At 40.8% G+C, this 288,358-nt stretch overlaps 1 protein-coding gene across 2 annotated transcripts; it reads right to left on the bottom strand.

The window, feature by feature from the left end:
* Positions 1-63,149: 63,149 nt before the first annotated feature.
* Positions 63,150-287,333, bottom strand: SRBD1 (S1 RNA binding domain 1). 2 transcript variants are annotated; one of them, XM_054023628.1, is made up of 23 exons: positions 287,210-287,333; positions 284,994-285,154; positions 264,309-264,455; positions 261,207-261,289; positions 259,334-259,499; positions 257,440-257,802; positions 255,031-255,197; positions 253,241-253,358; positions 252,670-252,808; positions 244,174-244,270; positions 240,577-240,712; positions 232,240-232,343; positions 224,850-224,957; positions 217,623-217,780; positions 215,203-215,293; positions 213,974-214,081; positions 170,979-171,070; positions 150,167-150,249; positions 99,868-99,974; positions 97,507-97,683; positions 92,515-92,691; positions 75,565-75,749; positions 63,150-64,168 (listed from the first exon to the last, which is right to left on the bottom strand). In XM_054023628.1, exons 4-23 carry the CDS (start codon positions 261,287-261,289, stop codon positions 63,879-63,881), a joined length of 2,949 nt encoding a protein of 982 aa, XP_053879603.1. In that variant the 5' UTR covers positions 264,309-264,455; positions 284,994-285,154; positions 287,210-287,333; the 3' UTR covers positions 63,150-63,878. The 2 variants fall into 2 exon arrangements, with proteins under 2 accessions (XP_053879603.1, XP_053879604.1); XM_054023629.1 differs by lacking the exons at positions 284,994-285,154; positions 287,210-287,333 and adding an exon at positions 264,636-264,677.
* Positions 287,334-288,358: the final 1,025 nt, after the last annotated feature.

The raw sequence follows: 288,358 nt of genomic DNA, 5'->3' as shown, positions 1-288,358 counted from the left end.
GTATGAAGTCAGTGGGGTTATTTTTAAGACAACATTTTAGTTTAAAAAGTTATCCTCCAAGGGTGGTAAGAATCTGAATCAGATGCTGAGCAGTAAAACAAACCTGTTTAGCCTGTGTTCTTCCAATGAAGAAAAAAATTAAGGTTTTATTATAGTTTTCTGTACATACTTTCTCATTTAATCTTTCTGGTTAGAAAATACATGTGCCATGTAGCTTAAAAATATACCATCAATAAATGGGAATAGACATTAATCTTCAAGACTAGCAAAGATTCTGCTGTAAGCATTAGGTGCTCTAGTTTCTACTTTACACTAAAATAACAAAGATATGTGCTTGGTAGGTCTGAATCGAGAAGTATAAGCAAAGCTGTGTGAAGAAGATTGCATAGAACATGCTTTTAGTAGCTAAGAGAGGTGAAAACATTATCTACTTTCTGGCTCTAGCCAGTGATATATAACCATTACTTTCACATCAATATATGTGGAACAATTGGCTAAGGGTTGTGGGAGACCATTTTAAAATAAAGATTAGATGATTTTCTGAAATATATGCTCTCATTTAAACAGGAATTATTTGGGGGAAGTTCTATGGCCTATGTTTATGCAGGAGCTCAGACTAGATTATCCCACTTCAGAATGGTCCATTCTGGCCTTAGAATCTGTGAATAACACTCAATAAGAGAATAAATAAGATGATTATAAAGAAAGACAACCAACTCGCACAACGAGCCATAAGCTTAGACAACAGCTAAGAACAGTGAATGATGAGAGGAACAGTATTCTGTAAACAGAAGCACAGTAAACAAATTAAATATAGAGATCCAAATACAGTGTGAAGATACAGAGACTCACTTGAGGCCCTCCAAAGACCACTGGAGTCAATGGATAGACTCTCTTGACTCCAATGTTCTTTGAACTAGGCTCTTGTTTCATACAAGTGGACCAAATAGTCCAATGCACGGTTGAGGGACTGAGTTTGTCTTCCAGATGCAATGCAGCATGCAGTGTTGAATCGTTCAAAAAGAGGGGCCTGATCCTGTGCACATTGAAGTCAATAACAGCGCTCCCATCAATTTTAATGGTGCACGTTCAGGACCAGGATCTTAAAATCTTCATTTCTCCCCTGGAAGCCAGTGGAGATCACTAAGTATAGGAGTAACATAATCAGCAAGTCAGGGTTGTCATACGCCATCAAGACAGCTTAATTCTGTTGAAGCTCAGAGAAGTGGCATGAGATCTTAATCTCTGTCTATAGCATCAAATAATGCTGAGAGAACTAAAAGGAGAAGCAAAGAGGCAAAATTCTGACCCATATTCACACCAAACCCAGAATGAGGGTGCACCAAAGCTGTGAGTAGGATCTAAGGGCAAACTGAAAAAATGTGTCATACTAATCAATCATTACCCAGGAGGTGGCTCTGAAGCTGGATAACCATCAGCTCTCTGAAACACAAATGGGATGCTAGGAATTCAGCAGAAGTAGATGAGATTGTCCTATAAAAAACAAGATTCTTAGGGACAAGAGAAAACAAGTTTAAAGAGTTGGGGGCAGCCCAGGCAAGTAATTTCAGTAAATTGCTTTGTGAAACTTGAATCATAGCCAAAAAACCTGCAGTGTAAGTAAATCACCATGGCATCTCTCACACCAGGGTATCAGTTGCCGTGGGATCTATCAGACAAAGGACTGTAGTTTCTAGGCAACATTAGTGATCTTCCTCTTACTCCCATAGTGCAAGAGAGAATCTCAAACAAATGGTGGGTCAGAGTGGCGAATCTTGCCTCTGCTGTTCAGGCTGTACCTGTACTATAGATGGAGGGCTTCCTCTCGAGCGTCATGAAGCTGGCCCCTCTCATCATCTTTATATTCACTGAAGAAACAAAAGATTTGATTTAAAAAAAATCAGCTGACACCCAAAGAAACAACAACTTTCCAGAATAAAACCATTTCTACCAAAATAATGCCCTCCCCACAGTGCTAAATTTACCCTTTCTATACACTGGTTTCCTTCTAAGGCTACACACAGAGAGCAGTTTGCAGTATGTAGGAGCCATCTGTCACAATCAGTTTCTTAAATTTAAAAACATTACTAACCCTGCTCAGAGACAGGAAGGAGCCTGAGGTGGAGGGAAAAATTGCTAAGATAATGACTTTACTCTAAATAACCTGACAATCTCTCCTTCTTTGGTATTTTTTAATCATTTAAAAAGAAAGAACATGACTAGGCAACTTGCATGACCAGCGTCGGTGGTTTAGAGTTTCCTCAAGCAGCTGAAGTTGCACTGCTGTAGGGTTGAATAACTTTGCTTTCTATGCTTAGTTTATAACTATGGAAAATCCTTTATATGCGTACTTCCTCCTAACATACAGTATCTATCCAATCTGTCCTGAAGCATGAACACTGACCCATATTCTTCCCTTTAAAAATGGCAACAAGCCACCAACTGTTTTCCAGTCCCAAGGTTTTCTTTTGTTTTAAAAATATGGCTAGTTTCTTCCACTTTACTGTCTCTGTACTTACTCTGATTTAAATTCCTTAATAGATGATGTCAATGAATTAGAAAATTACCTTGGAATAATAGGCTGTCTGCTGGTTTTCTTGGGGACCAGGGTGGAAAATGTAAAGGAAATATGTTTATTTTAAAAGGACATTTGTCATATGGCAGCTTTATAATCCAATAACAAGCTGTACTGCGGTATGTACAGTTCCACTATAGAGTTCTAATAAAGTTAGAGGTTCCATTCAAAGATGAGGGGGAAATGAGAACAGGGAAAGAGAACGAGAAAAAGAAAGTTTGTTTATGCAGCATCTGACCAAGCCACAGCAGGACTACACAAACACACCAGATGACATGGTCAGCAGAGAAGGAAATACTCAACATATAGTCTCGGGTGAGCCAGGATCACCAATTAATCTAGCTGGGACTGAGGGCTGCAGAAAAGGTAAAATATGGTCAGAGCACCTGGCTTTTCAAAAAGAAAAAGGGATCTGGAAGGAGGCCTGGGGTCAGATTATTAGTCTCTATTTAATGGAACCTTGCTTTTTCACTTGCATCACTGAAATAATGATGGGGGGGGAGAGTTGTTTTTTGTCAAAGAATTGCATTGGTTTTTTTAATGTATTTACAATAAAAGGTGCAACAAAAACCTCAGATCAACTAGATACTGAGCATTCAGCATTCTGCTTGGCAGATATTGATTTTGCATGCTAGACAAATATTTTTATTTTCACTTCATTAAAAACATCCCACCCCTGGAATTTTATTAATTGCTTGTGTTGAAATCCATATGTATATATTAATTAATAAAATTAATGGTGATCTTTCCATCCATGATCTATCTGTGATAGGGATCAATCTATCCATGATGGGGGCTCCTAGGTGCTACGATAATACAAATAATAAATCATTATCATTTTAAGTTTTGTAAGCTTAGTGTTCGTGTGGCGAAGTGATAAAAAGATTATAGAGGAATATTATGGATAAGAAAAATCTGAGTGCATTTTTTAAAATGGATGAATAGCCTCTGTGCAAATAATCAAGAACATTTGATTCTTAAGATCTAGATGTTCTTTTCATTCTTCTTTTAAAATATGATTTCAGCTTTTGTTGGCTGTTATGGACCTGATCCTGCCAGGTACTCAGAACCCTCCACTCCAAGCTCAGAGGGAGTTGATGGTGCGGCTATAGGTACTTGGCACCTCTCAAGATTGGATCGTTGGTAGTTTTAATGATTTGGAGCAATTACAAATAGAAACATTCATTGCTTGGTCTGAGCTGTGACATGTGCCAAGTATTTCATTACTAGGATCATGCTAGCTGTCTTCACAAATTTAAGAAGTTTTCATTTTAGTAATAGTCCCATTTGACAGGAAAGTGACCGTACTGATAGCTGTATTGTAATCCTAAACAGACATTATATTGTCCAACAGCATTAAAAATGCAAATAATTGTAATGATGTATTTCAGAATTTATTTTATTTAATTATATTAAAGATCAAGCTGAATTAATCTAAATATTTGTATATCTGCTGTATATATATATATATTTGTGTGTATATATATATATATATATATATATATATATATATATATATATATTGTATATATGTTTGGCTTCATATAGCAAAGTGGTAGACAATTAAAATTAAAACAATTTTAGAGAGAACTTTTAAAGCTTTGCAAATGGATTATACCTTGAATGGTTAGCTTTTAATTTTTTGCACTTAATTTTTCATACTTAAAGAATGCAGTTGCTGATGCAGTGAAGTGTTGTGAACGTTTATGTTTGTCAAACATTTTGAGATCCTCATATAGGCTCTGATTCACCACAGCAGTTTGGTATCTGCTTAAATTTTCATTCTGACTTAAGTCCTCATTTTGCTGAATTGGAGCTGTAAAAGGTGCTGTATAACTATGACAGAAATTTTAATCTAAATGGACCTATCTTTCTAGGAATAAAATTGAAAATACAGGAGAAAAAGTTAAACCTTCACATTGATAAGTGTGTTGCAAAGATTTTAAAGAACTGGGAATGTTTAGAATAATTAGGAAGCATCTGGCTATTGATATGAAATACCATTTTTTCTCTGATTCTATAGACCTCTTTAGAATTTATGGTGTAATATTTCAAAAAGTAATCTGCTGGAATTAGAAAAAGTTCAAGATAGACTCTTCGTTGTTGATAGCAGGGCCAGTTCCACCCTCCATTACACCAGTGCAATCCCCATGTAAGTCAATGGGAGTTGTACTAGTGTAACTGAGAGCGCAATTTGGCACGGTGTGTTTTAGTTTGTTTCAATCTGCAGCCTGCAAGGTCACACAGACCACTCACTAGACAGGGGCAAACGTTTTAGGATGAAACTTCTTTTTTCAGCAAAAAAATTAACAAATTTTTGTCAATTTTGTCCAGTTGTTGGGGGGAAGGAGAGGGAACAACCCAGAAAGTCAAAATGAAATGGTTTGATTTTTTTATTTGAAATGGCTTTTATTTTTGAATTTAACTTCAATTTTTTTAAAAAAAGGTAAAAAAAACTAAAACAAAATGAAATGTTTATTTTCAGGTCCAATGTGATATTTCATTCAACTCAAAACAAAAAAAATCAACTTTTTTGGTTTGGCAAACAAAGTCAAAAATTGTTTTTGTTTTCGGTCAACCTAAAATAATTTTTTTCCCCAATTTTTTCGATTCAGCCAACAAACCAAAAATTGGTTATTCACACTGCTCTACTCTTCATTGCTTTTTAATACCTCAAACACACACTTCCATCAAGACAATCACACCCTATCCTGGCAGATTCTGACTTAGCCCCCATGTAATTTTGCCCCTGAAGTTGGTGGGGACAAATGACGCTACAGATACCCCTATCCTTGCTATCCTTATGAGGGACCCAACAACACTGCATATCCCTCATCCTTCCCCATCAATTCCACCCCTCTGAACTCAGCCACCTCCTCTCAAAATCCATCAATTCCCTCTGCTCCCACCATTGGCTCCCACCCAGTTTCCCGCTGCCTCATGTTTTGCCTTTCAGCTACCTTCATTCCTCTAGTTCCCCTTATTCCCATCTTTGGGTTTCTCTCCCTGCCTCTGTTGACTTCCATTTTCTTCCATAGAGCTCACCCTATCCTTCTCCCTCTCCTGGCTTCAACCATTCCCCCTCAAATTCCACACATCCCTTTACTTTCTCTAGTTCCCCCCTTAATTCCACCATGCCCTCTCTCCCCCACCTCCGTCTTTGACTCCTATCTTGTACCTGCCAACATCCTCAGGCAAAAATCCAGCAGTAAATTTATAATATGCAGACATTTGCATAAATTTAATTAGGCTTTGCCTAGACTGGGGATTTTTTCCCCCAATTACAACTATCAGTGTAGCTGTATGAGCATAACTACTAGTGTGGACAGGCAAACCTGCCACTTGCACCGGTGGAGCTTTTCCTGTAGTTTCAAGAAGGGATGAACTCCAGTGATGCAAGTAGTGTCTTTATTTCGTTCAACAATCTTTCATTCATTTCATTTGACAGTATTTCATTCAGCTGATCATCAGTTTCAGAGATGTCCTGTGTTAAAGTGTCCTGCTAAATTCTGGAAGTCAAATTTAGGGTCATTGCTTTCAAATAATAAAAGTGCTATCCAGGAATAAAGGTCTAAAGCCATTTTAATTTAAAAGAAACAACGGAACACAGAAAGCTTTGTGCGCACATGGAGGCAGAAGGCAGAGGATAATTTGTTTAAAACGTGATAGTTTTGAATGAGAAAAAGTTTGCAGGCAACCAAAAAAGTAATAACTTAATGAAAGAGTAAGAATCATTATTCACTGTAGTTTTTCAAGTGTCTCCAGGGGAAATCCATTACAAATACATTTGTATTTATTTGAAAAGTGAGGGTGCAATTGGTCAAGCATCAAGTTTCTACTGTAAATATGGTAATTAAGGCAGTCAAGTTACCTGAAGGTGCCTGAAAGCAAGATGAGCAGTTAAAAATATATATATATAAATATATGGAGATGTACCTATCTCATAGAACTGGAAGGGGCCTTGAAAGATCATTGTCTCCAGTCCGCTGCCTTCACTAGCAGGACCAAGTACTGTCCCTAACAGATTTTTGCCCCAGATCCCTAAATGGGCCCCTCAAGGATTGAACTCACAACCCTGGGTTTAGCAGGCCAATGCTCAAACCACTGAGCTTTCCTTCCCCAATGATGCAAAAAAAGCTGAAAAAGATTATGTATGCACTGCATGTTTTTGATCCCTAATAAACACATCAAATATATTTTTTTCAATTGTATTAACTGAGGCGGATTTCCCATTAGAGAACTACTGAAATAATGAACCACCATTGTTTATTGAATCTGTTGTATTGCTATGCTTAGGGCCCAATCCTATGCTGGGGCAAAAGTTGCTTTGAATACTTGGGTGAGTTTGAATCACACATAAATGTTGTAACTGTGAAAATATGTAGCCTGAAATGATGAAGTGTCCTGCTGTGATGTAAATAGAGTAGAAAGGCAGTTAGTCCAGAGAGGGCTGTAAATGGGGAGCATAAAGCCAAAATAGGAATATGGGAAAAAGCAGATTGTGTATATAGATGCAAGAGTAATTAAGCAAGTAATGCAAGTGAAGGTAGATATCCTCCCTCACCCTTCCTCTAAGCTTCAATCCGCCAGCCACAATGTGGCCTTGAAACGCACACAAATCCAGCTCTCCTCAGTACAATCAGTGTATCTGCAAGTGCTGACAAACAAAACACATTGCCATAGGAGTTGTTGCCTTCACTGAGGACAGCCAACACCATGATATGGGAGGTGTCCCTAAGATGTAGCCTCAGCAGTGGCAAGCAGACCCAGGAAACTGGCAACGGCAGTGTGCACAATTGCCTGAACAAATATGTTCCCCCACATGAGCAAATGAGGTCAGGGACCTAGGAGAAAACACAATACTGGTGGCATGAAAGAAAACAAAGCAAATTGTGTTCCAGTGTCTGCCTAAAGCAGATGTCACCAGAAATATGGCAAAGCAGATGTGGACAAGAAAAGCAAAATTGCATGGAAGGAACAAAACTCTTATACACCCCATACACATAGCACAAGAAACAACCTGGGCACAGCACAACAGTAAGACACACATTAGAACCAGCCTGTGCCATGAGCTATCAGAGACCAGGCAACAGCAATGGCAGCAAACAAAGGGCCACCCAGGGAATGTCTTCTGAGGACAAAGTGATCTAGTGACTGAATGAAGAAAAGCCTGACATTTCTTCCTGGGGAAATCCTCTCAACAGTGAAATCCTGTGAGGCAATTAAAATGTTGTCCAATGTGAAGAGGTCACTTTTATACATTGACAATTGTCAGTAAGCCAGAACATGAGCACAGACACCATGGTTCTCCATCTACCTTATGTATTTATATGGCCCCCCACATCACCATAGTATCTGCATACCTCACAATCTTCAATGTATTTATTCTCTCAACATGCCTATGAGGTAGGAAAGTGCTATTATCCTCATTTACAGATGGAAAATGTAGGCACAGGGAGACTAAGTGACTTGCCCAAGGTCAAACAGCAAGTCTGCGGTAAAGTGGGGTCTCCAATGTCCTAGGCTGGTGCTCTAATATATCCCTCCTACAAATATCCCATAAGTATTGTCCAATGTGTTTCTAGAAAGGCTCTAGAGGGATCAGTCTAGGTCCAACCCAACATTTTCATCAATAATCTGGAAGTAAATATAAAATCAGTGATAAAATTGTAGATGACAAAGATTAGGAAAAGCAATCTGACCACTTCAGTCTGGGACCATTCAAACCAAATGTGTTTTAATACAGCCAGATGCAAAGTTATACATCTAGTAGCAAGGAATGAAGCCCATACGTATAGACTGAAGAAATGCAATGACTCTGAAAAGTATTTAGAGCTCATAGTGGACAATACAATACTGTGGCAAAAAGGGCTAATGCAATCCTTGGATGTATAAACAGAGAAGTAATGAGTAGGAGCAAGAAGGTGATTTTACCCTTGTATATGGCATTGATGAGACCAGCACTACAGTTCTGATGTCCATATTTTTTTTTTAATTCAAAAATTGGAGATGATGCAAAAGAGAGCCACACAAATGATTTGAGGGCTGGAGAAAATGCCTTAAGGTGAGATACTTAAAGAGCTCAGTGTGTTTATTTTATCAAAATGAAGATCGAGCGGTGACTTGATTACTGTGTCTAAGTACCCGCATGGGTAGAAAATACTGGAAACTAGAAGGGTCTTTAATGTAGCAGAGAAAAGCATAACAAGAATGACTGGAAAGTGAAACCAGAGAAATGAGGCACAAATTTGTAACACTGAGATTGATTACCCACTGGAACAAACTACCCAGGGAAGCAATGGATATTTCATTGCTTGATATCTTCATTACAATACTGGATGTCTTTTTGAATGATAGGCTTGAGTCAAACATACAAGTTAATGAGCTCAATAAAGGAGTACCTGCGTGAAATGTAATGGTCTGAGCTTTATAGTAGGTCAGACTAATGTTCCCAAGTGGCCTTATATTCTATGAAACTGTATTTACATGTTCCTTTGACTTCCAGGGAAGGGGGGCAGGATTAGGCCATACTTTGGTTGTTGTGGATCCAAACTAGTAACAGTGGGAAAGACACATTGTATCCTGCACAGGGCACTATAGAACAACTCAAAAGTGGAAAGATTTAAAGAAGGAACCTCAAGGTGTGGAGGTTTTGTTTGGCTTTTTAAAAACATCATATTCAATTGTAGCTGCAGATGAAAAATAGCTTGGCAATTAACTAACGAACACAAGTTTGGGAGAGATAAACACTGCACACCAGCAATATAAAGCATAGATGATGAAATCCTGACCATAGTTTTAATCAATGGGAGTTATGCCATTGACTTCAATGGAGCCAGGATTGCACCCAGAAACTTTAATACTAGGGGTAGGCAACCTATGGTATGTGTGCCAAAGGCGGCACACGAGCTGATTTTCAGTGGCACTCACACTGCTCAGGTCCTGGCCACCAGTCCCGGGGGGGGGGGGCACTCTGCATTTTATTTTAATTTTAAATGACTCTTATTAAACATTTTTAAAACCTTATTTACTTTACATACAACAATAGTTTAGTTATATCTTATAGACTCATAGAAAGAGATCTTCTAAAAACGTTAAAATGTATTACTGGCACGCGAAACCTTAAATTATAGTGAATAAATGAAGACTCGGCACACCACTTCTGAAAGGTTGCCGACCCCTGTACAGACCTTTAATAATACCAGACCTCTTTGGCTTCCCAAATTCCTAAATAGTGCCAGTGGCCAATTGTACAAGTAAGATCTTTCCCAGTGCATACTGATCAATATATTATTACAGCTGGTTGACAAATAGAAATGAAATAAAATGAACAGAAGATCTTAGAGTCACTTTCATTCCTCAGGTTTGGGAAAGAAATGGGTTTTTTATGTTATTTGAAAATTCAAGAAAATATCAGACATGTTCATTTTTGAATATTTTCCTTTTTTCCCTTCCCTTTTTCTCAATTTTTAAAAAATATTTCCCCTTTTTTTGCCTTTTCCCCACTTTCTTGTCATTATTTTTTCATTTTGCCAGTGGGGGAAAAAAGAGGGAGAGATACACTAAAAATCTAAAAATAAAAAAATGACTAAACTGTTTTTATTTCTAGTCTTGTTGGGGAAAAAAAGGAGAAACATTTTAGAGAAGATTTCCAATTTTGGGTAAATACATTTTCATTCAAAAATGTCAACCAGTTCAATATATTATATAACTGTTCTTGTCAGCCCCGCACTTCTGTTTTAACTTGGTTATGGTATAGTAATTGTCTGTGCTTTTTGTTTTTTTCAAATATTAAAGCTTCAGGGAGTGCCTTTCCACTTTCTTTTTCCTTATTTGGTTTGATCTGTACTATTCAGGTGCTCTACTGTTTATCCCCTCCCACTCTGTGAATCTACCCATTTGGTCTTGTGAGTCTATGAAATGTCATGGCAGATTCTACACAGTCCTATGGATAGTTCACTTCAGAGTGTCAAAGTTCTTATTCATGCCCCTGTCTTCTCACATAATCCATCTCTGACTTGCAAAAATATCACACACAGTTACAGAAAAACATGAAAATCTGGAACGACAAAAAGTTCATCATCATTAAGACTTCTGATTCTGGCAGTGTTTTAATTTCACTGGAAGGCAGAATTTTGAAGACAATCACGGCTATATTAACTCTCCATAGATATGTGTTAATGCTGCTGATAGACAGCTAGTTTGTTATTCCCAGCTCTGAACAATGCCATTATTAATCATAATTGATGAATTTATCAGCCTCTTGACTTTCCATATTCATACCCACCTGTTTGGAAGTTGAGATTCCCACTCAGATTTGTTAGACCCTTTCCATAAAAGATACAAGGCCATGATGGATGAGTTTAGCATCTTAATTAGGCTGCCAAAGACACCTTTTCTGCATGAAAACCTGTCATTGAACGAGAAATTTGCCACATGGTTCTTTACATTGATTTGCACCTGCTGTCACTTTTGTGCCAACAAAATACCTGAACAGAGTATGAAGGGAAAACATGGGATTCGTGGAATTGCCAGATCCTAGATAGTATTTCATATACACCCTCAGCTGCCAAGAAACCCAGATTATATTGCAGTAGGCACCTCAGAAGCCTAAGGCAGTCCCTGGTGATATCAAAGGATGCAACACAAATGTGCTGACTGCCTGCAGGCAAGTTCTCTGTGCAGAAAACGTTGGGCTGATTAGACAAACTAAGCCATAAAGAACAAACCCAGCTGAACAAAACGTAAACCTCATTCCCATTAACTAGTGACTATTGTGGCTAAACAGCAAATCTGCTTGAAAAATACAACAGCCAATTGTGTGGAGCACAGCAAAATAGCAATCAATAATAATCTGCCTTCAGTGTTATGTTTTTTTCCAGACACAAAAACATAACACAATTAGCTGGCAGGGTAGCAGCCATCAAGCAGCAAGCTATTAGGACCAGACATTAGCAATTTTGTAGGTTTCCCTCTGATCTGCTGCAGTGGTGGTGTCAGTCAGATCTCTGGATGTGAACATCCATGACAGAGCTCTCCTGCATCAGTAATATAAGCTACCTTCCAAATAGCAGGTTAGGTCTTAGATTCATCTCTCATTTTTTCCCACTAACTTAAATGGAGTTTGACTGGGCCCATAGTAAGCATTAGGGAAGCACAAATTTAGCGTCATGGTAATCGGAGAATAGGTTGTGTGAAATGTCAAGTATAAGGAGGTTTTGGAGCAATCTTAAGTAATTTTGGGCTCCTGACTCAAGATCAGTCCTCAAAGGAACAAAGATGGGAATCCCAGCACAGACTCCATTCTCTAGCCTGTAAAAACAAAATGCTGGTAAAACTGTCTGTATAGGATGATACTTTCCAGAGTGCTCAGCACTTGACTAACTTTGCTCCCATGAAGTAGTTATGCCAACATTGAGCTCTTCTGAAAATCCCACCTGAGGCAATAAATGGTGGATATATTCTCTCCTTGTCCATTATATTGACAGAACTACTCCATCTAGGTCAGATTTCTTATATTTAATATTTGTGATCTGAGAGCCCCTCTAGTTAGTGTGTTTCATTCAGAAGTTGATTTATTTTTAAAGATTTATTTCACATGCCTTAAATCCACCTTTTCAATGAATTCTAATTTGAACTAATGATTGTTGTTAAACCTTACATGAATTAGAGGTAGCACGGTTCATAAATTTAAGACCAATCTTTTTTAAATTCTTTGCTCATGGAAACACATATTTCACTACGCGCCACTAACAAACTTCACTCCTACAGCTCTGAAATCAAAACGATCTCCTTATTTGTGTGCCTGCCTGCTTTTTCAGAATCCATTCAAACTTTAACCAATAAGCATCAGTAAGTCAGACTGAATAAATACAGAATTAATAAACCTTCTAATTCCAAAGTGTTTAGCTTTGGAGCACAAGAAGTTAAACACTTTCTTGCAACACATTGTAAACATGTCAATGTGTTTAACATTTTAAATGTGTTCTGTTCCCCGGCCCATATGTTTAGAAAAGAAACAGGTTACGATATTTAACTAGTGAATGGATGTGTGCGCTCATTCCTAGTAACACTTCTTAAACACTTGTGGATGCTTAAAATTATGATGTGTTTAAGATTTGAACACGTTTGCTTTTCTACACTCCTAATCCAATGAATGCTTGATGCATTTATGCTGAACAGCAAGGTTTTGTCAGCACAGGAAAGCATTTATTTTGTAAATAGCAGTGCTTGCTTTTTTTAAATTGTTTTTCAGCCCTACTCAAAATTACATACATAACCAGGTGGGATTTAAGCCCCATAGCAGGTAAAATATGGCCACCAAAAATAAATGTAGGAATGTTTATCTGGAATTGACTACATTAGGGCCTGATTCTGAGAGGTGGTGAGTACATGCAACTCCCAATACACTTTCTGTCTCTCTCGGAGAAGGAGAGCTAGTTGGAAAATTTCAAGAAGTTCAAAATGTTGATGAAAAAACAGGAAAAAATAGTACACATTTTCATTGATTTTTTTAAAACATGTTTTGACCAGCTCTATAATTGGGTGGGAAAATTCAAAAAGTCTGAAATTTGAATGAAAGAGATGGGGGGGAAATTGGTAACATTTTTCACAGACAGTGTTGGTAGTATTTTAACATCTACAATACTTGCATGCACATGCATACACAGGGGTACCCATATGAAAATTCTGCAAAGCCTCATGTACTTTTGACCACCACCTCACCTGCACTCTGCTCATTATTCCATCTCCACCCAGGCTACTTCGAACATTCAAAACCTCTGAGCAATTACTAAGAGTTGCCATTATTTTTTTAAACCACCAGCCATAAAACATTTTACTTTATTTCCCCAAAAGCCTAGCATAGGCAATATTCAGCACCTTGACCGAAGATATATTAGGGCTGGTAGATTTAGGGAGATTTTGGTGCTCTCTCAACACATGAGATTTCTCAAAATGAGGGAAGTCTCTCATACAGGTTTCACTGTACAGATTTTCTGTCAAAAATATGGCACATGAAAAGCACATGATGGTGTCCTGTTGCATAAAGATTTTATTGGTTCTTGTGCTTCCCCATTCATGAATAATTCAGCCATTACTATTATTTGTATTACACTAGTGTCTAACCAAGAGCAGAGCTTCATTGTACTAGGTGCCCTACAAACTCATGGTAAGAGAGAGTTCTCTGCCCCAAAGAGCTTGCAATCTAAATATACAAGAAAGACCAAGAGGTGAAGTGGCTTCTCTAAGGAAATACAGCAGGCCAGAGCTGGGAATAGAACCCATCTCCTTCCTGATGCCCAGCCCTCTGCCATATCCTCTGGACCAGTGGTTCTCAACCTAGGGTCTGGGGCCCCATGGTGGACCACAAGCAGGTTTCAGGGGAGCTGCCAAGCAGGGCCAGCATTAGACTCGCTGGAGCCCAGGTCAGAAAGCTCAAGCCCCACCGCATGGCACTGAAACCCCCAGGGCTGCATGCAAAGCCTGAGCAATGTAGCTGTGGCATGGGGCCGCAGGCAATTGCCCAGCTTGCTACCCCTAATGCTGGCCCTAGCTTTTATATGGAGAAAACCAGTTCTTGTGGCACAGGTGGGCCGTGGAGTTTTTAGAGCAAGTTGGGGGTGGGCTTGGAAAGAAAAAGATTGAGAACCCCAGCTCAGCGTTGCTGAGGAAATAAAACAGTCTGGTAGCAGCCAGGGCGGGGAAAGGACTTTATATAACCAATATGTTTATTTTCCAAAAACATTTTTCAAGTGGTCGCCACTTCTGAGATGTCAGCATGTGCTCCATGTCATCCCTGATGAGCTAATCCTCCAGCTTGAGGATAGACAGAGCTTCTGGAGTTCTTCAGCTGATTGTGGTATCTGGCAGACGGGAATCATGAACTGCTGGAGTATCTTGTCATCATTGCCACTGCACAAGGCTCTCACATTTGTCAGGAGCCCTGAATTATCTGAGTGCCCTCACAATGAGTTTTTAGTCACAGTGAAAGGAAGATGATGGGAGTCAATCATACAGGCAGTGCAAGTTTACTGTGGAAGGGGAACAGTATGCAAGAGAACATTTGAAGATTTGTCAGCTTTGGCTTAAGCATTAGCAGTGTAAAAACTAAACACTGGAGCCATTTAAACTTTGAATGCCAGCTGCATTTTTATTGGCAGTCTGTGAACTTCAAAGACTTTCCTGCTCTAATGCCGAGACAGGTAGACTGCCCTGAAATCTCTCTGCCATGCTGACTTACTGATTTTATCTGAAGGCTTGTCAATTTCCTTATATGGCTTAAAATGAGTGTTAAAAATCGTTTGGGGTTGAAAGGATGTTCAGCCTCTTACAATCCAGCTATAACGCTGAAACATAATTATGATGAGAAAGATTTACCTATGTGAACAGTGGAGATGTTCTCTGTATTCATATAAACTTTGACTACACATATTTTAATTCCAAAATCTTAAAAGTAGGTACTTAAGAATAGCAAATATTCTGATAAGCAGGTAAGTCGTCTGTACTTCTGCAATCAAACTGTTGGATTAGCTAAAAGTTAACTCTCTGTAAGGGCACGTCTTCACTACCCGCCGAATTGGCGGGTAGCAATCGATCTATTGGGGATCGACTTATCGCGTCCAGTGAAGACACGATAAAATCGATCCCCGATGGTTCTTCCGTCGACTCTGGAAATCCACCGCGGCAAGAGACGGAAGCGGAGTCGACGGCGGCACAGCAGCGATCGACTCGCCGCCGTCCTCACAGCCAGGTAAGTCGACCTAAAATACGCCACTTCAGCTACACTATTCACGTAGCTGAAGTTGCATATCTTAGGTCGATCCCCCCACCCCGCCCGTAGTGTAGACCTAGCCTTAGTTTGTCAAGGGCTATGTTCATTTCTAACTGAATGGTCTGGAGCCGGTATCTTTATTAGTGCTCATACTCTGAATTGGAGACAGACTGTCATGCTGTTTAAACAAAAAATGTGCTTTTTAAAAATACACAATATTTAACAAATAGAAATGTTTTCATAAAATGGGCCCTGATTCTGGAAACACTTATGCACATGTGTTATTTTATTCATAAGTATTCCCATTGAAACATAACACTGCTCTACAGCCAAAATGCTTCTGAAATAAATGTAGTCAAACTTTACTAATTCTGGGTCACTGAGAACAAAAATGATGCTTAAAATTGTTGATTGGCTCTGGTTTCCAACATATGCTATGGGGTCAGTATATATGACCCTTGACTTGGGAATGGTGGAGGATAAGTGAGTTATAAAGGGAAGGGATCTCAATTTAAACCAGAAATGACTAAAATACATCTTTGACTGGATCTATGAATAAATCTATGACTGGGTTTGGACAGTACTTGCTTTTTAGGCAAAACAATGAATGATGCAATCTGAAGCTGGTATTGCATCATACATGATATGAATTGCATCATGTTATTCCTAGAAGTCATGGATGATGCAATCATAACGAAGCTTACATCACTCTGCTGAACAAATTGCCCTATATCAGCTCTAGAAATCATACAGTGTCGTGCTCTCTTATTTGTCAGTATTTGATTTTGCAAAGGGACACATTTCTGTTTAGCCAAAATGAGATGCCTCGTACTTGTGTGAACAGTGCAGATAACTTCTGCTATGTTTGTGGTGAAGTGACTTTTGCATCACAAAAGCGCAGTATAACCACTATGGTTAAGAAAGCCTATCACCTTTATTTTGGCTGCAAAATTGGAGATCAGGACAAGAGGTGGGCCCCACACATATGCTGCAACACTTGTGCAACAAATCTTCGCCAGTGGTTGAACAGGAAAAGGAAATCTATGCCTTTTGCAGTGCCAATGGTTTGGAGAGAGCCAACAGATCATAGCAGCAATTGTTACTTCTGCATGGTGCCTCCAGTTGGGAAAGGTGTGTCAAAGAAGAAAAAGTGGACTGTGCATTATCCAAACATTCCATCAGCTATACACCCAGTACCCCACGGAGAAGGACTGCCGGTTCCTGATGCACCAGAATCATTCTCCCTTGAGTCAGACGAGGAAGAGGAAGAGAATGAAACTTCTGGTCCTGAACCATCAATGTCACAGGACCCACATTTTCTCCCATCCTCCTCCTCTGAACCACACCTCATAACACAAGGTGAACTGAATGACCTTGTCAGGGATTTGGAACTACCCAAGAGAAAGGCAGAGCTGTTGGGCTCCAGACTCCTGGCAGGTGAGGTTAGGGTTTCCATGTTCCGTGACCATCAAAAGGATCTTGTCCCATTCTTCTTCATGGAAGGTGATCTGGTAGCCTGCAACAACATCGATGGTGTGATGGCAGCCCTCAACATCGTTCACGATCCAGATGAGTGGAGACTGTTCATTGATTCATCGAAGACGAGTCTTAAAGCTGTTTTACCACATAATGGCAATGTTTTGCCATCAATTCCAGTTGGTCAAGCAGTCCATATGAAGGAAACCTATGACAACATGAAACAACTTTTGAGGTGCATAAACTATGACCAACATCAGTAGCAGCTCTGTGGCGATTTAAAGGTTGTTGCTCTCTTGCTTGGTCTGCAGACTGGATACACAAAGTACTGCTGTTTTCTCTGCGAATGGGATAGTCGTGCAAGAGATTCCCAGTACATCAAGAAAGATTGGCCACTCCAACAGTCATTGGAGCCTGGGAGGAAAAGTGTTCAGCATCCATCACTTGTTGAATCAAGGAAGATTTTGTTACCACCCTTACACATCAAGCTGGGTCTGATGAAGAACTTTGTCAAGGCCATTGACAAAACACAAGCAGCTTTCAAGTACCTCCGTGGAAAATTTCCAAGGTTAAGTGAAGCTAAGATAAAGGAAGGTGTCTTTGTTGGTCCTCAGATTCATGAACTTCTTCGAGATGATGCATTTGACCATGCACTGCGTGGCAAGGAAAAGACGGCATGGAAAGCCTTCCAGTTAGTGGCAATAAATTTTCTCAGAAACAACAAGGCAGACAACTACAGGTTGTTGGTGGAAAACCTCCTCAAGGCATACAAAAGCCTTGGTTGCAACATGTCACTGAAGATACATTTTTTGCACTCTCATCTAGATTTTTTTTCCACCGAACTGCAAAGCAGTGAGCGACGAGCACGGCGAGCGATTTCACCAGGACATTGTAACAATGGAGAAACGCTATCAGGGCAAATGGAGCCCATCAATGCTTGCAGACTATTGCTGGACAGATCAGGGGCCCCATTGATGTTAGAAGCTGAACCAAAACAAACACAGAGGAAGAGCCAGTGTCTGTCACAAAGAGCTTACATGCTGAGGCCCCAGTGCCGCAAGCAGTTATGCACCATTGGGACCATAAGCTCCGATCCTGTATTGTTCTCTGCCCATTCTGAGCCCCACTGAAGTCAATTTAACAATCAAATGTTGGCAACAAATGTCCTTCTGAAGGACATTTTATAAGTATAGATGATTTTTATCGTGACAGTCATCATCATGGCAAATCCCAAAAGGATGTGGCCATCTTGAAGATCAAGTGCCACTCGGATTGATCTGTCCTCAGTGTGATCTGGCTGTATATTCCTTTGATGTCCATCACTGGCAGTCTTACCACTCCACCAAAGCTTTTGGTGACCATGTGATCGCTGGCTGTGTGCTTGATACACGTTTCTGAATTTGCTGTCATCCCTTCTAATATGTCCATACCAAGAAAGCTGATGAAACTGAGCCAGTGCTGATGGAAGCGATTGCTGGGTTTGGCTTTGAACGGTCTCATTTCTGAACTTGTCCTGCCATGTGACATGAATCAGCTGACGAAGATGATGAGAATCAAAAATGTCAATCCAGTGTTCTTCAGCATTCCTCAGCCCCTGTTTCACTCCCCTATAACACAGTTGGTATAATTGTGGTTCTGTAGATTCACAGCTTCAGGGCAAGCTTGATGTCACAATGTCCCTACAGAGACCATTGAAGGGCCTGAAACACAGCAGCAGCAGCTGCTATATGAGTGTCCACATCTTTCAAATATCTTCCAGTATTGTTTCTGACTCCTCATGTATTTGACAGTTGCCACCTGCTCAGTGTCCCATCCAGTAAGGTTAATACCCAGGTTGTCGTAATCGGGAGCTGGAGGCTACTTGATGGTAATGGCCAGGGACTTAGTTTTGTCTGGATCACTGCATGCTGTTTCTTGATAGTGGCCATTTAAAAATGAAGTGGGTTCACTCTATTTAGTGATCAACTGATTTTTCTCCCCTCCGCCCACCCAAGTCTACCGTCAGCAGAATTTAGGAGCCAGATTCTGATTTCAGTTACAAGAGCACTTACCCAGAGTGCAGTGGAGTTATTCTGGATTTATCCTGATGTAACTGAGATCAGAATTTAGCCAGAATAAGTTGAAATGTTGCTATGTTTCATTATTTTACAGCTTTCTGGCCAATCACTATGCATGACATTTCATAAATGCAGCAGATAATTTCAGAGTTTATTCTACAACTGTTGGGAATAAAGTGTCAAAGAAGGATATCAGATCTCCTGATTGGCAGGGACTGAGGTGAATGTTGCACCTACACCCCACTACTGCTATTTAAAAATGCAGATTGTTTTTATGGAATGTCCACTCAAATGCATGCAAGGCCAGGACACATCAGGCCTTATCATGAGGAGAGTTGTCCTCTCCACTATGATCCCATAGTAACAAAATGGTTAAAATTGTAGTGGCATCGGTCTAATGCTTCATACCGGTGTGTTACTTGGCACGAAGAACCATAAACATCCTATGGCAGAAAGCAGTGGTACTAAAGATAAAGCCCATCAGGCTTTCTTTCATCTCTAATTTCAGAATTTGATGGAGATTTGTAAACCATGGAACCAATCTACAAATGCTTCAGCATATGTATAACTTCATTCATATGAGTAGTCCCATTGCTGTCAGTAGGACTATTCACACGTGCAAAACGATGTACATACTTCAGTGTTTGCGAAGTCTGGGCTCAAACGCTTGAAACCTCAGAATAATGTTCAAATATTGGGAGAGGGGAATGCTTCTGTGATTCATTTTAGGCAAAGCTTTTCATGCAGTCTGCTTGTAACCAGATCAGGTTTATATTGGAAACTAAACTAAACTAAAACAAAACAAAACAAAATGTCAAGAGTCCATTATTTAAACAGATGGATCTCACTTATAGCTAAAACAATGAATATAGACAAAGAGAGCAAAAACTCATATACACATTTATTACCAATATTCATTAAAAGTCATAAACATTCAATTGAAGTGAAGAAAATACATGGCAATTTCACACCGAAAACAAATCCACAGGCTTATAAGTAAAAGCCACGTTAAGAATCAATAAGTCGGCAAAAGCAGATTCCAGGGCAGCCTATGGTACCTGTCTAGCTTTAGAGCAGGAAAGCCTTTGAAGTTGCAGACGGCCAATAAAAATGCAGCTGGCATTCAAAGCTTAAACATCTCCAGTGTAGCTTTTATATTACTAATATTGACGCCAAAGCTGCCTAACCTTGGAATATTTTGTTAGCCTTACTCCACACACAATTAGTAATATGGCTTGAGGCCCATTAAATAGATGCAATCTAGACATAATGTTTATTGTGAAATAAAGTGCAATTGACCATTCTAAATAGGTCTCTGCTTAAGACTTTTCTTAAACTTTTGGATTGGTTTTTGCCCATCTATCCATTTACAATTCACATATGATTTGTATACACGTTTTAAAAAATGTATCATTGTATAATGGCCTGATTAAAATAGTATGGAAGCTCTTTTCTCCCTTTAAAGATGTTTTTATCAGGAAAAAATATTTTGAAACTATGTAAAATTTGAAAACTATATGTTGGATCTACTTTTATAACCTAATGTATCAGATCTAAGGTACTTTGAAACACTAAGGTCCCTCACTCCATTTTAATATATTTCTCATCCATACAACCCATTCAAAAATAGTTTGAAAGGCAAGAAAGAGATCTGCTTCAACATCCCATTGGTAGAGTGGCCTGCCCTATGAAAATGGAACTGGTCCAGTAAAACAGCAATGTGTGTTCTTTCTACTTTCATCTTAACATGTACAAATTTCAGGGCTTCCAACTGATCTGACAGAACACTTCCTGTTCAGGAAATAAATGTGTCAAATGATTTCTTGATTTAAAGTGATGGATAACAGTAGCTCTCTGTACAGCAGGGGTGCTATTCTCATAAAACATATGCAACCTTTATTACTCAAATGAAGGGGAATTTCTCCAATATCACTTAGAGCAATTTCCTCAGCAGTCACTACACATCTCTGATATTACAAATCCCAACAGGCTGAGGAGAAGCTGAGAGTGGCAGCCTGAGTCCTGTGCTTATTTTATCAAAAAAATTGTTGGGTCCTGGGATTCGGATAGTTTGCTTTTACAAAAATGGAAACACTTTTTTAAAAATTAAAAAGCAGATGCACAAATATTGAAATTTTATTAATTCCATAATTTATGTCTCCTTCTGTTGGTGACTTCTGAACCCATGATGATCCAGAGGAAACTATAAAATCCTTGCTTATAGGTTTGACACAATGAGGAGTGGAGTGGTAAATAATGGTGAGGACAGGTCACCTATGCAGAAAGATCTACCCCACTTACTAAGATCAGAGTAATAAGTTATAATACAACCAAATGAAAGGTCATTCTTCTAGGAATAAAGAATGTAAATTAGATTTACAGATTAGTGGACTGTATCTTGGAAGGCATTGATAGGACTTATAGATTAGGATGGACAAACAACTAAACATGAACTCCCATGTGATGACATACCTAAGAGGTCTTATGGAGTTGGGGGTGCAATCCGGACCAGACCAGACCGTAAAGGGTTGTGATACCACTTGCCTTAAATTACTGGGTGCTTCACAATGCTTTGCTACTGTAACTCCCAGCCTGGGATGCTCCTAGCCAGTTTACAAGCATGCAGGTCACATCCTGAATGTCTGTGTGTATGCAGCCAGCACTGGTTCAGCAACTTTCACCCCAGTAGCCTGTCTGCAGCCCCACTATGGCTTCCACCAGCCTTGGTTGCAATCAGAAAGGTGACCCCACCATACTCCCAGTCCCAAATTTTCCCCAAACTGTGTACTTTGCAATGTCCGGCCCTTCCCCAGACAGTTCAGAGAAATAATAAGTTTTGTTTGTTCCTCTAAAGACACAAAAGCACATCACATCTTATTAACTTAACTGGGGTAAGTACACCCTTCCATTTAAACACAACTCTCAGTTGGTTGATGATAAAAAATAAAACAAATGTATTACCAACAGGACATAGGTTAAGTGATGCCAAGTAAAAGGAGTAAAGTTAGAAAGGGTGACAAGCAAATAAAAGTGAAAACACGTTTCTAAAGTCTAAAACTTAATTCAGGATTTGTTCAAGATGGTTTCCCTGACCAGTCTTCCTTTTTTTCCTGCCATGGCTGATGTTCTCTCAGGACTTTCCACAGAAGCACAAGGGCTAGCTTCCCTTCCCTTCCTGGGTGAAAGATCTCCATCTAATCAGATGTCTCACCTTTATTTAGGTCCCAGAGACTGTTGTCCCCCCCCCCGACCCCCACACCCCACAATTGGTTGAAGGACCCATCTTTCTCAGCTTTCCCTTGTGTCTGTCTAGCAATGGATGACAAAGATCACTTCTGTCTTTGCTTAGATCTTCCAGAGGTAGGATGATCTCATGTTGTTTCCCATTCCTGTGGGCTTCCCATCCCCTTTATATAAATGGTGCTTCCATTGTTTTGAATCTTCCACAATTAATTAACATAGGAGACAAGTAAATAGCTGCCTTCTCTCTTGTTTGGGAGGGAAACTGTTTCTCTCTGTTTGACCATAGACTTTAAAGCATAAAATCATTAAGTACCCATATTTCCTCATATAGTTTAATACATACATTTCACAATGATATTGACCACCAGTGTGTCATTAGCTTCCAGAAAAGTTCTTACTCTATACTCTTTTATAATACAGTAATATTGTATACAAGCAGTTGATTTGATTGCTTATCACTTGAGGGTCAGCCTCCTTGTCTTTATAGAATAGTGAACATTTGCAATGGATTCTTCTTGGTGTCACCCATCAAAGTCAAGTTCATTCAAGTTGTGAGGAAGGTGATATGGAGTTTGGTGATGAAAGAAGCTCCATGCTCTTTTTTCTTCCCCTACTTGTTAGCATAATAGCTTTGTTTATCTAACACAGGGATCGGCAACCTTTGGCACGCGGCCCACCAAGGTAAGCTCCCTGGCAGGACGGGCTGGTTTGTTTACCTGCCGCATCCACAGGCACAGGATCGCGGCTCCCACTGGCCACGGTTTGCCATCCCAGGCCAATGGGGGCAGCACATCCCTCAGCCTGCGCTGCTTCCCGCAGACCCCGTTGGCCTGGGACAGCCAGTGGGAGCCATGATCAGCCAAACCTGCGGATGCGGCAGGTAAACAAACTTGCCCAGCCCGCCAGGGTGCTGACCCTGATGGGCTATGGGCCAATGGTAGCCAATCCCTGACCTAACATGTAAAAATGGACTGTCATTGTCTGCCTGAAGACAAGGCTGGCCAGAGAATCAAATACACGTTCCTTTGCCTAAGGCAGACCTGTTCACCAACTCCCCCTGACATGTCTGGCTTATACATTTTAGTGATAATTCCAGCATATATCCATAACTCTTAACACACACCATGCACACATATCACACAAGAATATTAATGATCAGTGAGTTATCAGTTTTCAAATAATACCTCATAGAACATGTTTTGTACAAAGATTATTACAATAGTGTTTAGGGTGTGACTACAGAGTCCTTAGAGTCATAAAGGGCTAACATCATCCTTGGATGTATAAGCATGGAAATACTGAGTAGGAGTGGGGATGTAATATTACATCCATATATGACATTACTGGATATCGTGTTCCATTCTGGCATCCACACTTCAAAAAGAATGTTGAAAAATTGGAAAGTGTTCAGAAAAGAGCTACAGGAATAAGTCAAGGATTGGAAATCCTGCCTCACAGCCAGATATTTATGGAGCTCAATCTATTTAGCTTATTGAACAGAAGATTAAGAGCTGACTTGATCATGGTCTTTGAATATATACATAGACAAAAGATAGTAAAGGGTTCTTTAATCTACCGGGTAGAGGTATAACAAGATCTACCAGCTGTAAACTAGACAAATTCAAACTAGAAATAAGGTGCACAATTTTAACAGTGAGAGTAATTAACTATTGGAACAACTTAAATTATAAATTATAAATTAATGGAGATATCCCATCTCCTAGAACTGGAAGGGACCTTGAAAGGTCATCGAGTCCAGCCCCCTGCCTTCACTAGCAGGACCAAGTACTGATTTTGCCCCCAATCCCTAAATGGCCCCCTCAAGGATTGAACTCACAACCCTGGGTTTAGCAGGCCAATGCTCAAACCACTGAGCTATCCCTCCCCCCCACAACTTATCAAGGTCTATGGTAGATTCTTGACTTGAAGTCTTTAAATCAAGAATGGATGTCTTTCTAAATGGTATGCTCTAGTTTAGCTACAAGTCACTGGGCTTCATGCAGGAATTACAGAGTGGAATTATATGGCCTGTACTGTATGTAGTCAAGTATGGGAGGTAGCTGTGATAGTCTGTATCCACAAAAACAACAAGGAGTCCTGTGGCCTGAAAAAGTGTTTTTTTTACCACGAAAGCTTATGCCCAAATAAATCAGATGGTCTTTAAGGTGCCACCGGACTCCTTGTTGTTTTTGTACTGTATGTAGGCACGCAGTCTAGATAAATATAATGATCCCTTCTGACTTTAAAATCTATTAATCACAAAAACATCCACTTATAATTACCCGCAATGAACAACAATACTAACCTTCCCACCTGGAAGAAAATAAATAAATACAACTAAGGGTCAACGATAGCCCTCATTCAAGGCTAGTCCCCATTAACATCAACAGGAGCTTTATCTAAGAACTGACTGAGTGAAACTAAGGACCTTAGGAAAGTTAACTCCATTTCCTGCAAAATCTGCTTTGATGTGGTTAAGCTAATCAGCTACTCCACAAGTAATTTGGGTTAGAATTAATCCAGTTACTAACTGTTCATATCCACATGGCTAAGGATATTACACAGGTCAGTACCATAATGGCCAATGGTCTCCACTGCTAGCTAGACTCTTCTAAAGAGTAAGAGAATCTCTTTCCCGAGGAGCTTACAGTCTAAATAGACAAGACTGACAAAGGGTGGAAGGAGATACACAAGAGAGGTGAAGTGACTTACCCAGCATCACTCAGCAGATCAGAGGCAAAGTAAGGAATAGAACCGAGGTTCCTGATCCCCAGTCAAATATCCTGTTCACCAGACCAAACTGTCTTTCAGTTATTGTCTATGAGCCTTAATGTTGGTGTCTCTCTACTAGTTTTATATATATCAAGTGTTGACTGATTTTGGAAAAAACAGCCTGCCAACACTTTCATGTAGTCTAGCAAGTGGACATATTACCTTGCCGTGAATAGGAAGCTAATATACAATTTGCAGAAACACCTACTAGCTACAGCTCTTTAGACAAAACATGAATTTAAGTTTAATTTCACCTGTCATAAGAAAAGCATTAAAAAGCCATAAACTTTTGTGTCCTAAGCAGAGTAGCACTTTTAATTTTAGTGAAACCAAATGATTCCGTCTCACTGAGATCCTCAGTGCCATAGAAGTATGAATTATTGATATTGCTTGACTTTAATATTTGATGTTACTTTGGAAAGAGATAGCATATCCAAATCACAACCTGACCTGTGACTAGATTATGAAGGTCATCCGAAAGAACTGCCAGGCAATCAAACACAATTTCCCCAAATCAAAAGCAGGCCTGCAAATTTTCTGTCGAGTTACACTTTTATCTATTATTTATTAGTCAGACAAGTGTGGGCAAGGCTTAAAATAAAGGGCTAGAATACGAGAACCATTCTGAGAAGGAGGTGTGGTCTCCTCACTGGTGTCATCTGTCTGTATGCAACATTTTGTGAAGAGTTAATTTGCAGTCTGTGACATAAGTTAAGTAAACACTAGATAACATGATCTCAAAGTGGAAGCTGCTAATGGCAAGTTTATTAGTTAACAGTGTGAAGCAAACCTGGAGATGGTAACCAAATAGTCATTAAGTGCTGAAACAACTGATTTTGCAGAGATCATTACAAGTAAGGATCACATTCAATGGCTTACAACACCAGCTATAATATTTGAGAAAAATAGCATCTGTAGCACAGCTGGAGCAGCTGTGTTGGAGAATCAATCATTGCCTGGCAACTGAACAACTGATTTTCCATCAATCAGTACACAAGGCATTCTGTTAGGTTTATAAAACACATAAATTTGCTCAAATATCTGCAAATGCAATAAGTGGGTTAGAACAGTAACAGCAATAGATAAAAGGCAGTTTTAAAGCAGTTATTGGGCTTAATCTGAAAGGAACTGTATTTATATGCACCCTAAATATAATGTTACAATAATAAACAGATGAACGGCTCAGTGTAATTAGCTCTGACCATAGGCAGAGCCAAGAGAAATCCAGAAACAAAGACTTTTTTCCCCCTCGCAAACATCTTGTGCTACATGACTCTGTAATTTTTCTTTTTGATAAAATGGCCATTCACAGAAACAGTTACGCCTCAACATGCCAAGAACTCATAAATCCCTGTAAATTCCTGCAGCCTAGGCTGTTTTCTAGATTTTTATTGGCCTAGCTCAGCCCATCAGCAATACTGCAAATCTTATCATTCTGTGGCAATGACACCGGTTTCAGTAATAATTTCTCTGAGCCCATTTTTAAAGGGCAATAAAGGGAGAAACTGTGTTTCTGACCCAAAAATTAAAGAAGAAATGAGAGGTTGTTTTATACCAGAAGTACGTACAACTCGGTACCACAGCTATGATATTTTAATACTCATACAACATAAGCCTTTTGCTGAGTGCTAACCCTCAGAAAGGGACAGGAATGCATTTATGTGCAAAGTAATTGCAGTAACTATTCCTTTACAAAACAGAACTGAGATAACCAACATGCTAACCCAGCAAATCTTGCCAGTTAGATATCAATACCTCATTGCAGACATTACTGTCCCCTGCATAGGCTCCTACTATGCACCTAGAAAACAACATCCTCCCTATACAACGCTCTGAAGCCAGGAGGCCCCACATCTACAGTCTCCATACTATCAAACACACTCTTCTAGAATCTGGTTATCTGTTCAGGATTTCACAACCCTTCCTCTCAATGATTAGTCAGCCATCTCCCAACTGCTCAGGGTTCCCTTTGCTGAAAGTGGTGAGGGCTTATGCAGATACTATTGACTTTAAGATCCAACTTCCACATTACCAGCTAGACTCACCATTGCATTCCCTGCTTAATCGACAAGAGTTACCTGCCAGCACTGGCTGAAGAGGCAAAATACATTAAGTGACAATAAAGACAAATAAATGCAGTAACAACAACAGACACCTGGAATCACACAAAAACAAGACAGAAAAATGTATATAACCAATCACAGCCAACAGGTCAAGATAGATACAGGGAGATACAGCAACACAAAGGAAAGTTAACAGACAGCTGACGGCAGTCTAACAAAATCGTCATGCAGACAATTGCCATTTAATGTAAGGCTCTATGAGCACTTCCTTAAAATGACTTTTCCTGCATGCCCATGGGAGGTAAGCACAGAAAAGGAGCCTATGAGCCTCTTTTCTAGCTTGGCCACCATTTGCTCAGTCCAATAAACTTTCACAACCTTAGCCCGGCCAACTAGCCAGCACCAAAGGGTATCTACACTGCAATTAAAAGCCTGCAGCTGCCCCATGCCAGCCGACTCGGGCTGCAGAGCTGTTTAATTGCAGCATAGACTTCTGGACTCAAGCTGCAGTCCGAGCTCTGGGATGCTCCCACCTCGCAGGGTTCTAGACCACAGTTTCCAGCCCATGCCAAGAAGTCCACACTGCAATTATACAGCCCTGTCGCCTGAGCCCTGTGAGCCCAACTCAGCTGGCACAGGCCAGCTGCTGGTGTCTAATTGCAGTGCATTGCAGACAGCTGATTGTTGGCCCAGACAGTCCCAAACCTGATGGATTTCTCCCTAGCACCACTGCCATTGGCCAGTCACTACACCCAACATGTGGCAGCCAATACATTTCATCCCAGTGCAGGAAGCTGGTGAACTTATGGCTACAGATGCAGGTAGCAGGTGAGCAATAAAGCTAGATGTCACTAACATTTAGTTAATGTTCAGATTCACCGTTCCCATTTTCTAAGAGTACTAGATTTCATATTAGTGAGACTATAGCATTCAAGCAGTTATGAAACTGTATAAATATAGAAATCTAATTACAAAAACAAAACAAAAATGCTAGAAAATATGGAAAATCTCTGTCTTTCTCTATCTCCTCTTTAAATGAATGAAAAAAATCAAGAACATTTTTTTTTTATGGAAAGATTTTTAAGTTTTCAGAGAAAGCTGATGTAGCAGGCTTTTCTTTTTTTTTAAACTAGCCGTTGCCAGTTGCTGTTTTTCTTTCTCTTTGGCTTTCCCCCACAGTACATTACTCTGAAAAATGTGTAAATGGGACTCGATGTCTTTGAAGCTCAGAGCAAACTGTTGTAGGAAAAAAGAAATTTCAGGCCTAGAATGCCAAATGTGATTCAAACTTTCCACAAAATAAAGACTTCAGTTAGCAATTCTGTTGCAGCCTAGAAGATGAAATTAAGCAGTGATATATTAGTGAATGGCTTCTGCCATTAGAAAACATTGATACTACTTCCCACCATAGATGACAAGCAAATGCATAGGCACAGTTTAATTACCTGTCAGGAACTAAATAAAAGATTTGTTTTACTGAATACTCCCTATGTGTACTATAACTATGGAAACAAGTCTGAAATCCAATTGACTTTATATTTACAGGCTCCTAAAGAGCTATTAAAACATAAAAGTGAACTACTTAAATCCTGTTTGAAGTTTTATTTTTCTTTAATGTGTTTTTCACCTGTGTGATGATTGTTCATACTTTGCAGCATGATGAACTGTGACTTTTTTGCAATTTCATCCAGCTGAAGATTTTGCTATATTTAAATTGAAAAATAACAAGGTTTGCCACAGAAGTGCTGTTGTAAGAAACCTGGCCATGTCCAAGATGCATTTTAAAGGTACAATAATAAAACATTTCACATTCATGTATTATTATTTAAAAGCACATTACAACCCACATTGGGACCGCTATTGCAGTCTCTGCCTTGAAAAGTTTATAATCTAAATAGACAAGACATCCAAAAGGGGAATTAGAAAAGAAGTAATATTATCCTCATTTTATACATGGGAAACTAAGGGATAGAAAGATTAAGTGACTTGCTGAAAGTCACTCAGGAAGTCTGAGGCAGAGCCAAAGACTGAACCCAGATCTCCTGAGTGCCTGTCCAGATCCATAATCACAAGGCAATCCTTCCTCAAAGTTAACTCATCAACCCCTGACATTATTAGCAGGGTGTGTGTCTGCATGTGTATTAAATGAACATAATCTCCTATAGAGATTTATTCTCTTCGAATAACCTTCTTAAATCCCTTTCCCTCACATCCAGGCACCTTTTAATCAGGCCTTTAATGCCCTGCACATATTGGTAGATGCTAGAAATGACTTGAATTGTTCCCTTTGAAGAAAACCAAGGACTTGATTTTGGTTTCTCTTACAGCAGAGGCAGCATGATGCAGTAGATGGGTCCTGGAGCTTGGTTATATGTTAGGGTCTGTCTGTTAGAGAGACAGTATCTTTTACTGGACCAACTTCGTTGATGAGAGAAACAAACTTTCAAGCTTGCACTGAACTCTTCCTTAGGTCTGTGTAAGCTTCTCTCTCACCAACAGAAGTTGGTCCAATAAAAGATACTACCTCACCCACCTTGTCTCTCTAATACCCTGGGACTAGCATGGCTACAACAACACTGCATGCAGAATAGAATAGTTATTTTCTATTCTAAACACTACCATTGACTCATTGTATGAAGTCAGGCAAGAGGGTATGTCTACACTGCAAATAAAAACCTGTGGCTGGCTCATGTCTGTGGACTCGGGCTTGTGAGGTTTCGCCTACAGAGCTGTTTAATTGCAGTGTAGTGGTTTGGGTGTTCATGCTTCTGTTTCCCTATCTATGAATGGGGATTAATGATATTTACCCTTCTTTGTAAAATACTTTAAGATGTATTGATTACAAGTTCTCTAACACTCCTCAGTATTAAATATTAAATCCAGAGTAACTCCATTGACTTTCCTAGACAATCCTTTGGCTTCACGCTGTTGTAACTGATATCAGTCTGGTCCCAATCACTTTCCCGTGCAACAATTACCACCTATTGTTATTTGCCTTCCCAGAACTCTGTCTACTTGCCTGTCCTTGGATTTTGAGCTCTTTAGAGCAGGGGCCATCCTCCTTCAGTGTTTGGCTCCTCACTAGAGCCCCCACTTTTGGAGTCCCACAAGGATCAGTTCTCTCGCCAGTCCTATTCAACATCCTCAGGCAGCCACTAGAGCAGTGGTCTCCAACCTTTTTACGCCCAAGATCACTTTTTGAATTTAAGGGCAACCCTGGATCTACCCTTCCCTGAGGCTCCACCCCTTCCCCAAAGCCCCACCCTGCTCACTCCACCCCCGTGTCACTCACTCTCCCCCACCTTCACTCACTTTTGCCAGGCTGGGGTAGGGGGTTGGGGTTCGGAAGGGGATGCAGGCTCTGGGCTGGGGCTGAGGGGTTCGCAGTGTGGGAGGGGGCTCTGGACTGAGCCTGGGGCAGGAGGTGGGGTACAGGAGTGGGTGTGGGGTGTAGGCTCTGGGAGGGAGTTTGGGTGCAGAAGGGGGCTCTGGGCTGGGGCAGACTGTTGAGGTACAGGAGGGGGTACGGAGTGCTGCCTCTGGGAGGGGGGTCAGGGCTGGGGCTTGGGGTGCAGGAGGGGGTTCGGGGTGCAGGAGTGGGTATGGGGTGCTGGCTCTGGGAAGTGGCTCAGGGATGCGGCTTGGGGTGCAGAAGGGGTTTTGGGGTGCTGGCTCTGGGAGGGGGTGCAGGGCTGGAGGTTGGGGTGCAGCCTCCCACTGGGCAGCACTTACCTTCGGTGGCTCCTGGTCAGCGGTGCAGTGTGGCTGCTGCTAAGGCAGGCTCCCTGCCTGTCCCGGCCCCACACTGCTCCCGGAAGGAGCCAACGCACCCCTCAGGCCCTTGGGGGGGAGCAGAGGTTACGTGGCTCCACGCACTGCCTCTCTCTGCAAGCACTGCCCCTGCAGCTCCCATTGGCCACAGCTCCCCATTCCCGGCCAATGGGAGCTGTGGGAACGGTGCTTGCAGGCAGGAGCAGCATGCAGAGGGAGACCCTTGTCCCCCCACCCCCAGGACCACACTGGCTGCTTCTGGGAGTAGTGTGGGGCTGGGGCAGGCAGAGAGCCTGCCTTAGCAGCAGCCCTGCTGCGCTGCCAGAGATCGCAATTGACTGGGAGATCCTCTAGGATCGACCGGTTTGTGACCACTGCACTAGATGAACTGGTCAGGGGTATGGACCCAAAGGCCAGCAACATACAGACGACACACATCTCTATCTATCCTTCACGACACAGAACCATACCACTACAACCAATATGGCTCACTGTTTGGATGGGATCAGCTCATGAATGAAGAATGAGCCCAAGTAAGAAAGAGGTGATGTGCATGGGTAGAGGAAAGTATATTGAAGAGTCTTTGCTTGAAGTCACACCCACAAATGGGCAATGCAGTCTAGGAATCCAGTCTAGGACTACTCTTGGATTCCTTGCTGATGCTGAGCTCTCACTTAGCAGCATCCATGAGTAATACATTCTATCATCTCCAGTTGGCTAGGACACGTCATCCCATCCTGGTGGATGTGATCTGGCCTCGCTTATTCATATCTTTGACTCCTCTTGACTGGGCTTGTCTACATTTACCGGGGGATCGACGCACAGCGATCGCTGCATCAGCGGTCGATTTAGCAGGTCAACTCCTGTACTCCACCAGATTGAGAAGAGTAAGGGGAGTCGACGGGAGAGCGTCTCCCATCGACATCGCGTAGTGTGGACCCAGCAGAAAGTAGATCTAAGCTACATTGACTTGAGTTACGCTATTCACATAACTCAAATTGCGTAGCTTAGATCGAATTTTCCCTTTAGTGTAGTCAAGGCCTGGATTACAGCAATGTGATATACTTGGGCATGAAACTTCAGTCCTTAGGAAACTCATACTAGTACAGAACCCTGTACTAGTCTTGTCTTCAGCAACACAGGCTACCATAAGAACATCCGACCTGTCCTCAGCTCTCTACTCTGGCTTCCCATAATATCAAATCAAGTTCAAGGCCTTCAGTTTTCAAGGTGCTCCAGGGCCTAGACCTGGGATAGACCCCCTAGAGCTCTGGGATAAAGACTGTGGTTAACAACTATGCTCCTCTGGCACAATGAATCCCTCTACCATAAATCTTATAGATTACCTTAGATCTTATCTGTCTGAGGAGCAAAGCTTTCTCAGGGGCTGGTCTGAAACTGTGGAATGACCAATACAAACATCACCACCTTCTGCTCCATGCGTAAGGCACATTTTTTGATCTTACCTTCTCTAATAAACATGACAACATGTGTGTATAAAAAAGCCCTACCAAAACAAAACACTCCACAGCACACATTTCTCCTCTGGGGGAGGAGGGGTGGATAACAGAACAAACAACATGTGATAGGATGTGTAGTCAGTCACATTACTTAATGTAGTAATAGAAGGCATTCTGCTACAACGGTGATGAGCATAGTATAAGAATCTATATAGCACAGAATAGAATTTAGAAAGTTCCCAACACATAGTGGGGGCTACCATTAATAAATAATAATAATAATAATTGTCTGAACCATGCACCATGCCTTATCTCAGCTATCCTCAGGGGCAGGGATTGATGAGGTTGCACCCACATCAGGGTGGCTATGGGAAATTCTTTTAAAATTAAAATATTTCCAAAGTAGAGCTGAATAAAAAAAGTTTGCATGGAAGTGCAGACTAGCCAATCATTTTCTATATTCTTAGTTATTGATGCAGTTTCACTCCAATGTTGCCATTTAATTAGCAGAGAAAGGAACAGGTGGCCAAAGGCCCATCATGCACAACAGCCAGTGATATCCAAACCTCGTGACCATCAGCCCTATAACTTGGAGGCAGAGGTTGGAGGGAGACACTCACAAGGACACATTTCTGTCAGGTATCCTTTATTTCAAGATGCCCCTGTCATTTTAGTCCCAAAGTTCCCTACAACTCACACATTTGGGGTTCCCTCTCTTTTATTGTTGGAAATTATTGGCATCTGAAAGAAATAAAAATCAAATTGTGGCTATAAAGACTTATAGCCTTCATGGTTTGTACTCAGTTTACCTCAGAGACTGCCTCCCCTTGTGCTGTGCCCCAAATATTGAGATAATCTAGAGAATATTACTTGTGGTATGCTAGCTTTAGATGGGCAGAGTGTTCTCAATGGCCTATAATCCTGTAATTCACTTCCCCCCTTTAGTATGATGTGGCAAATGTGATGACATTCTCAGCACACAGTAAGACCTGTCCAGTCGCATTCAGGCTTTTTCTGAGGGTGTGGAATGAACATAGTCGTAATGAGTAAAGAAGATTTGAAATGTTTCACTGGATTTGATGTAAATTTAGAGGAGTGGTATAGTTTTGTTTGTAAACTTTGCATATACACGTAGAGAGATTGATTGGTGTATTGTATAAACTAGTCAAATAAATAAGTGGTCAGTGGAAAACTCCCCACCAGATATTTGGAACCCATGTCATTTTGTACCAGGTTTTTAATATTTATATATATATATATATATATTTATAATGACTATCACTCGTATTAGAGTATGACTGCGACTGGAAATCAGTTCCCACAAGTAGGGTTCAGGAGACATGCCACAGCAAGTTGGTATCTATGTTCCCTCCTACTGTTGGCCAAAGTGACATGACGATATTCTGTTGCTCATTCTGCTTCCTTTGTAGTGGAGTGCTAAGCTCACATGTCATGGGCCGTTATCCTCCCAGAACATTAAGTCCAGCCTGGTAGATGGTATGTGCCACTTGATGCAACCCTGGTAGCAGAGTTTGGGATGGCCTTCCTATGGCCTTTTTCAAATTCACTGTATGAAACTCTGTTAGACAGTTGATTGTTATCCATCCCACGTCATTTGCCTCCGCACTAGCCAGGGGCAGCAGGTTTGTATAATTTTTGGGGGTGCCCAGAATGGGTCCAAATCCCGCCCCCCCCACCTGCCTAAGGCTCTGGGAGGAAGTTTGGGTGTGGGAGGGGTGCAGGCTCTGGGAGGGAGTTTGGGTGCTGGGTGCATGCTCTGGGCTGGGGTAGGGGATTGGGGTGCAGGAGTGGGTGAGGGATGTGGCGCTTACCTCGGGTGGCTCCCGAAAGGGACCTGCACAGCCCTCTGGCAGCAGCTCCTAGGCAGGGATCTGGGGAGGTCTCCGTGCACCGTTGCCCACAGGCACTGCCTCCGCAGCTCCCATTGGCCACAGTTCCTGGTCAATGGGAGCTGCGGAGTTGGCACTCGGGGCAGGGGCAGCATGCAGAGACACGCACACACACCCCGGGGACCATAGGGCCAGTTCCGGCCACTTCCAGGAGTGGCACAGAGCGAGGCCAGGCAAGAAGCCACCTTAGCCCTGCTGCACTGCTGGCAGTGGCGGCAGTGGCTGGGGGCCCCTGGGCCCTTTTAAATTGCCTGGGGGCGGCAGGCGGGGTTGGGAGATGCTCCAGGGGAGGCTTTCGCATGCGGCAGGCAGGGCCGGGAGATGCTCTGGGGGAGGCTGGCAGGGCCGGGGGAGAGACCCAGCCCCAAACATTGGTAGAGCTGGGCCCCCAGGCCCTGAATATTCCTGGAGCATGGGCACCATGGGCCCATATAACTCGCCACCCCTGGCACTAGCATTGCTTCCATGCTTAGCATGGCTGCCAGCCGAAGTACTTCCTTGTTGATGATTTTGTCAGACCATTTGATTCCCATTATGCTGCGCAGGTGGTAGTGTTGCAGAGAGTTAAGTTTTTGGATGTGGTGATGATAAAGGGGGCAGGTCTCTAACGAGTACAGAGGACAAGGCAGCACAACAGCTCTGTAAACTTGGCATTTTATGGACACTTTGACTCCCCCATCTTGTCAATAGTCTTTTTTCTGTAGATGTTCGAAAGCTCAGGCAGCTGACTTTAAGCGTGCTGAAGGTTCTTTGGCAATGCTGGTGTCGTCAGTAACCATGCTACCTAGGTAGCAGAAGGACTTGAAGTTGTTTAATTGGCAGCAGTTCAATTTTATTTCTGGTGGTAATGGAAGTGATGGGTTTCTGCCAGGAGATGGTTGGTACAGGATTTCTGTTTTCCTTACATTAATATAGAGGCCAGAAAGGGATACGGCAGGGGCAGAGGAATTCAGTAAACGTTGCAGGTCATTCTGGGAAAGGATGACGAATGCTGAGTCGTTGGTATACAAAGGTCCTTTACTTCACTTTGCTGGGATTTGCTTTGGGCCTTGAATCAGTGGAGGTTTAGAAGTCTGCCATCAAATCGTGTTGTTAGAGCGACAGCTGTGGTGGTAGTACGTGCGGCGATTTCTAGCACTCCAGCCGAAAACGAAGTAAACAATGTGGGGCAAGCACACAGCCCTGTTTAACCCCATGAGCTACAGGAAAGGGATCAGATGAGTCAGCACCCATTGATACAGGAGCCTGCATGTTGTCATGGAAGCAGCGTATAGGGTTGCTTATTTTGTCTAGGCTGCCAAACTTTGCAAGAAGGCACCAGAGAGCAGAGCGTCTGACAGAGTCAACAAAGGCAATGTACAGGGGCATTTGTTGTTCAACAGCTTTCTCCCGTCACTGGTGTAAGGTAAATATGCCGGCAGTGCTGTGTGATGAACGAAAACCACACTGGGATTCAGGGAGTACATCATCTGTGATAACCTGAAGCCTTTTCAGCAACAGCTTACCAAGGGTTCTCCCAGCAATGGGAGGAGCAAAATGCCATGATAATTGCTGCAGTCGTGTCTGTCCCCTTTGCACTTATAGATAGTCACGATTTTGGCATCTTTCAAATCCTGGGGTAAAATCTTGTTTTCCGAGCAGAAAGTAAATAGGTCTGGCAAAGCTTTGTGAAGTGTAGGACCATTGTGTTTCAGCACTTCAGCTGGGATTTCACTGGCTCCAGCTGCCTTCCCATAAGTGCATTCATAGCCTCCTCCAAAGTTGGTGGATCTTCAAGTTCAAATCAAACTGGACTTGGCTTGACTGAGTCTCCTATTTGATCATTTGCGCTCAACTCACAATTGAGGAGCGTGGCAAAATGTTCTTCCCATCTTTTTAGTATCATACTGTGCTCAGTGAGGAGTGTGGTGCTGTCAGTGGACAGGTTTGGACAATTATTGGCTCTTCCTGGTCCGTAAATGGACTTTAACTCCTGAAAAAACAACCTCGGGTGTTATTAGTATCAGCAAGAGCTTGTAGTTCTATTGCTTTATTTCTCCACCAAGAGTACCAGGTTAACTCAAGTAAATTCTCCATTATCTTCATATATTACCTCAGCATTTATCTATTTAGACAAAGATGCATTTTTTCTTTTCTATCTTGCTTTTGTACTATACCCATCACCATTCTGTCACCTTAAGAAAGGCAGACAATCAGATAAAAGGCATACATTAGGAGAAAAATGCTGGCTAAGTAACCCTCTGTCTATGCTCAAATGACAGATTTGAAACAAGTTAAAAAAACTTGAATTCTTAAAACACCCAAATCCCCAATTAGCATGTGAAATTCTCTTTCTCTGTCTGCTAGAAAGGTGAGCAAGCCATAAAGCTGGCTATGGTAATTGAACAAAATATGTTAATACACTCGTTCCTCTTACAGTGCTTAGGGAGATATACTCCCTGTAGAATCTCTGATTATCAGATTATCTAGAAGACGCCACATTTTTAATTTATCTCATTTTTTTATAAGCTGTGCTAATAAAATCTGCACCCCATGGAAACCCCCTGCTCATTAGCTATTACCCAGCCTCAGGCGGCACAAGTCTGTTTACATTACAAATAAAAGATAAAATATGCTCATTGCCAGCTTTCCCACTCCCAAGGGACAAATGTCATGAATCCATCCTGCAAAACTATCTCTTCACTGCTCTCACCTGACTTCCCATTGCCCCCGGATACTCTGCCTTCATTTATCTCTTTTGGACTTAACAAACCACTACAACTACCTTAGATCAATTTCTTAAATCACAGTTTAATTATTTAGAGAGGAAGTGAGCTTTTGCTCTCCATTAAAACAACAATCCTTACCCCCAAGGAACAACATTAAATCATTGTTTAATCCTTATTACTGCCTTAGGCCTCCCTTGGTACTGTGGTGCTGCTGAAACTTCATTTCAATATTTACCACTTAGATCACTTAAGGGCTGTCAGCTTTAATAAAATTTTATCAATTGGATACTTATATTATTCATAGTTTCATAAAAATAGGAAGGTCTGCCTAGGTATTTCCTATCATATATGAGTTAATTCCTTTGACTGCTAAGGGATTTCATTTTATTAACATTTGTAGGTAATGTGAGTGATTTTTTAACTGGTACATTTTGCATGAATTTACTGAACAATGTCACACCAAGTTAAATGAATTTTGCTGTATGCATCACTAAGTTTACAACTGCAAACACATGAATCAAAAAACAACCAGGTTGAATTTATTGTTCTGCATCCAAGAGACAAAGACTTAAAAAGATATTTCCGTGTTGATAATTATACATAGTGTATAGTATAGCAATGTGCGGTTAGTTGTGTAGTGGGAATAGCACAAGCTCTTGGTTTGCAGGTGGTTCTGGTGTCAGGGAACCTGTTAGAAGACTTCCCATGTTTGATGAAATGTGGCTCACCAATGTGATTTGGCAAGGATGGCCTCTAATAAATCAATTAGCTAATAAGTTAATGGTAGTAGGATATGATTTTATATGCAACTCAGTTCAATGCCAATCAGCGAATAGCTGCTAAAATAATGAAGCGATTTCCAGTGGTTTGATATTTAACTTATTTTGTATTAGTAGAAATGGTCAAATCCTTCTGCTTCTATACTCAAGCCACTTTGAAGCAAGGGGTTCTACAGAGAAGTGTCACAGAACCCAGCAGCTGGTATTGCAGCTTCAGAGCTGCAATAGCTCCTTCAGTACTTACATTCCATTATGCAATCTAGATCCTTGAATCATCTTAGACCCAGTGTCCCACCTCTATACGGGCAGACCCTATAGATTCTGCTTTGAGCACTCAGGGTGTCACTTTACAGAGACTCCTCAAATCCATCTCTCATTCTCCATGAAATGAAACCATATTGGTCCCATTGAAGCCAGGGTCTTCCCTGAACATAGAGGAGAGGACAAAGTTTACCTCCAAGTTTGTATGAGTCTATACTTTAGGGAAAAGGGTATTTGAGTTTACTTCAAGAATAATTAATCTATGGGAAAATATTGACTCCAAAAATTTTGCAGAATAAGAGTAATGAAAATATCCACAGTCACATCGGGCAGGCTAAAACACATGTGCTGTAAAAACCATGACTCCCTCTTTAAATAGAAAGAGGATAACAGAGGATAATTAAGGCTCAAAGAAGTCCTCAATTCTCTTCCACCCCTTTGTGCCCCCCACACAAAGTTCTTGATCATCTTTGTAAGTCCAAGGATACCCAGTGCACCACAACATTCAGTTGTGCATTTTCCACTTCCTGCAGATTTGTCCCTACATCAATGCTTCCAGCTGATCTGTCCCTAAGGTACTGCAGCAACCAAGGCACCTCTGGCTGAAGAACCTGGATATTAAAGAGCCTGGGTAATATTTTCAAAAGCACCTACCTGACTTAGAAGCCTAAGTCCCATTTTCAAAAGTGACAGGTACATAGAAGCATCACCCTCACTGAAAGTCTCACCGAAAATAGGATTCTGGCTCCTAAATCACTAAGATGCTTTTTAAACTTTTATCCCCATTTAAGTCCACCTGAGTGAGGCTGGAATTCTCACAGGTGGTGTGTACAATTGATAAAGAAAATAGTAAAAAAAAAAAAAAAAAATTAAAATATCATATAAAGCTTTTTTTCATCAGCTTTATAACTGATCAAACCTTCCTTCCCGCAGATTGTGAAGACTTGCTTAGTGTTTTTGTCAAAAGTTGAGATTTCAATTAAAATTTTTGTTGAAAATTGAAATTTGAAAAATTTCAACCAGCTCTAGTGGCGTGAATCTCATAGAAGCTATGAATTGTGTCTTGTGTTATGAAATATTTACATATGTACTAATTATTAATTTACATTCTATAAGGGCCCCAATGTGCTAGGTGGTGTATGCACATACATGGAAATCTCAGGGCTCATCTCTACTTACCATGGATCGACACTCTGGCGATCGATCCATCAGGGGGGGTCTATTTAGTGGGTCTAGTGAAGACCTCCTAAATCGACTGCCGATCACTCTCCCGTTGACTCCATTGACTCCACCAGAACGAGAAGCATAAGAGAAGTTGACAGGAGAGTTTCTCCCATCGACCCAGCGCAATGAAGACACCGCAATAAGTTGACCTAAGATACGTAACGTAGCTGGAGTTGCGTAACTTAGGTCGACTTAGCCCAGTAGTGTAGATCTGCCCTAAGTCTCACATACAACAAAAAGATGATCCCTGCTCCAATGGGTTTACAATCAGAGTAATATGAGAGACAACAGAAGGATACAACAGAGAAATAACAATGAGACAATTAGAGTAAAAGTCAGGATCACAGCACACCTTCTGCCTAGAGCTTTTCATATTATTAAAAGACAAAAAAGTCTCTATCTTTAAGTGGAAAGCTGATAGTTAACATTAAAAGCTGAAAGAGATATGGATCAAGGAACACCACAATTAAAAATGTCTAAGAATTTAAACATTCGGAAATAAGCTAAGAGTAAATCTTGCCATTTTCGGGACAGTCTTCTTAGTGGAAGCTACAGTGGAGCAGACTAAAAGCAGCACATATAAAATTACCTGGTTGCAACCTCAGCAATGGAGTCTCGAGCACAGCTCCGTAATAAAATTGCTACTATATTAAGCATTTGAATGCTGGGTGATACAGAGGAGAGATTGGGGCCTCATATGCTGTCTGGTAAACCAACTGTGATTTTAACTAAAAGCAGATGCTTGGAGAGAGAATAGGTGCAACTTGCTCTTTCATGCAAGTCACGCTCAATTCACAACCATTTTCTTAGATGTACACCTTCAGCACAGGAGTTCATATGGCCTAAATTGAATGTAATAATCCAGACGGGAGTACATTGATTCTGCATCCTTTCAACTAAAGAGTCATATTATGCAGCTCTTTCATTTCAAAGCAAATAAAAATGTGAGCTATTCACTGCAACTGAGAGCGCAGGGACTTTAATCTTTACATTATCCCTATGAAGATGCTTTCTATTTCTGTTTATTGTGCCTTGCTAAGCTTATTGCTGGTGCTTAAGAAATAACGAGTAAAAGACAAATGATTCAGGGGATTGGTAACACTAACTTTCACTTCTTGATGACTGGTTCTAATTCAGCTCAGGTCAATTGTAACTGAAGGTTACCAGCTGGTGGCAGTTCAGTGGCCTATGTAAAATGAGTTCATCATCTGAATACATTTCCTGGTGGACAGTTGCCCACCTAAAAACAAACAAAGACCTGGTGCTATTAATGGTAGATAGTCACAATTTTGGCATCTTTCAAATCCTGGGGTAAAATCAGGAGTTAATGGTGCCCTATGTCAACAGCTATGAGGAGGTGAATGGGGATAGAAACTGAACTGTGCACCTAATGAGAGACAAACCTGTTAGGCTGATGCAGATTGGAGAGGAAACTTGCTCAAGGTGTACCAAACCATTCTCTTCTTATGTAGGACTTTTGCCTTAAAAGCTGTCAATCCAGTACCTTTCATGAACAGTAAATTCACTTAAAAAGAAAGCAGGTTATCTAGACCAGAACTGTACTCAGCTTTGATCTTATTTTCTCAATACATTTCTTTGTTTCATGTAAAACCTATTTTACTTCTTGATGCACTTTTAAAGGTGTCTTCGGGGCAGTTTGGTATAGATCAGGGGTCTGAAACATGTGGCCCGCCAAGCTCCCCATGGCCCCCCGCCCCTCCTCCAAGTTATTTCCTGCGACCGCCAAGCTCACCTACACTTGCTGCCCCCCCCCAGTGTGCTGTGTCCCCGCTCTTCTGCCTACCTCCAGGTGCTTAGCACTTTCCAAGAGGGAGGGGGAGGAGTGGGGAGCTGTGTGCTCAGGAGAGGAAGCAGAGAAGAGGCAGGGCAGGGGCCGGGATTTGGGGAAGTTGTTGGAATGGGGCAGGGAGGGGGCGGAGTTGGGGTGGGGACTTTGGGGAAGGGGTTGGAATGGGGGCGGGGAAGGGGTTGGAGGGGGCGGGGCCTCATGGAAGGGGTGGAGTGGGGGGTGAGGCTGGGGGTGTGTCAGTGATGCGGGCCTCAGGCCAATGTACTAGTCCTCATGTTGCCCTTGTGGTCATTAGAGTTTGAGATCTCTGGTGTAGATGTATTTCTTCCAAACTGCATCCTTCAGTGTGGGAGGGATTTTTGCAGGACATTTCTCTTTGCCATCCTCCCACTGTCCATGTGCTAGAGTCAGATATTTCCAAATTGCATGAGGTTGCCACCTTATGGAGCTTCCTACTGACAGAATATATTTTTTGTTACATGTGGAGGTGTTAATCCTCTGGTAATCAACCCTTTATTTAGTTCAGTTAAAATGAGAGTCACATTATTTTGCACTTTTGTTGCTGATATTTATAGGTTTTGTTTTGTTTAAAGAGCTAGTTGGTGTTAACAACTCTAGTAATATATCAAATAAAAATTATATAGCACCAATTCAGCTAGTGATCCAATCCTGGGCCTTGTCCACACCAGAAAAAGCTATAAGAGTTTTTCTGCATAAGTACAGCTCCACTGCTGGAAGCTGTCGTACAGACAGCCCTTAGCCCGTCTATGCTACAGCTTCCAATGTTGGTAACACCAGTGCAGAAAAATGTGTACAAGTCTTCCCTTTATATGCACCCCTAACAAGTCTGTTACAACAGTTTCCTTCTATAAGTGACTGTAGCCTTATAAGGAGAATCTTGGGCAAATTTTAAAGTAATTTATTATCAGGGAATAATGGCTCCATGTCTAGTTGGCAGCCGGTTTCAAGCGGAGTGCCCCAAGGGTCGGTCCTGGGACCGGTTTTGTTCAATATCTTCATTAATGATCTGGAGGATGGTGTGGACTGCACCCTCAGCAAGTTTGCAGATGACACTAAACTGGGAGGAGTGGTAGATACGCTGGGTACAGAGAAGGGCCACTAGGATGATCAGAGGAATGGAAAACCTGTCGTATGAAAGGAGACTCGAGGAGCTCGGGTTGTTTAGCCTAACCAAAAGAAGGCTGAGGGGGGATATGATTGCTCTCTTTAAATATATCAGAGGGAGGGAGAGGAATTATTTCAGCTCAGTACTAATGTGGACACGAGAACGAATGGATATAAACTGGCCATGGGGAAGTTTAGGCTTGAAATTAGATGAAGGTTTCTGACCGTCAGAGGGGTGAAATATTGGAACAGCCTTCCGAGGAAAACGGTGGAGGCGAAGGACCTGTCTGGCTTCAAGATTAAGCTAGATAAGTTTATGGAGGGAATGGTTTAATGGGATAACGTGATTTTAGTCAAATGAACAGCGTGCCATCGCTGTAAATAGTATCAATGGCTGATGAGGGTCTGGCTGGAGAATCTTGCCTACATGCTCGGGGTTCTACTGATCGCCATATTTGGGGTTGGGAAGGAATTTTCCTCCAGGGTAGATTGGCAGAGGCCCTGGAGGTTTTTTGCCTTCCTCCGCAGCATGGGGCAGGGGTCACTAGCTGGAGGATTCTCTGCTACTTGAAGCCTCTAAACCACAGGATTTGGGGACTTCAACAGCAGAGTCAAGGGAAAGGGGTTGGGATGGCTTTGTGGCCTGCATCATGTGGGAGGTCAGACTAGATGATCATAATGGTCCCTTCTGACCTTAAAGTCTATGAGTCTAGAGTCTATGGAGGGTAGGGATAGGATACAGAGGGACCTAGACAAATTAGAGGATTGGGCCAAAAGAAACCCGATGAGGTTCAACAAGGACAATTACAGAGTCCTGCACTTAGGATGGAAGAATCCCATTCACTGTTACAGACTAAGGACCGAAAGGCTAGGAAGCAGTTCTGCAGAAAAGGACTTAGGGGTTACAGTGGACGAGAAGCTGGATATGAGTCAACAGTGTGCCCTTGTTGCCAAGAAGGCTAACGGCATTTTGGGCTGTATAAGTACGGGCATTGCCAGCAGATCGAGGGACGTGATCATTCCCCTCTATTCAACATTGGGGAGGCCTCATCTGGAGTACTGTGTCCAGTTTTGGGCCCCACACTACAAGAAGGATGTGGAAAAATTGGAATGAGTCCAGTGGAGGGCAACAAAAATGATTAGGGGACTGGAACACATGACTTATGAGGAGAGGCTGAGGGAACTGGGATTGTTTAGTCTGCAGAAGAGAAGAATGAGGGGGGATTTGATAGCTGCTTTCAACTACCCGAAAGGGGGTTCCAAAGAGTATGGATCTAGACTGTTCTCAGTGGTACCTGATGACAGAACAAGGAGTAATGGTCTCAAATTGCAGTTGGGGAGGTTTAGGTTGGATATTAGGAAAAACTTTTTCACTAGGGAGGTGGTGGAATCTCCTTCCTTAGAGGTTTTTAAGGTCAGGCTTGACAAAGCCCTGGCTGGGATGATTTAGTTGGGAATTGGTCCTGCTTTGAGCAGGGGGTTGGACTAGATGACCTCCTAAAGTCCCTTCCAACACTGATATTCTATGATTCTATGAAACAGATTATTTACTTTGGATTTTGTTACTTCCCACTTTAGTTCTCTATGTGGACCAAGTCCACAATCTATTAATTATTCAATACTGATTTACAAGAGTCTGAAATGTATATTGTTCATGCAGATTCTGTTTTGTTCAAAATAAAAAAGTAACATATTACATATACATATGCATATACACATAATTAAAATGCTAGCCATGGGCTTTTCTTTGATGTTTAGACATTACCCACGGTCTCTAATTTATTCTTATAATAATAATATAATAATAAATGGAGATATCCCATCTCCTAGAACTGGAAGGGACCTTGAAAGGGCATTGAATCCAGCCCCATGCCTTCACTAGCAGGACCAAGTACTGATTTTGCCCCAGATCCCCAAGTGGCCCCCTTATAACACCCCATGAGATTTTTACATTTTACAGATGGGGATGATACCACCTCACAAGAGGTGGTAAAAGCCAGATTTTTGTAAGTATGTAGGCACCTAAAGATGCAGATAGGCACCTAGTGGGATCTTCCAAAGGGCCAAGGTGCCAAACTATGGGAGTTAGGCACCTACATGCTTTTGAAAATCCCATGAGGCACCTATCTACACCTTTAGATGCCTAATTCCTTTAAAAATCTGGCCCTAAGTGACTTGACCGAGGTCACACTGGATGTCTTTGGCAGAGAAGGGCCTTGACCCTGGGTCTCCCAAGTCCTAGGCTAGTGCTTAAACCAGAACTTGAAAATGCTTCCCCTAAACCTCTTACAATTTTTGGTATTTTGGCCTCTGCTCTCCAATCCATGTGTAAATTGAATTTACAGATTCACCTCTGATTAGATATGCTCTGGTCTTTTGAATCTAACCCAAAACATGATAACAACATTCACTATATATACTACACTACTATATGAAAAAAGTGTATAGTATGACCATGCAAGGGTTTTATTTTTGTTCCTACCCTGTGCCAGTCTTCAATACAGTACCAAAGACTGTGAACAGTGTCATTTTGCTAACATTGTATCTACATTTGGTTTTTCTCAAATTCGGTAATGAAAGAAAGTCTGCAATCAGAGAGAGATCTGCAGAAGCAATTTTGCAGAAAAAAAGAAAACAGAATCCCATGTTTTGGGAATATGAAATTAACTGTAAAAAAAGTGTGAATAAAACTGTCACATCACAAAGTTTACTCTACATTGCATTTTATGTGGAAAATTTATCTTTTCAGATCAGTCCTTTTCTAAGAGTCGGTTTATTATCAAACTGAATGCGATTCTATTTTTATAAAGTGATCACAATAAACAGTGGAAAGAAAAGACAGATTGAAATGCAGTAAAAATTATGTATGTTATTTTGAGACACTGTGGGCTTGTCAGATACTTGAGAAGAATTTTATGAAAATGTAATTAAACTCCAAAATCAAATCACTTTTTCCTTCCCATTATAAATGGACCATTTTATAACAAGGCATATTAAGAATACTTGTCCTCCTAAGATTATGAAAAAATGTTGTTTACTTTTATTATCATGCATTATATTATGAATCACAGCCTGCAAGTGCCTACACCCCTTTAAAGAAACTAATTGCAAGCCACTTTCAATATTTCTTCTTTTTTAATTTAATACCCTCAGAGAGACATAATTGGGCTGGAGGGGAGAGTATTCACTGAAGTCATGAATTTGCTGTATAAATACAAACAAGTAAGAGAGCTAATACAGTAAGGGAATATGGGATTAATTTTGAAATTGTCTGATTAGTGGATTGTTGCCCATCAATAATTGCCTTATATTTTCCCAAGGCCTGTCTTTATTGGAGTCTGGCAAGCGCATCTGCCTACAGAGTCCGTCAATCAGTTCTTGCAGCTGGGAGGGTCTTTAGAGAGACCACAATTGAAAGCCTGTTGGGGCAAGTTGTTGGACAAAGCAATATATACTTGCCATGAGAATCAGAGCAATCTGTTCCACTGATAACATTTTACTTACTAAAATTTTCCTATTCTATTTGACAACAGCTATTTGAATATTTATTTTTGCAAAGTGCTGCTACCTAACCTGTGCCTTAAAAAATAAAGTTTCTATAGGATACAGAAAAAGCACTGCATAAATTTAAACATCATTATGCATTTGTGTGTCATGGGACTGTTTTGTTTTGTTTTGTTTTTCCTGGGAAGATGAATTTTTCTCCCTTAGGGTGCTGTTATGAGTTGCATGCAACAGCTGGAATTTTACAAGCAACACAAACTACTGGGAATATTAAAAAAAAGTTTCAGAAAAGTCACCCTGAGAGTTAGGAATGGATGATGCTAAGGTGCAATTTCATTTAATTAATTGTCTAAATAAGTAACTCATTCAGGGAGAGAGAGAGAGAGTTAACCCTTTTTTGTATTCTGCATTAATACAAATCAATAAACCTGTACCCTCAATAGAATGGAACCTGAACATAACAAAGATCACATCGTTTGATCATAGGACAAGGATCTGTTGACTGAACTCACCACAAACATCCTACTTTTAAAACCACCCCCAAAAAAGTTTCAGAACTCCTGATGGTCTGTTTGCTGCATGTCCATTTCTAGAAATATTTATGTCTCTCTACCTTGCCAGCAATCAGCCAAAAATATACAAAAATGGATTGGCATGTGAAGACACTTTGTTTATGAACAGAAATAAAATGATAATAGAACAAAGATGGCAAGATATTTATATTTTTAGTTTTGTTCTATGATTGGTATAATGAATATTGTTTTCAGCTGCGATTACAATTTACATTATTGTCAGATAAGAAGCTGAATTATCTGCCCCTATATCTGAAGCACTGTGAAATGCTGAAATTATTTATTACCAATGCAAAGCTAGCTTGCTAACTTTAAGGACATTTTGTCCCACATTGTTATGAATGGCAAAGCTTTGATCTCCTTTACTTTCTGAGGAACAACCCTGAATGGCTAATTATTCTATACTCTGCACCACTGGTATATACCTATCTGCCAAGTGACTCGACATCATGAAAATATTGAAATTCATCTTAGCCTGAAATGACACACAACAATGTCTCAGTCTGGTTCTCTTTAATGAGGACTCAATGCATTACAATATTGTTTACCATGCAGATAAGATTCTCAAACTGAAGAACAAGGTTTTCCAAAAGACCCCTCAGCCCCCCACTCCCTTTTCATAAAGAGACAAGATTCTTCAAACAAGACACCTCTCAAGCTGGGTTGAGGAAAGAATGGGGCGGATCTGGGGGGGTTAACTGGGGCGTCGCTCTCAAGGGCATCCCCCAAAACGAGTGCTTCTGGCCCCCGTGATGTTTTGCCGGACTGGGTAGGTGAGCAGGAGGAGGAAGGGCAGCAATGACTAAACTCATGTCCCGATCCCTTCTCCTTGCAGACCCCTGTCAAGGTTGCCAAGGCCTTGGCGATGGGGGTGGCTGGAACTACTTCTTCGCCAACTGAGGTATATGCAGACCCAGAAAGAGGAGGGTGGACTGAGTGTCCTTCTGCCCATGCAGCCTCACAACTGTCCGCTCTGCAAAAAGTCCAACCCCATCAAATGGGAGGTCCTGGATTGAGGACTGCATCTCCTGTGATAGGCCCGCAGTCTGAAGCCAGTAACTGCACCTCATGACCACCACCGAAGGAACCACCCTGGCCTACGAATCAGCTGCGTCCCACGCCATTTGGAGGGAGCACCTTGCCGTTATGGTACCTTCCTCAAGAAGAGCCCCGAATTCTTGGGCCAAGTCCTGGGACAGGGAGTTCTTGAATTTTCTGAAGGAGTCCCATAAGTTAAAGTTATATCTCCCCAAAAGAGCCTGGTGGTTTGCGACCCTGAACCGAAGGCCGGCTGTGGAATACATTTTCCTTTCAAAAAGATCCAGCCTCGTGGCTTCTTTATTTTTGGAGGTAGAACTGGATTGTCTCTGTCTGTATTCCTCGTTGGCCACTGAAACAACCAACGACCCCAAGGGAAGGTGGGTGTATAAGTATTCGAACCCCTTGGCTGGGAAGAAATACTTGTTTTCAGCTCTCTTGCAGGTGGGTGGGATTGAGGACGGAGTTTGCCAGAGGGCTTTAGCAATCTTTAGGACCCCATCGTGCACCGGGAGCATGACATATGTGGGGGCTGATGTGGAGAGCACATTAAACAAGGTGCCCGATTGCTCCGCCGTCACCACCACCTCTAGGGCTAAGTTTGTGGCCACCCTTCAGAGCAGGGCTTTGTGCTCCTTAAAATCATCCGGTGGACTAGCATGGGAGGACACCACAACAACCTCATCTGGAGAAGATGAGGATGTCTGGAGCACCGGGGAAGGGCCAGGGCTTCATCCCCATGAGGGAAGGAGGTTTTGGGATGGGCACACAACCCTGGCATCCGACTGCACTTTGCGCACCGATCCCAGTGCCATCTATTGCTTTTCTGAAGCAGCAACCAACAATGGGTGTGAAGGAGACACTGGCATACCTCAGGCACTCCAGTAGAGACATTGCACCAGCCACCTGCCCTGCTGCAGGATGGCATCGTGGAGGTGGACTCCATTTCAGGAGCCCCGTGGGTGCTGCCCTGGTGAAGGGCTGAACTTGCTTCCCATGCCAGAGAAATCCCCTTACGGTGACCACGGTGGGGCTGTCGACGCCTGAGTCTGGCGGCTAACTGTCACAGTAGGTGAACGATGCCTTGAATACGCATATTGGTACCGGGAGCATGGAGATCGGTACCATGTTGGGGAATGTTCCCACGGTCTAGGTGTCGGCAGCTTACATCAAGGAGATGGTTGCTGGGAGGATGACCGGTGCTGGCTATATAGTGACCAGCGTCTACCTCTGGGTCAACCTCGTCAAGAGGGTGGAGACCGGGAGTGTCGTGCAGGCAATCTGAAGTGACGAACTGATGATCTGGGTTGATGTGGGGCGCGACAACAGAGTGCTGCCTTGGCTCCAGGGACCAGCGCCGTTCGCTTGCCCTCTGGGAGGTTGCTATGGCTGGCTTGCCCTCATAGGGAGCCTTTGCTCAGGTCATCGCAACATGCGGTGCCGGCTGCGCTAGGAGAGTCCTTTGCTCTCTGGGTGCCTGGAGGGCCTGGGAAGGTGGCAGCTCTGCCAAGAGTCTGGGACCCCTACTACTCCCTGGAGTCAGTGCCGGATCCCTCGGAGGGCTAGAAGGCCCCACAGAGGGGGCCCCCCATGTTGTTCCATGGCAGATGGGCGGCCCGATCAGGGTCCTTTACCTGTTGCCCCTTGGGTCTTTCATGCTCGGTGCTGGGTCACGCTGTGACGTTGCACTTTATATGATTTTATGAAAATATGCTAATGAGTGTAACTATAATGTAACTGGAATATGCTTCATGCAAAAGGTCTCTTGTAAGGTATTATTACAAAGCTTATAATCTACTGAGTGTGGTCATCCTATTTGTATGAATGTATCATTCTTGTATCTGAACCTAGAAATATGAACTATAACTCTGAGGGCCTATTGTAATTATGCAAAGTGTGGGCCATTAATGGTGGTTTGGAATCTTGATGGCTCCCATTAACCAGGACAATTGTCTGCAGATGGCTCTGTTTACTTGTAAGTCTTCCTGTATACATGTGTGCGGGTAAGTGAGTAATGAAGTCTTACAGTGACATGTGATCATGTCACCTGAACTGAAATCCATCTTTAACCTGGTGCTTTTCCATTGGGGGGAGGGGGGGAGGTGGATCCAGAGAGACAAAAGATTCCTGCCCTGTGCCAAAGCTATATAAAGGGGTGGAACAGAACAAAGGGGGCAGCAATCATGAAAAATCCCCTAGCTACCACCTGAGCTGGGACAAGGGCTGGACCAGGGGAAAGGATTGTGCCCAGACTAAGAAGGCATCCAGTCTGTGATAGAAGCTTATTGAAACATCTGAGGGTGAGGTTTTAAATATCTGTATTTAGTTTTCTTACTGTATTAGGCGTAGACTTACATGTTTTATTTTATTTTGCTTGGTAATTCACTTTGTTCTGTCTGTTACTACTTGGAGCCACTTAAATCCTACTTTCTGTATTTAATAAAACCACTTTTTACTTATTAATTAACCCAGAGTATGTATGAATATGAGTTTACCCTGTATAAGCTTTATACAGGGTAAAACGGATTTATTTGGGGTTTGGACCCCATTGGGAGTTGGGCATCTGAGTGTTAAAGACAGGAACACTTCTTAAGCTGCTTTCAATTAAGCCTACAACTGTTAGGAAACGTGGTTCAGACCTGGGTCTGGGTTTGCAGCAAGCTAGTGGGTCTGGCTCAAACCAGGCAGGGCACTGAAGTCCCAAGCTGCCAGGGAGGGCAGGAAAGCAGGGGCAGAAGTAGTCTTGGCACATCAGTTGGCAGTTCCCAAGGGGGTTTCTGTGAGCCAACCCATCACACGCGCTTTTTTGATTTCTTCTTAGGCACTGGCCAAGGGGAGCAGTGCCGGGTAGAACCTGGTGCTGGAGATGCACTGTGCATTGAGGCTGAAGTACTGGGAGTCAAGTCCGGCCAGGATGGCTCTGAGGCTGGGTGGAGAGCAGCCTCCATGAGGAGGGCCCTCAAATGGATGTCGCGCTCCTTCTATGTTCTTGGATGAAAGTTCTTACAGATGCAACACTTCTCTTTTACATGCGATTCTCCCAAGCACTTCAGGCAGCTGCTATGGGGGTCACTAACAGGCACAGGCCTGTTACAGTCAACAGAAACCCGGAGACTGGGGCATGCCCTGCCTGTTGGAAAGTCCCCACTGGGACCTTAACTTACTAACTACAGTGCTTAACAACTACTTCACTAACAAACTACTGTCAACAAAACTATTTACAAAACACTACTGCACGAATCAAAGGTGAAACTGCTAATCACTTGCTAGGCAAGAGAAAGAGGCGCTCTGACCAACCGGAGGAGGGTATGGTACTTTTGTTCTGGCCTGCAGGAAGGGCTAGATTGTGGATGGCCCTGCACAGGTCTACAAGCAGGGAGAGCTCAGGCTCCCCTGAACAGCATCCAACTACAATGGCTAAAGAGAGGAGCAGCTGTTCTGTGCTAGCATTTCATCAGTCATCGAAAAGAGGAAGGAATAGGGAGGAACACAATGGCTCCAGCAACCCCTTCCACTTCTGATAACTGTTGCTGTAGCACGCACTTCTCCAGGAGAATTTCCAGCTGTCAGCCACAATTTTTTCTATTTTAATACTTTTAATTTATTTATTTAGGCTTACATCATATAAAAAGGTGCCCGGGCCACGCTCTGGGCCCCCTTCCATAATTAAACTTCCACAGCAGTGTCACCCTGGGTGGTCTCCCATCTCATCTGCATCCAACAAAACAAACAATACACCATCACAGGAGACCTAGTTAACAACTTCCTCCAGCCAGCCCCCTGCCCAAGTGCCTGGGAATACACAGAGGCCTTGCAGCATGCTCTGATGGTGAACACATTTGGGTTACCTTGGACCAGCTGAAGGTAGAACCAATTCCAACATGAAGGGCCACTCAGAACATCCTTCTAGCAATTTGTTCCTGTTTGTACTGAGGGGGCTTCAGCTTGACTGTCTCTGCTGATCTCAACAGCACAGCATGGCAGAGGGAGAGACCATTTCCTAGGTGACCAACTCTCAAACCTTTTTACAGGTTAAAGCCAGTATCTTGTACTTGAACCAGAAACCTATCAACAGCCAGTACAGATCCCAGAGCACTGGTGTGATGTGCTCCTGCTGTGAAATTTCACCTAATAAGCAGGTAACCACATTCTGCACTAGTTTCAGGTTCTGATTGACTCAGTACATATCCCCATGCAGTATCCTGTGACCCAGGTGACAGGGATCTGGACAATTGTGACAAGGCCACTGTGGAGAGAAGATCCTACTCTTCTCACCAGGTGCAGGTGGGTAAAAGTGTTCTTGGCCACAGCTACAATCTGAGCATCCAGGAGCAGCCCATGATCTAATTATATGTCTATAAATTGTGCATCTGTGTTCCAAATGATGGTTGCATTCCCTCCTGCTGATGCAAGTTCATACACAAGAACATTACATTGTGTACCAGTTAAGTGTGGTTACTCATACTATACCTATTACAAAAGCAAGGAAATGAGAAGTTAAGTCATCTATCAGTATTTCCCTGTGCTCCTCCACCTAAAGACAAGGCGCCTATTTCTCCATTGACCACATAAGGTGCAGGGTATTTACATCATTGCAATGTAAGAGAGAAATGTGACCATCTCACACCCACTTTGCACTGATGTAAATGACAACACAAGGTGAACGCGTGATGGAGAATCAGGGCCATGGACTTCACTACTACCAACACCGTAACACTGTCTGCAGGGTCTGACCAGCTTTCCAGCACCACCTACCCCTCCACACACACACAAGGGCAGAGGGACAGTATGATGTGTGGTCTGTGTATATGGCGGTGTCATTTTTCTGCCAGGCTATTTAATTTGGGGGTAAAAATAATTTCCTAAGATGTCACTCACATTCCGTTTCTAAAAATACCCACAAACGCATTTACTCTGCTGATTTTAAATACCATAAAATAAATGACTTTACTCCATAGACCTCATTGTCTCATGCCAAAAAAATCCACAGCTCAACTACAAAAAAAGGCATAGACTTTACTAGAAACATGACTGATGATGAGATAAGAGGGTGCCCCATAGCAGATGGAATGCAGGACAGGAATTCCAGTTTAACTGATTACATATTAAAAACAGTTTTCATTTAGTAATGTACAGTCAACTAGAACAATAAAGCAATCTGTAGCATAAGGAGAAAATAAAACTTTGACCACTTTTGTGTGTGGGAGGGTGGCTTGCTGAATTCATCACTCAAGAGAAATAGTCACACACACAAATAAAGCACGCAAACAGACTAAAAAACCCTGATAGGCCTGAAAAAAGAACAGAAGTACTTGTGGCACCTTAGAGACTAACAAATTTGTTAGTCTCTAAGGTGCCACAAGTACTCCTGTTCTTTTTGAGGATACAGACTAACACGGCTGCTACCCTGAAACCTGATAGGCCTGAGCAACTCAACCGCCTACTATCTTCCAAATGCTCACCAGCCTAAGCTCATTGTATCAATGTTTTCCTTTCTGTACCCACCTTACCATCCATCACAATGCAAATTTGCATTCAGTGGATAATATTTTTTAATACATGTGCCCCATGTAAAATACAAAGCCGGAAAGAAATTCTGACATGTCCCTGTGCCATATGGACTGGCTGCTCCAACTGTGTGTGCCTCATGAAAATTCTATTTTATTTGTTTTCCTATTGATTTTATTATGTTTAACTGCATACTAAATCTTCCCTGAGGATGACAAGCTTCTGGAAAATTGATATAACCTGTCTAAATCTGCCTCGGGGAAGGAATAAAACCAAAACAAATGGCTTCTTTTAAATTCTTGATTTGCATCATCATCAGCCAGGAGTACAAGTGCCATCTTGCTTGGCCAAAGTATTTCTCTCTTCTAACTTCTGAAGCATGGGAAATGTTTAGAAGTTCTTCTTGTGGCTCTTCGTACTGAAGGAAGAAGAATGCAAATTTCAACAGTCTTTGACTGAAGCTGGAAGCTGAAGGGTAGATTGGCAGCTAAGATCAATCAATGAGTTGGAGTCTTATGGGGAAAGTCTTGGAATCTACAACTCCTGGCTAAGAGGTAAGAGATTTAGTGAGCCCTGAAGTCTTTGATTTAAACCTCCCATTCAATGACTGTAGAGTGCAGCTTTTAAGTAAAAACAATAACAGCAAGGAAAGTTTAAAGGCTGGAAACTCTGTATAAGAGTCAACATCAGAGGTGCTGGGATTTTATCTCACAGCTTGGACCTCACTATGAAAGAGTACCTGATTTTTACTGGGGGGAAAAAACAGTGATAGAATTCTTCCTTGAATCACAAAGTGGAAAATCATATGTCAGAAACCTGAAAGTCACAAAGCTTAAGAAGGAAATTGATTTTGAAGATAATTGTAAAATCCAATTTCCAGACATTAAGCCAGGAAGAAAAGTCAGGGGTGTAATACTTATTCTTGTTAGGTATGTCTTTACAGAGGCTGAAAGTCTCTTCCTCGCCAAAATACAAAGAAAAAGCTAATTTTTTAGGGTATAGGAAAATAGAATCTGGATAAAATAAAGAAAAACCACTCAAGCCGAATCAGAGAACAAAGGAAAAGTAAACACTAAATTAGTCAACTTTGATGTTTTTGTTTGCGAACATGGGTTGGGTGATTTTATTTGTTGTGATTATAGAATAGCATCAGCAGGGCTTGTTTCTATCTATATTGTCCTCATCAGTGGTGTGTATTAGCACCTGACAAATACTAAACTCCAGTAGGGAGATCTAAACGTAGATTGTTTCCCCTTTTCCCTTCCCTTTACATGAATGGATAGAGGGCTCTGGCTATTATTAAAAAGTAGGTCCCAGTGATAAGACTACAGACAACTCACTGAATGTTCTGAAGATAATTTTCTGGACCTTGAACTTAATCCAGTGGGTTGGAGCACTCCTTGACAAGCATGCTCTCATCAACCTGTGTGATCAGTGCTCGAAGGTGGAAAGTGTTTTTAGCAGCTGTAGCTATTTGGATATCCAGTATCAATAGGAATTCCAAGCAGGTCCTTAGGATGCAGACTGTTTTGTCAATGAAGATAAGGGGGGGAGTGGGACATGTGATTGCTATTGAGCATGATAATATAGTGTTGAATAGCCGTAAAAATGCCTACACCCTCCCCCTGCCATTTTCCCTGGATTTGTGTACTCTTCAGTCAGGTGGTGATCTACTTCAGACACCAGGTTAGTTTACAAATAATGCTATTTGCAGGTGATGTAAAGGAGGTGTAGAGCTGTGGTGCATTTGCTGCTGACGCTTCTGGCCAATAATGTCTAACAGTTTCCCGTAGTGGTTTGATTCAAATATTCAATGAGATGGCACAGAGACTGAGTCTTGTGGGAGTCCACAGGTTGCCCATCACAGTCCTCTGCTTTCAGCTTGTGAAGGAGGACTGGAACAAACAGACCAAAGTGATGCTACTTGGGCATATTGAAAATGCTTTGGTGAACAAGCTGAGGTGCTGGCCTCACTCCTACAAAGGTGTCCATTCTGTTTGTCAAAATGGTATGAATCCTGAGGGGGAGGGATAGCTCAGTGGTTTGAGCATTGGCCTGCTAAATCCAGGGTTGTGAGTTCAATCCTTGAGTGGGCCATTTAGGGATCTGGGGCAAAAATCTGTCTGGGGATTGGTCCTGCTTTGAGCAGGGGGTTGGACTAGATGACCTCCCGAGGTCCCTTCCAACCCTGATATTCTATGATTCTACGGTAGAGGCACTCTAGGCCCTTAAGGAATCTGGCCGTGATATCCTGAGCAAAAACCGACCTGCCCTCAAATGGCGGGGGGGGGGGGGGGGGGAGGAGGCCGAGATTGCCCCCAGATGGACCTTGATTGATGAGAGAGACAAGCCCTGGAGCTTGAGGTGCAGGAGGTCATCCAGAATAAGCTGCAGCGAAGTACGCTCGGGATGAATACCTCTGTCTGCAATCCATCATTTCCACGTGGCCAGGTAGGTTGCTCTGGTGGAGACCTTCCTACTTCCCAACAGAATGTGCTGATCCATGGCCGAGCACTGCTGCTCCAGCAGCCAAGTCGTCATATGTAGCACCACCAGGTTTGGGTGCAGAAGACTGCTGTGGTTCTGGGACAACAGGTCCGACCTGAGCAGCAGCTGGAACGGGGTTGCCCCCGAGAGGTCCATCAGACTGCTCAACCAGTGTTGGCATGGCCACACCAGTGCTATGATGATGACTCTCACCCTGTCCTGTTTGATTTTCATGAGGACCCTGGGTAGCAATGGCACTGGAGGGAAGGTGTACATCACAGCCCCCGACCACGGGAGCAGAAAGGCATCTGTCCATGCCTCCAATCGAGTGGAAGATGTGAACAGGTCCACCCGGATAGTTCCCCACCTGCGGAAGATGGAACTGACCACCTCCGGATGAAAGGAGCACTCATGGCAAGACGAGAACATCCTGCTGAGGTGATCTGCCAAAGCATTCTTGGACTCTGGAAGGTGAGCGGCCACAAGATGGATGTTGTGCTGTAGACAGAAGTCCCAGAGTCGGAGCGGTTCCTGGCAAAGGGCAGACGACCTGGCTCCGGCCTGCCGGTTGATATAGAAGACTGTAGCTGTGTTGTCCGTCAGGACCTAAATCACACTGTCTTGTATACGAGGTAGAAAGGCTTGGCATGCTAGTTGAACCACCTTGAGTTCCATGACATTGATATGCAGGGAATGATTGCAACTGGACCAACAACCTTGAGTGCAACGAGTGCCCAGGTGGGCTCCCCAGCCCAGGTCCGAGGCATCGGAGACAAGGGCCACCGACGAGACCAGGGCCACAAAGGGAAGTCCTTCCAACACCAATGTGGGATCCTGATACCAGATGAGGGATGACAGTACACTGTCCGGGATCCTGACCACCCGGTCCATGCTGTACGGGTTGGGGACACAGACTGACACCAGCTACCAGGTCTGCAGCGGAGTCGTGCGTGCCTGACCATGTTAGTACATGCTACCATGTGGCCCAACAGCCTCGGGTATGTGTGGGAGGTGGTGAGCGGGTGGGCCCACAGGTCTGTGATGAGGTCTGTGATGAGGTCTGCCATGGCCTGGAACCGAGTCTTGGGGAGGAAGGCTCTGGCCCAAGTGGAGTCAAGGACCACTCCGATGAATTCTATGCATTATATTGGTGTTAAGATTGACTTTTACTCATTTATTATGAACCCCAGGTCATGACAGGTGGAACATACCAGGTCAAGATGTCTCATTAAACATTTGAATCAAACCACTACGGAAAACTGTTAGACATTATTGGCCAGAAGCGTCAGCAGCAAATGTACCACAGCTCTACACCTCCTTTACATCGCCTGCAAATAGCATTATTTGTAAACTAACCTGGTGTCTGAAGTAAGTACTTATAGACAGTGATCAAATCACCCCTTAACCTTCTACACCTACTACAGGACAGGCCCAACAAGGAAAATAACAGAACACCAATGGCCATCACGTACAGCCCCCAGCTAAAACCTCTCCAGTGCATTATCAACGATCTACAACCTATCCTGGAAAACGATCCCTCACTCTCACAGACCTTGGGAGGCAGGAACCAATCCCTGTAGCAAACTTTGTTGCCTACTCTGTCCCCATATCTACTCTAGCCACACCATCAGAGGACCCAACCACATCAGCCACACCCATCAAGGGCTCATTCACCTGCACGTCTACTAATGTTATATATGCCATCGTGTTCCAGCAATGCCCCTCTGCCATATACATTGGCCAAACCCGACAGTCCCTACGTAAAAGAATAAATGGACACAAATCGGACATCAGGAATGGTAACATACAAAAGCCAGTAGGTGAACACTTCAATCACCCTGGACATTCTAAAACGATTTAAAAGTAAGTATTCTTGAAAAAAAAAACTTCAGAAACAGACTTCAAAGAGAAACAGCAAAACTAAAATTAATTTGCAAGTTTAACACCATTAATTTGGGCTTGAATAGGGACTGGGAGTGGCTGGTTCATTACAAAAGCAACTTTGCCTCTCCTCGAATTGACACCTCCTCAACTATTATTGGGAGTGGACCACATCCACCCTGATCGAATTGGCCCTGTCAACACTGGTTCTCCACTTGTGAGGCAACTCCCTTCTCTTCATGTGTCATTGTATAATGCCTGCATCTGTAACTTTCACTCCATGCATCCAAAGAAGTGAGGTTTTTTACCCACGAAAGCTTATGCCCAAATAAATCTGTTAGGTGCCACCGGACTCCTTGTTGTACCTATGAAACTATGTACAACAACCACTAAACCAGTTACTAGATAACCGCTGCTGGTCTTGCGAAGCAAGACAAGGTGCTCCAACCAACCGTCATGGGCGGTAAGAAGGAACTGAGAGTGCTCAGGGCCGGCAGCACTTGATATACCTCTGCATGCAAGCGCCACTCCAGGGGGCACCACAGCCAGCCCTACAGATACCGCTAAGGCTGAAATCTCTGACAACTGTGCTCGTAGGCATTCACACACCTAAAATGGAATTGACATGAGCAAGCACTTGAAGAAGAAAAGTGCTTAGCTACTACGGGGATTGGCTCTATATAAGATTCCGACTTAAAATAGACCTCCATATATAGACAGAAGCAAATAGTAATGTTTGCCATTGTTTGAAAGGGTCAATTTCAGGCCAAACGAATACTCTCTTTTGCTTTGAACTAGTTTTTGGGGGGTTGGGTTTTTTTTTTGCATTTACTTTATCAACAATGATAGACAGAATCACCAGCAAGTGTCCCGTAAAGCATTTTCACATTAACAAGGCTTTTTCAGAAGCGGAAGTGCTATATGAACAGGTCAAAGGCCTGAAGAAGTCTGAAAAATATGTTTTCAAACTGTTGACTTTTGCAGCATTTTGACTAGGGCTCTGACTTGGACAGACAAAATGTAATAAGACTGTTAATAGGACTCGCTCTCCTTCCCCACCCAACAGTGATTTCAGAATCCCCCAAATAACTTCTGTGGCCCTACAGAGGGTATTTTTTAGTTTTGGAAGTTAATACAGCACTTATTAGAGCTGGGAGATTAAATGATGCCACATTCTCTTAACTAGTTCATAATCTCTGTGCCAACAGCTGTTTGGACATTTGTGGTTAGGAATCTCGCCATTAACAAAGATGTTTGATGTTCATTACATGACTGTTGCCCATTCACATTTGTGATCATCCGTTAAGATGGGAGTTTTGCCCACTTACAAGCCCACTTCAAAGGGAGAGGTATCCAAGACAGACAGACATGGAAAGACTATATAACATAAGTGCCATCTCTTGATATCCTCTTCCTTCACTAATACGAAGACTTGTGCATCACGTATTGTTTCACACTTGGTGATAACTTTTGACATTTGTAATTTGAACTTTGGTGAAGGAAAGAAATGTCAGGTCCTTACACTTGCAATAATACATTCTGTATTAAAACAGAAATCCAGAAAATCTTTACAGGCAGCTTGGCTTTGTAGACTTTGTTTGTGAAGGCAAATCAGTAGTGAAGAAAAGGCACCAATTCAAGATCAGACAGAAAGGAGGGTTTTAGAGAGAACTGGAAAAATGAATGCCTAACTCAAAGGGGTGTGAGACAGATTAGCCTGTAGAACTGTCCATGTTATTTGCTGAAGAGGAGTGTCAAGATATGTGAGCTGTGACAGGGAGGTATTTGGGTCTGATCAGAACTGATGAAAGGAGTTTACATGTATGATGAATGACTTTGTGTATTTCCTTGGTTTGCATTGGTGGTATATGTAGTCTAGCAACCTCAACCCAAAGTCAACATGCATTTTTGTGGGGGTGTGCACATATAAGTATACACGCTCACAAAAAAATCAGTGGAGATGATATCTATGTGACAAGTATATCACATGACTGCAGTTTATCACACACTTCTGACCAACTTACCTGCTTTTCTGTTCACTAACTCATTTTCTTAGGACTTACCCTGGAATTCTAATCCTCCAAGAAGTCTCAGTCTCTCTTTCCCCCAGTTAATTCAACCTATCAGAGAACGTTTTCATCCTTCTTCCCACCACAAGACATGGACTCCACCACCCTCATGACACCACCAAGAGACCCAAGGTGAGCAAAATTATGCCCTCAATCATAACAGTTTTTCCATAGGTTAAAAACATCACAACATTAACTCTGTTATCCCATTGCCCTGCATGCCAACTTGAGATGACCTGCATAACTATTCACCTTTAAGCAGTGTGGCCATTGCATACTCACACCACATTAAGGTTTCTCTCTGTTATTCTCTGCTTGTGTACATCCATAGACAGGTTCAGCCTTGTAGACAACCCTAGTTTTTTTTCCCTTGAAGAACAGATTCCAAAAATATTTATCCAGTCACCTTTGAATACTGCCCCACCATGGCATGCCACTCTACAGAGGAAAACATCCATTTAGAAAGACAGAAGGGTTAGGTTAGCCCAACCTTGCATTCACTCACATGCATGTAGCAAGTAATGTTTTTTTGGACAAGTTAAAAGTGTTTGTTTTCTAGTCATGGCAAATGTGGGTAAATATAGAGTGCCTGGGCTGGTAAATTGTCATGAATATTTTGCAAGATTGATTAGAAATATATTTAAAAATCAGATCATGTACATATGCATATCATAGAATCATAGAATATCAGGTTGGAAGGGATTTCAGGAGGTCATCTAGTCCAACCCCCTGCTCAAAGCAGGACCAATCCCCAGACAGATTTTTGCCTCAGATCCCTATAATGGCCCCCTCAAGAATTGAACTCACAACCCTGGGTTTAGCAGGCCAATGCTCAAACCACTGAGCTATCCCCACCAAAAAGGCCCTCAAAAGGGGCCCATACCATCAGGTACACATACGTGTCCCCAGCCTCTCTCTATATCCAACGCTTCTTTTCATCTTCAAATGAATCCACTGGAACATGAACTAGCTTTCATTAATTCATTTTCTCTAGCCTTTGTAATAGTAAGATGCACCTACAAAAATGGAATCTCTGCATTTTATTACAAACAACTTGTTTTACAAAGTTTTATCTCAAAGTATAGGAATTGAGCAAGACATTTCTAAGGGATGGCCCTAGGTGTCTGACAGTATTAGATTGTATTCAGTGATCCATACAACAGTTTGGGAGAAGAACTAACACTTAAGTAACAAACTTTCACTGAACTATCTAGATATTTTTTACTCTCCTGCTCCTGACAAGGGTAGTATACATCCATAAATCTCTAGGGTTAATTTTTTTGCTCAATTCCTTAAATAGCAGTTTTTCTAAATGTGAGTCACAGAGCTCTTTGTCTTTCTTGGGGAGTCATTTCAGACTATTAGATTTTACTGAATTTGATGCCAATCATTATTAGTACTTTGGAAACTTTCTGTACACAGTTTTGTAACATTTAGATTAAGGCTGTCAAGAGATTAAAAAAATTAATCACGATTAATTGCGCTGTTAAACAATAGAATACCATTTATTTTAAATATTTTTGGATGTTTATTACATTTTCAAATATATTAATTTCAATTACAACACAGAATACAAAGTGTACAGTGCTTATTTTAATATTTATTTTTGATTACAAATATTTGCACTTTAAAAAACAAAAAAATTGTATTTTTCAATTCACCTCATACAAGTACTGTAGTGCAATCTCTTTACCATGAAAGTTGAACTTACAAATATAGAATTATGTAAAAAAAAAAAAAAAACAGCATTCAAAAATAAAACAATGTAAAATTTTAGAGCCTACAAGTCCACTCAGTCCTACTTCTTGGTCAGCCAATCACTCAGACAAACAAGTTTGGTTACAATTTGCAAGAGATAATGCTCCCTTCTTCTCGATTACAATGTCACCTGAAAGTGAGAACAGGCATTCGCATGGCACTGTTGTAGCTGGCGTTGCAAGATATTTACATGCCAGATGCGCTAAAGATTCACATGTCCCTTCATGCTTCAACCACCATTTCAGAGGACATGCTTCCATGCTGATGATGGGTTCTTCTTGATAATGATCCAAAGCAGTGCAGACTGACTAATGTTCATTTTCATCATGTAAGTCAGATGCCACCAGCAGAAAGTTCATTTTCTTTTTTTCTTTTTTGTAGTTTAAGCATCAGAGTGTTGCTCTTTTAAGACTTCTAAAAACATGCTCCATACCTCATCCCTCTCAGATTTTGGAAGGCACTTCAGATTCTTAAACCTTGGGTTGAGTGGCGTAGCTATTTTTAGCAATCTCACATCGGTACCTTCTTTGCGTTTTGTCAAATCTGCAGTGAAAGTGTTCTTAAAACAAACATGTGCTATGTCATCGTCCGAGACTGCTATAACATGAAGTATATGCAGAATGCGGGTAAAACAGAGCAGGAGGCATACAATTCTCCCCCCAAGGAGTACAGTCACAAATTTTACTGACGAACATCATAAGCATGGAAGCATGTCCTCTGGAATGGTGGCCGAAGCATGAAGGGGCATACGGATGTTTAGCATATCTGGCATGTAAATACCTTGCGACGCCAGCTACAAAAGTGCCATGCAAACACCTGTTCTCACTGTCAGGTGACATTGTAAATAAGAAGCAGGCAGCAGTATCTCCTTTCAATGTAAACAAACTTGTTTGTCTTAGCGATTGACAGAATAAGAAGTAGGACTGAGTGGACTTGTAGGCTCTGAAGTTTTACACTGTTTTGTTTTTGAGTGCAATTATGTAACCAAAAAAAATCTGCCTTTGTAAGTTACACTTTCATGATAAAGAGATTGCACTTCAGTACTTGTATGAGGTGAATTGAAAAATACTATTTCTTTTGTTTATCATTACTTTTTCTTTTATAATTTTTTATAATAAAAACTAATAATATAAAGTGGGCACTGTGCACTTTGTATTCTGTGTTGTAACTGAAATCAATATTGAAAATATAGAAAAACATCCAAAAATAATTAATAAATTTCAATTGGTATTCTATTGTTATAAGTGCAATTAATCGCGATTAATTTTTTTTAGTTAATCGCATGAGTTACTACGATTAATTAACAGCCCTAATTCAGATCAATGATTTATTGCCTTGCATATTACAAAGAACTCATCTGTCCTCTTTTTCAATGGATGTGTGTTGTGGGGGTTTTTAAACTAATTTTATGTTTTCAGGTGCAAGTTTCCATTCATTGTGAAAGAATGAATGACCAGTAAAACCAGGCCCTTTATTAATCTACAGTGCTGATAGCCTCAAAGTTAGTTTTTTCACACCATACAGCTAATCATGACCTCAACCTTAATCTGAAGCACTATCCTATATATGAAGAGTGGGAGGTAATTTATACCTCCCTTTCTGTGGAACAGATTGCCTTGGCAGTCATCCCAGTTCATTTAGGAGTCCATTTCCATCAAACAAAACTGTTTGCAATGTGCTCTGTACTACTTAAATCCAACTCATTATGACTTTTTCAGCCAGAAAATCAAAATGGGACAGGGAAGAGAGTACAGATTAAATGAATGGCTCATTGATTACCCTCCTGCATCATGGTCCCAATCTCTAACCTCATTAAGATCAGCTGATATCAGACAACCAGAGACTTTATCATTGTCATTTAGTTTTCATTATGTATTTTTTCTGAGTAGACATTTCAAGGAACAATGTACCAAGGACTGTGGTGGATTCTCCATCACTGGCAATTTTTAAATCAAGATTGGATGTTTTTCTGAAAGATCTGCACTAGGAATTATTTTGGGGAAGGTCTATGGCCTGTGTTATATAGGAGATCACAATGGTCCCTTCTGGCCTTAGAATCTATGACTGACCTGATCCTACCAGGTTCTGAACACCTCTATGAAGTACCGAGCACTCTCTATTCCCATAGCTTCTGCTGAAAATATTATCTGAAGCTTCAGCTAGTGAAAAAACAATTACAATTAAGTGACATGATGTTCTGACAAGCGCATCCTCACAATTATCTTCCTAGAGTGGAATGTTGTTGGTGCACAAACAGTGGTTGTTGGGATGGGACAGGATTGTCCTGGGATTGTGCGGATAGTTTATGTAATCAGTACACTGAAAAAAATAGGTCAGAAAGATTTTTATTATGTACAGGTACAGAAAAAATGCTTTTGCAACTTTTTGAGCAAATTAGAGGTACCTCACTGTGTTAATTAATATGATAATTGCCCGAGCAATAATAATAAAAAAAAAACTTTACACGGTAGCTCAAATAAAAACAGCAAATTTCTGATCCAATAATACAATTACCATTATATCCAGATTTTAGCATTATGCGTTGCTGTTCTTCCTTGGTCTAAGCAGAGGCCATTTTTAAGCTTCTATTTTAGTTTCTACCAAAGTCCACTTTTAAGCCCTCCTTAAGAAAACAGCATGGAAACAGACCATTCAAGCGGTGTTTTTCAGTATGAAAGAACATGTCTGAGTCTGCTGAAGCAGCACAGACCAAATGTGGATTGAGAGAGCAAATCTTGCACAGAAGAAAACAGGTAAGAGATATGTCTGGCAGCGCATTGAGATATCACTTATTCTGCAAAAAGAAGGTGTGTGCCCTAATAAGAGGGTTAAAGCCACTTCAGGGCAGGTGTTAAAGTGACTGTTAAGGGGTGGGAGCTTAGAGAGTTCTGGAAAAACTTCTGGAATTAAAAAGTGAAATTGAAGATTTCAAAAGTTGGATTAATTCCTTCATTTCCAGTATACTCAGTAAATGCTTGAACTGCAACCTTTAGAATCTTGGTGACAACATTTAACCTTTAAAAAAGAAATAAAAGTCTTATCAGTGGGGAAAAACTCATAAAACACGAAGAAGGTCCAACGTTATCCTTGATCGAGGGATATCAATATTGAGTACTTTAACTTCCACTCTTTCTCCAGGGCCCAATCCGAGACTTCTTCTCTTCTTGGCTTTGGAAAGTTTTGTTTCTGTTATGTTCCTAATTGGAATCAATCCTGACTTACCAACACCAATATCAACAAAAACTCCAAAGAGAGTAGCATTCTCTACTTTTCCAGTCAGAACAGTGCCAATGCTCAAGTCTTCAAGACAAACTATGCTTCTCTTGAAATCAGGTTTATCAAAATCTGTCATAAAAAACAAGAGATGAAAATCAAGTTTCTGAAATAAGATATTGAAAAGACAACAGTACAATTAAACTTGTGCTGTGGATCACCTATAATAGGCAGCCTTCTACTTTTGGAAACTAACTGAAAGTAGCTCCAGGATTTCCAATACATTTTCATTTGCCTTTCATATAAGCATTACCTATATCAGGCAATGGATTTTCTTCTATTTTGCTAGCCCCTTGGCTGGTCACTTAAAACAGTATATACTATATGGAGAACCAGGTATAATGAAACCTATGGCAAGAGGCTACTCTAAGGGTATGTCTACACTACGAAATTAGTTCGAATTTATAGAAGCCGGTTTTATTGAAATCGGTTGTATACAGCCGATTGTGTATGTCCACACAATAAAATGCTCTAGGTGCTCTAGTCGGCAGACCGCGTCCACAGTACGAGGCTAGCGTCGACTTCCGGAGCATTGCACTATGGGTAGCTATCCCACAGTTCCCGCAGTCTCCGCCGCCCCTTGGAATTCTGGGTTGAGATCCCAATGCCCGGATGATGCAAAACAGTGTCGCGGGCGGTTCTGGGTACATGTCGTCAGGCCCCTCCCTCCCCCGTCACAGCAACGGCAGACAATAGATTCGCGCCTTTTTATCTGGGTTACCTGAGTTACCTGTGCAGACAACATGGAGCCCGCTCAGCACAGCTGAGCTCACCGTCACCATATGTCCTCTTGGTGCCGGCAGACGTGGGACTGCATTGCTACACAGCAGCAGCTGCTAACTGCCTTTTGGCGGTAGACGGTGCAGTAGACTGGTAGCCTTCATCGGCGATCTGGGTGCTGGCAGCCGTGGGGCTTGCCTTTTGGCAGTAAATGGTGTATTATGACTGTTAGCCGGCCTATTACAAGTCGGGTCATCGCACATTAGCAGAGTCTTCCCTGAGCAGCAGCTCGTGCAATAGGCCTGAAGACCATCGTCATACACCGCCCCGTATTTGCTGCCAAGCACCCAGAAAGATGCCGAGGGCTATCAGTCACGCTGCACCGTCGTCTTAAGATGTAAAAAAATAGATTTTCTCTGTATTCATTTGCTTCCCCCTCCCTCCGTCAAATCAACGGCCTGCTAAACCCAGGGTTTTCAGTTTAATCTTTGGGGGGGACCAGTCTGTGACAGTTGTTTGTGTCTCTCCCTGATGCACAGCCACCGTTCTTTATTTTAATTCCCTGTGCCTGTACGCCATGTCGTCACTCGGCCCCCCTCCCTCCTTCCCCTAGGCCGTCAGATACTACGTTTCCGCCACAGCTCGAGCCGAGAAGCGGTTCGCGCCTTTTCTTTGAATTCTGGGTTGAGATCCCAATGCCCGGATGATGCAAAACAGTGTCACGGGCGGTTCTGGGTACATGTCGTCAGGCCCCTCCCCCCTCGTCACAGCAACGGCAGACAATAGATTCGCGCCTTTTTACCTGGGTTACCTGTGCAGACAACATACCACAGCAAGCATGGAGCCCGCTCAGCTCAGCTGAGCTCACCGTCACCATATGTCCTCTGGGTGCCGGCAGACGTGGGACTGCATTGCTACACAGCAGCAGCTGCTAACTGCCTTTTGGCGGTAGACGGTGTAGCATGAGTGATAGCCGTGGGGCTGGCAGCCGTAGTGCTGCATTGTACCAGCCCCTTCCAGGCGATGGTATATTATGACTGGTACCCGTCGTCGTCATACTGGTATGGCTGTCAATCATGGCCACCTGGGCAGACATGCTACTGTTTTGATGATGACGGTTACCAGTCATAATATACTATTTTCTGCCAATTGCCCAATATTGTCTGCTAAGCACCCAGAAGAGGCCGAGGGCGATGCTGGGTGCTGGCGGACGTGGGGCTGGCAGACGTGGGGATGCATTGCTACACAGCAGCAGCCCCTTGCCTTTTGGCAGATGATGGTATATTATGATTGGTACCCATCATCATCGTACTGGTATGGCTGTCACTCATGCTGCAGCGTCGGCTGCCACCTTAAGATGTAAAAAATAGATTTGTTCTGTGTTCATTTGCTTCCCCTTCCTCTGTGAAATCAACGGCCTGCTAAGCCCAGGGTTTCCAGTTTAATCTTTGGGGGGACCATTCTGTGTGACAGTTGTTTGTGTTTCTCCCTGTTCCTGTACCTGTACGCCATGTCGTCACTCGGCCCTCCCTCCCTCCCTCCCGCCCTCCTTCTCCTGGTCCATCAGATACTACTTTCGCGCCTTTTTTCTGACCAGGCGCCATAGCTAGCACTGGGATCATGGAGCCCGCTCAGATCACCGCGGCAATTATGAGCACTATGAACACCACGCGCATTGTCCTGGAGTATATGCAGAGCCAGAACATGCCAAGGCGAAACCCGGACCAGGCGAGGAGGCGATTGCAGCACGGCGACGAGAGTGATGAGGAAATTGACATGGCCATAGACCTCTCACAAGGCACAGGCCCCAGCAATGTGGAAATCATGGTGTCACTGGGGCAGGTTGATACCGTGGAACGCCGATTCTGGGCCCGGGAAACAAGCACAGACTGGTGGGACCGCATCGTGCTGCAGGTATGGGACGATTCCCAGTGGCTGCGAAACTTTCGCATGCGTAAGGGCACTTTCATGGAACTTTGTGACTTGCTTTCCCCTGCCCTGAAACGCCAGGATACCAAGATGAGAGCAGCCCTCACAGTTGAGAAGCGAGTGGCGATAGCCCTGTGGAAGCTTGCAACGCCAGACAGCTACCGGTCAGTCGGGAATCAATTTGGAGTGGGCAAATCTACTGTGGGGGCTGCTGTGATCCAATTTGCCAGGGCAATGAAAGACCTGGTGATAGCAAGGGTAGTGACTCTGGGCAACGTGCAGTCAATAGTGGATGGTTTTGCTGAAATGGGATTCCCAAACTGTGGCGGGGCCATAGACGGAACCCATATCCCTATCTTGTCACCGGAGCACCAAGCCACCGACTACGTAAACCGCAAGGGGTACTTTTCAATGCTGCTGCAAGCCCTGGTGGATCACAAGGGACGTTTCACCAACATCAACGTGGGATGGCCGGGAAAGGTACATGATGCTCGCGTCTTCAGGAACTCTGCTCTGTTTCGAAAGCTGGAGGAAGGGACTTTCTTCCCGGACCAGAAAGTGACCATTGGGGATGTTGAAATGCCTATCGTGATCCTTGGGGACCCAGCCTACCCCTTAATGCCATGGCTCATGAAGCCGTACACAGGCAGCCTGGACAGGAGTCAGGACCTGTTCAACTACAGGCTGAGCAAGTGCCGAATGGTGGTGGAATGTGCATTTGGACGTTTAAAAGCGCGCTGGCGCAGCTTACTGACTCGCTCAGACCTCAGCGAAAAGAATATCCCCATTGTTATTGCTGCTTGCTGTGCGCTCCACAATATCTGTGAGAGTAAGGGGGAGACCTTTATGGCGGGGTGGGAGGTTGAGGCAACTCGCCTGGCCGCTGATTACGCGCAGCCAGACACCAGGGCGGTTAGAGGAGCACAGCAGGGCGCGGTGCGCATCAGAGAAGCTTTGAAAACGAGTTTTGTGACTGGCCAGGCTACTGTGTGAAACTTCTGTTTGTTTCTCCTTGATGAACCCTCCAACCCCCCCCCCGACCCGGTTCACTCTACTTCCCTATAAACCAACCACCCCACCCCAGCCTCCCCTCCCCTCCCGCTTGCAGAGGCAATAAAGTCATTGTTTTTTCACATTCATGCATTCTTTATTAGTTCCTTACAGAGGTAGGGGGATAATTGCCAAGGTAGCTGGGATGGGTGGGGGAGGAGGGATGGAAAAGGACACACTGCATTTTAAAACTTTAACTCTTATTGAAGCCCAGCCTTCTGATGCTTGGGCGATCATCTGGGGTGGAGTGACTGGGTGGACGGAGGCCCCCCCACCGTGTTCTTGGGCGTCTGGGTGAGGAGGCTATGGAACTTGGGGAGGAGGGCTGTTGGTTACACAGGGGCTGTAGCGGCGGTCTCTGCTCCTGCTGCCTTTCCTGCAACTCAACCATACGCTCGAGCATATCACTTTGATGCTCCAGCAGACGGAGCATTGCCTCTTGCCGTCTGTCTGCAAGCTGACGCCACCTATCGTCTTCAGCCCGCCACCTCTCCTCTCGTTCATGTTGGGCTTTTCTCATCTCCGACATTGACTGCCTCCACGCATTCTGCTGTGCTCTATCAGCCTGGGCGGACATCTGCAGCTCCGTGAACATCTCGTCCCTCGTCTTACATTTTCTCTTTCTAATGTTCACGAGCCTCTGCGAAGGAGAAACATTTGCAGCTGGTGGAGGAGAAGGGAGAGGTGGTTAAAAAAGACACATTTTAGGGAACAATGGGTACACTCTTTCATTACAAGGTCGCATATTTCGGCTTGCAGGCAGCCATCGTAGGCCACAGTGTTTTGGCTTTTTTAACCTTCTTAACATGCGGGAAAGGTTGCAAACAGCAGCGCATTTCCCATATCAAGGATGAATTGGGTTGTCCATTTAAAATGGGGTTTCAATGTAAAAGGAGGGGGCTGCGGTTTCCCGGTTAACATGCGGCACAAACACAAGTAAACCCCCCCCCCCCCCCCCACACACACACACGATTCTCTGGGATGATCACTTCACCCCTCCCCCCCACCGCGTGGTTAACAGCGGGGAACATTTCTGGTCAGAATAGCAGGAACGGGCGCCTCTGAATGTCCCCCTTAATAAAATCACCCCATTTCAACCAGGAGAGCTTTCTGGAGATGTCCCTGGAGGATTTCCGCTCCATCCCCATACACGTTAACAGACTTGCTTGCTTTTTTTTTGTAATGTTTACAAATATTTACAAAGTTACACTCACCAGAGGTCTCCTGTGTGCCCTGAGGGTCTTGGGTGAGTTCGGGGGTTACTGGTTCCAGGTCCAGTGTCACAAACATATCCTGGCTGTTGGGGAAACCGGTTTCTCCGCTTCCTTGCTGCTGTGAGCTACCTACAGTACCTCCATCGTCATCTTCCTCATTCCCCGAACCGTCTTCCCTGTGTGTTTCTCCAGTGAGAGAGTCATAGCACACGGTTGGGGTAGTGGTGGCTGCACCCCCTAGGATCGCATGCAGCTCCGCGTAGTAGCGGCAAGTTTGCGGCTCTGCCCCGGACCTTCCGTTTGCTTCTCTGGCTTTGTGGTAGGCTTGCCGTAGCTCCTTAATTTTCACGCGGCACTGCTGTGTGTCCCTGTTATGGCCTCAGTCCTTCATGGCCTTGGAGATCTTTTCTAATACTTTTCCATTTCTTTTACTGCTACGGAGTTCAGCTATCACTGCTTCATCTCCCCATATGGCGAGCAGATCTCGTACCTCCCGTTCGGTCCATGCTGGAGCTCTTTTGCGATCCTGGGAGGACTCCATGACGGTTACCTGTGCTGATGAGCTCTGCGTGGTCACCTGTGCTCTCCACGCTGGGCAAACAGGAAATGAAATTCAAACCTTCGCGGGTCTTTTCCTGTCTACCTGGTCAGTGCATCTGAGTTGAGAGCGCTGTCCAGAGCGGTCACAATGAAGCACTGTGGGATAGCTCCCGGAGGCCAATAACATCGAATTCCGTCCACACTACCCCAATTCCGACCCGCAAAGGCCGGTTTTATCGCTAATCCCCTCGTCGGAGGTGGTGTAAAGAAACCGGTTTAAAGGGCCCTTTAAGTCGAAAGAAAGGGCCTCGTTGTGTGGACGTGTCCAGGCTTAATTCTGTTTAACGCTGCTAAAGTCGACCTAAACCCGTAGTGTAGACCAGGCCTAAGAGACCAACCAAAATTGGTTGCCTGATAGGGTTTATAACTAATGGCTACACAGTATACTGAAGCCCTGTAAGCATTTGCTTGGGAGAAGAGTTTTCTCTTACAGGTGGTTCTTAGCACAGATTTATAATCATATACATGGTTATATTTTAGTGCACATAATTGTACATAGTAAAGTGAATATTCAACTGAGGTAGTCTGGTGATATCACTAAGCAAAAGGAAAGTCACTCAAATGGCTTATTCATACCACCATGCCTCTCAGATGGCCCTATATGCCCTCTACTCATTTATACCAGTTTGACACCAGTGTAAATCCACTAACTTCAAGGAAGTCACTCCTCATTTACACTGATGAGGGTGGAGAAGCAGACACATATACTTTTAAATGCACAATGTTGGTATATTCAAGCCTATATAGTACAGTATGTGGGAATGGACAGGACTTTTTTCCCCTCCTATTACTCACTTCTTATTTGCTGATCCTTCACCAAAACCTCTTTCCTTTTGAGCCACCTTGATACCTGCCCTTCCGCCCTCCCCTACAGCTGTCTTTCCTCTTCTTGATGCACTAAGCTTGATAGTTTAGCAGAAGTAATATACTCAATTTACCAGAGAGATTCTAAATTTCACAAAAGTTAGATTGTGATTTTAATTCCCCCCCCCCGCTTTTGTCTTTAAAAACAAACAAACACAAGTTAAAGGCCTAAAGCCAAAGCTCACTGAATGGGAGTCTGTGCGACTGCAGTGCACTTTGGATAAGGCCCTAAAATATTACCCAGATTGGCGGTGGCATCAGTAGACCCTGCATGACATTTAAGTTTCCACTGAAGGAATGCACCTAATTACTTGAGTCCAAATCAGTTAATCCTTTTGTAATATTACACCGTGCAGAGGCATTTCAATGCAAAAAGAAACTAAATAGCTGCTCAGGGCCCTGGCAGGGATGAGACTGGGAGAAGCCATGGGAACCATTTAATGTTTAAAATGCTGCTTTTTGTTCCAGCCTGGCATGACCCAGTGTCTGCAGATTTTCCACAGTTACCTGACCAGCCATTTAACTGCTGCTCTAAGTTAGTTCTTTTGTGCAAAACTCTTGAGATTTACTCCCTGGGGAGTACCTTGGTTACTAGAACATTTAAAAATATATATTTTTAAATCATCTTCTTATTTCCCATCCCCAAATAGTTTTTCCTGTTTCATGTTCTATTAAACTCATTGAGGAGCATTAAGCAGCCACCAATAGAGTATTTCAATTCAAACTGAGGGGAGCACTTTAGAAAACTAAACTACAAGAAACAAGATATAACAAACTAAAGAAAGGGGAAGTTAATAGTAATGAATATAATTCAGAAGCTAGGAATTGTTGAAAATTGATTAAGGAAGCAAAGAGACAAGGAGAAATCTATGGCCAGCAGAGGTAAGGAAAATAAGGAGTTTTTAATGTTTATCAAGAACAAAAGGAATCCTAACAATGTTATTGATCCATTATTAAATGGAAATGGTAGGAGTATCAATAATAATACAGAAAAGAAAGAAGTGATGTAGTCGTATCATTTAACACTCTTTCCATTCCAGTAGCCTCTCAGGAGGATGTTAAACAGTAGATACTGAAGTGAGACATTTTTAAATCAGCAGGTCCAGATACCTTGCATCCAAGAATTTTAAAAGAGCTGTCTGAGGAGCAATCAGGACTGTAAATGTTGATTTTCAATAATACTTTGAACAATGGGGAAGTTCCAGAAGACTGTAAGAAAGCTAATGTTGTGTTAATATTTTAAAAAGGGTAAATAGGATGATCTGGGTAATTATAGGCTTGTCAGTCTGACATTGATCCCAGGCAAGATAATGGAGGGACGGATATGGGACTTGATTATTCAAGTATTAAAGGAGGGTGATGAAGTTAATGAATCAACAATGATTTATGGAAAACAGATCCAGTCAAATTAATGTGAACTTTTCTGATGGGATTACAAGTTTGGTTGATAAAGGTAATAGTGTTGATGTCATATACTCAAACTTCTGTAAGGCGTTTGATTTGGTATTGCATGACATTTTAATTAAAAAAACTAGAAAGATATAAAATTAACATGGCACATATTAAATGGATTGAAAATGGTTAACTGATTAGATCTCAAAATGTAACTGTAAACAGGGAATCATCAATTAATGGGTATGTTTCTAGTGGAGTCCCACAGGGATCGGTTGTTGGCCCTATTTTATTAATGACCTGGAAGAAAACAAAATCTTCACAGATAAAGTTAGCTGATGACACAAAAATTGGGAGAATGGTGAATAGTGAAGAGGATAGCTCACTGACAGAGAAATCTGGATTGCTTGGTAAACTGGCACTAGCAATCCAGCTTTTTAATATGGCTAACTGTAAATATATACATCTAGGAATATAGGCCATACTTACAAGACAGGGAACTCTATCCTGGGACTCTGAAAAAAATTTGGGGATCATAATGGATGATCATAATGGATAATCAACTGAACATGAACTCCTAGTCTGATGCTGTGGCCAAAAGGACTAAGGCAATCCTTCAACGCATAATAAGGGGAATCTCGAGTAGGTGCAGAGAGCTTATTTTACCTCTGCATTTGCCAATGGTGTGACCATTTCTGGAATATTGTGTCCAGTTCTGGCACCCACAACTCAAAAAGGATGTTGATAAATTGGAGTGGATTCAGAGAAGAGCAATGAGAATGATGAAAGGATTAGAAAACATGTCTGATAGTGAAAGACTCATGGAGCTCAATCTATTTAGCTTAACAAAGAGAGGGATAAGGGGTGACTTTATCACTGTCTATAAGTACCTATGTGGGGAGCAAAATTAAACAGTAGCAAGCCACCAGGAACAGGTGGTATCATCCATGAGTCCTGAAGGAACTCAAATATGAAATTCCAGAACAATTTAACCTATCGTTTAAATTAGCCTCTGTACCAGATGACTGTCAGATAGCTAATGTAAGGCTGATTTTTAGAAAAGGCTCCAGAGGCGATCCTGGCAATTATAGACCACTAAGCCTAACTTCAGTACCAGGCAAACTGGTTGAAAATGTAGAATAGAATTATCAGACACATAGATGTACGCAATATTTTGGGAAAGAGTGAACGTGGCTTTTGTAAAGGAAAATCATGCCTCACTAATCTAGTAGAATTTTTTGAGGAGGTCAACAAACACGTGGACAAGGGTGATCCAGTGGAAATAGTGTGCTTGGACTATCTAAAAGCCTTTTACAAGCTCCCTCACCAAAGGCTCTTAAGCAAAGTAAGTTGTCATGGGATAAAAGGGAAGGTCCTCTCATGGATCAGTAACTGGTTAAAAGATAGTAAACAAGGGTAGGAATAAATGGTCAGTTTTCACAGCGGAGAGAGGTAAAGAGTGGATTTCCCCAAGGATCTGTACTGGAACCACTGTTGTTCAACATATTCATAAATAATCTGGAACAAGGGGTAAACAGTGAGAAGGCAAAGTTTGCAAATGATACAAAACTACTCAAAATAATTAAGTCCAAAGCTGACTGCAAAGAGTTACAAAAGAATCTCATAAAACTGGGCGACTGTGCAACAAAACAGCAGATTAAATTCAATGTTAAAAATTGAAAGTAATGCTCATTGGAAAATGTAATCCCAAATATATATACAAAATGTTGAGGTCTAAATTAGCTTTTACCACTCAACAAAGAGATCTTTGAGTCATCATGAATAGTTCTCTGAAAACATCTGCTCAATATGCAGTGACAGTCAAAAAAGCTAACAGAAGGTTAGGAACCATTAGGAAAGGGATAAGACAGAAAATATCATAATGCCACTATATAAATCCATGTTACGCCCACACCTTGAATACTGTATGCAGTTCTGGTTGTTCCAGTTCAAAAAAGATATGTTAGAATTGGAAAATGTACAGAAAAGGACAACAAAATTATTAAGGAAACGGAACAGCTTCTGTATGAGAAAAAGTTAAAAAGACAGGGACTGTTCAATTTAGAAAAGAGATGACTAAGGGGGGATATGATAGAAGTCTGTAAAATCATGAATGGTGTAGATAAAGTGAATAGGGAAGTGTTATATACCCTTCACATAACACAAGAACCAAGGATCACTGAATGAAATCAATAGGTAGCAGGTTTAAAAACAAAGGAAGTACTTTTTCACACAATGCACAGTTAACCTGTGGAATTCTTTGCCATGGGATGCTGTGAAACCCAAAAGAATAACTGGGTTAAAAAAATTTAGATAAGTTCATGAAGGATATGTCCATCAATGACTATTAGCCAAGATGGTCAGGAACACGAACACATGCTCCCCATGTGTCCTTAAACAGCTAACTGCCAGAAGCTGGGAGTGTACAACAGGGGATGGATCACTTGATAAATTGCCCTGTTCTGCTCATTCCCTCTGACGCATCTGGTACTGCTATTGTCAGAAGACAGGATACTAGGCTTGACGGACCACCTGTGTGACCCAGTATGGCCATTCTTATCTTCTTAAGGCATACATTTTTAACAATGGGTTAATTCAGTTCAAAAAATTTTAATAATGAGTTAGTTCAATTCAAAACAAACAAAATTCCTATCTATATTAAGAAAACCATTTCTGAGCACGATTGCTACTAGCACAGTTTCCAGGCACAGGCCTTGTCTACTACAGATTGTTCCAAAAATCTTCCATCATTATACTACCATTCGTGCATTAAAATCTGAATGTTTGCATTAAGAACTGTCATTTATTTTGGTGTTGAGTAACACAATGTATTTTTACGTTTATGGCTAGATATTCCATTTCACTGAAAATTAGACATTAGAGATTCAGAATTAAATTACTACAAGATAGGAAATGGGTTTCCAGGATCATTAGTGGGCTGCATTTATAAATAACTATAATGAAGCCATGAAGCAAAACAATGAATGTTGAGAGAGTGGAAATATATTTTTCTCTTTTAGCATCAGTCTACTATTTATTATTACACGCCTGTATTTTTGTTGCCTACCTTTATCTCTTGCAGTTGTGAGAGGACAGAGCGTATCCACTGTAAGGTTCATTGAACAATTGCACCTCCTGATATAGCCGCCTCCACTCCTACGTCTTCCTCACTCTCCCCCACCCTAAACTGTTTTGCACTGCTGTGAAGATCTAACCATGTGGGTCATGAGCCATGTACTCCAATTAAACTTTTCTCCGAGGAGTGTGTGACCCAAACTTCTAATAAATCAGACTTTTATATTACTATTCCATAGATCTTTATTACTAGTGTTTTTAGTTGTCTCATGCTTCTCCCACAATAGCCAACAGTAGATTTAATCAGTATAGTCAACATATTACAACTGTCTTATCTGTTAAAAGCCATGCAGCCCATCTTCCTATGGCTCAAAAGGTCATGATTTAAGACAGGATTCACACTCCTTAATTACCGAGCCAGCAAATACTATCTGACTGACTGCATGCTGTAGTACATTCTTCTCTGTTCGACAGGATGACGGGAGGGAGTCAGTTGACCTACACATCCACTAAATCTACTGCTAGCTTAGAAGAAAACTTGCAGTTTAAAAATAAAACCCAGAACATTCTAAATTCCAGACTACAACAAAACTACCTTTATAAAGCAAAGCATTCAGTTTTTACCTGTTCGGATGTCAAAGCCTTCAGGTTGAGTCAGACCATCAATGATTATTTGCAGTGTATGTACTGTTGTATTTAGTGTTTTTGCTGTTCCTTCTATTCCTTCTTTTTGAATTACAGCATTTACTTTTTGTTGCATATCAGGTTTTCCTATATCATTTGGGTTTCCTCCAATGAAAGTTAAAAACCTTGAGAATTAAAACAAAAAAGACAATAACCTGTAAGATCATTAGAGATATTTATATAGTCATCAGTGAGGATTGAAATCTTGCCAAGTTTAAAGTTCAAACTATTTTTGAACTCTTACATGCACAAAAACATCTTGTTTTAAAAAGTAACAGTAAGAAAAGCTTATTTCTTTCATCTTAGCATAACTCAAACATTCTGCACTTCTCAATTCACTTTCAGGCTGAGGCCAAGCATGTAAAGTTTGAGTCTAAAAGAACTTTTTCTGAAGGATATGAATAATTGAATACAAGGTTCAGAATACAATCCACTTCTCAGGCTTAATTTTAGGACTTGCTATCCATGAACCCTATTATTTCCAAAATGATTTCCTAGATTCATGATGATTCATTTTATCCCAAAATTAATTAGTTACAGAAAAAATGCAATTTACTATGAACACTCCTTCAAAAAGTGAAAATTTCATCATTTTGTAATTCTTTTAATGTGACTTTTAATTAATTCAATTAAAACGAAAATACAGTGAAGATAAGATAATATTTGCAAATCTTACAGAAGTACAAAGAATCTTTTCTGGTTCTGAATTTTATAATTTAAAGAAGAGGATGAAAAAGCTTTACAAAATAATCTGTTGTCTATGAGCTACATATAAAAGTTGGCCAATTATAATTAAGTGTTCAGATACTAACAGAATAAACTCACACAAGGGTCACTATTTGACTGATGTATTTCTTAGTCCATCAAATCAAGAAACTGCATATGTTGGCTTAATTATCTAAAACTGAAAGTAAATATATTATATTCAGTAATAAAGATACAAACACCCTGACCATAGTTCTTGGGTTTTGAATACACAATGCACAACAGCATAGTTAGTTTATATGCATAGATATTGAAGGGAATTAGCTGATGAATATGCTCACAAACAAAGCATACATTTTTATGCTGTGTCTTACATAACATTTATTTTAGCAGTGACAATGGCTAAATATCCTCATATCAATAACAGGATGAGAAATTCAAAACGAGCGGTCTTTAAATACTTTTTCTATTATGAAAAATAATGGAATATTATGTTTATAAAATGAAGCAATCTGTCCTTTTCTTAAAGCTATTCATCACAGATGTTTCTTAATTGCCTAGTCTTGGTGTTCAGTAAATAGACTTTTTTCACCAAATAGTACTCTACTAGCTCAGGATTCACATGGGGTTTGATTATGCCTGTCCTTTATGAAGTTGCACACTAGGGCAATGGGAAGGAACATGAAGACTTCCTCTTCCCTGGCATGTTCTTCATAGCAGCCAGGCATAACTGCAGTCCTTGCGCTCAAGGAATCACAGGGGTCTGCTCCCTCCACTCTCCACCCCCAGGGTTCATGGCCCTATCCCACACCTCTGCACCAACCTGTAGAACAGAACCTGCACATAGGATGGAGGAAGAATCGGAATATGCTGCACTCCACAAAGTGGTGTAGTAACAGGCACATCCCCTGCACAACAGGGAGCTATAGGAGGCAGTCCACCTCCCCACCCCCAAGATAATGCAACTGGTGATGGTGTGGGTTGTCTGGACTGATGGGGTAAAGAAAGGTAGTAGCTCTTTTAATGGTTCCATTCCCCTTGGGAGTTGGATGGGAAGGCATCACTTGAACTGGTGGGGAGGCCGGTAGGGCTCAAGTAAGCCACTGGCCCTGAACACCTGTGGGAAGGTATATAAACTCAATCTCCCCATGCACCCAGATGAGCACCACATATCCCTGGGGTTTGTGGTCTGCTGCTGACATAGTGCAAGTCACCTTTTTTGGGACTGTAAAGGAATTTTTCCCTCACTGCCAGATTGACCAGGGCTGGATGGTTGGTGTGTTGTTTTTTTTTTTATGGCCTTTCACACAGCAGCTCAGGGATCCTGGAGTAAGTCAGGAAGTAAGGTTTTAGTTGTCACAACTTAGCAGGTGTCCAGTGTAGGAGTTATTTCATAGGGGGTCTGGTTCCCTCGTAACTGGAACTGGAAATGAAGTTAGGGAAAGGCATACCCTAAAGAAGCTGGGAACAGGTTTGGGCTCCTAACATCTGGTACAGTGAGGAGACAATGGCCTTTCCCCAGCCCCATAACAAGGTGCGGGCTCTGGGGACCAGCTGTGGAGGGTCGGCAGTCCTACAATAGGTAGAAAAGATTAAGGATGGAATCATGATCAGCACTGTATGAATTATTGCCATATAGTTCCCAGATGAATTAAGTTAATAAAGTTGTGGCCTAATTAAACCACATCCCTTGCATCTTGTCTTTCTTCCCGCATGTCTGGGACAATGCATTCTGGCACTCCCCTGCAGCTATAACCTCCACTCTGCTCCCAATGCAGGGGCTGTGCCTTAAAGGCACAATTGAGATAAGTATTTTGTTCAGCATGAAGTATTATTTTTCTTCTACCGGAGGGGGTCTACTTGACAATATAATGGATAGCTCTCCTCTTATGTGGCCTATCTTTGTATCTTTGTCTAGTTTTCTGCCATTAAGATAAGCTAATGTGTGAATCACTGACTTCCTCCCTTGAAACCAAAGACACTGCACTTCTGATGATGCAACTGAATGTGCCCTCTGTTCAACTGCTATTAGTGCATGCTTTTGTGTTCATGGTATAGCTACATCATTTGCAGAGAGGGGTTGAAGAGATAAATATATCTCAATCTAATTACTATACAATGTTGCAAATCTTAAATTGATATTAATCATGGGAATGACTTATTTTCTCTTTCAGAAAATGAAAACAAAGGAATATTAATAAAGGTAAAATGGCCTCACTGAAGTCAGTGGCTAAACTCCCATTGACTATTCCCAATTCTTCTACTGATTTACTATGTGACATGGCCAGTGTCTCCCTCTCAGCTGAAATGTGGATAATGTCCCCTACTTCACAGAGGTAGCTTAAGCAAAGGGATACTGTGGGTTTATAAATTATATTCCTAAATTATTTTTTTCTAGATTCAAGTAACACCTAAGATTATTACATCTGAAAATTATTAGATAAAGTTATTTTCTGTATTTTTCAGGTTATTTTTGCCTTTGATAGCACTTTGAGTATAGTCAATTTCACAGCTTCCCGCCTGTAGTCAGTGTCAATCAGCTTCCCCTCTTCATGTGGCTCTTTCACACAGTAACAAGGGAGAGAAAAGCATAAAACAAACAAAAACAAACAAACAAAAAACAAATTTGAAAATGTGGCTGCAAAACCACTAAAACCAAGAATTCAGTGACAGGCACTGGCCCCTGAATCCCCGTTAATTCATTTTAACGCAATCAACAGATTTCAAATTTTGGTGTCACTTTACTATTTCTAAAGCATTTTAACTGGCTGGATAACAACGTAAAGTATCAAAGCAAATGCAATTTTTATCAGCATCATTGTTGTTGTTCTCGTAAGCATACCGGTATTTCTTTAAACCAATTGTAATTGTTATCCAAAAGAAGGGCTGTATCTAAAAGAAGCAGCACTACCAAGATGAAAAAGGACATGTACTATTCTCCTTCTACCTGAAAAGAACATTAATGGGGCTGTACAGACAATACTGAAAATGTGTGTAGGTCTGTGCAGTGTGCTGTGCACAGCACAGCTGAGAGAGAGCTGCTGACTGTTAAGTGCTGAAAGATGGACAATGCCACACCAGAACACCAGTGGCAGGCAACAGCTGCCTGAGCTTTGACTGACATGGCAGATGTAACATGACAATCCCTACAAACAGCCAGCCTCCTGACTCAATGTTCTAAATAATATATGCTTCACAAAGCAGACCTATAAACAAGTCTGCTGACATTCGTGCACTTGGCTTTATTTTACCAGAAATGGAAATTCAGCTTGAGTACCTTCAAGTAACATTTTTTCACCATTAGAATGTCACAGAAGTGCATTCATATTGTAAATCAATAACAGGGCACATTTCACTGTTAATAAATGTAACCACATGGAACGTTCACAGATGTACAAAAAATTATGTACAGATCTTTCAAATGTGTGGATAATGTAATCAGGATGTAGAGTATTGTGTGCAGATTTTGGGGAAGAAAAACAGTTTGTAAGAAATAGGACTCTGAGTAAGCCCAGGAGCCTGATCCTTAAATCCTTATTCACACAAATAATTTTTGGTTTTGGAATCCCATTGAAGATAATGGACTACTTGAATGAATAAGGCTTACTCATATGAGTGGCGATGGTAGGAGTCAGGTCCTAAATTACCAATCATAGTTATCTGAATCATTTAATACTGCTAAGGTCATGAACAGCAATTTGGTTTCAGTTCAGGAAGGTACTGAAGCAGATGCCTAACTTTAAGTATGAGACTTACCACGGACATCAATGGAACTGCTCACGTTCTTAAAGTTATGCAACTGCTTCAGTACCTTCCTGAACTGGGGGTCTTTTCAGAGGAACTTGTCTTTGCCTAAATTCCTTTCATTAACAGCTCATAATACTGACAGCTATGACAAAACTAGGATCTCTGTAGTATTATAAAAATGCCCAACACCAAAAAAATATAAGCATCTTCAATAGAAACAATAAAATTATGATTTTAGAGATTCTCAATCCTTTAGGTCCTGATAAGAAACTAGATGCTAAAATATTTCCATATAAAGATATTACTTAGTGATTATAGTGATTACAGATGTAATTTTTAAAAAGAGACTGCTTAATCTGGTTATATATTTCATATATCATTTTTCACTCAAACATGTGTGCCTTGAGGGCATTTAGAACAAAAATCAATATAAAGCACAAAGCTCTTGCTCAGCAGTAATGCATTATATTGATCATCAATATTTTTAAATGTCATTGCTTAAGAACAAAGTTAAATGCTCTCTTATTTAGAAAACTTTCTTAGGGTTACTGCAAGGTCAGAAAAACTATAGTCAGAAAAGAAAGATTATGATATGGTTAGAAAAAATAAGAATAGACTGTGTGACAAGCAACTTCCCTTACTACGGTTTTAGTTATGTTAAACACTTAATCTGGATGATACTATCTTTGACATCATAATTTTAACAAGTCTGACAGTTCCAGTTCTGCAAGAAAGCAAATTATAGACCTCATAATAAACAAAATCTCCCCTCCTCTAAGTATTTTTTTGTGTATGCATATGAGTAAAGTAATAAGTTGTAATTAATAGTTAAAATATAGTTTAGCAACAGCTATCATCTCTCTCTAAAAACCCAATAATGTTTAAAAAGTTCCACAAAAATTGACACGTGAAAGGTGAGATTCTTCATAACTTTGATCAATCTTATAAAGTAGGATACATTGCCCCCCCGTCCTCAGATATTGATTGTTTGAGTTAATGATGAATCCTTTTCATATAAAGGAATGTCAACAGAGGTAAAGCTATCAGAATCTTATTTTTAAAAAAAAATCAAAACGGCAGGAGGTTAGCACATACTACTCATGAATTTCTACAGCAAGCTTTCATTTCTACAGCAGCCTTTGGGATGTTACAGAACATGCAGAAAATGGTCATGGCTAAGTCACTGATGTTTTTATTTAATACATAATTTCATCCATCTTACTCAGATAAAGTAAAAATGTAGCATAGATGTAACAAATAAGCACATCATGTTCTCTTAACATACACATCTGCATAAAATTATAACACAGACTTTGCAGTGCTTAAAGAAAATGCACATTTCTGAACAGAATGCAAAGATCGTTAGAAAAAGCAACAATTATTTCCAACAGAGAGTTGCAGTGCATTTAAAAACTATTTTTAAACAAGAAGAAGCTTCTTTGTGATATACAGTAGTTCTTAAAGCTACATAAGGGTTTTAGTCACAGTCATTCTGTTTTATGTAATCATTTCCAGCAACATGACTTAAGAGCTGAGAGTACTGGGTTCATTACATGAAAGCAACATGATATGCCATTAATTCTTGTCATAGTGCACACATGAATTAATGGTGATGCAACACTATCACTTCTAAAACATAACTTTGTATTAGCATGTGCATAGTTAGATAGAATGCATATATTTGCCAGCACCAAATAAAAGTTAAACTATATGGACCAAATGAGTTATAAATATCTAATAATAGTTTCAAGTAAAAAAAAAAACATTATTAATTTATAAAGCAAATTAAAGATTTTTGTAGTGTTGCTACAAAAGAACATAACAATATAAATCCTTAATATTTCAGCTACTGTCTTGGATTATATAAATGTCATGAACTATTTGTGTACTACTCTAAGCTAACTGGTTGCCGAGTCCAAATTAATTTCCAAATATATATGAAAATATATAAATGGGTTAGATAAACACTCTGGTATGACTATTTAACAGGTCTTGATATTTATATCTATATATTTATTAGGGCTGTGAAGTGATTAAAGCAATTAATCGCACCGTTAAACAATAATAGAATACCATTTATTTAAATATTTTTTGAAAATGTATAAAACATCCAATATATTGATTTCAATGACAACACATAATATAAAGCCCATTTAATATTTTTTTCTGATTACAAGTATTTGCACTGTAAAAAAACCAAAAGAAATAGTATTTTTCAATTCACCTAATACAAGTACTATTGTGCAATCTCCTTATCATGAAAGTTGAACTTACAAATGTAGAATTATGTACAAAAAATAAATGCATTCTAAAATAAAATAATGTAAAACTTTAGATCCAGCAAATCCAGTCTGTCCTACTTCTTGAAATATATGAAATATATGGCAGAATGCAGGTAAAACAGAGCAGGGGACATACAGTAACTCCTCACTTAACGTTGTAGTTATGTTTCTGAAAAATGCGACTTTAAGCGAAATGATGTTAAGCAAATCCAATTTCCCCATAAGAATTAATGTAAATGAGGGGGTTAGGTTCTAGGGAATTTTTTCCACCAGACAAAAGACTATATTATATGTATATACACACACACAGTATAAGTTTTAAATAACAATTTAATACTGGCACACAGTGATGATGATTGTGAAGCTTGATTGAGGTGGAGGAGTCAGAGAGTGGGATATTTTCCAGGGAATGCCTTACTGCTAAATGATGAACTAGCAATTGGCTGAGCCTTCAAGGGTTAACTCTCACACTCTACAAGGCAGCAGGAATGGAGGGAGGGGAGAGAGCATTGCAGACAGAGACACACACCTTGTGTGTGTGAGAGAGAGATGCGCATTTCCCCTTTAAGTACACTGCCTTGTTAATTTGATCAGCTTGCTGAGACCACAGCTGCTGCCAGCAAGCTCCCTCTGTCGTGAGCCCTGTCGTGTGTCCCCCCTGCTCTATAGAAGATGGGGTAAGCGGGGTGCAGGAGCAGGGGAACACCCTGACATTAGCCCCTCTCTTCCTCCCCTCCCCCCCGCACAGCAAGCAGGAGTCTCGGGGAGCAGCTCCAAGGCAGAGGGCAGGAACAGCACATGGCAGTGGGGGGAGGGAAAGCTGCAATTGCTAGCCTGCTGGGCAGCCGCTGCACAGGGAACTTAGGGGAGCGGGGAGCTGATAGGGGGCTGCCGGTCCACCCTGGTTCCAAGCCCCCACCAGCTAGCTGCAATGGGCTGCTCTTCCTGCAAGGAGTGGACAAAGCAGGCGGCTGCCAAACGATGTTAGAAGGGAGCACTGCACAACTTTAAATGAGCATGTTCCCTAATTGATCAGCAACATAACAACGAAACAACGTTAACCGGGACGACTTAAAGTGAGGAGTTACTGTACAATTCTCCCCCAAGGAGTTCAGTCACAAATTTAATTAACACATTATTTTTTTAACAAGCGTCATCAACATGGAAGCATGTCCTCTGGAATGGTGGCCAAAGCATGAAGGGGCATACAAATGTTTAACATATCTGTCACATAAATGTCTGCTACAAAAGTGCCATGCAAATGCCTGTTCTCACTTTCTGGTGACATTGTAAATAATAAGAGGGCAGCATTATCTCCTGTAAATAGAAACAACTGTGTTTGTGTTAGCGATTGGCTGAAAAAGTAGTAGTACTGAGTGGGCTTGTAGGCTCAGAAATTTTACATTGTTTTGTTTTTGAGTGCAGTTATGTAACAAAAAAATCTACATTTGTAAATTGCACTTTCATGACAGAGATTGCATTACAGTACTTGTATGAGGTGAATTGCAAAATACTATTTCTTTTGTTTATCATTTTTACAGTGCAAATATTTATAATAAAAAATAATATACACTTTGATTTCAATTACAACACAATACAATATACATGAAAATGTAGAAAAACATCTAAATATTTAATACATATCTATTGGTATTCTATTGTTTAACGGGGCGATTAAAACTGCGATTAATTGCTATTAATTTTTTTTAATCATGATTAATTTTTTTGAGTTAACTGCGATTAATCAACAGTCCTAATATTTATATATAGATATGTAGCCCCTAAACATTAAGATAATTTATTATACATTAAAAATTATGTATCTGAGAAATAACTTTTAATGGAAATAAACAACTATTGGTATAGTTATTATACCATACCGTAGGTAGTTCGCTAATACACTGTAGTTACATTGTAGTTATGCTTTTTGACCCTATAATTACCGCACTTTCACTAAATAGATATCAAGGATAACTACATGACATAGAGCAATTACTATTTAAATACAGTATTGTTAATACATGTATTTCTAGAATCCAAGTGCATTATGTATGATACTAAATAGATAATAAGTTTCAGTCATGTAGTTGATTAGTGGTTATTAATTATTCAAAAAGCACAATCACAATAACTACTTTAGCTGGAACAAAACTCCAATTATTTTCCTTCAAAACTTTTAGCTGCTTTTCATCCAACTTATAGAGCTGAATGAAGTTTTTCAAATGATGACAATTCAATGAAAAATATTACCTTTTTTGACCAGCTTTAGTAATTATATTGCAATTGCAGTGTAATTACAATCACTGTGATAAAATATATCCCAATAATAAGACTTGTAAAGTATATGTATGATGTAAAATATATATATGTATATTTTAAATGATATATGTTGAAGGCCAACATTTTCAAAAAGAGGGTCTCTATAACTAGTATTATTATTCGGGTACCTAAATGAGCAACCTGATTTACAGAAGTGCTGAGAATCAAATACAGCGTTTCCCAATATGCTGAATGGCCCTTCTTCAGCAAGTGCTTAAGTACTTTGCTGAATTGGGGCCAATTGTAGCCACTGGATGCTCAGCACTTTTGAAAATCAAGATACTTATTTATGTGCCTAAATAAGGAAATATTAGTCTTCTATTTTGGAAAATATTGGCTTGAAAGTCTGTACCTTAAGGTTAGCAGCACTTATCATAAAGTGCATACTCTGCGTCATAATCTGCACTTTTAAGTTCCTAAACACAGGAGACTAATTGAATCGAAATGAAATCCAGGAGGAGGGGGGGGGCGGGGGAGGGAAAGAAGAGCACTTATTTTTCTTCTTAAACAACTGAGGGCACATTCACTGCACAATTTGGAAAGTCACAAAATGTTAGATGCTTTCTAGTTTAATTTGAAAAACCTTATTATTTATTACAGTACCATGCAAAGTGTGCTACGCATTGTACAAAGAAATTGTAAGGGGTGGTTCTCTGCCCGGGCTATTCCTTTTTGCATGAGAAAAATATTTTACAAAAAATTTATTGTATTAAAAAGTTATCATATGAAATTGTTTATTTTTAAACAAAATAAGCCAGCATTTATTATCCACTACCCCGATCCAAATTATTCAGCGGCACAAGTCCACATTACAGATTCATGACATACAAAATCATCAGTTTTTAAATAATGTTTTTGAGGTACAGAAGTCCACCAACATTTAAAACCACTAATTTTCTTTTTCTGAAATATATTATTGCTTTAAAGACCAAGGAGGATTTTGTTGTTGTTTTTTTAAATTTGGTTTAAAAAGTGTTCCCAAGTGGAAACTCTGCTTGCCAAGTTTCAGACCAGAACCAATTTTACGGCTGATTTAGAAACCCCTGAAAAATAGGGGATTTCATAATGGAAATACTTAGGTAATCTTTACTAATAACAGCACAAACAGTGCTGATATAATTGATTTATGGCATTAATTTCTTAACTCAAAATCGGTACAATTGATGTAAAAGAATTAGAAAACATTTTAATGATGATTTAATATGCTATACAGATTATCAAAACATTTTTTGTTCATGGTTTCACGCTATCAAAGCCTTGCTTTATGATCCATTCTAATCAACCATCAAAATATGTTCAAATATTCTGAATAAAAAAAAGAAAAGATAAAGAAATGGCCTTTTAGATCTTAAACCAAAGGAATTTCTGCCTAAGCCCGTCCTAGGCAGCATATTTCCCTGAAAAGCTGGGACTGTGTTTTAAGTTTCTGAAAAGTTAATTTATGAACACCAGCTTACAGTGACACATCCTCCTCCATACAATTAATACACCATGTACCAGGTATCCAGTTTCTGAAGACATATTGTAAAAGAACTGCTAGGAAAATTAAGGAAACATTTAGGAAGTCCTAAAGAAGTTAGAACCAGGTAACTGTCATATGCCTATAATCTGAGACTTTAGAAGGAAAAGGTAACATTTCTTATCATGGTATCCATCTACTGGACTGAGCTGGTTTCTAATCATTAAATGTTAACTTTAAAAAAATAGCATATATGTATCCCATGGAAAATACTCATTGATAAGGATACGATTCAGTCACTGAAGTCACAGATTCCACGAATTTCCGGGACCTCCATGACTTCTTCTGAGCAACTGTCAACTCCGGGGCTGCCAGAACAGCTTATCGGCGGTCAGTCCCAGGGCTGCTGGAGCAGCGGGGAGGTAGTGGGAGGGGGTCAGGGGATGTGGCACTGGAACAACTGACCGGCGGCCAGCCCCAGGACCTCCGAACAGCTGGCCGGCGGCCAGCCCCAGGACCGCTAGAGCAGCAGCGGGGCTGGAGCAGCTGCTAGCTCCGGCAGGGCTCTGTTTGTACCCCCCCTTGGTATTTTTAGTAAAAGTCTGGGATAGGTCGCTGTTTATTGTCCACAACCTGTCCCTGACTTTTACTAAAAGTACCCATTACAGAAGCTTAACCATACTCATTTTTAAAGACGGCAACCAGCATATGTATATGATGTACACAAACTGCAACATCTGGCATGCAGGTTATATTTCAGCGAGACTGACAATTTAGGAATCTTGTGCCTCTGTTTATAAAAGGGGTTTAAAGACGTTGTTAGCATTATGCAAGTGGGAATCTCCTTTTGCAAATTATACAATTGTAAGACTTATGTCTAGTATAAGCTGATGTTACTTAATGTGGTTGGCTACATGCTGAGAGAGTTTTCTTTTAAATGTATTTACAAGATTGCTTAAACTAAAGATATATGTCTCAATGATATTTTGTGTATCTATAATGCTCTTTGTTATCAACACTCAGGTTTGGATTCAACAATAAACTTAATCATATGCTTAATATTAAGCACATACTTAAGTCTCATTGAAATGAAGTGTCTGAAGTTAAATGCTTTGCTGAATTGGGCCTCATCTGGGTGTTATTTTAAGATGTGATTATTTATGTTTAGGGCACATCTTTTACATTTGCTGAGGCAAGGGCTAGGGATGACTGTTACAAGAGTAGACTCAACAGCCAATGCCTGTTACGGAGTAGAATCAACAGCTAATGGGCAGTATCCCAGCTTTTATGTAACTGAATTTCACCCCCTAAGGAGCCTGCACTAAGGGCAGGAGATGATGCCCTGGGAGATGGTAACAGAAAATTTTGCTTTCCAGGGAGGGAGGCAGCAGAAGAAAGGTGGATTTCCCTATCTCTACTTTCTGCCAGTGAACATTTGCTTCTGTGCTCTTTCAATTTCCTCCCTGGTTTGCATAGTTCCGATTCCATTAGGGGGACGACACCCCATTTTCCAAAACAGGGTGACTACAGGAAGGAGGTAGAAATTCAATTAATTGGCACAGTGTCCCACCATTTGCCAGTACAGTGAAAAGAACTGTTGGATTCCATTTTATAATGCAATACTCAGAATAAGTATGTTTATCTTACAGAGTGTGAGAAGTCTTGTGACATTGCTGTTTTGTTTACTTCATGGCAGAATTCCCAGAAGCATCCCTGTTACTCTTGCAGGTTGTTCTACCGAACAACAAGATTGACCTCTAGCTGCATATGGGAAAAAAAACCTTACTCACTTCTACTGGGGAAAAACACAGTTGCGGTGAAATGAATTTCAGTTTTATAGACAAATTAAACCACTCATTTTAATCCTCATCCAATGTTCTCAATGGCTCTAGTGCACATTAGGAATTTATCATACAAAAATAAACGATGAAAATGTTTCTGATCTATAGCAGAGTTCCAAAGTTTTTCAAAACGATCAACATCTTTAAAAACAAAATTAGTTTCCAGGCAATGACTCTGATTGACTTCAACAGGGCTACTCGTATCAGTAATGCAAGCAGAATTTAGTCCATTATGTTTCAGTTGCTTTTTCATGAACATAGATTCAGCAATGAAGAATTATGCCCTCCATGTGATCCAGAGCTCACTCAGTCAGTGAGACTATTTCCATTGACATCAAGGGGCATTGGATCAGGCCCCATATACTTAACCAATGTTGAAGTTTGAAGTATTAGTAGAATTTTATCCTTAAACCAAATTTACCCAACAAACCAGAATGAGTCTAGAAAAGCTGTTTCATGAATTCTGCTTAATTACACAGGTTATAAGCTATTTTTAAAGTGCTGTTCTCTTTATAATCCTTCAAAATACAGATAAAGAAAAAAATTATAAACAATAATATTTAAACTGTATTAAAGTTGTGACGTAAATTGCCAGAAGGCAGGAAATTCAGTTTACACTCTATCCTAAGGTCATGAGTGTCAATTTTAATATTATATTTCCTTTGTCAATTTTCTGCAGAACTATAACTTTTCTCTCAAGTGTAGCTATCTACAGTCAATAATATTGTTCATCTGAATGAAACCTTTAGGAAGTGCCTATTGCATCCAGCTACATCACATTAGCAAAAGGCACTGCCAACCTTTAGGATAAACTCAAATAAAGGGGAATTGGTATTAAAAGCTGGTTACAAACAATTTACAGATATCGTTATTATTGCATTTTTACCTTCATGTTATGGGTGAGTACTTGTTCACATCTAGTTTACCCAGGAGTTTTTCTATCATTGACTGAAACTAAACGAAATAAATGGCTAATGTAACAACCATGCACTAGTCAGCAAAGTCAAGACTAATGCAATGCCTTCCCTGACTGGAAGTAATCCTAGGAATGGTTTCATTGTTCACTTTAAGTTACTTTAAGTTACCTACTTGGTTAATTCATTATCTTTCTTGTTCCTCACTTTAGTTAGATTCTCCATTTCTCCACACCTAAGCAACAGAATCAAGTGGTGTGCTTCTGTGTAAGCATACCAGATGGCACAATATTTACAACTTTAACATTGGTCTAAATATTTCAGCAGAAATATTTACGTTGAGAAGCCAAAACGCTCAGTCAGAAGCTCAATGGGCAAAATTATTCAGCCAGAAAATGCCTTTTAATTACTGTATTAGACAGAGACTAAATTATATGAAACATAGCATGGCTGGCAGCCGTACCACGTTAGTGTGGTCACTTCAGAACTCAAAAAGCTAAACAGGGTCAGTACATAGATGAAAGACCTCCAAGCAACTTTTAGGTGGTGCATGAAGTGGAGCTGGTGATTCAGTAGGTGGCAGTCTTTCCTCTGAATAACTGCAAAGACAGTACCCTCATATGATGTTAGCAAGCACTAGCCAATGGATCAGATATCAAACTAAGGTTCTTACCACTTCTGTCAATTAAAGACTTCACTTTTTATAAGATGTGCTAACCCTGGGGCCTTGGCCAAATTCTAAATCAGGTAATCCCTCTGGAATTTCAACTGGATATGGTGATTAAGATTCTTATTTACACTAAAATTCCTACACCCCATCTTCCACAGCAAGAATAGTATAAAGGGGCCTTCATGTAAATAAAAATAAAGATCTACTATTCTTTATTTTCTATCTTTCTTTGGACTATGGTGGTGCTGCATACTATTATATAGCTGTTGTATTCCACACAAAAAATGGCTGTATTTCTGTTTCCTGAAGTGTTCCTTCTCTATGCCTCTCAAATTTAAACAGGTAATGTGGTCTTAATTATACCGTTAACACGAGAACCAGAAAGTGAAATTGACTATAGGAAAAAGTGAAACTAAGTAGTCTCTGTTCAGTTTTCAAGCTGAATGAAATATAAAACCAAAAAAACAGCATGAATGCAGGCAGGTAATTAGAGTTTAAAAATTATTTCAGTTTTAAATGTACACTATTACTTTTAACAATTCTTATGTTTAAATCTAACAATGTCTCTTTAATGTTTTGAGATGTTCTGATTTGCCAAGTGAAATGGGGTCTAACACTCAACTCAAGGACATTTCTCAGTGTTTCTCTGTAACATGATAACTTTTGGACATTACAGCTGATTAATTCCAAAATTTCAGGGAATGTGCTACGCATCAATGGGCAGAATCCTATTGATTTTGGTGAAAATTCAGAAAAACTGAAGGGGAGAATGGGGGACTGCAGTATGGGGGGCAAGGGGAAATGGGGGACACAAAGAGTCCCTGGCATAGAGGGAGAATGGGGGACCCTAGTACTGGGGAAGGGGACATAGACGGAGCCCATGGCAGGAGAGAGGGGACGGGGTGGGGGTTGCAAGGTGTCCCTGAAATAGAACGGCATGGGAAGGTCATGCACAGGAGGGAAATGAAGTAATCCAAGGAACCCCTGGTGTCTGCAATGCACTCGGGCTACAGAAGCAACGAAGTGTGCGTTGATTGCGACCTTCTAGTAAGATATTATAGAAGTGCCAAGTACTTATTAGAGTATTACAACATTACTTTAAATATGGAATATGATCTTATACAGTCTGTCTAAAATTATCTAACTTTAAATGTTTTTATTTTTTTAATTTAACCATCCTACTTAACACAGAAAACACGAACTTGTTGTTCCTCTGGACACAGTGATATCAAAGAGTTCACAAGAACCCCAAAACGTCTAACTGCCACTTAAATTAATTCCAGTATGGTTTACGAAAAGTACCTGTTCAATTTCAAAAATAAATAGGCACTACTTAGTTTATAGGAGGAGATAATGTTTTCTCATGAGGAAAGAAGAGTCTAATTTCAGCCATAGGGTGATGATAGAGAAGATCACATCTTAAGTAAGCATTTACCAGCTGCTTTGCCCCCTAACAAGGGAGGCACACATGGTCTCCGAATTACTGTTTTTTGTAACCTACAAGAAAAAACATTTTCCTCTCTCAGCAAAAGGTCCCATGCTAAAACTTCCAAGTATCTGGAATTTAATATGACATCTTAGCACCTGGTAAGATCAGAATTTAATTTTAAAGGCTAATGATAATGACACATTCACAAACGTGTGGATACACAAACATATACACATTTATTTTAATGAACAATCTTTATTTTTATTTAGAAGGAAATCGCTCTTATGCTTAGACTACCCAACAAATTAACACACTGTATTAATTTGCAATTGGTGATTCTTTAGTATCTTAGCATAATTTGAACTGCATTTAAATGGTATTACTTTTAAGAATAAAGAAAACCATGGTTCAATTACCTTCAGGCAAAGACTGTATGGAGACCAGAATCGATAATAAATTCAGTATTAACTAGAAACTTTTTCTGTTTGTTTACTTTGCTAAGCACAAGTTACACTTACCTGAAATGAGGGCTTCTGGATTACAGTGTAAATGTCTCTGAAACCAGATTTATTACTAACAAATCACAGATGCATGAAACACTTTGCTGATGGCCCCTCTTTGCTCTCATGATTAGTAAGGTGCTGCAAGTTCCACTGAGATAAACAGATTGCCAAGCAAGGCTGGGCACAATCAGAGACACTGAAGTGTGTTTGCTGGGTATAAAGTGATCCTATCCCGCTGCAGTAACACCCAATTTAACTCCCACAGATTTGCTGAAAATAATTTTACACCTACTACTATCATTACTTGGTGGCATTGCAGGAGAATTTAAATGTATAGAGAAAAACGGAAGGGAAATAATACTGCACAAAACATTAGGTTACAGAAAATGCAAACACTGCCTTTTTTATTTATTCCCATAATATACAAGATGGGGCTGGGACAGAGCCACAATTTTTCAGATTTACAGAACAATCAGAAGTTTGCTTCCGCACTTGATCAAGCAGAGAACCTGAATGTTATGGGGTATGGCATAATGGAGCTGGCAAATGGACGGAAAGGGGCTTAGTATTGGTGGCAAGGTGATGAGAGTCACACTTGGAAGAAAAAGTGAAAGGGCTAGTGGGAAGAAAATTCGCTTGTATTTTAATAGTTGGAATGTCCAAAAATACAGTATAAGGGCACCCTAAGTTCACTAGTGCAGTCTGTGTTATTCTAGATAAACTTTGGAACACATTTTTCTCACTGAAATAAAATTACAAAAACACACAATATTTAATGGTCTGAAAATAGCCCTTTTTTGAAAAATGAGAAAACATATAAAAGGACAAACAAAATGGATTCCAGTCCTTCATTCACATGAGAACTTCCCTCTTTTGGGGAAGGGTGAGATTAGTGCACACGTACGTTAATGCATATGTATTCTGGGTCCCCAAAAGTTTAACAAATTTCTCCATTATGTAAGAAAAATCACTGCTCACTGACTAATTCCATAAACTGCTCAGAAACTCTGCCATTGCTTACCTCTTTGCAATGTCATATGACTCTGGGTGGATACAAGTTTGGTCCAAAGGATTTGGCCGTACTGCAACGTTTGCTGCTGGTTTGCTCTTCTTTTTGCCCTGTTTTTTGCTTGTGACTTGAACATCTGCTTTAGCCATAAGTGCATGACCTTCTGCTGCAAGCTTAGTTTGCTGATTGCTGTCAAAATTCAAAAAGAGACATAGTTCTTGGTATATGAACACCCTTCCAAGTGCCCCCCCCCCCCACAGTGATCAGTTTTTGCAATTTGTTCATTCCATAAAGACTCAGCCCTTAATCGCTCATTTTTTTTTAAATTACAAAATAAGATTGTGTTCTGGCTCCTTCTCATGGGAAGGAGAGGGTAAAAGCATAATATGATACTCAATATAAACTATTCAGAACGTGAACATAGGAGCCTTTGTTAAGAAGCATTAAAATGGCACAGTGGCACATTCACAAGTCCACTTAAAAAGTTATGGGAAGTGTCTCTCTCTGTTGCATCCAACTGCTGAACAATGCAGGGATTATATGGTTACAGGCAATAGAAAACAGCAACAAATGAAACAAACAAAACCACACTGTTAAATTAGAGTAGAGGACTTAGAAATAAGTCTTGGGGCTAAGCTCAAGACACTTGACCCCTAGCTTTGCCACAGACTATGTACTTTTGGGCAAGTCATGTGACATACAGTTTCTATTTCCCTACTTCACAGGGAAGTGAGGACTACTTCATCAATATTTGTAAAACTTTTAGATCTGCAGATGGAACGCACTGCAGAAGTGGGAGCATCCATATACTATACATTGAACAGGATATTTTTGTCATCCTTTAGAGCCAGATACTACGGTAATATATTACTGTTTAGAAGTCTATCTCCCAGAGAAATACACCTAGGGTGATATCGTGGGGTGCAGCCCAAGGGATGGGGGTGGGGAGCCTACAGTGGCCTTAAGCCATGTTTGTGCCCTCCCAATCCTAGGCTGCTCCAGGGGTCAGAGCTCCCCTGGTGTAATTTAGACAGCCGTATGGGAGACGTGCTACCCAGAATGTCTGCAGAGCTACATGCTGTAGCCCTGCCAATCACCCATCCTCCCACCCCCGAGCATGGTCCCTATGCTATGGCTTGTAAGGGGGTCCTCGGAGGACAGCATAGAGCTGTCTGTCTCAATTTCTCTGCAAGGAAATTCTTTCTCAGCCAGATCTTGGGTTTCTAGAAACCCTTTATGCTGCTCTGGCCCCATTACCTGGTGTAAATAGGATGGAGCATGGATGAGGATCCCACCCGTAAAGTCATATTGTGTATTTTATTATTTCTTGTTTAACTATAGCACAATGTCTCTTAACTGTAGTTTTCATGTGACCTACTCTAACACTGTCTTAATAAAGTCAATATAACCTTCTCCAAATATTGCATAAACTTTCTTAAACCTTTTTTAAAGAAGGGAGAATGTGTATATAGAATTTGCACTTACACGCTACTAGTATAATGTTATTCATACATTTCTAACTAGACAAGTGCAAGTAAACACAAAAATGAATTTTTCTATACTCTGATGATTTCAGATAATATTTAGTTAACACATTAATCAATTATGGTGTTTCACAGTGAAATGTATTAATGATGTACCACTGCTAGTGATGTGATCAGTGAAAGTGCTCATGTCATTCTAAAAGAAAAACAGCAATAGAAAATACTAGATAGATACAATATGGCTAAGTTAGTGCTATGTGACAACTTATTTTGTTCTGTTTTTTGTTCCAGACTTTTCAAAAGTTGATATTTAATCTTGAATGTTGCACTGGTACGAGATTTTTCTATTTCATTTTCCACTTTTTGTTTATTTTTAAAGGGGAAAATAATCCAGAACTATGTAAGTACTTGTAAGTTCCTTGACCTTAGGCCTATGGTAAAAAATTCCTGTAACTCTCATCCATGCAGAGCTTATCAGCTCTACAGGGCCTTTACCCACAACAGCTACAACAGAGATGTCCTTAACAGAGTCATTTTTGACTAACTTATTAAGTTCCTACAAAAACAACAAGGAGTCTGGTGGCACCCTAAAGACTAACAGATTTATTTGGGCATAAGCTTTTGTGGGTAAAAACCTCACTTCTGCATCTGAAGAAGCGAGATTTTTACCCACGAAAGCTTATGCCCAAATAAATCTGTTAGTCTTTAAGGTGCTACCAGACTCCTTGTTGTTTTTGTAGATACAGACTAACACGGCTACCCCCTGATACTTATTAAGTTCCTGTGCCGCTTGCAGGCTTTACTAATTCTACCACCTTTGAAAATGGACTGGACTTGAGTGTCCTAACAGCTATCTTTAATGGAGCCTGAAAATGTCTGAAATTGAAAAGTTTTGCAGATTTATCTATTTTTGAACTTTATACCTTTTTTATTTTTATGTCTCAGTGAAATCTACAGAACAATTCAAGTCAGAAGTGTTTAGGTGTCAGATGATTATGAGTTATGGGGGGGAATAGCTCAGTGGTTTGAGCATTGGCCTGCTAAACCCAGGGTTGTGAATTCAATCCTTGAAGGGGCCACTTAGGGATCTGGGGCAAAATCAGTACTTGGTCCTGCTAGTGACAGCAGGGGGCTGGACTTGATGACTTTTCAAGGTCCCTTCCAGTTCTAGGAGATAGGATATCTCCATTAATTTATTTTATTTATTTATATTTATTTATGAGCAGCAAGATCAGATGGTTAAAAATATTTTTTCACTCAACTAGCTGAAATGATTTTGCTCAAACCAGAGCTAAGACGAAACCAGGGAAACCCCAGACCAAAAGAAATTAGTTTGAAAATGTTTGGAACACTACAAAACTTATGGTTAAAATTATTACCACTTCAGAATAGTCAGTAGGCATTTTATAATGCATTTATGAAATATACTAGTTATATCCTACATTCTCAACGAAGTAAGATCAATTATTTCTACAGATTTTTAAGAACTATTCAGATATTGAACAAGCTGCAAAGTCACAAATAGTTGTAGGGTGTGATTGCCCCTACTGGTAAAGGGAGAACTAACAGGACACACCGTCTGCCTGAGTGGTGCAGCTACATCCTATGCTGAGAGGAAGAAAGGAAAAGAGACTTGCCCTCATGTGAGCTGTGCTTTTGTCACTGCCACCCTTCCCTGGCAATTCCACCAAGTGAGGGCAGCTTTAAAATATGGTTAGGGCATCAAATGAGTCCTCAGAGTGAAGTCTCCCTAGGATATAAATTGCTCATCTCATATCTTTGTACCCAGGCCATGACCTGCAGCGCTGCCCACTGTTGTGGCCGTGTGGGACAGCTCTGGGCCTTTCACTACAGTGTCCACCACTCACACATTGGTTTCCATCAGTGGAGTGAATCAAGCTCTTGAAGCCCAGAAAGAAGTTTAGACTGTTAAACTTTTTTCAGATCAATATTTTAGGTGAGAACTGCTATGTTTTTGTTAACTTGCCAAATATAAAACATGGGAACTAGCAGAAATAACGCTTTAATGCTAATGGCCCAGTGGCAGAGAGAACAAAAATAATGTACTGGCTTCTGGCCCGCTACAGGATATCTTTTGTTGGTTGGGCCCACCAGAAATGTTGCAGAGGCAATGCAGTCAGGGCCTAATTTTGACTCGGGTTTTTCAATGCAGCACCTGATTTTGTAAGATATGCATTGATAGGCATCTGTTTATCTGATATCAGGATTAGGCTCCTGGCCTCCGGAAGGAAAATATAATGCACAATGCTCTTAACACTCCACTACTGTGCTGTTTGACAAAATATTGACATATGCCTACCTTCTCTGTTATCATTTTTATTATTAATAATTGGTACTGCAGTAGTGGCACCAATGGGATTGGGGCCCCATCGTGCATACTAGGTACTGCACGCCAGTATTAAAAAATGACAGTACTTGCCCCAAAGAATGGACACTCTAAACAATCTTCCCTGCCCAGATGATGAGATTAAAAATGTCTGAGACTGAAGATCCTGGATTCTCACACTGACTACCACCCACCATCACACTTCCACAGCACCTGCCTTCCAAGGATATTAATGTAGTTTACAAACAATTATGCCTTAAAAACACCCCTGTGAGTTATCAGTATCTTACAGATGGAGAAACAGAGGCACAGAGAGAGACTAAAGAGATTTGTCCAAGGTCACCAATGAGTCAGTGGCAGAACCAGGAGTAAAACCCAGGAATCCTAATTCACAATAATGGGCTATAGCTAAGGCTATGATTTTGTCACGGAGGTCACGGAATCTGTGACTTCAGCCCCGGCGGCTGGGAGCTGCAGGGCCCTGCTGCCTCCACAGCAGCAAGGAGCTGTGTGGTACGTCGCCCACCACCTGAGGCAGCGGGCCCCCAAGCCGCCATGGACAATGGAGGTACCTCACAGCTCCCTGCCAGCCGCAGTGGGGTAGGGGAATCCCTGCAGCTCCCCGCCAGCTGCGATGGGGCAGGGGGATCCCCAGAAGCTCCCGGCGGGCAGGTTGACCCCGGCAGCTCCCCACTGCTGCAGAAGCAGGGGGATCCCTGCAGCTCCCCACCTCCAGAGCAGGGCAGGGGGATCCCCGGCAGCTCCCCACTGCGGCAGCAGGGGGATTCCCGCAGCTCTCTGCTGCTGGGGCAGGGGGACCTTGCAGCTCCCCGCCACCGCGGGGAGCAGGGGAACCCTGGAGCTCTGAGTCCCCATGGGTGGTCGGGGCCCCAGAGCTCCCAGCCACCTGCAGCTGCCCAGCCACGTCCCATTTTATCATGGATATTTTTAGTAAAAATCAGGGACAGGTCACGGGCTTCTGTGGATTTTTCTTTATTGCCTGTGACCTGTCCGTGACTTTTACTAAAAATATTCATGACAAAATCTTAGCCTTAGCTATAGCCAACAAACCCATTAGACACCCGGTCAGTTCTGGTTGGTTGCTGCTTTGAGAAGGAATGGGCTTGTGAATGCATGGCTGTTACTAAGTTTAATTCACACCTTAGTAATTACCTGCAAAAGGTTCTTATATATTCTTGGTTAAACCTGATGAAGCCAGCGCACTGTTGAAAGGATTTTGGACCTAGTCCTTTAACTTCCTTGAGCTGTTCCCGACTTATAAATGGTCCATTCTTTTCTCGCCATTCAATGATATTTTTAGCCCTATTAGCGTTCAGTCCTGCAATATGTCTGAGAAGCAAAGTTTTCAAAATATATTAGTTACAAATAAACAATGACTAGTGCAGATACAAATTAACAGCAAGGATACAAACTGCTCAAGGAAATCTGGGCCGGATAACTCAAATATCAATACACTAAATAGTTTGCAAAAGCAGTGCAAGACCAAAGGCTGAAGGATCCATCTTCACATGATCCTGCAAAAGGATCCACAAGACTCTGGACTATCTGGGTATAAGGGTCCGTGTGGGAGGATATTTCTGCAGGATCAGACCCAAATCTGCATTCAGGTTCTAAGTGAATGGAAGCAGAGAATTGTTCATGGAGTGTCACTGATAGTGGTTCCAAAAGAAATAGCACCTGCAATCGATGCAAAAGACACAAAATAGCAAAGAGAAAAAAAATTTCCCCAAAACAGTCTCATCCTTCATGCAACAAAAGTTGGAACAGAGTGACAAACTCAGCATTGCTGAAATATCAGAATTATAAGGAGAAGTTGAAACGTAACAACCCACAAAATACTACTAATTAAGAATGGAAATTTTGGCAAGTCGTTCTTAGAAATGTTAAGAAGTGGATAGTGCATGGTAAGCCAGGGTGTTAGACTCTCCAATGCACATGCTTATTGCACACTAACTCAAAACAGGGAACCTGCAACAGCTCACAAAGTTCCACAATGCACTCTGACGTACTCTCATTTCACATTGGCTTTCAACAGCTCTTCTTGATGACAAAGGTATATACCTCAAATACACAGCTCACAAAATTTCCATTGATCTTTAGTCTGCCTCAATGAACATATCTAACTTCTAATGCCTGCAGAGATGTAACATGCCTTGTAAATGCAACAGGTGATGATGAACACATTTAACATATCACATACCTGAGCAGTAAGCAATGCTGGTAATCAGCCTGTCTGGGATGCACTGTTTTCTACAACTTAGGTCTCAGGGACACTTACTGCTTTTCGACTCAGTGCCACAGTGTGCGCTATAAGGGGTGTGAACTACAGAGCATTTGTGCTCTGACTGCCCCATGTAGACCCTGCTGGCATGAACTACAAGGTACCTACTGCATGTTAATGTAGTCCTGTTTCAAACAGGACTTCATCAACATGAAATAAGTACCTTGTAGTTCATGCCAGCAGGGTCTAGATGGGGTAGTTAGAGTGCAACATGCTAACGCACTCTACAACTCACATCTCTTTAGAACACACTGCGGTGCTGTGTACACAAGCCCACAGAAGCAGAAGAGCATAGTGTGTGTGTGGGAGACATGATGACAATCTTCAAGTACGAAAAAGGTTGTTATAAAGAGGAGGGTGATAAATTGTTCTCCTTAACCACTGAGGACAGGACAAGAAGTAATGGGCTTAAGTTGTAGCAAGGGAGATTTAGGTTGGACATTAGGAAAAGCTTCTTAACTGTAAGGGTAGTTAAGCACTGGAATAAATTGTCTAGGAAGGCTGTGGAGTGTCTGTCATTGCAGGTTTTTAAGAACAGGTTAGACAAACATCTGTCCGGGCAGGGGACTGGACTAGATGACCTGTTCCAGTCCTACTTTTCTATGATTATGGGCATGACCTCCTCCCACTGTTTATTTTTAACAGTCCATTGGACCAGATGGTTGAAATTTTCTGAATTTTGATTTTTCAACCGACAATTAGATACATTTTCACAAAAACTTTACACAAAAAAACATGTTTTTTCCAGTACATTATAGAGCTAGTAATTTTTTTTTAAATGTACACAGTGAAAAAGGGATGCATTTTTCATGAAAATTTTCCAGAATTTTCGCTCTGTTTTTCAACTAGCTTTACTTGCTATAATCTGTAAAGCCATCTTCTGACAGACAGAACAAACATTTGGAAATCCCTTCCTTTGCAATATTAATTCGTATTTATTATGCCATGTTATTTTTGATTGCTGTGTTTGTTTTATGCTATGCGTTATTACTTTGAAAATATTTGTCTCCCTCAGAAGAATGGTTTTACCTTGCAGAACCACATCCCCTCTTTCAAAAAGCTGACCCTTAATACTGCTGTGAAATACTGTCTTAATATGTCATTTTCATGTAATTGGAAGTTTAACACCAGAGCCATTTGCTCCAGCTGAATTTGAGTCGGATGGCAGACTAAACACAGACTCTGTGATCCAGAGCCATATAATTACTGGAATAGGAAAGTATTCAACCCACCTTAATAGTATTTCTGAGCAGATGTTAATATCTACTCCTACAAAGCTGACACACTCCTCAACCACACTGTCCAGGGTTGCTTTGAGCAAAGTCTGTGAAACGTCATGCTGAGACACAAAAATACAGATATAGGGTTACTGAAATATTGGAACATGCATAAATGAGATAAATGAGAACTGCAGACAAAGGCAATTTAACAAAACATTTGCTAGTATATTGTCAACATAAGAAACAACAATACAGGGACCTCAAATTTAATACCACTTTTTCTATTGTAGAGTTACCTTAGCCCATTGATTTTTTCTTAATGGTCCTCAATATCTCTTTGCAAGAACTCTGTTGTGTGTCAAATTCCTAGAATATGCTGTATATTCTATTCCTTGTCAAATTAGACCATTTATTTTACAGCACTGGATAAATGTCTTCCTGTCTTATTTAAAATCAAAATTTAATGAAACACACACATAAAACAGTTAAAAAATAGAATTAACATTGTATTTTATTATCTATACCTATAAATATAGATTTGTTTAGTCTGATAGTTAACCCCTTATTCTAAAATCTGATTTAAAAATTGTTATTAAAAGACAGGTAGAACAAAATTTTCAAATTAATATCTCTGGATAATAATTGGACATATTTGCACACACGAATACCACATCTGTGCACACTGCAGTGGGGTAAGTATATAGTAAATGCCTGTTAAATTTTCCTTTTTTGACAACTAATCTTCACGTTGTTATAGAACAGCTCATTATTCATTACCCTTTAAGAGTAAACCAGATATTACATTAGGTCTGAGAACATGAAGGCTAAATTTCAACCCTGCATCAATAAAATACGTCAAATTGCAAATGGCTATATTCAGAAGATTAGCAGATCCTTCACTACAGTAGCACTACTGAAAATTCTTCTAGCTTTTCATTTGTTTGCATATTTTTTCTTTGTTTTAATTAGTCTTGCTTGTTAAAGATCAAAAGTTATGAAACTCTAGATACCAAAGTTTTACTTCAATCCACAACAATGTGAACTTCTCTATGAGCCCACCAATGCTTAGAAGTCTGACCTGAAGGGAGAATCCTTTCTAAATGTACGAGCTAATTTAATCACAATGTTGGCTTCGCTCTAGGGTTCTTATAAGTCACTCACATAAATCTGAGTTGATCTGTAGTGGTTTTGTGATGCATTTATTTAGGACATCATCTTGGATTCAAGCCAAGATCCTAGATATTTTGTCCAGTACTATATTTTATCTTCCAAGCCATTCAGCTCTTTTAAAGTTATTATAATTAAATATGACATGCCACCAGCATCAGGCGCCATCTAGTCATATTTGTCATTCATTAAACAATAGTTAATATCATAACCAAACCCTGTGCCAATGTCGCCCTCCTTATTAGAGCTAATCATATTGTCATGTACACCGATCGCCACAAATGTATTAATAAACTGACATGATATAAGCAGACCAAAGGAACACTTATATGATAGACACCTGCACCCTCTCTCCTCCAGAGCCCAGCCATGGAGCGTCCCCCCCCCCCCCAGCCCAGACACTTGCAAACCCTCCCCCGCAGAGTCCAGGGATCCAGAGGGAGAAACAGCCTGATGGTGGGTCCTGGGTTTGTACAGAGTTTCCTGCATGCCACCTCCTTCCTTCAGGGCGTGTCAGGAAGTGCAGCTGCCCAGAACCCTCCAGCTCCCCCCCACTCCCTCTTGGCAGTGTCATGTATTTGCGAGCTGGGCTCCGCTGGGTCCAGCAGCCTCTAGTGGCAGCCAGCAGCTCTGTAGCACCAATTCTGCAGGAAAAGGAAAATTCTGCACAGAACATTAATGTCAAAGAATCCCCCCAGGAGTAATTTGTCGAGCAGCATATGCAGGAGTAGCCCCAAATAACAGAGAATGTAACCACGCACATTTGGCCTAATCTTTCTGAAAGGCAGTATGGCTGTGTGGATGGAACTTGATTTGGCCACAGTGTCCTAGTTTTGATTCCCAGCTCTGCTAGAAGTGTTCTGTGACATTTCAGATACAGTACTCAGTTACATCATCAGTAACACAGGGGGGGTGGTATCTGAAGCCTGGATCAATAGCAAGGATTGTAAAGTGCACAGAATTACCTCCACCAATAGGAGAGGTGAAACTTGAACTCATGGTCTTCTGGATTTAAAGGGGAACTTTGGTGCCTGTTGTAACTTGTGTGTTAAATGGAGAACAAATTTAGTGAGTGAGAGCAAACATGAAAAAAAAAAATCTGTGAAGTGTTTTATTTTATTTATTTCTTTTTCCAGGAACAATTGCCAATGACTAAAAGTTCATAGGCCTCTCAAAGAGTGCTTTGCATTTTTCACTTTTTAAAAAACAAGTCAGTGTGTTTCAGCTTCATATTAGAATTTAAGAAATAAGGGCTGTCAAAGGCAAAATCCCACTGCAACCTTTACCATGGAACCACTATTAGTTCCTCGATAATGCTTACCATCACACATACCACATTGCCTTTATACCCAAGTTGTATGTTTGACTTGTGACTGAGGTTCATATTTTAAAATATGTTGGTGAGCAATGTGAGAGAGGAAAGAAACAAGAAACCCCTTTAAAGGTGTCAGGACATATTTCTCTTGCAGAAGGCCCAATAATTTTATTTGTAAGCATGCCTCAGCTTTGTCCACCAACTGCGTACAGCTTAACGCCTGCTTAAATAGCTTTACAACTACCAATAAAAAGAAAAAGACAGGCACCAGCTCCTCTTTAATATCTCAATATACTACAGATGAACCACTTAGAATGGATATCTACAGCATATATGGGAGGGAACCAATGCATGGTGAGTGTGAATGTGACAGATATAGATAAGCAAATTGTAGGGCTGCCCCTTTTCTAGAGACAGCAGGATTAAACCTTAGTTATAGGTAAGGCTACGTTTTAGTCACGGGTATTTTTAGTAAAAGTCATGGACAGGTCATGGGCAGTAAACAAAAATTCACGGCCCGTGACCTATCCATCACTTGTACTATATCACCTGGATCACCCAGATCGATCGGTCTTCAGCTGTCGTTAAGACTGCGCCAATCACAACACGTCCACCATTCTTCTCGCATTTTGCCTTTCTTCTCCACGTTCATCCGAAACGTTTAACAATGTCTTCTTCCCATCTTCTTGGAGGCCAACCAGGTGGTCTTTTCTGTTCTCGTGGGTACCAGTCAGTAATGATTGCAGTCCACCTATTGTCCATGAGCTATGCTATTTGGCCCGTCCATCGTATCTTATTATATCTGCTTTCCATGACAATATCTTTCACACTGCTGCGTTCTCTAATTATTTCATTTGGGATACGATCCAGAAGGGAAATTCCCAACATAGCTCATTCCATTGCCCTTTCAGGTAACAACACCCGCTGTTCTTCTCTCTTCATCAGTGCCCACGTTTCACTGCCATACAGCATGGCTGGCAGCACTGTTGAATTGAAGATATTTGTACGTGTGGTCTTGTCGATTTTTCCTTTACTATATACCCCTGACTAAACCTTGTGGGGGGAGATGGCCCAGAGGTACTGCCGATGCTCTGGGGGGAGGGGCGGCCCAAGTGCTCTGGGGAGAGCAGCCCAAGATCCCCGCTGGTGCAAAGGGGTCCAACCTTTGCACCAGCCCTGTGTCCCAACCCTGAGTCCCCTCCCACACCCAAACTCCCACTGCTGCTGGGAGGAGCAGTGGCCCGAGACTGCCCCAGCAGCAGCCGGTGCGGCTGGCCCAGGGGCTGCCAGAACTGCTCAGGTGGCCCCTGGGCCAGCCGCCCCGGCTGCTGCAGAAGTCACAGAATCAGTGACAAACTCGCAGCCTTAGTTACAGGCCATCTGTAACTCATAGAGAAAATCAGGCTTGTGGAAGGCGGCCAGCTGTGAATTGCGGCAAACTCTTCCGGAGACACAGTCTCTGACTCTGCATTGGAGAGACTTCTCACCCACATTGTGAGCCTTATTTTGAATGCAATAGAAGAGATGTAAATTTATGTTTCTAACAACGTGATTAATTTTAAAAAAATTAGTAGGGCTGTCAAGCGATTAAAAAAATTAACCGCAATTAATCGCACTGTTAAACAATAACAAAATATCATTTATTTAAATATTTTTGGATGCTTTCTACATTTTCAAATATATTGATTTCAATTACAACACAGAGTACAAACAGTACACTGCTCACTTTATATTTATTTTTAATACAAGTATTTGCGCTATAAAAAACAAAAGAAATAGTATTTTTCAATTCACCTAATACAAGTACTGAAAGTTGCACTTACAAATGTGGAATTATGTAAAAAAAAAAAAACTGCATTAAAAAAAATGTAAAATTTTAGAGCCTGAAAGTCCACTCAGTCCTACTTCTTCATCAGCCAATCACTCAGACAAACAATTCTGTTTACATTTGCAGGAGATAATGCTGCCTGCTTCTTGTTTACAGTGTCACCTGAATGTGAAAACAGGCGTTCTCATGGTACTGTTGTAGCCAGCGTCATAAGATATTTACGTGCCAGATGTGCTAAAAATTCTTATATCCCTTCATGTGTCAACCACCATTCAAGGGGACATGCGTCCATGCTGATGATGGGTTCTGCCTGATAACAATCCAAAGTAGTACAGACCAACGCATGTTCATTTTTATTATCTGAGTCAGATGCCACCCACAGAAGGTTAATTTTCTTTTTTAGTTGTTCGGATTCTGTAGTTTCCGCATCAAAGTATTGCTTTTTTAAGACTTCTGAAAGCATGCGTCCGGATTTTGGAAAGCTCTTCAGATTCTTAAACATTGGGTCGAGTGCCGTAGTTATCTTAAGAAATCACAGATTGGTATCTTCTTTGCGTTTTGTGAAAGCTGCAGTGAAAGTGTTCTTAAAATGAACAACATGTGCTGGGTCATCATCCGAGACTGCTATAACATGAAAAATATGGCAGTATGCGGGTAAAACAGAGCAGGACACATACAATTCTCCTCCAAGGAGTTCAGTCATAAATTTAATTAATGAATTATTTTTTTAATGAGCGTCATCAGCATGGAAGCATGTCCTCTGGAATGGTGGCCGAAGCATGAGGGGGCATATGAATGTTTAGCATATATGGCAGCACCATTCCTAGAGGTTTTTAAGGCCTGGCTTGACAAAGTTGGGGTTGGTCCTGTTTTGAGCAGGGGTTTGGACTAGATGACCTCCTCAGGTGCCTTCCAACCCTAATCTATTATTCTATCGTACTGCAACACGTGCCGGGGTAGAGGCTGAGAGACGAAGCAAGGCCCGGTGTTCCTTAAAATCATCTGGCCGGCTGGCCCTCGAGGGTGGGCATTGTCTCCTCTACTCCGATCTCCGAGTGGGTCTCAGGCACTGAGCCCGGTGCCGCCAGCTGTTGCTCCAAAGTGGCGGCAGATGAGAGGTGCGAAGGGGACATTGTTATCACCGGCATGCCCCACCTCCTCCGATAAGGCCACTGTGCTGGTCATGCTGCCAACCTAGCACCATAGACGTTGACGTGGCCCATTTGCACTGGTGAGGTCTTGGCGAGGGTCTGAACTGCCCTTCTGTCCCAGAGGAATCCCCTTCTGGTGACCACGGCAGGGCCGTTGATGCCTGTCTGCCTGCTGATCGTCGCCACCAGAGACTGGTGTTTGGAGTGGGAGGATCAGTGCTGGTATCGAAGGGGCTGGGGGGACCAGAATCACAACAGGGAGTGCTCCCACGGGGCAGGTGACCGAGATCTGCGCCAAGAGGACAACTGGCAGGAGGGCAAACGATGCCAGTGGAATGGAGACCGGTGCATCCCCCAAGGCGATCAACATCAAGATGGTGGGGATCGCGATGCTGGTGACCAAGGGCGAGCCCCAGAGGATCTGGGCTGCAACGTCGGAGATCTGTGGAACGGAGATGGAGAGTGATGCCTTGTCTCAGGGGATCGGCGGCACTCACCTGCCCCCTGAGAGGGTCTTAGCGGCTGGCTTTCTCTCAGAGGGAGCCTTTGGTGCTTCCTGCGGCACACACAGTGCCAGTGTCATGGGCGGAGGCCTCTGCTCTCTCGGCACCAGGGGAGCTTGGGAAGGCATTGATGCCACCAGAAGTTTGGGTCCCCTGCCGCTCCCAGGAGTTGGCGGTGGATCCTTTAAGCAGCTAAGGGCCCTGACCAGGGAGGCACGTCCATGTGGCTCTGGAGTGGCAGGGTGGCCCAAAGTGAGTCCTCTATCCGATGCCCCATGGCCTTCCTTGCCCAGTGCCGAGGAGCCGTGTTTCTTCATTTTATTTCTGGGCACCATTGCCGGGGTGCGCTGCACACGAGGCCGAGGTACTAGGCTAGTCTTGGTGGGACAGTTTGGAAGCCGGACAAAGGGTAGCCTCCACGAGGAGAGCTGGAAACTAACATCCCACTCTTTCTGAGTCCTGGGTCGAAAATTTTTACAAATATGACACTTGTCTTTCACATGTGATTCCCCCAAGTACTTGAGGCAGCTGCTGTGGGGGGTCACTAACAGGAATAGGCCTGTTACAGTCCATGCAGGGCTTAAACCCCGGAGACCGGGGCATGCCCCGCCTGGGGCAAAGTCCCCGCTGGGACTCTAACTTCTAACTCGTAACTACACTTAACTACTTAACACTAACTACTATAAACTATTTACAAGGCCCTAAGGCTTGAAGTCAGAAGAGATGAAATCAATAGCCCTTGCTATTCAAGGAAAAGCGCTCTGACTAACCACCACAGGATGTAAGAAGGAACTGAGAGGGTGTAGGGCCGGCAGCACCTGATATACCGACACATGAGCGTGGCACTCAAGGAGGTGCCAGAGCTGGCGCTACGGATATTGCTAAGGCAAAAATTTCCAACGACCGCGCACTTGGGCGCATGCACACCGAGAATGGAATTGACATGAGCAAGCACTCGAAGAAGCACAGCATAACTGAGGAGGGAAACACCTCCAATCTATGTGTATATGATTAAACGTATCAGATTTTTAATCTCATTTTATGGAGAGTGGTATCACTGTTTTCAAACTATGCTTCACCTGTTTGTTTGATAATTGTTAAAATTTGAACCATACCACATTATGTTTGACAACTGCCTCCCCACCCAGACAGCAAACACATACATCACCTGACTCCCCAGTCCATCCTCCTAAATGAACACTCCTCACCTGACTCATACACAATGCTAACTCTGCCCACATCTCATAGATATTACTACCACTTACTAACACCACCCTTTTGGAGCCCTTCCCATCCCAAGACTACACAAAGGCCTTCCATGTCACAACCCATGCCTGGTGCTGTCCCCTCATGCACTGACCTCCCTTAACACCACACATAGGTCTTCATGCTCAAAGCATCTTACTAAGAAAGATAAGTTGCCCTGCGGGGTGCGGGTGGAGTACACAAACAGCAAGGCAGCCTTCATCTCCTGCAACAGGGGCTGAGGCTATGACCTGGGTGCTCCTTTACACAGTCAGGTGGGAGAGGGGAGAAGGATGTGTATGCTTGGTGTTCAACTTCACATACACATACTCTGAAGACGGGGGCCTCCAGGCACTGCTCCAGGCACTGTTCTTCACATCCAAATGCTCCATGCCCACCCTCAGCAAGGTCAACAGGGACTGGATCCACTTCCTCTCCTCTGCAATTCCGAACCCAGATGCAGCAAGGTCAGCAGATCCTCTGCACTAGGGGCTCAGCCTGAGGGACTTAGCACTACAGGAGTGCTCTTCCCAGCCATGCTTAATGGGTCTGAGCGTGCTCTCTGGTTCCATTTCAAATACCAGCCTGGGAACATTTACCACCTAAATAAACCACTTCAGGTTCAAGTTGAATGGATTTTGAAAACCCATTATAAAAATTTGGATTTTTAAATGGACAGTGTCCCTTTAAACTCACAAAAACAAGGCTTGATGAAGTTACTTAGCAACTACAGTAGTGGGGATCAGCATAGGTTAGATAGGGTTAGGCAAGAGTTCTATTTTCTCCTGCAGCTTTCAGAGTTAGAGTCATATATTTAAAGCCAGAAAGGACCATTATGATCATCTAGTCTGCCCTCTTGTGCATCACAAGCCAATTAACCTCACTTAAATGAAGAAAGGATTATTGTTCCTGTTTCACAGATGGAAAACCAAGACCCACAAAGATAAAGTGAGATGCCCACAGTCACACAGGTGGTCTGTCTACCCTGCAATCGGAAGGTGTGATTGCAGCACATGTAGACATACCTGCTCGAGTAATGACAGCAGTGAAACTGTGGAAACACAGGCGGCTGCATGCACTAGTCGTGCCTGTCCAGATCCTGATTACATACTTCAGTGGCTTCACTATTATTGTTACTCAACCTAGCTCAGGTACACCTGCATGTGCTGCAAATACACCTCTCAAACGCTACATAAAGATACTAAAGGAATCAGTGACAGAACGGGGAATTGAATCCAGATCCCCTGTTCCCAGCCCAAATCCTTAAACACAAGGCCAGCATGCTTCTTGGAACAGTGCTAGAAAGCACTACCTGCTGATTTTGTTGCAGGATTACTTTTTAAATAGAAGGTATCTCAAAATATACTACTCTGTGGTATCACAAATACCATGAGTTGCAATGCGATGTTTGGTATTTACATTCTAGGATACAGTCAGTGAACCAGAAAGTACTGGTGTATAAAATTAGATTACTGATGACTAGTTGAAACTGATATGGTAAAAATAAAAATCATAACAAACTGTAATTAACATCAAAGGAAGTTCTAATACTAAAATTACACTTTCAACCTAGAATTTTATAACCAACAGCTCATAAATTTAGTTTACACTTATGTCTCACTTTGAAGTGTGGTTCTACTCTGAAAAAGGACTACAGATCGCAGGGTTCCAGTTATTGTCTCTTGATTAGTTCCATGGCAAATCTGCTAAGTTTAAAAATATTTCTGTTCTCAAACAGCCACCCTGAAATTCATCCTGGGATCTGAAAGTCAAAATGGCTTTTTTTGTTTTGTTTTCCTGCATCACAATGATTGGGAAAGGGCAATGTACTTTGTTTAACTTAAAAAAATAAAAAGCAAAAAAAAAAAAAAAAAAAAAAAAATCCCAAATCACAAAACAACAAAGAACTAATTAATAAGACATGTATCACTCACTGATCATTTTGCTTTAGTATTATATCCTGTCATCCTTTGTCTGTCCTTCTGTTTTTAGATGGTATGATCTATAGGACAGCGATTGTGTCTTTCTCCGTGTTTGGAAACCACGAAACACACTGTTGGAATTAACACAATCTAAATAATAAATCACAGCAATAAAGATTCTGCAATCCAAATTCTACTATAGCATTGCAATTGCTAACACATGAGTAAGTGAAGAGAAAACATGGGACTTCCAGAACTCTCTCAACTCTATTGTTTCTGTAGTGTTAAGAGAAACAGAGACTAGTAAAACCTTATTTCTGTGACTGAAGTCACAACAATGTGGAGTTAAAGGTATTACTGAACATACACACTGTAGTCTGCTGAGTAAGGTGGTGCCCTTTGTATTTATTCATTATTCAAATTAGATCTGGACTTGAAATATAGCCCAGTGGCAACCTAATGAAAAATTACAGTTTTAAATTCCAGTTAGCCAGATCCTCAGCTCATGTAAACTGTTGAAGCTCCACTGAAGTCAATTTACACGAGCTGAGGATCTGGACAAACGTGCTTGCTAACTCTGCTTGACTAAACGCACTAAACAATAGGTTCACAGTCATGTGCCAAAAAACCTCCTCTACTGGAGCTTGGGTGAGGAAATGAACTACTGCTCTAAGCCTTTCACGTCTGAAGACCAAACAGCAAATAGGTCACAGCTAAAAACGAGTTTGGTAACCTCAACCAAGTCCACTGCAAAACCTTTATTTGGGAACAATTCAGGACAATTATGGGTCTGTTGAAGAGAGGTTCAAACAGGGTCTAAAAACTGTACTGACACACAAATGTGCAGTAAATATTTTAAAAATGAACACTGACATTATACATATATACACACTAGTAGAAATCAATTGACCTACCCATGCATTCCTATTATTTTACAGTGCCCCAGAGTCCAGCGAGGCCCCTCACAATACAGTTAAAAAGAAATTATCCCTACCCTGAGGAGCTTGCAAACTAAATGCAGACATGACCTAATGAGGTGATTAACACGGTCCTAGAGAGGGGCTGGAGGAGGGTTCTCAATATCGTGCAGTGAAGTTTTTGGGCTCTGGACCCAGGCCTGGAATAGCAATAGTATAACCAGATCAACATTAACCCTGAATAGGCAGAGCTGTGTGTAGAGGGAAATCTGTTTTGTTTTCTGAACAACTTAAACATCAATTATCCTTTTATTCTAAAGTAAAGCTCCAGCAAGCTAAAAAGTGAGTGGAAATTCTTTGTTTCTTTCTTTGGGTATGTAATGAAACATTTCTAGCACCTCGTAAAGCATTGTTACGTTGCTACCCGTCATTCAAATATGTGTTTATGAAATTTAATACTGCCATGTGAGACTGGCCAATTTGCCTCATGAAAAATAGCACTTTTTGAATTAAGAAAAAAAAGATACAGCCTCGCACTACTGAATAACTCTGAGTAGCATTTATTTTAAGTGTGTGGTGTTTTTTCCCTCTAAAAATTGGGGGAGGCAGCACATCCTAAAATAAAATTTAAACTTTTTCAACACACTGTCTAAAATTAAAAGACATCTTAATTTCTGAAAAATCAGCTTTGGTATTAAAAAATAAAAAAGGGGAAAAATTCTAAACTACTCTGATGACCTGTATGCAACCAGCTGCAATTTCAAATGTGTGAGATATGAAACCAAGAAAATTAAGGTTTATAATCAAAATATCAAGTCTCAAGTATGGCAGGTCGAATGTAAAACACAATACTTTAATGACTAGCACCCTTTCATGTGCAGATTTAAAAAAATTACATTTTACACCTCAGGTAGAAGTGCTTGAAAATTCAGGTTGGACATTTTAATCTCTAGCGTCCCTTTGGAAAATCCCTTTCAATTAGATTCTAAGAACACAAGCTTATCCCTCTGATGTTTGATAAAAGAGCCTAACTTCAAGTCTTCCTTTTGAAGATTTTTCTGTGGTTTTTCCAAATGGGGATATTTTGTTATGCTATGTATTTAACTCTGACTCATTTCTTGTCTTTTAAAATCCAAATTCTGTTTATTTTTAATAGCAATATATTACTGAAATACACCAGAGCAGTGGTTCTCAACCCAGAGGTACATGTAACCGAGGGGGTACGCAGAGGTCTCCCAGTGGGTATATCAACTCATCTAGATATTTGCCTAGTTTTACAATAGGCCACATAAAATGCACTAGCACAGTCAGTACGATCTGAAATTTCATACAATGACTTGTTTATACTGCTCCATACACTGTACACTGAAATGTAAGTACAATATTTATATTTCCGTTGATTTTATAATTATATGGTAAAAATGAAAAAGTAAGCAATGTTTCAGTAACAGTGTGCTGTGACACTTTTGTATTTTTATGTCTGATTTTGTAAGCAAGTAGTTTTTAAGTGAGGTGAAACTTGGGATACACAAGACAAATCAGACTCCTGAAAGGGGTACAGTAGTCTGGAAAGTTTGAGAGCCACTGCCCCAGAGGGAGAAATGGATTTCTGTTTTCATCAATCAAAAATTTTGACAAAAAAAAAATGCACCAGTCTTTATTTAAAGAAACAACATTTGACCCTTCAGATGCTTAGCAGTTATCTCTGTGTGTGTTGAATTAGTCTTACTCATAACAGGAGCAATAGCATTGCCCACTTGTTACACAATTTAAATCCCATTATTTGTAAATCTGATATCCAAAGCTATGACCTCTGCCTTGATGCGATTAAACTAGCAGTAACTACAATATATCCCAAAGCAAAAATAGAACAAATATCAATATTCTCCAATGCATACTATGAGGCCACACCAGGGGCACAATCTGATTTTGATTTAAATCAATAACAGAATTCCCATTGACTTCTATGGGAGGAGGATCAAGAGGGAGATTTGTGGCTTCCATGACGATGCTTCTGACTGCCAGGTAGGAGGCTGGGATTTCATTTCCAATAGCAGTCCTTCTTTGTGTCATTAACATGGCATGCAATTAACCCTGGCAAGGAATGCCTTGTAACCAGGGGCCGCTCTATGTTTTTTGCCTTCCCCAGCACAGCAGTCAGGCGGCCTTCAGTGATACACCTGCGGGCAGTCCGCTGGTCCCGCGGATTCGGCGGCGTTTCTGCGGGTGATCTGCCGGTCCCACGCCTTCGGCGTACCTACCGCCGAATTGCCGCCGAAGCTGCGGGACCAGCGGACCTCCCGCAGGCATGCCGCCAAAGGCTGCCTGACTGCCGCCCTCATGGTGACCAGCACGCCGCCCCCCGCGGTGTGCCGCCCCAGGCACACGCTTGCTGTGCTGGTGCCTGGAGCCGCCCCTCCTTGTAACATCAGAGGGAGATTAAACCAGGAACCTTGGGATCTGATTGGCTCCAAAACAGCAGCAAGTCCAGTCAGGGAATTGCCCTCCAGAACTTTGTTGAAGGAGGGTGTAGTGAGGCGGGGTGGCCTCCTGAGGACCCAGAGTGAGAGGGCCCCCGCACTAAGCCCTGGTGGGCAGAACCAGGGCCTAGTTGCCTCTCCCCCAGGAAGCAGGTGGAAGGGACAGGAAGTATAAAAGGCGGCCCAGAAAGCTCAGTAGGGAGGCAACCACCGGGGAGACCAGATGCCTCCTGAACTGGGAAGCGGCAGAGGGTGCCGAGGGAGAAGAGGACTGGCCTGGGCCACCAGCTGATTCAGACCTGGAAGAAGAAGACAACTAGCCTGGACCGCTTGTCGGATCTGACCCTGGAGGGAGAAGACGACCGGCCCAGACTATCGACGGACCAGACCCCCAAAGACTTGCTCGTGGTGCCGGAAACCACCGTCAACCTTGACCCCTCCTCACGGCAACAGGTACACCAAGAAGGGGAGTGTGGAAGTGGCCCAGGGGTAGCAGACCCCTGTCTGGCCGCAACGCTGACAGAGGGTGAATCAGTATGTTGTGGCGTGGATCCCCGCTGACCCAGTGACAAAGCGCTTTGTCACTGCTAGGGTCCTGGTCCAGGACGCAGTGGAGTGGGTGGGCCTGCGTCCCCCCTGCAACCCCAAACTGGGGGTGGCAGTCTTCCCTTCCCCAGGCCAGAAGCCCAAGCCTCAGCCTCAGACTCTTTGTTGTCCTGCCTTGATCCAGAGCCTGAGATAATTGACTGTTTATTTGCTCCTCGGCCTGCACACAGGCCTGAGCCCCAGCTGCGAGCGGACACTGCTTCGTTCCCCATGGTGGTCGATGTATCGTAACGTGATGTAGTGAGGCGGGGTGGCCTCCTGAGGACCCAGAGTGGGAGGGCCCCCGCACTGAGCCACTACAGAGGGGCACGGCCAACAAGGAAGATTATGTTCTGGGAAAGGACAGGGGATAACAAATTGTTTTGGAGGAATGTAGGTGGAAGATCACAAAGGCCAGGTGAGTCTAGTGATGCTTTACAGCTCAATTTAGTCTCAGAATATGACCCACTGTGGAAGATTAAGGAGCAGCAGTTGTGTGTTTTAGAGGGAAAAGTTCCACTTAGCCTGTCATAAGCATGATGAGCCGTTGGTGGGGTGGGAACTTTAGTGTATTTTGGAAAAGCAAGAGGCAAATATGAGATCCTCACAGCTCTACTAAAGGTGTGGTAGAATTTCCCTCACACACCTCTAATAAATTAGACAATGTAATATAACAAAATTATCATTCTTAATGAAAAAGAAAATGCTACACACAACAACTTAAGGAAACTTTACATAAAGAGTCAGTTTTGTACTATAGGTGCATATTTGTTGTTAAGTCCTGCGCTAATGCTTTCTAAATACAGGCAGCTACTCATGCCAACTGGCTTTCTCTAGGTCACTACTCAAATATATTTTGTAATTGTTGTACCACAGACTATCAAAATACTGCTCTCATCGTGTCAATATTAAATGCAATTACACATCAATACTTTCATTACAAAGCTTATATGCCAAACAATCACCGTCATGATGTTTTTCTCCAAACCAGCTGTTAATCATGATAGTGGTTATTTGATTAAATCAGAAGAAAAATTAATTTTATGTAATGTGAATACAGCTTCCGAAGCCATTGGAGAGGGCAGGTTTTAGATGAGCTGACTTTCCTTCTTTAGCACAAAAACGTTCATATTGCCCAGGCTTAAACACAGTTTCTACTTACATTTCATAGCTCACTGTATTGGTTTCATTTGAGTCCCCCCTTTGTTTTATCAGCCACTCATCCCTTTCACTCCCCCTTCGCCTCCTATAGCTAAAGGCCAAAACAGGGTTAGGAATTAAAGGAAATGCAAGAATGTTTTCCACAGAAAATGCAGCCAATTCCAAATAAAGAAAGCTTATTTTCTCTGCTTGCTAGAAAGCATCCACTTCATTTTGATTGGCACATGGCAGCTCAAAAAAGTCATCCAAGGTAGTGTGTGTTGAATGACCCATGAAAGACTGAAAGCTAACAGAAATCCAGGAAACATTTGGAAAAACAGAATAGTGTGCTCAGTACCAGTGTTTCTCAGATTCTCCAAACACAGCACATAAGAACTCATTGTGTCATTCACATCTTTGATAACTGGAATTAATTTCAGCACCATTCATTGTACATGTGAGTAAGTTATATTTAAGCAAAAGCATAAATAATTCATCTGTAAAAGAAACTTCAGTACTGTATAGCAAATTTATACCTTTTCTTTTTAAGATTTGCTTTGCACTGAGATAAAAGCTATGTAGATCATGTAGTTTAGATTACCAATGAAAATGAATATGTTTTAACTCAAGTCCCACTACTTCTCAAAACCAGCAGACAGTTGGGAGCAATATATCACAATTGGCAGTATCTGGTCCATGTAAGTGCAGAATCCAGATAGCAAGAGTGCCACAGGAGGTGAGAATCAATATGCATTGGCAGAACTGCATGGAGGAGAACACAGTGCCTGCTTATTGCTTGATAGCTGAGCACTCTTCCAAATGTAACATTTTTAACAAGGATCTCAGTAGTTAGAGACAGGAAAAAAAAGCCGATTCTGTCTTTCAAACAGTTTCCTGCAGAGGTTCAAATAAAAACATATATGTTTAAATTCTTTACACATTCCAAAATAGAAAAATACATGTTTCCCTTGTATAACAAGACACTCATTCTGCTCTTACTTTGCGTACAATGTATGCTTAAGGTGTCCTCTAGTGGATACAGGTGAACAAAGGGGGAAAGAGGCAAGATTTAGATACCTAAATTATCATAAATGTATAATTCCTGGTTTATTTTAGCTTAATTAAAATACTTAAATACTATATGTATAAATATAATATATTCATACTGAAACACATATTAGCGGCATCAGTCATCCTAGAATAAATATCTGTTTCTACTGTAAACTCCTATTTTCAGGGATTTATAACTTAGCCATAAAAAAAATTAACTTTACACAAACGTGGGACATATCATATAGACAGATTTTTCCTCCCCCATAAAGTTCAGAAAATTATCTAATAGGAAAATCTGAGATGTATAAACATGAAAATAAGAAACTAGAAACTATAATTTTTTATTTTATTAACCTATCTGTGAATGTAGACTACAGTCCTGATACTTCATTGTCGTGTAGCTTGAGTTATTTAATCCTCCCCCTCTTCCTCCCATATGTAGTGAGTACAGAATGCTACCACTGGTATAGAGGTGAGCAGAAAATTCTGATTTAGTAGAGCTTACACCCAGTTTGCACTTTCTTTAAATAAGTGTAAATGATTGATCAATGTGATGGGCAATGGAGAATCAAAACTTGGTCTCACTGGAATCAATGGCAGAACTCCCATTGACTTAATTGGGGCCAACATTTCACCTACAATTTTTAGGTAACAACTAACCGTACTGAAGATTTTTAGGAGACTGGATGTATGATGGATCTAGTCAGGTGATCAGTATGGTATGTCTAACCTTGCTGCTTTAGTAAATGTTTAATTACTGCATATATTTAATACAATAATTATTAAATATAGAAATGTTTCCTTATTACCTGATGTTCCAAATTATTATTTGGAATTTGTATTTTAGTAGCACATAGAAGCTGGACTCAGGTCAGGACCACATTATATTTCTGCAAATTCTGCATATTTTATTTGTCAAACCAACATTCCAGTTTCCAATCATGCCAGCTTCAATTATTTTGGTAATTTATTTCAAAATACCTGTCAGCAACTATGTCTAACAATACAGACAGAAAAAATTCCCCCAGGAGTAGGGAGTTAAAGAAATCACTTTGACAACCCAGTTCCTATTTCTCTGCCCCCTTCCCGAGTCCAGCCACGGGGAAAACACCCAAACCCCTTCCCCCCAGAGCCCAGCCATGTGGCACCCCCCAGACTAGACACTTGCACCCCTACCCCCCCAGACCCCAGCCACAGGGCACTTACCCCCACCCAGATATTTGCACCCCCTTCCCCCCAGAGCCCAGGGATCCAGAGGGAGAGAAAGCCTGATGCTGGGTGGCAGGCTTGTGTGGAGTTTCCTGCGTGCCGCCTCCTACCTTCAGGATGTGCCAGGAACTGCAGCTGCCTGAACTCCAGCTCCCTCCTCATGCCCTCGGCAGTGTCTACTATTTGCGAGCAGGCCACTAGTTGCGACCAGCAGTTCTCCAGCCCATTTCGGGGGGTAGGGGGGATGAGAGGAAATTATGCCCAGAACATTAACTTATGAGCAAATTCTGCATTGCGCAGTGGCACAGAAATTCCCCAGGAGTAATACTGCTTGTCCCAAACAGCTGACAGTCATAGGCCCCGATTCTCCAATTCCTTGTGCACTTGTTCAGAAAATTGCTCTACATACAACAAATTACAGGACCAGGACACCTTTGACAGTGATCCTGCAATCACACACACAGGCACGATGTGGTGAGTAGTCCCATTGAAGTCAATGCGGCTGTTAATCACATCAGTAAAATGTGCACATGCAGAAGTGTTTGCAGGATCAGGACTTTTGCTTAAAACAAGACCTAACAGGTGTTTTGCATTTTTGAGCAAATACATTAGATAACTGAGGAGAATTAAAACACTAATAATAGTAGCAGCCAAAAATAAAAGCTTTGCTATGGAAGTGAAAACAAATGCAGTACAAGGAAAGCCACACAATTTAGAGTTACATCTGGAATATAGGAGTCAGTCATCTGGCATTACACTGTGCTATAACTGTGTATCTTTATTACTGATTATTCTTACAGTTTGGTGACCAATGTCAAGCATCTATGCTAGGCTAGTGATGGGCATGCCCCGAAGGGTTCAGAAGTTCAACTTTGGTGCTTATCTAAACCTATAAAAATGTTTTTTCTTCTCACAAGCCACTTATATAGTGGGACGTGCCATGAGCTCTGGGAATGTCTGTTAAAAGCACATGTAGCTACTGCAATGGCAAATTTTCAGTGACCATTAGAACTGTTGGTTACCCATTTAAAAGCTGTGGGGAAGAGGTTGCCTTTGTATCAGAGAGTGGAACTGAATGGGGGAAAGGACTTATCCAAACTTGAATAAATATTTGAGTTTTGGTTTTCATTTTGCAGGAAATGGGTTATATGTCATCCTTAATCAAGACCCAAATAGCAGCCTAGATTTCTGTTCTTAAACAAAAATGACAACAGATATATTTAATCACTACATATAATTTCATAGATTCATAGATTATAGGACTGGAAGGGACCTCGAGAGGTCATCGAGTCCAGTCCCCTGCCCGCATGGCAGGACCAAATACTGTCTAGACCATCCCTGATAGACATTTATCTAACCTACTCTTAAATATCTCCAGAGACGGAGATTCCACAACCTCCCTAGGTAATTTGTTCCAGTGTTTAACCACCCTGACAGTTAGGAACTTTTTCCTAATGTCCAACCTAGACCTCCCTTGCTGCAGTTTAAACCCATTGTTTCTGGTTCTATCCTTAGAGGCTAAGGTGAACAAGTTTTCTCCCTCCTCCTTATGACACCCTTTTAGATACCTGAAAACTGCTATCATGTCCCCTCTCAGTCTTCTCTTTTCCAAACTAAACAAACCCAATTCTTTCAGCCTTCCTTCATAGGTCATGTTCTCAAGACCTTTAATCATTCTTGTTGCTCTTCTTTGGACCCTTTCCAATTTCTCCACATCTTTTTTAAAATGCGGCGCCCAGAACTGGACACAATACTCCAGCTGAGGCCTAACCAGAGCAGAGTAGAGCGGAAGAATGACTTCTCGTGTCTTGCTCACAACACACCTGTTAATACATCCCAGAATCATGTTTGCTTTTTTTGCAACAGCATCACACTGTTGACTCATATTTAGCTTGTGGTCCACTATAACCCCTAGATCCCTTTCTGCCGTACTCCTTCCTAGACAGTCTTTTCCCATTCTGTATGTGTGAAATTGATTTTTCCTTCCTAAGTGGAGCACTTTGCATTTGTCTTTGTTAAACTTCATCCTGTTTAACTCAGACCATTTCTCCAATTTGTCCAGATCATTTTGAATTATGACCCTGTCCTCCAAAGTAGTTGCAATCCCTCCCAGTTTGGTATCATCCGCAAACTTAATAAGCGTACTTTCTATGCCAATATCTAAGTCGTTGATGAAGATATTGAACAGAGCCGGTCCCAAAACAGACCCCTGCGGTACCCCACTCGTTACGCCTTTCCAGCAGGATTGGGAACCATTAATAACAACTCTCTGAGTACGGTTATCCAGCCAGTTATGCACCCACCTTATAATAGCCCCATCTAAATTGTATTTGCCTAGTTTATCGATAAGAATATCATGCGAGACCGTATCAAATGCCTTACTAAAGTCTAGGTATACCACATCCACCGCTTCACCCTTATCCACAAGGCTCGTTATCCTATCAAAGAAAGCTATCAGATTGGTTTGACATGATTTGTTCTTCACAAATCCATGCTGGCTGTTCCCTATCACCTTACCACCTTCCAAGTGTTTGCAGATGATTTCCTTAATTACTTGCTCCATTATCTTCCCTGGCACAGAAGTTAAACTAACTGGTCTGTAGTTTCCTGGGTTGTTTTTATTTCCCTTTTTATAGATGGGCACTATATTTGCCCTTTTCCAGTCTTCTGGAATCTCTCCCGTCTCCCATGATTTTCCAAAGATAATAGCTAGAGGCTCAGATACCTCCTCTATTAGCTCCTTGAGTATTCTAGGATGCATTTCATCGGGCCCGGGTGACTTGCAGGCATCTAACTTTTCTAAGTGATTTTTAACTTGTTCTTTTTTTATTTTATCCGCTAAACCTACCCCCTTCCCATTAGTATTCACTATGTTAGGCATTCCTTCAGACTTCTCGGTGAAGACCGAAACAAAGAAGTCATTAAGCATCTCTGCCATTTCCAAGTTTCCTTGTTACTGTTTCTCCCTCTTCACTAAGCAGTGGGCCTACCCTGTCTTTGGTCTTCCTCTTGCTTCTAATGTATTGATAAAAAGTCTTCTTGTTTCCTTTTATTCCCGTAGCTAGTTTGAGCTCATTTTGTGCCTTTGCCTTTCTAATCTTGCCCCTGCATTCCTGTGTTGTTTGCCTATATTCATCCTTTGTAATCTGTCCTAGTTTCCATTTTTTATATGACTCCTTTTTATTTTTTAGATCGTGCAAGATCTCGTGGTTAAGCCAAGGTGGTCTTTTGCCACATTTTCTATCTTTCCTAACCAGTGGAATAGCTTGCTTTTGGGCCCTTAATAGTGTCCCTTTGAAAAACTGCCAACTCTCCTCAGTTGTTTTTCCCCTCAGTCTTGAGGGGACTTTTATGAAAGTCTCTTTCATAAAAGAGAAAGTCAAATGGGAAAATAGAAAAGGGTGTCTGCACCACTTCAAGGATTGGCACATAGATAAGATTGGTATTTGTCTACAGAGAATATTATTCTTGCCATGTGAAATCAGTCCTTACTAGATATGGCAAAAGAAAAAAAAAAAAAAGTATGTTCCAAAGAAAGTTAAAGAATAAGTGGTAAAAATTTGAAGATTTATTTCTGATGGGTAAAATACATATTTACATTAAAGAAAATTACAGCTAAACAGAAATGAGACCGGAGGAGAGTGAGTGGAGCTGAGAAATGGGGATCATCTGATTTACTGAGGGTTTCATAATTTTTGCATTGTTTTATACACAATATAAAATACAGCATATTCTTTAATTTTGTTACAAATCTTCATTGGGGTGAAATTCATCACTGTGAAAAGGTTCCGCACGTCGAGAATTTACTGATGACAACACAGATCTTCAGCACCCTCTTACAGTCAGCCAACGAAACAGCAATAATGGTGGCTTCACATGAGCCTGAGCATTTTTTTCTTCCTCCAGCTAGAGGGAAAATGCCAGAAATCAGCTGTGTGTGCATTTTGTTGGCATTTTGTTTTGCTTTTAAGGGGTGGTGATCTGGGAACACTGATAGGAAATAGCAGCCCTAAACAAAAGAAGTGGCATTGTTGACACTTGGGTGCCTGGGGTCCCCACTACCACAAAAACATAACATTTTTTTTTTTAAATTCTCAACTTATATTATAGAAAAATCATTCAAAGCAGTTCAGAGTACACTACTAAGTAATCACTATTTGACAAAAAAACATTTAGCGTACGGCTTAAAAACTGTACTTAGGTGTTTTAACAACGGTATGTTCAAATTGTGTATCACAGAGTGTAACACTAACATCCTCTATTTTTGGGCACATTTCTAGGCTAGGTAAGACACTTTTCTTAATTCACTCTTCTTATTCAGATAGACACAGATAGACTTTCAGCAGATCAGGACTAGTTACACTTCTGAGCAAAGACCACCTAAGCTTTCTTCGTTTTTACTATTATAGACAATATGGTGTCATAACAGACACAGATCAGAAAAAGATCAGAATTGAAAGAAAACATCAATCAAGTTCCAGCTTGCTAGTTTTCAAACACAGAAAACATCTCAGGAAGTTTAAATATCATATTTGCAATTCTTGCAATTTCAGTGAATTTAAAATGTTCATTCAATAATGCTTTACATTTTACATGTTTTAAAATTGCTGTGCATGTGTTGGGTGGTTTAAGCCAAATCATCTATTTTAATATTTATTTTTAAATGCTTAAGAAAATGAAACAGAAATGGGGAGACGCCTATGCTAAATAGATCACTTAAAGTAAGTTCCTTATGTGCCATTTGGGTTATTAATGCTTAAAATACCCCAAATGGCACTTAAAATAAATTCCTTAAGTGATCTATTTAGCATAGGCCTCTCCCTATTTCTGTTTCATTTTCTCTTCTTGTTTTAATTGTTCATTCAAAAATATGCTAAGCAAGGCAATCTGAAAATAAAAACATTTTAAATGGTGTAGGTTAGAACGTGGATAATAATTAGCATTAGAGATCAAAAGAGCTTAATATTGAACAATTGTTACCAGTTTCAAAAAATGTGCATGTGACTTTAAATCATGGAATAGCGCGTCATATAATTAACACTATAATTTGTGCCTCCTTTTCATTAACAAAGAGCAAATGCTGTATTGATTCTCTGTGCTTGTTGGGTCGTCTTGGTCCTACAGATCATTTTAGTAAAGACAAGGTTGTAAACGGAGTTGTGAGGTTTCAGTGGGATTAAAAATATATACAGTTCAAGGTTTTTCATTTATTATTGAGTGGATAGGGCTTCCTTGTCCAGATCAGTCGGCTCAAGTTCTTTTGTTCCATGTAAGCCAAAAAAGTGTACTCCCAGTTACTCAACGGGATCTTCAGTCTTTTCTCTCTGAATACAACTTTTGACTATGTAGCACCATGAAGTATCTTTCAGGTATTCATTCAATGACTGTGGCTCAATGTCTGTTTTGGTCTTAAAAATCAGTCTCTAGCTAACAATTTTGTTCCTCCAGTTCCTAGTACAAATAGGCTAGACAGACTAAGTCTTCAGCTGCAGAACAGGGCAGAGGCTTCTCTGCTGCTCTTACACCTTTGTAGAACATTAAAAGCACTGCTATTTCTCCTGAAGCTTCAGTGGCAGCAAGTAAATTACCTGCGGTACAAAGACACTCAGATTCTATGCATTTCATTTAAATGGCTGCAGCCTCTGGAGTCTACCAACCAAAGCACTTCCTCAAATGTTTTACGTACTAAGTTCACAAGAAAGATTTCTGTGACAACTATTCTGGTTCTGCTAAATCATTCTGAAGTGCAAAAACAACAGTGCCTTTAAAAAAAAATACTGTAGAAGTATTAAAATTCATAGCATTACTGCGATGTAGATATTTTTATTGTCCCCATTTTACAGATGGAGAAGTCACATCTCCTAAATCACAGGAGGAGTCAATGGAAGAGGAAGGATTAGAACTCATAATTTCCTGGCTGCAGCCTTGAACTCCATTCATTATGCAGCATGCAGCCTATCATGTTTTGGTTACTATAGCATTTTGCTAAAATGTTAAAGGCACTGATTACCGATTCCCCTCTTTTAGTTAGTAGTATGGTCCAGTGTTATCTCACAAACATAGCTATAATTTTGATCTGACAAGTCCCACAGAACGATATAGAAAACAAGTTAATGCTTACTTTAAATATCCTCTTTCTGGAATAACACTCACATACCCCCGCCCACACCTCCCACCCCCAAAAATAAACAGTTGCCTACCTGACAAGCATGGAGAGAAAAAAGGAGTAGCCTGTCCTTTACAGAACTTATTTCATCCTATTCCAAAGCAAGAGCTCAGATAACCAGTTCAGGGATAAATTGTATGTTGCATTTTCCTCTTTCATGAATTATTTGCAGACAGCTAGTGCAATTAAGTTGGAACCAGGCTATCCACTTGGGCTTCTGGATTTAATGTTTGCAGTCGGGAGGGGAGGGGGGGAAGTGGGAGAGAAAGAGTCACTATTTAAGAGCACTGTGAAATTAAAGATCTGGCATCTAGAGCATATAAATGTCTCCTACAGCTGTTCCCAGACCCTCAGACCTACTAAACTCTGCTAGCAGTGAAAATCAGACTACCTTATAGATATGAACAAATGGGATCAATGTTTCCATAATTATTTTAGTCAAGAAGGTTCTTAATTTAGACAGACTTTGAGGTAGTAAGTTATGTACAAGAGATGTAGGGCAAAACCACCTGTTTTTTGGATCCAAAAAGCAATACATTAGCATTAGCCTTGTTGCAGTCTAGGTGTTCTGTCACTGAGCCTGATACTTCAGGGTGGTGGATGGAGGTCATGACCAAAATGACAGGAGTTATAGATGGATACTAAAAGACTCTTCATTGCTAAACAAATTTTTCTAAAGTGATTAATACAATAATTACGTGCCATTATCTGTATAAATACTTAGGACTAAATGTGTAATTTATGAAGTATAGCTGCAAACACTAAAAGTGCAAGGCGTTTTGACTTCTGTTCTCAGTTATCTCAAAACACTAGAAAGAGGCCATGAAATAAAAAATAACACCTTGCCTCAGACTTCACACAGGAAATTTTATCTCCTTCCCTGTATCCTTCCCAAGGCAAATAGAGAACTATTTATTATGGGATTTTATATATTTTTTAAATCATCATTTACAGCTCCTAAGGTGAGGGACTGTACTTTTTACTTTATAGATATTGATACAAAGAATCCCCTGCCCCTCCGCTCACGCTCCAACTGAAGACACAGAATTAAAGTTTTCCATTTTGACACTGTCGTCCATGTGATAACATGAAGTCAGACATTATGCTACTGAATTTACAATGTTCTTATAGAAGTCTCAGACCAAAAACAGATTTAAATTGAAAAAAAAAGTGTCATAATAATCTCAATAATTTTGCGTAAAAAGGGATAATGGAAGATTTTTTTGGAAGTCTTTAAAACCAGCAACCCGGTATGGCAGTAATAGTCTTAATCCCATATACTTTTGCTTATAGGATCCATCCGTTTTCTCCTCTCCCCTCATGAGGGGAATTATAGTGAAGACAATCTTCCTTTGAAGGCTAATCTTAGACTTTCATTTGACGCACGGAAATAATTCTAATTTGCTCAGTCATAAATGGCAGACACATTTCCTCAAAACTGCAAACCAACTGGATTCTACATATTTACCACGTTAGTAAATCATCTGGTGGATGAGCGTGCAAGATGAAAAAGGCACACAGCATACCGGATATGAAAAATACTCACCCTTTTCTCAACTGATGGTCCTAATCTGTTATGTAACTATAAAATTCTGGCAACTGAACTCACTGAAGTTTAGTTCATGTTTTATGGAAACTTGTAAAAAAATCTACTGTTAAAATTAGATTTTTTTTCTGTTACATTTTTACAACTAGACACCTTTTTACTGTGGAAATAGACATCAAAATTTGGACTTGTGTTATCCACAGACTTCCACTTAAAGGCTCCAACTGCAGTTTTATTTAGCTGCTTCGTTGTCTTTTCCACTCCAGCACTTGAAATCTAAAGAGCTTGTGGCAGTTTGTCAGCACTGATGAGGCCTCAGCTGGAATACTGTCCCACACTCTGGGCACCAAACTTTGCAAAAGATTTGGACAAATTGGAGAGTCCAGAGGAGAGCAACAAAAATGATAAAAGGTTTACATAACCTGACCTATAAGGATAGGTTATAAAAATTGGCATGGTTAGTCCTGAGAAAAGTGGACTGAGGGGGAGCTTGATAACAGTCTTCAAATATCTTAAGGGCTGTTACAAAGAGGACTGTGATAAATTGTTCTCCATATCCACTGAAGGTAGGACAAGAAGTAATGGGCTTAATCTGCAGCAAGGGAGATTTAGGTTGGATATTAGGAAAACCTAGGTAGTTAAAACTAGGTAAAGTTAGTTAAGCTCTGGAATAGGCTTCCCATCATTGGAAGGTTAGACAAATACCTGTAGGATGGTCTAGGTCAGAGGTGGGCAAACTATGGCCCGCGGGCCACATCCAGCCCGCAGGACCCTCCTGCCCAGCCCCTGAGCTCCTGGCCCGGGAGGCTAGACCCCGGCCCCTCCCCTGCTGTTCCCCCTCCCCCACAGCATCAGCTCACTGCGCTGCCAGCGCAATGCTGTGGGCCGCGATTTCCTGGGGCAGCGCAGCTGCAGAGCCGGGGCCTGACCCGGTGCTCTGTGTTGTGCAGTGTGTGGCTGGTTGCAGCTGGGTTGGGAGGGAGGGGGGTTAGGGAGCAGGGTGGTCAGGGGGTAGGGAACAGGGGGGTTGAATGGGGGCAGGGGTCCCGGGGGGGCAGTCAGGAAGGAGAGGGGAGGTTGGATGGGGTGGTGGGGGGCAGTCAGGGGCAGGTCAGTGCCACTCCTTCATGGAATTAAGTCTACATCACACTATTATATATTATGTCACTCCTTCATGTTTGGATTTCTTTTAATTTTAACCTTCACTCAGAAATTCCTGGGCTTGCATTGCTAATTAAAACATCCTTCTAATGTTTTTACCTTAAGATACTGAGATGCCTTAAGCCCAGTTTAATGTTTTTATCTAAATTATTTTCTTGTTTGTCAAAATATTGAAGATTTTATATATGATCACTAAACAAGAAACTCAAAGAGAAGGTTACCATGCAATCTTTTTATTGTTTGGGTCATAGCTACAAGAGCGCTTAGCCTTATCCCTACACACTCGCACACAGTGTTTTAAGTGGAGGGCCTTTGACAATGGAATTTACTTTCCCTTTTGGTTTGACAGAGCCAGTGGGTCAAATCCTGGCTCCATATAAGTCAATTTGGAGTTCTACCATTGATTTCAATTATGCCAGGATTTCATCTGGTTGCTTGATCTTTAGAGTACAACTGTAAAGACAATCTATTCTGCCTATACTTATGCTTGAGGGATAATAGTGATTTATACTTATCTTTTAACAACACATTTTAGTGTTGACTCCATTTAGTTTTGCACTGATTTAAGCACTGTGAAAACACCCCCAACACCAAAGGTGATGGATAAATTTAAAAATTAAAATTAAGACACTGCATATATGCTGAAACATCAAATTTATGATTTCCACTTATTCCTAAAAATGCATATTAAAATTTAGAGTCTATAGAGTCAATTTATAGATCTGAATAGATATTTTTATTCATTTAATTTGAATGGTTTTTTAGAAAGGTTTCAAGCAACTTCCAATTTTATTTAAAAAAGAAAGACCTAAAATGAAATAACACACCTGACCTAAAATATCAGCACACTGTAAGACTGTAATTTCAGTATTATTTGTGTATTATAACTGTACAAAGAGACTAACTTGTAAAAAAAAAAAAAGGGAACAGATATAGGAAATATTTAAAATTATTGCCTTTGGCATTCAAAATACAACTACACTGCAGCTAATTAAGGGTCAGTCATATACTATTTACACCTTTATGACTGTTTTTAGAATTTTAAAGGATATAGACAAGCTGCTTGTGTAACCGTATATTAAACCAAAGAATAGAGATGTAAACTACTGAGAAATTATTGATGGTCTTTACTTCAGAGCACAAACATAAATCAGATAATATGGTTTGCTTCTTAATATTTAAGACATATAACTGGTTTTTTTTAATCCTATTTTATTTTTGATTTGCAGTCTCTCATTCACTGTGCCAGCACAAGGGCTGGACACGCACCAGTCTTTTCTTGGAACTCAAACATCACCACTATCTAGCTGATTCGGGAGCGGTGGTAAATGACTCAAAACGGCCTCCTATTAAGGTCTCTCTGGCCAGAAGGATGAAAGAGGTGTCACAGAGCCCCAAAAGGAGAAAACTAAGAAATTTTCAAGGGTATGGAGAGAGGCATTGAACACCACCCAGCAGAATAGGGGTTAGGTGGGGATATCTAAAACCAGAAATCCTGCAGTGGCAGGTTGATACAGAGGCTTACATGAAAAAAATTAGCCAGTAAGAAATTCTGAAACATCTCTTTTTCTGTCCATTGTAAAGAGAACAGTGATTTTCTGACCAAATACCTTCACAAAAGCATACAGTGGCACTTGTGACCATCTGGCACAAATATGCTGTACACTTCCATTAAACTAGGATTCAAATGCTCATTTATCAAACAACATTAAAGTTCAGGGGGTATAAAGTTAAACTTTCTGGGAAAAGGAGAGTGTGTTGATATAAATACAAGAACTAATATTTGTAGAGTTTCCTCTAACTCTTAAGTAAAGCACTATTATTCTTCAGTGGTGGATGCAGGATCCTTGGGTTTCTTTTTGCTTATTTTTTTTAGTTCCCTTAAGTAAATAAGATCATGTGTACGAGATGTTAAAAATACTATTACTCCTTTCAGTTAATGCATATGAACATTTTTTATATTTTTAAGCATGGTAATAAATGCAGTGGGGAGCTCTGTTTTTGGATATATCCTTTCTTATACTTTCTGATTTTCAGCTATCTGGCGCATTATAAAAGAGAAGCTTGGCAAAGATTAGGAGAGAATTATTATGTTATTCACCATTTTCTCAGATTTCAACTTGAAATTAAAATATAATCAGTGTTAGGATGATTTGTTAAGACCACAATCTGTTTTTTTCACCACCTCAAGAACTGAAAAAAGTAATAAAAACTACAGACAGTTATGATTAAATTTTAAATAAGACAGGCCTGTGTATTGGGTACATTCACTGTAAAAATAAATTTTCCATTTAATTTCACCACTTAAAACAGACATATTCCATCACTCAAACAATAGAACATGACCTGCTGAGGGAGAGGGAGAGAGAATGCCAATTAAAGCAATTACATAACAGAAAAGATCTCAGGATGAATATCTATCAGGTCAGGTTTAAAAACACATCAGAAGCACAAATGCAAAAAAAAAAAAAATATGCTTGCTCTCTCTGGGCTGAGTAGCACTATTAAATTCAGATGCAGGGTTCTGTTTAGGTTGGACAGGCCCCAACAGTAGAACAAAGTCAGTCTGTCTTAGTACCATAACCAAATTCTACAAGTTAACAGCTTTTCATGAAAAGCTGCCATTTCAAAATGTCAATCAAAACCGAATATAAGTGGGAACTCCTGCAGAAATAACCAGCTGCAGGTTTGAAAAACATTTTCCACTGGAAGTGGAAACACAAAAGATGTTTGAATGGGATCTCTTTTCATTCCTGTAACAGTAGACGGCCATTTTCACAACATCAAGGACAAAAACACAAGACAAAATTGCAAATAATGTCTTGAAAGAACTATTTGCAAGGGTGATGAATGATTCAAGTTACAAATGACAGAATTATTGGCAAATGGAAACTAATTAATATGAAAAAGTTTCTCTTATGAGATTGTAGTCTTAAGCTATGTCTACACTATGAGCTACGAGTGTGATTCCCCTACTCATGTACACGTACTCACGCTAGCAGCCGAGGTAATGTGTGCATAAATAGCAATGTCGCTGCCGTAGCACAGGTAGCAGCGGTCAAGGCCTGGCTGATCCGGGCCGAGAACAAACCTGCTCTTCAAACAGGACTACATTAATATGAACTAGGTACTTTTTAGTTCACTCCAGCAACATCCACATGGAGCAGTTACTGCGCAGCACTTGTGCGTGCTGCAATTTACACCCCTTTAGTCCAAATTGCGGGGTCAAGTAGATCAGCCTTTATACTCCATAAATCAATGGTGCATTGAATTAATTCCAGCCTGTGCTTAATATTTTCTCCTTTATGCCTCTGTACATCAATTTACAGTAATATTACCTTACTTAAAACAAAAACAATATACCTTTAATTTGTTTAATTTTTAAGCTAGGTCAATATTCTCAGCTAATCAAAACACAGAACTACTAGCAGGTCATATAATAAAGCGAGAACTGATAAGAATCTATACATTCACATAGCTCAAAACCTTTCTGACTCATGTTTGCAATTCCAAACCTAAGTGATCTTTGCACAATAAATTGAAGAGAAAATATTATTTATATAAATGTATGTTATAATGAAAATAAGGCTAGAAATGACATTTTGACCAGGAGTTCCTTTCTAGACTGTGGAATAATGTAGTTTAACAAGAACAAAACTTTATTTTTTCAGTTTGAAGAATGTCTGACTACCTCAGCTGCACAACATATTTCAAACAAAGCCTTTTTCGCTATTTAAAAAAAAAAAAAAGGTGTAATCGGGAACACTGTGAATTTGTGTTGAATTTGCCAAATTCTTTCAGCCCAAAAAAACAAATAAAAAATTTCAGAAAAATATGAAACACTTAATTGACATTTTCTAAAAGAAACATTTTGATTTTTCTATTACTAATGACTTCATTGTGAATTTTGTTTCAATTTTATTTTTAAAAGATTAAAAAAAAAAAACCCTACATAACATGAAACATTTTGTTTCAGGCCAAACGAAACATTTGTTCAACCCAAAATAATTTCTTTTTCATTTTTAACTTTTGTGATTTGCTGAAAATTTTGAAAACTTTTCATACCAGTTGATCCAAAAAGAATCCCCTCCCCTCCCCCCCCCGATGTTTGGTTATGCCACCAAACCAAGAGATTCAGTTATTCACAATACTCTACTGACCACTGTAGGAGTCTCAAAAATAATTTTCTATTCATAATGTAAACTTCAATAGAATCTTTTTCTGTTTAATTTGTAGCCATCATAGTTATGTTGCACTGTTCAGAAAATTCTATACTCAATGCCATAACAACATGTTTGTCCACCAGGGAACTTTCCTGGATAGCTATATTGGTTTTGAAAAAGATTTTTGGCAAGTTAAACACCTGTTGCTGAGCAGTAACATTTATGCCATGGCTTAGTGTTTTTTTAGTACAAAAATATCCTGTAGCAGATGAACACCTCAGCATGTCTCAATGTTTATGACATTACTGCAGACATATTGCTTCATGCATACTAATCCCCTTTCCAGTGTGATTATCACCCAACTGTGATTACTACAAGGACTGGGTAACAGGTGTGACAAGTCATCAACTAAAACAGTTTTGAGAAACTCTTAATTTTTCCATAAAAATACTTTTAAAAAGTAACTTAAAACTCACAAGGGTAGTTTTAGATGAAACACAGTATTAAATTCAATAATTAAATAAAGTTCAAAAAGCTTAGATAAAAGTTCTATCCTTTCCTACAGTTTTCAGTGAGGTTAAGTCCGATTCTGTAAACTTTAGTCACATAGAATAGTACTTACTCACATGAGTAATCCCCTTTGAGTTCAGGGTGGCTAGTGGCAGAATAAGGTACTACACTGCATGAGTAAGAGTTGAAGAATCCAATTTAACTTGCTGTTTGCATATTCTAATTTCACACACTATGCAATATTTTTCTACTACAGGCATATAAATTTTAAGAGCCATGTTCTAATCGCCATCCTTATCTCTTATTGAGTTGTGTGTTCTCTAGTCTCACACAGGTACAGCTGCAGCTACATGGAAAATTCTCCTATACTTATAATCAGGTTCAGCAGAATCACAGTAGAAGCTTATCCTGCATATTATAAGAATATACCACACTACCAAAAACAAGCCATAAAAAAAGATAGGTATGATTGTTACCAGCCCTTGCTTTAACTAAAGATAAAATTCAAATTTAGAAGCAATTTCTAAGTAAATTACAGAATACTACATGCTGTCCAGTGAGAAACTGTTGAGATTAAGATTTAGCTGTATGAATATATGACTGGGCAGACTGTAGCTAGATCATCAAACATTGCTACTGATATTAATTTAAGAGTTGCAAAACCAAACCAAAAATCAAACAGCCAACCCTACTGGCTTAGAGAGCAGTTTTTCAAATTCTCAAAAACATAAGGATTTTCTACTTATTTCAGGAAACTGCCTCAAGTATAAACGTGGGGGTAGTGGAGGAGGTTTTTTTTTTCTGTTGTTTTTTTTTTGAGTTGCCAATTGTTAGTCAAGATTACTGTTCCTTTTACAGGGGTGTTAAGAATGCAAATGGTTAACAGTCGTATAAACTATATACTTGGTTTCAGTTTGAATGTCCAAAGCTATTACACACTGCATTCATCTACATTCCCTGTTTATGGGAGTGAAATATGTAGTCATTTGAAGTCCACAATATGTATACTGTGTTTGTAATAACTGCAGATTTTACAAGCACATTATTCTTTCCATTAGGATTAAAACCTCACCGAATAGCAATTTGTGAAAGAATTCTAGCAGGGCCCTGAGCCCAGAACTCTGACCTCTGATGAGATGCTTGGCAGCAACAAACTCTAGGTCTAGGCAAAACATCTGGTTTGAGTTAGACTTCCTGAAAAAATAGCCCCTGTACTGGGGAAACTGGTATTCACTCAGCTTTGTCTATGCACTTTGACTGACTTCAACACTGCCACAGGAAAAAAATACTCTACCAGAATGCATGTCAATCACTGTAGACTTCTTGGTGGCCTCCACAGAGCCAAACACTTCTATTAAGAGACACTGTACATATTTGTTCATGTTTCTTATGCTTTTTTCCTACTGTAGCTTATAGTTCAAATGTTTATTTCAGAATTAGTGCCAACTCTGCACTATCTAATCCAAAACTACATTGAGATTTAAAATTCAAATTTAAACTAAGGAAACAGCCTTTTCAGATTTTTTTTAACAACTATTCCAACTTCATTTTTCTTGAACATTTAGACGATCATCATCAGCTGCATAAAATGAATACATCTGGGAATATTCCAAACAGAAACAAATTCTGTAAACTGCCAAGAAATACATCAGAAAAAGCAATAGCTTTTGGTTGGCATTTTTCTTTCCCCAAGTTATTTTACATCCAATACAATTTGATATGAAGCATATAGATAACAGTGATCCAATCAGGTAACTGGAACAAGAATACTGATATCTTGTGGCAGCATGTGTTGCTATGCATAATCAGCACAAACTCTTTTATAAACAGTACATATGAAAAGGGGTACAGTTGGTTCTCGCTTCTCGTTCCCCTTCATTCTCATCTGGGAGATGCAGCATGCCTGCATAAGGTACTCATTTGTTCAACAAGAATAGATCTTCACTTAAAACTGAACATACATGCACTTAGTCAAGATGGCATATGTTTAGGGGTAAAACATTCAGTGTGATGGGCAGCAGTTGGCTTCAGTATTCTCATTATTGTTAACGGGAATTATAAAGCCAAATTCAATTCGCTTCATGAATATCTTCTCTGCATGATATTTAAAGATGTAAAATTATATAATGAATCCCTTTGAAATACCAATAAAAAAAATGTGTGAACCACCAGGCAACTACTAAGAACTGGTAAAGTGTCAGATCTATAAATTCATTTAAAATATCCCATTCGAGCCCAATCTCAATACAATGGACCTTTCTTAGTTTTTGCATGAAAGTTACAGGATTTAATAGAGAGCTCTGTCAATACATTCATCACTACTGTGACTATTTCATGCATAAATATATGCATGATGTACACAAATATGCGGAGTCTAAGCATTACCTGTGTACGTAATAGGGTTCTTTTCTGGACACTAACTCTATAATGTGTTACGCTTTTCTAATCTTTAGCTTCTACAAAAATGTGTGTTTCAATGACAAATATATAAAATAAAATATCTCCTATATAAATACAGACATGCAGTACGTAGAAAAATTAAGTCTACATCACACTATTATATATTGTCAATATGGCCCTTGTTGATTTTTTCCCCTTGACTGCGAAAACATTTTTGTACCTGATGTAGTAGTAACTTTACATTGCAATGAAATGTCAATTTCTGCCTCCTCCTCCTGCTCCCTCCAAAATACCTAAATTGTAGGCCGTTGGTACTGACCCCCTGCGCTCATGCAAAATGCAGCCACCAATCCACAAAGGAACATTTATAAAATAAGCCTCACTTATTTGAACTGTAACATTGCCACCACTGGACTTTCACACTGGAGACTTAAATAAACAAAAATAAACTTAAGTAATAAACACTGTACATTTTATGGAACTGTACAAACCTAAAGGAAAATAGTTCTCCTAGCTAACAACCTCTTGGCAAACTCAACGAAAAATTTAATGTGGTTCACTTATCTCTTTTAAATTCCCAAGAAATAAGGGGAAGGGAAAAAACCCTGTCATTCTGGAAGATTTTTGGCCTACTTTGCCTCTCCATGATTTCCATTAATGGAAAGTAAGAGTGATGTGAAGGCTCTTTGTACTGGGGTGAACAAGTCCCTATGTACTACTTAAGACCTGCACTGCAGTAAATTTCCATCTCAAATTCATATCTATATCATAACACAGAAAACAGAATGAGATTAAGTGGGATCAAGTTCATTTAGAAGAAGGAGAAACAGGAATAATCAGTCACCGATTATTAACAGGCTCAGACAATTTAAGATATGTTTAAAAATGGTTGTGTCCATAGGTGTAGGTGAAAGGCCTTGTGAATATTCAGTTAGCCTGCTCCCTGTGGAGATAGGTTTTCTACTACTGACAGAGTTCTAGTGGTCATGTTATTTAAGTTTAAAATGAACCAGATAGTCAACTTTTTAAAAAATGTCTCACATCTATCCACAGACTTAAGGTTTTGTAAAGTTCAAATATAATTTTAGAGTCCTCATCATCGGGATGACAGCAATAAAGACAACATTCGTTTTAAATAACCTGCATTATATACAGTTGAGTAAATTTGAATTTGTTTTTGATATAAGGTCTTCCAAAGTTGAGGCCAACATACTGACGAAAAATATTAAACTATCTATAACCCTGTGTCAACATATGATGCTACTGGGAATGGTAAGTGAATTAATTTTCCAAGGAAAATTAATTACTTATGACTTACAGTTGTAAAAGCAAACAACGTAACTCTGGATTAGAGCACATTTAATTTCTGTTTGGAATAGCGATTAAATTAATTTCATATAATTCATGGTATGTAATGGAAAGCAGAACAAAGATGAAATCTTAGACAATGAGTGACATAGAAAAAAGTGTATATTTATGTTGCTGATCCAAAATAAAGGTTACAGATATTAATCTTTGCCTAATGAAACATAATTTTAATTTCTATAACAGTGTTCTTTTAAAAACCATTTGCGAAAAATGCTATTAGCTAGATAAAATCTAAATGCAACAAATTACAAAACAAAGAAATCTTGTATAACATAATAATGTCTCTACTAGAAAATGCAATGAGACTCTGTAAGCTTCAGTGACAACTACTGAATAACACACAAATAACCTTTAACTGCAGAAGTCTTGGGAGAAAGCATGATACTCATTTATATTCATCTTATTTTGGAGGCGAGAAGGAGGAAAATCACTCAGATAATCAAAATATTTTGAATATAAATTATTATAAACAAATGTGCATACAGTTCTTTTATAACTGAATTATGCACAATATCAACTAAAGAGCTCCTTTCAGTTAACAATAGCTAGTGAAATATATATGCACAGCTGTGCATATGGAACCTTCATCCCCATAGTCCATACTTTGCTAGTTACTCAAACTGTGCCAGAAATAATATTTTATAAATTTCAGTTCAAACAAACTAAATGCATATATCTTATATAATATCCATGAACATTAACATTTGCATTTAATAAACCATTAAATGGCTTAAAATACCAATATAACTTTAAATGCTATTTGTGGTATCTTTTAAAAAAAGAGAAAGTGAATTCATCACTGATTTCAGATATCAACTGACACAGCGAGTGCCCCAAACTAAATTGTAACTACCCAAGAGTCCTTTACAAAAATGAGGGGGGGGGGAGTCATATCTTTATAGTTTAAAAAAAAAATCAAAGCAATATACAAATTGATGTATGAAGCCATGAAAGCAAAGAACAGCTCCAGTATTTTCAAGAGAGGCTGCAAACTTTAAACTACATTTTAAGTACACATATGAAAGCTGTTCAGCAATTTTCCATTGTCACTAAGGTTTTTAACACTTCTGTTTATAAACATGAAACTCAATGGAACAATAGCATACATGCATTTAGGAAACTGTTTTGATTTTATCTGAATAAGTCGTCTCTCTAATGGTAAACTTTATAAATCTTTTTTTCTGTTTCACCTTTTCTTGACTCAGAATGTTACCAATCTAGTGAATATAAAAGCCAAGTCACCTAAAAACTCACAGCTCTATAACTCAATTTTGTTCCTCTTAAGACTTGGCTTCAACATCAGAACGGTGCCTTTCAATAAGTTAAATCCACCCTATTGGATCATAACTAATCTAGCCTGCTGTCTGAACTAGCTCTGCCCAAGTACATTTATGGAAAGGAAGATCAAACAGTGAAAAATTAACCAGATTGGCATGGAGGGTATATTGTAATGATAGGCTCTATCTCTGGAGTTCAACTGCCTCTAACGAGAGTTTTAGAAATACAAGAAGTTTAACACCTACTCCTTATGAACTATTAACTAAATAGGTAGAAATCATATTATAAAGTATTTTTAACCAGATCTACGTTGCTTTGACAGCAAAAGCTGCCTTTCTAGTAAATTTTTGAAAACTGAGATTTGGTAAATCATACAATTAGAAACAGTTTGATTAAGGGGGAGGAGAAACCCATCAACAACAAACAGCTGTTTTCTATTGACAGGCTATAACTAAATTATCCCACCTTAATGTGCTAAAAAAGTTTTTTTTGAGACTGTCCTGATGTAGTTTAAATTTCAGAAGTTACCTAAAAACACACACATTGTAATAACAATAGACAGCAGCATTAAGGGGGACACTATTAACATTTAAATATTTATTTTGAAATGTATCTAATTCAGCTTGGAATACCTGTGAAAGAATAAAAACGGTGTTTTCAAATCATGTCTATGCTTTTTTGTGTGTCTACGACAGCAATGCAGTTTATTGGCAGCCTCATGACCCACGGGCAAAGATGCAATGGTATCATTAGGCTCATGCACTGCTCTTGAAGTTCACATGGACTGATTTCCTTCCGTTCTTAAAGAAACAGCATCTGATTCTGTTGAGCTATTGCCCTATCTTCAAAGTTGAAGATGTTAGTAAACATATATATTGTACCACAGAAATACTAAGACAAGAATCAGTTAAATTCTTCATGTTTCCTCTTGTTTTTATTATCAAAATGACTACTTTCACACAGCCAAAATCTGTACTCTGAACTAAGCCAGAGTACATGGGCTTGTGGCAGGCATTCTTCAGAGGGCTTAGGGGAGAGGAAAGGAATTCTCCACCCAGGATGCAAAGCCACTTGGCAGCTGCTACAGCTTCAAAGATAAAATAGCTCCCATTTAGTGCAATGTCTTTATCGTGAAAGTATAACTTCCAAATGTAGAATTGTTTTTTGTTACATAACTGCACTCAAAAACAAAACAATGCATAACTAGAGACTACAAGTCCACTCAGTCCTAGTTCTTGTTCAGACAATTGCTAAGACAAACAAGTTTGTTTACATTTACGGGAGATACTGCTTCTTATTTACAATGTCACCTGAAAGTGAGAACAGGTGTTTGCATGGCACTTTTGTAGCCGGCATTGCAAGGTATTTACGTGCCATATATGCTAAACACTCATATGCCCCTTCATGCTTCAGCCACCATTCCAGAAGACATGCTTCCATGCTGATGATGCTTGTTAAAAGAATAATGCATTAATTAAATTTGTGACTGAACTCCTTGGGGGAGAATTGTATGTCTCCTGTTCTGTTTTACCCACATTCGGCCATATATTTCATGTTATAGCAGTCTCAGATGATGACTCAGCACATGTTCATTTTCAGAACACTGTCACAGCAGATTTGACAAAATGCGAAGAAGGTACAAATGTGAGATTTCTAAGGACAGATACAGCACTCGAACCAAGCTTTAAGAATATGAAGTGCCTTCCAAAATCTGAGAGAGATGAGGTGTGGAGAATGCTTTCAGATGTCTTAAAGGAGCAACACTCCAATGTGGAAACTACAGAACCCGAACAACCAAAAAAGAAAATCAACCTTCTGCTGGTGGCATCTGACCCAGATGATGAAAATGAACATGTGTTGGTCCACATTGCTTTGGATCGTTATCGAGCAGAACCCGTCATCAGCATGGACTCATGTCTTCTGGAATGTCGGTTGAAGCATGAAGGGACATATGAATCTTTAGCGCATCTGGCACCTAAATATCTTGCAACGCTAGCTACGATGCGAACGCCTGTTCTCACTTTTAGGTGACATTGTAAACAAGAAGCAGGAAGCATTATCTCCTGCAAATTGTAACCAAACTTGTTTATCTGACCGATTGGCTGAAGTAGGACTGAGTGGACTTGTAGTTTTACATTGTTTTATTTTTGAATGCAGTTATTTTTTGTACATAATTCTGCATTTGTAAGTTCAACTTTTATGATAAAGAGATTGCACTACAGAACCTATATTAGGTGAATTGAAAAATACTATTTATTTTGTTTTTTACAGTGCAAATATTTGTAATAAAAAATAAATATAAAGTGAGCACTGTACACTTTGTATTCTGTATTGTAATTGAAATCAATATATTTGAAAATGTAGAAAACATCCAAAATATTTAAATAAATGGTATTCTATCATTGTTTAACAGTGCGATTAATCGTGCAATTAATCATGATTACTTTTTTAATCGCGCGATTAATGGCGATTAATTTTTTTAATCGCTCGACAGCCCTGCTTACAACCACCACCAGCATCATTCCCATCATTGCTCTTCCTTTTTGAGAGCTTCCCTATAAGGCAGCTCCAAAAACGTCAACTATGGGCTCATCACAACAGCAAGCTCCACTTAACAGAGGTCAGGTATCTTAGGGACCAAGGCAGGACTTCTCCAAGTTTCAGCCTGGGCCCTAAAGCGAAAGCTAGTCTCAAGTTTTGCCAAACCCATTCCAATGTGCTACTAGCGCCCTTCTGCAGTACCTAACACCTCATTAATTTGCAGCTTCAAGGTAGACAGTCCAGTGGCCACTTCCCCCAGCACCAGCCGTAGAAGGCAGCAAGCATATATAATGCTAGTTCAAGTCTGCCAACAAGGTAGGGAATCAGAGCAGCGGCAGACTGGTGTTCTCACTACGAGCCCCAGAAAAGGCAGGCTTCACTGATCAGACTGCCAAAGCTACAGCAGTGAAAGATGTGAACCCTCCTTGCAGCCAGAAGAACTCCTGTTGAGGATTGGTTTAAATGCTGTTAAGGCTCCAGATCTGCAATTTTTTTTAGAAACAGTCTTTCAGCAACTTTTGCATCTCTAGCTGACTGAAAAACACCCAGTATAGTTTAAGAAGCAAACAGGTTTCACTCAAAAATCCGGCTTTAATTTCTCCCCCTCCATACATGCCAGGTGACTGTTGCTTCAACACATGGCTGGGGTTTTTTTGCCATTCAGAAATGAAGAGCATACAACTCCCCAGCAAATGTTTGCCAATCAGGAACTTATAGGATCTTTGCCTGCTTTTCTCACAGAGCTCATGCCTTTCCCAACAAACCTGCAACTAGCAAATGGATAGATTACACAACCTAAAAGTCTTCCTCAATCTCCAATACACAGGATTCCATGATTTGATTCTGTGGTGCCTGAATAAAATCCACCCCTTCCCACATTGGTCAAGTGCCTTCTGCTTATTAACATGACCTGGGTTTTTCCTGCGTCCAATAGTCAAGAGCAGTTAGATCACACCACAGTCTCCCACTTCCAAAAGATTTTGTGCCCAATAAACTTTGAGGATTATTTCCGGCTTGTCTCTCACATGAATTTTAGGGTTATTATTCCTTCTAGTAGTCTATGGAAGTGTTCTTTGCCAATGTAATTTTCATCCAGGAAAACACTTGGCTATGCCTGACACTGAAAGTAAAGGTACTTTGATTCTTTTAAGGCAGACACTATTGGTGGGACAGGCTTCACTTTTCCTTAGTGGGAAGGGGGTCAAAGAAAGCATATCTTGTGAAATGCCATTCACTATGCCCTGCTTTTTTCTCTCAGCTTTGAGAGGTTTCATATAATCAAAGATGACACTGAATATGGCAGGAGCCGAGGAATAACAACCTTTCTGGCCTTTGGGTTGCAGATTGCTGGTATACAACAAGGGCACTGAACCCTGCAAAGTGGACCATGTGGACTGTAGGCGGGGAAGTTTTCTTAAATACTGTGCTATAAAGTTTCTCTCATAGTATCATATGTTTCTAGCATTTCACTAGACTGTCACATCTTTAATTGTTTAACCTAAGGCACACATTATTATATTTATTTCAATGTCCTGCCTTTAGATATGACTTGCAAAAGGGAAGTCTTGTTGCATACGTCCTTTTAATAAATGTATGACTGTTGAGAAGTACTTACAACATGGAGCATTGGTATCCTTAGACCTCTAGGTTTTTGGCATGTATTCTCTTCAGGTAGCCCTTTCAATCAAGACTTAGGACAAAACAATTAAATCATAAAAACAACACTCAGAACATGAATGATCCATTCCATGCCCAATAATCTTGATGGTACATATACTTGTCTATTAATTTAGAGAGGGGAAATGAATAGCCATTTTATAAGCAAGCTGCACACTTGAGTGTTAAAAAAAAGCTGAAATCAGACCATGGAACACTCATTCCTGCTGAACTGTGCATTTCCACAACATCTCAGTGAATCACTCAGTTCTTAGTTGAAAGCACTGTTCACATAATAAATAAGCCATCTCATTTCCTTCATCACAAAAATGCACATAGCACTCCCATACAGATTTGTTTTTAATAAAAGTAATAAAGCAAATCTGGAGGTTAAGGTCGTTATGACATAGTCATGCTTCGGAGATTTAAAAATCACTCATTTGCACATTATATCTCAAAAACTCTTTGAGAGCGATTTTCTTATGACATCCAAGCTCCTCTATTGCACCTTACTATCCAAATATATTATGATCCAATTAATCCACAATAAATAAATGTAATAAAAGTCCTCAACACAGAGAAAAATGTGGCTTTTCAGATGCAGAGTATCAAGCAATGCACTTCACTCTATACTAATAATGAAAACACAAGGATAGGAAATGAGTACAGATCGTAAGATCAATATACATTTTAATATAAGATAAGAGATAGGCAACAGATGACTCTCATTTTAAACCCTTAAAAAGATTGTACATGTACTTTTATGTAGAATTATAAGCTAACCTTGCTTGCAAACACAAAACTGCACACCAATCCTTTATAATTATTAGCATTATTGAGAGAGAAAATGAGCAAGAATAATATTTCTTTTATACAGGTCTCTTCTTGTTAGCAATTTGCTACTCTAATATAAGTGTTAGTTTCCAGCAGTTTTCATGTGGAGAGAGAAAATGCAATACAACAATGCTCCTAATTTTGTGCTTATGTTTTATTTGGGTCTGTTTAAATACTTCCAGATTGTTTTGGGTAAAGCTATTGAAGTGTTAGACTTCTATTACAACCAAATGGACATATGTATGTTTGTTTTTTTATTAATGATTTAAACATAGGGACCTAATATAAAGTCTGCATTTTAGCATTTATAGTAGACTTTCTAGTCATATCTTTTTAAAATCAACCTTCTAAATACCTCCAACCTGTATTTAATGTCTACATATTTTAAGCATTGAAGCTCTAATCAATTTGTCTCACACAAAGAGCTTTCATGAAGGAATTTAAAACAGTGGTGAAATCCTAGGTGATGCTATTTAGTAAAAAACCTTAAGTTCACTTACTAGCCAGTACAATGAACCCTTCAAATGTACGTACTATTACTAGAGCCACCACTGGAGGGCCACAGAGACAGGTGGCAATACTGCTGCTGTGTCTGGTTTGGGGTTTTATTTAAAATTATAGGAAAGGGCACTGAGTCACTCTCCCAGTACAACCTGCACATTTCTGTCTCTTCTGACCCTCCCTATCTTTCAGGCCTAGGGCCAAAGGGAGAAAAGACATATGAACAAGGATCAGTGTTGAGAGGTGCTTGCACGGCTATTTGAGTCCCTAGTGACTGAGCACAAAGTCCGTGGGCAAGGAGAACAAATGGGAAAGAAAATCATCCACCCGTCTTCAAGGGGAAAGAGAAAACCTCCCACTTTCCAGAAGGCAACCAGCTGAGAACCTGCTGTAGCTTCAATGGAACTACTTACTGTAGTCACTAAGTTCTATAAGACTGGACCCACAGATTTTAAAAATAGCTCAACAGCCATACTACAATAATTTGGACAGGACATTGGAGAATATATCTCCCACTGCCAATTAAAGAGGAAGCAAATCTTAGTGAAACAGTGTTTCCTTAAGTTTGAAGAAAATGGTCCCAAATCTCTCTATATGTCAAACTTTATTTTAAAACAAGCTAGACTGTATGATATCCAATTTAATTTGGAATGGTAAAGGTCATAGATAATTATTAAAACGCAAAATCAATAAAAATCAGAGAAAAAGTGGGAGGAGAAGAGGACAAGAGAGGAAGAAACAGCATTACCATATTTTAAGCTCTTACTATTAGGCATTCCAATTATGCTTCATAAAACCTTCCTTTGATCAGGACCCTCCAGCAATACATGGGAACTACAACAGGAATTAGCTCAACTATTTTCCCTTAAGGAACCTGCTAAGAATATCATTCACAAATTTTATTTGACACAAAATGTTCTGGTTACATCTGGAATCAAGCATGCTCTCATTTTGCGGGTTTGAGAACTATACATTCTTATGGAATATTAACGTGTAAGAGATAATTTTCCAAATATGCTAAACAGGAAAGATGCTGTAGTGTAGAACAAGAGGATAATATTATGTAAGGATTTTTACACCCTTACAACTGTTTCAATGGCAGTAGATCAAAATTCAGTTTTAAATGTAACCAAGGCTTCATCCGCTAATTGCTTTGAAGACTAGGACCTTGAACCAGCATCAGCAGCTGACTAGGAGCCAGTGGAGAGACTTGAACACAGGCCTAAGCCATGGACTTGTGCTCACAGTGGCCTAAGCCATGGAGAATGCAGACACATTCCATACCAGCTGGAGCAAAGGCATTGTTGTCACATTCAGCTACAGATGGACAGGAATTCACCAGAGGAGACAAAAGAATCCGTCAAACCATACCACTACCTTAGCTCCTACACTACTCTTCTGTGAGGGAAGGTTGTTGGCTAGTAGATCCATTGGCTATGTCCTCACCTTCTTCCCTGACTCCTCTCAACTTCCCTCTCTGCTCTACCAGGGAAAAACACACTGAGCAGAAAGACAGATTTGCTCTATGGAATACTGATGGCTCAGAGTCCTCCTGTATGCAGTCTTTGCAAACTGCACCTTCTCAGCACAGTGGAGCTGAAGTCATTCCACAGGAGATAGGGATCTCAGAATCACAGAAAGAGGGTGGGGTGAGGTGGAATTTTACCTCGATAACAAATGATATTTAAACTCACAACCAGAGAATCAGAGCAATTTCTGATATCCATTGATAAAATTATTCTTATGGTAGCCCTCTTCTCTATTCAATATGAATGTCCACAGTCCAAATGCAATGCATAGTAATATTACCAGAATTCCTTTAAGCACTGGCGTTTATAGCATAAGGCATATTTATTCTAGCTCAGCCATCAATGCAACTATCCTGACATGTTTCCGACCATGAAGCTTCACACACACAGCCTATTCTTAAAATACTCTTAAAAAGTTGGAAAAGTACTTTTCATAATAATAAACTCAGTTATGCCTACAACCATTTTCAGAGAGTTCTAGTCGACTGGAATTTTGGTCCTATCTGTAAATTGCCCCTCTGGAAGGAGCTATAGAAATCTAAAATCTGGTTTGCTTCTCCTCTTATGGTTTATGAGGTAGATGGTAGGAAACTTGAGCATCTTTTTCTCCTTAGCTAACATAACCTCATTTACCATCCAGTAACTTTCCTAACAGCACTAAAATTTTGAACTACAATGTAAAATGAGAATAAAGCAGTACCCAAGGTAGGATTTCAGACTGTTTGATTGTCTTTTAGAAACACAATTTACAAATCTATTTTCTGCTTGAGGAGCTCCAACTATCTGGAAACTGATATGTCTAGCAGTATCCAGACAGAATAGGATACATCTAGGAAAGGTAGCCAAGGATCTGCAGCAAGGACACTAGAAAGCTGTCTCAGAGAAAGCTCCCGCACTCACAGTTATTGAAATTGTTCAATAAATTTCTTCTACTGAGGTAGATTCTCTCTCTGCCCAGGAGGAGACCACTTTACAAGAGGAGTGAGATCTAATGTCTCCTTCTGCAATATATAATTCTTTAGTGCTGTGACACCCTGTACCCCATGTTCACCACTTTTACAGGTTATGATATATTTTGTACAAAGTATGCCTTGTGAGGTATCATTTGAAAAGTCATAATCTGCAGAATATTATCCTGTTGAGATATGTGTAGCAACACTATGCGTAAAGTTATACATTTCTACTGTATTATTGTTACTGAAATATGTTGTAATTCCAGGTAACACCCACAGACCAGTTTCTCAGAGACAAAGACACACTGGCATGGCAGCAAGGTGTTAAAAAGCTGTCACCTAATTAAGCAACCATTCTCCAACAGGAGAGGTGGTGTAAACAAGAAATTTACATTTCATCTCAGATGATTCAAGCCTCCAGTACACAGGAGAATGTCTGCACCCTGGCATAGTTGGGCGTGGGGTGGGTAATCCTCAGTGAGGGAAGAAAGGTATAAGAATAAGAGATGGTGACCTCCACAGCACCAGTCCACTTCCCATCTCTCTGTTCATGACATCAACAAATTCCTGAAGGGCACTCAGCTAAGGCTGGAAGGGGACATAGACTGTGAAATGTGCTGCAGCTTATAGTGAGACAAACCTTTTGCTTTTAGGTTCACTTGCTTGTTAAAATGTAGGGATTAGCTTGCACTTTTATCATTTTATTTCTTTTGTAACCAATTCTGACTTTATGCCTTATCACTTGTAACCATTTAAAATACGTCTTATTGTAGTTAATAAAGTTGTTTTAATGTTTTATCTAATCTACTACGTGTTTGGTTTGAAGTGTTTGGGAAACTTCACTTGAGGCAACAAAGCTGGTGCACAATCATTTTCCTTTATTGAAATGACAAACTTTCTATGAGCTTGTACTGTCCCGGGGGATACTGAGCAGTATTAGACACATGTTTCTGGGGTAGAAGGCTGGGGCTAGGAATATGCGGGTGTTGCCCTGAATGTAATTCATGAATGGCTTGGAGAGCATTCATGTATTTAGCTGGGAGTGCTTTTACATGCTAGTGGCTGTGTATGAGCAGGATTGGGAACAGTGGCTGTTCACAGCAAAGCAGTGTAAAAGGCACCTCTGGCTATAGAGCTGAGGGGACACAGCAGTTCAGCAGTCCAGGTTATACCCTGGGTAATGTCACAGGTGCATGATCCAGTCCATTTAGCAACAAGTGAATCGGAAGCAGTCCAAATATAAGATAAATGCAGTCAGACCATTAATTCAACTCTGTAGGTAGGAGTGTAGGTCTAATGACATCTCAGGAATGCCAAATCCTTTCCCTATCAGAGGACAAGTAGAAGGAAGACAAATGTCCAGAATCATGTCACGCCTTTAAGATGTTTTCAGGGGAAGTGCAATGAACCGGCTTTGTAACAACAGGTCTATAAATTGGGGCATGAGAATGGGGAGCATAGGTGATGGGATTGTCAGCTGAGTACCATGTACAATGGCCTGCCAGTCCACTCAGAAGTTACTACAAGGAACATTCCTCCAACTGTCTTCACTGTTCATAGGACCTTTAGGATAAGCAGAAAGGAGGGGAAAGGCATACATAAGGCCTGCTTGTCAGCTGGTGTAAAATGCATCCATTACCAGCATACAGGAGGCGCTGAATCTGGTGCAGAATTTTGGCAGCTTGCCTTTCGGTGGAGGTACAAAACTATCCATTTCAGGTCTCTTGCAGATCATGCAAACTGAAATTTAATATATCTTGTTAGAGACCACCCCCCAGAACTTATGGTTTGACAACTACGCAGTCTGCCTGCAAACAGAGGTCATGCCAGGTAAGTTGCTGTTATGGCTGAGATTCTCCCTTTTCTCTGTCTATTCTAAGAAAACACTTGCCTTTCTAACATTCTGCTCTGGTACCCTCCTGGCAATTAACATAAGAGATCACCACCGTATCAACAGATGAAATCAGGGCTGGAGAGTTGGAGATCTTGTTCTTAAACTTCACCTTTCATTCACACCTGGTCATCAGGCAGTTAGAGCACTAGCTGAAACTATATGGACAGATGGTGCCTACCTTTCCCTATTCACCACTTAATGCTATTGTGATTAGCCTCCACCAATCTACATTATTGGGTCAAATCCCTGCCATTTCCCTTTATTTTTAGATGAACACCTTCTGAGCCACATCACCGTTGGATTGTGTAAAAAGAGAAGGATTCATAGCTCAGTAAAATGAAACTTTTGTCTCAAGGTAAATACGGTAAGCATATGCTTAAAGACTTTGTGGTCAAACAATACAGTTTGTAGTTGTTAAGCCTCTTTCTTCTCGTTCTCTTTTTGCTGGTCCTTGTTAGGTGGCGATTTAATAGGTTGCCTTTGCCAACAACTGGTGTCAACAATCTATTTTCTATAGACACAGATGATATTTTAAGTAATACATGGATCACTTAATGCCTTTTCAAGACCATACCTCTCACCCTCTGGATTCTAACTCTTCTCATCCCAGTCCCAGTCTCCTTGTCCAGCCTGTCCCATTTCCCCACTGCTGACTCCTCATTCCATCTGTCTACACCTGTCCTGACTGGCTCCCAATCTCAGTCTCTTTCCCTGGGCTCCTCATGCAATCTTAGTCCCCACTGTGGCTCCTTTCCCCAATCTCTTTGCTCACCTGGCCTACAGCCTCTTGTCTGATCTCAGTTGCCCCCACACCATTTCACTCACTGTCTCCCAGGCCCAGTCTTCCACCATCATCCCAATCCTAACCTCCTTGCCCAAACAGTCCCAGCCTCCCCTTCCCACACCCCATGCTCCCAGTCCCAGTCTCCTTCCTCAACCAGTTCCAGACTCTCCAGACTCCTTGTCCCAATCTACTCCTTTTCCCTCCTCCCTGCTTCTGTTTTTCTCCCCTCTGCATTGAAACCAGGTGCTTTCCCTTTCCTGAGTGCCAGCTGGGGATCATCAGGAGCACAGGAGAGACAGACTCATTGCTTTCAGTCCTGATGCACAGTCCCATCCCATACCAGAGCAGCTGAGAGCTAGGAAAGTCCTGAGTCCCACAGCCGTGGGCTGGAGCATGCTCAGTCACCCTGTGGGGGGGACATATGTGCAGTTTGGTCAGCAGTAGAATCTGGGAGAGGTTTAAGCATGTTCAGTGAGGGTACAATTTTCAGAGATTTTTACCTGTAAAGCTCTAGCAAGTCTCTACTGAGCACGTGAAAACTGCAATTTTTCAATGGCTTATAACTTGGCTAAAGTTTGGAAGATTTTCACAAAGTCAGCCTTGACACAAAGGTCCCTCACTACCTAACTTCAAGTCCCTACTACAAAGTATATGGACATTAGAGCATTTCAGAGAGAAGGCTGCAATAATGGTTTTAACATGGCAAAACATACCTTTCTTTAGCCTCATTCTCAGAAACAGCTATGTCATTTTGGCTACAGTTTCCCCAAACAGGCAGAAAGTCGGGCATGTAAAATTGCAGCCCAAATGCCTAAAGTTTTACAAAGTTATACGCAACTGAAATTAGGGTCTTATAATAATGGAAAGTGTTGGACAACCTTAACAATAGGCGGTGCTACCAGCTCCATCAATAATACAGTTACATGAGTAGTATTCACAAAATATGTGGGCCTAATTTTGGAGATATTGTAGAAAAATTTTCAAGCACTATCTCGGAGAGGAAAGTGGTTGGAAAGTGACCACTCATCAGACACAGAATCTGCTTAAGTGAGGAAATTCATCATCTTCAGAGTCTGAATTACCTACACCCTACAATATGGATTTGTTCTTCACGGTGTGCCATAAATTGATTATGCCTGTATGAGTGGCCTGATTGTTTTAAAGGTATTAATATCCAGCAGCTCCTTTTCTCTTCAGTGGGAGTTACTGAGTCCTCAGCATTTTTGAAAATCGTGCTCAGATTTAGGAATGTAACCATGGACTTAGAACTCTAAATGTAGGCACCCAGTTTAGGAAGTCTTGGTCAGGATTTAACTGGGAGAAATCATCAGGATTGGCCATAGGTATTTTGCCTGCCAGGGTAGAAAACATTTTTGCCACACCACCACAAGTGGCTGAGCAAAACAAAAAACAATCAAAAACAGCCAGCCAATTAGTGGAGGAAGGGGTGAAAAAAGGCAGAGTGACACAGTGGTGTGGCACACCCACATAAGCTGGGGCCTAGGGTAATGGCACAGTTGGCCCGCCCCTGGAAATCACACTGAGGGACCAACCTGCTGATATTCTCAATTTTGAAAAATGTGCATGAAAATGCTTAACTTTCATTTATGATCTCCCTCGTCTAGTAGCTGTCCTTCCTCCACACCAAGGGAACCAAATCCTGGATTTGTTAACTTTCTGGACACAGTAGAGAGGTCTTTTTGGAGTGTGGTCATATAAAGGGGCTATTATAGGTTTATTGTTATAGTGGATGAATAAAATAATGTTCATTGTCAGGAGTCCATTACCTTTATATATGCTGTTATATTTCATCTTAGAAATTAGTAAAAGAACCTAGCACCAAGGACAGGCAAATGTAAAATAACCCTTAAAATTATTCTGGATAAGATTCAATTCTGCATCTGATACATTCTTTATTGAGGAACTATATCCTACAATCACTCAATGATCTAATATATCTTTTTTCATCTCTAAGTGCTAAGATGTAAACAAATAACTGTTTTCCTCAAAGGAAGACAAGTCATACTAGCTTAATATTTTTCCCCTCACAAAGAGTTCTGATGCCCAAAGGACAGCAAAACTTTGATACATGGTAGTACAATTTGTTTTCAAAAGTGTCACAGTATGCTCGGGTAACTCAAAATTCCTTTATACCAATGAACAAGCATCTTATAGCTTATGGGCTGATATTTTCATTTAAAACCATCTGACAGGAGGTTTATGTATCTAAAAGTATTATTTGCACCACAGTGTGACTTAAGTGCAAAGGACCAGTGGGAAAACTCGCAGTGTCCTGCCTGAACTGCAGTTGCTATATTGAAATCCCCTTCTTCTAAAGTTTTAAATAAGCATTTAGAACACAAGCTAAGATTTTAAATCTTCAAAAGTACTGCAGTGGGCTTACTGCACAACATATATGTTGGTGGTAGCAGATAATGTGTGCATATGCAGAGCCTTTTAGGTGCTGTGATGTGAGATCTGTAAATTCACCACATGTTTAAAGGGATGCTGTCAATTTTACATTTTTTTAGAATTAGCCAATTGCAAAATATCAGTTTTCTGATATAGTCACCTTCAAGTCTCCAGTAGTATATTCTGACTTTTTATTTAAAAAAAATAAAGAGAATAGTTACTCTTTTACTGTGTTTATTAAGGGTCTTTAGATGGTCCCAAGCGCAATAAAACAAAACATGCTGCAGATCAGCTCTTCTCCTTTCTCTCTGTGCAAATACCTGCTTTGCTGCTACTATAATGATAAGCACCCTCTTGAAGAGCCTTGGGTGAGTGTGCAGATGGGATCCTCAGAGAGCAGTGCACCACAGAGATGCAACTGAGGCCAAGAACTCAGTGAAACTTACTATCCACTGAGTGCTGTCAAATGCACACAGCAAAATTAAAAAGAGGAAAAGTACCTTCTCCTCTAAGGTTACTTACTACAATAATTGATACAACATTTTAAGATGAAGTGTGATTTTCCAAGTTGACAGTGTACACACACTTTTAGGTCACATAGTCTTGAGGCATAGTTTTTAGAATTTTATAATGGATTCAAATTACATGTATATATACCTTATATGATACATCATCATAGAATGATCAATTCATCTCTTTAAACCAGCAAGGCACAGCATCAAAGTGCAGGTTAATATGCATACTTATTTTAATAAGATTACTAAACTTCTTTTCCTATTAATCAACAGCAAAAATAAAGCAACTATCAGAAAGAAACTTTACATTGCATAAGAAATGGATGCTTTTAATTTGCACTTCATGTAAGATTATAATGAACAGCACTGATATCAACCAACCAATTTACAAGAAGGATCTTTACTATATTTATTACATTAAAAAACAGTCAATCAGAATCCCAGTTATTCTTAGAATTATAGTATACTTTCTCTATAAAAGTAGTTTTTAACAACAATAGCACAAGAGCAATCTTCACTAGACGAAATGTTGACCAACAATCTTTTGCAATAATACATGTTATTGGAATACATATCTCTTATTTTAAAAAGAAAACATTCAACATTATCTTTTTACTGAAGATTTGGCTTTGACACAGCACTTTAAGCCACACAAGAGATCATTATCCATGACCACAATTCCATTCCATTGACATTCATGAACTTACCTGGATGTATAGCTACGTGACCTCTGAACTATATAATTAAACACAGTGTGTTTTATTTCTTCTAACCTTTCAGCTTTTACTTCTGCTCCATCTCCTGGATTCATGAAAGCACCTCTGTTTAAGAGAGCACTTAAGCACATGTTTAACTTTCCTTACACTTTTGGCATTTCTCTATACAAGTCACTGGGATTTAAACCAGTGCTTAAGTGGTTTCCTCAATTGAGGGCAATACTTATTTATTTGTATTATATGTAGCACTTACAGTGTGTGTCTGTGTAAGACAGACAGGCAGATGCAATAAAATGACAGCCACTAAACTACTTCTCAATAACATTAAAGATTTAAAAACTATTTAAAACTAACTATTGCCCCCTCCCCACAATAACCTCAAGAAACCCACAAAACTATCTGAGAATTGTCAAACATTTTCCAGTTCAGCTTTAGTAAATGAAAGAAAATCTGAAATCAATGTTTTTATTACAAACACTAAGGGAAGAAAGAATGTAGATAATGGCGCCAACCAATGGCTTCTAAATGGAGGATCAATATCTCATACTATTTTACAAAAAGAAATAAAACCCCACTGCTGTAATGATGTGAAAGAGATCACATCATTACAGATCGGGTTACCAGTTTGATCTGATGTTTTAAACAGACTATAAATCTGGCTATAGCCATTTCTAAACCTAAATCACAATTGTTAAAGCCAGAGAATAAAAAAACCCTATACAACATAAATATTGAGTACCATCCCACCAATTCCACACAAATCTTTTAAAGTAGACACATAACTAGTTGACACTTAATTACAAAGCATTGTTTTTGTGTTGCACTATATCATGTTGAATTACTAGATTAAATGATCTGCATTACCTTACCTGATACATTCCAACTCCAATGTGCTTGGGCTCAATTTTCACTAGCTCAGCTAATGGGTCTTGTACACGTCTAGCTATGGAAACTGAAAAATAGAAGTAGAAAACAACTGTGGTTTTATGTAAAGAGCAGCACTGCATAATTACTTTTGTTAATTTTCAGTGTTGTAGATATTTAATCTCTCTTTTTTTGCCTGGAAAAAATCCACGTGAATGCTTTAACTGAGAGAAAATGTTTTATTACAAATGAAAGCAGCACAAAGTTATCATCAAGACACATTCTTTTCTCAATGTTTTCCTCATTGTTAGAAATATAAGTGGAAATCTATACTTACTGGACTTTTTTTTTAATAATTCAAAGGCATCTCGATGTTCATTTTCACAGGCCTATTAGTTAGTTGGCTTTTGAATCCAGTTTCAATTAGTCTGAGATAATTACATATACAGATGAAAAGTTTATTTTTATATAACAATGATTTCATAGTAAAAATGAGAGTACGACATTTTCTGTTACTAAGTTCTGAAATTTCCTCTGAATCTGAGTTGTAGAAATTTAAATGACATTATTGATGTTTGTAGATATTTCTCATAAAGTGAAAATTTAACTCTGATTCGTTACATTAGTTCTCCACAACATAAAAATCTCATTGTACCCTGTACATCTGTAGTTCAATTATCTATTAATTAAACTCTAAATGATCACTTTGAAAATGTACTGGGTAGTAATATCAGGATACGTTTACACAGCAACTGTCAACCTAAAAACCACCAAGAGTGTATTAAATAACATGTACACAGAAGTATCATTTTCAAAAGAGCCTAAGTCACTTAAAAGTCCAAGCCCCATTGATTGAACTTTGATGCTCCAGAAAATTTTACCTAGCATCTCAGTTAATTTGATTTAGTACTGATTAAGTACTGATTCTTGATTGAGAATGCCAGGCTGCAAATCAAGAGACAGTATAGAGGACAAAACTGGCTGCCACTTTTATGAAATAACCAATTGCACACAGGAAGGAAGATCTTACCAAACTCAAGCTCTCTCCATTTGTAACCTGGATACCTGGTCCATTGCTGGAACCTAAGAGCTGTTGTTGTAGCCAGGCCATAACATACTAATCTCTCAGAGTTGGCATCTACTTACAAAATCTGACTCTTGAGCTAACTACGCAGACATTGCTCCCTCCCATTCACAACAAACAGAAAAGTCTTGCCCGATGAACATTAAAATGTGTAAGCTCCCTCGTCTCCCCAGCATGACAGATCAGAGAAGGCAGGTTGCTTGATTTAACTGCTTTTCTGAACTATCTCATGTTGGTAAGGTGTCCCTGCCCAGCTACGGAAATCGTGACATGGAATACCATTGTGCAAGATGTTCCATGAATATCGAAGTGCAGATTCGGGCCTTCAAGAATGGCAGAAATATGCATGTAGGGCAAACCTACCCATGGGAGGTTGGAAATGGGTGGGTTACCAGCACAAAATTCCTTCTCAAGACTAAATCCAACGGTTCCTAATACTACACCATGCAGAACCAGACAATGAGCCAGTAAGATACAGCAAAGCACCTCCTTACAAAATATCAAAATCATTCATCAGAGGGTGAATCATAATACACAGAGAATTTGAAGAAATGAAAGGCTGAACAGAATTGCCTACTAAGACTCAGCATGTTAGTGAAATGGATATCAGCCAGTCATCATGTGCACTGACAAGTAAAAAGGCCTGTCTGCCCCTGAGGCCCCCTACTGGCCATGAAGGCTGAATTTACAATGGTGACGAGGGCCTTTCCCCTCCATCCCCACCAAGAGGCTGGTCTGACGGTCAGGGATCACTGGGTCACAGGGATGTTCCGGACACACTCCCTATGCCACAGCCAAGAGGCAGGTGGCATAGTAGTCACAACAAACAGAGTCCCTCGATGCAAAGTAGATCCTTCAGGAGCCAGGTAAGCTGGTATTAAGCTGCACCACCAGCGCAGCACAAAGCAGTTTAATGCACTAGAGAATCAGTCCTGATATGTGGTTATAAATAAACCCTGTAGTGTACTTGCCATAAGGGAGCAAATATATTTTGTTTTCCATTGTGAACCCAATAAGATTGTAATAGTATAAACCTAGAATATATTTTCAAAGGAGGGTTTTTGTTTTTATGACAAATTAACTAATTAGTTATAATATAATGACTGTTATTTTTACTCAGATAGGGTCTCGGGGCCCCAATCGGGGCCAGTTGGTTATTCTGCTAGGCACTGAACAAATACATAGAAATCGATACTTCTTGTCCCAAAGAGGTGACAAACTAAACAGACAAAGAAACAAAAGGGGGGGGGGAGGAGGGGGGGAGATACAAGCAAATGGTCAGGATAAAATCCATAGTCTCTTTTTGGTAGTTGAGGGTCAGGATGGTGGGGTAACAGGGTAGGAAGGGAGGGAAGAGAAGATGTATGGACAGAAAGAGCCTGATAGACACAGGAAGGAGGAGTAGGAAGACTGGTGATTGAAGCAAATATCAAAGAGGGTGGAGGGAAAAAGGTCCAAGAGTAGATTTCAGCTCTGGTGTCACATGGCAGAGGGTTTGAAGGGCAGCCTTCGGAGAGGCTGCGGGTGCTTCACCTGCTGTAGATGTAAAAAGAGGAGAAGGAAGGCAGGACGGGAGAAGGCTGGGGTCTTTTATAAGAAGCTGTCCACAGCTGATCTGGGCACACTCCAAGAGCTATGGCTTAAAATTATATTTGGGTCGTTAATATCTTTCCCCCCCGCAATGGTACATTTACTGGCATAACAGAAATACAGTGAATAATGCAAATGTTCAAATTAACAGTTTACAGGAGCACAAAAATTTTTACATGCATCTTTAAATGGCAACTACCATTATTATAGGCTGACAAATAATTCATAAAGTTTCTGAAAAGAACTTTATTACACAATGATACTTAAAGCCAATATAGCAAACTTAATGCCTACTTGTTTCCCTCTTATGGAAGACTCCTCAAAACCACAGCCACAAAATATACCAACTGACTGTGGCATCAGGTACTTCACATTCAAAGATTTATATGATCCCCCTCTGATAAAAAAATAAGATGTACAGTTAACATTAAGTTCACTGCTCGGTCATGTAATACTTTTCACATCCTTTATTATTATAGTTTTAACATAAGCTGACAATGGCAGCTTCCAGGCTAGGCTTAGAAAGCACTATACCGGTGACATCTGATCTGCCTGCTTCTCTATCACAGAAGTTGTGAATTCAAAGGCTCTCACATATGAATTCAAAGGCTCTTGTCAAAATCACAAAAGGTTAATCAGTGCAAGTGCTCTAGATTACAACAGAAATGCTTTCCTATCATAATCACTCAGATAATTACCAATTGAACCGCCTGTGCTACTTACAGATCACTAACAGGCTTTAAAGTTAGCATAGTTTCACTCGAGCATAAAAACTAAAAATAAATAAAATCAAAATGACTTTGTTGCAAAACAGAAAAGATTCTTTTAAACTATTTTATACTACTGAACGCACACATAGATATAGTGTCAACAAGTCAAGTTTAAGGAAGACTGCTCAATTTCTATACAACTGTTTGACCTAAGTGTTTCTTAACTACAGAAAAACTAATCAATATGGAATAAATGTGCATAAGTGTGATCTTAGAGAGCAAAGAATCTGAGAACAAAAATTTGCCACAGGCTATATGAATCTAATTATACCTATATAAAATAAACAAATGGGCACAGGATAGTCGCAGCTAGAGGAAGGACAAGAGTGTTTTGAAATTTCTCACTGGACCCAATTTTAGCCTCATTTTATAAACCTTGGAACCTTCCTTTTTGTAAAAGTTTGGCTGATAACAATACGAGCATATCTCTGCAGGGTTTCTGCCCTGGAGGTAGGCCCTGATCCAGTAAAGCACTTAAGCTCATCCATACATGGGAATCAAAGAAACTATTCACGTGCTTAAAAGTTACATAGATGCTTAAGTGTTTTCCTGGATTGGGGCCTTTGTGGGAGTCATGGGAAAAGTGGAGGACAAAGACCAACCAACAGATTATACAACTTGAAGAAGAAAATGGAGAGTACACAACTCCTAATGCCACAATGGCACAGCACTGTGAAAATCTCCACGAAAGACTCAGCTCTACCCCAGAATTTTTCTAACAGAAATAAAATAGAAGGTATACTATGAAAACCCCACCCTCACGAAGCATGCACCACCTCTCCTATCCTGACACAAGAATTGTGTCTAAAGTGTCTATATACGGATGTCAGAGTAATGGATTTCCATGATACTGATCCTTTAAGGGGGGCATCAATTTAAGGCCCCAATCCTGCAATCTGATCCACATATGTGGACTCTGGCACCCGAGCAAAGTCAACAGGGCTCTCTCCATGGGTGCAAGGTTTGCCCATATGGACCACCAGGGCCACAGAAGGTAAAACAGAAGCACCTGGGGGGAGCGGGGGATAAGGGGGGGATCATTCCCCATACAAAAGCAAATCACAAATTTTATTTAAAAAAAAATGAAGCAATATAATTTAATTACCAAAACTGATGAAGCTGTTTTAAATGTGCATTCTAGGAGTGAATAAAAACCATGCATTTTTAGAACATTTTTAGAACGGCAACTCATTCTCCATTTCTGAAGTTATTAAAGGATATTTCATTTTTCCTCAGAAAATATAAATGACACACTCGGATGGCCACGCAGCAAAATAAAATAAAATAAAATAAAATAAATCAATTTTCTTTTAAAATGTCAGCCAGGTCAAACATTCAGGAGATTTGAAATACCATTGTCAAAATACATTAGTCTAACTGAAGTAAAACTATGTGAAGAAAACTTTTTGAAATAAAACATGAAACCTTTTTACTCTTTGATTTTAAACAGCATTGTAACTTCAACATTGCGCTGCTTTTCAGTCACCAGAAAATATAATAACGCAAACTGCACATAGGCTGATGCAAAACCTCTTCAAAGTTGCCAATTATTAATAAAATATTCATTGCAACATTTGAAATTACAGTAATATATTCTGCTGCCATGCAGGAAAGCAATACAACATTTAAGAGCTTAAGTGGAGAAGAGGAGCTAGGTTGCACACTGGGTTTAACGTACCTGCTTTTCACCTCTGAATGTCTGAGATAAGACACAGAGAAGGTATAGCTGTTGAAATGCTATCTTATTATTAAGATATCTTATAGCACTTTGCAAGATGGTGATGTAACAAAAGTCTGATGGTCTCAATCCACTACATACTGGATATCTGACGTGACTCAGCCACCACATAGTTTAGTATTTTTGCCAGTCTTCACTGAGGTGCACTGACAGTGCTGTGGGGCAAAAGCTTGCACAGTAGCTAATAATATCACCTCACCTCTATGTCCACATGACATTAAAATAATCCTTTAATATCCAGAGACACACGAGGAGAGTTCACCTTCTGACAACTCCCATCTTTAGACCAAATTAAAGGCAATGTTTTAACTTCTTTTATCCAGACCTCACAGTCCCTAAAACTTCTTTTTTGCTAATATTTGCCATCGCAAGCAATATGTATTGTTCCCACAGATCAGAACTGAGATAACTTTCAGTTCCTAATACTCAGCCAAATCTTCAAGTAACTCAGGAAAAATCCCTAATGAGTTAAAATTGTGGGATTTGGCCCTGAGAATAGAAGAAAGCTGTATTTTTCCATTACGGCAGTTAACAGCGACTGGGATGTTTCAGCTGTCAGGTCCAAGAATAGACAGTGGTGGGACATTCTTAGTTGAGGGCCCTTAATTATGCTACCTGCCTCCCCTCATTGCCAGCCAGTATTAGAATATGATGGCATACAAGGAGCAGCATAAATGCACCCTGTTTAAAGGCACACCAACAGGAATCTAATCAATTTAAAAAGAAAATGAACTAAAAGAAGTTTCATAGCGATCATACCTGCCTCTGTATCTACTTGCCAATTTCTGTGATTTTACAACTGCATTTTAAAATAGTATTTTCTTTCCTGAGTTGCTGTGCAAGATCCACACAGAACAGGGAAACTGACTGACTATAGATGGGGAAGCCGCGAAACGGACTGTACACAGAGTGCTGCCAAATGCACTAAGAGAACACAAACTGGGAGAGGGAGAAAAATATTTCTCTCTGATTTCTTTCATTTTCAGTGACCTTAAGCACTGCTTGTAATAATAAGAAATAAAACATTTTCAGCCAGAAATGGGAGTTTTAAGTTGATGACATTACTTTAAACATATGGGTCTTTATATAGGGCTAAAAACGTATCCCAGGCAATAACTATGATGATTTGGCCATCCTTTATGAGTGGGAGCATTTGTTGTTATAGAATATGAGGCTTCCAGATGCAAAGGCAATGGGCTTTTACAAATGCCTATATAAATAAATATATGGCAACCACAAGCTATTAGGCTATGATTGTTTTCAATTTAAATGTTGTCATAAATGAGAACATTCTGTATTTTTATTTTAAAACCTCGGTATTTTGTTCTTGGTGAAACATGCTACTACAATAACATTCAAGTAACCAAAAAAAAAAATCCACTTTCTTAGTTTTAAACCTAGATTAAAATTTTAAATGTGAACTCAATTTAAAAGATACTAACATAATTAAAAGACCAACTAGCAATTTCATCAGTAATTACTATCAATATATCAAACAATGATAGGTATGGGAACATTCTAACATATTTACATTTTTTTATAAAGCTTATGATTGTGTTCAAGATCAGTTACTCTCCATAAGAATCTGCAATAATGTTTATTCAGTGATCGATTTTTCAGGTTTCCTGAGCCCTAGAAGCTTTCTATCCTGTTGACCTGAATTTCACCCTCTTAGTAAGGGATACAGTCAAATGTACAGTAGTCTTTTCATTAAGCATTCTTTCTAAGCAGGCCAGGATTTCTGACACAGTTTTGAATTCTAATATATCTTCTCAATGGGTTTTAAATATGTAACTTATTTAAGCAATGGCTCAACAGCTGTATCTCATCCAAAATTCTTTGGTGGCAAGCTGGCAGATTTTTGTTTTAAAAAGTTATATTTTAGTTTAGTTTTAACTCCATCAAACTGATAACCTTTTATTTGCTTAAGATTAATGAAATAATGAATGACAATCTTCTAACACAATACAGAAATCTCTAAAGACATCATGAATGAAAAAAGAATTTTAATAAAAATGCTTATATATATTTTATATATATAAAAAACAATAAATCCTTACACAAGTTAAGAGTGAAAAATAAAATATGACTTATTTGAAAGTAACATTTTACTCAGAAATAGACATTGAATAAATAAACTTCCTCTGCCTGAGTATTAAGCATTTCTGAATTGATATTTTATAGGATATCACCATTTTTATTCATGGTGAGTTGGGGATGAAACAGCATTGACTGTTTTTTTTAATTGAAGCCTGACATGACTGACTGTTACTCATTCCTTGAAGAGTCTTATTAGATGGTGCTAATCCAAAAAGGTTTTTCTTCCCTCATCTGTTCAAACAGGCAACTTAAAAGAAAAAAATTGCCAGTGTACATTTAACAATTAAACTGGCATTAATTTTAATTGCATCATCCCAGCATTAATTTATTACCATTATTACTCAAAAGTAAAACTTTCATAATGTTTTGCACTTAAAGTTATTCGTTGATGTCAACAATAAAATATTAATCTTTTCCAGGTGACCACAGAGTGTCTTATGCTACATATTAAGAAACAGTAGGTAGTCTTGAGGGTTCAGTGAATAGCACAGCACACTGCCACATATAAAACCCAAGTTCAAGAGTAGCCTTGCCTCTATTGTTCATTCAGCTGGCCACGGCAGGAAACATCACAGAAATGAGAGAGACAGCCTCCGGGGCAGAGGTATGTGCAGGAAGGGAAGGATGCTACTTCCATCATTCCTTCACACTAGTGGAAGCTTGTTTTGCAACAGTCTGCAGTAATGTTGCACTTTTGGAGAAGGCCACTTCCAGCATTCCCAGATGACTGAAGGGTATGATAGGATTATGCCATGAAAAACACAACCCAAAAGGGAAGAGCCAGTGGAACTGGTCTACTAAATTCTGAGTCACTCAGGGATACGAGAAACGCTTAGGCATGCACCGAAGCAAATGCCAACAAGGGTAGAAGACAGGCACTTCAAGTTAAATCTGAGCACCACACTATTACAAAAAATATACAAGTGTCCACAAAGGTTAGCCTACACAAAAGTACACGGCATGTTGCTGATGAGAGGAACATACAGAAATATCTCCCATTGATGGCAACGCTGAGCCAAACAATAGGCAGACAAGGCAATACTCACCTAGCCCAGGCAGGATGGTGCAAGGCCCTGCTCCTTTTAAGTCCAGTGGTGAGGCTATGGGGGCACTACGGGCAGAACAGACAGGCTGACATTCAAGTGGGCTCCTGATTATGCTGCTCAAAACAGCTAAGTCCTCTGTTCAAAGGCTAATAATGCCAGTGCAAACCTTAAAGGGGGGGCTATACTGGAGCCCTACAGCCATGCCTGGAGGCTTGGGAATTAATGCCATCACCTTTCACACACAACCATGCCTGCACAAAGCCCAACAATACGGGATTGCATCCACAGTGACAAGGAAGTGAAGACTGACAAACACTCTGTATCTAAAGTTGCAGATCAAATGAATCCATTTGTCATATTGGCTCAAATAGACATTCCCACTAAAAAGTACAAAGCCATTCAATAGCAATTTAAAAAACGCTTATATTCCTACAAGCTTCTTCATATAATGAAAATACCATAGGCCATTTCAAACAAAGACTGTATCATACTGCTCAGTATTGAAGAAGAATGTGTGTGCATTATGGGTACAATTCTTAGGATTCCCATTCACAGCAGGATCAAGTTCAATTTTATTTATAAACCTCCAACAGTCATGCTCCAGCTAATGCCATGGAGCTGTAGCTCTACCTCCTTACCTTCTGCCTCTGCTGATCTAGACTGGATCTCCTCTCTGTGCCCCTACAACGTGGAATTCCTGACATCCGGAGCAACTTTCCTGAACCTCCCTGCCCAAAGACCATCCAACTCATGTCAAATTTCACATGGAAAAAGAAATCATGTATTTTCTCCAACTTTACCATAATTAAGTGGATTATTAAACTCTATAAATCTTCTTGATAATATAGTTTGCATGAAAGAGGCAATAGAATACAATTTTATTTTGTTCTGCATTACAATTACTCTCATACGGTCCAAAAACAGCTGATGCTGTGTACTTAAGTCAAAATAGTTTATAATATATATACAGTTGATTTCCCCTTATTCTATGTCCGCCATTACTATTTACTGACTCTAAAGCATTGGGGGAAGGTTTAACCATAAGACTTTTGTATGATAAAGTTTTTTGAAAAATGACCTCTTTTCAGCAGCCGAAGGGGAGTGGTGCTCTTTTAAGAAAATGAAGAAATTAGCTCAAGTAGACATCAAGGCACTATGTCCCACACATCTAAGCATCAAATGGTTTTACTTTCCTTAAGATAAAGTCAGAAGAAATTATATTGTCTCCTATCTTTACCTTCCATTTGTTGGGCACTATGACAGTTCAGAACTGTACATCTCTATCTTTAACAGCACCCAAGGGTACTAGCCCCTGTAGCATGACAGTCTCAAAGTCCCAACAAGCCTATAAGGTTTTCTCTTGCAAGGGAAAGTGCAAATGGTTTGCTGAACTTTGAGCGTACAATAATCCAATGTATTCTGCCCTGTGGAGAGAAGACAAGCAGATGGGATTTGACAATGCTAAGCCAAGCTGCGTTAGCTGACCTTTTGCTCTCCGAGACACTCTTTATCCTCAGAAATCATTCTTTAAAGCAGTGCCTTTTCAATATCATACCTGCAAATAGAATACGACACACATTCTCACCCTCTTGGTACAAAATGCCTGTGCAAAATGTTACTTTAGTTTATTTACATATTTGCAGCTCACTCTCCTGCTAACTGGGAGACACATCTATGAAGTCAAACACAGGATCCCAAGCACTGACAGGCTGAGACGAAGATGGGTGTTTCTTTTATGCACTGTAATATGGAAATCAAAATGCATTGATCTTGCTTAAGCAGGTAAATATTAAACATTAAACATTAAAAAGTGCTTCATTGCACTAAGTGCAACATTAACTTAGTGCTTCACCGCACTAAGTAGTACAGACAAGCTTTAGTATGATGATCTCTTCTGACATGGGGTAGTATAGATGTCCTTGTCTGTAAACGGTAAGTGCCCTTTCCTATCCTACCCATGTCTAAAGAAATCTTCATACTATGGCTTGTCTGTATTACTTGCATAAATTGGTGCAATGGAGCACACCATGTTCTTTATTTTGGTTTTAAGTGGTTAAGAAAAAAGAAAGTAAAGTGATTGCAAAGAAAGACGTTTTATCAGTACGGTAAAAACTTGAAATGAAACGTAATATCCTGAAATTGAAGCATTTCTAAATTAGTATTACCGTTCCACAACACACAATCAGAGCTGCTACATAATCTTATTTCTCAGCAGCAATTCTCTCTCTCTCAACCTTCATACCACAATTTATCTCTAGGACTCAGCAGCACTGCTGTTGCTTAAAGTTATTATAACAACATTAATTTCATCAGGGTTTCTCCCCCTTTGGTTAAGCACAGTAGTTGAAACAAATATTCCACTTGATCAACTGCTTTCTACATTACATAGCCAGTCAGGGACCACTCAATCTAGACATTTTTATCTGTGACAAACATAATATACATCCTCTCCTCAACCCCCCACCCCAAACAACCACCACCAAAAAATCAATGCCGGGTGATGTGTAGCTAACAAGATTTTCAACGGTCCAGGAACTAGACAAATCCCTGTTTCACAGTAAGCCAAATAGTTGTACTTCATAATAAAGTAAAACGACAAACTGAGCTCATAGGCTGCCTTGATGTGCCACTGCTTCATGATGTAGATGTGTACTCTGATTCCAACAGAACAAAGAGACCTTAAAATAAGTATTAATATAAAAAGCTCAGTTTAAAACAGCCTTAAAAATCTAGACTTAAGATTTTATTCTGTGAAGAGCACAAGATGACCCCCAGCCCCCTCAAAAGTCCAAAAAATATATTTTTACATCAATTGAATCCTATCTGGAAAAACTATTTGAAATTTTACATACCCATGGTAATGTTATTGATTTTGAAGTTTACCAGGTTTTAAGTATTACTGCCAGAACACTAAGCTTACCTGCCCAATCCAACCATAAAATTAAAAGGAAATCTACTATAAGAGATGACATCATTTTGAAAGCTTGGTTAGGGTTTGCCTAAGGAGTATGCATGTCACATTTCTGAACTCCAGATTGTCCAGAAAAATTATTGCAATGGAATACAGTAAAAAGTGTAAAATTAGTTAGACCAGAGACACTGTGTAATCACGTGTTATTTATGCACATAATAGTTGATGGTCATGGTCAACGATGGAGAAGTCCATCCCTTGTTAAATTATATATCACTTTTATAAATCAGCCCCTCAGGCAAAAATCAAAGAAGCAAGATGGATCTTACATGGTGCCCTAAAGGTCAACAGACTCTGACTTTAGTGGGATAATGGAAACAAGAAGTTCCAGAGCCAAGAGCCCTTCTCTGAGGTTCCTGTACCCCCGGCCCCAGACACTGAAATCTAGGGACGATCAGATAGAAAACCTCAGATGACTTTAGTTGCAATAGCAGTACATGGTCAGAAAGACAGGCTCCCTGGGGTATATCTTCACTACTCGCCGGATAGGCAGGCAGCGATTGATCCAGCGGGGATCGATTTATTGCGTCTAGTCCCGAGCGCTCTCCCGTTGACTCCTGTACTCCACTGCCGCAAGAGGCGCAGGCGGAGTCAACAGGGGAGCGGCAGCAGTCGACTCACTGCGGTGGAGACACCACGGTAAGTCGATCTAAGTACATCTGCTTCAGCTATGTTATTCACGTAGCTGAAGTTGCGTAACTTAGATCGATTCCCGCACCAGTGTAGATCAGGGCCAGGTGACCAGGACCTAAACCATGAAGAGAGTAATGGATCAGGGTCAACAACCTAAATTACACCCAGAAACAAGAAAGAAACCAGTACTGTTTCTCAGAAAATTGATTAAATATGGCATCTGTTGTTCTTCTAGACAAACACACAGTAACATTCAGTACCAGTTTTAGCTTCCAAGTGGCCCCCGAGGTTAATCCTATATGGAGTGCATTTCAGTAATCCAGTCTGAAGGTCATAAGAGAATAAATAACTGATAAAGACATAGAAAGTACAGTTAGAATCACCTTACTAGGCTCACATGAAAACAGGTGATTTGACTACAAAATCCATCTGACATTTTAGGGATCCAGAAGCAAACACCTTGATGAAAGGTGTGTGAACCCATTCAATACTGAGGAAAGCCAGGAGGCATATCATACCCTCAAGATGTTTCATCCAACCAACCACAATCGCCTCCATCCTGTCAAGTCTGAGATTCAGTCAACATGCCCTCATAAAAGTTACCACATCAGCCAGGAACTAGAAGAGCCTGTGTCCCCTGACAAAAAAAAACCCACGTTCATTAAAATGGCCTGGCTTCTGCATACTGATGGTAGCACAGACCATATCACCTCAGCAGGTGATTCCAGCAGTGGATAAAGGTTAGGAGTCCATGCTAATCATTTTAGACTTGTTTGCAGTTTTTGATACCATTTATCTGCCTATGGACCCTCGCAGAGCCGATAAAAGTCCCCGAGGTTGATATAGCATATATCCTCATTTACCCCCAATCCTCTTCTGTGCAGCTTGCAGGGATTTATTTTGGCACACATCAACCCCTTGTCCTGCATGGATATGAGGCTGCTGGAAGAGATAATAGCTCATTTTCTATCATGCTCAAGCCAAATCCCACACCAAAATAGCATCACCACAACATTCTTAATAACAAGTTCAAAACCAGATAGAACAATAATTCAGTTCTTGACCCGTCTATTGAGATTGCCAATTAATGCCAAATGTAGTAGCCTTTTGGCTAAATGAACACTCATCTGTTTATTCATTTATAAGAAATGAATAATAAAACATTTTCAGAAAGGATAGCTGTATTACATTTTTAAGTGGGAAGTCAGAACTGAGTGAGAATAAAGATAAATTTAGACAAGCAGTGGTTGTTTAGCAGCACCAGAAGTGTGCTTAATAAAACACAAGATGTGAAAGTGAATTCTCCTATAAAATATATACTTTTTTACATTCATATAGCTCATGGGCAGACAGAGGTCTACTCCCTGTATTTCAAAAAAATGACCGCTGCTATCTACTTTGTATTGAGAGAAATGTTAAAGTGGCAAACTGTGTTAAGATCACAGCAATCTCACATAATATGTCTGCAGTACCTTTTATCTTAACTATAAATGTCACACTTCATCATGCAGCTGTCAGCTTCTTTTAATGTACTAAACTCCATGTTGTGTACAGAGAACCTTACATGATGTAACATAACAATTAAAAAAAGTTATCTTTGACACCATATTATCAGATGCCCACCAAACAAAAGAAATCCAAGATCACAAGAGGAAGATGCATTCAAGAGAGAAAAAGTAGCAAATGTAGTTTTATCAGTTACTCTTGATTCTTTTTCAATATTATGCTTATACAGTAACTCCTCACTTAACATTGTAGTTCTGTTCCTGAAAAATGCGACTTTAAGCGAAACGATGTTAAGTGAATCCAATTTCCCCATAAGAATTAATGTAAATGAGGGGGTTAGGTTCCAGGGAATTTTTTTTCACCAGGCAAAAGACTCTCTCTCTCTCTCTCTCTCTCTCTCTCTCTCTCTATATATATATATATATATTTACACACACACACACACACACACACACACACACACACACACACACACAAACAATTTAATACTGGTACACAGGGATGATGATTGGTTGAGGTGGAGGAGTCAGAGGGTGGGATATTTTCCAGGGAATGCCTTACTGCTAAATGATGAACTAGCAATTGGCTGAGCACTCAAGGGTTAACTTTCACAGTCTACAAGGCAGCAGGAAAGGAGGGAGGGGAGAGAGCATCGCAGACGAGACAGAGACACACACTGTGTGTGTATGTGAGAGAGAGATGCGCATTTCCCCTTTAAGTACACTGCCTTGTTAATTAGATCCGCTTGCTGAGACCGCAGCTGCTGCTGCCAGAAAGCTCCCTCTGTCCTGAGCCCTGTCGTGTGTGTCCCCTGCTCTATGGAAGATGAGGTAAGCTGGGTGCAGGAGCAGGGGGGAGAGGGACACCCTGACATTAGCCCCCATCTTCCTCCTCTCCTCCCTGCACAGCAAGCAATAGTCTGGGGAACAGCTCCAAGGCAGAGGGCAGCAGCAGCACATGGCAGTGGGGGAAGGGACAGCTGCAATTGCTAGCCTGCTGGACAGCTGCTGCACAGGGAACTTAGGGGAGCGGGGAGCTGATAGGGGGAGCTGATAGGGGGGCTGCCGGTCCATCCTGGTTACAAGCCCCCACCAGCTAGCTGCAATGGGCTGCTCTTCCTGCAAGCAGTGAACAAAGCAGGCGGCTGCCAAACGACGTTAGAAGGGAGCATCGCACAACTTTAAATAAGCATGTTCCCTATTGATCAGCAATGAAACAATGTTGATCAGGACAACTTTAAGTGAGGAGTTACTGTATTATGCTGTGCTTCTCTTGAAAGTTAGCCATTCAATGCTAACATTGTTCATGTCTTTGCTTGCATAGTGCAGGGAAATATATTACAGTATAGATTTAAAAAAAAAAACTCAAGAAAAGAGTCATCTAGATTTTAAAAGGCTGTTTACAAATGTGAGAATACAAGTATTTAGGGTGTTGACTTCCATAAACCTTGATATCCCACTGCAGTTTCAAGTGAATACAATCAAAATTCTTCACTTTTTATCCTAAACTGACATGTAGCATTCCAGGGGACTGTAGAAGAAGCGCTGCTTTCAAACCAGAGGTGGCTGCATTTCAATGGTGGGTGAAGCGATTTCTATATATTATAGAGAGATGCAATTCTCGACATAATTAACATTGAAGCTAGTCATTTATTACCAGACCTGCTTTTGACTCACTAGCTTTATCAAAACTAAGGCAAACTGCCTGATATTTCACAGGACGCCATTTTTTCTTGAAAGCATCAGAAAAATCAGGTGTGTTTTGGAGATTAAGAGAGTTTAAAAAACGAGGAACTTTCTATCTGGAACATTTTCCTAATTTTTTATTGTTTCTTTATATTAACTCCAAATATTTTTTAATCGTTGGTCTGGGTGGTGACAGGTGCCTTTCAGTAACAATAGTAATTTGGAGAGGTTTTGAAGTAGAGACAAATTATTGGTGGCATCATTTACAAATAACAAGAGGTTTCCACTATGCAGTCCATCGCTACCCTGACATGGTGTTTGCACACACTGCATGGCCCCTGAAGGAATTAGTCACAAAGGAGTAAATTAGCGTACAGGAAGGTGAGAGCCACAATGGGTGTGGCTATACTGCAATAAAACACCTGCAGCTGCCCTGTGTCACCTGACTTGGGCTCCGGGGGGCTCAGGGAGCTGAGCTATAAAATTGCTGTGTAGACATTTGGCTCAGGCTGGAGTGTGGGCTCTGGGACCCCACCGGGGGAGAGGGTCCCACAGCCTGAGCCTGAACATCTACGTTGCAATTTTATAGCCCTGCAGCCGGAGCCCCGTGAACTTGTCAGCTGACACAGGGCAGCCACAGGTGTTTTCTTGCAATGTAGACATACCCACTAAGAGGCAAGGGCCCATGTAATAGTCTAACAACTTCTATTGTAATAAATCAACTTTATATCAACACAATGCAACTCTTCTCCATGGGGGGGAGGAGGGGAGGAAGAATCCACTTGGGGAGGCATAGAGTGTTCTATCCTTGCACCTCTCATAAGCGCCACATGGCCTACCTTTAACTAAGCTGTTCCTAAACATTTTTTAAAACCGGAAGAAAGCTTGTGTCTGTATCCCTTCTTCTTGCAGATCCCTGTCAAGGCTGCCAAGGCCTTGGCGGCAGCTGGAACTGTTTCCTCTCCAACTGCAGCGTATGCAGCCACAGCAAGCAAAGGATGGCCCAAGTGTACTTTAGGTCATGCAGCCTTGCATCAGTCTGCTCCGCAAAGAGACCATTCCCATCAAACAGGAGATCTTGAATTGAGGCCTGCATTTCCTAGGAGAAACCAGGAGCTGCATTTCACGACCACCGCCAGTGCAACCACCCTGGCCGCCGAGATGGCCGCATCCCACGCCATTTGGAAGGAGCACCTCACTGCTCACTACCCTCCTCCATCGGGTACAAAACACCTGGGCCAAGTCCTGAGGCAGGGACTCTTTGAACTTACGGAGGGAATCCCATAAGTTGAAGTTGTAGCTGCACAACAGAGCCTGGCAGTTCGCCACCCAGAACTGAAGGCTGGCAGTTGAATAAACCTTCCTCCCAAAAAGGTCCAGCCTCTTGGCCTCTTTATTTTTGGTGGTTGAACTTCTGTGCTCCTGTTTGTTCTTTTCATTGGTTTCAGAGACGACCAGCAAGCCTGGAGGCAGGTGGGTATATAAGTACTTGAACCCCTTGACTGGGACAAAGTATTTTTTCTCAGCCCTCTTGGAGGGGGGAGGGATGAATGATGGGGTTTGCCAGAGGGCTTAGCTATTTTTAAGACCCCATCATGCACTCAAGGGTAGATGCCGAGAGCATATTGAACAGGGTGTCCACCTGTTCGGCGATCTCCTCTACCTCCAGGCCCAAGTTCTCAGCCACTCATCGAAGCAGGGCGTGGTGCTCTTTGAAGTCATCCAGCGGGCTGGCACTCGAGGGCCCTACCTCCGCCTCATCTGGGGATGAGGATGACGACTGGACCGACCAGGGGAGGCCCCCCCAGGGGAGGCCCCAGTAGGGCCACTGTGCTGGCCACTGGCCATGTTGCCAAGACGGCATCACAGAGGTTGACGCAGCCTTGGGTGCCCGATCACACCTGTGATGCCTCAGCAAGGAGCTGAATTCCCTCTCCGTGCCAGAGGAATCCCCTTCCGGTGATCACAGTGTGGCTGTCGATGCCTGCGTCTGGTGGCTAACCGTCGCCACTGGAGACTGGCGTTTTGAATGAGAGGATCGGTGCTGGGGGCAGGTGGACCGGTACTGTGACAGAGACCATTCCCATGGTGCAGGGGACAGGGGTCTGCGCCGAGAAGACAATCGGTGGGAGGGTAAACGGTGCCGGCAATACAATGACCAGCGCCGCCCCCTAGGCAATCCACATTGAGAGGACAGAGACCACAATCGCGGTGCTGGTGATCTAGGGTGACCTGGAGATCTGCAGTATGGAGACAGAGAGCATTGTCTCGGCTCTGGGGATTGGCGGCACTCACTTGCCCACTGGGGAGGGCTTGACATCTGGCTTGCCCTCGTAGGAAGCCTTTGCCTCTTCCTGCGATACACACGGTGCCAGCGGCACTGGTAGAGGCCTCTGCCCTCTGGGTGCTGGGAGAGCCTGGAAAGTCATCGGCCTCACCACAAGCCTGGGTCCCCTACTGCTCCCGGGAGTTGGTGGCAGCTCCCTTGGGGAGCTGGGGCCCCCATTGGGGAGGCACGCCCATGTGGCTCTGGTGTGGGCAGGTGGCTCAAACTGGATCATTTGCCCAATACCCAGAGACTTTTCTTGCTTGGTGCTGGGAAGCTGTCTTTCTTGGACTTCTTTCTTGCCCGATGCTGGTGGTGTGCTACGCATCGAGGCCAAAGTGCTAGGGGTAGAGTCCGGCTGGAAAGGCTCGGAAGACTGGCAGAGAGCAGCCTCCATGAGGAGGGTGGTCACGCCCTCAGATGGATGTCACGCTCTTTCTGGGTCCTGGATCGAAAGTCTTACAGATGCAACCCTTGTCCTTCACATGCGATTCCCCCAAGCATTTTAGGCAGCTGCAATGGGGGTCACTAACAGGCATAGGCCTGCTACAGTCAGAGCAGGGCTTAAAATCTGGAGACCGGGGTATGCCTCACCTGGGGCAGAGTCCTTTGGGACTGTAACAACTACTTAAACACTAACTACTATATACAAACTATTTACAATGCCCTAAGGATCGAATACAGAAGAGATGAAACCGCTAGCCCTTGGTAGGCAGGGAGGAGGTGCTCCAACTAACCACCACGGGTGTTAAGAAAGAATTCAGAGGGTGTAGGGCTGGTGGCGCCTAATATACCAATGCATGAGTGCGGTACTCAAGGGGGTACCACAGCCAACCCTACAGATACCACAACAAAGGCAAAAATCTCTGACAACCGTGCACGTGGGCGCGCACACACCTAGAATGGAATCAAGATGAGCAAGCACTAGAAGAAGAATTTACAAATTATGAAAATGGAAACACAGATAAAGTCATACAAAACAACTGGGGATATCAATTAATCGCAGTTAACTCACACGATTAACTCAAAAAAATGAATCGTGATTAGTCACCCTGATAAACAATAGAATACCAATTGAAATTTATTAAATATTTTTGGGTGTTTTTCTACATTTTCAAATATATTCATTTCTATTACAACACAGAATACAAAGTGTACAGTGCTCACTTTATATTATTATTTTTATTACAAATATTTGCACTGTAAAAATGATAAACAAAAGAAATTGTATTTTTCAATTCACCTCATACAAGTACTGCAGTGCAATCTCTTTATCGTGAAAGTGTAACTGACAAATATAGCTTCTTTTTTGTTACATAACTGCACTCAAAAACAAAACAATGTAAAACTTTACAGCCTACATGTCCACTCAGTCCTACTTCTTGTTCAACCAATCGCTCAGACAAACAAATTTGTTTACATTTATGGGAGATAATGCTGCCTGCTTCTTATTTATAATGTCACCTAAAAGTGAGAACAGGCATTCGCATGGCAGTTTTGTAGCCGGCGTTGCAAATTATTTACATGCTAGATATGCTAAACATTTGTATGCCCCTTCATGCTTCAGCCACCATTCCAGAGGACATGATTCAATGCTGATGATGCTTGTTAAAAAAATAATGTGTTAATTAAATTTGTGACTGAACTCTCTTTGGGAGAGAATTGTATATCTCCTGCTCTGTTTTACCCGCATTCTGCTATATATTTGATGTTATAGCATTCTCAGATGACGACCCAACACATGGTCGTTTTAAGAACATTTTCACAGCAGATCTGACAAAACGCAAGGAAAGTACCAATGTGAGATTTCTAAAAATGGCTACAGCTCTCGACCCAAGGTTTAAGAATCTAAAGTCCCGTCAAATCTGAGAGGGAAGAGGTGTAGGGCATTCTTCAGAAGTCTTAAGAGCAACTCTCCGATACGGAAACTACAGAACCCAAACCACCAAAAAGAAAATTCACCTTCTGCTGGTGGCATCTGACTCATGATGATGAAAATGAACTTGAGTCGGTTCGCTCTGCTTTGGATCATTATCAAGCAGAACCCGTCAACAGCATGGACGCATGTCCTCTGGAATGGTAGTGGTTGAAGCATGAAGGGACATACGAATCTTTAGTGTATCTGGCATGTAAATATCTTGCGACGCCGGCTACAACAGTGCCATGCAAACGCCTGTTCTCACTTTCAGGTGACACTGTAAACAAGAAGCAGGCAGCATTATCTCCTGCAAATGAAAACAAACTTGTTTGTCTGAGTGATTGGCTGAAGTAGGTCTGAGTGGACTTGTAGGCTCGAAAGATTTACATTGTTTTCTTTTTGAATGCAGTTATTTTTTGTACATAATTCTACATTTGTAACTTCAACTTTCATGATAAAGTGATTGTACTACAGTACTTGTATTAGGTGAATTGAAAAATACTATTTCTTTTGGGGGTTTTTTACAGTGCAAATACTTGTAATCAAAAATAAATATAAAGTGAGCACTGTACACTTTGTATTGTGTTGTAATTGAAATCAATATATTTGAAAATGTAGAAAACATCCAAAGATATTTAAATAAATTGTATTCTATTATTGTTTAACAGAGTGATTAATCGTGATTAATTTTTTTAATCGCTTGACAGCCCTAAAAACAACCTCATTCTGCCCCTGTAACTCTGTCCCCTGAAGAGCTGGAATCTGTATGTTAAATCCTGGCCCCACCGCAATCAGTGGAAGTTATACCCTGGCAGAGTATCCCATAACCAAACAACACACATTTTAATACCACTGGTGGCTCCATTGATCTCATTATGCACCTGGCCTATCTCACACTACAGTGGCATTTACACTGTGATAGTAATTTTTACATCTCTAAAACAAACTACTTCTGCTTTAAAGATCACGTGCAGTTACTGGAAGAACACACTAAAAGTGACCACATTCTGGGCAAAATAAAAATTATAGACATGTATGTACATATACGCACATGTGTGTGTGAGATGTGAGAAAGATGAGGGTTAGTTCATAGAAGAGTGCAAATTTCCTGTTGTTCAGGCAAAGGTTAGGGAATTTTCTGGATCTTGTTTAGCCCCAGAAGTCCACAAGACCCAACATATTCATGAGACATGTCAGCTCAGAGCCTTAACAGGGCTAGATAGAAGGCAGTGTGGTCAGATGGATAGTTAGATATCCAGTATTTCAAACACATTCCAAACTCCATACCAAATAATGTTAATCCAACTTTACGATTGAGAAACCAAGCAACCAAAAATAAAGAGATGCAAAGTCACCGGTAAAAGCGTTTTCTTCAGTCCATCCCTTCCCTTTGTATTTATGGGCCTCTTTTTGCCAACTGAATTACATGAATAATAAAACTATTACGTACCTGCACTTCTTAGGTTAGGATCTAGGTCTGGCATCTCTTTAGAAGCTTCTGGACTAACACTATAGATAGATGCTCCCGCTTCACTGACAATGCTACAAAATAGAATAGCAAACAGTTAAAAATGCACAGCTGACAATAAAATCAACTTGAGATAGACAAGACTTCACTTCATTAAGAAGTGACTTTTTTTGCATTTTTAGAAATTTTTAAAACACATTTTTAAAATATTCTGGATGAACTGAATGCTAATAAAAATGAAGGACAAACATCATTGGCCACAGTGAGACAACAGTACAGACACTGTGAAAGCACCTCCAGTTCTGCCAGTGCACCTACTCCTTGCCTGGCCTGTAACACCTCTGCTCTTTCAGTGGTGGGCTCTGAGAACACAGTGCCCATCATGCCAACCTCTACAGTACTCTGTGATGTTGAAAAATGGATGAGACACTATTCACTTGTGACCAATCAGGAAGTCAGATTTCCCCAAACAAAAAATACTAGCTGGTAATTTAGTTGGACCACTGATCTCCTGTACATACATTTAGAATATCATATATAACTAAGGCTGCGAGTCTTTCACAGAGGTCACGAATTCCGTGACTTTCTGGGACCTCCGTGACTTCTGCAGCGGCCAGGGTGGCTGACCCCTGGGCCGCCCAAGCCACTTGGGCGGTCCTGGGAGCAGCTACACCAGCTGCTGTCAGGCGGCCCGAGGCAGCTGGTCCTGGGTGCTGCCCCAGAGCAGCAGTCCAGGAGCAGAACCAGGGCCCTGGGCCGCCCTCACCCTCCAGGAGCAGCAGTGGTGCCCTGGGCTACCACCTCTCCCTGGAATAGCAGCATCTGCCAGAGTGTGTACCCCCCTCCACCCCCAAGGAGCAGCAGCAGCATCCACTAGTGTGCTCCCCTCACTAGCACCTAAGATTTAGTTATGGGTATTTATAGTACAAGTCATGGACAGGTTACGGGCCATGACTTTTTGTTTATTGCCCATGACTTGTCCATGACTTTTACTAAAAATACCCGTGACTAAATCATAGACTTGTATATAACACAGATTCATCCAAAGCAAACTGCTTAGACTATTCAGTGCAACTGAACTTCTATATACTTTGAGATATACAAAGTTTAGTATACTATCAATTTGCTGTAAACTACAGTTGTCAATTGTCAGTCTAATTTAGTAATGATGATCAGAAACCACTTCAAATTGTGTCACAATTTCAAATAATAAATTTCATCCAGGATAAACAAAACAAATCAAATACATATAGAATAATATATGCTCAGAAGTACTTTTAGGGTGAAATCTTGGCACCACTGTAAGCTCCATTGACTTCAATGGGACCAGGATTTCATCCTTCATATTTAAGACACAGTATCAGTATATAATATTGTAACAAAGTGCTACCCATTTTAGACCTACTTTTACTATTCCTTTTTGTTTTTTCATTGCTATGTCCTCCACAAGTTTAACAGAGCCACGCTTACAGAAGTAAAGTTAAATTTCTTATACCAAATTGCAAGAGCTAAGGAAAAGATCAGCAGAGAAAGCATATAAAATACATTTCTATTTGTTACTAAAAAGATGTTGACAATAAATATAAAGATAAAAAACACAATGTTGCTGTGGACAGTAAGGTTTTCTCCCCTGTATAGATATACAGGACTGATCGAAAACGGTCACACTTTTGCTTTAATATTATCTATTCAATCAAAACTGGAACAGGGTAAAGTGTTTATTACACATGGTTCAGAATGTAGAGTCGCTGGGACCTCTAATAAACGGTTCACTGTTTTCAACAAACAGGTTGGATCTTACAAAAAAATACAGAGGACTAGATTCTGTACTCAGTTATACTGGTGTAAATCCAGGATGACTCTATTGACTTCATATTTACTGATGTAACAGAGCAGACCTTGGCCACTAGTCTGAATAAGGTAAGGGAAAATGAAACCATTTACACATTTTTCTAAAGACTCATTACAGACATTGCTTGAGTATGCACTGCATACAGCCCACCTAACATCCATAATAGGGAACAGCTGACAAAATCAGAGATACTAAATTTTGAGTAATGGTCATCTCAGTAAAAAACTGTTGAAAAATTAAGACTTTGACAGAAGTCTCATCTAATCGACATTTCGGATGAACTGGTAGGCTCAAAAAACATACAATATAACGTGTGAACAATTTAAACAATACACTTTAACTATAGCATCTGGCAAGCTCTCTTTCTTTGTGGGGGGGGGGGAAAAAAGCTTCCCAAAAACCTCATACATCAACAGCTTTTAACAAATTTCTCTTCAGTTGCTGTTCTTTAACAGATCCAAAATTAAGCTTGTATATAATATCTACATTTAATACATTCCTATGTATGTATCCCTAGACACAACACACAATGTTTCGCACACATTTACCATGATGCACCATACAATAAGATTCATTACTGCGCACACAGTTTATTACCTGGTCTCTTTCAACATGCTGTACAGTGAAAGAACTAAAAGTGACTTGACTAGGAATTCAAGGACACTTAATGATTAATTGATACTCATCAAAATGTTATTTTACTAGTCCAGGTGAGCTCACTTTGGTCTCATTGTGCACTTGAGGAAAAAAATCACCCACAGTTTTAAGTTAGATGGTTCAAAAATTCACAAACTAAAGAGTAAACTAAAATAAAACTTAGGAAGCAACAACTAAAAGAGCATGTTTGCTTTTCTCAAGCATAAGGAATTTTATACTCCATTCACACAAAATTGAAATGTTGTCCTACAACATGTTTTTAATTAGAAAAAAATATGGAATGCACTCAGGTAAAGCACTTATCATTCCTATGAGATTTGCATACACAAAGATATTTTTGTATGTATGCAGTGATTCCCCATTGGGCACCCAGGGTCTGAGATTCCAAAGGCAGCAGAGCTTCCACCCAGCACAAAAACACCCCAGACAACTGGCATTTATAATTTAGACTGGAAAATCCAGACATAAAACAAAACAAATTATCCAGAGTAAAAGTATAGGGCCATTCATTCCAGAAAAGCGATTCTGAAAACATGATTGGTTCATCCAGTCTCAACCAAGGTTTTACAGACTTCTCTGGTTTTATTTCATTTGGTTTCAGTTGCAGCAAAGTGGTCACCCAAGTGAGGCTGACATATACACTCCAATATGCTTTATCTTGATCACAAAAGTACTATTATAGCAAGCAAAAGAGTTTTGTTTTGGCTTTTTTATACCAGTTTAAGTTAATTGCTCAGCTGTCCAATAGCAAGTGTGTATCTTTACCATTCCTCAGAGCATCTAGAGTCAAATTTTTTGTTTTATTTTTTAATATAACTTTTTTTTTATTTTTGTATATTGCTTCCTAATGGTTGCATCAACAAAAAGATGGCTAAAGTTTATAGAATATGCCTTCCCACTGGCCACATAATCCATCCTAGAGATGTTTCTCCATATCCCCATCCAACTTTTTAAAGTTACAAAATATACACATCTGGAGCTCACTTAAACTCAAATTACCCACTACATAATCCTTCAATTCATGTTTATTAATTACACCACTATTATTGCTTATTGCTTAGTACAAAAAGCCTTATGTGGTGTACAGGTCTCATTTATGGTTACTAAAAAAGATGCATTTTAAATGTTAAAACCAGGGTTGCTCTTTAAATGTATTGCACTAGCACCACCTGGTGGTGTTCTATTTCTTTTGTTAACATTGCTTACTACATTCTAAATAAATGGGAAAGCCTGTCTAACTCTGGCAGACATAATGACAGACACATTTCACTTAGAGGTCTAATAAAAACATTCTATTACAACACTCACATTTTCTCTTTTTGTTAATTTTCAAGGAAATAAAAGGAAAAGGGGGAAATTAGCACATATGAATCCAAAGATAGTTAAATTTGCTTCAAACTCAAAATTATTTTATCATATAGCTCTTTTACATAATTACTACTTCACCCATGTTTGTGCATCTAGACAGTAAAGTTTTCAAAAGCACCTAGTGACGCGGATGCCTAAATCTCATTAAAAGGCAATAGGACTTAGGCACTTTTGAAAATTTTACCTAATATGCTTAACCATACATACCATACATGTTAAAATAATACATATCTGTATTTATACTTTTAGAATTGACAAAAATTGATCTTGCTTTATAATACTTCCACAAATCTCAATTATGTTAATTAACACTGTATTACACTCTAGTCTTTTGCCTAAGATCAAATGCAATACTGGATTCATAATCTATAAAATAGAGAGGGGACATCTACATATTCGGCCTCTAAGGAGGATTTTCCCATCCTAATTACAATGATCCTCTCACACTCATGTGGCAGAACTTCTGTGCATAAGTACAATTTCTTGTATTTGCCTTATAAAAACATTACTGGTTATAAAACAATAATGGGACAAAGAAGGTCAGAATCAATAAGCTGCCTTTATACATTTGGGGTGAAATCCTTGCCCCAACGTAGTTAATAGGAGTTTTGCCATTGACTAAAAATGATGCATCACAAAACAGTGTTTTGATGCTGAAGGTTGCATAATTTAATTTCTAAAATAAAGAAGTATAATGATTAATTATTGCACTTATGAGACTATCTGGGAAACTATTAAACTATCACATAAGCTCTTCATTTATCTTCTGGCAGCAGCAGCAGGCAAGACCTCTGCAAAGAGCTGAAACACTGGAGAGCCCCACATTGATTGAGTAATGTTACTAGCTAAGAGAAGTGGTTTAACTATTATACAGGACATAAAAATAATGGAACTCCAGGAATGGAAAATCCAGAAAGGATAGAAGGAGACTGTTAGGTCAGAGAGACTGTGAAATTAAATTCAAATAATAAATGCACTGTCTCTCATAGGTATTGCTCAAGCAGAAAAGGAAAATGAAGACATGTTGTGCAAGAAAAATCTATTAATAGGTGTTTGTTGAATAATATAAAGACAAGTGTAATTTAGTCTGGAAACATAAAAAATTTTAGGTCTGTGCTTCAATCAAACTAAAATATCAAATTATTATTCAGAATTTTAATAGTGTGTATATTTAGAGGACTTTTCAGCATCATGAATATTTTAAAGCCTGTGTTTATCTTGTTTTCATCCAGCTTTTACTGTTAAATTTGAAACTACATGCTGTTTATTTTTCATTCTGTTTTCATTAACTGTTATATACTGTACAGCAAAAGATTGCTTATATTAGATCATTCTTTTTTTGTGCTGCATTAAAAAGTCACTTGTCAGGTCAAAGTCACAGTCCAAATCCTGCCCTCAGTCACACCTGTGCAATCCCATCTGGTGCAACATCTTGAATATGCATGGGTAGCATGCAAGGGTGCTATGTCTCCTCCTTTAAGAGAATACAACAAAAGCAAGTGATGACGCTATCACTTCCTGACCCAGATTCAGCAGGTACTTCCCTTAACCAAACATAACACATGCAGGGAAATAAACAAACAAGAAAATAGAGCTAGATCATGAGTTCCTCAGGTGAGAACCCTTGAGTACAGGTGGGAGGAGAGATGCAGCAGCATCCATATACAGCACTAGAATGAGAGAATGGAGAACAGAGTATATTATAGTTCGAAATTAAAATGTTGAAAAAGAAATAGTAATAAACTTGCATCACACACTTAAAGCTAAATTTAAAAACAGACTTCAAGACAATCTATAGCTTTGCATCATCAAATGTGACTGTTGATATAAATAGCCAGCTCACTCATTTTTAGACATGATCAGATAATTTGACATCTAAATGTGTGCAAAAAGGCAGGAGGAATTATTTGCACAAGCAAAATTGCACCTGCAAAATAAATGAGCCAAAGTAATAAAAATTAGTCTTTTAAATTAAGATTCATTTTGCTAGGTATTTCTATCCAGCAGCTTCCATAGCTCAGTGGTTTGGGCATTGCCCTGCTAAACGGCAGGGTTATGAGTTTAATCCTTGAGGGGGCCATTTGGGGCAAAAATCTATCTGGGGATTAGCCCTGCTTTGAGCAGGGGGTTGGACTAGATGACCTCCTGAGGTCCCTTCCAACCCTGATATTCTATAATAAATAACACACAGTAAGAATCTTCAGATACCTCAGCTCAATTAAGCTACAAACAGCCATACAAAAACCCCCTTGACTGACCAACCTCTTCATTTAACTCATTGTCAGAGCAGACATAGAACCTGAAATTCTCCTCACAAAAGGAGTGTATTGTAATTCAAAGCGATGCACAATTTGTGAGTATTTGTATTCATCTGTGTATTCACTAGCACCATTACAGGAAAAATTTACCGTAAAATGTAGCATTCGACTCAACAGACGTGATTTATATCATTAATTGTCAAGATACAGAATGCAAGCAACAACAGATGTGCAAAACCTGCAGGATGTAGAAACTACGCATCACCTATCATCATTACTCGGGAAACTGACCAATCACTGTTCAAACACTTCAACAACAAACCAGTCTATCAGATTGGAAAGTTATCATAATCAAACAAGTGTCAAGGCTAAAAGACTTGATGAAAGATAATTTATCGATATGCTTTCTTAAATCCACCAGAAGATAATCTGAGGGTAAAGCACCACTACACCAAATGGAATTCTTTGAACATGTGCCATGAACATGTACGGATTCACTTTATTTCTTTGGGAAAAACAGCTGCAGCATCCTTGGCCTCAGAGCCAGTAATGATCATCATTTACTACCTGAAGGAATCAAATTGAAACACACTGCAGATTTAATTCTTTGGTGGAGCTCTGTTAATTGGTTATCATCTTTATCTCTACATATCCACAGACAGTTCTTTCATCACATCATTTGTCAGTTTATATTCCAAATACTACAAATTATACGATGGTGTGTTTAAACACAAGTCTGATTTTACAGAATCATCCATAATATGTAACAATTTTTAAAAATTACTCTTGAGAATATTTGTACATATATTGGCTTGGGTTCTGGGTATAACATGTAGGGCTACATTAACATTATTAGGCATCTTTTGCCATAATTTTCGGGCTAATAGTTTCTCTATTCTTCCCCTTATAGCAAAAGATCATCAGAAGTTAGGTATTTTAAGTAATGTTAATATTTTTATTCTTTGCTGCAAGATACTTTAGCCACCTGATACCACACTGCAGGAAGTTATCTAGCTTGCCTAATCAGTGTATAACATTACAATTGTTAATAAACAGTGATCTCAAACAGACTTTCTAAAAGCTGCAAAAATAAATCTTTCAAGCTAATGAAGAGCATGATCGTGAAATATACAAATCCTGGACTGTCCCTATGTGCCCACACACTGAAGCCAACAGGGCTCTGCTCAGATGCCTAAGTCTAAGTTGTCTCAAATTGCAAGACTGTGGCCCAATACTATTTTTGTAAAACAAATTCACAGTCCAAATATATATTCACTACCACTTCTAAAACTCAATTTTCCCATTCTTTGTTTCGTACAGTAATGAAGCGCAACCATAAACTTTCATCTTATTGTTACAACTTGTTAACTGGAAGGTCCTGAATAATCAACATTGTCACCCTCACGAAACCCTCACTTTTTTTTGCAAATTCTAACAGTCTTTTTAAATATTACAGGTTTAATGATAGTGTGTATTTTCCTTTTAAAGAGAAAAAGCATTCATGTGTTGCACATAAAGAGCTGAGATTCTGGCCTCCTTTACAAACATGCAAACTTGCAGGGACTCCAGTGAAGTAAATAGAATTAATCTGAATTACTGCTAATGTAACAGAGCAGGATATGGCCCAGAGTGTTCGCCTTTAGTAAGAATGTCATTTAATCAAGTTAAGGCCAAAATGGACTACCCCTGCATTCTTTGCAAATCTAAATCATTCCCTGGCTTTACACAAAGCTTTGGGTGCACAAGTAATGCCTGAGTGGTCCCTCCCTCATAACCTACCTTTTCAAGTCAAAATTATTTCTGAGCCATTTCAGGTCTGCATCATCTTCATGTACAAATGGAATGTGCATGCACATGCTGCCGCATCTAATGTTTGCCTCCCTCCTTAGTTGACCTTGCTTGCCTTAGACTGCTAGAACACTTCACCTCCTGACAAAGTCAACGTGCCACTCCATTAACTGGCAGAGGCTGCAGTCACTACAATGCACTCATCAGACTCCCTTCGCAGGCTCTGGAGACTGCAGACATATGACCTTCATCTGACATGCTCAACCTCCTTTGGCTAGGGGTTGGGAACTGAAGTTTCTGCCTACTCTTCAGAACACTAAACTTGCTAATGTTTTTCTAAATGTACCTCTGCCCTTGTGATAACTGCTTTCAGACACTCAAGACTGTGTTGTAATTTTAAAAGCATATTTGAAACAGAGAGCAAAATGTTTAAAAATAACCCCCTGTCGCTCACTCACTCTTTTTAATGCTTGAAAATAAATAATCCTCCCTATGAGGAGAATGCACTTTCAGGCTACTCCAATATTTTCTTCATCCAGATTTAAATCTGCAGCTTGAGATTGATCAACATCTTTGAACATTGTATATATTAAGCACTGTAAATGTTAATTTACAAATATACATTTTTTGCATCAAGACAAAGGAACTTTTTTATGCTGCATTAGAGAAAAGAATGCTACAATTTCAAAATACATTCATTCTGCATGCCTACGAAGAGAGGACTGATTTCAATGCTTTCCTCAATAAATTTTATCATCAACAAGTTTTAACAGGAAAATAGAGAGAACTTGAATACTGATTTTAATTCTTGCTTGATAAGTTTATGAATACTCCTAAAACAGCAGCATGTAATTGGAAGCTTTCACTACAAAGAGAAGCATCATGGTAGATATAAAGTAAAGTAAATAATTATCTGAGCCCAGAATATGCAAGAAAAAAAATCCATGTCAGCCTCTCTTTTCACATAAACAATTATGGTAGTTATTTAGAAAGGGGAAAAAAGCACAACATCTACACAACACCCACCTGGCATTAAGTCATATGAACAATTGAAAACTGGAATTACTCAAAACACAATGACTCAAAATCAATATAAGTTTACTATTTAGCCATCTAATTTTGAAACAAACATGCCCTTTCAAATAAAGGCAACTTCTTTTGAATTTCCTCTTGAAAACAGAGTTAACACCAGGCAAACAAAAATAAATGTATTATTATATGCGACACACACACACACAGGTCAGACTGGTGACATACTGCAGAGACAACCTGTCTTCCTAGGGCCTAACTCAGCCCTGGCGTAAGGGGACCCAGAAGCCAATGAAGTGGGACTTGTTTATACCAGGACTATATTTGGTAGCTAAACCCGAATATGAATTTGGATCAAAGCTTCAAATCACTGGAGGTGGCATATCTAAAAATAACATTCAGTCAGAGAGTATGTCTATCTTGCAGTTTTCTGACATCCCTGTTAAGGGGTTTTTAAGCTATGCCCTGCTACAGAACTTGGATGTGCGTATATAGGATGAGGGGAAGTGTTACGCTTAAAGGAATTTCAAACTGAGGTGAATGTCATTTATGTCTAATTTTATTTATTTTGTTAACCTTGGGACCTTTTAGAATATTTCAGACCTCAAATATTGGAGATATTTAAGAATTTTCTCACATTCTTTAATGTTGTTGAAAGCTTACTTTACAATACATTAAGAGGAAACCAAGAAAGTCAGGGAGAGTTCAGCTACAAACCTTTGCAGTCAAACCTCTGTGCATGCATGACATACAGCTACTGCAAAATTAGCATGCCGCAAAATGCAATTACTGAAATAATTCTCATAAAAGGATACCTCCACTCCCCTCCAAAGTGACAGGATGACATTCGCACATTTTTTAAAAAGCACATCCTTTCAGACTCTTCCTGGCCTGCTCCTGAGAGTGAAACCAAAATATTGATTATGCATTCTAAGAGCATCCTGTAAGTACTTAAATGTAATAAAAAAGGTATTTTAAGTATTAGAGCAATTTTGTTCAGAGATATGCAACCTGATCTCTTTTTTGTTAATATGGAATGGGTTTCAACAACATGGGTGACACTTGTGACACCTGCATTAGCAAACAGGTTTTCCTGAAACAACACATGAAAGTTTGGAGAATATAGCACACCTCTGCCAAACTTCTGATTTTGAGGAATTGAAAGTTTCCTAGACAAAATCTTTCACTGGTTACTTTACAAAACAAAGTAACTAGTTCAGGATTTTCTCATCTTTTTTTTTCAATTAGCATTCCTATTTGAAAAACAGTGCAAACATTTTTTGCACAATATTAAAAACAGCAAGTGAGAAGGTTGTATGAAAAGTTTTTATTTACTACCATCAGAACTAAATAGATTAAATAAATATTCCTTAATATTAGAGTTAAATAAGATTATTAATTCCTTCCCAGTTTGGTGTAAGGCTAAGAATCCATAATTTAAGTAAGACCTCTAGCTTACTAAACTAATGTAACAAACTGTACAATTATGACACTGGAATCCTCTATTCATTCATCTATGAACCATGCCCTCAGCACATCCCTGTAAAGAGAAGAACGATCAGATATCTGTCTTCATCTTGTCTGAAAACGATGACATTTTTCAGTACGAAAAGGGTCCAAATGGCAGGTGTCAAAGAGTTTTAGCTTCACACGTGGTGCTAGGAGGCAGAAAAAACAACAGCAGCGTGTGGCCATGTCAGAGCTATACAGTAGCTGTTGTACGAGTGCATATCTGAAAAGAGCAAACCTCATAGTCTGTTAAATCAATCTAGTGCCAGATGCTGTTATCAGAACAAAGCTGGTGCTATGGATTCACCCCAGGAGAAATAAACATCCCAAGTCAGGAGCGAAAAGCGAAGACCTAGTATGGCACCTCTCGAGCCTAAAGGTGACAGTTACCTGCATGTGCCCTTATTGTTTTTATTGACAATTTGTGAAAACAGGTTCTGTCATTGCTTGTAAGGCAGTTTGACTTGAAGCCCCTCTCTCTGTTGCAAATGCTTACGTAAATATGTGCTTTCATATCTAAACTCTACTTCCAAGGTAATCATCCAACTAAAGCCATACATCTATTTGGCTTTTACTTTCAGAGTTAACTACTGTAGTAAAGCAGAATTTTAGAGATGGAATTTTAGCCATTTTTCTTTCAATCCCCTCCACTCATTTTGCCTAGGCGCTGGAAAGGTAACATGGGATAATACTGTCATACACTGCCTTACCTAAACAAGTGGGTAAGTAAAGAATGGAATCAGAGCAAAGTTTCAATTTTAACTTTTAACTTCTTCAGCTTTGTGAATTTAATTTAGCGTTAGCCATTAAAATATATAATAGCTCTTTAAAAAAGCCCCTTCCAAACAGGATGTATGAACATTCACACAATAGAACATGTATCAGAGGGGTAGCCGTGTTAGTCTGAATCTGTAAAAAGCAACAGAGGGTCCTGTGGCACCTTTGAGACTAACAGAAACTAACAGACTGTTAGTCTCAAAGGTGCCACAGGACCCTCTGTTGCTTTTTACAATAGAACGTGTATTCACACATTTAAAAATGCTCTGAAAAAATTACTGATTAATAGTCAATTAATATTATTCAGCAATTTTAATTGGAAGACAGCAAGAGAGATACTCAAAGAGCCTCAGGGTTGACATTATGAATAATGGCCTGAAAATTTCATTTCAAAACGTGACACCTCCAGAGACTGATACACCTTGTATTAATTTTACAATTCAAGGTCCTGACCTGCAAAACCTTCACACATGCTTAGCTTCGTGCAATTCACTAGTCCCAATGACTTCACTGGGACAATTTGTGTTTGACAAGGTAAACACATTTACAGGTATTTTCAGGATCAGGGACCAAACAAGATTCCATCTAGATTCCCATATCATAAAAGCTACCCAACCAGTGAGAATATAGGCAGTCTCTGGTCAAGAGAAGACAAGCACAAGGTGAATGCAGAGTGTTAATGCTCAGCTTTAATATATACACCTCTACCTCGATATAACACTGTCCTCGGGAGCCAAAAAATCTTACCACGTTATAGGTGAAACCGCATTATATCGAACTTGCTTTGATCCACCAGAGTGCACAGCCCTGCCCTCCCCCCACCCCCAGAGAACTGCTTTACCGCGTTATATCCAAATTTGTGTTATATCGGGTCGCGGTGTATTTATTTATGGAGGTGTTTTTTGAAAAAAAATATGCACTTATCTATATTCTAAATAATTTTCAGTTAATCTAAAAAGAAATTAACCAAAACATTATTAGATTCTGTGAATCAATTTACCCAATGAGCCTATCAAAACCCTTCCAGACTAATGAATCCCATCCATATGCCCATCACTGTTCTTCCCAGTTCACAAAAACCTGGGACAGCAGATAGGCCTTGTAGAAGTCAACAGAACAAGAGAGGCAAGTTTCAGAGCAAAAGGCCTATCACTAACAATATCCTGCCAGCAGTTCATTCTCAATTGAACCAGGGGGATCCCAGCCCAAGCACCATCAGTTACAGTGACGTCAACTGGAGTGGTATCACGCATAGGGAGAGAATAGCTAGCCTCAAACCAGGCAGAGCCAATTCTGAATGACAAATGGCAAGCATATTTTTACAATTCAGGAGCAGGAAAGGAACCTTTGTTAACTTGACTGTTTTTATTACTATTGCTGTTGGGGAGAGTTGTCCATTACAAATGGCCTTGCAGCAGCATAGCACACTTCCATACAATACTGTATGGCTTGACCCCTGCAAATCCTCCCTGGCATAAACAGCCCTTACCCAAGTGAGTGGCTGTACTGAACAGTCCTTACTCATGCAAATAGCTGTAATTTATGAACAAGCCAGAAAAATAACTGGATTATTGCAAACATACCCAGTGGTTCCCACCTCATATGATTGATAACAGCTCAAGGGGAAATGAAAAAAAGCTTGCCCACAAGTAGTAGTTTGGGTGCTGCAGTCAACTTTTCCCAGTTTCCCCTAGCCCAGAACAGAGGCAACCCTGGTGTCCCCTTGTCCCTTCTCTACTGAGAAATATGCCTGCTTGGGGCATGAAGAGCAGGGTAACTATTTAAAATTTAATAGGCCTACTTGCATTAGCAAGGATTTTCAGGATAGAGCCTTTATTCTATATAGCATCCTTCCTGCAAATTGTACATGTAAGGATTCAAGTTTGAAATCCTTCACTCACATGCCAGATAGCGTTTGGATATGTAGCACTGGTAACTTTTAAAACTTTCTTTCTAAGTATCCACTGCCACTATTAGTCATGATTTTCTCTTGGGGCGCTATATCCTTGCTGCCTGGCATAACACACATACAGTTCCCTATAGCAATAAAATTAAATAAATAAATGAAAGAATAAGTCAGAAGAGAATTAGAGAGAGGGGCCAGATGGAGCCTTCAGCACTCTAATAGAATAAAGTAAAGAAGATGGAGCCCATGTTGGCCTTTCCGTGTGTTCAGGAAGAAAAAGAAGCCTGTCCAAAAACCTCTTTATTTTGATATATTGTGCAAGACATCCATCTTTGTTTATTTGTTTATTTAGAAAAAGAGCCGGATCCTCAACTAATTAATTTGTTAATGCATTTCACAGAGGAGCTCAAATTCAGTCAGATCCAACTGTGCATTCAACCAGTGTTGTATACGGGGAGTGAACTTATCCAGACAAGCTGTAAGAATATGCTTTTTAGTTGCCATAGTTGCCCTGAGGAACTGTTTTTGTTCGGAGGCCAGATAATTCAGATAGAGTGAATGTAGTGGCTAAAATGTAGTTACTTATACTGGACAAGAGGTTGGTGCTTAATATCATGTTAATTCTCCTGAAGACTTAGTCCACAGAGTGCAGCAATAACTGGACAAGACTACAACATATGGATCAAAGTGCCTCTTGGAGAGTTGCACCTCCAGCAATTGTCATTTTCTTTAACACTCATTCTAAATATGCTGGAAGGAGCCCAACAAGGATTTTGGTGTGTATTCTATAGCCTTGATTCTTAAGAAATACCGGCCTGCAGCTTTGCTTTTCTGATTCAGGCTTTATACTACTTTTTTTTACAATAATTTGATCTCATGATGGTATCCAGCAAGATCTCCTTATCTTTTTGCCTTATTTAATAAATAAAATATCAGAGGGTACTTTCTACCTATTAGAACGTTGTGGAGTATCTGGGACTTTCCATACAGGGAAACCCACAGCAGTTTTAGGTTTCTTGCAGGGAAATCACAGAGTTTAGGGCTTCTTAATGATCTTTAGTTTAATGGAAGATATTATAGAGAAACTGGGAAATCTTCTTTGGGTCATGGGTAGGAGGAAAAGCTTATATAACACATGGTAAAAGGTGTGGTTAATTTTTCTAGTGCTGATCTTGATGTTATCTCTTGCCTCTCTTATAGGTAGGAAAATTCTGCCTTTTCCATTTCATAGGCTAACAGCCTCCTGCTTTTATCCTCTGATTCAAAATACTTCTGATAAGCAAATAGTCCTCTGTGAAGACTTTATTAAATTCACACACTGGTATCCTTTTTGAGTGACTGCCTCAATGTCTTTGCTAATAATCAGACATTGCTCCCTGTTCTTAATCTCAGTTTGAAGTCTAAATTTCCTGGGCTTCATTTAAAAAAAAAAAAAAGAGAAGGAAAGGGCAGACTAACCACTCTGACATGGCTTTTAGGGCTTCCTACATTGTGGATTTGTGGATATTCCATGTTTACATTGCTCAGCATAAAAATGTATCCTGTTTTGTCTGTCAAGTGAATTTCTGCTGTTTATTGGAAATAAGTGATGTGTTGAGGCACCAGCTAGCATTTCTCAGAGGTGAATCACATAAATCAATTAAGAGAATAAAGCGTCATGGGATAAAAAAGATTTTACATACAGCAGAGAAAATTGCAGGGTATAATTTACTAAACAGCGAGAAATTAACAGGATGTAAGTCAAGCACCAGGTGTTATATGAAAACAAAAAGAAGGAACAATCCAGTATATATGTTTAATATTCAGTCTGATGGCAAAATAATTAGCAGCATCAGGCTCAGAATTTCAAGTTAAATTCACATCAATTTAGAATATTGCATTTTAAAATTCAAACATGTACACAAAGCTGAAGTAATCGCCAAATCACCACAACCTCCAAAGCAAAATGCTTACAGATGAGTTTAAGGATTAAATATATTTTTCCCTATGTTACTTTTCTGAGGAATGCATCTGAATGCAGGGAGACTTACTCAGATGTCTGTAGAGCCACAGATTCAGATTTGGTGCTTTACTCTTAAATTATAATTTTTTCTACTTTTAGGCCTCCAGGCTTCTTTCATGTCTTCTCTAGTGCTCCTCACTGTCATTGTTTTAAATATTGTTTTTTACTGATATCATGCACATCTGCTGGGTGTCTGCAGTAACAGATGCTGATATGAATCCAATACATCTCCAAACAAAAGTGGGCTACATGTCAGGCAACCTAACTCTTACCATTGTTTCAATCTCCCACCATATAAAACAAAGGATAAATTCTTATTTTGAGTTATATACAGAAGTGCACACAAACTGAGAATCTATGCACAGAGAAGTTTCATTATGGCAATATTTCTCTAAACATACCAGCAGTAAAAAAAATAAAAATCTGACACCAATTAATTTTGTAAATTGCAGAAGTTTTGCTAAAAAAGCAACCAGAAGAAAAAAAATGGATAACTCTTTAAAAAAATTGGATTTAATTAGTAAAAATGCCTGGATTTAATTAGTATTTATTTTAAAAATGAATAATTTGTTCCTTCAGATTGTGGGGAATCCACATTGTAGGCTTTCCCTGAATTATATCACTTCAATTGGCATAAACATAGGCTGAAAGAGATTTAATTTTAAACACCTATTTTCATCCCTTAATAAACTCTCTGAAAAATGTTTCTGGATTGAAATCTACCATCATAAAGCTATGATTCTATGCTTCATCCCTAGGCTTTAAGTCTGTGGGTGGGTGTTTTTTTTAAGTGTAAATTATTCATTTTTGAGTTATGCAAATATGAAAAAATATAGGAAGAAAATCCATTACAAAATTGAAGTACTTTTTGTGTTCAAATAATACAAAACACAGCCTGATTTTGAAAAGAAACCTCAATTTTTACACCACAGTTTGTGAAAGACATTGGCCAGTGCCTTTTATAGCACATAGATGTCTAATTACCTTTTTGGGCCTGAAAATACAGTAGACAGGCTTCTACGTGTTGTAAAATGCACCAGCACTTATTTGTAGATACAAAACCAGAAGGTGAGTGGAGATTTTTAATCACAGCCGTATATAGCTTTTGTTTTTTTAAATATGCCTTTGATGTGTTTCAAGGCATTTGGTTCACAATTAAAAGGAGTTACGCTTTATTTAAGATGAAAGCAGCAATGAAAACAAAGTGCTATGAACCAATCTTTTTCAAGCATGACAAAGGCTCTCACCCTCATTGAGGAATAAGCCTATGCAAAGAATGAAGTTTATAACTCATTTTTAACTGGAAAGCAAAAATAAGAAATAACAACACTTCAAATAAAAGTTACAGGACACTTCCCCACTCCTACGACTCACCCACTCAGTGGAGGGTCCAGATCTGGGGGAGTGGTGCTCAGTGGGGATCCAGGTGCAGCTGGTTGGGGCTCAATGGGGTGGAGATCCAGGTGACTCATCAGGGTGGTCCAGGTGCAGGGGGAGTGGGGCTCATCGGGAGGGTTTGAGTATGAGGGGGTCTGGAGGCACAGGGGGTGGGCGGATGTGGGAGCTGCTCCCTGTACTGGGATCCCTCTCCCTGCAGCTGAGGAGCGATGGGTGCAGGAAGTGAGGGTGGAGGGATCTGTGAAACTTGCTGGTTTTATTTCACAATTATTAGTAAACCCAAATCAAAGGACTCAATTTTGCAGGTTTTAGTAATTTTAAGCTTCATTTTCAGTTTTCTGGGGTTTGTCAGCTTTCAGGTGATTAGAAAAAAAATGATTTTCAAATACTTTTTTTTTTCTAATCACCTGAAAGCTGGCGAGCTAAGGCTCTGTTTAGGGATGTATATACCTTTTGCATCAAACCCTGAAGCCAGACAAACCCCAGAAAACTGCAAATGAAGATTAAAATTATTAAAACCTGCAAAATTGAGTCCTTTGATTTGGGTTTACTAAAAATTGTGAAACAAAACCGGCAAGTTTCACCGATCCCTACTTCTCCATTTCCTCTAAGATCCCCATCGTGGAACGCTCTCCTGGTTTGCAGGATTTGGTGGTATCAACTGTTGTAAGTAAACAAGGAATCCCCAACTTGCATCTTGACAGGCAGATACAGTATAATCTGATTAACAAATGTGCTTTTCAAAAGTACAGCAGATGCAATCTTAACTCCCTTTATATATTCTATTACTGCTTTGAAATCTTAAACAGAAGATCTGTTTTAAAAATTAAAGCATCTTCTTTGTAATGAGTGCAAATATTTAATATTTTAGACCAAAAGATGTTTCACTAAGACAAATAAAGACATAACGCCTACGTTAAAATGTATTATATAGCTTACGAGCTTGTAACACTGAGCCCTGGTCTACACTACAAACTTATGTCAGTATAATTGCATCACTCGGGGTGTGGGGACGGCTTCCCCCATTGACACAGGTGCTGCCTCTTGGGGAGGTGGAGTACCTATGCCGATGGCAGCAGCTCTCCGATCGGCATAGTAGTATCTTCACTTAGCGTTGCAGTGCTGTACGTGTAGGAAAGCCCTAAGTAAACGGTAGATTAGCTTGTTCCTAATGCTTTCCAAGTGTTAGAGGTGGACTGAAAAGCAATCATAATTAACGTTTTATTGTCTACTTTGAATGGGAAATTAAAATCTTTTAAATTATTACAACATACATATGCATTTACTACATATTATTCAAAGGCTTTAAACCTTCAGTTACTGAGAATTAAACTGTAATCATCCTAAACCCTTCCTATTTATCAGTTAAAGAGGCATGATATTTGAAATCCTCTCTTCATCAGAAAAGTTGTACTTCCTATTGTCACAAGTAACCCCTAAATAATTACTGTATCAAAGACTCTTATCTTCCCTCCAATTTTCTTTCCCCCATTTTGCTGTTGATGATCATCTGCACTTCCTGTCTCATGCATGCTGGTCTCCAGGAACTGCAAAAAGATATTAGCAGTAATAGCTGTGAAGACTGAAAAGGTATATACAGCAACAGGTATATACAGAGAGAAGTAAAGAGAAGGGTGCAGTGAAGTGGATCCGAGAATGTTTAGAAATCTTATCTGTGGGCCTGTTGAAAATTAATTTCTAAACACCACAGGGGGGAAAAAAGCATCCTTATTAAGCGTGTCTTTAAAAGATTTATTTTTTAAAAGTCAGGACATATTAAAAGGGTATACTATCTGCTCACTGAAGTTAGTCAGTTTCAAATATTCAATCTGACAATGTCCTTTAAGTTTACTTTTGCTATTAGAGTACTCCAGTAGATGTAACGTTTTCTCCAATATTAAAACGATTAACACTTTTCTAACACAAGGAATGCAAGACTACACAGTCTGATCTACCTCAATGTGATACACTAAATTCCAAAAAAAACATTTCACAAAATGTGACAAAATATGCTTGAGGTGTGACTTTATGTTATAAAGAGAAACCAACCAGGAGCAACAAATAAATTTTAACTGCACCAGTGATCTTACTGAAAGCTCACTCCAAAGTACATTTGCTACAGTAGAATATCATAATCCTGACAAGAGAATAATCTAGTGAAAACACATGTCTAATTTGTTTCCCTGGAACATTTCCTGTCAAGTTCAAATGTCAGAAAACATTTTATCAAAATGTTAACTCCAATTTAACCTACCCAAAAGTACTGAGCAACCACTGATTAACAGGAAGGTTGCTTTACCTACTGAAGAGTTTTAAAATGAAATATATGGCAATTAGTTCCAAGAGATGTTTTATTTGAAGAGTTGATTTAATATTAGCAATAACCATAGCTGAATATGGATGAGTTGATATTTTAAAATTATTTATGTAGAACTGTACAACAGAAAATTGAGCTGTCTGGATAGAAAGATGTTTGATAACCTTATAAAAAAGGAATGAGATACAACTGATATATTTCATGCAGCTACAAACTACTGTAATGTTACATCATTACTCAAATTTGCTTTTAGTATTTAATAGGTGTTCCAAGGAATAGAAAATCCTCCATGTAACTGATTCAAAGCATGGGTAAAGGGACATGATTAACAAACTTCTATCTTTACCTTCTTCTCTACTAAGCAGTAAGACCCAAGAACAGAAACACTCAAGCAAAAGAGATTAGAATAAAATTCTCTCATTTGTCCCAACCCTCCCTAGTCTATTTACACAGCCCACTTGACAGCATTTTCTGTATCAGTTCAGTTCTGGCCGGATCGTTACAAATGAACTGAATGGGAGTTTTGCTTTACTGAGAGCAGGACAGGACCCTGAAACAGATTAAACTGACTGTGAGAGCCTTTCACACAGCAGCAAGGGAGAGAAATACTGGGAAAAAATGAAAATGTGGTTGTGAGACCATCAATATCATCTTTTTTAAGAAAGTTTCAGAGTAACAGCCGTGTTAGTCTGTATCTGCAAAAAGAACAGGAGTACTTGTGGCACCTTAGAGACTAACAAATTTATTGCTTATGCTCAAATAAATGTGTTAGTCTCTAAGGTGCCACAAGTACTCCTGTTCTTTTTTAAGAACTGACTAACTTTCAAATTTCCAGAGTCCTTTTAAAGTAGCTTGCTGTCACAGAGGGCCAGCCTCCAGAGTCACTTGCCCAGAGTCACTGTTATCTTCTGATAGACAGAATGTAAATTAGTAATAATATTAAGATATTAATTTATTAATAGCTGTATTTACACACTGGATCTTATGTTCATCAGCATCACAAAAAATGGGCCATTGCTCCTATGATTTTATTCCCTTAAATATGAATTCAAAATCCATAATGTGTTGCTTAAAGGAATGCTGTCAGAGCAGTTTATATTCTCATAGATTTTAAGGTAAGAGACCATTTGATCATCTAATGAGACTTCCTACATAACACAGGCCATAGAATTTCACCCAGTTATCTCTGTGTACTGAGCCCAACATCTTGTGTTTAACTAAAGCACATCTTCCAGAAAGGCATCTGGTCGTGATATGAAGAGCTCAACAGATGGAGAATCTACCACATCCCTTGGTAGTTTGTTCCAATGATTAATCACTCTCGCTGTTAAAAATGTGTGCCATATTTCTTATTTGAATTTCTCTGGCTTTATCTTTCTGCCATTGGTTCTTGTTACGTCTTTCTCCAGTATGTTAAAGAGTCCATTGGGATCAGATATTTCTGCCCATGAAGGTATTTAGACCCTGATCAAGTCATAAAGTCACCACTCTTTCTTATTTTCTTTTAATCTTATTTAGCAACATGGAAAGCAGTTTCCACAGTAAGTCTTATTATGCTTAAACAGTTCAATTTAATTCTATATTTATTTTATAATTTATTTTTATAAACTGACAAATTTGTCTAAAATGTAAATAAGATTTTAGTTACAACTGAACTATATGAGGGAAGATAATCCAAATGGAATGAACTGGTTAAAAAAATTATTGATGCAACTTGTAGAAGAAAATATATGTACTTATTAGAGCTGTCGAATAATCACAGTTAACTCACGCAACTAATTAAAAAAAAATAATAGTGATTAAAAATATTAATCCTGATTAATCACAATTTTAATCATACTCTAAACAATAGAATACCAATTGAAATTTATTAAATATTTTTGGATGTTTTTCCACATTTTCAAATATATTGATTTAAATTACAACACAGAATACAAAGTGTGCAGTGCTCACTTTATATAATAGTATTTTTCAATTCACCTCATACAAGTACCAAAATGCAATCTCTTTATCATGAAAGTGCAACTTACAAATGTAGATTTTTTTTTGTTACATAACTGCACTCAAAAAAACAATGTAAAACATAAGAGCCTACAAGTCCACTCAGTCCTACCTCTTCTTCAGCCAATCACTAAGACAAACATCATTCTTTACATCTACGGGAGATAATGCTGCTGGCTTCTTATTTACATTGTCACCTGTATGTGAGAACAGGCATTCGCGTGGCATTTTTGTAGCTGACATTGCAAGGTATTTACATGCCAGATATGCTAAACAATTGTATGCCCCTTCATGCTTTGGCCACCATTCCAAAGGACATTCTTCCATGTTGATGACGCTCGTAAAAAAAATAATGCATTAATTAAAATGTGACTTGGGGGAGAATAGTATGTCTCCTGCTCTGTTTTACCTGCACTCTGCTATATATTTCATGTTATAGCAATCTCGGATGATGACCCAGCACATGTTGTTTGCTTTAAGAACACTTTCACTGCAGATTTGACAAAACGCAAAGAAGGTACCAATGTGAGATTTCTAAAGATGGATGCAGCAGTCAACCCAAGGTTTAAGAATCTGAAGTGCCTTCCAAAATCTGAGAGGGACGAGGTGTGGAGCATGCTTTTAGAAGTCTTAAAAGAGCAACACTCCAATGTGGAAACTACATAACCCAAACCACCGAAAAAGAAAATCAACCTTATGCTGATGGCATCTGACTCAGATGATGAAAGTGAACATGCATCGATCTGCACTGCTTTGGATCGTTATCGAGCAGAATTCATCATCAGCATGGATTCATGTCCTCTGGAATGATGGTTGAAGCATGAAGGGACATATGAATCTTTGGCGCATCTGGCATGTAAATATTTTGCGACGCCAACTACAACAATGACATGCGAACGCCTGTTCTCGCTTTCAGGTGACACTGTAAACTAGGAGTGGGCAGCATTATCTCCCGCAAATGTAAACAAACTTGTTTGTCTGAGTGACTGGCTGAACAAGAAGTAGGACTGAGTGGACTTGTAGGCTCTAAAGTTTTACATTGTTTTATTTTTGAATGCAGTTATTTTTTGTACATAATTCTACATCTGTAAGTTCAACTTTCAAGATAAAGAGATTGCACTACAGTACTTGTAAGAGGTGAATTGAAAAATACTGGGGGGGGTTGGGTTTTTTTTTCAGCACAAATATTTGTAATCAAAAATAAATATAAAGTGAGCACTCTGTGTTCTGTGCTGTAATTGAAATCAATATATTTAAAAATGTAGAAAACATCCAAAAATATTCAAATAAATAGTATTCTATTATTGTTTAACAGTGCAATTAATCGCATGATTAATTTTTGTAATCACTTGACAGCCCTAGTACCTCCCATAACACACAATACTGTCTCAACTCTCTATTCCTTATATTTTGTATATTTCACTCTCAAGTATGAAAAAAAATATTTTGTACTGCTTTTTAACAAAAAGTAACTAAAATGTAACCAAAAAGTAGATCATCACAATGAGGTCAAACAGTTTTGCAAAAACCTTCTTTATGCTTGCAAGTAACGTTGCCAACCCTCCAGGATTGTCCTGGAGTCTCCAAGAATTAAAGATTAATCATTAAATTAAAGATTATTCATTTGATGAAACCTCCAGGAATACATCCAACCAACTGAGAAGGACACTTCTCAATTTAAAGATCATACAAAAGTACACTGACCTGAGGTGCAGCATGGACAATACTCAGTTAGGGTTAGAAATAGGAGTTTTATGCCACTGGAAAGTCTCAGGTTTCTAGGGGAACACGCAGCACTTGCTTCTTAGTCCTGGAAGACCTCAAGCTATCAGAACTTGAAGTGATTATATTAATGGTAATTTTTAGAAGTTTGTCAAATGTAGAAGTCATTTCCTCTCTCCCTCTCTGAGGCTTATACAGTTGAGCTCATGGTACTAAGAGAGTTTGCTAACAGCTGTGCAAACCATACAGTGAATGTGAAAATGGTAATTTCCTGAGGCTTATATCTTGACCAAATCTGAACACAGGGATAGTAAAGGGCATCTCTCCAACCTCGACTGAAAAATTTCAGCTCTCTTTATCAAACCACTATGGTATCAGATAAAAAAAAAAAGGGCAGGAGGACATTTTTCAAAATTGGCAAAACAGCATTTCCACCTGCCCCAAAATTAATTTCATTCTCAAAAATGGCTGAACCATTTTTGCTCAGTCATTTGAAACAAAATCTCCCTGAGGCAGAGACCCAGATGAGAATTTTCAGCCCACAAGGTTAAATTTTGTCAGTTATAAGCAACTTGAAAACGAAGGGCTATAATGGAAAGTGTCAGACAACTTAAATATAGCTGCTATCAGTATCAACTATAATTGCACAGTTTAAAAATCTATTAAATGAAAAAAAGCCTATCTAACAAACATCCCGCAAAAACAGAGGTAGCCCAATAGGAGCTGGAACGCAGAAATCCAAACATGGTCTCATAAATGAATAGATACTAAGTTTGGCAGGATCTTAATTTAAGTAAAAACGTATCTGACATAAATGAAAAATGCTTACTATCCATTATGTTTTGGCAGTTTGTCTGCTTGAAGAAAAAATCCAAACACACAGCCAGGTTAGAGAAATAACGAAGGCTCAGTTTTTGCATAGCTCAAATGAAAGGATATTTATGTCATTTTAATTTGGATATTATCAGTATTAAATACTTTGTACATCTGCAGCCAGAGTCTGACACTTTTATCTAAATTAAGTAGTACCATACTTCACAAGTGATCACACTGGAGCAAAAGAGATTACTCATGGATGGCAGCCTAAAAAATGAAGAATTCACCTTCCTTTGCGATGGTTACCAGGACAAAACAACTCTTTAAAAGTCTTGCTGGTTTCCTTAAACATGAGAAGGATGTGAAATATCACAAATGTCTCTTGATTAACAAAGAGGCACTCGTGGAGATGGTCCTCCTTTACAAATTTAACATTAAAAAAATAAATACTTCATAGTTTCTTAAAGATTTTGGTGACTTGGCAGCAGCACTAGCATGTAGGAGACCAAAATTTGATTCTCTGAACTGCTATTTCACACTTTGGGCCAGCATGTGCAGTATTGTGTGGTCACTGTGGCAAGGAGAAATATAACGAGCCACATTTTTCAGCAACGGTCCCCTGTTTTAATACTACAAATAAGACTGTGCAACCATTTTGTACATTTAAACAGGCATTTAAACAAGAAGATAGTGGAGAACACACAAAAAATTCCTGATCTTGCACAAAAACAGTTACACGTGAACTTTTACTATATGGTAAACACAAACATGCCCATTTCTGCAGGCATAAAACTGAAGGATGTGACCAAGGCCAGCTGAAAATGTGACTCATCATATATACGGAAATGTATTCAGTTCGTCAAGCAATAAACACCAAGTAAGAGATGACAAGTACTACCCTTCTGTTCATAGTCATGTAGCTGAACAGAAGCATGTGCTCCAAGGCTGCCATTTGTGAAATGCCTCCCAAAGTTAAACATGGCTTTTTGGGCAGGCCAAGCCCAAGCAAAGAGTATTTTGAGATAACATTCTTCACAGTTTGTGGACATGCCTTCTGGGGGCAAATAAAAAATGGTTACCTACCTCTCGTAACTGTTCTTCGAGATGTGTTGCTCATGTCCATTCCAAGTAGGTGTGCGGGCGCTGCGTGCACAATCGTCAGAAGGTTTTTCCCCTAGCGGTACCCGTCAGGTCGGGTACCCTGGAGTCATGCCTTTATGGTGATATATATAGGTCCCTCCCGACCCACTGCCTCTTCAGCTCCTTCTTGCCAGATACGCCGACAGAGGGGAGCCGGGTAGGTCATGGAATGGACATGAGCAACACATCTCAAAGAACAGTTACGAGAGGTAGGTAACCATTTAAAATTCTTTGAGTGCTTGTTCATGTTGATTCCAAGTAGGTGACTCCCAAGCAGTTCCCTAGAGACGGAGTAGGAGTTCACGAAATCACTGATTGTAGCACCACTCTTCCAAAAGCTGCATTGTCTCTGGCCTGCTGTGTAATGGCATAGTGCGATGAAAAGGTGTGGATCGATGAACACGTCACTGCCCTGCAGATGTCTTGGATAGGAGCTTGTGCCAGGAACACTGCTGAGGATGCCTGCACCCTTGTGGAGTGTGCTGTCAGTGCTGGGGGCAGGTATCTTTGCCAAGTCATAGCAGGCCTCGATACAGAGTGTGACTAAAGAAGAGATCCTTTGGGACAAGACTGGAAGTCCCTTCATATGCTCCACAATTGCAATGAATAGTTGCATTGATTTTCGAAATGGCTTCGTTCATCCATTACTAGAGACAGCGAGGGTTGAGGCCCGGAGAAGGGCACTCCCACACACACCTCTTGCGGGTCGAGCCACCACCTGAGGGACTCGATAACTGGGGGAGTGAGTGTGATCAATTAGTCTAAGCGATTTTGATTTGCCCTGTACACTGAGGCTAGCCAAGCCTGAAGGGGACAGAGCCGCAGCCTGGCATGCTGTACTACATACATACATACATGAGGCGTATGGCCGAGCAGCTTCAGGCAATTTCGTGCTGTAGTGGTGGGGTATCACTTGAGGTCCTTCCATGTTGAGAAAGCGAGTTTCTGGAAGGACTGTCCTGGCTTGACCAGAGTCCAAGAGAGCTCTGATGAACTCTATTCTCTGAGGTGGGGTTACGGTCGACTTTGCTACATTCACTATGAGGCTCTGGAGTGGCCTTTGATTAGCCAGTCATCGAGGTACGGGAATACTTGCACCTGTCATTTCCGCAGGAAGGCTGCCATGACTGACATGCACTTGGTGAACACCTGAGGGGCCGCCAACAGCCCGAAGGGAAGAACCGTAAACTGACAGTGGGTGTTGTTGACCACAAAGTGGAGGAACTGTCTGTGGGACGGGACTATGGAAACGTGAAAATAAGTGTCCTTCAAGTCGAGGGTGGCATATCAGTCCCCAGATCCAGGGAGATGATAATGGAAGCCAGGGAGACCATGAAAAACAGTATCATCTTCATGAATTTAATTTGTTGAAGTTTCAGAGGTCTAGAATAGGTCTGAGCCCACCCCTGGCCTTCAGGATTAGGAAATACTTGGAATAGAACCTCCTGTCCCTGAATTCTAAAGGGTCCTCTTCTAGCGCCCCGAGTTGTAGGAGCATTTGCAACTCCTGCATGAGAAGTTGTTCGTGAGAAGGGTCCTTGAAGAGGGACGGGGAAGGAGGGTGGGAAGGCAGGAGGGAACAGAATTGGAGAGAATATCCCAATTCTACCGTGCTCAAGACCCATTGGTCTGAGGTGACTTGTGCCCAGGCATGGTAGAAACGGGATAGATGATTCACAAAGGGTGGGGAAGGATGCGGGATCTGAACTGGTGTGTCGTCCCCGGGCACACCTTTAAAAGTTTGGCTTGGAGGCTAGGCTCTACTTTGCTGAGCCCTGGCCCTGGTTAGAGGAGGACTGAGAAGGTCTCTGTCTGTTACTCCTACTTCCTGCTATAGTCCTGCCTAGGAGGAGATGGACAGAATCAGGGAGCAGGCTGCAGTTTAAAATGCTTTCTTTCGGGTGCTGGCGTATGAAGCCCCAGGGAATTCAGAGTTGCCCTTGAGTCCTTTAGGCTGTGGAGCTTAGTGTCTGTTTGCTCTGATATGAACCCTACGCAATCAAAAGGCAAGTCCTGAATGGTCTGCGGGAGTCCCGACACCTGAAGCCATGAGCTCCTTCTCATGGCTATAGCTGTTGCCATGGTACTGGTTGCCAGTCCACCGAATCTAAGGTGACCTGTAAGGAGGTCGTCGCGACAACCCTGCTTCCTCAAGGACTCCAGCAAACTCCAAGTGGGAGTCCAACAGAAGTAGCTCTTTACATTTGGACAACGTGTTTCAAGAACTAAAACTATAGTGGCTAAAGACAGCCTGCTGGTTGACAATGCAAAGCTGGAGCCCCCCGGTAGAATATAGTTTCCTACCAAAGAGGTCCAGTTTCTTTGCCCCCTTGGATCTAGGTTTCAGTCCTGGTTGTCCCTGCCTTTCCTTTTAGCCGACAGCCTCCACCACCAGAGTGCCTGACTGAGGGTGAGTGAACAGGTACTCATACCCTTTAGAAGGCACAAAATACTTCCTTTCCACCCCTTTTGAACGGGGGGGGAAGAGAGGCAGGTGATTGCCACAATGTTTTCGTAGTGTTGTGGATGGACTTAATGAGGAGCAAAGCCACTCTCGAGCTGCAGGAACCAAAATGTCAACCATGGGGTCAGTCTCCTCCAACACCTCCTCTGCCTGCATGCCCAAATTCTGAGCCACCAATCTGATCAACTCCTGATGGGCTCTGTTGTCCATGGCAGGCAGTGTGGTAGGTGTGCCTGCCACCACTTCATCAGAGGAGGATGAGGGTCTTCCTGCCCCCTGGTTCACAGGGATACCCCTGCCGAAACACCCTGAATAGTGCAGGGAGCGGTGCTGGTCTCCGGGCACAGGCACATCTCAGTACCGGCCCCTGTGTGGTGTTAGTGCCGGCCTCCATGCCCATCTCTTGTCCCTGTGGAGGTTCCTGGGTTACAGATATTGATGATGGAAGGGCCCATGCCACCAAAACCACTGACAAGGATCTGGACCCTTGGGCTTGGTGGCCATGACATCATAAGCAATGGCTTCGCTTCCTGTTGTCTGGAGCAGTGCCAACTCCACCTCCAAGTCCGACAAAGACTCCTACCCTGGTGACCAGGGCGGTGTGGAACAAGATGGTGCCAAAGTGCGGAGCTGAGGTGAGGGCAAGCAGTGCCACATCGTCGCCAGCTTGCCCCTAGAGGGCATGGTGCCTCTTTGCAGTACCGGTGCCCGTGCGGGGCACTGTGCCGTCATCGCTATGAGATCCCTAGCCGCCTCAAAGGTGTATGGCATGTAGGGAAGGTCTAAGTCCTCCTCCCGAGACTCCTGCACTGGTGAGTCAGCCTAGAACCAGACTCGACGGACCTCCCTGTGAGGCCGGAGTCGACGGTACTGGCTGAGTCGGAGCTGGAGCAGAGTTTCCCAGCGCAGGATGCTTTAGTGGCAGAGTGACCTCCGTCGGTCTTCTTTCTTTTGTGCGGCACCAGCTAATGGGAGCAGTGCCAGGCACTCGCACCATAGGAGGTCTTCGGTGCCGGGGAGTGGCAGTGCCGAAGGTTCCTGGAGCTCGAGTCCTTTCTCAGCACCGCAGCCTCTCTTATTGAAGCCGGTGCGCTTCTCACCGAAGTGCTGGGCTTGGGGTAGGATGCCGCCTATGCAGGCTGGGGACAAAGGGCTGACTCCATGAGGAATAGTTGCAGCCTGAAGTCCCTCTCCTTCTTAGTCCTTGGGCAGAAGTCTCCACAGATTTTGCACGTCTCAGTCTCATGGGCTTCCCCCAAACACTTTAAACAGAAGTCGTGTAGGTCTCCCTTTGGCATAGGCTTCAGACAGGACCTGCATGGCTTAAACCCTTGAGACTGTAGCATGCTCCGGTCCCCGGGAAGGGAAACATGGTGGGGGGAACCCCCCAACTGAAACTTATCTAAGAACTACTTGAACTGATACTAAGTTTTAAACTATTTACAGATACAACCAGAAGGAGTCCACTAGGGGATTGCTTGCCATAGCAAGAGAAGAGCTGCTCCAATGACTGTCACTGGCAGTAAGAAGGAACTGAAGAGGTGGTGGGTTGGCAGGGACCTATGTTCACCGCCATGAAGGCACTGCTCCAGAGGGCTCCACAGCCAACCCGAGGGGAAAAACCTTCCAACGACTGTGCACACAGCACGCACACACCTACTTGGAATCGACATGAACAAGCACTTGAAGAAGTGCTTATGTGGGTTGCCAGTTTGTGCTCCTATCCTGTCCATTTCACCTCTTTGTTGTGCATTATAAGCTCTTTGGGGCAATGCTGCCTTTTATTCTATTTCTAGCAATACAGAGTCCTCAGTGGTTGAGGCCCCTAGGTACTACTGGAATGAACAGCAGATATGTGGCCATATAAGTATTATCGAAGTAGCATAGAGTGGCTATGATTACTGCTACAGTCAACAGGACAAGGCTGTGCAGCAATCATACATCCTGATGGTGGTATACATTATGTATCCTAATTCATCCCCCCACCCAATACTTTACTCACACAGAGTCCCAAAACTACAATTAGATTAATTCCAATAACAGAGGCTTTTAGATAGAAAAATCTCTTGTAAAAGCGCCAACAAATAAATCATCAATAGTCTATTTTGTCAGCAATTATTTAAGAACAGTTTAATGTGTTTTTAACAATTGACTGTAGCAAAAACATTAATTTATAACACTGACTTATGTTTAGTTGTCCCATAGCAATTCAACGAAGTAACTCATATAAGTCTGCCTTTACACATTGTATGAAAAGTAGACTATTGAGAAATAATATAAAAGCTCTATTGGATGTAGCTATATTATGAACCAATAGCCTAAATCATTTTATTATAAAAATCAAACTGGTCCTTAATCTATGGAACCTTTAAAAAAAAAGACATCTAAATAGGCTAATTTTGTTTCATTTTTACAATGTGGGATTTAAGAGCTAGCAAATCAATTTTCTTCAAATTCAGTAACAATTATCTTCAATTATAAGACTTGGAATGCCAGGTTTCAGGCTAGTGAGATTGCTATTGCCAATACAGAAAATCCTGAGGACAGTAAATTATGTTGACAAACTAAAAGTATTGAAACACTAGTGGACAGCACAACAGAATACTGTACAATTTTAAATGATGGCTACGTATGGATTAAACTCATTTTTATGCATAGAATAACTAGCTGCCTTCTGTTCTGTGCAGGGCTTTTCAACAATTCTTTGTTTAATGCATTATACAGATCTTTGGGTTTTTTAGACTGATTCTCTGAGCTTTCTAGAGTAAGTTGTTGGGGTTTACTCAGTGAATGCCTTCCAAAGCTCTGCCCATGATTCCAACCAATCTCATGAGGTCTGATGGACACCCTTGTGGTGTGCTAAACAGTAAGCACTATCTTTTGCATTTTTCCTAGCCTATCACTAAGAAATCTCCTTCACTTTCAATTTTTTTGTTCTTTTATTTGTAAATATTTCTCTCATTTCTTTCCTCCACCTTACTCCTTTCTGTTATTATATGTATAAAGTGCTCATCATTTTGGTATCTACTTTTTTTCCTCCTGAGGAGGTAGTCAGTATGGGGTTTTAATTACCTACTTTTCTGTGGTATCAAAATTTTTCTGAACAAATCCACACCCTTTCCTACAACTGGTTACTCTGTAGATCTCGGGGGTAGGCAACCTATGGCATGCATGCCGAGCTGATTTTCAGTGGCACTCTCACTGCCCGGATCCTGGCCACAGGTCTGGGGGGGCTCTGCATTTTAATTCAATTTTAAATGAAGCTTCTTAAACATTTTAAAAACCTTATTTACTTTACATACAACAATAGTTTAATTATATATTATAGACTTATAGAAGGGGACCTTCTGAAAACGTTAAAATGTATTACTGGCCCACGAAACCTTAAATTAGAGTGAATAAATGAAGACTCGACACACCACTTCTGAAAGGTTGCCGACCCCTGCTGTAGATAATACCATACAATACAAATGTATCAGTGATTAGATGGGAAGGCTTTTTGGTCCCCCAGATTTGTAATCCAGTATCTTTCTGAAAATGGACACTCAGTTTCTAAAATAGAGCTATTTGAATAATAGTTACCTGATTTTTGAGACTGGCTTTGAGATCAATGTACTTCATTGTAAAATGTATGAATAATTGCCCCTGAATGCTTGGTAACATACAGGCATAAAATCAGGGTGGATAAAAATCAATGATTTTTTTTTTTAATTAAAAATATCGGATTTTTTTTATTTAAATTGGATTTTTTTTGATAAAATGTTTTTTTGAGGGAAAAACCTATCTAAAGATAGTTTTAATTAAGATACATTATAGCTCAAAGATATCTCATCATGGAATAGGGATTATAAATTTAATTCTATAGTATGAAATAATATAGAGGTGAGAAATAACAGACCTCAACCCTATTGTCCCTCTGCAAATTTGTATACACAGAGTCAATCCCTTACCTCTCTCTAAAAGTGCAAAGTTTCAAAAAGTTCAATGAATAGAAGATTGTTGGGGGCGGAATAGATCTGGACAAGGAGAAGTCTGGAGATAAATGTGGGAAGGGAGGAACAGGCAGTAGAAACAAAAGTGAAACTGTTTGAGCTGCATATTCCAGATGATTTGAGGTCTTTCTGAGTGTAGCCTTCATTGATTTGAGAGCTGCCATACAATTCTCTCACTAGAAGGGAAAACCTATTATGGCAACAGGCCGCAAAAGAGACCCAGTTTGGGAATAAGAACCATTCAAGAAATATATGTTTGCTGATGATGTTTTAAAGAAAGTCACACCAGTGAACTGGTGGAAGTCACTTAATCACTTGGATTCAGAGACTGTTGAAGTGATAATCTCACTTTTAACAGCAGTAGCTTCTTCTGCTGGTTTAGAAAGAATATTTTCTTCCTTTGGACTAATTCATTCCAAATTGAGAAATCGTTTGGGACCTGAAAAGGCAGGAAAGCTTGTTTTTCTTTTCCACATTATGAAGAGGAAAATGAAGGTGAAGATGACTGAGTTAGCTGCAGAAGCCAATATTTTAAGTTTCTCGTGTTGTTGACACAGTGGATTTAATTTTAATTTTAATTTTTTCTTTTTTTTAAATATTTCATTTAACTATTTTTGTTAAACAATTTTAACAAAAACAAACCTGATTTTAAAAAAACTTGAATGTTTAACTAAATTCAAAAATTCATATGCTTGTTTTGTTAAAATATTATGTTTGCTGCTGAAAAAAAAATCCAGAATACATAACGTGGTTGTTTTAGTTAAATAAAACAATTTAAATGTCTGTCAGCATGGCAAGAAAATCTTACAAATATTAATGATTAACCTGTTGAATTGGAGACAGTTCACCTCCCAATGACTTCATAAATATCTGCTTCACTTTGATTTAAATCAAATTCACCCTGCTTAAAATCTTTTCTATTTTTGCACAAATTCAACTTTTTTCTTGTGTGTTTATAAGATCTTTATAAAATCTGATGAGATTTATGTACGATAAATATTTTTGATCTTGGCTTTATATTTTATCATTGTTAGCATGATTTTCTTCTCAAAAGTAAAAAATAAAGGGGAAGAACTATAAGAGTATCTTTTTTAAGGATCTTCAGTCAATTGTTCTACATCTGCATCAGATAATTCCCTCTGATGATCTGGAAAAGTTAAGAATTATATTTAGATGTAGACCTCTTTTTACTAGTTACGTTTTGTATTTTTTTTGGTCTGGTTCTCAGATTGATGCAGACAGGACCTCTTCGTTTCTAAAATAAGAGACATTAGCAATCAATCATTCACTCTCTTTACATCTATTAAAAGGTTCCTGACTGGACTTCATTCTTATTTCAAAAGATGCAGGGTTTTTCAAAAAAAACTCCTACTTCTTTCTACATTGCTATAAAACCATTTCACAACTTCAGATAACACCCCTTTAAAAGTTTATATTTAAAAATCCCCAAATTCATTCTAGGGAAGGCCAGAATTCACATCTCCTAGTTTGCCAGCTCAGCTGGTGGTTTTCCGGAGCCTGTGCAATTTTTTTTTTCACTTGCCTGCTCTTCTTCAGACAGATGAATAGAGATTTCATCTAGCATACCCAGTAAACTTTTCTAATAGACACATAATCAGGACAAGTAAAACCTTGCCTTTTCTACACTGTCAGGTTCAGAGTTTCAAAGTGCCTTCTGAGATTCACTCTTAGATGCAATTTGTAGAAGCCTGTGCAGATACAAAAATTTGGATCCGCATCTGATACAATTTAATTACCGTGGATGTGTATCTGACCCACATTCTGCACTTTTAGATGGATCCATATCCGCACCAGCACCCTGTAGAGCAGCAGTTCTGAACCGGGTGTCCATGGCGCCCTTGAGGGCCAGGAGCTGGTTTCAAGGGAGCCACAGCCACCCAGGGTAGAAGCCCTGATCCCTCAGCCCCCCGCGGGGCAAAAGCCCCGAGCCCCAACACTCCTCCCCCACCCCCATGGAGCTAAACCCCCGAGCTCTGGCACTCCCCTGCCCCACCCATCCCCCAGGGCTAAAGCCCCATGGGGGGCACCACGGCTCAGAGCTTCAGCCCCATGGGAAGACCCCCTGAACCTTTCCCGCTCTTTTCCACTCCCTGTCAAGAATTGCTGCTCTAGAGTCCTGCGTGGATCAAAAATTTGCATCTGCATCCAATCTTCAATCTGCAAAGGTGGAAAACATCTGCGGATTTGCAGGGCTCTAGCAATTTGGGCTCACCACACCTTCTATACTTACCTGCAGGCTTATGTCACATGACGCTCAGAACCTCATCTTGAACCCTGCTGATTATGTCTGACAGTTTAATCAAATATGATTTGAGACACACACATATATATTTTTTCTATAACTTTTCTTGATATGTGTGTGTGTGTGTATATATATATATATATATAGCAAGAAAAGTTGTAGAAAATCACTCTTTTCACCCAGAAGTAAAATTCTCACTTACAGGATGGTCTCAAATATAAACACAGCTAAAAGTTAGCATTCATTAAAACAGGATTACAATGAAACTACTGCTGCCTGATGATGTGACGTCAGAAATTCTGTCAGTATCAGAAAATATAACATATTATATGGTTGTTCCTGTGAAGTGCTCATGGTTATCAGTTCTGCTTCAACTGCTCTAGTGATCACAATGAAAGGGTTAATACCCTTTAAGCAAGGGTTGGAAGACAGTTTGGATGGAGAACTGTCCATCCCCCCTTATTTCCCCCTCCACACACACTCTTTACACACACACATACACATACACACACACCCCTTGTCACCATTCAAAATATAATTTGTTGTTTAGAATTTTGGAAATCTGCATTTAAGACTTGGCAAAACCCAAGCAGCTAAGTGGTTAAAAAACAGTTTGTTTTTCAGTTCAGACACTAACATGCTGTCTTTGTAGAACATTTATTCCTTTTGTAACAGCTTTGGAAACTATTTTCTGCCTCCTATACAGGCATCTAATGTGTGGTTGCATACATGTGTGTCATCAATGTTATACTGTCTAACAGATCAAAATAAAAACGTGAAGAAAGTACAATTTGAAAGAAATACGAGTAAAATTTTCCACTTCCCCCACCTCTCCTTTCAGTACCCTCAACAGACTTGAAACAACTGCTTTAATGCAGCAAGCAATAGCTTGTAAAAGGATGCAAGCCAGCTGAAACATTTGACAGTGTTAAATACCAAGGGATTCATATCAACTATTTTACTTTAAAAGGTGCTTTGATGTTAGCTATCTTTCATGTACCTCTTTCATGGCACATTAATAAAGAAAACTGAGCTGAGGTAAATCAAGTCCCAAGGTCACATCTAGAGTTACAGCACTGAGGATACCTGATGAAATACGGACTAATGCTGGCACAAGCACTGAATATTTCCGTTAACCAATCAAACAAGTTTTACAAGTGGCTCTGAACTTTATTCTGCAACTAGACATCAGACATCTTAATCCCCCTGCATCGCCTTGAAACCTAATTATCATAATGTGAACCCGAACGTTAGACTCCCTTCAAACTGAGAGTTCTATGAAGCAGAAAAGCAATGGGAATTAAGTTGAGTGTAACATTAGAAATGTAGAGGCACAGAGAACTTGAAAGTGGCATTTGTTCAAGCCTAACAGAGTATAACAGATATTCAGCAACATAAAACAGATTAAAATCAAAAGTAGAATTTACAGTTTGTACAGATACCTATAAAAATACAAATGAACTTAAATTCCTGTTGAACAAATATTTTCAAATCAATTTTTCACCATTAAGAACCAACTTCAAAGTTATGGAACTCCTATTCTACCTCAGCAGAAAATTCGTAAGTATTTAAGACATTAAAGCAAAGAAATAAAATGTATTAGAAATGATCTTACAAGATTTTATGGATTTTGCTTGACTTGCTACAAAATAGTAGTGTTTGAACATAAATACTAGTAGATCATCAATAAGATCAATGCTTCAAATGCCTGAAAAGCCAGAAAAAGATTTTGTCAAAGGTAAGGGAAAAGGACAAACTGTTTAAAGTTCAGGATAACAGAAACAAGAAAAATGACAACAAGCCAAATAGATAATAAACAAAAAACACCTAGAGTATACAGGTTACGTTCTTAATCGGCTGATGTAGTTTTATCTACCAGTAATCTAACGCACATGCTATAAACTATTGTTAAGTGTGAGATGAAATAATTTATCGTGAGTGCACTTCAATATAAATATACAAATAATTAGTTTCACCTGCAAGAAAGCTTGTATTCTTATCATAAGACCACTCAGGCAGAAAGAAAAATTGTGCTTTTTAAAGTTATTTTTAAAAACATGATAAAGCTGTTTACATTGCTCTATTCTAGCATAGCCCATCTGTCACTCAAACAATTGTCACTCACAGACTCCTAGAAGGGACAGCAGGCCAAAGAAAACCAATCCCAGTGCTCTGCATATGCATTTCCCAAACATTTTTAATTTAACTTAAAAAGGCCCATGAAATCCTGAAGTTCATCAGCTGTCATGTTAATGTTGAACACACTGTTGTTTCATTTTCATTTTGGGTTCTGTTAAAGCAAATATACATTTGTCTAAACAGAACATCTGTTTTGGGTATAATACACTGTATCTTTGGCAAGAACTCACAATAAAACTAACAAAAATAATCAAGAATATTTACTGGACCTGGCAACAAAAGTTGATTTGTAACAAAAAACCTAAAGACCAAATATGACTGTCTCTGGGCTCTAGTCCAGTCCTAATCTAAGTCAATAAACATAGGTCTACAAGAGAAACTACATAAAAAAAAAAAAAGAGAAGTCCTGCAATTATTTAGGTTGGACTTAGGTATAGAAAGTGTGCTGGTTATAAAAGTAGTGAAAAATATTTGTTTTAAATCAAAACTGTCAAACTTTCTTCAGATAGTTTTTAAAGCCAATTCAAAAAAAAAAAATCCATATGCTTCATTTCCTACTGCAGTCTTTTTTTGAATAAAAACTTTATTTCACAAAACTTGAGTATTTCAGTAAAACTATGTGCTTATTCTGCACAAGAGAAGAACGAGGGGGGATTTGATAGCTGCTTTCAACTACCTGAAAGGCGGTTCCAAAGAGGATGGATCTAGGCTGTTCTCAGTGGTACCAGATGACAGAACAAGGAGTAATGGTCTCAAGTTGCAGTTGGGGAGGTTTAGGTTGGATATTAGGAAAATCTTTTTCACTAGGAGGGTGGTGAAGCACTAGAATGGGTTACTTAGGGAGATGGTGGAATCTCCTTCCTTAGAGGTTTTTAGGTTCAGGCTTGACAAAGCCCTGGCTGGGATGATTTAGTTGGGGATTGGTCCTGCTTTGAGCAGGGGGTTGGACTAGATGACCTCCTGAGGTGCCTTCCAACCCTGATACAGTAACTCCTCACTTAACATTGTAGTTATGTTCCTGAAAAATGCGACTTTAAGTGAAATGATGTTAAGCGAATCCAATTTCCCCATAAGAATGAATGTAAATGGGGGGGGGGGTTATGTTCCGGGGGGGGGAAATTTGTCATATAGTACAGTACTATAGTTGGGAGGTGCCCCTGCCTTACCCCACACAGGCACAGCTCACTGGCACTGGAGACAATGAGGTAGGCAAGGAGGCTGAAAGAGCTGTAGGCTAGGAGAAGCATGTTGTACAGCAGCAGTGGCAGCTTCCCCTACTCTGCAAGCACCAGGGGCGGGGGGGCTCAACCCTAGGCCCGCCCACTCCACTCCTTTCCCCAAGCCCCCACCCTTAACCCGCCTCTTCTTCTTCCCCCCTTTACTCCGTACGCTGCGTCCTCACTCCTCCCCCCTCCCTCCCCTGACTCCTGCCCACAGCAATCAGCTGGTTTATGGCATTCGGGAGACAGAGGAGGGAGGTGGAGACTGCGCACCGAGTCCTCGCTCCTCCCCCATCCCTCCTGAATGCCAGAAGCCAGCTGATTGTGGCGGGCAGAAGGCAGGGGGAAGAGGGGGAAGGCACTGATCTGCAGGGTTTGCCGGTGGGCGAGAGGCGCTATGGGGAGGTCATAGCGGAGCTGATGGGGGGCTGCCAGCTGTGGACAACACAGGCAGCCAAACGACATTATAGTGAAGCACTGCACAAATTTAAATGGAGCATGTTCTGTAATTGACCAGGGACGCAAGATCGAAACAACGTTAAGCGAGAGGATGTTAAGTGGGGAGTTCTATGATTCTATGAATATATAACTGTTATTGTTGAAGGCCTGGTATTTTAGTAGCTCATATTTTATTATACTTACTGGTATCAGCTGATCAAATAAAATATTTTGTCTTTGTCCTAGCTCTGGAAGACAAAATAGACTGGTCTCCTTCAAGATATGTCTAAAAATAAACTAAGATATGCAAATTATACAAAGAACTGCCCAGTCATTTCATTCTTGTACCACCAACTACAAACCAAGTGTGAAATCCTGTCCTCATTGAAGTCAATGGCAAAATTCCCATTGACCTCAGTGGGATCAGGATTTTACCCAAGATTTCTCTACGTGCAATTCTGAAATTCCTATATATGGCTTTGGAAATGGAGGACCAGAATTTCAAAGTGTGTAAGCAAAAATGGATGCCCACTTGCAGTAATTGCACATGCGAGTAACTAGCTGGATGTGTAACTGGTCATTAGTGCACAACATAAGCAGGACTGCACATGCAGTGATAGCAGCTGTGCACAGAAGTTAGATATTCAATTCTGTATACATTTTAGTACACACAATTACCCACATACTTTCCTTATTGTATAACTCTCATTGTCTGAAATTGTATTATGCTAGTTTCACATGATGGGTAGGAGAAAAAAAAGGAAATGAGAGGGAGAAATGGTAAAAAAAAATCACCTGTGCTCTCCAACCCCTCCGTTAGTGATAATTTAAAAAGTATACCACAGGCTTTAAATACAAAGGAAGTATATACCGTATATACCACAGGCTTTAAATACAAAGGAAGCCAAATCCCGCAGTTCCACCCCATCCGCTTCCTATCCCTCTTCTGCAACAGCTGAGCTACTAAGAAGCTGATCTGTGAGATTTGCAAGAGCTCCCAAATCTGCTCTTTAAATACTGCTAAACTGTTAAGCAAGCTAGCTTCCTCTGAAGGGCCAGTGAACAAACTGGCCTCTCTTTTTTTTTTTAAAGGGGGTTTCTGGATTGACACTGCTTTGAAGTATGCGCATTGAAGGCAACAGTACTGTTGAACTGAAAGCGAACATCTAGACAAGCAAACATCTAGACAAGGTAGTAGACTGTTGGTGTGCTTGAGCAGTGCTGAAGAACTAATGCTTGGAGACTGGTATTACTGAGTTGGGTGCGAACGATGCCTTAATTTATGCTTTCTGCTACACTTTTAGCACTGGTTTCACTCAACTGGTTTGTAAACTGATTTAGTTCAATCTGTGCAATGCCCCAGGATGGACACTCTTGTCTCAGATTAACAATGTACTGTTTCGATTTTGCTTAAATTGATTCCTTAGTAGTAGCAGAATCGATATAAGGCATCCAAACAAGAGTGTCTCTCACCAGGGGGTGGCACATGTTTAACTTCACAGCTGTGCTCAGACTGTGTGTAGAAAAAGCCCTTGCGTTTTGATTATCATGAAGAAATGCACTTGAGCAACCTTATCTCTAAATTAGGGCTGTCGATTAATCACAGTTAACTCACGCAATTAACTCAAAAAAATTTATCACGATTAAAAAAATTAATCGCGATTAATCGCAGTTTTAATTACACTGTTAAACAATAGAATTGCGATTGAAATTTATTAAATATTTTAGGATTTTTTCTACATTTTCAAATATATTGATTTTTATTACAACACAGAATACAAAGTGTACAGCGCTCACTTTATATTATTTTTATTACAAATATTTGCACTGTAAAAATGATAACAAAAGAAATAGTATTTTTCAGTTCACCTAATACAATGCAATCTCTTCATCAAGAAAGTGCAACTTCCAAATGTAGATTTTTTTTTTGCTACATAACTGCATTCAAAAACAAAACAATGTAAAACTTTAGAGCCTACAAGTCCACTCAGTCCTACTTCTTGTTCAGCCAATCACTAAGACAAACAAGTTTGTTTACATTTACGGGAGATAACGATGCCGACTTCTTATTTAAAATGTCACCTGAAAGTGAGAATAACATTCGTATACCTCTTCATGCTTCGGCCACCATTCCAGAGGATGTTTCCATGCTGCTGACGCTTGTTAAAAAATAATGTGTTAATTAAATTTGAGAATGAACTCCTTGGGGAACAATAGTATGTCTCCTGCTCTGTTTTACCCGCATTCTGCTATATATTTCATGTTATAACAATCTCGGATGATGACCCAGCACATTTTCGTTTCAAGAACACTTTCACTGCAGATTTGACAAAATGCAAAGAAGGTACCAATGTGAGATTTCTAAAACTAGCTATAGCACTCGACCCAAGGTTTAAGAATCTGAAGTGCCTTCCAAAATCTGAGAGGGATGAGATGTGGCGCTTGCTTTCAGAAGTCTTGAAAGAGAAGCACTCCGATGCAGAAACTACTGAACCCGAACCACCAAAAAAGAAAATCAACCTTCTCCTGGTGGCATCTGACTCAGATGATGAAAGTGAACATGCGTCGGTCTGCACTACTTTGGATCGTTATCGAGCAGAAACCCTCATTAGCATGGATGCATGAAGACACATATGAATCTTTAACGCATCTGGCATGTAAATATCTTGTGACGCCAACTACTACAGTTTCATGAGAACACCTGTTCTCACTTTCAGGTGACATTGTAAACAAGAAGCGGGCAGCATTATCTCCTGCAAATGTAAACAAACTTGTTTGTCTGAGTGACTGGCTGAACAAGAAGTAGGACTGAGTGGACTTGTAGGTGCTAAAGTTTTACACTGTTTTATTTTTGAATGCAGGTTTTTTTGTACATAATTCTACATTTGTAAGTTCAACTTTCACGATAAAGAGATTGCACTACAGTACTTGTATGAGGTGAATTGAAAAATACTATTTTTTGTTTTTTATAGCACAAATATTTGTAATAAAAAATAAATATAAAGTGAGCACTGTACAATTTGTGTTCTGTGTTGTAATTGAAATCAAAAACTGGTATCTGAAATCAATATATTTGAAAATGTAGAATATATACCAAAATATTTAAATAAATGGTATTCTATTATTGTTTAACAGTGCGATTAATCGCACAATTACTTTCTTTAATCGCTTGACAGCCCTACTCTAAATTAATGAAGCTTTTCTGGAAATGTAATAAGACACAAAGGAGTGTTCATTCTTGGACCATCAAAACATTACAGTATTCAGGTTACTGACAGTACTCATTCTTCTGACTCATGCTTCACAATGTGCCTCAAGGAGTACATCAATGGCCTGGGTAATTGCTCAAATAGTCAACTATAGTAGCCAACTGCCCCATTTGGCCAGGACTGCTCAGGTTTTTAAATTCTGTCCTGGGTGTTAGCCGTCCTCAGTCCCAGGCCGCTGGCTGAACTCTCTAGTAAAGAAAAATACTAATTTCTGTTCCTAACAACTGCTTTCAAGAGTGAGCAGCAGGTTTCCTGTGCGTGCACACACACCTCCCTGAGCAGGCAGCCAGACCGAAGAGCAAGATGAAAGTCCAACCTCCATAAAAAGACAGATAGTCAAGGCGGTCAGAAGTGGGGGGCAGCCACTAAGACCCCAGGTTCAGCTTATTTGGAAATATTTAAATAGTGACAACTATGTGGCTAATAGCATCCAATATTCTGAATACGTTTACTGCAATTAAAATTATTCCACCTGTTATTCCTTTTAACATGATCATTGGTGCCATCTTAGTTCCCTATACAAGCTCATCAATGCAGAGACCATCTTTTCCTTAAGTGTGCACATAGTACAATGGAGCCCTAAATCCCAATTAGGACCTGCAAATACTAGTACAACATAAATTAATAGTGATAGTACTTTAATTATGCTAACTTTTTATTTCAGCTATCTCTTATATGGACAATCTAAAAGTTTATATTTCACTAGAAGTTTTACAACTAGTTTTGTCAAAAAAAGATATAACATGATTTAATGAGTAATCTAATTCTTGAAACTTGAGAAAAATCTGTCTCCGTATACAGTTATTAGAGAAATCTACCTACTTGATACTTTGGATTGAAAAATGTTCTCACAATTCCTATTTCCACATGCATTTTACCAGTTCCTAATATTTTTATTTTTAAAATATTCCATTACAGTAGCTCCACAAAGCTCAGCCCAAGAAACTGACAGGGCTAAATATTTTGGAAGTTATCTCTACATTCCTATTCTATTGACAAAATAATTGTAACAAAACACAAAGAAAAGAAAAAAAAGCAAAGCATTATAAGAAAACCATCCACAAAACCTGTCATAAAATAAAAAAATAAATCTTGCTGCACGAACTTTAACAAACAAATATTTGCATTCTGTAGCACAAAAAACTGAAAAAAAACATGACAAATTACAATTCAAACAAGTTACAATTGCTTCTTCTAACAAAGAATAAAGCACTTATATTTCCATAACTGGCTTTCAAATTTTATCTAAATAAATGTCAATAAAATTTTACAATATGACTTTTTTCCAAACATATAATTGTCTTCCATGCTAACCAAACTACACAAAGCCCCTACTTTGAGGCTAGAGTCAATAAAAAGCTTCGGCAGTCTTGTATGAGCTTCTGATTTGAAAACAAACATTAAAAAATTTAAAGAGGATCCCTAGAGTGCCTTTTGAAATAAAATCAAATTAATTATTGGTTCTCAACACAAATTTATACCAGTCTGGAAAACAAAGAACAAATGGAGTTACATGACAACATAATTTCCTAGGAAAAATGCATTTATTGAAATTTTCTGTCAGATTTCTTTTCAATCTATGGATTTGACAAAAAAACATTAAACACTCCCAGAAGATGACAAAAGTCCAAAGAGAGAAAAGCAATCCCTCTTTGGAAAACTTAGAACTACTTTTTACTATCTATCTTAACATTTTGATGGAGGAACAAAAATGGTTGCTTTTTACTTTCAATGCAAACGCTTACTCCAAGATTTAAAAATTTCATTTGAGATGATTAAATAATAGTGAGTATATTTCCATTATTTCTTGGAGGAAAAACAAGAGGCTCTGTCCTCTGGTCAGGCAGCAGACAGACATAGCATTCACATCAAAACCCAAACAGAGGCTTTTCAAACAGTTCTGTTGAATTCTGAAATCTAATTGTCAAAAACTGAGTTTTTGGCAAGATGAATCCTTCATTACTCTTGCTGTGCATTAACAAAGGATTTTTTTCCAGGCAACTTAATATCCAAAGGATCAGCAAGCTTTCCATAGCATAGACAGATGATACCAGTATTTAAATTTGCATTCCAGTGGCCCAGCCAAGCAATCAGCAACCTACAGTTGCTGTAGGGAAACACAGAGGATATGGGACGCAGATTCTCAGCTGAGGGCTGAGTTCCTTGGGCTGGCAAGACTTGGAGACTGCTATGGAGGCAGCACACTTATCCCCAAGAGGAGGGAATGCATTGAATGATGCTCTAGTGAACTTCTCCCCATGAATGGGTGTTTACATACTCCAAAGGGAGCCAAGACTACTTCTCTATGGCCAGAAGGGTGGGCCAAGCCTGATACGATAACAGTAAAAGACGGAGAGGACTGCAGAGGAACTACACCTCTATCTCGATATAACGCTGTCCTCGGGAGCCAAAAAATCTTACTGCGTTATAGGTGAAACCACATTATATCGAACTTGCTTTGATCCACCGGAGTGCACAGCCCCGCCCCCCCGGAGCACTGCTTTACCATATTATATCCAAATTCGTATTATATCAGGTCGCGTTATATCGAGGTACCGGTGTACCTTAAAAAAACCACATTTAAAAGCACCTACTGAACTTGAAATGTGCTGAAGAGGAAAACAAAATGTCAAGCAAAGGAAGCAATCTTACCAATATACAACATCCAGTGGTGCAAAGTACTTTTTCATAATTAAGTCAGCAAAGTAAGCTTCTGTCTCCCTGCAGGCAGTCCCATTGCCTATCACAACAGTGCTGCAGCTTTAAAGGAGATAAAGGATAAACATTCAGTTTTCCTGCATAGTTAGGGATGTGTAGTAATTTCATTTTATGTAATAGGTAAAGGCTGTACTCAACAAGAACATGTCGCCATCTTCCACACATAGGAAGATCTTAGAATCCTGTAGACATCAGCACCTCAGCATGAACCAGACTGATTAGCCAAGAGTTAAGCTGCACAACACACACACTGTGGCATATTACAAAAGTGTGTCTTGCTGCAGTAGCTACAAAGTAGCTAGTACCTTGCAATGGAGAATTCCATCCCCTTAGCTGCATGTACAACAGCAAAGAAACCTTTAAGTGGCTCTAGTAGTAAGACTTTTCAAGGGCTTGAGGCATGTATGGGGGAAGGGACTGACTGTCTGAAGGTTTGAGTGCATTGTGATGTTGTGAGTGGCGAGAGTGATAATTTTCACATATCCCTTATAGAAGTGAACAGCAAGCCTAACTACAGGAAACTCAAGGGCTGTAATACATCATTCATGACTCTCCTTGGCTGTCTTCATGTTAAATCATTTTATTGCACAGACAGGAAAATCCTTCCCAGTGCAAAATGGCTTCTATTGAATTGAACAGAAGCTAAAATAAAGAAAAACTCATTTTGGAAGCTCACTCAGTGGAATAACACTGGATGGAACCGCCTCAAAAATAGTACAGTAAGGGCCAGAGCTACCAATAATCCCAGGCTATCAACAGGTACGCATGAGTGTTTAACATCAAACTCCTAATCCCTAGTGAACAACGTCCCACAACCCAAACCTATCCCCAAATTTAATACAAGTAGCAATAGCTGTTCATAAAAGCTCCCAAAATAGACTAGCATGGGTGCTGCACAGTAGGAATAAGATGAATTGGCACACCTTTGCAAATACATTTCCATAGCATCTAATTTGTAAACTAACTATATTCACTGCTTGATTTCATAAGCATCTAATACATACAATGTTTTAAAACATGAACATAAATTGAGCAACATTCAGCCGTCAGCCATGAAAGCAGAAATTCCACTAAATCTCTGGGCATCGTGCTTGTATATCCAATTTTGATATAATGTAGATATTTATCCTATTTATATTTTAATGAAAGCTTCATCATCATACTTGTAATGCAGAAGAAGTCTCCTTATCTTTTCAGCTTCACGGAATCCTTGTCCAGAATGCAAGTAGACAACATCAGTATGGAGTATCTGACCTAGAATGAGGAAAGGCAAAACCATTCAGTAAGTTCTCTAAGAGATATGAATATAAAATGGCCACCCCAATTGAGCATGCCTTTTTTTAAGTTAGCTATTCTTCATTGTACTTAAATACAGCAGCCTTATTTGAATATACAGTGTGTGAGAGTCTATTCCCTGTACTATGTGCTGTGAAAGAGATTAAATTAGAGAGAATGCTGGATTGGGTACTTTGGAAGGCGGTCAGGAAACTTTATACAGAAAATTGAGGAAACGTAAGTCTGTAACTCTTAAAAATCAGACAACTAATAAGCAAGCTCATTGAGATATAAAACAATATGAAGAAAATAAATCTGAAGGCATTATAAAAACTTATACATTATTTGAGCCTTGTATTTTGGCAATATGGGGTTAATTCAACACCAAAGCCATTACTACTTCCTCCAAACAACAGTCTAGCAAAAAAAAAATTGGAAAGTGTAATTTCCATTTTCACAAAAATCTATGCTGAAAACAAAAGAGAAAATTATGTCTGTGAAAAATAGCTGTGAAGATTGTTTTTAAATCAAGTGTCACTAGCTTGCAAAAAGGCCTATTTCCTGTGATCCATAATTGTTTTTTTTTTTTAAACAAAGACTGTAAAATGCATAAACATCCACAAGTTTTACAAGGTTTCTCTTAATAGCCTGTTTGATTATCATAAAAAGCAGCGTACTTTACATTTTATCCAAACCACAGCGGGTGTGGCTCAATGTTTTATTTCACTGAAGAATTGACAAAATACTTGTACAGTTTCCAGATGCACATGTTATGGCCATCAAGGAGTTACAGAATGCAGAGGTTTTTTTTGTTTTGTTTGCTTATTTTGGGGTTTTGTGGGTATTTTTAAAGAAAGCTACATATTGTAAAATGTCAGTTTGACATGTTGAGGAGAGATACAGATTTGCTGTGGTCTCACCATTTTTAATATATTTCAGCTGCTGAATACATAACCAGTGCGGAAGGGGTAGGGAAAAGGCGGCTAAATAAACCATAAAAGGATAGACTTTATATGGAAATGTTTTTCTGTCCTTCAACAGAGAAACACAAACATTACAAGACAATAGGACAATGGGTAAAATTTTATTATGTGTAAGTGACTTAGCCTAAGACTCACTGCAAGTCAATGGGATTTAGGCTTCTATGTCTACACTACAGCCTATGTCAGCAAAACTTTTGTCCCTTAGGGGTGTGAACATTCCACTCCCGTGACTGACATAAATTACACCAGCATAAGTGCTCGTGTTCACAGCACTATGTCGGCAGGAGAGCTTCTCCTGCTGACATAGCTTATGCTGATCCCAGAGGTGGCTTTTTTATGCCAATGGAAGAGCTCTCTCCCATCAGCATAGAGCATCGTTACCAGATGTGCTGCATGTATAGACATGGCTTTAGGTTCCTCAGTGACTTTTGAAAATGAACTTAGGCATTTTAGACCAATGACTTCATATGAATCAAACAAAATGTATTATAGATACTCTGCTTCAAACCATAAGGAACTCTGTAAACAAGGCCAGAATCACTAGGAACTGACTGGGTAGTTAGCAAATGTAAGAAAAAAATACAAACAACTTTTATTAACTAGAGAGGTGGAGAAGTACCTACATGACAAAACACACGCCATTACACCTGATAGCTCTTTTTTGAAGTTTCGCAAAGAAGGTAAGGACAGGATGGGAGGAGAAAGTGACAAACCTTTTCACACCCTTACAGGGGTAAACCTCCAGACCTAATTAAGCCACATTAGGGAGATTTCCCCTGCAGCTGCCTAAAAGCTGCACCTGTTCACCAGAGAACTTCAGATTTCCAGAGCTGCTGGGTCCTGCACCTTCTATAAGTGCCAGTTTACTTTAAAATATGCAATATTAAAGAAAAACAAGCAGCGAAGAAGTCAATTTCCAAGTGTGTAAACAGGTTATTTGTGTGTGGGGGGGGAAATTAAGAAGCAAGTATTCAAAAGCTGATTCCATTTTAAGCTGTAATACATTAAGAGTCTGATTCCTAACTACTGTGTTTTAATTATTCACAACTGTGTGATGAGAGTGCAAAACTGTTCATTCCCACTTTGCACAGGTGAAAATGACTAGACAAGAGAGTGGAGACTCAGGCCCGTAACATTTAATCCCATGCTACTAAAGGAATTTGCAGGGTAAATTACATGCAAACATGAAAGACTAAATCATAACAGAAAATAGATACTCTCCATAAGTATACTGTATAACAACTAGCTTTTACTGTAATTCAGTAAATTTCAAAAGTTAAACAGTGTTTTAAAAGCTGATGGAAAAATTTGGAATTTAAACTTACTGGTTGGCGAAATGATTGCCAGCTTGCAGCCATGTTTGTACCCAGGATCAACTCCCATCAAAATACGTCCTCTCACAGGGTTCGTCAGAAGCAACTGTCGAAGATTTCTTCCAAACATCATTATAGATTCTTTCTCTGCATCAGACGTTAACTTTGATCTTAGAGGATAGAAAGCAAAAAGAGGAGTTTTTTCCAGTTAGTTTTCAGACACATTTTTTAGTTGGTTCAAAGTACATGCTTTTTGGAGCATTTCTGATTATTTCTTTGTTATGGTCCACTACGCTATGGATCTCGAGTTTTTGGTACATTTACTTTAACAGGAATAGTATATGAAAAATTGGTTGTAGTCCTAAGAAAGTAGCATCAGTAACTGGCTTGCAGTTACAGTTACCCATAAGTTGTGTAAAGTCTGCACAGACTCCTTTCTGCCTTATTTTCACACATCCACTATTACATTTTTGAATAGACAGCAGTGTCTACTCAAAGCTGGGTTTCTACTTGCAGGGGAATGGTATTCTGATTCTCATCAGACCAGCCTTGAGAAACACCTACGCTGAATTCAGCTTCTAATATAAACCTGCAGAGACTGGGATAATTTCCTAGTTACTGAGAAAATTACTAGCAAGCAGAATTGGTTTAAGCGACTAAGACTGAAATGGACTAGATAGCCTGATAAGTCGTTTCTATTTGTAATTGCTAAATTACTATAATTCACTAGATAGCCCGTCTGGTTCATGAGTTACAGTATTTCACAACTGTATTTGAAACTGGTGACTTGATAAACAATTGCAGATGCAAAATAATAACAGTGTAGTTGATGTGTTTCCACATTTGTTTGTGTGGATGTAGGCAAAGCAGAAATTCATAGATACAAAACGTTCTCTATTTTTTTTCCCTCTTCCATGATCTTTGACAGGAAAAATAAATATGCCACTGAAGATCAAGGAATGAGTTCTGTAACTTTAGCACCATTTATTAAAAATATCCTTGTTTATCTAAGACAAATGTGTATTTTTGCTAGGTGGTAAGTCTGCGCCTTGTATGTCAACAGCAGCCAAGAAGAGAATGTCTGATAACAACAAAATGTCTTAGTTGTTTACACTTATTAAGGAATAAAAAAGTTTATTAAACAAAAAGAATCTTTAGTATTCAGCAGTTTCCTCTCTCTTTGCATATGCACACATCCATGCACCATCTGTGTAATGTGATCAGTTATTAGGATAATTAAGGAAGTCATGATGAGTCAGATAGTAACTAATACTGTAAGCCTGCATATAACTTTAAAACTACCCACACTTTTCCCCCCAGGAATGTGTGTCTTTTTGATCAGTCAAAAAGGAACCCTTTTCTGTACATTAATGTACCACTGAAACAACACCTAAGATTATCATAAATGAAAAACTAGCAGAAATAATTCTTTATAGTTTTTCTATACAATTAATTCTCTATGCAAATATATAAACATTCTCATTTACACATCAATTAATTTTGTGCATTTGATAGTATTTTATGCATAGTCAGATCCATTGCTTCCCAAAGAGCCAGTCTGTTTCCAGTTTGTGAACGTCTTTACACAGAGCAACTATGAGGAGAAAAGACATTTTTAAAAGATAGGAAAATATGACTAAAACCACAACTACTGGCACCCGGACTCATGGACGTATGTAGAATGTGCAACTACTTTTAACTCCAATTTTTGAAAAACAGACTAGATTACAAGTTGGTGACATCCCTTCAACACTCAAAGACATAACCACCCACGTTTTCCTTCACACATTGCTTTCAAAGCATTTCTATGAAAAGGCATCCTTCATGCAAAAGAAAGAAACCCCCTCTGGAATTGTTTCTGAATGAAGAACACAAAATTAGCATAGATATTATCTAAAGGGAGATCATGAAAAGTACACAAAATTTACATGCATTCCCTAGGCTGCCCTAGTATTTCAAAGGTAGACCAATAGCAGACTGTGCTCTGGTCTCCATTGAGTAGAAAAAGGAATCACCCCCAGGTAGCAGAATGGCTGCACTGTAGCAGCCACCACTGAACACAACAGCAGAAGCAGTCGCTGCCTCTGCCATGGTGTGTGGACGTGAAGACTGGAGAATCTGCACAAAGAAAGATCCTCTGGCCCTGGCTTTCCTCTATCCCCCAAAAGTGGTTTCTATATCACGCACAGGACATCCACTCCCCACATGCAGCTCAATCTACCAGTTCTACTACAACGGGGACCTGTGCAGGAACTGGATTTACCCCTAGCCACATGTTATTAGTTTTGTACACTTTATGGAAACATGTTTAAAGTTGGCTTGGATTTAAGAAACTTTTATAGTAACAGGAAATGGTACTGAAAGTGCCAGGTGTGTGAAGACTATAACGTATGTCCTTTCTATTACTTAATATCCTGTATTTTTAATTTCAAATATAGACCTTTCTTTTTCTTTCTACTTGCTTCTCATTCAACATGTGTATCAGTGATATGACCCACCACCCCAAGTGCTGGCCCTCAATTTTAAATTTTGGATAGTCATTTAATCCTTTATGAAACTGTCCCAGGTAGCCTGACATTTATTTTCTCTTTATGTTCTCAGGGCACCACTGTGCGTCAAAAATGATAAAATGCCTAGCTTTGTATTGTTCTAATTTCTGGTAATTCTTATTAATAAGGTTTGGGGGAGGAGGGGATCCCTCGTAAACATAAGAACATTGATTATTTTGAAAATAAATATTCTCATTTGCCATTTTATGAAAAATAAAATAATTTATCAAACGATTTAACATATCATTTCAAATTTACTAGGATGATTATAGTAAAACAAATATAAAGAATATGGCGATTCCTTTAATTTTCTTCTGCATTTGAAACTCAAAATTGCATTCAGTCATCAGATTGCCAAGAGAAGTATTTAATAAGGGCAATTATCCTAATCTTGGCCTACTGACATCTGGAGTCACAGCTGGAAGATAAGGGTTCTAAAGTTTGGACTCCATTTCCAACTCCAGCTTTCATATGCAAAGCACAAGCAATATTTTCTGTTGGAACTTCAGGTGTGAAATGAGATGTATAGGGGAAAAAATGTCTATGAAGAACAGTGAGGGAAAGAACTCCAATGCTTTTTGAGAGAGTATGGAAAATTAGGAAAGAATTATACATTTAAAAAAATATTTCTTCATCTCATCACTTGTGTTGAAACCCTATGAAATTATTCCATGCAGGACTGCAACAAAATAAAATGTATTCTGAAGAGCCAAAAGTATTACTGGACATTATTATACCAGGTCTGAGCAATCATAGTATCTGACAGGAAGGAAAGTAGAAGACAGGAAATGAAACAATAAAGAAGGTAATTGTCTTGCTGGCAAGTTCTCTCCTCCTCATCACTAGGAGTAAAAGTTTCAATACACTCTTCAAAACGTTCTGCTCCAACGCTTATTAATAAAAAAAAAAGTTAGAGACGTTAACACTAAAAGGAGGTTTTAAAATACTTTAGCAGCCCTGTGCAAGACTCCAAAGAAAAACTTCTGGTGAGAAGAGAGAGAGGATAAAAAAGGAGAGCAGTTAAGTGGTCACAAAAGTGAGAAACTGATTGCTCAATGCCTTGAGCCAGGAATACTATTGGCAGGTGCCGTACATTCTTCCCCATAGGAGTTCAGTTTCAGCACTCATCCCATATTATTCCACTTCCAGGCCTTTCCTAATTGGAAACGGCCAATTATGCCAAATTTTCCCAAACAGTAAGATATGGACAAACATCCATTCAGGAACAAAGTATTTCACTTATTTCACTTATGACCTAAACGCAGACTTAATCTGATCCAGAGTTTATTTGTTTTATTTTAAAAAAGCAAAACAAAAAATTGCACTAACCCACTGTTGCAGCAAACTTCACGTTATAAATTGTTGATGAAGATTCCATTGAAGGTGCTGGTTTGGTGAAAAAAGTATATTCCTGTATGTTTATCTGGAGTGCGTATGTTATGGCTGTTTTTGCAACTCAAAGTGGATTTTCACATCAATATTATTCTTAACCTAATGTATAGGGCCCTACCAAATTCACGGTCCATTTTGTTCAATTTCACGGCCATAGGATTTTAAAAATAGTAAATTTCATGATTTCAGCTATTTAAATCTGAAATGTCGCAGTGTTGTAATTGTAGGGGCCCTGACCCAAAAAGGAGTTGTGTGTGGGAGGGGTGGTAACAAGGTTATTGTGGGGTGGGGGGGGCGGAGGGGGTTGCAGTACTGCTACCCTTACTTCTGTGCTGCTGCTGGCAGCGGTGCTGCCTTCCGAGCTGGGCAGCTGGAGAGCGGGGGCTGCAGGCCCCAGAGTTCAGCTCTGAAGGCAGAGCTGCCACCAGCAGCAGCGCAGAAGTAAGGATGGCATGGTATGGTATTGCCACCTTTACTTCTGCACTGCTGCCTACAGAGCTGGGCCCTCAGCCCCCACTCTCTGGCCGCCCAGCTCTGAAGGTGGCAGCGCAGAAGCGGCGGCTGTTGGCCACACACCCAGCTCTGAAGACAGTGCCCTGCCAGCAGCAGCACAGAAATAAGGGTGGCAACACCATGACCCCCCTGCAACTCCCTTTTGGGTCAGGACCTCTAATTTGAGAAACGCTGGTCTCTCCTGTGAAATCTGTATAGTATTGGGTAAAAGCACACAAAAGACCAGATACCACGGAGAGGAGACCAGATTTCACAGTCCGGGATGCGTTTTGCATGTGAATTGGTAGGGCCCTATTAATGTATTAACTGTAAGAGTTATAGAGTATTTATGACACTTACCACAACTAACCAATATTTTTGTCATGCGTTTTGTATAAGGGTTATATTTACTCTAGCAACCTTAACTTGAAGTTAAATTTGAAGGAGGTTCAGGGGAAAGTGGAGAAGAGGAATGGACCATGACACCTTCTATAAGCCCGGTTGACTTATAACCCACCACAAAACATGGTCAGCTCAGATGAAAGTTTAAGTGCAGCTGGATCTTGACAACTGGATCTAGTGTCATCTCAACCTCACCGCTGCCTACACCTGCAAAGAAGAGTGGGAGATAAGCTAAAGGAAAAGCCCTCACATATCTAGGAGGGAAAAGGGACATAGTTTCCCGCTCTCTCAGAAGTGGTCTAGGGAGTTTAGGGAGGGAGAGACAGACAAGTGAATGTGGCCAATTATTCTTTCAGGGGAATACCTCAATCATTTCCCCACCTCAGCTCTCGATCATAGGATATGTGAAATTCTGTCCTACCAGCTTGCAGTTACCAAGCAAATTCACAAGTCCACTTTTAAAGCTTTACATGTATCGCTTTACAAACCTTTAAATGCCAATTTTAACCTTCAGATACGCTTTCACGTGCCGTCCATTCACTATAAGGAGAGTCAAATGGGCATCTTGGACTTGCCCCTATATAACCAAGCCTCATAAGAAACCCTTTGAGTACAATTAATCCCATTTTACAGATGAGGAAACAAACACGGAAGTTAAATGATTCACCCAAGGTCACAGAGTAAATCAGTGTCAAAGTGGGGAACAGACCCCAGAAATCCCAACTCTCAGGCCTTTTCTACATTGGGTAGGGTTGCCAACTTTCTGATTGCAGAAAACCAGTTACCCTTGCCTTGCCCATCCCCTGCCCCGAAGCCCCGCCCCAGCCCCATCCCTGCTCACTTCATCCCCGCTTCCTCCGTTGCTCACTCTCTCCCACCCTTACTCACTCACTCATTTTCACCGGGCTGGGGCAGTAGTTGGGGTGCAGGTGGGGGTGAGGGCTCCAGCTGGAGGTGCGGACTCTGAGGTAGGGCCGGGGATGAGAAGTTTGAGGTGCAGGAGGGGGTTCTGGGCTGGAGGATGGGGCTGAGAGGTTCAGAGTGTGGGAGGGGGCTCCCGTCAGGGGCAGGGGGCTGGGGTGTGTGGGGGGGTGAGAGCTCCAACTGGGGGTGCAGGCTCTGGGGTGGGGCTGAGGGGTTTGGAGTACAGGAGAGGATTCAGGGCTCGGGCACGTGTCCTGATTACAGTTATAGGTGGCCAGCCACAGATGCTGCAGCGACACAACCCCATAGTGTACACGGGGGAAGGCAAGATATGATATGATTTGCACCAGTGCAGCTTATCCTGATTCCGAGCAAGGGGGAGCTGTAGCAGTGCAAACCCTGGCTTTCCCCATCTGCACCAAGGGCTGCACCAATGGGTAAAATCCAAGGCCAGAGAAGGCCCCAGTCACACATTAGATTCTGTAGCAAGGAATAATGCAAATTAAGCCCAACATGGCAGCCTAACTATGAAGTGATCTACTTTGGAGACTTAAGTCAGTCACACTAGAGTCTACTTATGTAGTTAACTCCCACCCATCAATGGCAAAATAGATTCAAATGCTACCAAGTTTTGAATTTTAAATTTCCTGTTTATTTATACAGTATTATATATCTTGCATATGACACTTCATCTCATGACACAGCTATTACAGTGTCACTGAAAATAAGACTATTTTCCAGAGCCATCACAATACCCATAGTACAGTATCAAAACAACATTATGACTACTACATTTATCATGTAGTGAAGATGACAAATATAAGGGCCACTTCCAGCAAGAGCAATTACTTTGTCAGTTTCTTTCAGACAGGTAAGAGAAATGGAGTCAGAACAATGTCAGTGACAGCATTATTGCAATGGCAATTGTGTAACGGAAACAACAGATGTTTAGGACAATTTCAGAGACAAAGGTTTATTGTTAAGATGATGATAATGATGTGTTTATAATATTGTAATGTAAACTCTAAACTATTATAGTAAAAATATTATGAAAAGTACAGCCAACATATGAAATAGGGTTCTTTCTTTCCTCACGAAGTTGAGTTATTGACCATTTTAAATTCTTTTTCTCCAATTAAAATTAATAGGAATAAAATGCCTATAAAATGTCAATTTAAAAAAAATTAGGATTACAGATTATTAAAAATGTCTGATAGTGCACGTCACAATAAAGTGTGTCTTAGTAATATAAACAACATAATGCAAGTCAATAATTTTCTCTTTCTGCATAGACCACTTGTTTACCTACACTAACCTGAATGCGGTTGAAAACCAAATCTTGAGAATTGAGATTGATAATTCATCTCTTTTGGAATATTTCAGGCTACACTGAACATTATTAATTTTTACTTGGCTGAATGATACACACTAAATCCTACATGGTAACAGGTTTTGTAAAAACAAACAGTGCAGTGTTTACCTGAATTCTCTACAGAGGAGAGGATAAATAAGACGTTTATATGAATCTTCCACCGAATTATGCAATAACTTCATTAACTCTGGTTTTGCATAGCGTTTTGGTCTCCACCTGTACAAAAAAACAAAAAGGGCAGCATTAAACACTTCCACCACACCGAATCATAAATGTAGAGCTGGAATGGGCTTCAAGAGGTCATTTAGTCCAGCCTCCCTGCGCTGAGGCAGAACAAGGATACCTAGATCATCCCTGACAGGTGTTTGTCTAATCTGTTCTTTAAAACCTTCAATAACGGGGATTCAAAAACCTCTCTGTTCCAGTGACTAACTATCCTTATAGTTAGAAAGTTGTTCCTAAAATTCCTTGCTGCAAACTAAGCTGATTATTTCTTGTCCTACCCTCAGTATGGAAGATCCCCTCGAGATGAGAAAGAAGAAGCTTCCATAGTTAGAGAGAGAAAAAATAAAGACCAAAACAATTCTTGAATATGTATTGCTTCAGCATAATGTTCTATAAATGCCAGTATTACTGCACCAGTGCTGCTGTAAAGTTATATCTTCAATAGTGAATTGAAGAAGGCACAGTAACTTGGCACAGGCTTTTACTGTCAGAAAAGGTGAGGGGACTATGGACTTTTAGGGAACTGATATTTCCGACTGTCTTCATTTTAAAGAAAATACTACAAAAATAAATTAAAACTTCCCTCCCACTTGGACTGAAAAGAAAAAAGAACCCGTCAAACTTCATCCCAAATGTATGAATAAATCAGTTTTACATTTCCATTATATGCACCTCATTTACAATTCCCCACTGCCTCAAATGTGACAAAGCATTTCCTGCAGAGGCCACTATTGAGTTATGGACGTGAATAGAGGGCAGCTAGTTAAGGAAGGCAATGAAGGTCATATAAAAGTTGAAGTGCTGAACTACAGACAGCTAAGGGAAAACAAATACAAAATTGAGTTAAAACATTTTCTTAACATCTCTATGAGTGAAAACAGTCTATTTGTTTTGGAACAGCAAAAAAGCAAACATGTACCCATTACATGCATTTTCTTTTTGTTCTGTTAATGATATGCTTAAATTATACACCAAATTTCAGAGACTAGCAAAATCTCATTCAAACATAATCTCCCAGAATTTTGTACGCCATGCTCATCTTGTACCTTTTCTACTCTGGTGCAACTGTGTGGATAGACAAGGCTCTGCTAAGATTTGCTACAAGACATCAACCCAAGCCACAGAAGTCAGATCTGAATTTCAAGCTTCCCCAAAATTCAGGTGTGATCAGATCCAAGGTTTTGGTTCTCACCAAGCTATTTTCTGAGTAGCAAGAACCCATGCGATCACCTACCAGATACAAGAGAATTAAAGTTGTCCACTGAGCAGGTAAGAGGGACATGGCAGGATTTATTGTTCTCTCTCTCTATCTGGAAACATTTGAGTACATTTCAGAAAGCTGTTTTTAACAACATGAAAGAGTTGTGGGCATTTGAAAATCTGTCCAGCCGTGTGCGCAGTTGAAAATTATGCTAATTTTTAAAAGATATAGAGTATTAATTGTGTCTGTACTGCACTTACATGTACAGCTAATTTAGAAAGATCCAAGATTCTCTGAAACAGCCCAGACAAATTTTCAGTTGTTTAAGGAATTATCTCCTGAAATGGATTCTCTTCTTATGTATTTATATTTGAATAGTAGTATGTGATCATCTAATTAAACACCATACCTTGTTGCATACATACAAGGGGAGTTAAAGATTACATGAGGACCTTGTTTTACCATTTCATTACTTTTGAGTGCTTAGCCATATGACCTTATCATTAACAATTTTTGGCAACAATTTTATTATACTTTGTTGTAGAGAGGATTTTCTGGTATACACATAAAACAAGAGCAGGGTTTCCTTTGCTCTCGTTACTACCCAATCCTATTACCAGAAATTTGTACAGGTGGTAAAACTGACTATGCTGATGGAGATAGTAATGCATTTGGACAGCAGACATCAGCTTCCCTCTCTCTCTTGTTAAGGCTGATTAGTAGATCTTTTACCCACAAATAGCTCATCACAGCAGATATTTTTGACTGCATGCCACCTACGTATGACTAATAAAATGATTTTGTGATATTCAGTGAGAAGTCCTATAAATACTACAGCACCATATTGTACAATTCGTCATGAAACTAAAAACATCCAGAAGACGTATTCAATAAACAGCCTGTGAATAAATAGCATGTTTTTTAACCCACACACATATTCCATTACTTGTGGGGGGAGAGAGGGAAATAAAGTTTAACAATGGAATGGAGATAAAGTACCTCTAGATAGCTCTTGAAAGATAATCTGAACCTAAATAATCTCTACTCAACAAAGTGTTTTTTTCTGGAATATTTAATGAAAAATTCATTAATTTCTAAAATACTTTAAGTGTGGCAATGGTCAGGAAAGTTGTTATGAAAATCGCATCTTCTTACTCAACAGGTCTTCTCTCTGAGTGCATCTGCTTACCCTAGGGAATAAGGTAAACATATCTGCAGTCCTGTTGGGCCTGCATAGCAAATAACAGCTATGGGAGAGTGAGCTGGGTTCTATTTGGGCACACTCATCATCAACAGAATTGTTGAAGTTCAACTGAGGAATCTTCATTACCAGTGATGATGACTGATCCAAAAAGAACACAGCTGGTTTTCTAGACCCCAAGTCAAAAAGGCAGCACTATAATCTGTTTTCCTGAGAATTTAGCTAATTATACATGGACAGTGGAAGTCACCCACAAGAACAGCTATTTAAAGCATGATAACTCTGGCCTTATGTGGGATTTGAGAATTTCATCCTGAGAGGAGGGGAAAAAATAAAATCCACCCTCCCCTCAAGCCAAGTGATTCTATTTTTACAGAGTAACTTCTGAAAATGTAATCACACTTCAGTGCAAATCCGTCCTCCTCCTCAGTGATCAGTATGGTCCTGCTGCATAAGATGGGGTTAGATACAGAGTCAGGGGTACTGCAGGAGGCAGTTCTGGACAACCTAACCAGCCATTTTCTAGAATTTGGCCCAATCACAATGGCAGTTCTAGCGGTGGGTGCTCATCCCAGTGAGTTTCAACATAATCTTCAGTTTCCAGTCTCCAGCCCTTCTGATTTATACCACATCAGTCGTTATAGACTCTTCAAAGAGGCCTATCACCCTCCAATTCCCCTTTTCCCCTCAATGGCATGTTATCGCTAAAGACTTCCTCAGGAGAACAAATTAAAGATTAGTGTATTAACTACTAATTTAACAGGTAGGAGATAGCATTGTCTTGTGGAGAGGTCACTTTCCGCTCTCTGGATATTTGGATTCTAGTCTTAGTTTTGCCACCAACTTCTTGTGCAACCTTAGGCATGTAAGTTTCCCTTCGGTAAAATTTCATCACTTCCCAATTTCAGATGAGTGTTCGGATGTTCTCTCCATAAGTAATTGGAAGGCACTACAGTATGAGAAGTAATTGGAAGATACTACAGTATTAGAAGCAAGTGAATAGGTAGGAAATTGTGGATATAGGGCACTGATATCTTTCTTCAAATCCTAGGAGGCACAAGAATAAGAAAAAAAGCTTTGGGATTTGCAGGGACCCACCTCAGAATAACACTACAGTAGAACCCCTATTACAATGATTGGGGACTGAGGAGTTTGTAAAATCAACATCTCAACATTACAGTAGATATGATGCATAAATTGCAGTATGGTGCACTGCATTGTTCTCTTCTTGTCCTTCAAACCACTGCAAAGCAATTTCTAGTGCCCTGAAGGCATCAGAATGGGATAAGATGTCAACTTGTTTTTCATTACTTTCACTTTTGTTATGTGATTTCTTTTTCATTTGTGTTCTGTAGAAAAAATGGTTCATATAACTGGTCACTCATAAGAACATAACATAAGAACAGCCATACTGGGTCAGACCAAAGGTTCATCCAGCCCAGTATCCTGTCTACCGACAACGGCCAATGCCAACTGCCCCAGAGGGAGTGAACCTAACAGGTAATGATCAGGTGATCTCTCTCTCTCCTGCCATCCATCTCCACTTGCCCTTCTCTGAACCTTTTCTAATGCCAGTATACAGGTCTGTCTCATCTTACGCGCGGGTTCCATTCCGCGGTTAGCGTGTAAAGCAAAAACCGCGTATAGTCAAAATTACATTGAGTTCAATGGCGGGCAGAATCGCCCGCACTACAGGTACAGTATTAAAATTGTTATTTTTCTCTTTTTTTGTTGTTTTTTGTTTTGTTTTTGCCGACCGTGTAAAGCTGAAATCGCTCGTGTTAAATGCGTGTAAGATGTGACAGGCCTGTATCTTTTTTGAGATGAGGAGATCACATCTGTACACAGTATTCAAGATGTGGGCATACCATAAGACTGATGTTCATAAAATTAAGGTTCTACTGTACATTATATGACAATCTCCTTTGTATTTTTTAGCAAGGTGACAAAAAGTTAAACAGCATCTAAAATCTGTCCCCAAAGACATACAGTATTTAAAGCACTGGGTAAGAAATGAGAGATATCCTTATGTGAATTGCTGATGAACTTCAGTGACTGCAGATGAAACAACTGATAATAGGGGAAAAAATCTTTGGTAACAGTGTCATCAAAGAGGACTGCCTCCAATATTCACAAATCAATTATATGGGATGAAGAGAGGTAGCACAGAGAATACTGACTGGGCTGCAAATCACAAAAGTAGACCTGGTGCACTGTATACATTGGAATCCCTACCTCAGAGCAGTCCAAAAAGACCCAGGTCTGGGTGTAATGCAGTAAGCTACATGGTATTCCATTTGTATATGAGATGAATGAGGAGCTAAGATCAACGTGTCAAATTTAGAATTTGTGGTGCCAGGGAGTGTATTTATTCTCATCCTCCTGTTCAGACCTTTGTGCCAACATCATCAGAGTAACATGACCAGCGCAAGACTGAAGATGGCTGGCCTAGGGTGGAGCAGAATCCATGTTCAGTAACATTAGGAAACTCTTCTGGTGATCAGATGCACACTTGTAGATCCAGTGGGAAAGTGTAGAATCTAGCATAGATTTTCATGCATCAAGATCTACTGGAATTATCTCCTATGGAATTTTTTTGTTTGAGATAAAACAATTTGGCCCTTAATTAGAAAAACCTAAGGAAGATCATATATTGACTCTTGAGTCGAACGTTCAATTTCTGAGATCATTATTCCTCTTAGCACTGGAAGACTGACAAAAATATCTAAATTTACATTTTAAACTGTCATTCCTGTAGCAGCACAAACTGTTCCACTGACAGTGACTCATGCTGTTGCTGAATTCTATTGTAGATGCAGCTTTTTAAGACTGTTACAGATATTTCCTTCCTACACTATAGACCAATGATCCCCAAACTTTTTACCTCACACTCTCCCTTACCTGTCTACCGCCTGCTCTCCGGGAGCAGTGACGCAGCTCTGGGTGGGGAGGATGTGGACAGGGCTAAGGGGGCCAAGGCTGGAGCCACAGCTGAGAGCGGGGCCAGAGCTGAGGCTGGCAGCCAGGACCCAGGACCGGCAGCAGATCCTTGGGCGCAAGGCCTGCAGCTGGGGCAGGGGCCAGGAGCGGATCTGGGTGGCGCTCTCTCCCCACCCCATGTGGGGGCTGGCCTGGAGCATGCCCCACAGTTTGGGGACCTCTGCTGTAGACAATACTACACTGTGAAACAGTTTAGTCTGTAGTGTATATAAGAACTAAAATGGATTTTTAACTGTGATCAAGAATCATGACAGCTCTGAAAAGCCCAAGGACCTTACCATTAAGAAACACTATACTACCAGAGCAAACCACTTTTAATCACTCATACACTTTCTGTGGTGTATAATTTAAATTTCATATCATAGTATGTTATCCTCTTTATGTATTCAGCCATTAGCAAGGTCTTTCTTCCTGTCTGTGCACTATATCACATTAACTAAATTTTACAGATCAAGATCAGGATTTCCAAGATCCTTCACAATGGGAATTGGGTGCTTAACACCCTTTGGATCCTTGGAAAACTGAAGCCCAGATATTTTTGTGTATGCAAGCAAGATAAACAAATAAGGTCAGGACAATATTATTTTGCAAAGCAGATGGCTGGGCTCCAGTTGACACTGAAGGGAAGGAAGCTGGGAAGGGAAGGGACAGCGAAGCACTGAAGAAAATATTACTATAACTAGGACTTAGAGCGCATCTTTCACCACAGATTCTCAGAGCATTTGGCAAACGTTAAACAAGCCTCACAATGACAAGTTATCTTAAGAAAGTAACATGCCTGAAATCATACAGAGACTCGGTAAGAAATGGAAATAGAACCTGAGTCCAGACTCCCAATTCTCTACTTTAACCACTAGCCTACATAAACAGCACACAGTCAGTTGTCAGGACATCTGTGATGGGGATTATGGGGAAACAGATCATATAATTATGGTTTTGGGTAATTAAAAATAATATTTAAGAAACAATATCAATAAATGACATTCCTGAAAGTATACAGAATGCATTCCAAAGTACACCTCTACCTTGATATAACGCGACCCGATATAACACGAATTCGGATATAACGCGGTAAAGCAGTGCTCCGGGGGGAGGGGGGAGGTTGGGGGGCTGCACACTCCAGCGGATCAAAGCAAGTTCAATATAATGCAGTTTCACCTATAACACAGTAAGATTTTTTGGCTCCCGAGGACAGCGTTATATTGAGGTAGAGGTGTATCAAATTATACAGTGCCTTGGAAGTAGTCACACTTTCTTTATTTTAAAAGGTCTACTTTTCATTAGAAATAACAATGTTCTTTCATATTTTTGGCACAAGGTGTTTAATGAATGAAGATAGACTATTTTAGACAGTATAATCAATACATATGAATGTAACATAACAAAAGACATAGTAGGTCAGACCAATGGTTCATCTAAACCTATATAGTGTCTTTTGATAGTGGCTGGTGCCAGATGTTTCAGAGCTTCAAAATATACTATTTTATCCTAAATGTTCTTCTACAACATGTCCCTGTACAAAGGGCATACTGTAAATATTTCAAAATGCATTACAAAGTAAACCTTCAAATATTTTAGAATTTGAGGTGCTTAAAGAATGCTGCCAGAATTCTCAAGATACATCCAAAAACATCCTCCTCCTCCTCAAAATAATAATAAGCCTGCAGTAGGTGGTAATACAGAATGAGATCTAGCTGTTCACAAATTTAAACTCATCTAATAAGTTAAACATTTGTTAAACTATTTTCTTAATGTAACAAGACATGTGAGGTGCATTTTAGTATGTAGCTGCATATAGAAAAATATGATTTCAGTAAGAATATATATATACATACATATATATATATATATATACACACACACACACAGACCTTTCATTGACACACCACCTACAGAATTCATTCTTCACCCCGTCAGGAACGTTGACCTTCACTGTCAGGATCTTCAGATTTTCCCCTCGGTTAATGGCCAGAATCTGAGTGCAAACATAAATGGCAAAGACAGATGACACACAAAATACCCAAAAGATAAACTTATCAAGTCAACATTTGTATACACATTTGCTTGACATTCTGGAGCAAGTCATGCTGCTTATACAGTAAAACAGTTCACAAAGTATTGGTTTGTATAGATAACATCCAAAATGTAACTTAGACAAAATCACGCCATAGCAGAATACAGTATATTGTTTCTCCAGAGTAAAGAATCCCAATTTCATTTTGAGAATCCAGTTTCTGTTTTATATATATACACATGTACATGTATGTATACATATATTATACACCTCTACCCCGATATAATGCTGTCCTCGGGAGCCAAAAAATCTTACCGCGTAATAGGTGAAACAGTGTTATATCGAACTTGCTTTGATCCACCGGAGTGCGCAGCCCCGCCCCCCCGGAGCGCTGCTTTACCACGTTATATCTGAATTCGTGTTATATTGGGTCATGTTATATCAGGGTAGAAGTGTATATAGAGACACACACAATATATATTTATATATATTTAAAAAAAAAAAACCAGGAAATTAGACAGTTGTTAATTCACTGATTGAACCACTCAGGTGTTGCCCTTGTACAACCCCAGTTCAAACTTTCACTAAACAAAATGGAAAGTGATTCAAATCAAAACAGGAGACTACAGAAGAGACAGAGCTACATTTATGCTCCTGGTTTCCTTATTTGTACTGACAGCAACCAAATTAAAATCAGTCAGTTTGTAGCAGAATGTGTGACAAGAAAGGTAATCAGTTTAATTTGTAAAAGTTGAACTTTTCATTACTCACCCCTAGGAAACTTAAAACATTTTGCACCCCATTTTCAAATTAATATTAATATACCAGCCTTTAAGTCACTGCACAATCATCTATGCTCACAAGAGAAAGAATCTGTGCACAAACGCAGCACTTACACTAATGAACTAGCAGGTCTGGAAAGAAAAAAATCTATTTCAATACACATTCTGGGTTTTTTATGGGCATCTGTGACTAAGATGCAAATCTTGGGTCACAATTCAAGAGGTAATTACTGGAAGTTTGTCACTATGGACCTAGGCTAAATCCCATTTAAGTCAATGGGAGCCTTTTCTATTTGGATCAAGCCCTATATTGGTGTCTTATAGACAATGCGATCTCAGAATAAGGGATTTAATAAATGTAAAGCATGTAATTTGCATGCAACTGCATAGAAGAGAACACTGTTTTTTATACTTCAGTTTTATTTCCTTTTTTTCCTCTAAGTTAAACTCCACCAACACATATTCCTTAAACATTAGATGTGTAGATTCCATTAAAAAAAGCTGTTAAAAGTTGACATTCCTGTATTGCTGCATATGTTGCTGTATATTACAGGCCATAAATACTGTCACAACAGAGCATTCTGTGTCAATCATGAACTTTAATTCAATCACTAGCTAACACAGACATGTCACATATGTTAAATACAATGGTTTAAAATGACTCCAGGACATAGTACCAATTTATATTCCTCAGCTTTACTGTGCTTGTGACATACCAGGCCTGACATATCATTGAACAACAAAGCTAATAATAAAAATTGCATGTGAAATATTATAGCATCGGGTACCTTGACTGCCAAAGCAAACGTTTTCATGCAGAGATTAGAAAGACATTTTTAACAAATCAAATGCTTTCATGTTTATTCCAATTTTATTTATATATAAAAAGACAAAGTTAATGTCAAGCTAAAGTGAAATCAAAATGATGTTCAGGACAAACAACATATCTGATATAGAATTATAGTATCACCATTCACAACATTATTATTAAGGGTCAGTGTTTTAATTAAAACACTATTTACAAGGGCGTATAACTAGGCAGTAAAAATGCTCTTAGTTCTCTCTCACTAGCAAATCTTTTTACCAACTTTAGAATTTAACACTCAATTTAGTCTGTTCTAAATGATGAGTGTCTACAGAAAAAATATAAATTGAAAAGAGCCTCAATTAAATATGGCAAGTAGTTAGCCAATTTCCCCATGTCATGCAATGCATGTACAGTATTCACTTTTGGCAACAGATTCCACAAACAGCCACAATGAACATAAACTACCGTACATTTTTCTCCAGCCCTAAATTGTGTCTGTATTAACAGACTGGAATGGATCCAATGGATAGGAGTTACACTCTCATAGACTAATGATGAAAAAAATAACTTCTAAAAACAAAATCGGAGCAGGGATTTAATCCAGTGATACAAAGAGATACGTCAGACTCAGTTCTAGTTATTGAATACATAACATCTTGTGTATTATTTCACAGAACTTTCTGATTACATATTTATCATAGAGCCTTAAAATAAGCAGCAGCAGTCTTGAATTAATATATTCCATTTATATCTTTCAGTAACTTTAAATATCTCTTGCATAGGGTGACCAGATAGCAACTGTGAAAAAACAGGATGGGGCTGAGGGGTAATAGGAGCCTATATAAGAAGAAGTCCCAAAAACCGGGACTGTCCCTATAAAAACAGGACATCTGGTCACCCTACTTTTGAATCACACTTCTTAAATGGTATTGAAGCTATTATGCCTAAAACATGGTATTTTACATATCAGTCTCCCCCTTCCCTCCCACACACCCAATTATGTCTTCCTGCCACATGGTATAGAAAAGAAGAAAAAGAGACTAGTGCATAAGCACTGGTATGTTTACAGCAAGTCAGACAATGTCAAGATGTTGTGGCGGAGGTTCATTCTATTATTTATATTGTGGCAGTAACTAAAATATGCTAAGTGCCGTACATATATAAGTCCCATACCTGAACAGCTAGCATCTTAGAAGAAGGGCAGGATATGTGGACCTCTTTCCTCTTAGTGTATGTCTACACAGCAACTAGACACCCGCAGCTGGCCCATGCCGGGGAACTCAGGCTTGTGGTTGTTTCATTGTTGTGTAGACTTCCAGGTTCGAGCCCGGGCCCAGGACTGTGCGAGATGGGCGAGTCCCAGAGCTCAGGCTCCAGCCCGAGTCCAGAAGTCTACACTGCAATGAAACAGTTCCGCATCTCAAACCCTGCGAGCCTGAGTCAACTGGCACAGACCAGCCACGGGTGTCTAGTTGTTGTGTAGACATACCCTTAGAGAAAAAAAGGTACATACACCTCTACCTCGATATAACGCTATCCTCGGGAGCCAAAAAATCTTACCGCGTTATAGGTGAAACCGCGTTATATTTAACTTGCTTTGATCCACCAGAGTGCGCAGCCCCACGCCCCCCGGAGCACTGCTTTTCCGCGTTATATCCAAATTTGTGTTATATCGGGTTGCGTTATATCGAGGTAGCAGTGTAACTACTATCTTTAATGTACAGCAAAATCTTCCAGACAGGAGGCACCCTCAAGAAAGGTAAAGATATACATACAATGAAGCTGACATTGTGCAGTTATTTTTCAAGACCTATATTTTAATTTTTTTTTTTTTACTCAGCAACCAGGAATTATCTTTTTTTCTCCAGCCAGTTCAGTTCATATCCTTCCTTAGACGCAATTAAAGCTTTCACTAGTATAGTAAAAGTTTTTTTATCCACCATGTTGGGGCAATGGTGGAGGGGGGTGCCAGTAAGTGAAAATTCCAGTTAACTAAGAGGGAGGGAGTTTGGGTGTGGGGTTGGGGATTGGGGCACGGGAGAGGGTGCGGAGCACTGGCTCTGGGAGGGAGTTTGGGTGCAGGAGGGGGCTCGGGGCAGGGGACTGGGGCGTGGGAGTGGGTGCAGGGTGCCAGATTTGGGTGGCACTCACCTCGGGTGGCTCCCCGCAAGTGGCGACCTGTCCCTGCTGCTCTTAGGCAGAAGCGTGGCTAAGCGGCTCTGCGTGCTGCCTCCTCCCACAGGCGCTGCGCCCCCGCAGCTCCCACTGGCTGCAGTTCCCGGCCAATGGAAGCTGTGGATCCAGCACTCAGGGTGGGGCAGGGGCAGCGTGCAGAGCTGCTTAGCCGCGCCTCCAACTAGGAGTAGCAGGGACAAGTTGCTGCTTGCTGGGAGCTACCTGAGGTGAGTGCCACCCGGAACTGGTGCCCCCTCCCACGCCCCAACCTCCAGCCCCGCACCCCCTCCCACACTCCAAACCCCTCGTGGCCATTCCTCCGCCTAGGAGCAGCAGGGACATGTTGCCCCTTCCAGGGAGCCACGCAGAGCCAGGTAGGGAGCCTGCCAGGCCCGTGCCAATTGGACTATAAACCGGACTTTCAATGAAGATCAGAAATGCTGGTTTATAGAGCTTTCTGGCTGGTAAAGTACCAGATAACACAGCTTTTACTGTACTGTGTTACTCACACTACAAATCTAGAAGAACAACAACTTACTCTGTACTTTTATATACATGATTTTATTAGATACATGATTCTGAATGGCAAACAGATACAAAATGAATTTTTTGTCAAAGAAAAAACAACTTATTCTATTACATGACAAATAGCATGTGAATGTAATTCAAGTAATATAACCTATGTGAATGCAGGGCAGAATTAAGGCTGTTCATAGAACTTTAACTATGAGTATTGCCTAACTTGAGTGCTTAGCATTCTCGGTGTAATTTTTATGTAGAGAATCTTTTTTTTTTTTTTTAATTTCACAGATTCTTCCTAAAGTTTCCAAGTTCTCCACATCATTTACAGACATGCTTCTTAAAAAACAATGGACTGAAAAAGAGGATTTCTTCGAATGAGTTTATCTATCCCCCTTCTCTCTTCAGTGCACATTTTATATGGCCTCCTTAATATGGAAGATCACAACATTCTTTACTGAAAGTCATAACAGGTATAGGAGAAAAGACATCATTTAAAGAGGAAGTGACTCTCACTGATTTGGAGGGAAGGAGAGTTCTAATGCAAAGCACCACAAGTGAAAGTGTGACCACATAGCTTTCAGGGTTGCTAGGATTGGGTAGGAAATAAATTCAAGGTGGGGAATGACCAAGATTTTCAGAAACCAAGGGCCAAGTTGAAAGAGAAATAAAATACTAGGTGAAAAAACAAAAAAACAAAGGTTTTTTTTTCCCCTAGCAAGCAAGGTTAGAAAGAGAAAGGTGTTTTGAAATTAGGAAGAGAGTATGACAAGAGAGAAGTATTTTGTATTTTTTAAAACAGAAAATCTAGATTGTAAACTCCATAGGTCACAGACTGTTGCTTAATTATGTTTGTACAGTGCCTAGCACAATGAGACCGAATCCTAGCTGGGCTCTTAGGCACTACCACAATGCAAACAACACAGACTTTTCAAGAAGTATGACAGACAAAGATTCAGTAGTTAGAGCAGAGTTGGCGAGCAGGAAACAAAAGTAAGGTCCAGTGAGGACATAAGCTAATGATGAAACAAAGGAAGTTGGTCATGGATTCACTGTAGATGGGGACTGAAGAAAAGTTTATAGGCTAATCAAGAAAGAATAAGGCTCCTGGTTTTGCGAAAGCAATAGAGGCACATTCCTTTGTTGTTGTTTTGTTTTGTACTTGTTTAATCTTCAAAAGGGAGAGAGAAACAGAATCCTGGACAATTTCCCAAGAGATCCTTCTACTTTTCAAAAGGAACACAACATAAAATGTGCATTTTAAAAAACCTTTAGATTACTGAAGCTGCAAGAATTCTTTAAAAGTTTAAATTTGCTTTTTCACCATTTATGTGTTTAATTTATTTTTCCCTCTTCACTCAGTTTGGACGATGAAAGTAAACTGGTCAGTCACCTTTAAAAAAAAATTAGGCAATTAAGTGTTGTGGTTCTCAGGTCCTAGCACAATTTTCACATTTATAACGTTATAGGAGAATATTTTAAAAACCATTCACACACATCTCAATTTCACTTTTTTAAAATAAATTTGGACCCCTCGTTTTTGTAGAGAAAAGCTTGCAAATGTAGCTCAAAAACCAGAAGGGAAATAAGAAACACTCAAATGTATTTAATTACCTGATTTTCAGGATTTTAACAGGGTTTTCAAGCCAATTTCATGATTTTGGGGGGCCTGACTCATGATTCTAACATAATACTGCTCTCAGAAAAAAGACTCCAGACACTGAGAAAGTAATAGTTAGCACCTATGCATTTTGAAATCACGTACTGTGCAAACAAAACACACTCTTTAGTGTGTTCTTTGTCCCCTCTATGCTGAGTCACCAGAGGGCATCAGTTTCTAACCCTTCCCAGTTACAGGAATTGGTTCTTTAACTGATACTGTACATGCACAGATAATTTTAGCGTTCTACGAAACTACACATCACTTGTGGCATTTAAAATAAGATTAAGACAAAGCAACAGAAATAGTGTTACGGAAATAATCCTGAAGTGGGGCTAGTCGAAAAAAGGTAACAGGGTTTTTCTTTCTCTAATTTGCATGATTTAAATGTGGTGAAACGTGGATAGATGTTGATTTATTCTCAATAACTCAGTGAGTCATGTTAGGACACACTGTGTGATCTTATATCTTTATTACGCATTTTAACAGCAATCTATTTCTGCTACCACTTCAGAAATGGAGAAACTGATCAGTTTGCAATGGTTGAAGTTTTCTTTTTTCAAATGAAAAACAGTCTCCCATCGGGATCTACAAACTTTTCACACCACAGTATTTTATGATAAAATATGAATGATTTATAAGAAATACTGTAAAAATGATAGTCTAGGCTTGAGCTAATTGAGCTCTTCAGACTTCATTAATGTAAACCTCTATAGACCAATTACTGTAAAAATATGATAAAATGCTATAAACATTGACACTTAAAAAGAGCATAGCAGGGACCTCTTACACATTTACACCAAGGGTTTGGATATTAAAACTATTAGTAATAATTTCATCCTTTCCCCAATACCCAGATTGCTAGAAATAATGTAATCTTTGTATTATTACAAGTGAACTAATTTCAAACCTCACTACCTCTCTGGCAAGTGTTCAGCATAACAAATCCACTTTAAAACACTCAGGAGAATTCAAAACAAACGTCAAAATCAACTTTAGAAGGCAAAACCTCACATGGCTTTTTAAAATGGCAACAGGACAAGCCAATGAAGACGGTGTCACAGAAATAAAGAAATGTTGTACAAGAGCAGAAGCAGAAACAGCCATCTACAAATCTAGACACTTCTTGTGGATTAATGAAGGTTCTCAGTTTAAATAATAGAACAGTGTCCAGAAAGTACACATGTTTCCTGTCACCCCATCAGGGCAGAATTCTCTACATTTACAATATTCAGAGCAACACCTGAAGTGTGCACCTCTGTTTCTGAGATTAAGCAATTTGGAGCAGCATATGTACTGATAGGGGTGTAAGACATTGCATATCAATGGAGAAAGCTCCCCTCCAGTGCAGAAATCACTTTCTTCCCATAATCCCTTTTGAAGACCTACAGCTCTATAGTTATCATTTAAGAAAGACCTCACAGATCAGAAGATGATCACCTGCCAAACAAGAAAAATACTACCTATGTCTTCGGTATGTTATATGCTGAATGCGTCCCTTAACCTTCTTATTTGAAGCATTCAGCACAAGTGAAGTTGCTGAATACTTTTTTTAAGTACTATATTTGCAGGTCACCTTTAACTACAATTATCTAACCTTTTCTTGCTGCTTTGCACCAATTTCAACTGACAGGTTTAATGCCGAGTGGCTCAGAGCACTCTTTGCCCATGTGGATGGTCTCTGAGCCACTCAGTGTTAAAGCAAACAACAGAAGAAGACATAACCAAAGAACTACCAAGAAAAAAGTGCGTTTAATTCTATTCACAGTTTTTTAAATCCAGCTAGGGCTCAGAGCATTGCTCTTAGTGAAAAACTAGTAAAGTAACCTATATTCTTATCCTTGTCAGGATAAACTACTTAACCTTCCCCCTTTTCCTCCAAATGCTTGGTACCTGCTTATTGCCTTGGAAAAACAGAGCATGTGCCCTATTATCCTTCAGCAGATGGATCTCATTGGTTTTGAGCACTCTGCTACCGACTCTTTAAATACATTTGCTTTAATTAGACACTTTAATTAGACAAACACTCCTGAGTATTCAATTCCCACTTCAATTTTTTAACATGTGTTTTAACCTTCCAAGTTACTTTTCCAAGAAACCAGAGTCTTTCGTTACCTCAGGTGACTGAACGGTGAAAATGGGTAAACTCAATTTTGAAAGGAAATACTTATGACACCTTTTTTTTCTAGGAGATGTATACATGCTGTTTACCATTATAAAGAAAATCAATAGCATATTCATAATGTGTACCTGGTGATGCTGAATGTTCTTAATATTGCAAGAAAAATTCTGGTACAGTTGGAATTTGTTAACGTCTTTCTCGTTTACATTTTTTGATGACACTTTTGCCAAGGCTGACTGGATACATATGTACCTTTGCTGACATCTAAATACAAAGAAGAGTAAGTTAATTGGGTGATATGACATGAAGCCTTTAATAGTGTAACTGGAGTTTGTGTTAAAACACAAAATCCTACTGAAATAAATATGAAGCTGCTACTATTGTTTTCAATTGCATTTTATGTCATAATCATCATAAGGGAATTGCATAATATGTCTTAGGGACGCGAATGAAATCATAAGACAGTTAATATATGGACAGCAAAAGAATTTCAAGCAGAGCTCAGAAAAGCTGAGCCTTATCCTTCTCAAGCGTGATCTAACTGGGAGCCCAAAGGCTCCTTTTACATTGCAGTTTGGGGGTTTGCACTAGCCAAGAGATGACAGTACTGTGGATGAGAAGCAAGTTGTAACTCTTATGAAACTGACTGGCCCCAAAGGCTTTTTAAGCCTGGAGACTAGTTGTTTTTGGAGGTTTGGGAAGGCCCATTATAAGGTGCTGCATGGAAGGAGAAAAACTGGTCTATGGTTGGGGCAGAGAGACTCTATCTGGAAGCCCAGATGGACACAGTCCTGCCAACCCCCTGGCTGTGTCCCCACACCTGTCTGATGGAGTAACTATACCTTCTGTGGCAACTGGGTCCTAACACCGCCTGATGCCATGAGTGGGCAGCTGAGAATAACAACACAAGGTGAGACAAAAACTGTGGCTCCAGACCAAAGAAACCAATAGGTGGACAGGGAGCATGACAATCTAAAAAACTGCAGAAGGACTAGTTCAGTTTCTTTGAAAGTGAGGGAGAGAAAAGAGCAACATTTATTCAGCTGTTTCTCTTACTCATCCTTACAATACTAAGTAACCTAGGTTAGTAACCTAGGATAACATTTTCAAAAGCACCTAGCACACTTGGGAACCTAAATCCCTTTTTCAAAAGTGGGCTTCTGTACATGGGGAAAACTGACCAGAACAGCTATTTTGGAATAGCTCCTCATGTGAACACAGTATGTAAAATATGCCAGAAGAGAGTGTTTACACCAAGGAGTTATACCCAGTAGCTAAATTACACTGGAGTAGCTATTCTGGAATGACTATGCCGGATAATTTCCCCCCAGTAGGCAAGCCATTAGGCACTTGGGAGCCTAAGTCTCTCTGAAAGTCAATTAGATGCTTTTGAAAATGTTACCCTTCGTCTTTAATGATTTCTATCCAAACTCCAGTTGTAAAATGATATTTTAAAAACCAGTTTATGAAAGTTACAACCTGTCCATGATTGGTGCAACCATGCCAAATGAAACTGTTATTTTAAATATTTTTTTAAATGCCATTACAATTTACTATGCAAAAAAGGATCCTGTGTGTTAAATTATAACTCCTCTTTTCAACATAGACCATTCCCTTAAACAAGTATTTGTTTTAAACCAGTCCTAAATCAATTATTCATTCTAACCTCACTGCACATAATGTTGTTATAAAGTTCAAATACAAAAGGAAAAAGCTTTCAGATATGTTTATTTCTCCTGTCATTTCACACAAATAGAGTTCAGGAGATTGCAGAACCCTGCAAAGATATAATGTGTTTAGCAAATGCCTACATTTCATTTTGTATGCAGTACTGTTATAGCCAGGTTGGTCCCAGTACATTAGAGAGGAGATGGTCCAATAAAAGATATTACCTCACCCACCTTGTCTCTCTAAATTTCACTTTAACGTTTAACCAAACTCAATATCCACTTGCTTCTTTGCATACCCTACTATGACTTTATTATAGTAGATGGAATATGTGCTAGACAGCTAAATTTTAGGATACCCTTTAAAAAAAAAGAAAATGTTCCATGGCAACAATTCTTAATTTGTAGTTTAGACTGATACAATAGAACAGCATTTCTCAAAATATGAGTGTGTAGGACATCAGTGTTTCATTAAGCATTTTCTGGTTATCTGCAGAATTAATTATTTTGAGAACAAAGCAGTAAAAGAACAGGGGTGGCTAGCCCACAAAAGCATCTCTCTCACGCAAAGCAGTCCTCAAAATGACGCCCGACTCTGAAGGCAGCAGCACAGAAGTAAGGGTGGCATAGTATGGTATTGTCACCTTCACCCCTCTACTGCTGCTGACGGGGCACTGCCTTCAGAGCTCGGTGCCTGGCCAGCACTTGCTGCTCTCTGGCCACCCAACCCTGAAGGCAGCACAGAATTAAGGATGGCAATATTGTGACCCCCTACAATAACTTTGTGAACCTCCCCACCCCCTTTTGGGTTGGGACCCCCAGTTTGAGAAATGCTGGTCTTCCCAGTGAAATCTGTAAAGTACACAAAAGCTCAGATTTTATCCGGGAGACCAGATTTCACGGTCTGAGACATGTTTTTCACGGCGATGAATTTGGTATGGCCCCATCTATAATATCAGCCAATCAGATCCTACCCAATTCATAATGCTGTATACTGCTAAAAAAATTACTTTTTCTGGATAAATTGCTCCATATAGATAACAGTTGCACTAAATCTGTTTTCTATTCCAACCAGAATGCAACAGAGTAATAACAACACAGCAAGAGCAACTGTCACTCTACTGCATCGATATTCATCAGATAAAGCAATTAAATCTAAGTCAGTATTTGGTATAACAAAAATAAATTCATTCTATTCAAATGTAGTCAAAGATCAATGTCTCCTGCTTTGAAAATAAATCTCTCTGCTTTGCTTTGGCATTTATATTAAAGCAGAAGACTATTATTTTCACACTGTTTTAATTATACTGATTCTATGCTTTAAGAATTAAACCACAGAAAATTAGCCATTAACCTTTATAGGTTGCATCCAGCCCTGGCCTAAGTGGGTGCAAGTGAAGTAAAAGGGGTTGCACCTGATTACATTAGGTCTCAGGTTGGCCCTGAGGGTCTAATCTGTATGCACACAACTTACTGGTAAGCACTTGAAAAGCTACAATGTGAGGAAGCTGCAAGGGATGGAAAAATTTCCTTCCAATTTTCAATCCCCCTAAAACTCTGAGGGAGAACAATTAATAATAATAAAATAATAATATATGGAGATATACCTATCTCACAGAACTGGAAGGGACCCTGAAAGGTCATCGAGTCCAGCCCCCTGCCTTCACTTGCAGGACCAAGTACTGATTTTGCCCCAGATCCATAAGTGGACTCTTCAAGGACTGAACTCACAACCCAGGGTTTAGCAGGCCAATGCTCAAACCACTGAGTTATCCCTCCCCCTCATGGGGCTATTTGTGAATGAAGCTGCTGAGAGACATTCTAAATCCAGGCTTTGGGGGATTAAATATCCTGTCCTGATCACAACAGATTTCTCCAATTCTGGTCCTGAATAAATTTGCCACGACTAAGGACTGTATGTATGCAGAGAGAGGGACAGCCAATAATACTTGTTTCCTAGCATTTGTGTGGGGCAAGTTCTCTGCCAAACACAAAAAGACAGAATTTGATCATATAACCTGCAAAATAAGTGAATGACTATGAAACTTTGAAACTTACAGTATCCTAATGAAATCCAGTGTATCCTTATCTTTAGCAAACATGTCAGCAAGGATGTGTTGTACTCCAGCCTCTACTTCCTGAATGGTTGTAAGTCCTTAAATGAAAACATACTGCTAATTATTATAAAGAATCTAAAAACCAGAACATAACTAAGTAATCACATCAGTAATAAAATATATCCCTAAATACATACAAGCGGAAAGGAAATAAATACAAGCTACTGGAATAATCTGGAGTGTTGCAATAAAGAAACCAAATTGATGGAATTAGCGAATATCATCTGGCCATTCCTTCCAAAACATCTAAAATTAATATCAGATTCTAAAAGTACAGATTATTAATTATGTTACTGTAAATCAAAGCAATGTTAATTGAGAGATGGATATCAAACATCTATACCTTATTCTAAAAGTACTTGCTTGGGCTTCATATTTATTATACATTAGAAATAATAAAAATAATAAAGTTAGATATTTGGACACAGATTAAGAGAGTTCACGCAAGATAAGTAAGCAAAATAGAGGATCACACGCTCCTACTACCTACCGAGCATGTCACTTTTTTAAAGCATACTACATTGTTGCAATCCTGAGTACCTTTCCACAAAATGCTATAAACTTCAGTATTACAGGGCGAGCACATTGTGTTCCCTGTATTGAGGCTGCCTGATCTTCCAGATGCTTTTTTGTTCTTTTTTTAATGATTTCAACCATTTTGCTCAGTACAGATGTAACTCTTAGAGGGTCTGTTATTCCAAGGATTACTCCTATAGCCTTTTTTTTAAAGTATAGGTACAAAAATGTTTGCTATACTCCAGTTGTGTGGAACATGAGCTGTTTTTAAATGAGAGATTGCAATATTTGTTAGTAGCTCAGCCATTTCATTCAGCTTCTTCAGAACTCTTAGACCAGGGGTTCTCAAACTGGGGGGTCGGGACCCTCAGGGAGCCAGAAGGTTATTACATGGGGGATCGCGAGCTGTCAACCTCCACCCCAAATCCCGCTTTGCCTCCATCATTTATAATGGTGTTAAATATATAAAAAAGTGTTTTTAATTTATAAGGGGGTGGGGTCACACTCAGAGACTTGCTATGTGAAAGGGGTCACTAGTAAAAAAACTTTGAGAGCCACTGTCTTAGACGTACCTTATGACCTGGTGACTAATTTGCTTTGTAAATCATCCGTTTGCTCCTAAGCCCCTACACACTCAGAGTACTTCCTCTTTGTTACCAGAAAGGAGCACGTCCAGGTTAGAAATCCCCTCAACATTCTCAGAGGTGAAGAGTGATGTAAAGAAATAATTTCACATCTCAGCAATGTCTTTATCTTCCTTAACTGCTCCTTTTAATCCCTGATAATCCAGCAGACCCATCAATTGTTTTGCAGGTTTCCTGCTTCTGATATACTTCATGAATTCTAGACTCACCTGTTAAACCAACTGTGTCTCTCACAACTCTACAAGGCTTCATATCCCACTGAGAGCAATCAAGCCAAGCACAAACTCATATCTTCAATACTGCACACTCAAGTTTAAGACCATTTAGCTATACTACTTCTCAAAAGAATCTGCCAAATCTATGTGCTTAAGTCTGCTGATTGTAAAACAGACTATTTACATATACATAAAGAACTGTTCCAGAGTGTTACACCCTCCATAAAGGTAACAACCTAATCATGCAACCAAGTTATTATAGTTAATCCTTTACTTCAAATGCTAGAAGTCTGTGCTGCAGTGTTGAAATTTTAGGATTCAAACTCTGCTGCCAGTGCATGGGATGAGGCACCACAGTTAAACATTATAGAATTTGTTCTTGCCTTTTTTTCTTTTTAAAATAAAAAGTAGAAAGTTATGCAGAAAAAAGCTTCAAAGAATGTTAAGGTCAAGCACTCCAAATTAGGAAATACCAGAACTAAGGCTGCCAAAGCAATCTTAATTCTACGCACTTGTGCATATGCACTATGGCCTAGCCTTTAATAATATGACTGAATGCTACTTTTTCCTATAGAATCCTTGCCTCAGGTGCTTAGCAAATGATAACTGAAAGGCACATGAAGACTGAGGCACAATTTGTTTTCTGGTTAAAGGAGGTCCACATGAGCAGGGGAACTCTGTTTTATCCCTGGCTCTGCCAAATTTTCTATATGATACTGGTCAAGTTTACTAAACCAAAATTTTGTTCAGAGCCAATAATTGTATGTCCTTCATTTTTTGAATGCCCAACTTGACATGAGGTCTCATTTTAAGAAGTGATGGGCACTTGCAGTCCTGAAGACAGCAGAAGCTATGGGTGCTCAGCATCTCTGACAGTAAGGCAGTGTGTCCTGGAGGAACCAGAAGATTCCACCTTCTAATCCTGGCTCTCCAGGGACAACGTGTAGCTTTGTGCAAATCTGTTTCAGGACTGGTCTACACTACCAAGGGAGGAAATAACGTTGCTGAAATCAACGTACTTAGATCTACTTACCGCGGTGTCTTCACTGCGGTGTGTCAACAGGAGATGCTCTCCCATCTATACTAGACACAATAAATCGACCCCCGCTGGATCAATCTTTGCCCGTCGATCCAGCCAATAGTGTAGACAAGCCCTAAGTTTCTTCACATGTAAAATAGGTATTCAATCTCTTAACATCTGTACAAGGCTCTGAACATACAGAAAGCTATAAAAATGCTTCATACTCTGAAAAACCTAGGTTTCTCAAATTGGGCAAGTTGGAATAACTGGGCCTATAAATTTACCATAATTGTAAACTCAGCTGTGAAAAGTGAGAAAAATACATAAAATAAATAACTAGAACAATCAAAGTCAACAGGAAAAGGTGCAAAAGGAAGACAAAGACCAAATTAGTCCAAACGAAAGGGCCTACTGATATAATTCAAGGACTGTGCTAAGATCATGCCTGGTAAACAAGAACAGAGAGAGAGTGGAAATCAATCAATCAAAATTGGTGTTTCAGAAATTAGGCCTAATTGGTGGACAAAGTAATGAGAAGATGGGTTGTTCCACACATCACTGCTTTTGGGGATACATAATAAAAGACAGACAACAAGGGAGCAGGCTACTGTGATGCTGGCTGACTGAAAAAGTGGAAGGAGCATGCTTCACCATCATGGTTGCCACCCCCACTGTCTTCAGGGACTCTGTACCTTCTTCATCCTGATCCGAAGGCATATTCTGGCCAGATTGGACCAGAGGGAGGAACCCAGATGACACTGCCACCTTCATTGGCTTCTGCTAAATCCCAACCACCACCTGAGAAGGGAAACCACTCGTCCCCCCCCCCCCACCAAATCTGTTAATTTCCTTCCCTACCTTATTTCTTCTCCTTCCCATCCATAAGAATGGACATACTGGATCAGACCAATGGTCCATCTAGCCCAGTATCCTGTCTTCCTACAGTGGCCAATGCCACATGCTTCAAAGGCAATGAACAGAACAGGGAAATCATCAAGTGATCCATCCCGTTATCCAGTCCAAGCATCTGTAGTCAGAGGCTTTCAGACACCAGAGCATGGGGTTGCATCCCTGACCATCTTGGCTACAATAGTTATTGATGGACCTATCCTCCATGAACTTACCTAATTATTTTTGAACCCAGTTACAGTTTTCGCCTTCACAACATCCCCTGGCAATGAGTTCCACAGGCTGACTGTGCATTGTGTGAAGAAGTACTTCCTTCTGTTTGTTTTAAATCTACTGCCTATTAATTTCACTGGTGCTTGTGTTATGTGAAGGAGTAAATAACACTTCCTTATTCTCTTTCTCCACACCATTCATGATTTGATAGACCTCCATCATTTCCCCCCTTAGTCGCCTCTTTTCCAAGCTGAATAGTCCCCATCTCTTTAATCTTTCCTCATACATTAATCTGTTTCATATCCTTAATCATTTTTGTTGCCCTTCCCTGTACAAACTCCACCAGTGCCAGTCCCAAGCCTGGATCAAATAGGAGGAGGGTTGGTTGAAGGGGCGATTTCCCGTCACATAAAAAAAAAGGGTCTAGCTACAGAGACTACTCATATAAACCAAAAATCAAGGCCTGAGGAGTCTGGAAAGCGTTCAGATGCGCATATGACAGTGGATGATCAAATCCATCAGGAAATCACCCACTCGATGGTCCAAATTCTGAAGGCCAAAAAGAGTACATGCATAGCTATGTGGAATGTACGAACTCTAAATAGTGCAGGAAAATTAGCACAGGTAATCAAAGAAATGGACCGATATAAAATTGATATCCTAGGACTTTGTGAAGCTAGAGGAAAAGATCAAGGTATGATAACATCTGGAGAAAAAACAATGTTATATTCAGGTGGAACCAAACATGAGACAGATGTAGGAATCATCATGAATAGCGCTGCAAAGAAATCACATATGAATTGGCAGCCAATATCAGATAAGCTACTGGCAGCTAGAGTCCACTCTCGGCACATTAAGTGCACCATAGTCTAGGCATGTGCTCCAACAAACAATGCAGATGAAGAGGACAAAGAGAGATTATATACAGAATTGAACGATGTAATGAAAGAAATACTAGACCACAATCTTGTCCTGGTTATGGGAGATTTTAATGTCCAGATCAGAAATGAAAGAGGGGGTTGGGAAATAGCCATCAGCCCACATACAACTGGAGCAACGACAGACAATGGCACAAGACTTCTTGAATTTTGTGCCAAAAACAATCTTAGCATCTGCAATTCCTTCTTCCAACATAAAAACAAACACAAAAAAACATGGATTTCCCCAGATGGCCGTACACAAAATGAGATCGACTATATCTGTGTTAGTCACAGGTGGAAAACATCAGTGTTCGACACAAGAGTATTCAGAGGAGCAGATATAGGGAGCGATCACTATTTGCTGGAAGCAAACATCAAATTGAAGTTTAAAGTGCTTAAAAAGAAAGAACACATGCTGAGAAAGGAAAAAGAACGCTTACCAAATACTGCCCTTGAATGGAAGCCAGAAAATGCAAGAAGAGAAGAAGACCACGAATAACATGGAAACAAAGAGTTCTGAACAACATCAAGCACCTCCACATGAAATGGGAAGATTTGGCAAGAAGAGCAGTTTACAGGCAAAGATGACAAATGTGGGTAGCCCAATGTGCAGCAAAGCACAGGATCGACTAAGGTCTAAGGTTCCCTGTACCTTTTCCATTTCTAATATGTCTTTTTTTAGATGGGGTGACCAGAACTGGATGCAGTATTCAAGGTGTGGTTGTACCGTGGATTTATATAGTCGCATGGTATTTCTTGTTTTATTATCTATCCCTTTCCTGATTGTTCCTAATATTCTGTTATTCTGTTCATCGAACTATCCATGAGGACTCCAAGATCTCTTTCTTGAATGGTAACAACTAATTTAGACCCCATTATTTTGCATGTATAGCTGGGATTATGTTTTCCAATGGGCAACACTGAATTTCATTTGCCATTTTGTTATCCAGTCACCTAGTTTCGGGAGAGCCCTTTCTAACTCTTCGTAATCTGCTTTGGACATCTTGAGTAATTTTGTAACATCTGCAAATTTTGCCACCTCACTCTTTAACCCTTTTTCCAGGTCATTTATGATTATATACTGGTCCCAGTACAGATACCAGAGGGACTCTGCTATTTACCTGTCTCCATTCTGAAAACTGACCATTTATTCCTAACCTTTGTTTCCTGTCTTTTAACTAGTTACTGATCCAGGAGAGGTCCTTCCCTCTTCTTCCTTGACTGCTTAGTTTGTTTAGGAGCCTTCAAGGAAAGATTTTGTCAAAGGCTTTCTGAAAGCCCAAGTACACTAGATCCATTGGATCACCCTTGTCCACAGGTTTGTTGACTCACTCAAAGAATTCTAGTAGATTGGTGCGTCATGACTTCCCTTTACAAAAGCTGTGTTGACTCTTCCCCAACATATCATACACTTTTGCCCTCTCCTTCTCCTTTGCCTTCTAATAGCAGTCTGACTTAGCTGGCCAAGACTGTTTATTTTGCAACACTGCTGTAAGCCTGTGACCAGAAAGGCAGCTAAATGCAATGTCCTAAACAGCCTGATGCTAATACAAGTTTACCAGGTTGCAGAGTGACTGAAAAGACCTGTGTGCGGTGCCTTTGTTTTTCAGCAGTGAGGTTGCAAGTGAAAGTCAACACCAAGACAGAAGCTGCATTTTTTTTTATCTTTGCTGTTCTCTTCTTTTCCCTTGTGTATATGTTTGTCTTGTTTTCTAGAAAACAGAACTGGACTTTAGCAACACCACCAACCAATAGCTCCAGCCCATCTCAACTAACTTCTCTCTTCTCCAAAAGCACAGTTATTACCATTGAGAAGACAATCAAACAAGGGCAGGTGGGCATGGGGGAGTTCCTTTAAAGACTCTCTACAGCTAAAGCAAAAGGGAATAAGAGATACTGTTCAAATAAAAGCCTTACTTAATACATTACATTTAAAATGGTTTAATCATTTTTCCTTCTTTTTCTGTATCTTTAATAAAAGGTTAAAAGAATTCTTAATGGTGTGTTTACCATGGTAATAAGCATGCTGAGGTTTCTGTATACAAAACCCCAAATCTTGTTTAAAACTGTTTAATGTTGGACAGTTTCAGTGTCACATTAACACATCTTTGACTCTTTGGATTCTTTTATTCTATCTAAATTAACAGGACAAGCAGCAAGTTATTGAGCAAATCAAAGTAGTGGTAAATTTTGCCCTTAATCTATGTGTGTCAGTTTCCCATTTGTAAAAAAGGATGCAAGTCTTTCCTATTAAACATTCATTCGTGTTTGTGAGGTGCTCAGACACTACAGTGACTGGCACCACAGAAAAGCATGTGAGGAAATGAATAATTCCGTATCCAGTGCAGAATTTGGATGGGGTGCAGTAAATGAAGGATACATCTACACATTGGATGGTGAGGATAAGAGAAATATTGAAGAGCTACCCATTGAGTGAGCACCACCTAGCCAGTGCACTGCTGGAGGAAGGGGTCCTGTGCTAAAAACTGTGATCATGTAATTAACAATTATATTACAATGCATATGCACAAAGGAGCAGAATGAAGACTGCAGACAGCCTAAATTCTGGCATTTCATAATTTTTGAATGCTTGACTTTGCAACCTAAACAACATATTTTTAATTCAGAGTTTGTTCTTTTTTGATACATAACATATTACTAGGAACATTCTAAAAATTCCAACTGAGAAATTAAAAGCCATAAGCCAGAATCCCATGGGACCTTTTTTGCATGACTAGGAGCTCACTCCTGTGAGATCAAACAAAATTTATTCTCCTCTCATATTGCATGCAGGCTGTCAACCTGGCTGTCACCCCGATACCTGATTCTTATATGTATGTCGTTTGTAAAGTGCCTCATGGTCTTTTAGGATGAAAGGCACAATATAAATGCAAGCTCTGATTCTCTATTTCTAGCAGAATATTGAAAAGGGTTTATTCATTCCAAATATTAAAAATTACAATGATACATGCTACTCCAATAACTGACAGTCCCTTTTGAATGCAAGCATTGGTACTCCTGATAATTCATCTCAACTTTCATTACAAACACTTCCCTTTGGCTCTGGCATTCTCCCAGCGCAATCAATTTTCTGACAGTATAGCACACAGCAATGCTTGCAACATCTTGCTTTATGAAATATTGCAGCACTCTAAAATGTGATACTTAATCAATCATAAATTTTGCCAATTGATTCACAATGCTAAATTTGGACCAATTTAACTTTACCATTTTAGTTAATCTTTATATTTTGATTACTGTTTATAATGTGAGATGAGTAAGAGTCAGTATCAACAAGCAGTTTCAGCATATGCATTGTAAAAAAGGGTGACATGGAAAAGAAGAGCTTTACTAGCCTAACACTATGGAACAGTCTCCAACAATCCTGGTGGTTTATTGTCAGAAATTGCCCCCTACAAATAATCGCATTTTCAAAGACAGAATCAGTTCTGCAGAATTTAAATGTGATACAAGTAGTAGTTAGAGCACCCATTCCAATACCAGACTGCCTTCTCTCCAGCACCATCAACACCCACTCAGCACTTAAAGGGCTCCCACTCACTCCCAAGCACCAAATACAGACATTTTTAGGATGTGCCTTGGTGGATGAAATTTGCCTCAGTGCAGGATGCCTGCACAAGTCCCTTTATAATACTGAACTATAAGTCTTGTGTCAAGGTGTAAGTGGAGATGGAACCTTAGACAGGCCCTCTGTGCCGTAGTGAAATTCACCCTATATTTCCTCATGCCACAGTCCGTGTAGCAGGTACTCATTTCTCCAGCTTTCCTTCTCAGATTTTCCAGAATTTTTTTTAGACAATAGATGACTGTGATTTTCAACTTGGCTTTTTCTACTGCATCTATCGCTGAAGTCTCTAAGCAATGTAAGATATTCTCATATTAAATTTCAATAGTATAAGGACAACTAATAAATAAAGCTGTTTTTTATTCAAGGTATGTTCTAATTCCCATTACCGCATACAAGAACTGAGTACTTACCTTTGACATTAGGCTTAATGTAAGAAAACAGACTGAGTTCTACTGGGTTTTCAATGAGAGATATGGCAGCAGGTTCTAATCCCAGTTGTTTGGCCCTTTGGGCTTTGGTACCTTTACTTCCAGTTTTATATGGTGCAGACTGTGGGGGGGAAAAGTAGTTGTAAAATGTATTGTTATTTAAAAAGGCAGAGATCAACATTTCTGCAACATATTTTGGATCAACCAGAACATTGGCAAATTTGTGTCAAATTCACCAAATTGTTTCAGTCAAAAATACCCCCCCAAAATCAAAACATTTTGTCTTGGCATCTTCTAAATGAAAGGTTTCAATTTTTAGATTAAAAATGACTTTATTTCAAAATGTGCTTCAGCTTATTTACAAAATATAAAAAAGCTCAAAAAAATCAACAAAATGTTTTGTTCAATCCTAAACTATTTTTTTCCCCATTTTCCAGAATGGCCAAAAATCAGTTATTCTCACAGCACTAGCCACAGCTACCATTGTTCATTACATCTTCTTTAATTGTACAAGATAAAATGTCACAAACATATTTAAAAAAGAGACACTAACCACATGGTCCAATTCATCCAAAGTTTTGCAGTTTAATAAGGCTGTTAATAGACCTCCCGATAGCTTTCCTTCTTTCTTTATCTTCTGTATTGTTGCATGTGTCTTCTTTGCAACAGTACTACAATACATGGGTTTTATGTTAATAAATAATCACATTTCAAATCAGATTAAAAAGATTATCACTAAATGTGGTCCAACCTACTGGGTCTCATGACAGCATGTTGTTGAGGCAGTGTGTTTGGCCTCAGAAGCCATGGAAGACTACACCATATATCAGCCTCGAGGAACCCACTCTGACAAATGCTGTAGAAATCCTAATAATTTCTCTCCCATTTTAATATTTGTTCAACAAAGCTTACAATAGTTGGGGGGGCGGGGAATCTAGAAATCAACAAAGGGTGTCAAGCTAAGTGTTTTATGCTTTGATGTTCCTTGTAACACTGCCACCCTGTGATCCAAGTGCAGCAAGTGTGACACTTCATCTAAATAAGAATTTATATTAAGTACCTATGAGCTAAATCCAGGGTGATGAGCACCTGGAACTCTTCCTCAAGTCAACGGGAGCTGCAGATGCTCAGCACCTCTCAGGATCTGTCTCTATAGTAGCAGAGAGTATTAGGGACGTCACAGGGTCCAGCAGCCACTAGTAAGTGAAATCATTACAAAACACTTGAGTTGGTCTGTCAGTGGAGGACAGTGGCACACAATACTGCATGCCCCCCCAAAACTCCGTTTCCTGTCCCAGGCATTCTCCCCTATCTGGGGGGATCCGCTACTCCAACAGGACTGGAAGGGGGAGATCTCAGCACATAGAACCTTTACATCTGTTCCCTGCCCACCTAGAGCACATCAAACATATTTTAAAGACACACTAACAACTGCATCGAGGAGGAACTGTGGCAGCCTTGATTGCCTCTGCGGTGGAGTCTGAACTAACAGAGAGCTGCGGGCTGCTTCAGCGGCAGCTTGCTCTGCTTGGCCAAATAAGTGCTTCCCACTCCCCAACTATATTATTTGGAAAGGGTTGTTGTGTCTCCAAAGGCCCAGAGAGACTGTGTGCCTGTGCACTGGGGGAAGAAGGGGAGTGATTCCCTGTCCTCCTTACCTACTTATAAGTATAGCAGCTTGCTCCTTGCACTCACTTCCTCTGTTTCCGCTAAGTGTGTGCATGGGTTACTGGCTCCTGGCCTGGTTCCCTCATCACAGTAATATTTTGGGGCTGCCTTCCATGCCCGCTACGAATGCCAAGGTACCACGTGCTACTCGCCTTACCCTACACTAGAAGCTCCTGGACCAACCCTTGCTGCTATCAAAAAGGAGCCCTGGGCTTCTTTTCCAGATGTTCAGATGTCAATGCAAGGGGTGGATCTTATTTCTGATTCAGGGCTACATAATTCAGGGGCCTCAATCACAAAACATATTTGAAATAACTCCTCACTGAGCAATTAGTAACAGTAACTCTCTTTCTTCTTCTTAAAGAAAGTGAAAGACAGGGGAGCATCAAGTATACCCCTCTCTTTAACTTTGAGTATTTTGGCTTTAAGATCTTTGTGGGTTTTTTTTTAAATGGGAACATTCTAGTCGGAATTTCCCCCCCTTGCATTACTGATGCATACTTACCACCTTCACAACATATTCTACTGGGAATTATACTATTGCTCTTTTAGACACCATACACACAGAGTTCCAAATTGTAACCAAGCACACAAGGAACACAGACCTGGCAGCAGGTCATCGTTTAACTCTTTTCCTTCACACATACACATACGCTCCCCCACTAGATTACTTACCGTAGTTCTTCCAGCGTTTGCTGTACTTCTCGCAAGGCGTCAGCTTCCAGATTATTGACAAGCTCTTTTCGATACCGGGCAATGAATGGAATTGTGTTTTCATCACGGAAAAGGCAAATTATGTTTGCACACACCCATGGTTCAATATTTGTTCTTTCTGACAGGACCTGCCACAAGAAAACATAAGTAACTATTTTTAAAGCTGGTAAATTGGCTTAGTGTCTTCACTTCAGTTTCATAGCCAGCCAGTATAGAGTACAGTTTTGTGCACAATACTGCCCTCTGCTGGATGGAATGCCAGGCTTGCCAAAGCATGTGTCAAACTATAATACTGCCAGAGGTACCTTGAACTTGAATTTGTACTTATTAAGAAAAAAGAATGAGTTTTGGCATATGATGACCATGAAATAAAGTGGCCACTGTGGCGGGGACATGAACATGAAGCTCTGGGTGGCCACAATCCTGTTATACTAGGTCAGTGGTGACCAGAAAGTCATTATTAAAGACTGCTCCATGTGTGATGTTGACTTTGATAATCTCAGGCTCTTTCCTAACAGACAAGGGTCAATATCGCAAAAACCACCATCACATTATAGGCACCTTTGCTATCAGTCTTCGTAGAAAACAAGGGCTGAACATACCCTGGAATATCCTCAGCCATGTGGGTGGTTAAGGTACACTGATACAGTGGTATGGGGAAGATTATACTTCCTCTGTCAGTGCTACAGCTCCTCTGTGGATAAACAGAAGACTTCATCTCCAGGGCCTTTCACAAGCACTAAAACTGAACTGAGGTGAGAATGCCATCAATCCTAACCAAAATATGCAATTTTCATAATTAGGCCAATTTTCTAGCAGAATAATCAATACAAAAACCCAACCCAATTATTAAAAATAGCTGCAGTAGGTTGTTTTGGGGGAGGGAAATGGCATTGCAGAACCCTATATTTAAAAAAAATTGCAGACTTTTGTCCACTGGGAACCAAGATGATGCCATCAAGCTCATTTTACTGAAGTCTCAATAATTAAATACAGGCAGAATTTTCAAAATACCCTAAGCCCTGATCTACACACAGATTTTGTATTGATATACTAATTCAGTTAGGGGTAGAATTTTCTATTGATATAGTTATACCAGTACAATCCCTAGTGTGGACTCAGTACATGGGAATAAGCTCTTCTGGGATAAGTCCCCTTTATGCCAGTGTAACTGCATCTACCCTACAGTGGTTTGCATCACTTTAACTATCCTGGTATAGTTAAAGTGGCACAACTTGTATGTGTAGACAATGCCTAAGTGACTTAGAAGCCTCTGAAAATGTTACTCTATATGACTATACAACACACACATGCTCACGTGTGATAATACAAATCACATTAACAGTAACACATTTGAGGCTACATAAAATATCTTATGTACCTTACTGAGTACCTAGTTATAACCAACAGCATAATGCACACACAGGCTTAGATAATAAACGAGGACATGGGAGAACTTCAAGGAGTTTGCCAACAATATTTGAAGGAATTTCTTCCCTTTAGAAGTCAGCAGAATTTCAAGGAAGTCAGGGACAGAATTCTGATAATCTAGTCTAATATTTTTAAGGTAGTAGCAAGCTGTACAGTACAGTAGCATGAGTATGCTACAATATGCTGCCCTATTCCAGTCATGTCCTAGTGTTCCATAGCTACATCTAGCCTCGTAGAACAAGGGCATTAACTGGCTATTTCTACAACATCTGCATTTAAATGGTCATGATTAGGCTTCAAAGTTAATATTCTACTGGGATGCATGAAGATGTCTTCACATTATTTGACATTATTGTTTTAAGTCAATCTGGATGAAGGTTCCATTCTGGCTGATATATATGCTGAAGTCTATCTCCAAAACAAATGGGCCATCATTTATTTATCGTACTTAAAACTTACATTCTATAAATTACTATGAAGTCTGCAAAAAAAAAAAAAATCCTAAATTTTCAAGATTTCTATAGCTGCAGGGTGCTACAGTCTTTGAATTGCAACTCCCTCAAGCTCTAATGGTGATAAAGAGGAAGAAAGTGAGATTGTTCTGTAAATGGCTAAACAATCTTTAATTCAAAGTTTGTCTAGAAGTCATAAATGTCAGAATGATATCTGAATGGAAATTTGTAAAACTTGTTATTCAGAGGCATTTTATAGTGAACTATAACTTTCATCTGTGTATCTTGTCATGGCCTATGTTCAGGCTAAGAACAAAGTGTAGTAAATAAAGTAACTCAAGCACTATTTAAGAGTATCATGCTACTTCCTGGAATGTGTCAACAGCTCTTATTGAAGTTAATAAGGATCACGAATGTTAGTCCTATTTCTGTAAGCTACAGTAGAGCTTTAGTGGACTGCTATAAAGAAATGGAAGAGATGTCATACCTGTACAATGTCCCAGTTCATTTCTAATTCCTCTTGGTGCTTGGTGCTTCCAGGATGTTTTACTGGTTTTCCTTGAGGACATGTTGTCAATTTTATCCTTTTTAAAGGGGGTTCATCAAATGTAAAATCTTCTTCATATTTCTCCTGCTTTACTTCATTTTCCATCAAAGGCGCACTTGTTGAGGGTATTTCATCACTATCTAGGTTATTCATCTTTTCTTGACTAACATTTATTTTTGTTCCCCGAGGCATTTTTGGCTTTTTAGTTCTAGTTTTTGGTTTGGGGTCTCCGTCTTCTTTAGGCTGTAAAAGTTTCAGTCCATCTTTACTGTCTTCATCAGCAGCAATAGGCAAAGATACATTCTGCCAAATAATCCATCAAAATAAATTAAACACTGAATATCATGAATTAGTCCTATAAAAATATAGCAGCTTTAACATAAGTGTTGTCACATGAAGAACTTGATGGCAGACATCATTTTCCCAAGTTATGGCCCTATACTGAGAGGTGCTCAGAGACTCACAGTTGGTGTCCTCATTGTAAAATCAGGCCCCTAATTACAGTGCAGCCTGTCTTAAGCAGACCTTCAAAGGACCAGCAAAAAGATAACAAAAACTGCAGCCTAGTAGAGATGGGCTTTGAAGATCAAAGTTACTCTAGAAATCTTGGAATTATTTTTAAACTGCTCTCTTAAAACAGGGTTACCTATGGAGAGAATGTATTCCGTGGGTTTCACTGCCTACATCATGTATATATAATTAAGTGCTCTAACACAGTGGTTCTCAAAGCCTGTCCGCTGCTTGTTCAGGGAAAGCCCCTGGCGGGCCGGGCCGGTTTGTTTACCTGCCGCGTCCGCAGGTTCCGCCCATCGCGGCTCCCACTGGCCGCGGTTTGCCGTCCCAGGCCAATGGGGGCAGCAGGAAGCGGCCAAGGGACGAGCTGGCCGCCCTTCCCGCAGCCCCCATTGCCCTGGAGCGGCAAACCGTGACCAGAGGGAGCCGCGATTGGCCGAACCTGCAGACACGGCAGGTAAACAAACCGGCCCGGCCCACCAGGGGCTTTCCCTGAACAAGTGGCGGACCGGCTTTGAGAACCACTGCTCTAACAGACTGAGTTTGGAACTAGAAGGCACCTCCTGAGTTCCAATTCCATCCCTTACGCTAAGTTGTTGAGAATCCTTAGGCAAGTCACAACTGGCTTGTGCCCCCGTTTTTCCATCAAAGTTCTTCTTTGGGATCCAGGATCAAAGGCTGGCAAACACAGTAACAAAGGGAGCTCCAAACACAGGTGATCTTATACATAGGCCATGCATGCTGGAATACCGAAGCACATTAGAGTAAGTTACAAACAGAGTAGCTTCCCTTGTGATGAATACCCTCCCTGCAATTTTTTCTAATGTTGAGTATTTCTTCGCCCTACTCTTATATTTTAGTATCAAATATTTGATGAAAGACACAAGGAAAGTCATTCAAACATACTCATTAGGTCTTCAAACTGAACTGGCTTCACTGCTGCTGGGTAAAGATTTACTGAAAAATATTCTGCAAGCTGCACTATGGAACCAACACTAAACTCATGGTAGTATAACATGTACAGCATTTCTATCCCTTCCATTGTGCTAGGAATTTATCTGGAGTACCAGAGCTGTGAAAAGGTGGAAGAGAATGCAGGAGCAGTACAACAAAATAACATTTCAGTGCTGTTTCGTTTCCTCTAAAGGAGGGGACAAGGTAGATAGGGTTTTTTTTAAATTAATATATAAACCTCATGGCTATAAAGAGATGTATGGCCTAATTCTCAGAGGCGTTGAGCACCTACAACTCTCAGTAGGAAAATTTTGGCCATTGCATTTGACAGCTTTAGTAGTTATGTGTCCTGCTTACAGATACCTACCGGCTCCTCTTTTACTGTTGTCTTCCTGGTCCTTTTCCTAACCACAGTTGACCGTGGAGCAGCAGCCTTTTTAGGTTTTGACTCAGTTTTTTTTGGCAGCCTACGTTTACTTGCCACTTTGCTTTTTGGTTCCCACTCCTCCTCTTCCTCCTCTGATTCAGAGAAGCTGAAACAAAAGTAAACATTGCAAGAGGAAAAAACATCTGTAAGGCTATATCTATACTACAGAGCCTAGACCGATACAGTCCCCTAAGCACAGAGGCCGTGCATGCTGACAGCAGGAGTTTTTCTGCCAGTTTGGGAACACCACCTCCCCAAACATTAACTACACCAACAGCAGCACTCTTCCTTTGACACAGCTGCATTTACAATGGCATTTTTGTCAGCATAACTATGTCGCTAAGGGGGGTGATTTTTTCAATATAAGTTTTAAGTATAGATGGAGCCTAAGAAAGATTGTAAAGCTGTTTTCTGAAGTAAAGGGAAATGGGCAGGGAAGATGAGCAGGAAGGGATGCAGAGCCTATAAGTAAAGCCTTTTATCCTACTGCAGTTAGTGGCTGGAGTGAAGTGCAGGATCTAGCACTACTCCATGCAGACCTCTAGCCTTGCTAAAGTGGTACACACAGGTTTGTACATGGTTGGTTTTGTTTTGGGGACTTTAGTAGTTAGTCTTTATTCTAAGGGCTTGGCTACACTTGCAGATGTAGAGCACCAGGAGTTAAACCAGCCCTCAGAGACAGCAGCAGGGAAAGTGCTGCCATGAGTTCACACTGTCAGCTGCAAGCGCAGTGGCGTGGCCACATGAGCATCTCTTGCAAGGCCACAGAGAGCAGTGCATTGTTGTAGCTACCCCAGTGTGCAAGTAGCTGCAACGTGCTTTGGAAAGGGTTTGCAAGGCCTAATGGGACAGGCACAGCATCACATGATGCAGATTTCCCAATCCCATTGTTCCAGGACATCCTACAGTACTAGATTGCCAGGTGCTTTTCAAATGGGTGGATGGAGTGTGACAGGGAGTATGTTGTGAGTATGGGGTGGGAAAGACAGCATGTTTTGGGGGGCAGAAAGTGTGTCAGTATGCTGTTTTGTAAGTTCAGATAGCGGCAGGGGGGAGGGCTGTCTGAATTTACAAAACAGCATCAGCCCCCAGCCCCCACCCCCCGCCTCTCTCTCACTCACACTCTCACACACACGCCTGCCTCTGCAGCAGGAGCATTTCACAGTAATGGTTTGCTCTGTGTCCCGGAGCAGATAAGCATGCCGGCTGTCAGAAACAGAGCTTTGAAAGGGGATATCCGCATGCCTGGAGCCGAGTTCAAAACCATTATGAGAGTGGCCACTTGACTTCAAGGGATTATGGGACGGTTCCGGAGGCCAATCACAGCACAGTAATGCAATATGTCGTCCACACTGATACCCCGGCACTCCACCCTGGGCGCAGCAAGCTCTATGCTTCTTGTGGAGGTGGATAACCAGGGGTGCTTCAGCCACGGAGTCCAGGCGCTCTAAGCGCCTTGCCAGTGTGGACACCTCAGGAGTTAGGGCGCCCGGGGCTGATTTAATGCACTCCAACTTGCAAGTGTAGACAAGGCCTAACACACATTTTGCCATTTGTTATTTTCATTGTGTGTGTTAAGTATGCAGGTGGGGGAAGGGGTGTTTAGTAAATCAATCCCTTTTTTACATTAATCCTTTCATCTCCTCTGACCAGGGATCTTGAGAAAGCCCTTTGTCTCATTTATACTGCACCAGAATGGCCTCACAACCTCAAACTTGAAGCAAATTATATGCAACAAATATGCATTACTGAAACAGGGTTGTAACAAATATGTTGTGTCGACCAAAGAATTTGAATGGAAAATTAATCTTACGATTTAAGAAAGGAGGGTAATTCATCTTCTTCTGATACCAGTGGTTTTGCTTTAGATTTTGCTATCCTTGGTAGAGTTGACATCTGAAAGGAAGAGAGGTTGGGGGGGGAAACCAACAACAATCAATTACAAAAATATTCTCTCTCATCTAGTCTATCAGAATTGTACCCTATGGAGTACATTCTCTTTTCACAGTGTGGGAAACTGGCACACAAGTCTGCATGTAGTATGATCAGAATACATTCCTATATGTTAAAGAATTTAGACCACACCATCAAATCAATCTAATCCCACAATACTTTGCTTTGGGGGAAATTACATATAGCCAATGCAATCATTTTAGACACAAACCTATGCCATTTTTTTAACCAATTTAAGTCAAAATAGGACACTTCTATTCTGAAATAAAATGGTCCACAAACTTGCACCAAAATAACTAAGTGTGTTTTAATCCACACTTTGTTATAAAGCATGAATGAAAATTGATTTGTTGTTTCAGTGCAAACTTGCATGTGGACCAGCCCTAACAAAATGGATGCCATTTCACCAGCATTATGGTGTCTTAACAACACAACTTGCCAGACTTCCCCAAACCCGATGTGTACATAGGCAGTAATTCCAAATAATTAGCCCACAGGCCCTGGATTACAAACACCCTCTCTGATCAACCCAGAAACAAAGTTTAAATTCCAAGAATGTGGAATTAGTTTTCAGAGAGAGCCAGCTACATATACTCCATACAACAATGGTTAGTTGTTAGATGTACACACACTTCCCTCAGAGTCAAGTTGCATCCAGTCTTTGAATTTGGATACAACAAAACAAAACAATATTCAAAAAAAAGTTGTTTGCAAATGAAGGGCCAAAATTCATTTGCTGTGGATGTAAAATCTTAACTACGGTTTCTGCTAAGAACTTTTCATGTAGGCCCAGATGAGGACTAGCTAACAAAGAACAATACGTAGCTAAGAGAAAGTTGGGGTAAACAGATAACCTTGTGTGTTTCAAGTCAGTGAGCAGAGTCAGCATAACTCCGAATATAACTGGGCGTCCTCATCACAAGTTATAGACACATGAAGCGCTGAGAAAAACCTCACGGTTACTCCCTAATGCAGGGAGGAGATAGTGGTACAATACCCCTCAGATCCCAGACAGAGTTCAGGGAGAGGCCTAATATAACTGACATAAGTTATGACACCCTTCCCTCATAGATGTATGCCAATCCTAGCCCACAGAAATGCAAGGGTAAACTTATAAACAATTGTTATTGTTAAATACTAATTACTGCTTTTTTGCTTTAAATCTCCAGGAATGTACCTGTTGGGTCAACTGGGACAGCTGCTACCGCATTCCTGTGGACCCCAAAATTAGGATTTAACCTATACACTTTAATAGACATATGTTCATATGTTATAGACACATGAAGCGCTGAGAACGACCTCACCTCTGTGTTCCTTGTGTGTATGTCCGCAATATGTTAATTTGAGCCTTGGGTGGAGCCATTATGTAATCTTTTAGACCATTGGCTTAGTGTGCTTATCTTGTCTTGCTGCTAGAACCTATCCAGGGACTTAGGAAACCCATCCCCGTCGTTTCTCTCTGCCCAATGAGCACCTTATATAATCTATTGTAATTAATTGTTCTGCAGTGTCTCTGAGCCTGATAAGCAAAATGACACTCCGCCAGCGCTGTGTGTAATAAACTCCTGTGCTTGACTCTACACGGTGTCCATTTTTGATCCTTCAGCAAACATATTGCATAAAACAATTACCAGAGCAAGAACAATTATTTTCAAGATGTTATTAAATTAATAGTAGATAAGATCCTAAAATCATGTACTTACAGAGAATTGCCTATATACCATTTCTGTAAGAAAATCTGGCAAGCCACCACATAATTCTTCCCCCTCCTCTGTTCTGCTGTGTTTGGGTTCAAATATCCTCTCTTATATAATCACAGAGGATTGAGCCTTGCCCATCAGTTAAGCACTTTGATTAGCTCATCTCTGCAGGATCCACTCTTGCATTCCCAGGGAAATGGCTAAGTTACCCATTATTCCCCCGAGCTTTTGAAGTTGTTAGCCTTACATGTGCACAGACCAGTGGTAACATTTGAATTTGTTAGGTTTCAGAGTGGTAGCCGTGTTAGTCTATCAGCGAAAAGAACAAGGAGTACTTGTGGCACACCTTAAAGACTAACAAATTTATTTGGGCATAAGCTTTCGAAAGCTTATGCCCAAATAAATTTGTTAGTCCCTAAGGTGTGCCACAAGTACTCCTGTTCTTTTTATTTGAATTTGAGTCACCCTTCTTAACATCTAGATGTCCTGCTAATTGAATGGGCTCTTAAAACTGGCATTTGTTCTCTAGGGTGACTAGATCTTACTTTTTACATGATTTTACCTATCAGCATGTTATATCCATCCCTGCCAACAACAGGACATTGAAATTATCTCTGTTTCTGTTCTGCAAGCAGTGGGTACAACTCCGCAATAAATGTGCTTGGATTGGTCAGATTTTTTTTAAACTGATTGGCCCGTATCATTGTAAGAAGACAGGTGGAGTTTGTATCCCAGAATTATAAGACAGCACCTGCCTGCATTAAAATTTCAGATACCATGTCAGGAGCATAGCCCAAAAAGAAACAAAAATCAATTTGTTCCTTGGTGTTTGGGGCCATTTTTTCCAAAGCAGGGTATGTGCCTTGAAAACCACACATTTGCACATGTGAATCAGGAAACTGTGTCCCTTTGCAAACATAGCCCTTTAAATCAACCCCACCCAGGCACTCTGAACCTGACCTACTCCCAACAGTGGTTTTCAGCAGCTTTCTCCCCCATGAACTGGTACTAGACTGCTAGTGTTGATAGGACAAAACCATTTCCCAGCACCATTGCAGAAGGCATGACTGAATCCTACCTCAACCAGCACCAGCAGTTAAATTGCACTCAGAACTGGTTCCCACTGCAGAAAACAATTGTCAATAATAGACCAGTTTCTTAATGCTGTTCTACAGGCAGATATCCCATTCATGTGAATGGGGGAATGTTGCTCTCTTAGAGGAGGCTATAAATCTGCATGGAACACACAGGACACTACTCACCTTTTAGCTTTCTCAGTTACTCTTCTCTCCTTCACAAGCTGCACTGCTAGATGTTTTTTCTCTCTGATACTCTTGCTCCTTCACGCAGTCACTTCTTTCTCCTTTTTCCTCTGATCTTTAAAGCTGAAAGGTCACCGTGCCAGACTCCTGCATGAATCAGATTTTTATTGTTTTTACAAAAGACATATGAAAAGATATTTCATTTTAATTTTGTAGCTTCTGCAAAATAACTACATCGAAAGAACGTTATTAAAGTTTGTAAAGTTATAATTTCTTGAAAATCAGGACATATTAGTGTAATGGTTCAGGGTGAGTTGAACATTTCACCTCTCTCTGGGCCTCTCTGTGGCACCTCTTTCAAGTGACAGGCTCACACCTATACTTCTTTCAAGGCGGACTCCTATGGTTCATCCCACTTTTAGACTGGGTCTCCAGGTTACAGCATCCCCATTTACCAACCACACTTCCTCAGCAGGTCCAACGGGTTTTGCCCCTGCTATATATAGACTTCCCTTCGGGAGCCTGTGAACAGCATGAAAATACAGTGACTTCAGCCAGATTCTTCAAAACAACAGCAAAGAGAGAAAAAAGGTTAATAATAAAAAAGGCCTACAAGCATATTGTCTTAGGCCTTGTCTACACTGGCAAGTTTCTGCGCAGTAAAGCAGCTTTCTGCATTGTAACTCCCGAGGTGTACACACTGCCAAGCCACTTAATGTGCAGAAACTGCGCAGTTGCAGTGCTGTAAAAAAACCACCCTGACAAGAGGCGTACAGCTTTCTGCGCTGGGGTACAACGCCGCGGTGCGAGTGTAGACACCCCGGTCGATTATAGCACTGCGATTGACCTTCCAGGAGGTGTCCCACAATGCCTGTTCATGCCTCTCTGGTCATCAGTTTGAACTCTACTGCCCTGCCCTCAGGTGACCAACCATCATCTTCACCCCGTTAAATTCCTTTGGAATTTTGAACGTCCCCTTCCTGTTTGCTCGGTGATGCGTGCAGTGGTCTCAGCGCATCTTTCAGATGGCCATGCCTGCTCCAAGCACCAGGCAATCACCCGCTAGGAGCAATGCCGAACTGCTGGACCTCATCAGCATTTGGGGAAAGGAGGCTGTGCAGTCCCAGCTGCACTCCAGCCGTAGGAACTGTGATACCTACAGACAGATTTCATGATGCATGACAGAAAGGGGCCATGACCGGGACACACTGCAGTGCAGGGTCAAAGTGAAGAAGCTGCGGAATGCCTACCACAAGGCGCGAGAGGCAAACCGCCAATCCAGTGCTGCGCCCACAAGCTGCCGGTTCTACAAAGAGCTGGACGTGATACTCAGTGGTGACCCCACCTCCACTGCGAAGGCCACTGTGGATACTTTGGTAGTTCACGTGACAGTCGAGAGTGGACTGAGCCAGGAGGAAATCTTAGGATGTGGAGGGGGACCCAGAGGCAGAGGATGACTCTGAGGTCAGAGACTCATGCAGCCAGGACCTCTTTTCTAGCCCAGAGGAGGCTAGCCAGTCACAGCTGTCGGATCTTAGCGAAGTGCAAACAGAAGAGGAGGCCCCTGCTAAGTGGATTTGATTTTGGGAATCGCTGAAGCAAGCTGTTGGGTGCAGGAGGGTTGCAGAAAGCAGGCTTGTGTCTGTATGATGCACATACCACCACATGCCTAGTCTGAGCAGCGGAACAGACTGTTGACTGACTCCCTCACTTCACGGGAATCTGCCTCAGAGATCTCCAGGAAACTCTCATGGAGATACTGGGCAATCCGCTGCCGCAGGTTCTTTGGCAGAGCTGCTGTTTCTTGCCCCATTAACGCTAACTTTCCCGTGCCACTCTGCCGTCACAGGGGAGAGCGGGGGGAAACATTGCCGCACTCAGGCAAGCCGCGTAAGGGCCAGGGCAGAAGCCGCAGTCTTAGAAAAGACCCTCTCTTGATTCCCTGCTCACCCTCAGCAGCACAATATCTTCCATAATGAACACATGGAAAATATGGGGACAGAAATGATTATCAGCCCCCCGTCCCAGAGTGCTGGCTCTCCCCAAGAACCACGTGCCCAGTGTACAATAGGGTCCGGGAACTGATTTCCCCTGCCCCTGCGGTTACTCACCATTTTGGGGGTCTTGTGGCTCATGTGTGCTTGCCTGGGGTCAGCCAGTTAGTAACAGGTATGTGAATAGTGGCTGTGTTTTAAATCATTGAATCACTGTTCTGTGGGTTGCAAACAATACTGCTTCTGTAAAATGTTGCATTTTGGCTTCCCAGAGAGAGATGACCTTGGGAGCCCAGCCTCCCTCTTTGTTATCGCCGGCTGAACAGCTGTGCAGAATTAGAAAGCGGACACAAAGAACTAAAGAGGACTTTCTGCGTGAGGTTATGATGCACTCCGCCGCCAAAAAAACAGGAATTGAAGGAGTGGCGGGTGTGACATTATATACCTTGGGGAAGCGTGCTATAACCCCCATATTCCTCATTTTCATATAAACGCAATCTTATTTATAAAGCATGCCTTGTAAGGCATTAGGGAAAGGGTTATGATCTGCTGAAACTCATTTTTCTATCCATATACGTATACACCTCTACCCCGATATAACGCGACCCAATATAACACAAATTTGGATATAACGCAGTAAAGCAGAGCTCCAGGAGGGCGGGGCTGCGCAGTCCGGCAGATCAAAGCAAATTCGATATAATGCGGTAAGATTTTTTGGCTCCCAAGGACAGCGTTATATCGCGGTAGAGGTGTATCATTAATGCATATGAACTTATGAGAATTGTGTAGTATGGTTGTCACTAAAACATGCTATAAGTCAGGAGAATCAGCCAAATATTAGCTCCCCAGAGGCAACAGCAAGGAAAGTAACGCCCGGGCGGTGTGTCAAACAAACAACCCATCAACTGCCATTGTCCGGCAAGGAAGCTACAATGCAATGACTCATCTGCATGAGCCCACACCAGGGGAATTGCTCAACCTTTCTTGGAGAGACTCAGGCCTGTACAGCGCTGTGAGGTAAACCTGTCTTTGTACAGCTGAGTAGGGAAAAGCGCTGCAGTCTGTCCACATTGACAGCTGCCAGCGCAGTGGTGTGGCACACTTGTAACATTTGCAGCTGTGTTGGGAGCGGTGCATTATGGGCAGCTATCCCAGCATTCATGTGGCTGCAACGTGCTTTTCAAAACGGGGGAGTGGGGTGGATTGTGACAGGGAGTGTGGGGGGGGAGAGAGTGCTTTTTGGAGCATGTCAGCTCTCTATTTTGCAAGTTCCGAACTCCCGGCCCCCTGCTCATTCGTTTACTCACTCAAAGCAAGCTGCAAATTGTTTGCTTTTCTCTGCAGTATGAGCTTTGAAACCGGCACTTCCGCATTCCTGCAGCCAGTCACAACAATGGAGAGGATTGGCCACTTGACAAGGTGATTAGTACAGGGCTGCAAGCGTTTACACTCACACCTGTGAGTCGTAGCCACTCCGCTGCAGCTGTTATTCCTCTCGGAGATGTGGAGTACCTGCAGCGGTGTACCCAGGGAGATACAGCGCTGCAAGTGCCCTGCCAGTGTGGATGGGGAGTGAGTTACAGCGCTGGGGGAGGCTTTACAGCGCTGTAACTTGCAAGTGTAGCCAAGGCCTCAGTAACGCTCATCTGACTCTGAAGGGGGGGGGGAGGAGAGGGCAAAGCCAAGAGGGAGGAAAGAACATGATAAAAGGAAGAGATGTTTGCCATGCTCTTCCTCTCTCTTCCACCTACATCTACAGTCACTACCACCACCAAGTGACTGAAGCGCTGATCAAAGGGGAGAGCCTGGCTGAAGGGCAACCAGCCAGCCTGTGGTGAGAAGCATCTAAGTTTGTAAGGGCATTGAAAGTGTTAAGATCAGCTTAGAATCCGTTTTGCTTTTATTTCATTTGACTAAATCTGACTTGTTATGCTTTGACTTATAATCACTTAAAAACCTATCTTTATAGTTAATAAATCTGTTTGTTTATTCTACCTGAAGCAGTGCGCTTGGTTTGAAGCGTGTCAGAGACTCTCCTTGGGATAACAAGCCTGGTACATATAAATTTCTTTGGAAAATTGATGAACTTATATAAGCTTGCAGTGTCCAGCAGGCATAACTGGACACTGCAAGATGGGGGTTCCTATGGTTGTATCTGGGAACGGAGATACTGGCTAGTGTCATTCGACTGCAAGCAGCTGGGAGCAACTTACATGCCAGAGGCTGTGTGTGAACAGCCCAGGAGTGGGGGTTCTCACAGCAGAGCAGGGTAAGGCTGGCTCCCAGAGTCAAGGATTGGAGTGACTTAGCAGATCACCGGTCTGGATAACAGCAGAGGGGAACGTCACAGCAAGAAGAGGGACCAAAAGGAGAATGCGGCATGCCAGAATGAAGCCACAGAGCAGCTCTTAAACATTATGGAGCGCCAAGCAGACACACTCCAGGTGATACTAGAACTGCAAACCGAGCAGCTACGTGCCTGCCCTCCCCTGCAGCTGGAGTCGCAAAACACTTTCCCGTGCACCCCCCAGACACGGCCAACACACTCTTATGAACCTCCTGGCACCAGTCTGTACCCGCGGCATTCCACTCCTTCCCCGTCACAGTCCAGCACTGTGGAATCCCAGTACCCACTGCACTCAACACCCGTCCCTTTGCAATTTAGCTCTGTTGAAGTACAGTACCCGCTTCATTGTACTCTAAAGGAGAAGGTTGAATATGATCCCCGGACATACACAAATCTTTAACCGTCCCCCACCTCCTCCTGAGACCTTCCCCTCCCCCAATCTCCCTTAGTGCTGATGTGTTTATTTGTTTGTCTCTCTCCTCCAGCTGCTGTTTTTTAATAAAAGAATTGGGCTGATTTGAAAGCAATCTTTATTCTATTAATTGAAAGCAAACATAGCCCTGGAAAGCCCTGGAAAAGCATCAGACAATTATCTTAAACCTTCATATTGCATCATCTGCACCAATCACAATCACCTCCTAGCATTACAAGCACTGCACTCCCAAGCATAGCAACAAATATTAGTGGCTTTCAGCTTCAACTTGCTGCTTCAAGGCACTCTTAATCCTTATGGCTCCGTGCTGTGCCCCTCTAATAGCCTTGGTCTCTGGCTGTTCAAATTCAGTCTCCAGGCACTGAGCCTCAGCGGTCCATCCTTGAGTGAAGCTTTCACCCTTCCCTTCACAAATATTATGGAGTGTACAGCATGCAGCTATAAGCATAGGTATATTGTCATCAGCCAGGTTCAGCACATATAGGCAGCACCAGCGGCCCTTTAAGCGGCCAAAAGCACACTCAACAGTCATTCTGCACTTGCTCAGCCTGTTGTTGAACAGCTCCTTGCTGCTGTCAAGGTGCCGCATGTATGGCTTCATAAGCCACAGCATTAAGCGGTAGGCAGGGTCTCCCAGGATCACAATGGGCATTTCAACTTCCCCTATGGTGATCTTCTGGCCCGGGAAGAAAGTCCCTGCTTGCAGCTTCCTGAACGGGACAGTGTTCCAAAAGATGCATCCGTCATGGACCTTTCCAGACGAGCCTGCATTAATGTTTGTGAAATGCCCCTGGTAATCCACAAGCGCCTGGAGAACCACTGAGAAATACCCCTTCCCATTAATGTACTCAGTGGCTAGGTGGTCTGGTGCCAGAATTGGAATGTGTACGCCATCTATCGCCCCTCCGCAGTTAGGGAAGCCCATTTGTGCAAAGCCATCCATAATGTCATGTATGTTGACCAGAATCACGGTTTTTCGGAGCAGGATGCAATTAATGGCCCTGCACACTTCCATCAACACAAGTCCAACAGTCGACTTTCCCACTCCGAACTAGTTAGCGACTAATCACTTCCACAATGCAATCTCCAGCTTGCACAATGCAATCGCCACGTGCTTCTACAACGGCAGGGCACTTCTCATTCTCATGTCCTTGCGCCACAGGGCTGGGGCGAGCACATCACACAGTCCCATGAATGTGGCTTTCCTCATCCGAAAGTTCTGCAGCCACTGTTCGTCATCCCAGACGTGCATGACGATGTGATCCCACCACTCAGAGCTTGTTTCCAGAGCCCAAAAGCGGTGTTCCACTGTCGTCAGCACCTCCGTGATCTCGTGTCGTAGCTACTACGCATGACAAGATCAATGTAACACTCCTCTTGCCTTTGTAGCTTAAGGAATAGTTTTAGTCAGATCGGGCAGCATATTGGTCAACAGTTCGGGATCCATTCCTGCAGACTGAAGAGGCAGAGCACACAGTACACAAATCGTTGAAAGATTGTGCCAAATGCAGATGGAAGCACAGGGATTGCTGTGATGCAAAGCAATGAATCATGGGGTATTGGGACAGGACCCAGGATGCCCCATGATCCCTTCCACCTTCCCACAACTCTTAGCGGCAGAAGAGGAAGAGATGCTCTGTGGGATAGCTGCCCAGAGTGCACCGCTCCGAATATCGCTGCAAGTGCCGCAAGTGTGAACACGCTATTGCACAGGCAGCTGACAGTGTGAACACACAACAGCAGTTTCCCTTCTGCGCTCTCTGAGCAGCACTGTAACTGCTGGCGTTGTAACTCTGCCAGTGTAGACATACCCTTAGATAAGCTTAGCACTTCCCTCAAGCCCAATTTCATTATGGTACCCCAGCACTGGGCTTGGAGTACAACCTGTGTCTGTCTCTCAGCTTCTGGCTAAAGTTTCTAACCTCTCATCAAGTCTTTTGATACATTTTTCCTCACCTGATGTTTAAAGTGAAAACTGGCTTTGCATGTCACTTTTCTTGTGAATACCACCTAAGGGTAGTAATGTTCCAATAGTATGTAAGATCTCTGGGGCAGAAACAGTCTCTTAGCTACTTTTCTGTTCTGCATAGCACAATGAGGGCCTGATCCTTAAACTGGCATTCCTAGTTTCTACTGTAATACAAATGATAACCAATTCTAATACAGCACTTGGGAAAAGAGTGACCGTCATATGAACTCCTCCCAAAGTGCAGTACAGAGCACAGCTGGCTGACCAGAGCCATCAGAAGAATTTAGCAAAGCAGAAGGCAAGAAGACACATTTTTAGATTTCAGTCAGTCACTGTGGAACCAACTACACATATATTTTCATCTACACTATATAAAAAATCCTGTTACCTGGACATTTGAATAAAAGATTCAGCCTAATCCAGTTTAAAATCCTTTCTCTGTTTAGTTTGGACCAAACAGAAGTGTATTCATCACCTACACTGGGGTGGGCAAACTTTTTGGCCTGAAGGCCATATCTGGGTGGGAAAATTGCATGCAGGGCTGGGGCAGGGAGTGCGGGGTGTGGGAGGGAGTGCGGGGTATGGGAGGGGGTGTAGGAAGGGGCTCAGGGCAAGGGGTTGGGGCAGAGGAGGGGTGCGGGGTGTATGAGGGGACTCAGGGAAGGCAGCTGGGGTGCAGAGTGCAGGAGGGAGCTCAGGGCAGAGGTGCAGGGAGGGTGCAGCATGTGGGAGGGGGCTCAGGGCAGGGGGTTGGGGTGCAGGGTGCAGCAGGGAGCTCAGGGCTAGGGGTTGGGGTACAGGAGGGGTGCGGGGTGCAGCAGGGGCTCAGGGCAGGGGTGCAGCAGAGGGCTCAGGGCAGGGAATTGGGGGGCGGGGTGCAGAAGGGGCACAGGCTCCGGCCCAGCGCCACTTAACTGGATCGGCTCCGGGGTGGCAGCGGCATGCACCAGGGCCAGGGCAGGCTCCCTGCCTGCCTCCCTGCCCTCCAGGGCTGGATTAACTTTTTGTGGGCCTGGCACCAAACATATTTGTGGGCCCCCCCGGGGAATGATTGTAAAAGACAGGAGATCAACACAGAAATTGTCTTTGACACAGCACATAGCTGCACAGGTTTTATTAACAATAGAACGGTGTGAGGGGTGCAGGAGCTCCAATTTAGTGCTCGGGGTGGGGGTGGGGATGTGGGAGGGTGCAGGAGTCAGGACATAGGGGGTTTGGGTATGTGGCAGGGTGCAGGGGGCTGGGGAGGGCGTGAGGGGAGTGCAGGGGTCAGGGCAAATGGCTGGGTGTGTGGGCTCAGGTCGTGGGGTACTCACGGCAGGGGGCTGGAGGCATAGGTGCTGACTTTGGTTTTGCCGGTGGGTGCCCTCCCTAGGCCCCACCCCACTCCGCTCCTCCCCCCGCCCACCGCTCGCTCCTCTCCGCCCCCTCCTCCGAGCACCTTTGCCAGTTTGGGGGAGGCTGTTTTCAGCATATTTATAAACATTAGAGAAAAAAGATGAGTGAGGTAATATATTTTATTGGACCAGCTTCTGTTGGTGAGAGAGACAAGCTTTTGAGCTTTCACAGAACTCTTCTTCAGGAAGAAGAACTCTGTGAAACTCCAAAGCTTGTCTCTCTCTCTCACCAACAAAAGATATTACCTCACCCACCTTGTCGCTCTAATTTCCTGGGAACAACAGGGCTACAACAACACAGCATACAAAAATGCAAGATTCACATGAACAGCACAGAGTGACCACCATCACACCAGGACACTATTTTCAGGATTCATCTTAGCATAATGTCATCATCACACCAAGGAAGTAGCACTACCAGCACAGAGAGATCAATATAGCCACATGTGTATGCCAAAAATTCACAGTACAAGCACACTGGGATCCACACAGCAGGATAGTAGTGTCAGTTTAGCTCTCAGTTTAGTGGGGATACACTCAGGGACTGAGTCCAAAGGTACAGCTAAACACAAGGGCACCTGCAAATAGCTGTACTAACAGCAGGATCTACACTGGCATAATAGGAGGAGTTGCATGTCAGGGCACTAATTCCCAATTCCAGTGCAAGGCAATATGGGATCCAGGCACAGGTCTTTAGTACCAGAATTTGTACTCCCAGGAGAGTGGGATAGAATTATAGAAGTTACAGGGGGAAAAGCCCTCTGTGATCATCCTGGCTCAGACCATCTCCCTGCGAATGCAAGGCTGATCCTTACTGCATGTTTTGTCCAGTCTCCTTTTAAAAGTCCCAAGCCTTGGAGTTTCTAGCTGTGACACTCTATACCAGTCATGCATCTGAGGAAGTGAGTATTCACCCACGAAAGCTTATGCTCCAATACTTCTGTTAGTCTATAAGGTTCCACAGGACTCTTTGTTGCTTTTTACAGATCCAGACTACCATGGCTACCCCTCTGACACTCTATACCAGGGTTTCTCAGACTGGGGGTCGGGACCCCTCAGGGAGTCACGAGGTTATTACTTGGGAGGTCACGAGCTGTGAACCTCCACCACAAGCCCCGCTTTGTTTCCAGCATTTATAATGGTGTTAAATATATAAAAAGTGTTTTTAATTTATAAGGGGGGGGGTCGCACTCAGAGGCTTGCTATGTGAAAGGGGTCACCAGTACAAAAGTTTGAGAGCCATTGCTCTATACCTCGGGGGAGCAGCGTGCTGTGCACTGTAAGCCCCATATTCATCATTTGTATATATTTTTTACATTTCATATAAAGCATGCCATGTAAGGTATCATGGGAAAAGTTATGATTTGCTGAAACCCACTGTTCTGTCAAAACATGAAATAATAATAAATGGAAATATACCTATCTCATAGAACTGAAAGGTCATTGAGTCCAGCCCCCTGCCTTCACTAGCAGGACCAAGTACTGATTTTGCCCCAGATGCCTAAGTGGCCCCCTCAAGGACTCAACTCAGAACCCTGGGTTTAGCAGGCCAATGCTCAAACCACTGAGCTATCCCTCCCTCTGGTGCTACTGGCTGCCTTTAGTCGGGTGAGAGGTTGAAGCGCAAGGTTGGGAGCTACTCACTGCAGAGCCAAAGAAAGCACGCCTGCTGCCTACAAGAAGCAGGTAGGAGAAGGAGGCGGGGCTGCACCTGTGGGGTCGCTCAGCCCCTGCTCCAGGAGCAGAGTTCCCCTCGCTGATTGGCTGGTGGTGTAGTATATTACACTACACTGGCCACACTGATCAGCAACTCAGAGCCGGAAAAATACTTCCTTGATCGGTGGCAGCTCCCACTGCCGGCTCTGCAAAAAAACTGCTGATCGTCCCCCCCGCTCCCTCCGCCCCGGCCGAACAGCTGATCGCTCGCAGGCCCCCACGGGCCCCATAAACAGTTGACTGGTGGGTGCCCCCTATGGCTGGAGGGGCATGCCCCAATTCCACCCCCTTCCCCAAGGTCCCACCCCTGCCTCTCCTCCTCCCAGGAGCAGCGAGCTTGCTGGAGCTCAGCTCTTCCCCCTCCCTCCTGCTGGGAGACAGCTGATCGGTGGCAGGGAGGGGCAGGGGAGGGGCCTACCTTGCTGCAGGAGGAGCCCAGCGCCATCAGCGCCAAACTTCAGAGAGAGCGGGGAGCAGAGAAGAGCTGCCGGCCCGGGCCCCTTCGGAGCGTGGGCCCAGCACAATGGCACCACTGGTGCCATGGTAAATCCGCTATTGGCCCTGGCCTGGCCCCCGCGCCACTCACGGAGCCCTCTGCCCGACCCTGGGGCCATAGGGAGGTGGTGCCGGCCGCTTCTGGGAGCGGTGTGGGGGCCGCGGCACCACGGGGCTGGCAATCCCGTGGGACAGATCCAAAGCCCTGAGGGGCCAGATCCGGCCTGTGGGCCGTAGTTTGCCCACCCCTAGCCTACACACTATTGTAATCATCTTTGTATGAAATATGCCTTGTGATGTATCATTTGCAAGCTAAGAACTTGGTCAATAATATCATGGTGAAATATATGTATCAGTATTATATGAAAAGTTATGAACTCCCCCCAGATGACATTATTAGCACAAGTTCAAAACCAGAAAGCCCTGCCTCGGCAAAAGCTGATAAACAAGCCTATCTTCAACGAAGGAAAGTGAGTTTACCCCAATTTACATATAAGTAGTAAATAGGTCCTTGAAAGGCAAGAGGAGGAGATGGTATGAAACAGAAAGAACAGTTTGGATTTCAGCAAACAGAAGTAGAGAAAATAAAAGAAGCATGAAGTCTTCTTCACCACCAGACCCCATGTCTCCTTCTTTACTGCTTGAATAAACTTTACTTTGAAGGGTAACCCTCAAAAGAATCCACTTCAAAGGTTCACTGGACTATAAAAGAAAGTGGCAAAGAACCGCAAGTTGTCTCTCTTTCACCTAACAAGACAAAGGCACCAGCACCTTTAGGCCTCTTGGAGAGATCCTGACTAAGGGTATGTCTACACTAGTAAGTTTCTGCGCCACAAGTTATATCACTTTTATTAAAACGCTGTAATTAAACCCCTGTTACGTGTCCACATTGTGCCCCTTGTGACTTTGGAGCGCATCCACATTAGCAGCTCTTGCAATGGCAAAGACAGCAGTGCATTGTGGTAGCTATCCCACTGTGCAACTGGCCACAGGGTGCTTTGCAATGGCTCATCGGGCAGGCACAGCATCACATGATGCAGGTTTCCCAATCCCATTGTTCCATGGGCATCCTACTACATTGCCAGCTGCTTTTCAACTGAACGGGGGGGAGACAGTGTGCGACAGGAGTTTGTGTGTGTATGTATGGAGGGGGGAGAGAGACAGTGTGTTTTGGGGGACAGAGAGTATGTCAGAATGCTGTCTTGTAAGTTCAGACAGCGGCAGGAAGCAACCAGTCCTGAGGCGCGGGGGGGGAAAACTCGACATCAGCCCCCGCCTTCCTCCCTGGGCTCTCGCACAGCAATCTCTCTCTCTCTCTCTCTCTCTCACACACACACACACACACACCCTGCCTCTATGTTCAACAGCGTGAGCATTCCACATTAATGGTTTGCTTCGTGTCCTGGAGTAGATCAGCACAGCACACAACAGCTGTCAGAAACAGTGCTTTGAAAGGGGAGGGGCCATGTCTTCAGGACAGCCGAGTTCAAAACCATGAGCAGAGCGGTCACTTGAGGCATTATGGGACAGCTCCGGAAGCCAATTACAGCACAGAAAGCAATCAAGTGTCTACACTGGCAATAGAGCGCTGAAGCCTCTGCGCAAGTAGCCTTATGACTCTCATCAAGGTGGATTTTTTGCAGTGCTGCAACTGAGGGGTTTCTGCACACGAAGTGTCTTGGCAGTGTGTACATATCTGCAGTTTGAGCGCAAAAAGCTGCTTCACTGTGCAGAAACTTGCCAGTGTAGACAAGCCCTAAGGAGAGGGTCAGTCACCATCTTGCAAGAAGACGGTGGGTGGGAAAGGCCATCTTAAACAAAGCCTTGAACCAAAACTTGCTCTCAGCCCCCCACATGGCTCCTCTTCAGCCACTAGGGAGGACGTGCACCACTGACAGAAGGAGGGTAGTGTGGACATACCCTGTAAGTTGACCTAACATAAGTCAATTTAAGACTCTAGTGTAGACATGCCCGAAGTCTGTATGAAAAATTATAATTTCCAGGAAGATGATAATGGAAGTGAGACAGGAAGATTCAAGACACAACCACACATCAACTGTAGACACTCCAAAGCTGGGGCATCTGAAATGCTTGTCATGTTGACTGCTTGATAGAGCTGTTCATGGTTTGCTGCCTATCCCAAGTTCTGCTCTTATTTGGATGGGTCTCTCTGGTGCCTTGTAAGACTAGCTTACAGAACGTTAATCAAACCCAAAATTGACTGAGTACAGGAAAAAATCCCATTGTTGTAATTGCCATAAGTAGGAGAGGACCCCTATATGCATGCCCTGTAGGCAGAGACTACACATGGGGGCTTAGGCTCCAGGCACCCTGTTTTACCTTCCATACATAGGCGCTGACTTTTATTTTTCCCGGTGGGTGCTTCACCCCCCACTCTGCCCCAATGCCCCGCCCCATTCCACCCCTCCCTCGAGGCCCTGCCCTCACTCTGCCTCTTCCTGTCCCTGCTCCACCCCTCCCTCAAGGCCCACCCTCACTCCACCTCTTCCTGCTCCCGTTCCGCCCGTTCCGAGGACCCATGCCAGCTGCCGAACAGCTGAACGGCAGCCCAGCTGAACAGCTGTGGGTGTTGACCACCCTCACTATTTTTTTCCATGGGTGCTTGAGCCCTGGAGCACCCACAGAGTCAGTGACTATGCCTGATTCTCTCCTCACTTGTAGCAGTGTAAATCAGGAATAAACCCAATGAAATCAATGGAGTTTCATTAATTTTATACCAATGTACCATAGATGGTTCAGCAGCCTGGGAATCAGTCTAATGAGTGGTGCTGTGATTCAACAGTAGATATAAACCCAATCTGACAAGCCAGAGAAGGCATGTCACACTGGCAGTGCAACCAAGAATATGAAACACACTTCTTGAGTTGAAGAGGGTACTAAGCAGGGGTGAGTCTAGCGGGCATAGCTATACTGGCAAAGGTGCTGTTGTGTAAACAACACCTGCCTTAACCATGTTTTTGGACAGTTAATTTCCCTTGTTTCTTGAGGAAGAGGTGTTAGTGAGGTGAGATGATTGGAGGGCACCTGTGGGATGGGAATGATCTGCCACTTTAGCTACCAGCTCTGCCCTCCGCCTGGCCCCACCATGCCCTGGGTAGGGCTGGACAAGCCACAGGAAGAAAGGAGGATGGTAACTGATGGGCTGTGAGGAGCACATCTACCAGCTGGAGGCAGCAAGAGGAATAGCAGGAAGCCCCAGACATTGTATCTACTTCAGGGAGCTAGTGTAAAGGAAGGGGGTCTGCACAGCCCTCAGAAGTACAGGAGTACTGTTGATGTGTGGAATGGCCCATTCACCTCAGTGGGGTGTGCTCAGATGAATTAGGATGCTCCAGAGCAGCAGTCCCCAACCTTGTTTTGTCTGATGGGCACCAGACAATGAGCCACAGAAGACCGTGGCAGCAGATGAGCATCCCCCAAAATGCCGCCGACATGCGGCAACATCAATAGGCGTTGCTGCTGAAATGCCACCGCAAAGCAGCGTCATCCAGAGGCGTCGCCGCCGAAAAAACGCCGAAAATAGGATGACTTGGATGACGCTGCTTCTCGGCAGCATTTCAGTGGATGCTTGTCCGCTGGTCAGTACGTGGGCGCACTTAGACACCCCAGTGGGCGCCATGGTGCCCGCGGGCACCACGTTGGGGACCCCTGCTCCAGAGAGATGAATAGTCTAACACCATAGCTCTGGGTAGTGTGAAATGACCCATTCATCTCAATGGAAGTTCCCCTCTACCTCAGTTTCAGTTGAGGAATACCATTGTTCAAGGTAATCTCACTATGCATGTCAGTTTTAGAGCAACTGGAATATTAAAATTTTCTTCTTATTGGGGGGAGATAGTATCTGAGGAACACCTGAACCAAATTATTTCAAACTTGTACCATTGCCCCTGTTGTGGCATTGATAATCTCAATATGCATGTGGATTTTTGAATACTTTGAAAATTAAAAGAAGCTCATAATGCAGGGGGAGGACATACATTGGGAACCTCTTGATCAAATGACCTAAATTTGCACCATAAATTCTACCCCAGTCCTTGAATAGCTTTTTAATTATTGCTTCCCCAAAAGGGAAGTGGGTGGTGAAAATTATCCACGATTGATCCCAAGAGAGTAATATCAGGATCAGACCATAGTTTGAGCCCCAAGTATGTTTAAAAAGTAGTAAGAGGCAGAGAAACCCAGGTGAGCAGGGTCTCACCGCTGCTGATCAGGCTGGTCTTCTGCAGAGCAGAGGGAGCCCAGCCTGTGCTCCCCCCCATCGCCCACCCCTAACCCTGGCTGGAGCAGTGGAGCTGCTCCCTGAGGCTGCTGGAAGAGGGGCCCCAGCTGCAGCAAGACCAGGGACCACAAAAGTTGAACAGCTGCTAGGCAATTAACATAGCTGTCTACTAGCTGATCAGTGGGGGCAGGGCTGCCCAGGAACTATTGATCCCTGGCTGGGGCTGCAGCTCTATTGCCAGTGGGTGCTAAGCACCTGGAGCACCTATGCTTCCATATCTCCCCTTCAAGGTGAAAGTATTTTGCTCTCCTTAAGGGCAGAATGTGTGAAACACCCACACAACAGTAGCTTCCTTAAAAAATAAAAATTAAGAGAGAATCAGATGAAAACAGAAGAAACAGTTCACATAGCATATCTCCTCTGAATATTTTACAGGACTCAGAAAGGCAGCGTCACTTAGCTTAGTTACAGAGGAGAAATGAGACATGTAATGTTTTCCTAAGCAATTTCCTTCTCTGAGCTCCTTGGTCTGTGTAACAACCTTGCTCTGCTCTATCCAGAGAAAGAGAGCTGGTGTACCTCATTTCCAATCCAAGATTGCACACCCCATTTTCCAGCCCAGGTTTCTCCAGATTCAGACATACATAGCAATAGTCGGAGAGATGTTGTATTCCCCCCCTTCAGGAAATGTGTCACTGAGAAGACAGGCCCTTTAACAATGGTTTAAAAAACTGCCATTCAAATGCTTAATCACCAAACCCAAGCACTGCCTTCCACAGATTCATAGATTCTAGGACTGGAAGGGACCTCGAGAGGTCATCGAGTCCAGTCCCCTGCCCGCATGGCAGGACCAAATACTGTCTAGACCATCCCTGATAGACATTTATCTAACCTACTCTTAAATATCTCCAGAGATGGAGATTCCACAACCTCCCTAGGCAATTTATTCCAGTGTTTAACCACCCTGACAGTTAGGAACTTTTTCCTAATGTCCAACCTAGACCTCCCTTGCTGCAGTTTCTTCAGTAGTAAGAGGCAGAGAAACCCAGGTGAGCAGGGTCTCAACCCTGCTGATCAGGCTGGTCTTCTGCAGAGCAGAGGGAGTTTGCAGTTTCTTCAGCAAGCTCAGCATCAGAAGCAAGCTCCTCACAAACCAGGACACACCAACGAAAAGCAGATGCAAAAACAGATGCAGAACCTACACACATATCTCCACTGTTACAATGATCAACACCCCTCACAACACAACTTTCAAAATCTATGGATCTAACACATGTCTATCACAACATGTGGTGTACCTCATCCAGTGCACTAAATGCCCCAACAACAACTACGTGCATGAATCCGGACAATCACTACACTCTCGAATGAACTCAGACAGGAAAATTATAAAAGATCAAAAATAGTGAACACTTTTCACAGAGAAATCACTCTATATCTGACCTATCAGTTCTCATCCTCAAAGGAAACCTGCCCAACACTTTCAAAAGATGAGCCTGGGAGCTTAAATGCATAACTCAAGTCAGATATCAGAAATGGCAATATACAAAAACCTGTAGGAGAACACTTCAACCTCCCTGGCCACACAATAGCAGATGTAAAGGTAGCCATCTTACAGCAAAAAAAACTTCAGGCCCAGACTCCAAAGAGAAACTGCTGAGCTCCAGTTCATTTGCAAATTTGACACCATCAGATCAGAATTAAACAAAGACTGTGAATGGCTAGCCAACTACAGAAGCAGTTTCTCCTCCCTTGGTGTTCACACTTCAACTGCTAGCAGAGGACCTCACCCTCCCTGATTGAACTAACCTCATTATCTCCAGACTGATTCTTGCCAGCATATATACCTGCCCCTGGAAATTTCCATTACATGCATCCGACGAAGTGGGCATTCACCCACAAAAGCTTATGCTCCAATACATCTGTTAGTCTTAAAGGTGCCACAGCACTCTCTGTTGCTTTTTACAGATCCAGACTAACACGGCTATCCCTCTGATATTTAACTCTGCTAGACAGGAAAAATCATGGACTGAACAGAGATACTGGATTTATGGCTTATTACAGCAATCTGTAACCCATTAGCCTCCTCTGTTTGTCTTTTGACTGCAGAGGTGTTAATGAGCCACTCTACTTTGAATAGCCCCTTAGAATATGTGCTAAGTACTTATGCTAAACAATGTGTTCCACCTTGCAATTAGCTGTGATGCTTGGAATACCTTTCCCAGATCTCAGGCCCCGGCTACACTCAAAACTTCAAAGAATTGCCCCAGGAGCGCTCCCGCAGCAGCGCTTTGAAGTGCGACCGCTCCCAGCGCTGCAGGTACTCCACCTCCACGAGGGGATTAGTTTACAGGGCACTGTTTACACTGGCGCTTTACAGCGCTGTAACTTGCTGCGCTCAGGGGGATGTTTTTTCACACCCCTGAGCGAGAAAGTTGCAGCGCTGTAAAGCGCCAGTGTAGTCAAGCCCTCAGAATGGTTAATCTGTATCAGCAAAAAGAACAGGAGTACTTGTGGCACCTTAGAGACTAACGCATTTATTTGGGAATGAGCTTTCGTGGGCTAAAGGGGGTTTTAGCCCATGAAAGCTTATACCCAACTAAATTTGTTAGTCTCTAAAGTGCCACAAGTACTCCTCCCAGATCTGAAGAAGAGCTAGCTCTATATGGCTCGAAAGCTTGTCTCTCTCCAACACAAGTTTGTCCAATAAAAGATATTACCTCACCCACCTTGTCTCTCTTGCTATTCCCAGACATACTGAAAGGGGGCGGTGACCTTTAACAAAAATCTGAATTTTTACACCATTTAATCTGAAATGCCATGCAGATGCCATAATCCATACATTTTAAACACAAGCAAATAATTTAAGAAGCTAATAACACTAAAAAAGATGGAACAAAACTATTTTCACTTTTTTGATTTTGCTAAATTTCACTTTAAAGTTTAACCATCCACCAACTGTGCATTAGTCTATGGATCAGATTTGCCTCTTATACTAGTTTAATAAGGGTGCAATTCAGTTTCCATGGAATTTTGTTTGATTCATACTGCAAGTGAGATGAGAATCGGGACCTAAATCTCGACCTAATCTAGAACACAGGTGTTAAAAATGATTTAGCCTTGAAACTTTTTTAAATAAAGTGGATTAAATCCGCCAAAACTTTGTTAATGCAGATTTAAGACTCCTCAGTGGACCTTCCAGATTAGCTAAATTTAAACCTCTGAAAACAAGGGAAATGAAAAAATTAAGTCACATGCCACCCCCGCAATGCAAAATCAATCCTGCCCCCTGTGAGCGATGCCCCAGCACACCAACAACAAATGTACTAGCACTCTACCCTCAAAGATGTTACAGAATACTTGTGGAATAAAGCACGTGAACACTCGGAGGACAAATTTTAACATCCTCTCTTTACTAAGGCAAAACTTAGTGTAGTGCCACGCCCTGGGGGCAGGGGTCATCAGCAACAAGGAACCTCTGTATTTTATTCAATGAGTCTCTACTGCCTGAACTAAAAGACCCATCTCTTTAAGCCAAGTCTGCAAACGTTCATCAACCTCTGCAGCCAACCCATCTCCAGAGGGGTACACAGTACATTGAACTGATGTGAGTTACACTGGGTTTAGGTCAGGTATAGCAAACAGCAGTGACCTACACATGGCCTACACTCAAACACTGAGCCTAATCTACACAAACCACACCAGACTTGCAAAATGTTACCTCCCCTTCATGCTCGCCCAGAGCATTTCTTTTGAGATATTTCCTTCACTTACCCTCACTAAGCACTGGAGACCAGACTGCTGACAATCCCAATGATAAGAAGACACTTGTGTTCACCTCCGCAAACATAGCCTACAATACTCAGTACTACCATGAGGCATACTTGCTCTCTCAAGGTACTCATACACGTCTCTTCATATCACAGTCACCACTCTGCCATGCTACTCCACCCAACCCTCCTCCATTCAATACAGCTGCACATAACACAATGAATATACCTGGAATGCATGTAGATAAATGCTGGAATTCAAATCTGTGGCATACAACACAGAGAGTGGCACATTCTTTTAGTCCTTCATAACTACTTATGATCAATGATATCTTAACTCAGTTCATGCAAAGCATACTGAGAAGAAGTGATTGCACACCTGGAGCTCGGCTTATGGCCTGAAAACCTAATGCACCTTTTCTCCCCCAAACATGCACACACAGGCACACTCACAGATAGAACTGGGATGCAGGAGAGGAGGAGTGAAGGCGTGTGGACCATAAGCAGGATTCGCCTTTGGGGCCTCATTATGTTACAAAGATAACGTAACACTGTTGCAAAAAAATGTGAATATAATTTTGGGATATACTAGCAGGAGTGTTGTAAGCAAGACATAAGTAATTCTTCCGCTCTATTCCGCACTGACCTATGAGGGAAGATTGAAAACATTGGATTTCTTTCATCTGGAGAAGACTAAGAGGGGACATAATAACCGTTTTTAACTACATAAAAGGTTGTTATAAGGAGAAGGGAGAAAAATTATCCTCCTTAACCTCTGAAGATAGGACAAGAAGCAATGGACTTAAATTGCAGCAAGGGCGGTTTAGGTTAGACATTAGGAAAAACTTCTAACTGTCAGGGTGGTTAAGCACTCGAATAAATTGCCTAGGGAGGTTGTGGAATCTCAATCATGGGAGATTTTTAAGAGCAGGCTAGACAAACACCGGTCAGGGATGGCCTAGATAATACTTAGTCCTGCTTTAAGTCCAAGGGACTGGACTGGAGGATCCCTCGAGGTCCCTTCCAGTCCTACGATTCTGTGACTCCAAAAGGGTTGAGAAAATATTTTTTTAGGTATGGCAGGACTAGAGCCAAGTCAATCACGTGTGAACCTAAAGGAAATGCTCCTCGTGTCATTCAGTTGCTTGTTGTATGATGGAAAATCAACTTCCAGTGGCTAAACTTACATGAATTTAGAAATGATTAAAAGCAAAAAGCTAGCATTAATGCAATGCTAAGTCTTGTTATCTTAGTATAATATAGTCAAGAATTCCAAACCCAAAGGTTGCCCTTGCAATGTTAACATCCTGTATATTTTATATGGTATATTCTAACAAACAATAACACACTAAGGTTCACATTTAACCAGAGTTAGGAGTTATGGAAAGTATTACATTTCTGCAACATGGTCAAGTTAACTTAACTACCGCAACCTCATATTTTGAAATGCCCTGACTTTTGAGTCCTAGATCTCATAACCTTGATGTTGCATATGTTTTGGCATTTAATTTCCCAGGAAATTTTAAAGGGGAAAAAAACAAAGAAAATCTGTTAGTAATTGGATTTTGCACCTTACACTTTGCTGGACTGTCTCAGTTTGAAACCATGACATTTTCAAAAACCAAGGTGAATGATATTTTTTCTCATTGAAACAATCATACCAAAATCCTTCACCAGCAAAGAGGGAGATGTTTTAAACTGTCTTCCAGTTAATCCAAAATGATATTTTCCCTACAAGGGGCACTATTTTGCAGGTCTGCCTATACAGGAAGCTCTTTGCTAATCCTCAACAAACAGAATTCAACAGTCATCCTGCCTGTACAGCAGGGAAGGCAACAAAATATTAATGATAGCAACATTTAGTGACTGGGCTTTGAGGAGAGGAGTTTTAAGTTTACCCAAGACAGCCCCAAAACAAACTTTAACTGACATAGCAAGAGCTGAGAAGCAGGTTGTTACAATACCTGGAAAAAAAACATGGATTCTGTAAAGGGGAGGGGGGCGCAATTTTTTACCACATTGTTAATACCAACAAAATAGTCTAGTTCTACACCATACATATAATTGCTGCCATTTACTTTCATCATTTTAAGGCAACTCCATTGCATTCCAGTGTCAGCGTGGGAAGAAGCTGTGGGAAGAGAAACTCAGAGGTGTGAGGACCATACAGCCAACAACAAGCAGAAGACACGACTCACACTACTGCTGCTAGAAAACTTTGTTCTACTATCTGTGCTGTCAGGTTTTCCGGGCCATTCCATTTTTGGACCATTAAAAATCAGACTTCAGGGTGTGTGTGGGGGGGGAGGAGGGAGTGAACTTACCAGAGTCCTCCTAGGGCCAGGTCCTGCAAAACTGCCAGCAACTTTGCACACATAAGCTGGAGGAATAGATAGCCAGGGTACGCAAACGCCACTAGAGAAAACAAGCCAAAGGTGCTTGGGGGCAAAATGAGAAGTACAAATCTGGAGGGCCCCAGTACCAGCTAGAGGGAGAGAGAGAGATGAGGGTTACACAGCTGGCGAGAACAGGACAGATATATAGGGTACGTCCAGACTACCCACCGAATCGGCGGGTAATAATCAATCTATCGGGGATCAATAGATCATGTCTCGTCTAGACACGATATATCGATCCCCGAACACGCTCCCGTCGATTCCGGAATTCCACCAGGGCGAGCGGCGGTAGCGGAGTCGACAGGGGAGCCGCGGCCGTCGATCCCGCGCCGTGAGGACGGGAGGTAAGTCAAAATAAGATACGCAACTTCAGCTACAGGAATAGCGTAGCTGAAGTCGACGTATCTTACATCGACCCCCGCCCCCCAGTGTAGACCAGCCCATAGGGTGGGGTGAACAGCTAAAGAGCACCCAAAACTTGCTGGATAGGGAGAGACAGAGGTTCCCAGGAGCTGGGAAGGAAACACCGCTGGAAGGGCAGAATGCCAGTGTGACACAGAATATGCTCCCTTCCTCCCCGCCCCCGAATTTGCTCCCAGTAGCTGTGAGCAAAGAGCATGCACAACTTGTCATGCCAATAATAAAATTCACTTTGCATTACTGTTGCTATATGCATGGCTGGGGTTAAACAGCAATTGTTGCTACACAGATTCCAATGTGAAACTGTAGAACTGGAATTCATTTGCAAACTGGACACCATCAGATTAGGCCTAAATAAAGACTGGGAGTGGTTGGGTCATTACAAAACCTAAACCTAATTTCCCCCTACTCACACCTTCCTGTCAACTGTCTGAAATGGGCTACACTCATTACCACTTCAAAAGTTATTTTTCCTCCCTTGTTATCCTGCTGTTAATTGAATAGTCTCATTAGACTGACCTCACACTAGGGACCTCAACTCCCATCCTTTCGTGTATTTATACCTGCTCCTGTATTTTCCACTCCATACATCTGATGAAGTGGGTTCTAGCCCATGAAAGCTTATGCCCAAATAAATTTGCTAGTCTCTAGGGTGCCACAAGGACTCCTCATTGTTTTTGCATCATCAGAAAGTACTCCTGGCTAGGCCAGGAGTGAGAACAGATTCTTAGCTGTGCATCAGGGCAGTGAACTTTGTAATAAGTACTCTCCTAAACCACCCCCCATGACCCCACTCCTCCATGTGACAGGGAGATATAGCCCCATACTATGTAGGAACCTGTCACTAAATGAGAAGAAGGATAGTAACAATTGAAAAGTGGACAGAGGATAATACCTCAAACACAATGAAGTCCAAAGCTGGACAAATATTTACCACCTCCTAGTTTGTATATAGCACTTTTTGTCCATAGATCTCAAAGCACTTTACAAGGGAGGTCAATATTATCATTCCCATTTAACAGATGGGGAAACTGAGGCAGAGAGAGGCAAATGACTTCCTCAAGTAGCAGAGTCAGGTATAGACCCTAGGTTTATGCACTAGAGTCCCCTTTCAATTAGTTTAATTTAGTGGCTTGCATTTCACTTAGCGATAAACGAGTGGTGTGTCTTTTTGCATGTTGGTAACCACTGCACAGCTTGTCATGCCAATAACAAAATTCATTTTTCATTATTGTTAAGTGTGTGATTGCGGGTAAACAGCAACCGTTGCCCCATCATCAGAAAGGTTTTCCGGCTGGCTCAGGGGCGAGAACAGATTTTTCGCTGTCGGGTGAGGGGGGCCCAGGCCGTTTTAATCCACACTCCCGTTAACCACTCCCAGGTATCCCCTACCCTCCCGCAGTGTCACAGAGGGGGCTGCCCGCTCCGCTCCGAGCCGCTGCGGGCTGCCAGTGCTCTGCGCCCCGGAACCCGGAGTCAGCGCAGCATGGGGGTCCCCTGTCCCCAGCAGCGCGGAGCCCCCACTCGGGGGAAGGGCTGTTTCCATCGGAGAGTTTCTTCCCCTCTGCAGTCACGGGGGTAAGAGGCCAGCAGCCCCCTCCAACCAACCCCCTGCATCGGACCCTTCCCCGCCGCCCGGCGGCAGCGCCAGCCCGCTCCCCTCTGCCCCGCGCACGCCCCGCTGCCCTCTCCCGGCCCGGGCACGGCGCGGGGAGCTCACGCACCGGTCCCCCTTGCTGCTGGCGGCGGCTGGAGCCGGAGCTGGGTTTGAAGGGGCCGCCAACCAGGCCGCGGCTGCCGGGCCTAGTCCCGCCGCGCAAGGGGAGGAGCAGGAAGCGGCGGCCGAGCGGCCCCGGAAGGAACAAGCCCGGCGCCAATCCGCGGCCGGGGCTGCGGCTGGGGCGAGCGTGGCCTGGCTGCCGGGAGCCCCGTGGCCGGTGCGCGGGCTGAACGCTGAGTTCTTAGCGGCCCCGCCAGCAGTTCCGGGCGGGGGGTGGCTGTTGTGCTGTGCCCCTACCACCGCCAGCCGCGGGAGCAGCTCGCAGGGACTGTGCTGCAGGAGCTGTCATTAGAGGGGCGTAGCTCGCCTCTCCCGGACATGCTCTTTAAAACAAACGTTCCTTTTCTAAAGCAAAAGCATTGGAAATGCGGTACTAGCTCTGCTGTATAGGGCAAGGCTCGGGGAGCAAGTTCCAGGAGAACTCACCGCTCTCCAGAGTCAGCCTGGATACCTGCTTCACCAGTGTGGCCAGCTGGCCCCCTTTAGCACTTTCAGTGGTCCAGTCCAGCTCCTGTCCATGCTGTCTTTATGTATCGAGTACAATCCCATCCTCAGCAAGCATATTCCAGTTGGCATCCTCCTTTTCTAGCCCCTGTTAACCTCACTATTGTTATTTACTTCAAGAGTGGAATGAGTTTATTTGCAGTTCTATAGTTTATGGAAAGTGTGGCTTAGAATAGACAGGGCTGGCAAAGCCTTATTCATACCTTAGCCCGGGGTGGGCAAAATACGGCCCGCGTGCTGGATCCAGCTCATCTAACATTTCTGTCCAACCCCCCAGACTCTTTGGCTGCCCCCTCACGATCTCTGGGCCATTAAAAGTCCCACAAGTAGCGGGGCAGAAACCAGCCAATGGGAGCTGCAGAGGCTGTGCTTGTGGACGCGGCCAGCGCATGGAGACCCACTACCTCACCTCCCCCCAAGGGATGTGCAAGCAGCAGCAGGCCACTTCTGGGAGCAGCGTGGGGCCACAGCAAGCAGGCAGCCTGCCTGAGCCCTGCTGCTCTGCCAGCCGGAAGCTGCCTGTGGTAAGCGCCTCCTGGCCAGAGCCTGTACCTCGCACCCCCTCCCACATCCCTGCCCCAGGTTAGAA

Source organism: Malaclemys terrapin, chromosome 3, assembly GCF_027887155.1.
Source record: "Malaclemys terrapin pileata isolate rMalTer1 chromosome 3, rMalTer1.hap1, whole genome shotgun sequence".
Lineage (NCBI taxonomy): Eukaryota > Metazoa > Chordata > Testudines > Emydidae > Malaclemys > Malaclemys terrapin.
The sequence above is the reverse complement of the archived record's forward strand: the minus strand, read 5'-3'. Positions and strand labels throughout refer to the sequence as shown.

What these genes read in the sequence shown, in the direction of transcription:
- SRBD1 (XM_054023628.1), bottom strand. Translation starts at nt 261,289, where the DNA reads ATGTCAACTCTACCAAGGATAGCAAAATCTAAAGCAAAACCACTGGTA. An exon ending in CTGGATTTCATTAGGATACT is followed by an intron (nt 240,713 to 244,173) that starts GTAAGTTTCAAA and finishes CTTTGTATTTAG; the next exon opens with ATGTCAGCAAAGGTACATAT. An exon ending in AGACTTCTTCTGCATTACAA is followed by an intron (nt 214,082 to 215,202) that starts GTATGATGATGA and finishes TCTCCTTTAAAG; the next exon opens with CTGCAGCACTGTTGTGATAG.